At 41.5% G+C, this 208654-nt stretch overlaps 1 protein-coding gene across 5 annotated transcripts; it reads right to left on the bottom strand.

Annotated features, from left to right (window-relative positions):
- Window positions 1-7746: 7746 nt before the first annotated feature.
- On the bottom strand, window positions 7747-166891 carry scube2 (signal peptide, CUB domain, EGF-like 2). 5 transcript variants are annotated; one of them, XM_048545799.1, is made up of 23 exons: window positions 166704-166891; window positions 165682-165804; window positions 158940-159065; window positions 138110-138244; window positions 105430-105555; window positions 104742-104858; window positions 101329-101418; window positions 90963-91079; window positions 88403-88525; window positions 86875-86991; window positions 72574-72696; window positions 71911-72027; window positions 68450-68524; window positions 64221-64343; window positions 62838-63005; window positions 62151-62354; window positions 49425-49592; window positions 27202-27369; window positions 19751-19912; window positions 18941-19138; window positions 17745-17897; window positions 15475-15554; window positions 7747-8668 (listed from the first exon to the last, which is right to left on the bottom strand). In XM_048545799.1, exons 1-23 carry the CDS (start codon window positions 166789-166791, stop codon window positions 8516-8518), a joined length of 3054 nt encoding a protein of 1017 aa, XP_048401756.1. In that variant the 5' UTR covers window positions 166792-166891; the 3' UTR covers window positions 7747-8515. The 5 variants fall into 5 exon arrangements, with proteins under 5 accessions (XP_048401756.1, XP_048401757.1, XP_048401758.1 ...); XM_048545800.1 differs by having other exon boundaries at window positions 17745-17882; XM_048545801.1 differs by lacking the exon at window positions 101329-101418.
- Between the last annotated feature and the right edge of the window lie 41763 nt (window positions 166892-208654).

The raw sequence follows: 208654 nt of genomic DNA, 5'->3' as shown, positions 1-208654 counted from the left end.
GGAGGAACAACACCTTATTTTCCGCTTGGGGACCCTACAGCCCTCTGGACTCAATATTGAGTTCAATAATTTTAGGGCCTAAACTCCCCCATGTCGCAGACCCCCACCCCACACACCAAGCCTTGTTACCACATAGCCTGTCACTCCACACCACCCCATTGTTAGTCACTAAGAGGCCTCATTAACAACTATTCACTCTTCCAGTCTGATTATCATCAATTCCTCTGTCTGTCCACTGTCTTTCTCTCTCTTTGGCTCTATCCTATCATTTACTCCCTAACCCACTTACCTTCCTATTTTCTGCATATAAACTGACGTTTTCCCAGCCACCATCAGCTCTGAGGAAGAGTCACTGGACCTGAAACGTTAACTCAGTTTTCTCCTCCACAGATGCTGCCACACCTGCTGAGCTTTTCCAGCAACTTTGTTTTTGTTCCTGATTTACAGCATCCACAGTTCTTTTGGTTTTTATCCTGTTGGAATTTTTCCTTATCTTTGAATTATCTGATATAAAGAGGAATTATAAAATGAATGCTGAACCCATCAACTGGGACTGCTACAAATCATTTTAAAACAACTTGTGGCCTTTACAAAGTAAAAATGCAAAGAAATTCTAAACAGATAAAACAGATCCATCAAGCAAAGAAAGTGAAACATTGTGAGGAGGAGGTACTTATTTATCATGCCTGTGTATTATGGTCTTGGGATTTGCAAACACACCTTTGACACTCCGTTGAACCTCATGTGCTTTGAGCAATAGCAGTCACCTGCCTCCAGACCCCTAGCAGTTCCCAGTCAAATAACTGAAACCCCATACTCTGTTTTCAGAGCCTAAGCTCTACTCTGTTTTCCACCACACACGTAGGCAACTGAGATTCTCCCATTAAAAGCCGCTTTTTTGTGACCAGTGTAAACAAATACAAACCTTTAATGAAATCATGTTTCACTGGAGGTTGATGATGTTGGAATGTAATACATGTTAATTCGATTTGTCATTTTACTTGTGCTTATCACACTTCATAATTTGGTTTGAGTTAAGAAGATGCTGGTGAGAAGATATGTCCTATGGCCAGGATTTGATGCAGACATGGTCACGTTCGTGGGGCAGTGCCCAGAGTGTCAAAATTGACAATTTGAGTTAAGCATATTCATTTTTCTCAGTTTCAGTCATTGTGAAATTACAGTACTGCTCTATCTTGATAATTGGATCAAATTAAAATTGGAACTCATCACCCCAAGTTTAATTTCATCTTTTCTACCATGTCCAAGTGAAAGCACTGTTGTAAAAACAACAAGAAGTTCCTCTCCCCATTCCCCTTTTCTGATGAAGGGTCTAGGTCCGAAACGTCAGCTTTTGTGCTCCTAAGATGCTGCTTGGCCTGCTGTGTTCATCCAGCTCCACACTTTGCTATCTAAGAAGTTCCAGTTCGCTGTTTGCTCATCTGTGCCACCATCTTGGGAGTATTCCTCAATATTTCAGACCATAGCTTCAGGCTGAATTCAGTAGTAGCCTCTAATACTAAGTGTATACAATTACAAGTTGGAACACTATTTGGGAGGCCAGGCAGAAAATGTGGGTGCACTGAACTGCCTCCCACTCACAGATAACCACTGGTGGTACTGCCACCAGAACAGTCTGTAAAGGCTTTAAATTTTCTGGACACACTTCCATTCACAGCTGATGATATTAGACTTTGGATGCAGACAGATCCAGTCTTGGCAAATCTTACGGGGGTGATGGGGAGAACTAAAGGGCTGTCACAAGTAGATTTGAAACCTTTTTGGACTCAGAGACCAGATCACAATAGGGGATGGCATATTACTTTGGGGTGCAAGAGAGTGATTGTCCCAAGTAAAGGTCACTGCCAGATACTCCGTTAGGATCATCCAGGGGTTCCCAAAATGAAGATGTTGGTGAGAAGATATGTCCTATGGCCAGGATTTGATGCAGACATGGTCACATTCGTGGGGCAGTGCCCAGAGTGTCAAAATTGACAAGAATTACTGCCAACAGCTTCCTGAACATTTGTGGGAATGGCCGAGTAAACACTGGGATCAGCTACATGTAAACTATGCAGGTCCTTTCATGGGCTCAACATCCTTAGTCATTACGGACACCCACTCAAAGTGGCTGGATGTGCATAAAGTCCATTTGTCAAACATGGGGATGATGACAGAAAAACCTTGCATATTTTTTGCAATACACGGACTCCCAGAAGTATTGGTCACAGACTATGAGCCATGACTACCCAGTCAGGAATTTGATATTTCCTAAAATCGAATGGCATTTGAGATATAAGGACAGCTGCATACCATTCATCATCCAATGGTCTGGCAGAAAAAGCAGTCTAAACTTTGAAGACAGGCTTAAAGAAATAGGCTACTGCTTCATTAGATACCAAACTGTTCTTGTTCCTAATTAATTATAGATACATTCCTCATGCAACTACAGGGATAGCTCCAACAGAGTTGTTAATGGGGAGTTGCTAATGCACCAGGTTAAATCTGATCTTTCTAGACCTGGGTGGGGGTGGGAATGGGGAAGGAGATGTGAGATGGCATCAGGAACACCAATGCCAGACACAAGACTCCACTAAATGAGAGAGTTTGTTTTAGGGGATGAAGTTTGCTGTTCGAACCATGAGAATGGCCCTGTATGGGTAAGAGACATGGTTAACGCAAGGTGAGGGCAGTGACATATAACTTCAGGTCGGTGCAAAATGTCCTGATCAAGCATGTGGGCCACATGAAGGCTTCAAACTTGCAGTTGGTGCGGTTGCAAAACATGCCCAGTTCCTCAACAGCCTTTCTAATTGTTCCAGCACCTGTGAGTTCTCCCTCTCTGTAAAGCATTAAAGATACCTTGGAATTTGAGGTGGACACAGCAGATGTCACCAGCTTGAAGGCTTTGCTGCCTGAACAGAATGAATTTCTTTCGAGATGCTTTGAGCACACAGGTGAGCTGCTGTGCATTACACACTACCCAATTCAGAGGCAGAGTTGGAGGAACCTGATTGGATGCTAAAAAGCCCAAGGAGGAGCTAGAAAGAGAAATTTAGCCTATGTCACTGATTTCAGAGGGGAAGTGACTCTAAAGGCCAGCCAGGTGGACCTCAGAGAATATGAGTTCCCTGACTGGGGCTGTTAATCTGGTCCAATCAGGAAGGCCGGGCTGACAGATAAGAAGAATGTCAGAGATTCTGTTCACTCAGACTGCTTACTCTAAAGGAGCCAGATCAGTGTTAAGGTCTCTCCACGTGTAAATAAAAGGTCAGTTGGTGATGGGATACCAGGCTCTGTGGAGTTATTTCACACAGTGCAAGTTAAAGACATCTGTTATCAGGTAATGGTGCATGTGGACATCATACATTGACCTACTCTCCTGATTAAAAATCTTGGCAACAAGCAGTCATTCAAAATTACACTACACGACATCCTACTAATAGCTATGAAGAACAAGTAATGTCAGGCATGCTATAAAGGTTCACTTTAATTCTACATGTTCCAGTCACCTTCTAAGGTAACTGGCACAGTTTTCCAATTGGCAAAACTGGCAAGCACCACAGCAGGCTTTCAATGTTCTTTTTAAACAAAATAATTAAGACTGTTGCATTAAAGAAAACAAACAAAGCCACATACAACAATTTAGGAAGATCTTGTCATAAGCAACACAAAAGAAAATTTAATCCGTTCCCAGCAATATCCTTTATTGTCACTCAAGCCCAGTGAAATACCACTCCTTTCTTCATTTTAAAATTTCTTAACAGGGGTCACAAGCATTTCCTTTCTGTGCTTTTCTATACATTCACATGGTATGATTCCCTTCCTCTCTCTCAGAAGTTCACACCCAGGCTAACTCACTGAATTTTCTTCACTGAACTCTAAGAAAAGTTCAGACACCTCTGCAGCCCTGTCTTCTTGTACTGTTGTAACAGCTTAAGACTTCTTAGTAATTTTATCTAGCTCTGATGTCATGGACATTGCCTAAACTAAACTGCCCTACTGCTGGTATGGGTCCTTCTTCTTCTGAACTGAACGTGCCTACTCCTGTTTCTATTTATGATTTTATGGTCTTATCTCAATTCACAGTTCAAAACAACATTTTAATTAAAGCCTAACAATTTAAAATAACTTTCAGACCTTTGTTTTTTTAAAATTCATTTTCACTCAACTAAAATGAAAAATCCATTATTCATCTCCATTTTAGAATCCAAGACGCCAAATTGTAATACATTATAATCCTTCATCACGATATTCTCATGTAAAACATTACAACTTTTAAGTTTCATTTTATTGCTCCTCAAAGGTCTAATTACATATCAAATGGGATATAATTTTAGACTGTTGTTTTCTAATTTTGTAATGTTTGATATTTGTTCAGTTGTGCTGTTTTATACAGGGAAAATACTAATTATATGTCTGTACAAAACACCAGAAACCTTTTAATATACTGAAAATACTCAAATAGCAACAGTTTAATACTTGGCTTTGCATATTGGCACCAAATTGGCATTTTTTCAGATCAAGCCCAGAAATTTCTGAGAAGTTTTGGCATAATTACAGCCTATGAGCACAGTTGCACTATCCTAGAGGAAATTCACAGGTAACTGAATTGTGCAGGTTTATGCAATAACAACAGCACATAAGTCTCCTTGATCATTTACAATTCTCACCAATCATGTCAAACAATGCCTAATTAATTCATTAGCATAATGTTGCCCCCATGCAAAAGATCAGAGACTGTGAAATTCCTAAATCTACACCCATTTTGACAGTAATTTAGTTTGTAACCAAAATTAGGTTCACTAATCATATCACTAATTCTTACTATTTCTAGCAATTTTTCATATCTTTCATATTTGCATTGTTTTCACATATTCGCACATTTCTATCTGGCGCCAGAATTTGCTATATTTCAAGAGTTGTTTTTCAGAAATATGCCTAATGTTCATAGATATTCAAAGAGAAAAGATGCCTTGTTTCCATATTTTGACTGGATTCTAATCATTAGGACTGAATATGGCTCTCTTTGTATTGTTTTCATTTAAGGCATGTGCTGATGAGATTCTCAATAATCTTTAGTTACATTGCCTTTTACAAACTTAATATAGAAACCCCACACATTTAAGTATATTCGTAAACTGAAGAAATTGTATAACATTAAAGTACATTGAAACATATATTTTTGCACCATTACCCTTAATGATCAACTTGCATCCATCATAGTGATCAATGATAGATCTCATAAGTACCAGTAATCCTTCTTGTATCAATTCATCATTCATAATCTGTATGTGTAAAGATTAAATCAAGCAATATGTTGTTTTTCACAGTTCACATGGATCCAAATATACAACTTAAACTATGCATCACTTATATTTGCTAAAATTCTGGAGGCACCATTGATGAAATAACTACAGAGTGAAATGGCTACTAAAAAGAGACCTGGCATTTTCAAACAAACTAGAAAATATTATATAATAATGACTAATACAACAGTTTCAAGGTTAAAATTTGTATTTCCTTGAGTTAATATTAAACTTTGTAGGACACACATTTGAAAACTTTATACATAATTTACATTATCATTTAAAGCATAAGGCAGCGATATCTGTTTCAAACTAGACCGAAGTGATGTGTGAAGCACCAACTTTGCAATAGATCACTAGTAGGATGTAAACCATCTCACACTGCTTTGTCCAATGATTTCTCTTAAATTAGTTATAAAACTAGTTCTACCTGTAGTATTTGAGCATTAATCTTGTGACATAACCCTGTGAAAGTTTTTAAGCAGAGGTTTTGGCAGAAAATGCATTCAATCAATATTCCAAATTCGATTTCTTTCTTCAAAGATATGCTATGAATTGATGGTGATCTTATTTATTTCAGATTTCCATTGCTGTATCATCCTTGTTCACTTCTTTAGCTATCTAATCACTAAGCTCTGGAACTCTATCCCCAGATCTCTCAATGCCTTTTCTTCCTTTAAAAGCTCCCTTAAAATGTATTTCCCTGAACAGATTTTTGGTCATTTTATCAGATCAGTGCCAACTTTTCTCAAAAGAAAATTCCCATAATATGCCTTGGGACTTTTTAATTCATTAAAGACAACATAAATACAATTTGTTGTTGTTTGGAGGGGTGTTTGCAAATTAAATAGCTTCTTGACAAATAATTATGTGCCACATCTCTACAATTTCTTGCCACTTTCCATGGTGAACGTCTCTAGAGTTTCTAGGTTGGTTATACAATTCTCTCACCAACTGTTTTTGTTTATCCATTTCTTTCTTAAAGATGGTCTTTAAAAACTAAGTAAATACAAAATTCTCTAGACACTGGAAATTTGAAACAGATAGAGAATGCTTGAGAAACTTAGCAGGTCTGGCAGTGTCTGTGGAGAGAGAAACAGAGTTAGCATGACTCTTCTTCAGTTACACTGGACTCAAAATATTAACTCTGTTTTTCTGTCTCCTCACTGCCAGACCTGTTGAGTTTCTCCAGCATTCTTTGTCTTTTCTTCCAAAACCTTCCTCATTGACCAAGTTTTTGATCATGTATTCTCGCATATTCTGTGTCAAATTTTGTTTGAGAACATTCCTGTCACAAAATACTTTGTGGCATTTTATTTTGTTAAAATGGCCATATAAATACCAATTGTGTTGTGAAAAAAATGTTTTTTGAGTAAGAGTTGGCTCACAAATAGAAAGAAGCAAGCACAACATCACACATTCTATTATCTCCTGATGTACAGAAACATGAGGGCCTAATGATTTTTTCATAAGATGAAATTCTGTTGTTCATGTGCTTTACCAGGAACTCTTATTTTTCCAGGTGATTATGTAAAACTTTAGACTGATATTCTTCTTTCACTGAAAAAGGGAACACATTAACATGTAAATGGGAACCTGTCTGGACAGATTCATTTTCCTGCAACTCTCATATGTCCATAGTTTCATTGTGGAAATACACACTAGATTGTGGATTCAGTCTTAATTGTTCAATCCATCTTAAAGATGGTAAAGATTGTCAATATTGCAATTTTTAGGAAGAGGTGGTGGTGGAAGGGATCTACTAAGAGGACATTTCGAGCTTTAACAACTACATTCAAGACAACAGACACTGAACTCAGAGTAACATATAACAGACACTAAATGCATAGGAACAATGCTAAGTAGGAAACAACTCTTCTAAAAACATTGTGAAATATATAAACAATGAAAGTACAAGCATAAACATATTCATTACCACATGAGTATGGTAACACTTGGAGACCACTGTGATGTTCAAGTGGCTTAATTAGTACATCATGTTCAATAATGCAGAAATAGGGTAACAATCTGTAACTTACACAAAGCTGCACAGAAGTAAAATATTGCTGATACCGGAAATCTGAAATAAAAATAAAAGTACTCGGAATACTCAACAGGTCAGGCATTTTCAAGTCAATGACCTTCCAAGTTCAGATAAATTATCATCAAACTGGAATATTAACAATCATTTTCTCCTCAAAAACTGACTAGTCTGCTGAGTATCAGAGATAATGGGAACTGCAGATGCTGGAGAATCCAAGATAATAAAATGTGAGGCTGGATGAACACAGCAGGCCAAGCAGCATCTCAGGAGCACAAAAGCTGACGTTTCGGGCCTAGACCCTTCATCAGGCCCTCTGATGAAGGGTCTAGGCCCGAAACGTCAGCTTTTGTGCTCCTGAGATGCTGCTTGGCCTGCTGTGTTCATCCAGCCTCACATTTTATTATCTAGTCTGCTGAGTATTTCACATATTTTCAGTTTTAGTTTACCTTTTTTAAAAAAGCTGTACCACATTAATTGAGATAAACTAGAATCTCATTGTATTGTTTTCACAGCAGAGGTTAAAGTTAACAATAGTTCACTAGAATAAGAGATCTAAATTTAATAAAGGGCATGTGGCTGTAGTAGTATGACTGATTTACTGGATCAGACAATGCATTTCGATGGTACTGTATGCAATTTCTGTGCACTTGACTGGCACATAATACAGGCTTCCAAAGTATATTTATAAGTTGTTCCATTAAATAAGCTGTCTTAATGCAAAGAATGTTTAAAACATATAACTATATTAAAAGTCAACCACGGCATTTTGTTTTTGGGAGTTATTGGTATTTGTAAAAGCTGCTGGTACTATTGTTGAGGGGTTCCACGGCATTCTTTTTGTTAGCTCTGCAATGGTATCACATTTTTCAAAAAAATGACAAAGGCAAATGTGCAGGTAGAACAATTCTGTTGCTTAATACATGAAAACAAATTGAATATTGTCTGCATTTCCATAGTGAACACATTGTAAATCATTCATGGTGGAATAGAAACAATGTTCAATGTTTTAGGTATGTAACAACATTTGATGATGTAGAACACCCAACCTTTATGTTCCTATGTAAAAAAGTTCATGCAAAGTGTTGGCGAACAGATTAGGTGAAACATTATAAGTTTTTATAGAGAAATTGCAAAATGTTCAAAGGATATCACAAACTTTCAACTATTTGTATGGCCGTAGAAATCTGGAAACTTTTGAACGTAATAGTCGAATGAATGACCTTGGAAACATTTCCCGAGATTCTTGTGCTGTGTATTTAAAATAATTTTGTGGATGTGCCAACACATCAAACAGAGCATTGATGAGCTTCTTGTCCTGAAAAAAAGAAAGGTACTAGTGTCAAAAGCAACGTTTCGCAATGATTAATAGTTAAAACAAAAATGGCCGTTACGGCAACTAATAAGCAATTCTGATTTAACAAAATTTGGCATTACAAGCCAACTTTGTAATAGAACATAGAACATAGAACATAGAACAGTACAGCACAGAACAGGCCCTTCAGCCCACAATGTTGTGCCGACCATTGATCCTCATGTATGCACCCTCAAATTTCTGTGACCATATACATGTCCAGCAGTCTCTTAAATGACCCCAATGACCTTTCTTCCACAACTGCTGCTGGCAACGCATTCCATGCTCTCACAACTCTCTGCGTAAAGAACCTGCCTCTGACATCCCCTCTATACTTTCCACCAACCAGCTTAAAACTATGACCCCTCGTGCTAGCCATTTCTGCCCTGGGAAATAGTCTCTGGCTATCAACTCTATCTATGCCTCTCATTATCTTGTATACCTTAATTAGGTCCCCTCTCCTCCTCCTTTTCTCCAATGAAAAGAGACCGAGCTCAGTCAACCTCTCTTCATAAGATAAGCCCTCCAGTCTGGGCAGCATCCTGGTAAACCTCCTCTGAACCCTCTCCAAAGCATCCACATCTTTCCTATAAACTATAAATGTTGCAGTTAAAAGATTTCCAAAATTGTAAACTTTGACCAAGAGGCTTTGTGAAGATCGAAGAAAAAATTAAATCATCACGGAGTAGTGACAAGTACAAAAAATGTGAAAGGAGCTTGTATAGATAAAATACATGGATAAAAACAGAGATAATGGGAACTGCAGATGCTGGAGGATCCAAGATAACAAAGTGTGAAGCTGGATGAACACAGCAGGCCAAGCAGCATCTCAGCAGCACAAAAGCTGACACTTCAGGCCTAGACCCTTCATTAGAGAGGGGGATGGGGAGAGGGTTCTGGAATAAATAGGGAGGTGGGGGGGAGGCGGACTGAAGATGGAGAGAAAAGATGATAGGTGGAGAGGAGAGTATAGGTGGGGAGGTAGTGAGGGGATAGGTCAGTCCAGGGAAGACGGACAGGTCAAGGAGGCGGGGTGAGGTTAGTAGGTAGGAAATGGAGGTGCGGCTTGAGGTGGGAGGAAGGGATGGGTGAGAGGAAGAACACGTTAGGGAGGCAGAGACAGGCTGGGCTGGTTTTGGGATGCAGTGGGGGGAGGGGATGGGTTGGGCTGGTTTTGGGATGCAGTGGGGAAGGGGAGATTTTGAAGCTTGTGAAGTCCACATTGATACCATTGGGCTGCAGGGTTCCCAAGTGGAATATGAGTTACTGTTCCTGCAACCTTCAGGTGGCATCCTTGTGGCACTGCAGGAGGCCCATGATGGACATGTCGTCTGAGGAATGGGTGGGGGAGTTAAAATGGTTCACAACTGGGAGGTGCAGTTGTTTACTGCAAACCAAGCCGAGGTGTTCTGCAAAGCAGTCCCCAAGCCTCTGCTTGTTTCCCCAATGTAGAGGAAGCCACACCGGGTACAATGGATACAATATACCACATTGGCAGATGTGCAGGTGAACATCTGCTTAATCTGGAAAGTCATCTTGGGGCCTGGGATGGGGGTGAGGGAGGAGGTTTTGGGGCAAGTGTAGCACTTCCTGCGGTTGTAGGGGAAGGTGCCGGGTGTGGTGGGGTTGGAGGGGAGTGTGGAGCGGACAAGGGAGTCATGGAGATAGTGGTCTCTCCGGAAGGCTGACAAAGGTGGGGATGGAATAATGTCTAGGGTGGTGGGGTCAGATTGTAGATGGCGGAAGTGTCGGAGGATGATGCATTGTATCCAGAGGTTGGTGGGGTGGTGTGAGAGAACAAGGGGGATCCTCTTGGGGCGGTTGTGGCGGGGGCGGGGTGTGAGGGATGTGTTGCAGGAAATGCGGGAGACACGGTCAAGGGTGTTCTCGACCACTGCGGGGGGAAAGCTGCGGTCCTTGAAGAACTGGGACATCTGGGATGTGCGGGAGTGGAATGCCTCATCCTGGGAGCAGATGCGGCGGAGGCGGAGGAATTGGGAATAAAAACAGGTTGTGTCAGAGATGAGATATTTGGTGAGAGGAGGAATGTAAAACTTGTTTTTGGCACTGTTCAGGGATTCATCAGGATTTGTTCATTATTGATCAATGCTGACTGAAAAAGCAAACAGAATGTTTGTACTTACTTAGTTTTTGTACTAAATTTATCAAAAATGTATATTTCTTAGAATTCCTGAGCTGTGAATGGGAAAAGGTAATCATAATCCCCAATATTGATCATTAGGTAAGTGCAGGTCCGCGGATATTGAAATGGAGATCACGTGAGTTACTACTATCAATGGAAATTTCTCCAGTCTAAATGTTTACTCACAGAAAAGGCATGACAAAAGAAATTTGAGAGAATGGAAAGACAGTATCCTAATGAACTCATATTTTTGTACAATCAAAAATATCAACATTGGCCAAACCTTCACAGAAACACAGAATAGGAGGTCATTCAGCCCATCATATATTTTTTCCAACTTTTCCTACCTGTTCCCGATAACCTTGCAGGCTACTTCTATCCAAATTGTCATTAAATGCTTTCTTGAATATCTCAATTGAACCTGCCCCAGCACACTTCCAGGCAGTGTTACAAAACACACCACTATTAATATACAAGTCAACCAACGATTTCTGCATGATAAAAGAAATACATCACAAGCTGTGAATCTTCTAAACACTGTCTTTTTATGCTGTATTGCCATTCTATGTGGCTGCCTACAATCCTGATAACTTTGTAGGCCTCAATTAAATCTTCCTCTTCTGTTGCAAAGAAATCAGTCCCGGCCTATTCATTCTTTCCTCATAGCTAAAACTCTCTATTCGGAGCAACATTCCTGGAAATCCCCTGTGTACAATGTCTAGTATAATCACATCCTTTCTGTATGCTCTCTAGTGCAAATACATCCTTTCTGTATTTGGCGATTAGACATGTACACTGTATGCCCAATGGGATGAAATGAACTAACAGCCAGTTGGATTAAAATTACACACCGAAAATCTGTTGATAATTAACCTATCAAATTATATTAGCAACTACTAACAAAGCACCTTGGGATACTTTACTATCTACAATATCTGTTTTTGCTGTTATTAAATTAAACACAACACTGAATTAAGCAGAGTAAATTAGGCATGCACCACAAATTAAAACATCAAAATATTTTACTGGGATCTAAACAAAAGCAGAGTAAAGATTCCATACTTTTCCTAAACTCACATTATTCTAGGAACTCAGTTCCAAATTCTTGAGGTGCTATTTTATGTACTGTTATTCACCATAGCAACATGACTCATTGTAGCACAGAGTACACTCTGTCCCAAGCAGCAAGCCTTCAGGTACTTGTGAAGGTTCAATATTAAAGGACACATTTCAAAAATGAATAGAAAAATCACATTATTACATATAAATCATTGAGTTGTACAGCACAGATGCTTCAGTCCAACTTGTCCATACCAACCAGATATCCTAAGCTGAACTAGTCCCATTTGCCAGCATTTGACCCATTCTTCTCTAAACCATTCCTATTCATACTCACGTGGCTGCCTTTTAATTGCTATAATTGTATCCTCCACCACTTCCTCTGAAAGCTCATTCCGTACATGCACCATCCTCTGCGTGAAAAAATTGTCCCTAAGGTCCCTTTTAAATCTTTCTCCTCTCACCTTAAACCTATGCCCTCTAGTTTTGGACTCCCATACTCTGGGGAAAAGACCTTGGCTATTCACTGTACAGATATCTCAAAATGGTTTATCATCAATTAAGTACTTTTGATCTTTGGTCACTGTTATAAAATAGGAAATGCTGTTGCTAATTTCCACAAAATGGATACACCCACAAATAACAATGTGATCACAGAATATGTTTATGATGGCGATTAAAGGATAAATACTGGTGCAAAAAAAGCTGCAAAAATAAGTTGTGAAGAGGTCCTGACAGAAATATAAAAGCAAATCCAAAAGACCAAAGGATCTAAATAGTAAAAATGGTACAAAAAAAGGACAGGTGAAGCCGACTAAGGGCAAGTTAGGGGATTCAAGTATACGAGGTGCTAAATGATGAGTTTGCAACTGTCTTTATCAAGAAGGAAAAGTTATACTTTAAAAGAAAATAACAAAAACAGGTTGAGCAAGAAATCAATAAAGTGGAGGCATTAGAAAAGTTGGCTGTATATGAAGTTGATAAATTGCTGGGTCCATAGCTGGGAAACTTGAGGTTTCTCAGGAAGTAAGGATGGACATTTTGAGGTTGTGGCCATAATCTTGTAAATGTCCTCACAAAACAAGATAATACCAGAGGACTGGAGAAATCAAGTGTCGCTTCCTTGCTCAAAAAGAATATAACAGTAAATCCAGCAACTGCAAGCAAATCACTTTTATCTTGTTCTGAAGAAAAGTCACTGGACCCAAAATGTTAACTGATTTCTCTCTAGAAATGCCGTCATTTCTATTGAGCTGTTCCAGTGATTTATGTTTTTGTTATTTTTATCTTTTTAAGAAGGACACCTTAGAATGATATTCCAAGGCAAAATTACCATTTATTTGGACAAATATATATCAATTAAGGAAAGTAAGTGCAGATTGTTAAGGGCAAATAGTATTTTAACCATTCTGATTGAGTTTGTAAATGAGGGATGAAGAGTGTGTATGGATTTCCAAATAGTGTCACAAAATCCCTACAGTGTAGAAACAGGCCCTTCAGCCCAACAAGTCCACACCAAACCTCTCAGCATCCCAACCAGACCCATCCCCCTAATCTACATATCCCTGAACACTACAGGCCATTTCGTGCGGCCAATCCACTTAACCTGAGATAACAAAGTAGGGAGCTGGACGAACACAGCAGGCCAAGCAGCATCTTAGGAGCACAAAAGCTGATGTTTTGGGCCTAGAGCCTGCACATCTTTAGACTGTGGGAGGACACCAGAGGAAACCCATGCAGACATTTGCCTGAGGCTGGGATTGAACCTGGGTCACTAGTGCTGTGAGGCAGCAGCGCTAACCACTGTGCCACCATTCCACCCAAAAGGGTAGACTAGTCAGTAAAGTATAAGTCATGGAGTTAAAGCAACTATAGTATTATGAATTTGAAGTTGGGTGAATGGCAGGGAACAGAGTAATTTTTTTCAAGTTGAAGAAATGACGTATTAAGGTTCTCCCAGGGTCAGTATTAGGATCACTGCTTTTTTTAACTTATATTAATAATGACCTGGTTTTGAGTGTGCAGACAATTTTTTAAAAAAAATTTATAAGTAATGGGAATGGATTCACAGTCTTAAGGTTATGAACTCAATATTGAGCCCAGAATGTTGTAAAATGCCTAGTCTAAAGATGGGATGTTGGTCATTCAGTTTTCACTGTAATTCGCTGGTGCATTGCAGCAAGCTGAGAACAAACAATCTATTCCCGTTCCTTCCCTTTCTTATAGCTCCACTTGCCACATTCCCTGCTGCCATGTCCTCTCTCCCCTTGCCCCACACCAGTGGTACTGTCCATTCTTTCTGGTCTGGCAGTTAGACAGACCACTGTTCTGCCATTCTCACATTCTGATTACTTAATCTGAACTATCAACATCTCTTCCACCCCAGCACTCTGCCCCCACTCTGACTAATGTGTAAATGCTGTCACCTCCACACTTCATGTTAGTTCTGATGAACAGTTATCTCGACTCAAAACATTAGCTTGCTTTCTCCCCACGGATGCTGCTTGACCACTGTCATCGCCAAAATTTTTTGTTTTCAGTCTGTGTTAGGAGGCCTGAGGAAGGGTCACTCAACCTGAAATGTTTCTCTCCACAGATGCAGCCAGACCTACTGAGCTTTTCCAGCAATTTCCATTTTTGTGTCTATGTTAGGAGCGCTGATGTTAGCTGCAATGCTGGAATTCTCTGTGGATTCTACATAGGCGTCTCAGTGAGGAGTCAAAGGCAGTGGGACAGACTGTGCTGTTAGAACTCAGAAGTAGTTCTAGGAATTCTTGTTCTAAGAATATTATTGTTGGAATCAGAGTTTAGAAGTAGTCCTGGGGAGCTGAGAAAACAGGAAGGTCCCTGGCTCAGTGTCAGGGAAACCTGAGAAGTCAGAAGAAACCAGTGAGCAATAATTATTCACTGAAACTGAGAGACAGGGTTGAAAAGCTCATAAGCAGCATTTGCTTTATGTAACTCAGCATGACTGGAGTTTGAGATAAAAATCCAGGTGCAGGACTGGCTCAGTAAGCTAACTGCTGATAAAGGGCTAGACTTATACTTGTCAATGAGTTCTGGGGTGTATTTTCGAAGTCCAGAGGACCATAGCCCCAGAGAAGAATAGTGATCAACTGGAACATGAGCAGTTGTTTCCTCGGCCATGTCAACAAAACTGGCAATTATGATCCTTTGTGAAGTTTAATGAGATTTGATGCCCACTATGTCATTGATGTCTGGCGGGACTTTGAGAAATCTATGGTATCTGTGTCGGTTGTATTTGCTGCTCACTGTGCTCTGGGATGTATGATCACAATCCATTACATACATTTACCACTTGGTAATTTATTGTATGACTATTATAATGCCATCTAATACAATATATTGTTTGTTCAAAATTGTGGAATCTTGTCATTTTATTCTCTTAATAAGGACCCCAAATCTCACCAAATACACATCAGCGTTTACGATATTCTATTTAAAGAATGTTGTTAGATGTGAATTCTTTGTGTATCAATGTTGAAAAATGAAACATGAGAAAATGCTAATTTCAAATACTCCTTCTGATATTAACTCATAGTAGTACCTTCAATATTTCTTGATGGTTTTCAGATGCGTACAATCTACCATCTCGAACTATATCCTCAATCAACTCTTGGTAATCCTCTGTCATGGAAGGAGAAAAGAATTATTTTGATGGCTTTGGCAAGTACAATTACAAAAAAATCTTCGAGATGGAGGTTAAACAACTGGGCTGCAGGGCTTTTCTTTTCCCCTCTGCTTACATTTGTTGGAAGTTTTCTTGCATTGGGAAGAATTTAACTTTTCCCCTAAACCAACTATTTTCTATTAATACCTTGAATAAATTCTATTGCTCTTTTATATTAATATCCCGCAACATCACAGCACTGACTTCAGCAATCATAAGCTAGAGGGGAAGAAGGGGAGAAATTCAGTTGTAACCCCCAGCATTAACAGCCTTTCATAGAAGAGAGAAATGCAGTATGTTAAATAACAAGAGGTCAAAGTAAAAACAAAACGGAGGATGTATTCAGCAGCTCCTAGAGGATCTATGGAGAGAGAAACAGGGCTAATATTTTAGGTTGATGACCTTTAATCTGAAATAGGAAAATTTAGAAACATGATAGAATAAGAGAGTGAGGGAGGGGAGAAGAATAAGCTCTATATTTTGTTTAAAGTTCAGAAAGCAGGAGCGATTAAATGAGAAAAGGATTCACGATGCGAGAGCAAAGGAAGTGGTAATGGAACAAGAACAAAAACAAAAACTAAGGTCTGACTGGAATAATCATGAACAGCTGCTGTCTGAAAGAAAAATGGAGAGAGAGAGAAAGGATCGGGGAACTGAACTCAGCAAACGGAAAGAGAGAGAAAGGATCGGGGAACTGAACTCAGCAAACGGAAAGAGAGAGAAAGGATCGGGGAACTGAACACAGCAAACGGAAAGAGAGAGAAAGGATCGGGGAACTGAACTCAGCAAACGGAAAGAGAGAGAAAGGATCGGGGAACTGAACTCAGCAAAAGGAAAGGAAACAAAAATCAGGAACAGACCACAATCCAAACTGACAGAACTCAATCTTGAGTCCATAAAACTGTGAAATGCCCAGTCAAAAGGTGGTACTTTTGCTATAACTTTCATTGAGTTTGAGGACTGAAAGGTGTTGGTTTGCTAAGTAGTGACCCAATCTATATTTGCTTTCCCCAATGCAGAGGAGACCACATTATGAGCAGCGAATTCAAAATTGAAAGCACGCCAATAAAAATGTTACTTCACCTGGAAGAAGTGTGTGAGGTCTTAAATAGTGGGAAGAGATGACATTAAAAAAGGGAGGTTGTTGCATCCCTGAATTTTCAAGATTAAGGGCTGTAGGTAGAGAATGGAATAACTAAGAAATGGATGAGGGCATCATCAGAGAGTAATTGGAATGCTATGTGTATGGTGGTGGTATCATGCCAGAGTGGCAATAATGAATGATGATGATGAATTTAATATGGAGGCTGCTAGAATGGGAAGTTATGACAAGTAGAACACTGCCACAGTTTTGAAAGGTAGGGGAAGGATGTGAGAGCAGAAGTACATGAAATAAAATGGTCAAGGGTCCCATTCAGCATGGTGGGGAGAAAACCTCTGTTGAGGAAAAAGATATACTTATAGTGGTAAAATGAGGAGAAGACATCCTTCTGGTATTATTACTGGGCTGTTAATCCAGACACTCAGGTAATTTCTGGGGACTCAGGTTTTTATCTTGCCACAGCAGACAATGGAATTTCAATTCAATGAAAAGCTGAAATGACGATCATGGGTCTACTGTCAATTGTCAGAAAGATTCAACCAGCTCATAAATGTCCTTTAGATAAGGAAACTACCATCCTTACCTCACCTGGCTTACATGTGACTCCAGATCCTCAGCAATCTGGTTGGTCTTAACTGCCCTCTGGGCAATTTGGGATGGGCAAGAAACACTGGCCATGCTAGCAAAGTCCATATCCCGTGAATGAATTTTAAGAATGTTACATCAGAATAGATGCAATCGACACAAAGAAACTAGGGGAACAGAAGGGGGCTGAGTGGAAGTGTAGTCAAGGCTGCTCTGGAAGTCAGTGAGTATAAAGTGGATTAATAAATGTATTAGGAGTGGAATAATTAATAGCCTTTGTCCAGAAAAGAAGATTGGAAAGTCGAGCAGAAGGGAAGAATTTGAGATGGACCTTGTGACAGTGAAATGTATAGATTGGAAGCAAACATTAATGAAATTTTCCAGTTCAGGCAAGAGAAAGAAATGGTATTGATAAAGTCATCCATTTAAAAAGCATTATAGAGAAGTTATGTATAATTACCATCATAAGTAACATATGGAACCTGAAATCCTTTGCCACTATTCCCTTCATTGGACTTGAATTGAATCCATAATTTTCTTGATCTTGAGGTGAATGCTATGGGTCGTTCATAGGTTTGACAGGTTTCATAGGTTGTCACTGAATTAGACAATGCTGGTCAATTGCACAACAAAAACAAACTTAGCCATTCATATTGATAATTATTTAATGTAAATCAATTCATCCAAAGCTCAAATCAAATTCTATTACACAGCTGCTTTGTACTGTTGAGTAATTATGTATCCAGTATTGTTGTTCTGTTAATTCAAAGTTCACAATTAACTGTAGGTTACATAAACTAACATTTGTACTTATGGAAATCCAATGAAATTGAAATTTCATTGTACTAAATTTATACCACATTGGTTAACGCATTCATGTGATATTTTCATTTTTTTTTAACAATTATGTTGAAGTATTATACATTTCACACAAAATAAACTCATTTATGAAATTATGTCGAGTAAATTATTCTTGATGATGTACCTAGGGACAAAGTATGCAATTACTCAGTAACCAGATGTATATTATCATTCAATAACGAGATAATGATCAATAATGCATTTATGTGGACATCATTATATTTTAAGGAGTTGGAGTATACCAATTGCTAACATCCATATGGACGGCATGAATATCTGGCATTGATTTTCAACTTGAAATTAATCACTGAAATGAGTAGGACCTTGCTCATCCGCACTACACTCTGTCAGCCAGCATTTTTCAGAGACCTCACTGCTGAAATAAATGCATTGAATCGCATAGTACTGAGCTATATGAAGCAGAACGTTTGATCCCTGTACTTTGCTGAATTATTTGAACTCTTATGGTAGCAACTGGGAAAAGAAAGAATTGGCCAGGACTTTTCTCTTCTGATTAGTCAATAGTCTTTATTATGTATCTTTCCATGTGTATATACTACACACTGAGTCTGAATGTAATGTTTGCTTAAAGATGGTCATGTGTTATTGAATATGATTGCCTGCAGAACTACTTTCCCATCATGAACGTATCATAATCTTGAACCAGGAAGACTAGTAAGATATGAGGTAAGATAAAGTATTGACATTTTAACAAAAATACTTCCTGCTTACCTATATAAATCTCTAATTCAGAAACATGATAAATGAATTAATTTTACTGCAGTTCTGACTTACAGCTTTTTCTCATGACTAAGTAGTCACCACACTCATCATCAACTGGTAGAAATATTTCTGGGACAACAATAAGAATGCGTCGTTTTGGAGGTGGACTTAAATTCCAGGTGCATTCAACATTTGCAGGATAATCCCCAGGGTAATTTGGAGACTCGATATATCCAGTATAGTCTCCAAGTTCTCCTCCACATTGTCTGTCTGACACACAATAAACACAAAATTTAAATAAGAACTGCTACATACTTTACCAATAAGTCATCTGAAGCTCAAATTCTAAAACACACATATTCAAAAACATGAAGGTTGATTATAAAACATCAACCTGATATACAAACTAGGAATAGTATCCATGCTTCCCCCTTGTCTTATGCAAAATGTTAGAAAGCAACTGTATATCATTCTAAGACAGCTACTTATTCAAGCATTTTCAAGTGCTTGTTTATCTTCAATTATTTCATCACACATTTCTCTTGTGCAATGCCAAATGCTCAACCTGGCTAAATAATGAATAGAATGACCACTATTGTGATGCAGTAGTACATAATAAACAGATTTTTGGTAGCTGCTTAAATATTTATAACAACTCGCCTCTAATGTGATAAAACATCATATTGACATTTAACAATCTGTACACTTCAACTCCCAATTTGAACCTCTGCTATTTCCAGCTTTTTACCATATTGTAGGTACCTTATTCTATTCTTTCTTAGATTCAATGTTACTAGGTCAATAAATATTTATCCATAAGTTACATCAAAATGGATTACTATGCACAATAGGTGTGTATTCTTTACAGATGTTAACACCTACTTTTACATTGAGTAATATTAGTTGATCCATCAAAATCAGTAGTAGTATTTCCTGGACAAGCAATGCAGTAGTTCTGCCCAAACGCTGGCTGATACAGCCCCACTGGACATCGTATGCACTTGTGTGTGTTTGTATCATAAAAATGACCAGGTGAACACTGAACTGTAAAAATAGAAAGGAAGATCAAAACTAAATCTTAAATAGTTATCAAACGTAAAACTTACACTCTAGGTTTAACTGAGAATCCCATCAAATTCATGTCTTTACTCTGGCAGGAATCTGACAGAACTCACTAGAAAATCCAACCAAATAATTCCCTACAACCCATCTCCACACGCTTAAAAAGCCAATGACACTAAGGAGACTGAATTTGGGTTTTCTGCTTCCTTAGATCAGAAGAGAAGCCAAAACAGAGGTTAGCAACTTCTAAATACATTTCAGCAGGCTCCATCATAGGGGTCCAATTAAGGTGAATGGCATTAGCACATCAAAACATTAGACTCCCTTTAAAATTATGTGGTTACCTTTATTCACAGAACTTCAACAAGGAGCTAAATTGGATCTCAGCAGGGAAAAAGTCTGGGTTGAAGTAGATCAATAATGGAGGATGGTTAGGGGTGGAGACAGCGGTGAGACAGATTCATAGCCTGTGGAAATTTATGGCTATTGTGCATATTCCAGATCGTCTAACAACAAAAAAAAACTAGCTATCTTTTAAAATGAAAGAAGCATTGTCATTATAGCAGAACTGGCAGCCTTCATGCTCTAGCTGAAGTATCAATGCTCTAACACGCACGGCAAAACAAAGCTGTAAGCATGCAAGATAACAAAGTGTGGAGCTGGATGAACACAACAGGCCAAGCAGCATCTCAGGAGCACAAAACCTCACATTTCGGGCCTAGACCCTTCATCAGAGAGCTGTGGGCATGCAGACAGGCTGAGAGTGCACCCTGGTTCAATCAATGAAGTCATTACTTGCACTGTAAGTCTATGTTTCCTAAGCATCCGGTGATTGGATCAGAAAGGTGGCAGGAGGATGGACAATTATTGGATGCCAATGTTCGAGGGTGAAGAGTGCTTCCTGCTGGTGCCTAAGGATCTTGCGTGACATGTTAGTGAGTCAAATTGAACTGTAGGATTTGGCCTGGCACTTAGCTTCCCTAGGTGCTTCTGGTGTAACTGCTGTAAAGTATCTAACATGAAAGCTCGAAAATGACAATTTTCAGTGTTCACTAACACATCATACAGGAGCTAGTGCCAACATGGTTTAAAACTCTATCTTAGAATACAATTGCTAGGAATGTACTTTGGCTATACTGTGACAAAGAATTCTAGTATTTGTGCATACTTGGTTTTATTGTGCTGCTTGAATCTTTGTCTAGTTTCCAGGTGGTTGCCAACAAAAACTTGGTAGTTAAAGAAGTATCGAAGTTCAAGTACTCAGTAAAATGTTTCTCGTTTTGTGTTGTTAATCCCATCAGAACATGGGACAGGGCATCTGCATTGGTTTGCTGTTTACTCTGTACAAGTTTTGATGCCACTACAAACATATAAATTAGAAGCAGCATTTGGCCACTCAGTTCCTTGAGTCTACTCTGTCATTCAATAACGTCATGGCTGAACTAATTATCCACAATTCCAGCTACCTCCAATAATCTTTCAATCCCTTGCTTATTGGGTACTAGCTACCCCATCTTAAAAATATTCAAGGTCTCTCTCTTCCTCAAAAGGCAGTGGAAGCAGAGTTCCAAAGCCTCTATGGGACACTCTATGGGAAAAAGTTTCTCCTCGTCTCTGGCTTAAATGGATGACCTCATTATTAAATGGTGATTCCGAGTTCTAGATTCTCCATAAACTTCTTTCCACAAGAACCCTGAGGACTTTATATGTTTAAATAATTACCTCCTACACTTCTAAACTCCAGTGAATTCAAGCTTTGCCTGTCTAACATTTCATCATAAGAAAATCCATTTACTCCAGGTATTAATCAGCAAATTTTCTCTGAATTCCCTCCAGTGTGTTTATACCCTTCTGTAAATGAAAACACTAATACAGTACACAGTATTGGAGATATAATCTCACCAATGTCCTGAACAACTGAAGTATAACCTGCCTACTTTGATATTCAATTCCCCTATCAGTAACAGTCTATTAGCTTTCCAAATTATCTGCTGTGTATGCAGGCTCATATGTTTTGTGATTCATACACAGAAATCCCTCTGATTTCAGAACTCTGAAGTCACTCATCATTTCAACTTCAGCTTATCTTTTATTCTTCCTACCAAAATGGATAATTTCACATTTTCCCACATTTTACTCCATTTGCCAGATCTTTGCCCACTCGTTTAACTGACCTATATCCCTTGGAAGCCTCCTTATTTCGCCCTAACAACTTACTTCTGTTCCTATCTTTGTGTCATTGGCAAATTCCCTGTGATTATCACGATACCTTTCTGACAAGCTTCTGTTATTCCTTCCTTACTCCATTTAACCAAGTGATTCCTGTTATGAAGCCTGTACACTACTCCCACAATTGACCTCTTATCTTTATTGTTTCTCATCTCTCCGAAAATCATTTTTAAATCCTGATTTCCTCAACTTCAGTGATCTGTCTGTACTTTGCAGATGCCATCATTAATAAAAAGAGCCACCCCACCACCTTTTCCTTAGACCCTGTGCTTTCTACATGTTATGTATCCTTCAATATTCAGGTTTCATTCTATGTTATCCTGCAGTCATCTCTCTACAATGGCTTTCGGATCACACTTATTTACATCTATTTGCTTCACCAATTTTGATGTTTTGTTTTGAATGCTACATGCATTCATGTAAAACACATTTAATGTTGTCCTTTAGTCATTTTTGTAATTTCTAGATTTATCTGTTGATATATTCTTGAATGTGTACGCTATCACTTTCTGTCACAGTCTGTTAATTATCTCCCATATTAATACTGTTCTTTCTTGAAATGCCTCTTTAGAATGAGAGGATATAGTTTTAGGATAAGGAGCAGCAGATTTAAAACAGAGATGAGGAACAACCATTTCCCTTGAAGGGTGCATGAATCTGTAGAATTCACTACCCCAGAATCTGGTGGATGCCAGGATATTGAGTAAATTTAAGACAGCCTTTTAATTAGTAATGAGTTGAAAGGTTTTAGGGAGTGGTAGCAAAGTGGAGTTGATGCAGAGATGAAATCAGCCATGATTGTATCAAATAGCGATGCAGGCTTTAGGGGTTGAATTGCGTTTGCCAGATCTTGGTTCTTATGTTCTTTTGTACTCTTATATTTAGCAGATCTTACCAGATTTGATCCTTTGCCTACATTATTTTACATTAAATCCTCTCTATTTACACAGCATGCTAGAACAGTATTCCCAGTATAGTTCAAGTATAGAACATCCCAAAAATGTAGGCTTCACATCCCAGATTAAGTAAATTGGTGCCAGTGCCTCATAAAGCAGAACCCACTTCTCCCATATCAGTCTTTGAGGCATACTATCATTTGTCTAATCTGATGTGCCCTCTGAAAATGTGCACTTGGTTCAACAGTAATTCAAAGACTGCTATCTTTGAGGTTCTGCTTCTTATTTTGGTGCCTAGATTCTTCCATTAACAAAGAAAAAATTTTCCATTTGTCCGCCCTGTATCATTTTTACCTGCATCAACCAAAGTGATTTAATTCTTCCCCTCCCACTGCAAATTCCTCTCCAGTCCGGAGAAGTGTCCCAAACCCTGGCAGGCTACACAGGTCTCCCCCTTTTCTGTAGTGTCATGTCCCCTGGCAGTACTGTCCCTACTACCACCACATTCTTTTTTGCTCCAAGTCAAGCATCTTCCTATTCCAGAGTATCTTGATCAATCAGTTCATTGGCCCTACAGTGCTTATTCTCAATCAAATCATCGAAAAGAATCTCAAACCTGCTGAATAATTGCAAAGGCGCAGGCTCCTGCACACCTGACGTTTTGGTCTACTTTTACGCCTCACTTGCAATCACACCCTCCTTTCTTATTTCCTTTTTGGTGGAGTTTCAGTGTCATCTAAGTGATGCTAACTGCCTAAATGTGGGTCCTTCACTCATCTGCTCATCCAGGTACTGCTGACTGCCTGTTTTGCAATCCTCCCTTTCACCCAACCCACTTCCACATCATGAGTTCAGGGAAAACGTTTGTATTTTGGGTGGCTAATTCTTTAGTACTGAGCCGGAAGGCCAATGGGTTGTGGTGAGCCTGAATAGTAAATTGAAGTCACAGCCTTGTCATCTGAACATTTTTCTCAAGCTCAGGTAACAGCGAGGGTAAAGTTCGCAATATCTGAATCTGTATCTGTCTATCAATGCTTGGAGGCAGTGTATTAGTTTACAAGAACCATCATGCTGAAGTTAGAAAAGGATGCAAGAATACAGGACAATGCAGCCCCCTTGAAATTATGCATTCTTGTCAATCAGGCAAGAACTCCCCCAACTGACTGGCTCTGCTCATGAAATGCTGAAGCTCTGTAGATATGATGGGACATCTTGACGGCTTCAGTTTTTCTGATTGTCAGCATCAGTGCCAGATGCATTAACAAGATGGTCTAAAAAATACTATACTGGATTTAGAGAATTTGCTTATGTTTAAGTGTAAAGGTGGTACCTACAAGCACTGCAGTACTGCTCACACTGGCACTGTGCCCCAAATGAGAGTGACATTCATATGACAGCTGAACACTCTCTTGGCCTTCCAAATTCAGGTACATTGAACAACTCCGAACAAAAACCAACTGATAGAATAATTTCTAAATACATAATACATGTCATCAGTAATTTTAATTGTTCATCTAGCTGTCAGAAGTTGCTGTTGGTAACCAGTATGAAAACAAACTGAGTTCCTTTGTTAGCTTGTCATCCAGAAATGCCACGGATTGGATTTCCTTTCAATAGGCAATTTAATTGCATGAATTCCACAAAAATGAGTGGCGAGCCATAGAACTGAGTACAAGAAACATGCCTGAGCACCTACGAGTGGGTTTTATTACCAATGTTACCACTCGCTGCTGTAGCATGAATTTAACTTCTTGTCTCATCTTTTTCAAGCAAGGCTGTGAAACCTTTCACTCAAACATTGTGGATTGGAGCTGGCCTTAACAAAGCGTAATAAGCCACTTGTAGCTTTCCCAGATTCATGAATAGCTTTGAAAATTCTAACTCGAATGTTCTGGTTACTCAGTTCCTACACCTCATACCTAAGTTGCAAATCAGAGTTAGCTGTCTGACTCAATAGTGAGGACTCCTAATATTGAATAAGGAACTTCTGCAACATCTCTTCCAAGGGTAACCATAAATTGTCCATTCACTGAATGCCATTGGACAATGAAGTTATATCGCTGATTGCTGGTGAAAATCAGGCTTCAGCACGGCATGTGTCATGAAGAATTGGTACTCCTAGTCCGATGTTCAATATGATCATTGCCATTGTTCACCAATGCTGGCACTCAATTTCACAAACTGACCAAAATGGTCACTTCAAGTTCATCATAATCTCCTACTTTGGTGCTCTTTGCTTTAACTTGTTTCCCTTTAAATTTGTGAACAGGAGTTGAAAGTTTTCTGCTACAGCATCCAGAATGCAGCTGGATTCTGCATTAATCACAAGCATTATTAATGTCACTGAGGCTCTTTCCCACCACAATAGTGCCGACTGTGTCCTCTGCCTTCCTGCTCTAAATTACTGTCGCTGCTTTGGGACCCTCCCACCTCTAACGGGGCTGATAGCAATTATTAGCTAAGGAATTAAAATTATTTGCAGAGCCTTTTATGTTGATACCAATTTTTTTTCTGGATGACTGTAGGATCATGTTGTAAATTAAAAATCAAAGCTTGGATACGTTGTCTAATTAGAATGGCATTGGCATCGCTGTGGATTGTATATAACAGTACACCAAAATGATTCTTATCGGGCTTCTAAGTGACACTGGAGAGAATCAATTACCTGCAAGTCAATCCAGTGTACAGCTTGGCTAGTGCCCTTCATGTAGTCGAAGGACTCGAAAAGACATGAGGTTTTCTCCATTGGTATATATGGTTCTCAGTGGCCTTCAGTAACAGTGAGCTGCTGTGATTACAGCGGTGGGTGTTTTTCCTTAAATGTGTGCCAGCAGCCACGGCTTTTCAGATCATTTTAAAGCAACCTGTTCTGAAATATTATTACACCTCTGAAACAGGTGGGACATGAACCCAGGCCTCTCAGTCCAGGGGTAGAGACACTACCATGATGCTGCAAACGCCTGACTCCAAAGGCTTTTTTTTGTGGACTTGAACCCAGGCCTCCCAGTCTAAGGTAAGGGCCACTACCATTGAACCTTAAGAGCCCCTTTTATGTTAGTTTTTTTTAGTCACTGCACCACAAGTGGGCTTTGGTGTTTTATATTGCTCTCTTTCCCTTCAAATGACCAGCGGTTATTACTTTTTGTAACGTATGGTGAGACCAGAAGTTTTTCAAAAAATTTATTTAACCGGTTTTTCCAATCAACCTCTGGAGCAGGTGGACCTTGAAACTCGGCCTCCCGATCCACAGGTAGAGACACTTCTGCTGGGCCACAAGGGCAACTAAAGTAAGGCAGTCCTTTGTCCCGAGGTACTCTTGAACCACCAACCTTCTGGCTCATAGCTTAGCGTACCAACCCATTGCACCACAGAGGTATCTACAACCACAGGTTTTTCACCTTCCCATCCTTTATCAGTGGTGAGTCCTTGTGAATGACTCAGACTGCACACCACTAATGTCACCATTTATAATTACTACAAGCAAGGCAGTCTGGGAGCCTGAGAGAGATGAGGACTGGACCCTGTCTTATTGCAAGTTGCTTAATGTTTACTCGCTATTTACACTAAATACACAGAGGTATGAAAAATTTTGTGAGAATAAGAGAAATTGTTTCTACTGGCAGAATTATCAACCAGAGGCCATAGATTTAAGCTAATCAACAGACAAATAAGACGAGGAAAATTTGTATCAAGCAGTAAAGAATTTTGGTTTGAACTGCATTACCTGACAGGATGGTGGAAACAGGTAGAATAATTTTCAGTAAGGAACTGAACAAATACTTCAAGAGAAGAAACCTGCATTGTGACAGGGCAACAGCAAGTTATGGGATTTATTGATAGCTTTTTCAAACAGCTGACATACGCATGATTGACCAATCGCCTCTTTCTAAACTATATGATTTTATGGGTCCTAAAACATGACTCAGAAATAAAAGTTGCAGCAAACACCAAAGTAATGCATCAGTAATTATGTCATTGTGTTGGAAGGTTCTTGACAATAGCACTTTTAAAAATTACTATCTAAGTGCAGGATAACATTTTTTATACAAGTCTATTACCCAACATTTAAAAAGAACAGCATATCACATCTCAAACTCCAAAGAGTTTTATCAGTATTAGAAGACACAATTTCCAAAATGATATTACCTTTGGTTTCACAATCCTGAAATGATGCTGCTCCTTCGTGTTTTGTTGTTAACCCTCCACCACAGGAAAAGCATGAAGTCCTCCCAAACTCTGGCTGGTATGTTCCAAACGGACATGGTTGGCATGGCCTGAATCCATCAGAAGAAAATTCTCCTTCAAGACACTGCCCTGCACAAAAAAGTAAACTATCTTACACGAAAATTTGCAAGCATGGAAATTATTCCAGAGGTTCAACTTATAGCACACTTTATTCTTTGTGCATGAATATGGATTGCCTTTATAGCAAATGGACTGTTGGCTATAATTTCATAGGGAATGGAGTATAAAAAAGGGGTTCTTACTAAAACTACATAAGGCACTAGCCAGACCATACTTGGAACATGGTGAGCAGGTTTTGTCCCCTTTTCTAAGGAATGGTAGGCGGACACTGGAAGCAGTCCAGAGAAGGTTCACTAGGTATTCCATTTATGGAGGGATTTTCTTATAAGAGATCAAGTAATTTTGGCTTCTACTCATTGCAGTTTAGAAGAATGACAGGAGATTTTATTGAAACATATAAAGTTAGACAACAGACAATAGGTGCAGGAATAGGCCATTCGGCCCTTCGAGTCAGCACCACCACTCACTGTGATCGTGGCTGATCATCCACTATCAGTATCCTGTTCCTGCCCTATCCCCATAACCCTTGATTCCACAATCTTTAACAGCTCTATCCATCTCTTTCTTGAAAGTATCCAGAGACTTGGCCTCCATTGCCTTCTCGGGCAGAGCATTCCATATATATCCACCACTCTCTGGGTGAAGAGGTTTTTCCTCAACTCTGTTCTAAATGGCCTACCCCTTATTTTTAAACTGTGTCCTCTGGTTCTGGACTCCCCCATCAGCAGAAACATGCTTTCTGCCTCCAGAGTGTCCAATCCCTTAATAATCTTATACGTCTCAATCAGATCTCCTCTCATCCTTCTAAACTCAAGTGTATACAAGCCCAATTGCTCCGATCTTTCAACATATGATAGTTCCGCTACTCCGGGAATTAACCTCGTGTATCTACGCTGCACTCCCTCAATAGCAATTAGGGACCTAACAGAGTAATTACAGAGAACAGCTTTCTTCTTGAGACAGCATACAGGGTATAATCTCAGAGGGTGGGCAATCAATTATTTACCACAGAAGGCTGTCGAGGTTGGGTCATTAAATATATTCAGGCCTGAAAAATATTTAAGTAGTATGAGAATCAAGAGTTACACAAATAAACAAGAAAGGATTAAAGCAGTTGACAACTATCAGATCTCACTGAATGGCACAGCAGACTTGATTGGCTGAACAGCCTGCTTCTGCTACAACATTCTGTGGTCTTCATTTAAAGAAATTAAAAGGACATAGACAAGTACAGCACAGTACAGGCCCTTCGGCCCACGATGTTGTGTCGTGGAATAATCCTAATCCAAAAATAAAATAACCTAACCTACATTCCCCTCAATTCACTGCTGTCCATGTGCATGTCCAGCAGTCACTAATGTCACTAATGACTCCGCTTCCACGACTACCACTGGCAAAGTATTCCATGCACTCACAACTCTCTGGGTGAAGAACCTCCCTCTGACGTCCCCTCTATACCTTCCTCATAACACCTTAAAACTATGACTCCTCGTGGCAGTCAATCCTGCCCTGGGGAAAAGTCTCTGGCTATCGACTCTTTCCATGCCTCTCATTACCTTGTACACCTTGATCAGGTCACCTCTCTTCCTCCTTCTCTCCAGAGAGAAAAGTCCATGCTCAGTCAACCTCTCCTCGTAAGACAAGCCCTCCAGTCCAGGCAGCATCCTGGTAAACCTCCTTTGTACCCTCTCCAAAGCCTCCACATCTTTCCTATAATAGGGCGACCAAAACTGGACACAATATTCCAAGTGTGGTCTCACCAGGGTTTTGTAGAGCTGCAGCATAACCTCGCCGCTCTTAAACTCGATCCCCCTGTTAATGAAAGCCAAAACACCATATGCTTTCTTAACAACCTTAACCACTTAGGTGGCAACTCTGAGGGAGCTATGCACTTGAACACCAAGATCCCGCTGTTCCTCCACACTGCCGAGAATCCTGCCTTCAATCCTATATTCAGCATTTAATTTCCACCTTCCAAAATGCATCACTTCGCATTTATCCAGGTTGAACTCCATCTGCCATTTCTCAGCCCAGCTCTGCATTCTGTCAATGTCTCGCTGAAGCCTGCAATAGCCCTCCATACTATCAACGGCACCTCCAACTTTTGTGTCATCAGCAAACATACTAACCCACCCCTCAACCTCCTCATCCAAGTCATTTATAAAAACTACAAAGAGCAGAGGCCCAAGAACAGAGCCCTGCGGGACACCACTCAGCACTGACCTCAGGCAGAATACTTACCATCTACAACCACACTCTGCCTCCTGTCAGCCAACCGATTCTGAATCCAGACAGCCAAATCACCCTGTATCCCGTACCTCCTGACTTCATGAATGAGCCTGCCATGGGGAACCTTATCAAATGCCTTGCTAAAGTCCACGTACACCATATCCACTGCTCGACCCTCGTCAACCTGTCTCGTGACTTCCTCAAAGAACTCAATAAGATTTGTAAGGCAGGACCTGCCCCTCACAAAGCCATGCTGACTCCCTTTAATCACGCTATGCTTTTCCAAATAGTCATAAATCCTATCCCTCAGAATTCTTTCCAAAACCTTGCTGACCACAGACGTAAGACTGACTGGTCTGTAATTTCCAGGGATTTCCCTATTCCCTTTCTTGAAAAGAGGAACAACATTTGCCTCCCTCCAATCTTCCGGTACGACTCCCATGGAGAGTGAGGAAGCAAAGATCTTCGCCAGCGACTTAGCAACATCCTCTCTCGCTTCCCGGAGCAACCTAGGATAAATCTGGTCTGGCCCTGGGGACTTATCAATCTTAATGTTTGCCAAAATTTCCAGCACATCAACTTCCTCAATCTTGATCTGTTCAAGCCTGTTTTCCTGCTCCTCAAAGTTCTCATTCACAACAATGTCCCTTTCCTTAGTGAAAACCCAACCAAAAAACTCATTTAGGGCTTCCCCTATCTGCTCAGACTCCACGCACAAGTTCCCCACGCTATCCCTGATCGGCCCTACCTTCTCCCTGATCATTCTCTTATTCCTCACGTATGAGTAAAATGCCTTTGGGTTCTCCCTAATCCTTCCTGCCAAGCCTTTCTCGTGCCCCCTCCTGAGTCCACTTTTGAGCTCCTTCCGAGCAAGCCTATAATCCTCTAAAGCTGTGCTAGACCCTTGCTTCCTCCACCTTACGTACACTGTCTTTTTCTTTTTGACAAGAAGCACCTCTGTATCCGTCATCCAAGGCTCCTTAACCTTACCCCTTCTTACCTGTCTCAGAGGAACAAATTTATATATCACTCGCAACAAATGCTCCTTAAACAGCCTCCACATGTCTGCTTTGCCCTTTCTGTGGAACAATTGCTCCCAACTCCCGTATGATAGCGTCATAGTTTCCTTTACCCCAGTTAAATATCTTCCCCTGGTAACTGCTCCTTTCCCTTTCTATGGCTATGGTAAATGTGAGGCTGTTGTGGTCACTGTCGCCAAAGTGTTCCACGAGATCTGACACCTGTCCTGGCTCATTGCCGAGCACCAAATCCAAAATGGCCTCCCCCCTTGTCGGCCTGTCCACATACTGAGTAAGGAAACCCTCCTGAACACACTTGACAAAAATGGCTCCATCCAAACCATCTGCACTAAGGAGGTTCCAATCTATATTGGGAAAGTTGAAGTCACCCATAACAACAACCCTGCTACGTTTGCACTTTTCAACAATCTGCTGGCCAATCAGTTCTTCGATCTCCCTACTGCTATTTGGGGGTCTGTAGAAAACCCCCAGTGAGGTAACTGCTCCCTTGCTGTTCCTAACTCCCACCCATACTGACTCAGTCGACAAACCTTCCTCGGCAACCTCAGCCCTCATCGTGAGTCCTCATCAAAGGTTCTTTCAGCCGCCGTTATACTGTCCTTGACCAACAAAGCCACACCTCCCCCTCTTTTACCACCTTCCCTGACCTTAATGAAAGATCTAAACCCTGGAACCTCAAACATCCATTCCTGACCCTGCTCTATCCATGTCTCCGAAATGGCCACAACATCGAAGTCCCGTGGTGGTGTAAAAGGTGTGGTGGCTCAATGGTTAGCACTGCTGCCTCACAGCACCAGGGTTCTGGGTTTGATTCCACCTGCGGGTGGCTGTCTGTATGGAGTCTGCACATTCTCCCTCTGTCTGTGTGGATTTCCTCCAGGTGTTCCAGTTTCCTCCCACAGTCCAAAGATATGCAGGCTAGGTAGATTGGCTGTGCTAAATTGCCCGTAGTGTTCACAAATGGGTGGGTTATAGGGAGATGGGTCTGGGAGGGATGCTCTGAGGGTCAGTGCAGACTTGTTGGGCTGAAGGGCCTGTTTCCACACTGTAGGGATTCTAGGAGAAGAACTGCTAAGGAGGATTAAATGAGACTGTGCCTCTCACGATTATTTACTTTAAACAATAATGTGAAGATGAAAATTTCTGCTTTATGTGAATTTTCCCACAATGGGCTTGTTCAGAAAATCAGTCATAGAACCGCAGTGTTTTCTGTGACATGTTAACAAGTAATAAAAGGGACACAAATATCTTTACTACTTATCTGAAAGATGTAAGGAAAATGAAGTTATTATAAGTTATTATGATAAGTATTATTCATGATGACACACAGAACGGCATTAAATTAAGTCCTGAAGAAAAGAATATTTACGCTCAAATTTCACAAAAAAAAGCAAATTCTTGAATAGCGTGCAATGAATGAGTTTACATTTGAGTGAGAAACACCAACAACATATGCTATTTAAAAAAATAAACTAAGTAGTAATTTTGCTCCTGTGGGCTGTAAATGGGGATATTTATTAAGGCCATACTTGTACAACTTATTCAGGTAGTGTAATAAGTAATAATTTATCTATGTTTTACACAAAAAATTCATTACTGCCAAAATAATGATTCTATTTTAAAATTTCAAGTCTTTAGCTACTCTGAAACTAAAGTTAAACTTGGACAGGAAAGATATTAGGGTCAATTTTAACTTGCTGACTTGACCAAATTGGCATTAAAGTAGCAATAATAAGTGAAATTTCCAATTTACTGCCCTGTGATGGCTAAAGTCTGCACACTGCTATTTCTAAAAGTGCTTACTAATAGCCAACCAAAACACCTGCCAGTTTCAAGCAGCTAGTCCCTATGTACAAAGGTCTATTTGTCAATTTAGGACAGAATTTTTTGAAATATATTCTGTATGCTCTTGGATCTGTTACATGGATGATAATGCCAAAGAGATCCCAAAAAAATAGATTTAATTTATTGTTGTAGAATCAGGAGGAACAAGACTCAGAGATAATAGGAACTGCAGATGCTGGAGATTCCAAGACAATAAAATGTGAGGCTGGATGAACACAGCAGGCCAAGCAGCATCTCAGGAGCACAAAAGCCGACGCTTCGGGCTCTGATGTCTTTAGTTTAATTTGTGCTCAAATGAGGATTAAAAACTAATCTAATACTAGGCCCATGACCAATCACTTAATTACACATTTGACTAAAACATTTCACAGTGGTGTTAACAGTTAGTATTTTTTTTATTAAGTTGCAACATTTTCAGGTTGAAATTCCTCTTGGCAATGTGCCAGTGAGCTTCTGGGGTTCTCATCCAGATTGCTAGGTGGAGTATGTCATCATGCATGCTGCTTGGTCTGGAGCCAAGCACCTTCCCAAGAAAACTGACAACACAATCACAGCATAAGAAACAATGGTGAAATCAAACAGCCCATTTCTAGCACTCAAAGCTGAATGGGACAAATGTACAGGAAATCACCAGTGATTTGTTTAGCGTGGTAAATTAGTGCAGAGAAGTTAAAAATAAAACAGCCTGCATTTAAAATAAGTCAAAATAATCCTGTCTATCAGATTTGAGGTAACACGTAAGGCAAATACAAATTCTTCAGTGTTGTCAAAAGCCTTGGTAACTGAAACAAAGACTCCAACACTTGACGCATGTTATGAAGCACCAGACCTAACAACTAATGGCACCAGCCTCAAGGTTATGGAAAAGTTTTCATATCTTGGTACAGAGCTCTGTACTGAATATGTCAGTACATACAGCTAGACAGCAAGTTCTGCCTACAGTGAAGGCTACAATCATGTCTGGAAGTAGCATGGCGTTAGGCTGAAGACTAAAATCAAACACTACCAGGCCACTGTTATTACTACCCTGATGTATGGCATGGAATCCTGGATCTGCTTTAGACTCCTCAACAAAACTCTGAAAGACTTCAAAGACATCAAAGATCCAGGCCAAAATCAGAAACAAGGTCTTTCATCATGGTGGGTTCAATAGCATACGGAGCACCCTCCAGATTAAATTTAGGCAGGTCATGTCTCCTGCATGGGTGAAGGCAGCATTCGAGGCAGATCTTTTATGCTGAATTGACTCTGGATGGTTGATAGTAGTCAATACAATTCACAGAAGCATAACGTTAAAAAAAGTTTATAAATTTATGCATTGCAGACCATCATTCTTGTGGAAAACTTTGCAGATGACCAACCCACATGGAGGGAAGCAGTGAAATTTGGTTTGGCATTCTTAGAACCAATTATACCAAACTTGCGACATCCAACATTCTTACAGGAAGCCAGAGGATGTGCAACTATTACAGACAGTGAATTGTGAGTTCTATTGATTTCAAGATGATCTCACATCAGACACTTCAGTCAAGGCAGACAGAAGACAAACAAGTCAGACACAGCTTGAATACAGACTGGTAACAAAGCAGCTACCACATGTAGTATTAAAATAGACAAGACAAACATCGCCTATGCATTAACTGAAGTTGATTTTTTAAAAAGTTTTGACAAAGCTGTTTAATAACTAATAGCTCAATATCATAATGGGAAACCACAGACAAAAACTGACCCATCATGAAACATCTTGGTAAACTGAGCTTACATTCAAAATTTGTATCAGTGATAATGGGAACTGCAGATGCTGGAGAATCCATGACAATAAAATGTGAGGCTGGATGAACACAGCAGGCCCAGCAGCATCTCAGGAGCACAAAAGCTGATGTTTCGGGCCTAGACCCTTCATCAGAGAGGGGGATGGGGTGAGGGTTCTGGAATAAATAGGGAGAGAGGGGGAGGCGGACCGAAGATGGAGAGAAAAGAAGATAGGTGGAGAGGAGAGTATAGGTGGGGAGGTAGGGAGGGGATAGGTCAGTCCAGGGAAGACGGACAGGTCAAGGAGGTGGGATGAGGTTAGTAGGTAGGAGATAGAGGTGTGGCTTGGGGTGGGAGGAAGGGATGGGTGAGAGGAAGAACAGGTTAGGGAGGCAGAGACAGGTTGGACTGGTTTTGGGATGCAGTGGGTGGAGGGGAAGAGCTGGGCTGGTTGTGTGGTGCAGTGGGGGGAGGGGACGAGCTGGGCTGGTTTTGGGATGCGGTGGGGGGAGGGGAGATTTTGAAGCTGGTGAAGTCCACATTGATACCATTGTGCTGCAGGGTTCCCAAGCGGAATATGAGTTGCTGTTCCTGCAACCTTCGGGTGGCCTCATTGTGGCACTGCAGGAGGCCCATGATGGACATGTCATCTAAAGAATGGGAGGGAGAGTGGAAATGGTTTGCGACTATGTTGCAGCCTGGGATGGGGTGAGGGAGGTGGTGTGGGGCAAGGGAGGGAGGTGGTGTGGGGTCAAGTGTAGCATTTCCTGCGGTTGCCCCACACCTCCTCCCTCACCCCTATCCCAGGCTGCAACATGACTTTCCACATTAAGCAGAGGTTCACCTGCACATCTGCCAATGTGGTATACTGCATCCACTGTACCCGGTGTGGCTTCCTCTACATTGGGGAAACCAAGCGGAGGCTTGGGGACCGCTTTGCAGAACACCTCCGCTCGGTTCGCAATAAACAACTGCACCTCCCAGTCGCAAACCATTTCCACTCCACCTCCCATTCTTTAGATGACATGTCCATCATGGGCCTCCTGCAGTGCCACAATGATGCCACCCGAAGGTTGCAGGAACAGCAACTCATATTCCGCTTGGGAACCCTGCAGCACAATGGTATCAATGTGGACTTCACCAGCTTCAAAATCTCCCCTCCCCCCACTGCACCACACAACCAGCCCAGCTCTTCCCCTCCACCCACTGCATCCCAAAACCAGTCCAACCTGTCTCTGCCTCCCTAACCTGTTCTTCCTCTCACCCATTCCTTCCTCCCACCCCAAGCCACACCTCCATTTCTTACCTACCACCTCATCCCACCTCCTTGACCTGTCCGTCTTCCCTGGACTGACCTATCCCCTCCCTACCTCCCCACTTATACTCTCCTCTCCACCTATCTTCTTTTCTCTCCATCTTCGGTCCGCCTCCCCCTCTCTCCCTATTTATTCCAGAACCCTCACCCCATCCCCCACTCTGATGAAGGGTCTAGGCCCGAAACGTCAGCTTTTGTGCTCCGGAGATGCTGCTGGACCTGCTGTGTTCATCCAGCTTCATACTTTGTTATCTTGGATTCAAAAATGATTTCTTTTGCAACATGCATATAGTTTTTATTTAATCAGCAAAATAGTGGCGGCTGTAAACTCTGGTCAGTAAGAATCAGTAACATGGTAACACCATCGCCTCTATTCTCTCAGACGTTACCTGTTTATTTGTCCTGCATATACATTGCCATTTCATCATTGTCATAGGGACAAAATCCTGGAATTGCTAACATAACATCACAAAGACTCCAGCCACTGGAGACCTTCTCACCAGCAAGAAAAAAACAGTAAATTTGAAGAAATTGTCCCTGGCCAAGTTAACAATAAGCCAAGTGCTTTGGAGCAAATACAGAAATTGCTGGAGAAATTCAGCAGATCTATGATCATCTGTGGAGACAAAAACGCGTTAACATTTCAGGTTCAGTGACCCCTCTTCAGACCTGGCTCTTGGAAGGTTTTATACAGTGTCTGTAGGGCTTATCATTCAATTTGAATAAGTACTATAAAAGATGAACTTACATGTATATAGTACCTTTCAAGACTTCAGGATTCCCCACAGCATTCCACTTAAGGGAAGGCAAGGCCTAGTGGTACTATTGTTGGACTGTTAATCCAGAGACGTTCTGGGAACCTGGGTTCGAATCCTGCCATGGCAGACAGCGGAATTTGAATTCAATGAAAAATATCTGGAATTAAGAATCTAATGATGACCAGCAATCCATTGCTAATTGTCAGAAAAATCCCCTCAGCTTCATGAATATCCTTTAGGGAAGGAAACTGCCAACCTTACCTGGTCTGGCCGACATGTGACTCCAGACCCACATCAATGTGGCGACTCTGAACTACCCTCTGGGCAATTAGGGATAGGTAATAAATGCTGCCTAGCCAGTGACACCCTCATCTTGTTAATGAATTTTTAAAAAACTTCGCATTCAATGAAGTATTTGGAAATATTTTGCCAATATTGTACTTTAAAGAATTTGGCCAGCCAATTTGCACACAGCAAGGTCCCACACTATGAGAAAGTGAACAGGTAATCTGGGATAACAAAGTGTGGAGCCGGACGAACACAGCAGGCCAAGCAGCATCTCAGGAGCACAAAAGCTGACGTTTCGGGCCGAGACCCTTCATCAGAGATAATCTGGGAATTAGTTATCACTGTAAGGCCATTTAGCAGTTTGGTATGTAATATTGTTTCATTGTAGCTTCTAAGTTCATAGTGTCATTGACAACAGAATCTGCTCACTGAGATCAATGCAGCAGATGATTTACAGTTTAATGCTGGCAAATGGACACTGACAACCAGTTGCACACAGTTGTGTACTGCAGACTAGGATATGTATGAAATTTCCTCTTCATATACTGGATGCAGTCACTGGAAATGCTTGAATTCCTGATCCATTTGCAAGGAAAAACAGAAATCTGTAACAGCCTGCTTAGAGAAAGCTAACCTCCTATAATCTCTGCTTTGCAGACAGCTATAAGCAAGCCTGCACTTCCTGGCGTGGGATGCAATGTTTTCCAGCAATCTTACCTGTCTGTCTTCTAATAGCCCCAATCACTTCTGCAGCTCTTGTTACACTACCTATTACTCCATGTAAGTTGAGCACAAACAATAGGAGCACCAATGACTGGCAAAGTTTATTAAAGGTTAAAATGAGAGAGACGTAATTTGGAAGTTGGACATCGAAAAAGCACAATGGCACATAGATCCTGTGATGTGTTAATCTATAGCTGAGTGATTTATTAAAGTAAACTGGTAAGCACATACCTTTCTGGCTTGTTTTGCTATTTCATCGCTGCAATAAATTTCAGTCAGGAATAGGCCACAGGCAAGTCCCAAGTGTCCTGAAATCTCACTTGTGAAGCTTGTAGGGTATACAAGAACGATCAGTGGACTCATGCTCCCAACAGTGCCAGGAGGGTTCGTAAACATTCTCTACATCTGGTAGACAGACTGCAGAAGTCATCAACTTCAGGTGCTGGATACAGCCTAAGAAGTACTTTGGTGACCTCAGAAGGGGAGTAATGCTGAGAAGTGAATGCCCCCTTCTCTCTCCAACTCAGGGCTACACAGTCATTCACTCCCCTCCTTCATCAGTCCCAAAATATCTTTTCTTCCATTACTTCCCACATCACAATCTCATTGTTAATACTCATGCAATTTCCTTTTAGCCTTTACTTCAGCCACAAGCACAACTCTCCTCTCATCATGCAATCTTTGCTAAATCAAATACAGTCAGGATTCCTTCTTCACCACATTCAGTAATTTGATTCTAGTTCAGCACATGCTCATCCTCTTTGCACATTTCTTATCGCACGCACCCCCCCCCCCCCACCCCCCGCCAGATGCTTTTATATGACTCTTGTTTAATTTGAGTATATAGAATCTTTAATCGATTGACTAGATTCGTCTCTTCTACATGATCCATTGACCAGGAAAACAATATAAGTCATGAAAGAATTAAACAGAACTTTGAGTGAAGCCAATAACGGCCATTTTTTGTGGATGATGGTATATATAATAAAATAATTAACCAGGTCTCAAAACGTAATCCAGGAAATTACCTTCCAAACCTGCGAGATCAATTCAAAACCACAAAGGAAATGAATATGACCTTTAAATTAGAATAGGAAGCAAACCTTATGAAGCATATTAGAAAATTTTTTGTCCAGTGTGTTCAGGAAAGATTCATACAGTCCTCCCCTACAAGGCTGGTAGGCTAGAGGAGGTGGATGTTAGTAAGGAAGATGTACTAGGAATTTTGAGGAACTCGAAGATAGGTAAGTCCCCCGAGCCTCATGGGATTTATCCAAGGACTCGATGGGAAGCGAGGGAAGAGATCGCAGGGCCTTTGGCGATAATCTTTTCATCCTCACTGTCCATGGGTATAATGCCAGAAGATTGGAAAGAGGCAAACGTCACTCCCTTGTTCAAAAAAGGGAATAGGGATAAACCCGGAAATTACAGGCCAGTTAGTCTTATGTCAGTGGTGGGCAAATTATTGGAAAGGGCTCCGAGAAATAGGATTTATGATCACTTGGCTAGGCACAGTTTGATTCGTGATAGTCAGCACGGACTTATGAGGGGTAGATCATGCCTCAGAAATCTTACTGAATTCTTTGAAGAGGTGGCCAAACACGTGGATGAAGGTCGAGCAGTGGATGTGGTACACATGGATTAAAGTAAGGCATTTGATAAGGTTCCCAATGGTAAGCTCATTCAGAAAGTAAGGAGGCATGGTATAGGGGGAAATGTGGCAGATTGTATTCAAAACTGGCTGACCCAAAGGGTGGTAGTGGATGGAAAATATTCAACATGGTGCTCAGTTACGAGTTGTGTACCACAAGGATGTGCTCTGGGCCCTCTTCTATTTGTGATTTTTGTAAATGATTTGGATGCAGGAGTGGAAGGGTGGATTAGTAAGTTTGCAGATGATGCGAAGGTGGGTTGCGTTGTGGATAGCTTGGAGGGCTATTCTAGGTTACAAAGGGACATAGTAGGAGACAGAGCTGGGCTGAGAAGTGGCAGATGGAGTTTAACCCTGAAAAATGTGAACAGATTCATTTCGGAAGGACAAACTTGAAAGCAGATACAGGGTTAACTGAAAGATTCTTGGCAGTGTGAAGGAGCAGAGGGATCTTGGGGTTCATGTCCACGGTTCCCTGAAAGCTGCCACCCAGGTGGAGAGAGTTGTTAAGAAGGCGTATGGTGTGTTAGCTTTCATTAATTGAGGGACTGAGTTCAAGAGCCGGGAAGTTATGCTCCAGCTATACAAAACCCTGGTTCAGCCACATCTGGAGTATTGTGTCCAGTTCTGGTCCCCTCATTACAGAAAAGATGTGGAAGCATTGGAAAAGGTTCGAACAAGATTTACCAGGATGTTGCCTGGAATGGAGGGAAGGTCTTATGAGGAAAGGTTGAGCGAGCTAGGGCTTTTCTCTTTAGAACGAAGAAGGGTGAGCAGTGACTTGATAGAGATGTACAAAATGATCAGAGGTATAGACAGAGTGGAAAGCCAGAGACTTTTTCCTAGGGTGGAGGTAGCTACTACAAGGGGGCGTAGTTTTAAAGTGAGTGGAGGTAGATATAGGGGAGACGTCAGAGGTAGGTCCTTTACTCAGACGGTGGAAGAGGCATGGAATGCATTGCCAGAGAGGGTAGTGGAGTCAGCCTCATTAGGGGCATTTAAGCGGCTATTAGATAGGCATATGGATGATAGTATAAGGTAGGGGTGGAGGTTAGATAGACTTTAGGATTAGGGTAAAAGTTCGGCACAACATTGTGGGCCGAAGGGCCTGTACTGTTCTGTGTTCTATGTTTACATTCTAAAATGTATGTAAATCTTGGAAATGAGCAGAAAGACTGTGTAAAGCTACACTTCACTAGTCACAGATATATACAAGCAGGGAAACAGACTCTTCGGTCCAACTCATCCAGGCCGACCAGATATCCTCAATACATCTCGTCCTATTTGCCAGCATTTGGTCATATCCATCTAAACGCTTTCTATTCATATAGCCATCCAGGTGCCTTTTAAATGCTGTAATTGCACCAGCCTTCATCTCTTCCTCTGGCAGCTCATTCCATGCTCACTCCACCCTCTCCATGAAAAAGTTACCCCTTTTATATCTTTCCCCTCTCACCTTAAACCAATGCCCTCTAGTTTTGGACACCTGAGCGCTGGGGAAAATACCTTGTCTATTTACCCTATCTGTGCCCCTCATGATTTATAAACCTCTATGAGGTCACCCCTCAGCCTCTGACATTCCAAGGAAAATAGCGTCAGCCTATTCACCCTATAGCTCAAATCCTTAAAACCTGGTAACATCCGAGTAAACCTTTCCTGAGCCCTTTCTAGTTTCACAACAATCTTCCTACAGCAGACAGACCAGAACTGAACACAATACTCCAAAAGTGGCCAAATGAATGTCCTGGACAACTGAAACATGACCTCCCAACTCCTATACTCAATAAAAACTGAAAGACTGTGTGTAAGGACAAAAACAGAAGTTGCTGGAAAAGCTCAGCAGGTCTGACAGCTTCTGTGAAGAAAAATCAGAGTTAACACTTTGGGTCAGGTTCTGAGGAAGGGTCACAGGGCCCAAAATGTTAACTCTGATTTTTCCTCACAGACGCTGCCAGACCTGCTGAGTTTTACCAACAACTTCTGTTTTCGTTCCTATACTCAATGCACTGACCAATAAAGGCAAGTATACCAAACGCCATCTTCACTATCCTGTCTAACTGCAACTCCACTTTAAAGCAAGTGAAGCAACAGAAGAAATAAAAGAAAAGAAAAACTGTTGTCGCAAACAACATTTCTCAAAGTAACTCTTGAAAGCAAAATGAACACAATTAATGCTATCTAATATAAAAAACTTATTTCTTCTAAAAATTCTGTGGAAGCTTTCACAAGCCAAATAAAAAGCTCAAACATGAAATTTGGACAATACCAGCTGTCCAACAGCAGCAGAGGCAGAAACATGGTTTCCCAGTCATCAATAACGCTCATTCCTTATTTGAGTAGATAAAAGGAAAATTTGAAATTCCTAGATCACTACTTTTGCAAATAGGTCAGCATTTCAGAGCAATACAGCACCAAAGAGGTTAATCTTGCTGAATCAAATCTCATCGAAAGTATTCAAACCACAAAGAAGCAAGTCTTCTGGACTTGAGCATTCTATTATTAAAAGTCACCAAGGACAAAATATCTTTTAAGTTAACTTTGGAAAAGGGATCTGACTACCAACACTGCAAATATCCAATAGAAAGGAGGTTTTGGTATGACTTTAAATCCAAAATTGTCCACCACGTAGCTTTCCTTCATAAAACAAACTAATGACCCTGATAAATCCCGGCATTGAGCCACTTTAATATACATATTGAAGCATGGTTCCCTTGAAGGGTACGCTGGATAAAATATATGGAACCTAGTGCAGAAGACTTTGAAGGAGAATGTTGTTGGAAGCTCCTTGTTCCTGGTGTGGTCTCCCGTGGTGGAAAGGTTCAGGGGGGTGCTAGTCAATGTGCAATTCAAATAGTCAACAATAGCAGAACACGTGAAGGAAGACTGTGCGCCTCATTAGCTGTCAAACTGAAAGTGCGCTACAGTAGCAAGGTGGTCCCCATCATTGTGGTTTAACACTTCACTGAATTCTGACCACCAAACCTTCAACCAGGCCAAGCTCTATGGTGATGGAGAATTGGCAACAGGATTTGAGCTTGATAGTCTCTAATCAAGAATCTGCTCACTGTGAATAGATGTATGAGGATTGTTCTGGAGGTACTTTTGGCCACAAGCATCTGACTAAACAGCCCTTTTCAGGATACCCTCTGTTTACCCAAAATGAAAAGGGGTCTGTAGAAGGTAAACCTTTTTACTGGCTGAGCAAACATGCCAAATGTAAGGTGATGATCCCACACTGCAACTTAGAAAATTCATGGATAAACTCAAGAGTCACTGTCCAACAGGAACTGCAGTAGTATCACATAAACTATGAAGACCTCAAATTGACATTGCTACTTTCAATGAGACAAGCCTATCTCAGGAAAGGCAACTGAAGAGAGAAGCAGGGCCATATATCTTTTACTGGAAAGGAAATGGTGACAGAGACACTATTGTCAAAAGTTGCTTTTCCACAATATATTCATTCTTTGACAACCTCCCAAATATGTGAATAAAAATTTCCTAATTCTTCATCAACAACTCAGCCATGACTAATATGTCCCGTTCATCAGCATTTATGCGCCACCCTTGACTCCAACGAAGAAATTCAGGAAAAGATTCTATTCTGGCCTTGAAGTCCTCACTACTAATCTCAGAAAAAAGATAATTCTTCTGGTCAGCTTTAATACAGACGTTGGCTGTGACTCATGACTGGAATAGAACCATTGAGAAAGAGTGTTTAGGAAAAGCCAATGTAAATGGCACTTCCCTGCTGACAGAATGTGTTGACATGGCCTCAGTTTTACAAACATCCTCTTCCACAAAAAAGACAAATAATAAGGTATATGGAGATGATCAAAACATTGGCATTTCTTGTAATATAGAACTGTTTGGGTTCAAAAGCTAAACAATGTTTGTACCACTCATTCCATGTCGGGAAGTGGTGCTTGTTAGACCAATCACAACTTTGTTTGATCATTAATGAACATCCGTTTAACACCAAGACACTGCAAGGCCCAAAATTCTGAGAAGGAGAAAATAAATATCTCGGCCCTAAAGCAACCTGAATGAATCGAAGAATTCCAAGTGCAGCTGACAATAAGCCTGAAAAATAATCATTTGTCCAATTCAATTCCAGATCAAATGAAGTCAGCTGTAATAGACACTGTGCCCAGATTACTGGGGTTGAAGAATTTTCAACAACTCAACCATGAATCCACAGCAGCATCCATGCCTTCCATGCCATCCTGCTGTGCCTTGATAGAATCCATGGGCAAGCGGCCATTGATTGAAGACAGCAGTAAGTTTTCAAGCTTAATAAAAACAACAAACCTTGTGATTCCAATGGTAGTCTCAGTAGTCATCAAATCTGATGAATATATGTCCACTTCAAGACTCCACGCATCAGTCATACTGATTTGAGGATAAAGACCTCTACCCAGAACTTCTAATTTAAGGAACGTGACAAGTGTAGTTGTCTTCAAGATGGGAGATAATTGAAATCATCTGAACCAGTACTCTCGTCCATAGTAGGGAAAATCATAACATGCATTCTCTGAATTGCCAACTTCCTGTAGGTGAGGAAATCCTCCCAGAGTCACAACCTGGTTTTAGACCCTCCAGATAACTCCCAACATGATCTCTGTTACCAAACAAATCCAAGAAAAGTATCTTGAGTATCACCAATAACTCTTCATTACATTTATCAGCCTGACAAAAGCACCTGGCTCAGTAAATCATAAGGCTCTAAAGATTTGGATATCCAAGAAACAATCATACTCCTTCAACTGCTTCATGAAGATATGACAGGAACGGCCTTGCATGGGAGGACTGAAACAGGTGTGTTCAATCAGATCTGGTTAAAGCAAAGCTAGGTGATAGCCCTCATGCAACCAACTCATTTAACAGGCACCAATGATGAGGTAATCTAACACCAGGCCAACTATGCCTGTTCACCCCTCTGCAAACTATGGTTTTTGACAGCAAAGACTTCTGCAATTCAACAAGACTACTGTTCACAGCAGAGATAGTAGGAACTACCAATGCTGGAGAAGCTGTGATAACAAGGTGCAGAGCTGGATGAACACAGCAGGCCAAGCAGCAGAGGAGCAGGAATGCTGACGTTTCAGGCCTAGACCCTTCTTCAGAAATGGGGGAGAGGAAGGGGATTCTGAAATAAATAGGGAGAAAGCGGGAGGCGGATAGAAGATGGATAAAGGAGAAGGGAGGTGGACAGGAGACACACAGGTCAAGGAGGCAGGGTTAGAGCCAGCAAAGATGTGTGTAGATGGGGAGTTAGGGAGGGGATAGGTCAGTCTAGGAAGGACGGACAGGTCAAGGAGGCTAGGTCTAGGTCTGCGAGGTCTGCAGAAGGTGCGACACCTGCCCCTACACCTCACCCCCAGCCCAGGGCCTAAGAAGACCTTTCACATTAAACAGGATATACACCTGCACATATGCTAATATGGTATACTATATCCATTGTTCCCATTATGGCCTCCTCTACATTGGGGAAAATAAACGGACACTTGGGGAATCATTCTGTGGAACATCTACATTCGGTTCGCAACAAATGACTGCACCTCCCATTCCTTGAACGACATGTCCATCCTGGGCTTCCTGCAGTGCCAAGATGATGCCACCCGAAGGCTGCAGGAACAGCAACTCATATTCCACTTGTGAACCCTGCAGCCCAATGGTATCAAAGTGGATTTCACAAGCTTCAAAATCTCCCCTCCCCCCAGTGCATCCCAAAACCAGCCCAGCTCATCCCTGCTTCCCTAACCTGTCCGTCCTTCCTCCTACCTAACCCCTCCTCCCACCTCAAGACCCACCCTCATCTCCAACCTACTAGCCTCATCCTGCCTCCTTGACCTATCCGTGCTCCCTGGACCAACCTTCCCCCTCCATAACTCACCACCTACACTCACTTTTACTGGCTCCAACCCTGCCTCCTTGACCTGTCTGTCTTCTCTCCACCTATCTTCTCCTTTATCCATGTTCTATCCGCCTCCCCCTTTCTCTGTATTTATTTCAGAATCCCCTTCCCCTTCCCCATTTCTGAACAAGGGTCTCCACCCAAAATGTCAGCTTTCCTGCTCCTCTGATGCTGCTTGGCCTGCTGTGTTCATCCAGCTCCACACCTTGTTACATCATTGTTCACACCAGCTGTAGTTATCACAATCCGGACTGCAGTCAGGCCTGTTCTGCTTATCAGTGAAATAAAGAAGGCACTAGAGAAATTCCACGACAGTGCCTCTGCTGCACAGTCTAGATTCAATTGAGGTCCATCAAACAAACTCTTTCACCCTTTCATTCAGGCAAAACACATGAAAAATCAACTTCAGCAGACTGGGCACTGTGTTTAAATGGCTGACAAGTGTTTTCTCACGTCGGTCCTGTTTTCTTGATTCTCAAATGGCCAATGTTCCACAGGAGAACAAAGAAACACTTTAAAGACACTTCAAATCTTTCCTTGATGCACATCACTGTTAACATTAAGGACTGGGAGGCACTTGCTACCAAACATTCAAGATAGTGACAAGTTGCCCTTCAAACACCGCATCACACATAATGTTGCAAACATGTTGCTGTTGAGGCATAGCAGCTGTAGAGAAGGAAAGAAATGGAACCAAATTCTGCACACTGAATCCTACCAGCTTATGGAATATCCTGTTCTATGTGCTCAAAGGTTGTGGGTCAAAATTCTGTCTTTTCAGTTGCAGCATTGTTGGACTGAGTCAGATAGGTGGCAAATGTAGTTCAAATAGAGAAGTGAGAGTTGAAACATTTTAATAGAAAGCACATGGAGAGACAAAACAAATTGAACGGAGTCAGAGAGTTACACAGGAGTTCTGAGGAAGGGTCACCTGACCTGAAACATTAACTCTGATTTCCCTCCACAGATGCTGCTAGACCTGCTCAGCTTTTCCAGCAACCTCTGATTCTTTTTGTCTTGGAAACCGATCCTTCCGTCTAACTAGTCCACGCTGACCATGTTCCCAAACTAAACTAGCCCTACTTGTCTGTGTTTGACCCATATCCCTCCAAACCTTTCCTATTCATGCATTTACCAAAATGTCTTTTCAATGTTGTAAGTGTACCCACATCTACCACTTTCTCTGGCAGTTCATTGTAGCACACATGAAACACTCTGTGTATAAAAAAAAAGCTGCTCCTCATGCCATAGAATCATAGAATCCCTACAGTGTAGAAACAGGCCCTGTGGCCTAGCAAAATCATGCTGAAACTCAGAGCATTCCACCCAGAGCCATCCCTCTATAACCCACCTAATCTACACCTCCCTGAACACTACGGGCAATTTTGTACAGCCAGTCCACCTAACCTGCACATCTTTGGACTGTGGGAGGAAACTGGAGCACCTGGAAGAAACCCACGCAGACATGGGGTGAATGTGCAAACTCCAAACAGAAAGTTGCCTGAGGCTGGAATTGAACCTAGGTCCTTGGCACTATGAGGCAGCAGAGCTAACCACTGTGCCACCGTACTGCCCCCCATCTTTCTCCTCTGACCTTAAAAATATGCTCTCTAGTTTTGATTTCCCCCCTCCTCAGGGAAGGACCCTTGCTATTCACCTTACCTATGCCCCACATGATTTTAAAAACCTCCAAAAGGTCACCCCTCAACTGTCCAAGCTCCAGTGAACAATGTCCCAGCCTATCCAGCCAATTGTTAAAACTCAAAACCTCCATTCCAGGCAGCCGCCTGGTAAATCAGGACCTGGCTGTGTATGTGCATAAGACTTTAATGGTGATAGATCATGTTGAGAGAACAGTTAAAAACAACACGCAGTATTCAAATCGTTATTAATAAGGGCATAGGCTACAGATGAGAAGAGGTTAAATCGAACTTGTACAAGATACTCAGCCTCAGCTGGAGGATTATGTCCTGTTCCCATTGCTGCACTTTAGAAAGGGCATGAAGATATTGGAGAAGTACACAGAAGAGATTTTTCAGAATAGTTCCAGGGATGTTAATTATTTGTCTGTTTTATCACTCACACAGGTTGTGGCTGTTATACAATACACTGACCATTTCATTCATGGTTTGAAAGTAGCTACTTTGTCTTTCATATTTAGAAGAATCAGCACAGCTCCATATGGTAGGCAACTTTATATCTATGTTAGTCTTGTTGATTGCAAATTAACTCAAAACAATTCTGCACCATATTGTTGCAGTAACATTACTATTGTCTGATGGTTGTCTGTAAAAACTGAAAATAAAATAGATCCATTCAAATGCTATCTCATAGTATGGTTCAATTAATCTGAATATTTTAATGTGAACATATCAAAAAAAGTGACTATTTAAATTATTTCTCCCGAAGCACAGGGCCAGCAAAATGCACCATTTTCTCTTAAGCTTCAACATTCCTTTTCAGATACTTATTAGCATTACCCAAGCCTGGGAGGGTGGGAGGGTTATGGTAGAGAGAAGCAGATTGAAACAAAGTTGAAGGAAATCCTATGGAGAAACATAATTCATAAGTAATGGCATAGCACCCAACAGCATTTGATTATGACCATTCACGCATGTAGTTTAAGTTAGTATTAGAATCTTTGTTCAATTTGGCATACTATGACACTGACCTCAAAGGTCAAAATACACCACTCCTAGCAACTTCAATACCATGTATATCACCTGCAGGACTTGGGAACAGATTCAAAAAATTTGGTAGGCTTAAAGACAAATGGCAAAGTATGGTTGACCCTTAAATTACTTCCTCAAAAATGCTGCCTATTTCACAAGTATATCCGTTCAAAGCCCCCAAACAGATCTGAAACTTATTCTTTGCATCTCATGTATATCCATGCCTGAGGAGAATCAGTGAAGAATTGTAAACCTTACCAAACTCACACCTTCCAAGGCTTTAATATCTCAAATCCTTCATGTTTCAAAACCTAATACTTTTTACATGCAGGTCATGTCCATATCTATCACTGCACATGTGCTTCTCCACCTTCCAACGATAATGATTTGTTGGTACAACCATCCCTAACGACAGGACACAATCCAGCCTCTTGAAAGACCTCAATGGTCAAACATACTCGCCAAAGACAATCTACCCACATGTCCAAGAAGCTCTAATGCAGCCCATGATTCACCTACATGGGTGTCTATCATACTTAATGGAAGACCTCCCTGTCATGAGGCATCTGGAAATCTGTTCATTTTCTTGCTCTAAGGATCAAAAGAATTTTGTGCAGAGCAAGGTCCAAAGCAATGAGATCTATGCACAGATAATCTGGTTTTGGCAGTGTTGGTTGAGTGGTTATTATTGACCAGGAAATTTTCCCTGTTGTTCTTTGAATATGCTTTAACATCAAACCTAGCTTCTATTTGCCTATTCAGATATGTTGCTACTGAATAGTGACACCTCCACCAATCTGGCATTTGTTCACAAACTACTCGGTGCCTCAAGTCTAACGAGTCTTTCAAAATGATCATGGCTGATCAGACCAGGCCTCACCTCTTCTTTTGTACCAGCTCAGCACAGGCAGCAACTCCCTTATAGATAAAAATCTCTTTCTACATCCTCTTTAAATAATTTCAGTGATTTTGCCTCCATAATTGTCTGGGGTAGAGAATTCCTGTCATTCACTACTTTATGAGAGAAAAAATTCCTTTGCATTTGAATTTTAAGTGGTGTGCCTTTATTCTGTAACTATGACCCTTAGTTTGAGATGATCACCCTTCTCACCAGTGGAAAAATGTTAACATTTACTCTGCCAAGGCTCCTCAAGATCAAGTATGCTTCAATGAAATCATTCCTTATTCTTCTAAACTATGTGACTAGTGGCTATATGACCACTTAAATTTTAACCTTCGATTCTAAAGCAAGGTTTGAATCCTCAATTTTCAGCCTCTCAAAGCTCAAGCTCTTCTTTCATTATTCTTGGGCTTCACAATCCTCTATAAATTCAAAATCATCCAAATCTGTTTACTGTGCCCTTGCACCAATTATCGTTCATCTGATCACTCCTGGAGTGATAATATGCACTGGCTATCAGTCAAGCAATGCTTCAGTTTTAAATTCTCATCCTTGTTTTCAAATCTCTCCAAGAACTCACCTTTCCCTATTAATGTAGCTTCTTCCACCTCCACATTCCTCAGAGATATCGGAATCTAATTTTCACCTCCTTAACATCCTAATTTTAATTACTCCACCACTGTTGGCCTTGCCGTCAGCTGCTTAGGAATTCCTTCAATGGAAATCTCTCCATTTCTCTTTTGTTAAAGACAACTTAAAACCGTTCTGACCAAGCTTTGGTTATCCTCCCTAATATCACCTTAGATGACTCAGTATCAAATTTTGCTTTCCATGTTTTTATTAATAGCCTGGAGTACTTTATTATAAGAACAGCTCTATTACTTTTAAGAATCCAGAAGATCTGCATTTCCAGCATGTTAATTGTACCATTTTATCACTATTCCATTTGTATTAGCTTGTCAAAGTGTCTCACCTCCACATTCTGAAACATTACGTGCACCAGTTGACCTTTGGTTCTCTTGGTTCTCAGAGTTTGGGCAGGGCTCACACGAAAGCTGTCCTTCTTCGTCCTGATATGTGCCAGCAGGACATAAAATACACTTCTGTTCGCCATCATAGTACGTGCCAACACTACAACTAACTAACAACAGAAATTAGAAGGAACAGTCACTACATAGATGAAAAAGAACAAGTATTTTTAGAACTGGTAGGATAACCTGCACATCTCAGACTTGGCTGAAAACATAAAAATTGTTTTTATGGGTCTATGGGAAAAATGCTGAAAGATAACTAGAGCAGGCTGAGAGACACCAGTAAAATAATTGCAAACAGATTTAAATCTGTTTTATATAAAATGTTGAAAGAACACCTCATCCATCCTGATGATTTTGAATGCACTTTTAGTTCAATAAAACATTCACACTTCAGTTATTACATGTTAAAGAATTATACGACATTGATATAGAATCATAGAATCCCTACAGTGTGGAAACAGGCCCTTGTGTATGTGTTTTGATTTAATTTGGATTAATCTTGCATGAGCTACTCACATTTATCATCGGCTTAGACAATTTTATTTTAAATAACCAATGAATTAATTAACTCAGTTACACTAACAATATGAATTGGTTTACTGCATATTGTGAAACCCAAGTTTTTTTCAGATTTTACTTATAATTTATTTCTTTCCATTTTTTTCAAGAAGCCTGAACTTCGAATTTTTTGATAGTCTAAAGAGTACAGTGAAAGCATGTGGCAATGCATTCCCAAGGGATCCTTTGACATAAAGACATCAAATGCAATACATATTTTTCTAAAACATTTTTTTTAAATACATGGTACCTTTTATCTAAAACATCCTATGAATTTGTGTGCAGATCCTCAGCAGAAAGAAAAACTTGTGTTTCGAATTTTCTTTTCACAGGTAACATATTGCCCTTTCCTCATTGTCTTCCTTGTCTTGAATATCAATATTGCTAAGCTATCTCATGGAATTTTGTTTATTTTTCTATACTTAGCAGATGTACTGTTCACCATAACTAGCTTTTTGCATGGTTCCCAAAGAATGTTAAACACGTGACACTTATATTTTATTAAAAGTGTTTTTATAATAAGTTCATCGCAAATCGTTTAAACAAATGCTCTCCTAAGATAATGCATACTCCCATAAATAATGAATTTAATCTGATTCTACACAAATTATGCTTATGTGCTAAGTTGTGTTACAAAGTGACAGAATTTGAAATCACACTGACAAATGCCCATTCACAAAGTTCCTGTGATCTTTGACAAATTGTCAAGCAAAATACACTAATCTTACTCAGTACTTTGTCATAAGGGTGAAGGAAAAGAAGATTAAAGAGTGAGAAGTACAGGATAATTCACATGCAATTCATTTTTGCTGGCTCAAGAAACACATGTATGCCAAATAGATTATCTACGTGAGAAACAACTGTAAAACAGGCCCATAAGGCACATTTGTACCTTAAGTTTCTACGTTTTATATTTAACAAGTGGCATGTTCATTTTTCTTTATTCATAACAGAGAGAAGAGTGTTGCAAATCTCAGTTACATTTTGTTCTATTAAGTATATTCTAAAGAAAATAGTTATTAAATAGTTCTAACAGAAAAACAAACTGTAATAATCAATTAGACACGTCACTGGTTTTGCACAATATCAGTTGAGAGATTGTCCCAGACTAATGTGGTTGCTGTGTAAGTGGAACAGTCAAACTCATTATACCGTGCCACTGATGTTAGCAGTTTGTTCGAAAGGTGACATCAGGAATGATATGAGTTCAATGCTATATGTTTTCTTATTTGTTCCTTGTCCTTTACTACTTTCCCTCTCCTGAAGGCATCATCTTTTGTTTAAAGTTCTAGCAAACATTTGTAGCTCAGCTTGTGGGTGACATCGTTGACTTGCTCGCCAAGCTGGCTTGTTTTCGTTCAGACATTTCTTCACTATGCTAGGTAACATCATCACTGAGGTCTCCAATGAAGCAATGTTGTTCTATTCCACTTTGAATTTATACTGTCCAGTCTGTTTTGGTGAGTAGTGTCATTTCCGGTTTTGATCTGTATGGGCTGTACATGGGGTTCAATTGTATATGTTTGTTGATTTCATTATGGGTTGAGAACCAGGCCTCTAGGTATTCTCGTGTGTGTTAATGTTTGGCTTGGGTTTTTACAGTTATATTGTCCCAGTTAAACTAATGACCTTCATTGTCCGAGCGTACAGATATTAAGGAAGGTTCAGAGTGTTGTTTTGCTGCTAGCTGATATTCATGCATTCTGATGGCTAGTTTCCTTCCTGTCTGTCCATCCTGTCTGATGTAATATTTGTGGAAGTCACTGTATGGTATTTTGTAAACCACATTGATTCTGCACGTTGTGGGAATGGTGTCTTTAATCCTTGTAAGCGTTTGTCATAGAGTGGCTGTGGGCTTCTGTGCTATCATGATGGTGGTCTTAGGAGTCTCATTGACAGTTCTGATATGTTCTTGATGTAGGGCAGTGTGGCCACTGTGTTAAGGCATACTGAGTCCTCTTGTTGTTTATTTAGTAGGCACCTGTGGATGAAGTTGTGGGGATATCCGTTCATAGCGAAGATTTTGTGTAGGTGCTCTTCCTCTTTCCTGTGTAGTTCTGGAGTGTGCAATGAGTGGTGGCCTGTTTAAACAGTGTACTAATGCAGCTTTGTTTGTGGACGTTGGGGTGGTCGCAGCAGAAATTGAGGATTTGATCAGTGTGGGTTGCTTTTCTGTATACTGAGGTTTGGAACTCCCCGTTGGTCACACGCTCAATGCTGATGTCCAGAAATGGAAGCTGATTGTTGTTTCCTTCTTCTCTTACGAATTCAATCTCTGTGAACACATTGTTGATGAGGTGCTGGGTCTCATCTGGTTTGCCATGTTTAATAATGACAAATGTGTCATCTACCAGATCCACAGTTTAGGTTGAACGCGGACAGGGGTGGCTGGAATTCTAGCTTTTGCACTAGTCTGGAACACACATCTGCAGATGCCTACTAAACAGACCACAAGAGGACTCAGTACGCCCTAACACACTGGCCACACTGCCCTACATCAAGAACATATCAGAACTGACAACAAGGCTCCTAAGATCATTAGGAATCATGGTGGCCCACATGCCCACAGCGACGCTACGACAAACACTCACAAGGATTAAAGACGCCATTCCTACAACATGCAGAACCGATGAGATTTACAAAATACCATGCAATGACTGCCTGAAGCACTACATTGGACAGATAGGAAGGAAACTAGCCCTCAGAGTGCATGAATATCAGCTAACAGCAAAACAGCATGCTGAACTTTCCTTAATATCAGTACACTTGGACAACGAAGGCCATCAGATTAACCGGGACAATGCAACTAAAGTAGCCCAAGCCAAACACTGACACACAGGGGAATTCCTAGAGGCATGGTTCTCAACCCGTAATGGAATCAAGAAAAATACAGAATTGGACCCCATATACAAACCCATACAGAACAAAACCAGAAATGACACAACTCACCATAATGGTCTGGACAAAATAATTTCCAAGCGGAGTAGAACAACATCACTTCACTGATGACGCTACCTAGCATGGTGACAAAACATCTGAATGAAAACAAGCCAGCTCGGCGAGCAAGTCAACAACCTTGTTATCTTTTGTTATAGAGACAGCAGATGGATTTCTGTGGTCAAACTTCATTTGGAAACAAAAAAATACTAGAGATCACAGCAGGTCAGGCAGCATCCATGGAGAGAAAACAAGATGCTGCCTGACCCATTGTGATATCCAGCATTTTTTGATTTCAGTTCAGATTCCAGCATTTACAATAATTTTCTCCCATCAAACTTGATTTGTTAACAGGCTAAGGAACCTACCTTTTTGGTCAGCAAAATAGAGTCAGAGTTATACAGCACATAAACAGACCCTTTGGTCCAACTCGTCCATGTCACCAGATATCCTAAATTAATGCAGTCCCATTTGCCAGCGTCTGGCCCATATCCCTCTGAACCCTTCCTATTCATTTACCCATCTAGATGTTGCAATTATATCAGTCTCCACTATTTCCACACTCAAATGGATGCTTCAGTATTGTACATCTATGGCTAACCAATGAATTGAAATCGATGTAAGATTTCTCAACTTTTTTCACCCAGAAATATGGTATGTACTCAGTTTGTCCACAAAGAACTCGCTGAGCGGACAGTAAGTTAATGTGTAAGAGAAACCAACTGTAAATTAATTTTGAACATATACAAGTATAGACTTTAACTTTTGGCTTGTAACAGCTCCATTTAGCAGTATTACTTTTGTCACTTCTGTTTGAGATTTTTGCCCTTGATTTTTAAAACATGAAAAATCTGAATATTGTAATCACAAGGGAAATTACTCACTTCTTGTGTTACCTGGAAGAGGAAGATGAAGAAATCAGAAATGTAATATGCTGATTTGTACCAGAATACAAGAAAGACAGGGAAAGAACCGAAGGATATTTTAAGTCATCCTGAGAGATTTGTATGCCACCCTCAAGACAGTTCCTCCAAGAATACAGCACTGCAACATCAGCACAGATTACGTGCTGAAGTTTCTGGAGTGAAGCTTGATCCGCCCATGACTTATTGACCGAGAGGTCAAACTACAAATACTTAGACGAGATTGACATTTATCCGTCCTTAACACATACATGGCCACAAAGCTGTCCATACAAACATGGTCAAAACCTTCAGATTACTGAAGGGATCTTCCTCTTGAAGACTGGGACCCAGGGCCTCCATAATAGCTGGGTAATTATTCAAAAAAGATTCTTCCACTGTGTAAAAAATGTGATTCCTTCTAAACTCTAATTCAGATCTACGAGAAATCATCGTAAACTGAATTTAAATTTAGGAATAATACATATTTGCAGACAATGAACTTAAAATATTCATATATTTACCTGAAACAACAAAATAATGGCAAAACATTTCAGAGTAGTAACTACAATTATTTTACTCATTCAAATACTGTATCGTTCAGGTTTTCACTTCCAAAGTATTTTAGTAAACCGTGCCGACTCAAAAACGTTTGGACGACTGATGCTTCCAAACATCAGATGTAAGTGTTACAGTACACTTAGCAGTATTTTTTTAAAAACTGCTGACCCTACAAGATCCAAGTTCTCATGTTGTGCAGTTAAGGAAGGAAATGTATTGACTTTCTGACCACTATACTCTGGTTTTCCTCAATCATGAGTACATGCTTTAAATAATACAACTACTGAAGAATTACAATATCCATGCACTTGCTGCAGATATTTATCGATTACATTGCTATCTTCAAACGATCAGAAATCTCCTTCCAAAAAGAATTCTAATGCTTTTAACAGCATGATCATGATTTTACTTACATTATGTGGTTGCTTTCAATGGTCTTTGAAGCAAATAGAATATTTATAATCTGGCTTCAGACCTCAAATTAATGCAGACCTTCTCAGATTTATGCTATTTGCTTTCTTATTATTCCTTCTAGAGAACGACCTCTGGAATTTCTGCCCCTTTTCTATTTCATGTTAAAATTCATACTTTTTTTAGAAGCAAAGTCTATATGGTGACAGAATTAAGGATCATCAAAATAGTTTAAAAATATTTCACTTTTTCAAGCCTGTCTATTTCACAATATAGCCATATGTTATGACATCACATTGATTAGGATTTAAATCAAATGAAAGAAATAATGATCTCACTTTATACCACTCTCTTTGGGCCTGGATGTGTCAAGGAAAGTCACAAATCGTGATTCAGATTAAATGCAGTGTCATCAGGGTCACCTCATCTGAACAGTTCACATGCTGAAGATGTGCTGTCTAATGCATCAACTACAAACTAATATGAATGCTGAATCATGACATTTTAAGTTGGGGAATAAAAATATATATCACATCTAACATTTATTTCCAACCAATTACAAGAACTGAAGTGTTTTTGCCAGCACAGGAACCATCAACAAACACTGTTATATTTACAATGACATAATCCAGTAAAAAAATCTAAACAGACCGATCAAAAGGTGATCAATCATTACTTACAGAGAAATAAAAAATGGAATTTGTAATATTCGCAAGATAAAATTGTCGAAAGTTTTTTGTATGAAATGACAATCCTTTGAAGAAATGAACTACTATATTGATATAAATAGTGAAATGTATACATATATCTGCATTTTATGAAATTGTTCCAACATTAGAAAGCTTTGCTTATCTAGCAGTCACAGTTATTCATTCATACACAATAGATGAAAAACAAGCACCACGAAGATTACTAGAGATAGTAGTTAATGTACCAGGAACTAACTTGAGAAAAGAGCTGCTACCATTCACCAGGCTTGTAAAACTATCTTAAATTCTGTGATGTCATAAAGCTAAGGGCCAATAAACCTGATAGAAAACATACTCGAGGTAAAGTTGTTTTAAATTCAGTTCCGGATATATTGGCACACAATTACAAATCAAGTAGTTACTCATAGAATCATAGAATTGTTACAGCCAAGTAGGAGGCTATTTGACCCATGGTGTCTATGCTGGCTCTTTTCAAGAGCAATTCAGTCACTCCCACCCTTCTTTCCCAGTCCTTTTCCACTGACTTGAAAATGTGCAAATCTGCAGCAGTACATCCATAAAAGTAAGTTGTATAAAAATGGGGCTTAGGAAAATAAATCTTAGTGATTCTTTCTATAAATACTAGTGATGACATTCAAAGTTTGTGAATACCTTAAACCATAATAAATGTAAACTACTCAATATTTATCAATTAATATATAGAATGGTGTCTAATAATGTTATTTCAACTCATTAATGTGTTACTATATTGCAACATACTCCAAAGTGTTTAACTGCATATGTAACATACACAAATATAGAGATTACTTTCATTTCTCAGTCTATTCCCTTTTGGTAGAGTTGTAAACTCTCCCTTTACTTTCCCAATTTATCCTCACCACTACCCATACCAATCATGCCCTCTCTGCAATGATCTAGTGTATAATAGCATCATCCCCAGTGCGATACTGAGCCTCATATCACATCAGTGAGGTTCCCAGCATGATCTTTGAACTATGCTACATTAGAAAATCTTAACCAGAGCAATATGGCGATGTAATGTCCACAAGCTAGATACGAAAGGAAAAAAATAGCCAGACTTCCCATTCTTGATGGCAATGTGTTTCTTAGTCTTCAGGAGTAAAAGAATTGAAAAAAAAAAAGATAAACAAAATAATTTGGCCTTCAGTATGCAAAAAATCACATGAACTTGACACATCTAATGAGAAGACCAGGTTTGTTGAGGAACAACGACTGGCGTTTAAAAAAGTAGTTTATGAATCACAACATTATATCTCAATAAGGAAGAAGGATTCTAGGAAGGAGATAGACTGACCATGGCTGAGACCAAGGATGATAAGTACAGTACCAAATTAAAAGATAATACGTACAGCATGGCAAAAATTGTGGTAAGCTAGAGGATTGGGAAAGTTTTAAAAGCTAACAAAAGATTATCAAAATGATAAGTGAGAGAGAGAAAATAAACTATGACAGCAAACTAGAAAGAAATATAAAACACACAGTAAGAGCTTCTTGAAATATACAAAATAAAAGAGCCTAAACTGAACACTGGTACCTTAGAGAAGGCAGCTGGGAAATAATAACGGGGATCCAGAAAATAGCAATGGAGTAGAATAAATACCTTTCATCAGTTATCAGGGTAGAAGTCATTAACATTATTCCAGAAGATACTAAATAATCAAGCAACCCAAGGAGGAGGGAATAAACACAATATCACCAGAAAACGATACTGAGGAAACTAATGGGGCTAAAGGCCAATATGTCCCCTGGCGAGGACTTCTACTGTGCTTTATTCTTCAAAGGATCCACACCCTCAACAAACACTTTTCCTGTCCTATCAGATATCAAAGATCGTACGTCCACCAAACTTTCTCATACTTATCTCATTACACAGACCTCCTTAGCCACCCTAGACCCCAACCCTACCCCTGATCTTCTCCTGAATCTGCCTAGTACCGTTAACCACGCGATCGCCTGGCCGCTCCCACGGCTTCTGCCGACACCGCAACCATGCTGCTACTTCCACTTCCACCCACGTGACCATTCCCATTAACACACCCACTCCTAGCTCCAGCTTAACACTAAGTCCCAGGTCCAAGCCCAGTCGGATATTCACCATTCCCCCAGACCTCCCCCACACTGAAGATGAATGGTAAGTCCTCTGCAGAGGGATCACTTTCATTCCTCGGTGCCAACCCTTCAACAAATTCCACACACATCCAGATATTGAACCCTTTTACCATTACCTCCGCACGTATTTCTTCGAGTGGGAATCCAACACACCCTCTGCAGACCCCTTCTCCTGCCTTTGACAAACCTCATCCTCCTGGACACCATTCCCCTGGCCTCCCTGGACCTCTTCATCTCCAACTGCCATCGCAAAATCAATCACTTTAATCTCTCCACCCCTCCCACTTACTCCAACCTCTCCCTATCGGAACATACAGCCTTCCACTCCCCAACTCCAAACCCACTATTAAACCCTATTAACAAGTGGGGCGTGGTGGTAGTATGGCATACTGGCCTCTACGTCACTGAGGCCAGATGCCAGCTCTCTGACAACTGCTCCTACCGTCCCTTCAGTTATGACCCCTGATCACCAAACTATCATCTTCCAGACCATCAATCACCTCAGGAGATCTCCAATCCACAGCCTCCAACCCAACAGTTCCCAAACGCGCACCACCTTTTTCTATCTGCTACCCAAAATCCACAAACCTGACTTCCCTGGTTGTGCATGGTCATTGCCTGCTCCTGCCCCACTAAACACATCTCCACCTTGAGTCCATTCTTTCCGCTCTGGACCATTAACTCCCCACATACTTTCGGCACTCAACCCACGCCCTCCACCTTCTCCAAGACTTGCAATTGCCCGGTCCCCAACAGCTCATCTTCATAATGGACATTCAGTCTCTCTACATCTGCATCCTTCATGAGGGCGTAAATGCCCTCCCACAGGACCAACCAATCCCCCGCCATAGGCTCTCATTCGCTTGACGGAATTAATCCTCACTCTGAACAATTTTTGCTGACTCATCCTACTTCCAACAAACCAAAGGTGTGGCTGTGGGCACCCACGTGGGTCCGAGCTATGCCTACTTCTTTGTAGCATGTGCAACAGTCACTCTTCCACAGCTACACTGGCACCATCCCCCACCTCTTCCTCCGCTATATTGATGACTGTACCGGTATGACTCATGCTTCCATAAGGAACTCAAACAGTTCAACCACTTTACCAATCCTTTCACCCCAACCTCAAATTCACCTGGACCATCTCTGACACCTCCCTCTCTTCCTGTCTCCATCTCTGGCAACCAAGTCAGCACCGACATCCATTTCAAACCCACTGGCTCCCACAGCTACCTCGACTACACATCCTCGTACCCACCCTCTTGCAAAAAAAAATGTAATCCCACATTCCCAATTCCTCTGCCTCCTCCGTATCTGCTTCCAGGATGAAGTGTTCTACTTCCGGACATCCTAGATGTCCTCCTAATTCAATGACCGTAATTTCTCCCTCTCCCGTGATTCATAATGTCCTCATCTGCATCTCCTGCATTTCCCACACTTCAGCCCTCAAAACCCCTCCCCCAACAACAATAATGGAAGAGACCCCAGTCCTCACATGCCACCCCACCAATTTCCAAATCCAAAGCATCATCCTGCACCATCTTTGCCACCTGCAATCAGACTCCACTAACGAAAAGATACTTCCTTCTCCACACCCTGTCTGCTTTCACTCACTCTGTGACTCCCTCATCAGCTGCACATTCTCCACCAACCTTTATACCACCCCCGGCAGCTTTCCCTGCAACCGCAGGAAGTGCTACACCAGCCTCTAATCCTCTCATCTCACCTCCATCAAAAGTCCTAAACAACAATCATTCTAATTCCAACTGGGATTCACCTGTACATCAACTAACCTGATCAACTATATCCGTTGCTCCCGATGTGGTCTCGCCAAGAGACCAAGTGCAGACTAGATGACCATTCTGCAGAGCATCTGTACTCTGTTCGCACCAATCAACACCACTTCTGGTTGCTAGCCATTTCAACTCTCTCCCACTACCATTGCAACATCCCCATCGTGGGTCTCCTCCACTGTCAAAATGAGGCCAGATGTAAACTGGACAACACCTTATTTTGCCTGGGGAGCTTATGGCCCAATGGCCTCAACACAGAGTTCAATAGCTTCAAAATCTCCCCGCCCCCAGCCTCATCCCATGTTAAGCCCTCCATCTCATCCTCGCCTCCTTGATCCGACATAACCTGTTCATCTTCCTTCTCATCTATTTGCTCCACTGATCATGATCAATCTCTTATAATCCCCTACCTGCATCTACCTATCACCATCACACCAGTGTTTTATGCATATTTAACATAACTTCCTTGCTTTTGTGTTATTGCCCTATTAATAAAACCTGTCTGCTTTATCACATGCTCTCTCAACCTATCCTGCTACTTTTATTCATAAATGCGCAAATACACAGATTCCTGTGCTTCTGCACCCCCTGTAGTAGGACACCCTTCATTTTCCATTCTCTCTGCATTCCTTCCCCATAAATGAATAACTTCACATTTCTAAATGCAAATCCCTCTACCAACGCTTAACCCATATTGAATATGAATCTTTATGCTACTGCTTAAGAGTAATGGACAGATTTCTGTTTATTTTTGGAAAGATTCTTATTTTAGTGTTTTAACAGTCCTTCCGCATGGAAGAACCTAAAGGGAAGAGAAAAGAGACAAAAGTTCTGATGGCACTAATGAGCTGGACAGTCACAGATGACAGGCTTCCTAATGCAGGTTAAAGTTGTTAAGGTATTTGAATGTATAACTTTTTGAAGCACATGAAGGGGTGCTAGAAATAAACAAATTCCCAGCTTGAATAAAATGCTAGCTTCACCACCTCCAATGTGCATCACTCTTGAACAGCCACTAATTTCTAAACCCTCTCACAGAACTGATTATCTCTGGTTTTTTTTTGCACTTAGTGTTGGTGGGTTTTAGAAATCTTCTTTTCATGGCTGGGAAACAGACTAACCTCATCAGCGGCACTGCTTTCTCCATCACAGAATACTGTATCCAATTTATGCACGTTCCACACATTTGATACAAATAACCTCCTGGATAAAACTCAAAACGAGAATGGTGAAGTGGCATTATTATATACTGTAGAGAACCTGACTGCATTAGTTTGCTGCCTGACATCCTTAATTTCCTCAGGAAGTATTAGTAGTGAACAGATTTCATATTTATTGTTATGAATACGACAGAGCAGTACATTAGGAATACTGTCTCATTCAAATTGAAATCAACTATAGTTGAATTTATTCAACATTTATTTTTCTTATTCTGAAATTACTAAAGTGAGCATTTTATGAAAATAACACAATCTCTACTTATGGACAGGATATTATGCTTGCAGAGGTGTTTAAATATTCCTCCCAAAACAATATTCCTTTTCAAATACTAACATTAAAATTTACAAACATGAAAGACATTGTTCAGATCTACTTGTTAAAGAAACAGCAAGGCCATTGGTACTCACCATTTTTAATGTGCAAATTGTACAGGAATGTCAGAGGAGTAACATATGCATGGTTAACCTCAATTATCCAAAAGCTGTTGTCTGAACGCATCACTCCGCTATTAGGTACACAAATATGGTTCAGTATCTGCCTCACCATTGTAATGGATTGAATGTTGCTGATAGTTACAAATTAAACTTGCTGTTGAATGTATAACATGTTGATTATTGCAAACCACCCCCCACTTCAAGTGAAACTGAAAATTAACTATTACATATATGGAGTCTCATTCCTTCAGGTTTTAATTGTTGTTGGATATTCTAAAAGTCATTATCATTTTTCCTTTGTGTCTTTTTTTTAATCTTCAACCTATTGCTCTTTCCTTCTTTTTACTCCTTTCTATAGTTGAAATGTCACTGAATTCTCTCACATAGATTTACCCTTTCCACATTTACCCTTGCATTTTTATGCATAATACTTCAATTTGATTCAGGAGATTAGTAGTTGCTTGCTCTGTCCAATCAGACTCAAACTGGCCTGTATCCCTTGTTGTGCAATTATCAGCTTGTGCTTTTAATGCCTTTCCACATAAAAGAACATTAAAACTGTGTTTGCAAGGGCAAGTTGAAACAATCATAAATGTGATGTCTTCTGCTACAGCAAACATTGCCCCCCAAATGTACAATACAAAGACAACTTTTTTAAATGCAGTTAATTATTGTATGTGCAGTTTGGCAAAAAGGTTCATATGAATTTTGTCTAAAAGCTCCATATAAACTTCTCATGCACAAATTAAAATTGATTAAAACAACAAATACAAGAAGAAAATAATAGTCAAGAGAACTGTAAATTTAGAACATTGTTTTGTTTTGTGAAAATAGTGATAACTCAGGATTTCAAAAAATTACTTCAGTTGTTTTGTGAATCTTACACCATGATTTCCTCCTATGCGCTGATGGGCAATGTATTCCTAACCTTTTTAAACGAATTGACAAAATGTTGTAGCATAGTAGGTGCAGAAACACAAAAAATAAGTCTTAATGTGTTTTACCCACCACATCGGTTGTTCTGAAGAACCTGACCAGTTCCACATGGTTCATGTAAATCTACTGCTTTTAGTGCTTTCTTAGCCACTTCATAGTCAGTTCCAGCTACACGCAGGTAGAACTGTTCTCTGTTGATTGATTTCCTCAGTGTTCTAGTTGTTTTTCGAAGCCTTTTCTCAGTCTTCCTTCGTGTGCACCCAAAATCACAGGTTTCTGCAAGATAACAACAGAGCCAATCACACAAATACATGAAATAATGAGTTTACTCAACAGAATCTCTGAAAACTTTGACAGGAAAGCACCAAATGACCACTGACAATATCCACGTGCTTTACTTGCATCACCAATTCATTTAAAATACAAGCTAAAAGTATGGTCAATCAACATAATAGAAATCAGTATGCAACATGGAAATGGAGATATTTCCTTCAGATGTGTGAAGGCAAATTAACGGTCTTCATCTTTTTTTTTTCTAAATAATGCACCCAAATAAATAATGCATATAAATCTTTATTTAGCCTGGAAGAATACAAGATCAATTGTCAAATGAAACTCAAGTCTCTTTGGGATCTGCCTCACTCGAATTGAAGGTCACATCTCTTCTAAAAACAGGAGATACTTTTGTTAAGAATAGAGGAAAGTAGAAAGAAATGATAGAAAATATGTAAATTCACCTTCTGAGTTCTTCAAACAAACCTGTCACTTCCTCTGGTTGCATTTCCACCTCAAATACCGCATAAATTATTGACCCTACATTTGTCATTGCCTTGTGATTCCAATTCCCATGAGTTCTCTTGAAGGAACTGCATTTCACATTTACAAAGTTCAGCTGACAGTTCTTTGCACTCGGAAAATTATGCTTTTCTGTGGTTGACGTAAAGACAAAACAGCAAGATTAGTAAGAGATTTTAATTCACTAAACATACTTAAATAGGTAGAAAGGCTTGGAGAAAGTATAAAATTCCGTGATGGTTTTTTTTCTAGAACATTTAAGCACCTATTTAAAAATACATGGTGATGACTACATCGCTCTTTAATCATCACTAATTTCAACATCATTTTTTTTAATTGAACAGTTGTGTCAGAGAGGAAAGGGAGTCGTATACTAGTTAACCTGGTTTAAGGATTATCATGCATGGTTTTAAAATATATTTTGTTCACAGGATGTGAATTTCTGGCTAGGTCTGCATTTATTACCGATCCAGATATTGGTGAGTTTAAATTTCACCATATAACATGGTGGGGTTTGAATCCATGATCCTAGAAATATTGGTCTGGTGTTCAGGATTGCTAACCCAATGACATTACCACAACAGTACCAGCTCCCCTATACTGCAGATACTGACAGTTACTAGGTTTTGTTTTCAAGAGTGTCATCACCTTCCAGCAAATTACAAAGCAGTCTTTATTCATGTATGACACGAGACAGTTAATAGTGACAAGTGAGCTGCCCTCAGCACATTAGCCAAGCCTGAACCTGTAATTGCTAATGCCTATACACAGGAGAGATCACGGGTTAAGGACCAGGATCAAAAACAAAAGCAGCTTTTAGACCCCTCCCCAAGTGAGGGAGCTTGAAGCCAATTTCAGTACCCCAGTTAACAACAAATGAGATCAGCTAATACTGCTTAAATTTGGGACCTTCTTCCTATATGGCTGTCATTGACATGCCAACTGTTGTGTCAAGAATTGAATGGAAATGGTTAATTGTTAGTTTCTCTACATATCTGTATAATCTGCAAAGCTAATTCTGTGAAAAATGAATATATTCAGTTTTGGGTGACCCAAGTTTTAGTTTGAGGATGATTAGTCACGGTAATGATGGAAGACACCGACACAGTTAACTTTAGTGTGTGATTTAATAGTTGCACACAGCAGAATAACACCACAAGTAATCCAAGTTTCAATTGTTTTTCCTGATTCTCTTTGTAAAGAACATGCCAGTTCGTTACTTTGATTCTTCCTGCTGGGACAATAGCTGAATTTGTGCAAAAGCAGCAGTCATACTTCCAGCAATTATTTGTTTTTTTAAGTGAGCAGCTTCAAATGCTTGCATTCCTTAGAAATATATCAAAGTACCTGAAGAGACCTGCTTTAGACTTCTGTTAATCTTCTCTTTGATTCGTCTTAGCTCACATCTTCCTGCATTGATTTTAAAACTTGCTGTAGTCTTTACTATTGGTAGGATTGTAGCATTCAATCCTGAAAAGAAAGAGGCAATATTTCTTCAAAAATTGTTCAAGCATGTACTTGCAGAAATTTTAATATGCAACAGAACACAACACAGGACCTCTAGATATGCACTGGTCACACGGCTGAATGGATGAGGTTTCTGACTTCGGTGTTAATCTAGGTACTATGAGAAGAGTGCAGATTTGAGTCTTACTGTAATCATCTTCAAGCAATAAATTTGTTTATTAAGGGTAACACCCCTATCTCTGAGCAAGAAGACCTGGGTTCAAGTCCTACCTGTTCCAGAGGTGTGTGATAACATCTCTGAATGGGTCGATGAGAAAATAGTCTTTTTGTGCACTAAACACTTTTATACTTAATAGGACTCATTTCTTTTATTGCTTGCTTGCATTGGAAGTTGAAAGTTTTCATCCTTACTAGCCCTAATTCACTGGTGGAATGTTTACCTCCCTTTCTTTCTCTGTTTTTTCTGAATTCCAACCTTTGTTTTTTTTTCATTTTCTACAATTTGACATTGAATTAAATATCCTAATAGATATTTCTTGGCTTATAGTTTGCAGGGTACAGCAAGAATCAGTATTTGGATTTCAGCTATTAAGAATCTATAATAATGACTGAACTGTACAAAAATTATCCACCTTTTTCTGATGATATAAGGTTTTGGGAAAAAAATGCTGTGTAAAGAACTTCAGTGGGATTGGTTGCGTAGGCAAAAACAGAGCAGATGAAATACAAAGTGATAAGGTTATCCAGTCCAGTAGGAGCAATAAGAAAAAAGATCAACCTTTTCTCCTGGTGACAGAATGGGAAATGTTTACGTTTGAAAGACACGAGCGTTCAAAGATGTGAATCACTGAAGGTCAATAACCAAAGTTTACAGCTAGCACATAAAAAGGAATATAGTATATTAGCTTTTCACAGAATCACAGAACAGGTATAGTGCAGGAGGGGAGGGCAGCACGGTGGCTCAGTGATTAGCACTACTGCCTCACAGTGCCAGCGACCCAGGTTCAATTCCGGCCTCGAGCAACTGTATGTGTGGAGTTTGCACGTTCTCCCCATGTCGGTGGGTTTCCTCCAGGCGCTCCAGTTTCCTACCACAATCCAAAGATATGCAGGGTAGGTGGATGGCCATGCCAAATTGCCCATAGTGCCCAGGGATGTTTAGGTTTGGTGGGTTAGACACGGGAAATTAGGGGAATGAGTCTGGGTGGGATGCTATTCAGAGGGGCAGTGTGGACTCATTGGGCCAAATAGCCTGTTTCCACACAGTAGGGATTCTTTGTGAGACCATTCAGCCTAATGTGCCACACACTAGCTCTCCAAATGTGCATGTCACTCAATGCCATTGTCTTGCCTCTTCTACATAATTCTTTGTTTCTTCTCAAATAACCATCTATTTCCCTTTTACATACAGATTTTAGCCACTTGTGTGATTTCTTTTCCCTCAAGTCACTTTTTTATACCTTTTAATTACCTGTACTTTAAATTTGTGCCTTCTCATTCACAACCCAGTTGTGGCAGGGAACATTATCTCTCTATTTACTCTGTGAGACTGCTCATGTTTTTTGAGTAGAGCTATCAGATTTCCTTTCAATATTCTCCTGTCCAGTAAAATTCCTAACTTCTCCAAATTATCTTCATAACTGAACTGCTTCATCATTGGAACAATTCTATACTTTATTTAATACCTTTACATCCTTCTGAAAATGTGATACCCAGAACTGGATGTAATACTACCTCAGTGGCCAAATGAATATCCTATATAAGTTCAACATGACCTCCTCGCTCTCCTGTATGCTATGTCCCTATTAATAATTCCCAGAATACTGTATGCATTATTAGCTGTTTTCCCCAAGCTGTCCTGCCACCTTTTATAACTTACACATACACACAGCCAGGCTCCTTTGTTCTGAGATAATGGGAACTGCAGATGCTGGAGAATCCGAGATAACAAAGTGTGAAGCTGGATGAACACAACAGACCAAGCAGCATCTTAGGAGCACAAAAGCTGATGTTTTGGGCCTAGACCCTTCATCAGAAAAGCCTGTTTGGCCTGCCGTGTTCATCCAGTGCCACACTTTGTTATCTTTAACAAAATTCGCTCTGGTTTCCAACCCTTAAGTTTGCATAAGGTCTTGGCTAGACTGAGAACTTATACTGGGTAACCTTCACAATGCTTGGATGCAAAGTTAGCTGGAAGATTAAGGGGATGACCTTCGTTCTGATCTGGTTTGAGAAGCAGTTGGTTCAGTTACCACTAATTATTGTAAAGTGCTCAGGCCTCAGCCTGATGGGGTGAAATTGGTCGAGAAAGATTCACCCTTAACTGGCTCAACATTTTTTGATTAGAAAATGACTGCCTCGTTGAAGTCTTGACAAAATACTTGGAAGTTTTTCAGGAAGGTTTAGGGACTATCAAAGGAGCCAGGGCAATCTTGCATGTTGACCAGGAAGCAATTCCATGAATCTGCAATGCCCTCCCAGTGCCATATGCCTTATATGTAAAAGTGCTGACAGAAATTTATATGGCTGGAAAGCAAAGCAATCACTAGACCAATACAGTCTGCAGAATGAGGAGAACCAGTTCTACCAACTGTGAAGCCTGATGGGTCAGTTCACCTTTGTGGGGATTTCAAATGAACAGTAAGCCCACATAGAGGCTTGTATGCAAAGCTGACAAGACAGCTGTCTTTCATGAAGCTGGGCGTGAGCCATGCACACTTGTAATTGCAGTAAGATGAGGACTCCCCGAATTATGCTACAATTAATACTCATAAGGGTTGGTACCAATATATAAGACTGCCATCTGGAGTGGTATCAGTCTGTGTCATTTTTCAGTGGATAAATGAGAACTTTTTTATAAGGTCTGCTACAGGTTGCCATTTATCTGGATGACATGTTAATAATAGGGAAGAACACTTAGAGGACTTCGATGTAGTCCTCAGAAGTTTCTTCCAGGTAGGCATATGCCTTTGAAGGGAAAGATATATGTTCCAGGCACGCAAGTGGCCCTGTTAACCTGGTCCAATTAGGGAGCCCTGGCTGACTGATAAAAACAGGTGTTTCAGACATTCTGACACTCAGGGCTGGCTGTGAGGAAGCTGGACCAGTGTCAAGTACAAATCACATGTAAACAACGGGTGACGTGGTGATGGCATTCTGGCCTCTGTGGAGGTATTTCAGTGGGTATAATATAGTAGCTATAGCTGAGGTTTAACAACAGCCATGATCTTTTTGAATATCAGAATTTAAAAGGTCAAATGGCCGATCCAATTTTTGTTTCTTATGCTGCTATATTCCAGCGCTGGTTTGCAGGTCCCAGATCCTCTGTGGAGAGCACCGACCTGATTCAGGTTTCTAATAATCAAAGTTACTTTGTAAAAATCCACAAAGTTTCTGGGCTGCACAGTTGTGATGAATGGCTACAGTTATTGCTTGCTGCATACCTCAAACTATGAGCCAACAATGTTGTGCCTCTCCCTGATCTGTGCTAAATTCTCTAATTTTAAGAAAGGCTTAGAATGGGAAATTAGAAGTTAGTCAGGTTTCTGGCCACTGGAAAACATTCAGATGTTGGTCAATACAGGATAGGGTCATATCTGTTCTTAATGGTCCCAGTCAAAGAACCTGCTGACCGTCATCACCACTGGAGAACTGCCCCTGGTCTATTGACAGGATGCCTCCTCCATACATCAGTCATGTTTTGGCTCCCACAGGAAAAATTCCAGCCAACCTCAAACCACTGACTTTAATTCCACCAAAACACCATTTGTGTGTTAGTAGCCCTTACCTTCCAACCACACTGTTGAACCTGTTTTTATGAAAATGGACTGGAGCTAGGAACACATGGGCAGGCACATGGAAGCAACAACACCCGCAAATTCCCTCCAAGTTACAATGTATCCTGACAAAGTAGATGCATCATCATTCTTTCATCTTTGGTGGATCAAAATCCTCAAACCATTTATATAGCAGCACAGTGATACCCACACAACACTTTTACAATGATATTTTATACATTATTTTATGTAATCCCAGAATAAGGAATGTCAAAATAGGTCTTCAAAGGAACAAATAACAAATGACAAATTATAAATTCTTCTTTCACTTACCTGTACAATGCGGAACATCTAAGTGCTGACATTGAGAAGACACACCACATCTAAATGTGTAAGAATCTTCAGATTCTGTCAAATTTAACACATTAAGGAAAAGTAGTTCAATTGATAAATCTCTCAAGCAACTTCATAACTTACAATCAATAGATAATCCTTGAATTTATATTTATGAATATTTTAAAAATATTGACTAATACCTTAAAAACAATCATAATATGTTAACATGAAAAATTTAGCATTATCCATGGAGAAATATCAATTCCATGAGAGTGTAAACAAAATCCAAATTGATGACAAGTACGAAGGCAATGAAATGAATGAGTTTTGAAATAACTCCATTCAGGCTGGAATCCCGTCACCAAGTCACCCTTTATTTACACCTGTAAAGTATTTGACACTGATCCAGTTCACAATGTCAGGATGTCTGACACTCCTATTTTTATATGTCAGCCAGGGCTCCCTGATTGGACCAGACTGACAGCCCCAGACAGCGAATTCATATTCTATTAGCTCCACTTGTCTGACCCCATTACAATCACTTCATCCCTCCCCTTCTGAGTCGGATGGCAAAGACTGGATTTACATGTATTTGGAAAGGCAAAAAATGATTAGAGATAATCAACATGGCTGTGTGTGTGGGAAATCGTGTCTCACTTACTTGATTGAGCGAGTTTTTTGAAGAGGTAACAAAGATGATTGAAGGCAGGCCAGTAGACTTTGTCTATGTGGACTTCAGCAAAGCATTCAACAAGGTTCTGCATGGTAGACTGATTAGTTAGGTTAGATCAGATGGGGGACAGTGGGAGCTAGCCAATTGGATGCAAAGTTAGCTGGAAGATATGAAACAAAGGGTGGTGGTAGAGATTTGCTTTTCAGATTGGAGGCCTCTGATAAGCAGTGTGCCAGAAAAATTGGTACTGTGTCCAGTGCTTTTCGTCATTTAAATAGTTTTCTTCATTTGGATGTGAATATAGGCAGTATGGTTAGTAAGTTTGCTAGAAGACACCAAAACAGGTGCTATAGCGGAAAGTGAAGAAGATTATCTCTGAGTACAACAGAATCTTGATCAAATGGGCTAATAAGCCAAGGATTGGCAAATAGAGTTTAATGTAGCTAAATATGAGGTGTCATATTTTAGAAAACTAGGGTAGGACTTATACAATTAATGGTAGGGCTCTGGGGAGCATAGGTGAACAAAGAGACCTGGGGTGCACGTGTACAGTTCCTTGAAAGTGGAGTTGCAGGTAGACAGGGTGGTGAAGAAGGCATTTGGCAGGCTTGCCTTCGTTGGTCAGAACAGTGAATACAGGAAAAGGGAAATAATGTCGCAGCTGTAGAGGGCATTGGTTAGGCCACTTTTAGAATACAGCGTACAATTCTGATCACCTTCCTTTAGGAAGGATGTTGTTAAACTTGACAGGGTGCAGAACAAATTTTACAAAGATGTTGCCACGACTGGAGGGGTGCACAATTGCGAGAAGCTGAATAGACTGGGGCTTTTCTTCCTGGGGAATCGGAAACTAAGGGGGTGACATTATAGAGGTTTTAAAATCATGAGGGGCATGGATAGGGTGAATACCAAATTCTTTTCCCTAGGGATGGGGAGTCCAAAATGAGACGGCACAGATTTAAGGTGAGAGGAGAATGATTTAAAAAGGCCCTGAGGGGTAGCATTTTTACAGAGGTTGGTGTGTACATGGAACAAGTCACCAGAGGAAGTGGTGCAGGCAGATGCAATTACTACATTTAAAAGGTATTCGGATGGGTATATGAATAGGAAGGATTTAGAGGGATACGGGCCAAATGGTGGAAAATGTTTGGGATGTCTGATTGGTGCAGACAAGTTGGACCCAAGGGTCTGTTTCTGTGCTGTAAGACTCTAAGTGATGTGACCACCAACTTGTCACTTCTGACAATTAGCAAGATGACAAGTGTAAGAATAGCCAAAAAAAACCAGATAAGTCTTCAGATGAATAACAGATTTACTGCATAAAGTCTTCATTGTACAATATTAAAAGGCCATCCATGCAAGATCCAGATCTAACCATTTAAGCTCTCCCTATAGCTTTCATTTGCTGGAAGATACAACTTTTTGATTGCCTTCAAATGCACTGATGAATTCCATGCTGCAAATTGGCTTACACAGCTGTCCAGGGGAACAGGTTTGTTGGCTTGGTTGGCTTCCAAAGCATGAAGGAATTCTACACTACAGGTTCATTCACACATCTGCGTAGAAGAAAGGGAGTTTGATGGCTTTGTCAGATTTACAAGTGTGTGAAGAACATATGAGGGGTTTCTCAAATGCCCGTTCATCTGACGTTTGTTTATTTGTACAGTTGCATATATAGTGGATAGTGGGTGTCTGGATTGAGGGGTTTAGGAAGGTAAAGGGATCGGGTATGGGGGTGAAATGAGGAGGGGTTAAAGATCAGGTGAAGGGACATGAAAGTTTGTCGGAGGAATTAAGAGATGGGGTGGTGTCAGAGGGAATGGCTTAACACTAAGCAAAAGAACTCAGCCAATGTTTCTGTGAACAAAACCAGGTATTTTAACGTGCTGCCTCAGCCCATGGCTGATTCCAGGCCAGCTCACCTTCCAGACACTGCTGGTACAGAGGCAGCACCTTGACATCAGGAAAGTCAGAATTCCTGATTTCCAATTCCTTGATGAAAATCCAGTCTTTCATGAACCAGCAGAATCACAAAGCAAAATAGATTATTTTGTTTTCTTTGAAGCAAATGTATTCCTTGCTGTATTTAAGAGTGACAGTCTGGTGCAGATTCATTAACACAGTAGAAAATGGGTACATCAGAAAAATGAACACTTTAATAAGATTATTCAATCTTCCATCTATGAGTAATCTGATTTAATATCACTAATAATGACTACAGAAAACTAGATAGAAACATTATTTATGGTAACAAAACTATAAAAAGTATTTAATGAACAAAAGAACATTTAAAAAAACTTTTGAAAGTTAATGTAATTTGAACAATCTTTCCAAATCAAGCAGTTGGCAGCATATCATAAACTAGACTTGAGAGTTTTAAGATTTTTTTAAGGATTTTCCAGGCATTAAGAACCTGAACATTAAAGGTACTGGAAAACAGAAATGCTATACGTTTACAGTATAAGTCATTTACATTTAAAACGCATAATTCTTCTTGCTGGTTCAGCTGATTTTTGCCAATTTTATTGGCAGTCCTGAAGAAAAGCTCTAGCTCCTGTCTTTGAATCTTATTAACATCTTATTATCTCTCCTTGCATGACTGTTCATCTAGGATTGTGAAATTTTCAAAGCAGCTGTCTATATTATAATATGGCACTAACTATCCATCTACCCGAGGTAATCAGTTGACCTAACAATTGAAAAATATTTCTAGAAAGTCAAATATGTTGAACTTAAACTATATTGAATAGTGAAAAAAAACCTTGTAACTTATTATAAAACTCACCAGCAGCAAAGTACACATTTGATGGGCAGCTCAAAGAGCACATATCAGCTCCACCTCTTTTACTGCAGTTAAGCAGGGCTTTGGCTGACACTTTAGTTGGTGGGAGCTTCTTTGCTTCTAAAGAGGATAAAAATATGACACACTCATGGAAAAAAATTAATTGCATGGTTATGACAATTCTGATTCAAGACAAACTTAATACTGCATCCAGATTATATGTGAAGTAATATGGTGGCAAAATTCATCCTATTTCAACCATCTTCTGCTGCCCAGCAAAGGAAAGTAAACAAGAAGTAAACTGTAAAGATTATGAAAGTACCATGAACACATCATATAAACAAATCATGAACAAACAGTCCAAAACACATTTCAAAGGGAACATACCAATGCTAAACAAAGAATAAATCACTCAGAATAATTGTTGAGAAATGAAGATCACAAGGAAATTAGTGAAAAGTATCTCCTGTTCTCCTCTTGCTACAAGGACTGAATGGATAATAAGGACTACATTAAAAATAAGCATGCTCACACCAGTAAAACTAGGGGTCCGTGAACTGGAGGAACACACCTGTTTACCCAGCTGTCAACAATCAGGATCTTCCAAACTTAAAGATTTGGCGAATGAAAATGCACAGCAATAATCAGCTTCATACAGTTTCTTACCAACACAGTCTTTCTTGTTCCAATGTAGTTTATAGCCAGGGCGACAATGGCACTTGTAACTTCCAACTGAGTTTGTGCATCTGTGCTCACAACCTCCATTGTTTACGCTACACTCGTCAACATCTAAAAATAAAACAATGTACTTTCAGTCAAAAGGGGAAAGCTATGACTTTACAATGACAAACTTTAGTTGTACTGAATTTTTCTGAAGAAGGGTCCAGACCCGAAATGTCAGCTTTTTTGCTCCTCTGATACTGGTGGCCTGCTGTGTTCATCCAGCTCTACACCTTGTTATCTTAGTTTTACACATGATCTTTTGATGCTTTTGAGGTGAAAATCACCACAATGCTATCATGGTGAAGCATAAACGCATATTGTGATCTCAAGTAGAGTGCAGATGGGCTGACCTTCCCAGTTTTCGGCCAAGTGTTTCAGTAAATGAGAATCATGGTGCTTCTTTCATCACGGCTCACAGCAAGTGTTCTTATGCAACTTTTTATTCCTTTAATAATACAAATTGCCCTCAATGATGCCCCTTGTGCGGAACTGCAAGGTGGAAGTGCTTGCCACCGCCAGGACTTTGCAACGTTCAAGACACAGGCACCATATTTAAATACCAGCACCACAGCACTTCAGAAACTGCTGTTCATACTGGTGCTAGTTGGGAGGACAGCATGCTGTATCCTGCTGACTGGCAAAAGGAGGCCACACCAACAGACCCAACAAGCTTGGATTGAGGTAGTGAACCGGGTCAGGGCAGTGTCCTGGGTAAAATGCAATGCACAACAGCTAGAGAAAGAAGGTTAATAATCTTCTGAGGTCTGCAAGGACAAGTACCACCATCTTCTCTTTGTTATCTCACATTCATAGGGCCATCTTTAACACTAACTCTGCCACTGGACTCTCTTCTCACCAATGCTCATGGACGACAACTCATGATTACATGCATTATGTCCAATCAAGTGCTTTTACAAACCCCATCTATCCAAATTACTAACCCTTCCCAATCTTCCACTGCCCTCTTCCAGTGGTCCCCAGCATCACAAATTCCAGTTTTCAATTTGATTCACTCCATGCGATATGAAGAAACAGTTGTATGCACCAAACAGTGCAAAGTCTGTGGGTCCCGACAATATTCTGCAATAGTACTGAAGATTTGTGCTCCAGAGCTTGTCACTCCCCTAGCCAAGGACAGTTGCGACACTAGCATCTACCTGACAATGTGAAAAATTGCTAAGTATGTCCTGTACACACAAAGCAGGACAAATCCAACCCATCCAATTACTGCCCTATCAGTCTACTCTCAATCATTAGAAAAATGATAGAAGGTGTCATCAGCAGTGCTACCTTGCTATCAAGCTGTATCTGCACAGCAATAACCTCCTTAGTGATGTTCAGTTTGGGCTCCACCAGGGCCACTCAGCTCCTGATCTCATTATAGCCTTGGCTCAAACATGAACAAAAGTGTTGAATAATAGAGGTGAGGTGAAAATGACAGCCCTTGACATCAAGGCTACATTCATCATGAAGCCCTAGCAAAATCAGAATCAATGGGAATCAAGGAGCAAAGTCTCTGTTAGTTAGAGTCATACCTGGCACATAGGAAGATGATTGTGGTTACTGGAGGTCAGTCATCTCAGCTCCAGGATATCCCTGCAGGAGTTCCTCAGGGTAGTATCCTAGGACCAATCATTTTCAGCTCCTTTGTCAATAATCTTCCCTTCATAAGATCAGAAGTTTGAATGTTTACCAATGTTCAGCAACATTCACTATTTCTCAGATACTGAAGCAGCCCATGTTCAAATGCAACAAGATCTGGACAATATCTAAGCTTGGGCTGACAAGTGGCAAGTAACATTCACACCACACAAATGCCAGGCAATGATGTCTCTAATAGACAATCTAACAACTGCCCCTTAACATTCAATAGATTGGCATCACTGAATCCCCCAATATCAACATCCTGAGGGTTACCATTGACCAGAAGCTCAACCAGACTCACCTATAAATACATTGACTACAACAGCAGGTCACAGGTGAGGAATACTGCAGCAAGTACTGCACCTCCTGGCTTCCAAAGCTTGCACATCATCTACAAGACAGAAGTCAGGACTGTGATGGAATGCTACCCACTTGCCTGGATGGGTGCAGTTCCAACAATACTCACAAAGTTTCACATCATCCAGGATAAAACAGCCCACTTGACTGGCATCACATCCACAAGCATCCACTTCCTCTACTACTGATGGTCAGGAACAATAGTGCTGTCTGCAAGATGCACTGCAGAGGTTCACCAAAGATCCTCAGTCAGTACCTGTAGGCCCACAACAACATCCATCTAGAAGGGCAAGGGCAGCAAACAAATGGAAATACCACTACCTTCAAGTTCTACTCCAGGCCACGTGATATCCTGACTTGAAAATATGTCACCATTCCTTCACTGTCGCTAGGTTAAAATCCTGGAAATTTCTCCCTAATGGCACCATGGGTCTACCTACAACACACAGTCTGTGGCAGTTTATAGCATCAGCTCACTACTACCTTCTCAAGGGCAACTCGTATGAGCAATAAATGCTGGTCAGCTGCCAAGCCCATATCTGACTGCAGCCAAGGCATTGTACTTTAAAGGTGACAATACTGGCACTAAAAGTAATAGGGAAGATTGTGCTAATGCCCAACCTGCACACAGCTTCTACATTTATTCCCACCTCATGAGTGAGAACACTGAATCAATGATTCCACACTTCTCTGAAAAGAAGTTCATTCCATCTATCAGCTATTCAAGGGAGTCCACTGCTATTCAAGGCTAAGAACTGTACCCCCTCCTTAATTGCATAATGGTCTGCCATGTGAAGTTGGACATGCATGATGCTCAAGCATTTCAGAGTAAATTAGCAGTTTACAGGAACTCTGCAACACTGAATGCGAATCAATGATGGAACGACTCTTCTCAACCAAGTGACTTCACTACACATCATATGTTGAATGAAGACTTAAAACTACCTAACCGTAGCACCATGTGATGTTAGTACACCATCTCACAGTTGCCTTTTCCCTGTCATGAGGACCTGTAAAATGCAGATGTTTGAAAACAGGATCACAAATTCAAAACATGCAATCATATGAATAAGAAAACATCGATTCAATGGTAACCAGGTCCATATGTCCTTTCCATTTGAGCAGGAGCTGCTTGCTACGTATAGCTGCATAACAAAAAGAAATAGAAACTCAGCTCATTCATCTGAGAAACGGGCTTCAATTAGGTTCTAAAACAAAGTTTCTGGAAAAGCTCAGCAGGTGTGGCAGCATCTGTGAAGGAGAAAACAGTTCACGTTTTGGGTCTGGTGACCCTTACTCAGTTCTGAGGAAGGGTCACCAGACCCGAAATGTTAACTCTGTTTTCTCCTTCACAGAGGCTGCCACACCTGCTGAGCTTTCCCAGCAATTTGGTTTTTGTTCCTGATTTGCAGCATCCGCAGTTCTTTTGGTTTTTATTCAATTAGGTACTGTCTGGCTTCTCATGCTTGACGGTGCATAGCTCTGGTATGCTGTTTCAGGTGGCTCTCTGGTCAATATCCTGATCCTCTTCCTCCTCTTCAGAAGGTTGCTTTAATCTCCAGCTCTGCTGGAGTAGTCTTGACATTGAAATCTCATCTTAAGGGCTGTGACCAGTTCCATTATGGTCCTGGTGGACGCATGGTTGGTGGGTGCAGTCTATAGCACCCTAAACCTAGGGAAAGCCAGTCTTGGAGAATCTCACTGCTCAGGCTCCTTGTCATGGGGGGAAACATGAACAAGAGAAAACAGCATAGTGAGATCTGGATGCATTATGGGTCAAGGTTTTAGGAAGGGGAGGTCGTGCCTGACAAACCTGTTAGAATTCTTTGAAGAGGTAACAAGTATGTTAGACCAGGGAAACCCAGTAGATGTTATCTATCTAGACTTCCAAAAGGCCTTTGATAAGGTGCCGCACGGGAGGCTGCTGAGCAAGGTGAGGGCCCATGGTGTTCGAGGTGAGCTACTGGCTTGGATTGAGGATTGGCTGTCTGACAGAAGGCAGAGAGTTGGGATAAAAGGCTCTTTTTCGGAATGGCAACCGGTGACGAGTGGTTTCCCACAGGGTTCAGTATTGGGACCACAGCTGTTCACCTTATACATTAATGATCTGGATGAAGGGACTGGGGGCACTCTGGTGAAGTTTGCCGATGATACGAAGATAGGTGGACAGGCAGGTAGTGCTGAGGAGGTGGGGAAGCTGCAGAAAGATTTAGACAGTTTAGGAGAGTGGTCCAGGAAATGGCTGATGAAATTCAATGTGAGTAAATGTGAGGTTTTGCACTTTGGAAAAAAGAATACAGGCATGGACTATTTTCTAAACGGTGAGAAAATTTGCAAATCAGTAGTGCAAAGGGATCTGGGAGTGTTGGTCCAGGATTCTCTAAAGGTTAACTTGCAGGTAGAGTCCGTAATTAAGAAAGCGAATGTAATGTTGTCGTTTATCTCAAGAGGGTTAGAATATAAAAGCAGCGATGTGCTTCTGAGGCTTTATAAGGCTCTAGTTAGGCCCCATTTAGAATACTGAGTTCAATTTTGGGCCCCACACCTCAAGAGGGACATACTAGCCCTGGAGTGTGTCCAGCAGAGATTCACACAGATGATCCCTGGAATGGTAGGTTTAATGTATGATGAACGGCTAAGGATCCTGGGATTGTACTCATTAGAGTTTAGAAGGTCGAGGGGAGATCTAATAGAAACTTACAAGATAATGTATGGTTGAGAAGGGGTGGACGCTAGGAAGTTGTTTCCGTTAGGCGGGGAGACTAGGACCCGTGGGTACAGCCTTAAAATTAGAGGGGGTAAATTTAAAACTGAAATGAGACAACATTTCTTCAGCCAGAGAGTGGCGGGCTTGTGGAATTCATTGCCGCAGAGTGCAGTGGAGGCCGGGATGTTGGATGCCTTCAAGGCAGAGATCGACAAGTTCTTGATCTCAAAAGGAATCAAGGGCTACGGGGAGAGTGCAGGGGAGTGGTGCTGAAACGCCCATCAGCCATGATTTAAATGGCGGAGTGGACTTGATGGGCCGAATGGCCTTACTTCCACTCCTATGTCTTATGGTCTTATGGTTTGGAAGAAACACATAGTTGCTTCTTGAAATGAGCCACTGGCATAAAAATTCAAAGCAGCTGTAATCTTGACAGCCACTGCAATCAGATGCCACTCCATCCTTCTGTGTACGATCCCTGCTCCAGCTGATAGCAGTTTGGTGATGATGGCCTGGGATATACTTTATCTGTGCCTAAACTGTATTTCCAAGAGCTGCAGATAATGACAGCGAGGCTGTTAGATGCAAGGCTGCATCATTCTCCTCAACCACTCTGGAGGACCTTCACTTCAACACAGGACATAGAACAGTACAGCACAGTACAGGCCCTTCGGCCCATGATGTTGTGCGGACCTATTATCGTACTCTAAGATCAAACTACCCTGCATACCCTACATTTCACTATGATCCATGTCATTTAAATGTCCCTAATATATAAGACTCCACTACCACCACAGGCAGCACATTCCATGCACCCACCACTCTCTGTGTAAAGAACCTACCGCTGACATCTCTCCTATATCTACCTCCAATCACCTTAAAATTATACCCCTTTGTAATAGTCACTTCCACCCTGGGAAAATGTCTCTGGCTATCCACTCTATCTATGCCTCTCATCACTTTGTACACCTCTATCAAGTCACCTCTCATCCTTCTTTGCTCCAACAAAAGTCCTAGCTCCCTCAACCTTTCCTCATAAGACCTGCCCTCCAGTCCAGGCAGCATTGTGATAAATCTCCTCTGTACCCTCTCTAAAGCTTCCACATCTTTCCTATAATGAGGCAACCAGAACTGAACATGCTATTTCAAGTGTGGACTAACCAGGGTTTTATACAGCCGTGGCATGGCCTCGCTGCTCTTAAACTCAATTCCTCTGCTATTGAAAGCCAACACACCATACGCCTTCTTAACAACCCTATCAATTTGGGTAGCAACTTTGAGGAAGCTATGGACGTGGACCCCAAGATCCCTCTGTTCCTCCATACTGCCAAGAATCCTGCCATTAACCCCGTATTCTGCATTCAAATTTGACCTTGCAAAATGAATCATTGCAAATTTTTCCGGGCTGAATTCCATCTGTCAGTTCTTTGCTAAGCTCTGCATCCTGTTAATGTCCTGTTGCAACTTACAACTGCCTTCCACACAATCCACAACTCCACTAACCTTCATGTCATCGGCAAACTTACTAACCCACCCTTCCATTTCCTTATCCAAGTCATTTATAAAGATCACAAAGAGCAGAGCTCCTAGAATAGATCCCTGTGGAACACCACTGGTCACCTAGATCCGGGCTGAATACTTTCCATCTACTGCCACCCCCTGTCTTCTATTGGTCAGCCAAATCAGTATCCAGATGGCCTAATTTCCCTGAACCCAAGGCCTCCTTACTTTCTGAATGAGTCTACTATGGGGAACCTTATCAAATGTTTTGCTAAAATCCATGTAAACTGCATCTACTGCTCTACCTTCATCAATGTGTTTTGTCACATCCTCAAAGAATTCATTAAGGCTAGTGAGGCTCTTTGACAATGTTGCAATTTCTCTCTCCTGTACCGTTGTCTTCACGTTTGAAGCAATACCATGAACATTCAAACCATAGAAATCTCCATGTCAGATGTGTGAGCAGGTAATCTGTGGGGAATTTCAGGAAGTTTGAACCATTTCATTAACAATACTACTGAGCCCTCAAATCAATCAAAGAAGCATCGTATTCTGCCCTGATTCACTGCGCCATTGCGACTTCACAAGGTCAATATCATTCTTAAAATCATTCCTCATCCCTGCCAACTATGGTCCAGACCAGTTATCCAGAGACCCAGCTACATTCTGGGGACATGGGTTCTCAGCAGTTCTGTGGAAGCGTCACTGAACCCAAAACATTAACTCTAATTTCTCTCTACAGATGCTGCCAAACCTGCTGAGCTTTTCCAGCAATTTCTGTTTTTGATTAACATTCTGGGGACCTGGTTCAAATCCCACAATGCCAGATAGTCAAATTTGAAATCAATTTTAAAAATCTGGAATTATGAATCTAATGATGACCATGAAACCATTGTCTACTTTAATAAAATCCAACTGCATCACTAATGTCCTTTAGAAAAAGAAACCTGCTGGCCTTACTCGGTCTGACCCACGTGGCTTCAAACCCACAACAATGTGGTTCACTCTTAACTGCCCTCTGGGGCAATTAGAGACGAGTTTGCCTAGAATGTGCATTCCCGTGAATGAGTTGTGATGATGCTGTCACTGGGTTTTTTTTTAAACAGAGGTGCCAAAGTGGCTAGGGAGCCAGCCTGGATCACTGCTTTTTTAAAAAAAGTTTAACAATGGAAGTGAAGTGACCAGTTCTTCTGGTTCAGGGTCTTCTCTTTTTTTTTAAAGCTGTAAAGATGTTTTGCAAACTTCAGTAAATGATTCCTGGCTGGGAGACAACAAGAACTGCAGATACTGGAGTCAAAGTAAAACACAGTGTGGAGCTGGAGGAACACAGCAGGTAAGGCAGCATTAGAAGAGCAGGAAAGTCAACATTTCAGGTTGGGACCCTTCTTCAGTCCTTCTACAACTGCTGCCTGACCTGTTGTGTTCCTCCAGCTCCGCACAGCATTAGACTCTGATTCCTGACTGACTTTCTCTGAAACCTCTCTGGTTGTTGTTCCCTCCGGGATTGGAATCTTGCCTGTAAGAATCTGTGTTGGAATTTACCTTTTGCCAGGTGTTACTTTATTGGAACAGTTAATTAGTTAAGTAGCTGTATTGGGTTGGTTAAGTTTTCCACCAGTTAAGTTATTCTAATTCTGCTTTCATTTTTTCGTGTTTCAACTGTCATGTTTAAATAAATTCTGCTTCGCTTAAAGTTGAATGGTTCAACCAGTCGCATGACACCTGGAACACCCACTTCACATCTACCTGTAGAATAAGAAAGGTTGGGGTCTAGGCTACCATTTTAAAATATTTTGAGGGGGTCTGGCCTGGTCCATAACAGAATAAATAAGAAAAGGTTACTCTGACGTATGCAACCTTATCCAAATGTACAGTACATATTCCAAATGTTCATGCTACATTGGGGAATTGAATTCCAGCAATAGCACACCACAATAGCTCGTCTCCTCCCAAAAGAAGGTGCCCTTAAAAATCTCACACTATATCCTTGCATACTTACTGTTCATCATGACAGCGTGGTATCTCCAAAGCACTGGCTTCCAGTGTTAGCTATGAAACGGGTTTCAGAAATGTCAAGCCCACATGACACTTTTAAGTTAACACTGAATTACATTTACTTACTTGACATGGCAAGGAGGCAATTAGCATAGTCTATATAATGATTGAGATTGCTTAAGGTTATAATTCTAACATTCTACTTTGGACAATAAATAACCTGCCCACAAAGCGCAATTTGATGCCAGATAGGTTGCATTACAGAATCAGTGGGTGCATGATTACGCAATTGTCCCTAGCAAGGCAAATCAAAACAAAACAAAAACAGAGTGCTGCAGAAACACAATACATCTGGCAGCATCTGTTGACAGCAAAACAGAGTTCATGTTCTGAGTCCAGTGACACTTTGTTTGAATTAGCAGTACCTGGGAAACCCTTCCACAATGTATCACCAATCAGACAATAACCTGTCTGCCTGTTTTTGCTACCAAACTGGAGAACCTCACACTTATCCACATTGTACTGCTTCTGCCATGTATTTGCATACTTATCTTGTTCAAGTCACACTGCAGCTTCTCTGAATCCACTTTGCAGCATACCTTCCCACCCAGCTTTGCGTCATCTGCAAATCTGGAGATTTTATGTCTTATAAACATGATACAGTTATTTCACTTAAATCTTTAAATATATTGTGTATAGTTGGGGTCCAAGCACAGATCCCTGCAGTAGCCCATTAGTCACTTCTCCCCACTTAAAAGAAGATTTGTTCATTCCAATGCTGTTTCCTGTCTGCCAACTGGTTCTCAATTTATTTCGATACACAACCTTCAATCCCATGTACTTTAACTTTACTTGCTAATCTCTTATGTGAGACCTTATCAAAAGCCTTCTGAAAATACAAGTAAACAACATCCACTGGGTCCCCCTTATCCATTCTACTTGTTACATCTTCAAAGAATTCCAACACACTTATTAGGCACAATTTTCCCTTTGTAAATTGATGCTGAAGTCTTGTCACTATCTTCCAAGAGCTCTGCTATTACATCTTTTATAATGTATTCTTGCTATTTTCCCACTACCAATGTCAAGCTAACTGGCTTAATTTACTGTTTTCTCTCTATCTCCCTTCTTAAATAGTGGAGTTACGTTAGGTACTCTCCAATCCTTAAGAATTGCTCCAGAGTCTCTAAAATTTTGGAAAATGACCACTAGCACAACTGCTAAGGGATATTTCCTTAAGTACTTTAAAATTAATGATATCAAACCAGGGAGATTTATCTGCCTGCAATAGGTTGGGGAGGCAACTGCCTAGTGGTATTACCACCGGACTGTGAATCCAGAGACCCAGGTAATGTCTTGGGGGACCTAGGTTCGAATTCCACTACAGCAAAAGGTGGAATTTGAAATCAGTAAGTATCTGGAATTAAGAGTCTAATGATGACCATGAATCCATTGCCGACTGTCGGGGAAAACCCATCTGGTTCACTTATGTCCTTTAGGGTTGGAAACTGCCACCCTTACCTGGTCTGGCTTACATGTGACTCCATACCCACTGCTATGTGGTTGACTCCTAACTGCCCTCTGGGCAATTAGGGATGAGCAATACATGCTGCCTAGCTAGTGACGCCCGCATTCTGTGAATGAATAAAAAAAATCCCATTGGTTTCCCCAGTACTATTTCTCTATGAATACTAATTTTTCTCATTTCCTCCATTCCACTAGACCCTGTGTTCTGCCATATTTTTGGGATGTTATTTGTGTCTACCTTTGTGTAGACAGAACTTAAGTATGGATTTACTTGATCTACCGTCTCTTTGTCTCCATTATAAATACCCACATTTCTGACTGTAGGGGACCTATATTTGTCTTTAATAATCTTCATCTCATGATTCACCTACAGAAGCTTTTACTAGGGGTTTTTGTGTTCCCTGCAAGCTTACACTCAGACTTTACTTTCCCTTCTCAAACAGTCTCTTCGTCTCCCTTTGCTGGAATCTAAACTGTCCCCATCCCTCAGGTCTGTTGCTTTATTTTTTGGCCAATTTGTATGTTTCTTCCTGGGTTCAATATAATGATTTTCCTTGTTAGGCATGATGTGGCCACATTTTCCAGTTTAGTTTTATATCATACAGGAATAAATAACTTTCGTATTTCATACACACACGCACTTTAAATGTTTTCCATTGTGCATCTAATGTTAACCCTTTAAGTAAACTTCCCAGTTTATGACAGCTCACTGATGCCTCATACTATCATAATTTCCTTTACTCAAATTTGGAACTCTAGTCTCAGAAATGGCTATATCACAGTCTACCTTAAATAATAATTTTATCTTATCGTAGTCACTCTTTCCTTAGGGTCTATGCCAACTTCATTGTCAATTATTCCTTCTACTGTATGCGTCTTCACTGCACTAAAGAGCAATGCAAATCACAGACCACAGACTATAACTTAGCACTGAACAGCCTGTGCAATAAAAAGAAATGCAAGCCACAGAGGGTGGCTGTCTCAAAATGAGTGAGTACAGAGAAATGACACAAAGAGCCATAAGATGCATTCTGCATAGATGAATGAGACTGGTGTGTGTTACTGTGCACAAAGTGGCCTGGCAAAACCATGCGAGTGATGGATGTCCCTGAGCTCCTAAGTAAAGTTCTGCAAGATTTGAGTGGTGTGAGAGTTAAACTGACAGCAAGCTTGGCAACTTGCACAGATGAAGGATATGGGAAGATGGAATCCATAGAGCATGTAGGGATATTATGATGATGACCAAGTTGGATGAAGGCCCGAGGGAGAAATAGGTGAGTTGCTACAGTCAGGTAACCACTCTGACTGTCACGATGGAGAGGAAAGAATTGGAAACTGTCTAGAAATTAAGCAAGTCGGGTAATTGACGAGATCAAAATGCATAGAAACGAGGTAGTCACCAATTCTTAGTGATACACTGAACTGGCATTTAAACTTTAAAAGAAAATTCAAAAAAATTTTTCTCAACGTTGAGATTCTTATTTTTAAAAAAATTTTCACTGTAACTTCCTACATATTTTGCCATTGCCCACAGCACTCAAAGGAATGGAAATTATCACCCTTGGTCTCAGTAGTCCTAAATAGTGATGGAAAGGGATAGGTGTATACCATTGGGCAAGAGTTATAGCTGGGGGAAAGGCAATTACGATGAGGTTAGGCAAGATTTAGGGAGCATAGAATGGGGAAGGAAACTGCAGGGGATGGGCACATTAGAAATGTGGAGCTTATTCAAGGAAAAGCTCCTGTGTGTCCTAGATAAGTACGTACCTGTCAGGCAGGGAGGAAGCTGTAGAGTGCGGGAGCCGTGGTTTACGAAGGAGGTGGAATCTCTGGTCAAAAGGAAGAAGAAGGCTTATGTTAGGATGAGATGTGAAGGCTCAGTTAGGGCACTTGAGGGCTACGAGGTAGCCCGGAAAGACCTAAAGAGAGAGCTCAGAAGAGCCAGGAGGAGACATGAGAAGTTGTTGGCAGATAGGATCAGGGTAAACCCAAAGGCTTTCTATAGGTACTTAAGGAACAAAAGAATGACGAATGTAAGATTAGGTGCAATCAAGGATAGTAGTGGTAAGTTGTGTGTGGAGTCAGATGAGATAGGGGAAGCGCTAAATGAATATTTTTCAACAGTATTCGCTCTAGAAAATGACAATGTTGTCGAGGAGAATACTGAGATAGAGGCTACTAGACTAGGTGGGATTGAGGTTCACACGGAAGAGGTATTAGAAGTCCTTCAGAAGGTGAAGATAGATAAGTCCCCAGGCCGGATGGGATTTATCCTAGGATCCTCTGGGAAGCCAGGGAGGAGATTGCCGAGCCTTTGGCATTGATCTTTAACTCGTCATTGTCTACAGGAATAGTGCCAGATGACTGGAGGATAGCAAATGTGGTTCCCCTGTTCAAGAAGGGGAGTAGAGACAACCCTGGTAATTATAGACCAGTGAGCCTTACCTCAGTTGTTGGTAAAGTGTTGAAAAAGGTTATAAGGGATAGGATTTATAATCATCTAGAAAAGAATAAATTGATTAGGTATAGTCAGCACGGTTTTGTGAAGGCAAGGTCCTGCCTCACAAACCTTACTAAGTTCTTTGAGAAGGTGACCAAACAGGTAGATGAGAGTAAACCGGTTGATGTGGTGTATGTGGATTTCAGCAAGGCGTTCGATAAGGTTCCCCACAATAGGTTATTGTACAAAATGCGGAGCAATGGAATTGTGGGAGATATAGCAGTTTTGATCGGAAATTGGCTTGCTAAAAGAAGACAGAGGGTGGTAATTGATGGGAAATGTTCATCCTGGAGACCAGTTACTAGTGGTGTACCGCAAGGGTCGGTGTTGGGTCCACTGCTGTTTGTCATTTTTATAAATGACCTGGATGAGGGCGTAGAAGGATGGGTTAGTAAATTTGCAGACGACACTAAGGTCGGTGGAGTTGTGGGTAGTGACAAAGGATGCTGTAGGTTGCGGAGAGACATAGATAAGTTGCGGAGAGACATAGATAAGCTGCAGAGCTGGGCTGAGAGGTGGCAAATGGATTTTAATGCAGACAAGTGTGAGGTGATGCACGTTGGTAGGAGTAACCGGAAGGCAAAGTACAGGGCTAATGGTAAGATTCTTAGCAGTGTATATGAGCAGAGAGATCTCGGCGTCCATGTACAAAGATCCTTGAAAGTTGCCACCCAGGTTGACAGGGCTGTTAAGAAGGCATACAGTGTTTTAGCTTTTATTAATAGAGGGTCGAGTTCCGGAACCAAGAGGTTATGCTGCAGCTGTACGAAACTCTGGTGCGGCCGCACTTAGAGTATTGTGTACAGTTCTGGTCACCGCGTTATAAGAAGGATGTGGAAGCTTTGGAAAGGGTGCAGAGGAGATTTACTAGGATGTTGCCTGGTATGGAGGCAAGGTCTTACGAGGAAAGGCTGAGGGACTTGAGGCTGTTTTCATTAGAGAGAAGAAGGTTGAGAGGTGACTTAGTTGAAACATATAAAATAATCAGAGGGTTAGATAGGGTGGATAGGGAGAGCCTTTTTCCTAGGATGGTGACGGCGAGCACAAGGGGGCATAGCTTTAAATTGAGGAGTGAAAGATATAGGACAGATGTCAGAGGTAGTTTCTTTACTCAGAGAGTAGTAAGGGAATGGAACGCTTTGCCTGCAACGGTAGTAGATTCGCCAACTTTAGGTACATTTAAGTCGTCATTGGACAAGCATATGGACGTACATGGAATAGTGTAGGTTAGACGGGCTTGAGATCGGTATGACAGGTCGGCACATCGAGGGCCAAAGGGCCTGTACTGTGCTGTAATGTTCTATGTTCTATGTAATAGGGAGTGAATAATGATTCCAAGGTCCTAAAATGTATTTTCATTCCATGCCTTTTGTTACAAAGTGCTCACTTATGAGCATTTGATGATTACAGGATGAGATTGAGTCTTGCTGTTAAAATGTACGCTATGATCGCATAGCCAGTCTTAAACGACCAATAGTCTAAAACATGAAGAGGACCAGCACGAGTTGCTTAAACAGGACACAGGAAGAGAAACAAGAAAGGAAAAGACTAGGAAAATACTAAAATTAAGTGGCGTAAAAGTAGGTGTTCTAACACATATCGTGGAGTGATTTATAACACCAACTCGACTCACAAGGAACTGATCTCAGCTGAATCACCCAGAGTTCCAAGCTAGAGAAAGACAGGTGCTTCTTCACTGTAACAATAAAATCAGAGTAATGACTAGTCCTGGTAATTCTTGTCATCTAGTCATCATCTTGTCACCCATCGTCTAGTAATCAAACAGCATTGATGCAGCAGAATAATAGCCCATTCTCAGCCAGAGAAAATGCAGAGCACAGAGGGCTTCAGAGATGTAAGAAGGGTAAGGTAACAATATAAACAATTAATCATAAACTATGCCTTTTCTGCACTTTTTTCCTAATTTGTGCTTTAATTGTAATCATGAAGTAAAATATTGAAACGAAAATACGTACTCCGAAGATTATCTTGTGAAATACGCATCTTGACGTACCTCCACAATGAATCAGTCCATATAGAGTATAACCCTTTTTACAAACACATTCAAAATATCCTGGGGAGTTGATACAAATGTGATCACATGCTCTTTCAAAGAAGCATTCGTCAATATCTATAATTAAAAAGATACGTATTATGGATATTAAAATATTAATAAATTACTAATGAACCACAGAAACTAACAAACAATAAAAGAGAAACTCAAGCTCCCTTAGTCAGCAAATTTTATTCTTTATGGGATGAGTGTTTCACTGGCTAGGGCTACATTTATTGCCTGCTCCTAAGTGCCCTGGAGAAGCTGGAGAGCTACTGTCTTGAACCTCTACAATCCATGTATTGTATGAATATTATGAAATATTACCATGCCACTAATGTTTCCAACAAGGTCTTAAAAGCCCTAGACTGACTCTTTGCTTTCACCTGAAAATGATAGATCGCACTGTTTTCATAAATGGCTCTAGACATGTTCAAACTGGGAACTTGCTGGTCTGTAGGGATCAGCAAAACACAAAGGGTAAGAAATTGTTCACAGAAGGAAAGGTAGAAAATTGGCTGCTCCTTTCACAGTCTGCCTAATGTTATCAATTTGTTTTATTAAAGATTTTCCATTACATGTCATGCGAAATAAATTGTTAATACACATTCACCCATTTAGGACTAATTTTCCCAAGACCAATTTCACCCCTGAGACACTTTTGATTGAATAGGCCCATTGGCTGATTTCAAGAAACAAACCATTACCCTAATTTTACAAATTACAGCTTCACATTCAAGCCACAGTGCTTTCAAAAATAAGCAAAATCTCATTTGTCTTTCGAAGCCTTCGGGACTAAACTCTGAACAAATAAGTCTATAAAAATAGGTGGCTACCAGTTACTACTTACCTTTTCTAATGAACATACAGTTTGGCTTCTTACATTATATTTGTACGCATTTATAAATACATTAGATCAGCAGGCAATATTTAATGGCATTATTTTTAATTATATAATATTAGTATACAACTGACTACGGCTGGCTTTAAATTTGATTTCTGAAGACAACTCCTTTGCTTGTTGGTGACAAGCAAAGCTGAAATGGTCTGTAATTATTTTTCAAGATGGAAGAATGTATGGTAACTCAATAAGAGAGATAAACTGAATCAAGTATGGGATTTAGAGCTTTTATTAAAAAGAAACTTCTGTAACAATTCTTGAAAATAAATCATTATTTGAAACATAAACTGCATGAGGACCTTGCTTGAGTGAAGAATATTTTCACATAGCATCACTTCAAAGCACTGCTGCATAGATTACTCATAGACAGCACTGGGGACTGCTACCTGTAAGGCAACCCTCGGAGATCAACTTAGAGTCCTGCACAGATAGCACCTATAACTCTGGGGAATCAACACTGTCTCAATTAGCAAGGTATTGAATTAACACAATGTAAACAACATTTTAGCCTCCTATCTCTAGATGAATATCCTTGATCTTTAAAACCTAAGAGACAGGTTAAATAATCCAAACCATTTTTAAACCAACCTTGGCAGGTTCTTTCATCTGTTAAAAGTTTGTAACCTTTCTTGCAGCTGCAGCCAAAACTGCCAATAGTATTCTTACAGAAGTGATCACAATCACCATTATTATTTATGCATTCATCAATATCTGTAAATAACAATTGTAGATCATTAGTACTTTTAAATTTAACATCCTTATTGTTATGAGAAAAGTTGTTTAAAATGGTGCATTTTAAGAGGATGGATGGGCTAGCATATATAGGCTAAACAGAGTAGAACAGTAAGGAACCACAGAACAGGAGACAGACTTCGGTGTTGACATATCCAAATAGTTAAAAATAGGAACATAGGAACAAGAATAGGCCATTCAGCCAACTGAATGGCAAAACAGGCTCAATGAGATCAGGCTGATCTGATAATCCTTCACTCCACTTTTCTGCTTTTCCCAATAAACTGATTTCTTTACTGATTAAAACTCTATCTCAGCCTTAAATATACTTAACGACCCGGAGCCTGGACAGCTTTCTGTGGTAAGGAATTCCACAAATTCAATGCCAACTGAGAGAAGAAATTCCTCCTCACCTCTGTCTTAAAGGTGTGATCCCTTATTCTGAGACAATACCCTCTGCCTAGACTATCCTAGAAAGGAAAAACAAACTTTCTGCATCTAACTTATCAAGTCCTCTAAGAATCTTGTGTTTCAGAAGGATCACTTCTCATTCTTCTAAACCCTAAGGCCCAACCTACTCAACCTCTGCTCGTGAGACAGTCCCTCCATACCCAGGATCAGCTTAGTGAAACTTCTCTGGACAGCCTCCACTGTTAGGATATCCTTTCTTAGATAAGGGGGCCAAAATTGTTCACAGTACTCCAGGTGTGATCTGACATTTCTCTAGAATAGTTTTAGCAAATCCTCACTATTTTTATATTACATTCCCTTTAACATAAAGGCCAACATTCCATTTACCTTGCCTATTACCTGCTGAACTTGTAAGCTGGCTTTTTTGGAATTTGTGCATGAGGACTCCCAAAATATCCAGTTATGAATTAGTCTTCACAAACTGATGCTGACTTTCTTTAATCTATTAAAGTGTTCAAAACCTCTGACTACAGGTTAGTAACTTCCTTGGATTTTATGGATGAAAAGTTATCTAGTTGCATTTTCTCCCCTTAAATAATGGGAGCAGCATTTATAATTTGACATTTTGAAGGCATAATTCTCAAATCCAGTTTTGGATATAATTATCCAATTGACTCACATACCTGCAATTCCCTACTTATTTATTTTAATAACCTGATGGTTTTCACTCCAGGATCAAGATATTTTTAATCTTAATTCCGATCATTTCTTCTATTCTGTTTTCTTTTATTTATTGTAACCAAAAATCAGATTTGTAGAATCGTTTTTTCATAAACAGATAAAAGGATATCTGGATTTGGAATCTCTGCTAAAAAGCAGTGTCAGAAGCACATTACACATTTTAAAACGCAAATAAACAATTGTTTTTTATTCATTCGTGGGACATGGACAGCACTGGCTGCCAGCAATTATTGCCTGTCCTTTGTGCCCTTGAAATGGTGGTGATGAGTTGCCTTCTTGAAATGCTGCAGTCCACGTCGCGTCGGTTGACCCACAACACCCTTTGGGAGGGAATTCTAGAATTTTTGACCCAGCAACAATGAAGGAGTGGCCAAGTCAGGATGGTGAGTGGCTTGAGGGGAACGCACAGGTGGTGGTGTTTCCATGTATTGGCTGCCCTTGTCCTTCTAGACAGAAGTGGTCGTGGGTTTGGAAGGTTAAAATAGTATCAGAGATAATGGGAACTGCAGATGCTGGAGAATTCCAAGATAATAAAATGTGAGGCTGAATGAACACAGCAGGCCAAGCAGCATCCCAGGAGCACAAAAGCTGACGCTTCGGGCCTAGACCCTTCATCAGAGCTCTCTGATGAAGGGTCTAGGCCCGAAGCGTCAGCTTTTGTGCTCCTGGGATGCTGCTTGGCCTGCTGTGTTCATCCAGCCTCACATTTTATTATCGTGGGTTTGGAAGGTGCTGTCTGAGGATCTTTGGAGAATTTCTGCAGAGCATCTTACAGATAGAATATGCTGCTACTACAGAGTACTGGTGATGGAACGGTGGATGTAGTGCCAATCAAGCAGGCAGCTTTGTTCTGGATAATATCAAGCTTCCTGCATGGTGTTAGCGCTGCACACATTCAGGCAAGTGGGGAGTTTTCCATCACGCTCCCGACTTGTGCCTTGTAGGTGGTGAACAGGCTTTGGGGAGTTACAGACTTTCTAGCCTCTGGCCTGCTACTGTAGCCACTGTGTTTATGTGGATTATTTGCTTTTCCAAATAAAAGAAAATCATCAAACTACTGTATTTTAATACTTAAGTAGCATTACATTCTTGGTCATTGCTGTCATAGTTGGCAGTATCAAAATCATAAAACTGATAACATTACATTAAGAAAACTTACTTTAACAGATGTATCACATGAAGGAAGATGAAATATTAAACATTATAATACTAATTATGTCAAAGTACCTTCCACACACACAAATCATTAAAGGTGATATCTAACCTTTACAAGTCTTTCCATCTGGTTGCAGTGTAAATCCCACAGGACAGCTACACCGAACACCAGTAGAAGTATCTTTACAGGTACGATCACAGCCACCATTGTTAATTGCACATGTTTCTGTAGATAGAATAAAAATTACTTGCGACCACAATCTATTCTTACAGTTTCACCACTTCAATTCATTGAAATATCATAGTGAATTTAATTAGCTAAATTTCATAGTAACTTGTAGAAAGTTAGTTCAAAATAACTAACTGTTAAGTTATGAAAGATAAAGATAGAAACACAGTGATGCTTTTGCACAGACTTCACCTTAATGGTGAAAAAAATCTGCAACTTTACATAGTATTGTACAGTATTTATAGTGTAGATACAGGCCATTTAAACCAAACAGGTCAATGCCAATGTTCATACTACATATGAGCTTTCTCTCACCATTGTTTAACTAACCCCATCTATCCTTCTATTTCTTTCCCCTTCACGTACTTATTCAGATTCTTCTGTTTTTAATGTGTCGAAGCTATTCACTTTAACTACTCCTGGAAGTGAACCCCTTGCTTTGTTTGTTTTTTTTATATAGAGCCTTATTAAACTGATTCCCTATATTTTGTGATTGGTGTATAAGATTCCTCTGTTTCTGTATTCCATTAAGGCATTACTTTTTCAAAAAGATTTATGGAGTCCTTACTATCAACTTCAAAATGTACCACCTCATGCTTATCTAAATTAAAGTACAATTTCCAAATACACACCTACATTGCCTGCTCATTAGCGTCTCCTTCAATAGCGTTTTCTACAATGGCAGGCCCCCCAAACTCAAATTGGAATCATTTTAAAATTGAGAAATGGTGTAAGTGATTCCTGAGGGCAAACTAAAACAACATACACTCTAATATCACAGGGAAAAACCAGCAGATGTCATATACTTGGATTTTAAAAAGGCTTTTGATAAGATCCTATATAAAAAGAGAGTGGTGGGCAAAGTTAATGCACACCGGGTCAGGGCAATATATTGGCATGGACTAAGAACTGGTTCACAGACTGGAAACAGTGGGAATGAATGGGACTTTTTCCAGTGGTTTACCCATGGATCAGTGTTTGTGTCAATGCTATTCACAATATATGTAAATGGCTTGCTGGTGACACAAATCTAGACTAGTTTGTTAGGTGTGAGGCTTCCGAGCACGTTTGCCTGTATGGACAAACAGGCAAATACAGTAGAGCACAGGTAGATGTGAAATTACCCACTTTGTTCTGAAAAAACAGAAAGGAAGAGTATTATTTAAATGTCGATATATTGGGAAATATAGATGTACAAAGGGAACAGGGTGTCATTGTACACTAGTTAAGGGAACTAAACAGTAGGTGCACCAAGCAATTAGGAATGCAAATGGTATGTTGGTCTTCATTGCAAGAGCATTTGAGTTAAAGAGTAGGAATGTCTTTCTGCAGTTACACAGGGCCTTTGGTGAGACTGCATCTGGAGTACTGTATACAGTTTTGGTTTCCCTATCTAACAGAAGATGTACATGCCATACAGAGAGTTCAGCAAAGGCTTACTTGGCTGATACTGGCAATGGTAGGACTGACTTATTAGGAGAGATTGGTTCAACTCTCCCTGTATTTATCAGGGTTTAGAAGAATGAGAGGAAATCAGATTGCAATGTAAAAAAAAAATCAACACAGCTAGATACAGGGAGGATCTTTAACCTAACTGGTGAGTCTAGAGCCAGGGTCAGAGTCTCAGGATACAGATTAGGTCATGTAGGACTAAGATGAAGAAACATTTCTTCACCCAGTGTGTGGAATCCACTACCACAGAAGGCTTTCCTAAACATATTCAAGAAAGATACTGACAACTTTACAGATTGTAAAGGCATCAAGTTTTGTACAGAGCAGGAAAACAGCACTGAAATAAAGGATTAGTCATAGAGTCTAAAGTTAGTACAGCATGGAAACAAACCCATCGGTCCCATTGACCAGATGTCCCAAACTGATTTAGTCCCATTTGTCAGCATTTGGCCCATATCCCTCTAAACCCTTCCAATTCACGTTGCCATCCAAGTGCCTTTTAAATGTTGTAATAACAGGTTCAAAGGGCCAAATAGCCTACTCCTGCTCCTGGTTTCTACTTCTTAATATCATGGAGTGATTGAATTGGTAGAAGGCTGGCTCAATGATGTTGGGTTTCAGGAGGAGGTTGAGAATGAATCATCCACCCAGCACTTCTAGTTGAAGATGGATGCAAATACTTCAGGTCTGGCAGCATCTGTGAAGGAGAAAACAGAGTTAACATTTCAGGTCCAATGACACTTCCTCAGAACCAGGCCCGAAAAGTTAAAAGTTAACTCTGTTTTCTCCTCCACAGATGCTGCCAGACCTGCTGAGCTTTACCAGCAACTTTGTTTTTGTTCCTGATTTACAGCATCCACAGTTCTTTCGGTTTTTACTTTGCAAATACTTCAGCCTGGACTTTTGTAGGGATACTCTGGAATCCATCACTGAATGGGGACATTTGTAGAGCCACCATTACTTGTTATTTGTTTAATGTCCACCATCATTCACAACTAGATGTGTCAGGACTGCAGAACTCAGATCTGATCTGTTGGTTGTGAGATTGCAGTGGAATACATAATTCTGCAGCTGTTCATGGGTGCCCAGATTTGAATTGTTAAATCTGTTCAAGGTCAGTCACATTTATTACAGTCAGAGTGCCACATACTATACCAAAGTGTATCCTCAATGTGAAGTTGGAACTTGATCTCTACAACAGCCGTGTGGTGGTCATTCCCACTTACACTGTCATGGATGGGTATATTTAATTTTTGAGGGGATAGCCCTTGTTGCATGCATTTATAATTTACTAGTAACCAACCTGAACTCTTTTATATGCAGCTCCCTATTCTCTCATGATCTGGAGAGAAACTAATTGGCATAAATTCACCAAATGTAAGTCAGAGGGTACCAGGAATCTCTAGTTTGTTGCTTACTTCTCCTGGATTCCAGGTTCAATTCCTCAATATTTCAGTGTTCTCTCCATGGGCAGTGAGTGCCTGCACACTCCATCCATGGAGGTTACATCAGGCACACACCAGCTCACCACATCATTGATCCACTTAAAATACAGTTCACCCTTCAATCCTGCACTTTGGAGCAAACCAAAATCTTGTGTTATAATACTTCAGCTAGGTCACATCCCAGAGAGGGGAAGATACCCACTTCATGTATTGGAACAGGGTGTACTTTATGGTCCTAGCTTGCTCTCCTAGCGCTCATTCCTTTCGAGTGCTCACGGCACTTCGGCATTTTGTGCTTTTTCACCTCTCTCAGGACCTACTGCTTCTCAAGATTTCTGTCTCGTTTTGCCTTTTAAATGTCAAAGCCAGGCAGGTGGGTGGTTGCCAGCAGTGATCAGTTAAACAGGTGGACATGATATTAAATGGTACAATGCTACATCAACCTTACACCTATGGCATGTATCAGCAGTTTATGCTGAAAACATTGAATATGCTTCAACCAAATGGCTGTCTCAAAGTCTAACAGGATTAATCAAAGGGGCGTGTCTTCAGTTAGGGTAAGTCTACTGCATTGAATGATATCATCCAGGAGCTTAGAAATGGTCAAGTGGAAGCTTGGGCCAGAATTCTGGATTTCATACAATTTTAGAGCAGGGAGTGGCCATCGTTAGTTTTGCAGGCCCAGTGCAACCAGTCCAGGAATTGGCAGTAATCAGGCTAGTATCTGCACAGAAAGTGGTTAGAGGACTGGCCACTCATCAGTCAGAGTTGTCTTTCCAAGTTGGTTGTGGGGAGGACCAGAGTCAATACAGGGTGTCTGAAAATTCAAAGTGATATCAGATTGCAATGCTGTGGTCGAGGCATTGGGAATTGGAGGTTGAATGCCCGATTGCAGAGGGGATAATAGCTGTGAATGTGGGTAATGCAGCATAAAAGTGTGGGAGACGATACAGCATGGGAAGACAATGGGGGAGGTGAGTCATAAATAATCACCACCATCCTGGATTGGATGAGGCGGGGATAGCACGTAACTATGGGACTCAGGGGTAAAGTGAACAGAAGAGAATTGAACATAAAAATTGTGTGGGAATATAAGGAAGATCAAAACCAATGGGGTCAACAGGGAAGACAAGGCAGTAAGGAAGATATAGGTTTAGCGAGTTATCATCTAGATGGAGAGATTGAGCCTGCATTCAGTCCATGAAGCATTACCTGTGTTTCCTTCTATCCTCATTCAAATTGTAAAAGGGTAAATCGGGTGGCACGGTGGCTGCAGCCTCACAGCACCAGGGACCCGGGTTCGATTCCAGCCTTGAGTGACTGTCTGTGCAGAGTTTGCACATTCTCCCCGGGTCTGCATGGGTTTCCTCCGGGTGCTCTGGTTTCCTTCCACAGTCCAAAGATGTGCAGGTCAGGTGGATTGGCCATGCTAAATTGCCTGTAGTGTTCAGGAGTGTGTGGGTTATGGGGGGATGGGTCTGGGTGGGATGCTCAAAGGGGCGGTGTGGCCTTGTTGGGCCGAAGGGCCTGTTTCCACACTGTACAAAATCTAAGCTAATCGGAGATTAAAAAAACTGCTACACACTTGGAATGGGCAGAGTAAGTGCTTCTTTTTCTCTGAGGGAGTAGGCACTACTTTGGTGCTAAGTGAGGCCATCCAAGGGACAACAGCATGAAACAGACACTCGATACAGGTTAAAGACATCTGTTATGATGTAATTCTGTACAAGGATCTTACACTTCCATTGACTAAAATTCCTGACCTCAAGCAATCATAGCAACATAGAAAATAAGAGCAGGGGTAAGTCAATCAGCCCTTTGAGTCTGCTCTGCCATTCCATATGATCGTAGTGATTATCAACCCAGTTCCCTGTTCCTGCTTCCTTCCAGCCCTACATACATTATAGCTCTATATCTAATTCTTCCTTCAAAATATTTAATGCTTTGACCTCAACCACCTTTTGTGACAGAGAATTTTACAGGTTCACCACTTTTTCTCATAGCATTTAATGGTACACATTAATCCTACCAATGACAGTGAGGCAAAAGTCAAGCAAGAGGTAAGGGTTAATCTTAGCTGGGAAAATTAAAAACACTTTCCACAGCTGCAAAGCTTGCACAATGTCCAGGACAGAAAATATCGGCACTGCCACCATGTATCCAATGGTGCCTTTCTTCAATGATGGGGTTGGGAGAGGGGTTTTCTTCTTAAATTGCTGTCACACATACAATCTCCTGTGGTACATGTGTCAAAAGTCTTCAGCAGCACATATCTGTATCAGGTCAACAATATGCAAGGTTCATATAGAGATATCCCACCACCCTCCTTGTTGGAATCCTCAATGACCCAATGTACTGAGGACACTTTTCAAACTGTAGCTGAGTGCTGTGACAGCTGAACGATCACATTGCCGAAAGGCTACTTTGTTTCTGATGTTGCTCACAGAGGATCACTGGAATCATCCCCAATGGATCTGAGCACAGAAACGTCGGCTCTTTGTGGCTGCTGCCACTAATAAGATCCACACAAGAGGATGGGGAAACAGATGTCTGGAGGCCAATGACCCGCAACAACCTCCAGTGGATGTAGCACAGTCTCCTAATGTGATATTTTCAACCACAGGTCCTCTGATGACATAAAAATGCAGGAGAGCTACAGTCACTTGTCTTTCATGGAATGCCATGCAGATGCCATGGCATGTGGTTTAGAAGAAGCAGTCCGAACACCATGTCATGATGTCCAGTATACTGGCAACATTTTCTTTGACTGTTCCAGCACAGCACTGACACAAGAAACACTTGAATCTTAGATCATTCGCTTCAGGCAACTGTGATAACCTGTGAGAGCAGCACTGTATCAAGCAAAGCAATGAGGACATTCCTCACAAAGGACAACACTTTCAACATCCCAATGCGCTACAGTATTGGCAACACAGGCACAATTTCTTTGTGAGGAACCAAGTTGCATGAAGTCATCTTATCTGACTACAAATGTTTTGATGCTGCAGAGACCAGCATTCCCCGTGTCAGCCCAACTGGAAATGCTGCACAAAAGTTTCATTTATTTTGATTTTCTTGTTATTTACTAAAAGTTAGAGTTACAAACTGATGGAAGCCTTCAAAAGAACATTAATGCTTCATCATCCAATCATAATAAAGTTTCATGCTAGCACAGAAGCTATAGACAAGATAATTATTGTTCAGACAGGGTCAGAACATCATGTATCACCTAGAATGGCTAGCCTCTCTAGTTTCTGTTCCTTTAGTCTCAACAAAAATGACAGTTGCTCACACAGCTGATGATGAAAAGTAAACATACGTTTATAAATGTCATCATGAATTTACCATGAAGTTTTACCATGCCAACTACATACCTTCAAAAGGTTTCCATTTTCTGTTCCCTCCCACTACATTTAGGTGCAGTCCTAGCTGCACAGTTAGCATGGAGGGTGCCTACTCTGTAGTGTGGCATATTGCCCTTGGAGTTTGAGGAAGGTGATCCTGGGGCCGAGCAACAGTATGCTGCCTAGATGCACGTTCAGCCTCCACAGTTTGAATTCCCACAAGGTTACAAGTTGGGTGAAGGGGAAAAGGGTCTGTGCAACTCTTGAGGGGTCCTGTATGTAGTTCCTCCTCCAGCTGGGTGCTTACTCTTGCTGGATACCAATGATTGGAGCAATTGAGTGCAGGTCTGAGGGTATATTCAGCTGACTCACTGCACTGGATTTGGCTCTCCATGGTAGCACCCACCTTGTCTACGGAGACAGGAAAACACTTGCATGCTGAAGGAAGTACAACACAGATGACATTCATGGACTCCTCCAACTTTCAAGTCAGTTTCTTGAGTGTGTCCAACAAACCCGCCTGCTCCTTTTGTGTTTGCTTGTGCCAGTGGGTCCTCTCCTGTCCAGAGCTGAGTGGCTGCCTAGTTTATGGCAGTCTTGTGAGGACCAGTGACCTGGTATATTTGTTGCTCAGCCAGCTGCAAAGACATAGCATAGCAGTGGTGTGCTCATCAAAATTTGCTTTTGAGTCTACTTTAGCTAAAGTAGCCATCTAAGTGTGCAACTGCAGAAGACAGCCTTTTTAGTGTTTCCTTTGAAGAATCTGTGATGTCTCCCTCAGAGGAGGAGGAAGAGGAGGAGATGATGTCCTGACAAGCTGGTCTCTTCATGGTAGTGATTGTACAGATTTTGTTGGTGCCTGTAGGGACCCACGGCACAGTGGCTCAGTGGTTGGCACTGCTGCCTCACAGCGCCAGGGACCCAGGTTCAATTCCACATTTGGACGACTGTCTGTGTGGAGTTTGCACGTTCTCCCAGCATCTGCGTGGATTTCCTCCGGGTGCTCCAGTTTCCTACCACAATCCAAAGATGTGCAGGCTAGGCGGAATGGCCACGCTAAATTGCCCACAGTGTCTGGAGGTGGGTCTGGGTGGGATACTTTGAGGGTCAATGTGGACTTGTTGGGCCAAAAGGTCTGTTTCTGCACTGTAGGGATTTGATGATTCTATAATTCTAAGAGAAAATGAAATATGAAATTGGGGTAGAGGTTTGTGCATGCTAAGCATATTCTCTGAGTGCTGATAATGGAAGAGCAGCCCGACCCTTCACAATGAGGCATATCTGGTTGCTGGAACACAGCGATCTTGGCATCAGCATCAGTGGTGATAGTCCTTTCCTATGCAGACAAAGATTCTCTGCATCGATGGGGTGAGGAGAGGAATGTCAGATACTCCATCACTCATCTTGGCTCTTTCCACCTGATTGTGAGATGAGATGTTTTCACCTGGAATAAGAGAAAGGGAGTGACTCGGTGAAAGAATGTGGCTGGCAGTGCTTTTAGTACTAGTGTGGTTTGGAAAAGTGTCTTGAGTTGTGTACAGAAAGCACACTGGGCATGCATGGCTATGAGTCTGACAGTGAGTAAGGGAAGAGTTAGGGTGAGTGTGGGGTAGATGGTGGTACTTACCTTTTTGGAGAGCTGATGATCATTAACTTTCTTGTGTTGCTAGACATTCCCTGCAGACTAGAAATACCCTACTGACCTGGGTGGCAATTTCAGATCATGCTGGCAGGCAGCGTTTGATGCTGCAGTCTTCTCTTGTGGTCCTGATGAAAAATGACATTCATTCTCTCTATCACCCCACACACTCGGGCCTCCACTTCCTTGACAGCAATTTAGAGTGACAACTTGTTTCTTGGCCAGTTTCCAGGCAATTTGTCCTTGACTGCAACTGTGAATGGCGATTCTAATCTTGCGGCAATCGACATGGTGGGCAGCTGGAGTTTAAATATGAGAAATGTGGAGGTTTGATTTTTGGTGAATACATCCACTGCTTGTGATCACAACATGATGTATGACTGATGTCTTAGAATTCGGTTGTGCACACAATAAGGTAAATAGCGTAAAATTGCACAAGATCACTCGCTAGAACCCAGAGAAAGAAATCCTCTGTGGGGCTCCTTGAAAGTATCGGTAAAATTCAACCCAAGTTTGGTTTGTTCTGCACAAAGAAATATATGGTTATGTCTTTAAATGTTTTGCACATGATACATTTTATCCTCACTGTCAAAGTGACTTAAGGAATCTGATTAACAGGCTGTTATGACGTGTACAACAAAAAAACAGTCTAGATAATTTCAGATAAAAGGATTGATGATTGTGAACGGAGATAAATGCAACCTACCAATGGCAAAGTGAGCAATAATGTTGAGGGAAAAATTTTGCTTCAAAACACCGGTCAACTTTTAAGCACAAAAAAAACTACACATTCTCGCACTTGCATCTAAAATATCTCATGATTTCATAAGTTGTGCTACCTGCTGTTGACCAAATAGCTCTAAATTGGGAGATTTAAAATAGATATATTTGTTTGACATTCTAGAATCTTTCAGCCTATAGCAAATTTAAGTATTCTCACAAATTGCAGTTGAAATGAGAGCAAAGCCTTGATAAATTGTAAGTTTTATTAACATTGTACTTTAATGGCATCATTTATTAATAAAAGTTACGGTTACATAGTAAATTGTAGATGCACTGTTATTTAGTAAAAATTATAAAGAATCTAGGAAAATAAACACACTAATGGAAATGGAGAAACACAATGTACAAAAAAATTAAACTCTAAGGTCCTGATAGCAACTGGACTGTTGTGGCAAGATGCTTAAGTGGGAAAGGGGGAAAGTTAGTTACTGCTTGCATCTCTTAGTGTCTGGCTGAAGGAGATACAGTAGTTATTCAAAACATGACACCATGACAGCATGAGAGCATAATACCTTTTCACTAGGTATATGTAGGCAAGTAAGTCCTGCAAAGCGAGAAAACATTGGTAAAACGCTGAAAAAATATTAAATAATTTTTGTAGGGAGTTATTTTCATAGTAAGATTCAGAGCATAAAATTAAGTTACATAGTGGGTTCACCAAAAGTTTAAGGGTTGCAAGTGAATAACTTCACGCTCCTGCTTCATTATGTATATGGACAAAATTCTATAGAGATATATTTGACAGATGCTATATAGATTTTATGACAAATATATAAGCTGTTTAAGCTTCAATGGTTGGTCATACATTAGGTACACAGAACTTAGGAGCAGCAGTAGGACATAAAACCATTCAAACCTGTTCCACCATCAATAAGGTTGCGGCTGATCTGATAGTCATCTCAACCCTGTAACTTGACATATTCAAGGTATTACACTCAAATTAAACATGGAGAAATTCTCATCTCTCATGCAGGCATTGATTCTTGCTGGAGTATGGTTCAACAAGTGTCTGTAGGCCTTCAATACTTCATTCAGATGGGCACTTCTCAAAACTGAGCTTAGATATCACATACTTGCAGGGAGGGCACAAAACCTTTTCGACAGCTTACCATCACCCAACTCAACACACCTATATAAAATAGCTGGCTGTTCTTTTCTCGTTCCTAGCGCATGGGTGCTGAGGTTGTTACGTAAACTGAAACAATAAAACTCAGGGAAGGCTCAGGAGATTGGATCTTACTACTCTGTACTGCTTGGCACACGTATTTTCACGTAGAAAGTAGGTGCATCCTGACATCATCCTAACATTTGAATGTTTTTTCAGCATGTAAGTTTGAGGATGCAAGAAATACCTTTAAGAAATGGCAACATGTATGTGTTAGTCACCGCAAAGCTGATAACATTTATTTAGAGTGCAAGAAAGTTAATACAATGATGGTTAAATATTGAAAAGAAGTCCATGCATATCTATCCAAGTGACAGTGTGGTGACGTTCAGATCTAGCTAAGAGCTAGCCTTGAAATGAAAGGATAAAGGGAGCAAAAAAGAAACTATTAGTGCACTAGAAGCTTTTTAATTTTTACCCATTAGCAGTCGGCGTTTCACCCGTTTGTCCACATCAGTTAATGACGTGGCATTGTATTCAGAGTTCTCAATTGCAGCCTCAGCCTTTTCTATAATACAAGCAAGCACAAAATATATTGCATTGATCAAACCAAAGAAGAAAAAGTTATTTTTGTGTGTATATATATATATGTATGTTGTGGAAAGGCAATGAAACAATGCTTTTCCCTTTATTGTTTTGTCTTCCACATTGCATCAATAACTAGTGTTTGCAGCATTAACAACAGGAAGTACTGTAAATGTACAAAAAAAAGACTGCAGTTGGGACCTTTCTCTTTCCAGCTCTTGTATTTCCAGTATTTCCTGTTCTTGTTTCAGTTTTCATCATTTTTCTTTTTTATCAGTGGTTTACAGCAATACATTTTCTTATGTTACTAGTTCTATGTTCCCAAGTACATGTAGCAGCTAGCTTTCACTTTTCTTGAGAGAATAATGCTGTAAATAAGGGCAGTCGAAAACACAAGTGTGCAAAAAAACTTAATTGGGAAACAAAAAGATAAAGCATTCAAAAGCAACAGAAAGTGCAACTGAGATTGGTTATTAAAGAAGCAGAGAAGCAATCCAATATTGGATAAAGTGGGTAATCAACTAGAATCATTTCAAATGAAGAAAAATGCAAAACAAAATGCATGCATAAAGTAATCCTGTGATTAAATTGGTGTTTGCTACAGTACTGGTTGCCAGTTTGCTTATAAGCAATCGAGACAAATCAAAAAGCCAAAGTGGTGCTAAATAACATGGCAGAATAATCAGCAAATAAAATCCAATTATCATGTTTTGACATGCTTTCAAAATGTTTGACGCCTTCTCTTAATCATTCAATGTGATTAAAAACAGCCAATTTCCAAAACAAATATGTAAATTCTTAAATTTCTCTGGCAGCTAAGTTAGCATGAATATACAAGGAGAAAATGGAATGGTCATGCATTTTTCTTCTGACAAGCATGCTTCCGATCACCTTTATACTGTAAATAAAAAATATTAATATTTCACCTAAAAGTCTTTTAATTTCATGCAATTGATTAGTGCATCCAAACAAGAATAAATTACATTAGATAAAAACAGACAAAGTCCTGTGTTCCGTATTCTCTTCAGTATCGCCGTCAGCTAAGAGAAGTCTCAGCTTCTTGTACTCTACTTGTACAGAAAAAATTAGGATTGTATAAAATTCTAATCAGCATGGCTGCAATAGAGATAATTATGTTAAAATAATAATAATATTTGACTTCAGTTTGGCTGCAGATAAGGCAGGCAGAGTCACCACCAGAGCACAACAGCTTAGAAAAATGTAAAGGAAATCACAGAAGAAAGGGATTAGTAAGCCTTTTGAATAAGACAGAGTAATATCAACTCGTGAGCAAGTAAATTCTCAAACTTTCTGTTGCATTTGTTTTGTTGTCCTTTGAGTAAAGTCTAAATAATCTTAGCTTTTGAAATAGGTCCAATATAAAAGATAATGTCAAGTTTCAGATACTAATTTCTTTGAATATTTTGTAATCGTTAGCAGTTACGACAGAAAATGTTGCAATCACACAAGCAAGTCAGTGTTTATTTATGAAAAGAAAGAGGCAGGATGTTGCTGGTTCGTACATACCATTCATCGGAATTTACTTCTTTAGATCTGAAAACCAAGTCTCTGATCACAGTTCCATGTCCAAACTATCAAATCCTGTCTTTTCTCTTTATAAATGCTGATTTATTTGATGTGCGATGCCATTATTTGCTGCTTTCATTTCAGATTTCCAGCATTTACAGTTTTACCCTTTTCATTGTGAAAAATCAGAATCCCAAACAATTGAACTTTTTCAAACTCATTATTACAAAATAAACAGAAATTGTTGGAAAAGCTCAGCAGGTCTGACACCGTCTGTGGAGAGTAATCAGAGTTAATATTTCAGGCCCAGTGACCCTTCCTCAGAACTCATTGGACCCTGGAGCCGAAATGTTAACTTTGCTTTCTCTGCACAGGTGCTGCCAGACCTGCTGAGCTTTTCCATCAACTCTTGTTTTTGTTCCTGACTTACAGCATTCATTATTCATTCAGTTTTTAGTTATTACAAAATAAAGTTGAGCCAAATTTGTCTCAAATTTGCTTTATTTTGCAGACATCAAAATGTTTAAGAATAAAGTTCAATTGGATAAAACAACTTTACAGCCAACTTGGAAATTTTGCAGGACTGTCAAATTTCCAGCCTCTGGTGTATAGTCAGGTACAATGGGAGGCAGAAAAGGGTTGGGAGAGTAATTGATTGGACTTTACTCAGAAAAAGACTTTAGCAAATCAGTTTGTCACCACATAAGCATTAAACTATTTTTCATTCAATCAATGTTCGTCAATAAAAAATATTATAGTCCTATTCTGTAGGACATAGTTATTTTTGTGGGATCTTGACCTTATTGATGCTAATTACTAAAATTTTATCAGAAAATTATTTAAAAAAAAACAGAAACAACAGCATTTACATTGCATTTTATTATTGCTGCTATAAAATGCCAAGAAGAACTAACAAGACAACTATAAGCAGCTCTGAGGTTTATTAAAGGTATACCTGCTTAACAATAAAGACTCTGGTTAATGTTTGCCAGAACATACTGAATATATTCCATTATTTTCCATGTTGGCTACAACAAATGCAATACATAGCACAAGGAAATTTTATTTCCCTTAAACAGCATATTTATGATTGGGAAACAAACTGATTAACTTCCAGTTATGTGAAATATCATGACTGTATTAAGATCAGGGCCTTGAACTTGTACACAACAGGGACTAAAGTTACATTAAATAATAGCTGCGATCACCAATAATCAGTTACCTAAACAGTAATCACCTTTGAGCTAAATTATTGTCTATCAAAAATGCCTTGAATACACTGATGTAGTCCTAACATGGAAGAAGTTACATTTACTTCGCCTTTATTCAAGATTTTAAGGTAAGAATTTGTTTGGCTGAAGTAACATTACACAGGTTGAATGGATTTATAAATGTACAAACATCTACTACTCAGATACATGAAGAGGTTTAGTTAGCTCAGATGACTGGTTTGTGATGCAGAGTGGCGCCAATAGTATGGGTTCAATTCATGTACTGGCTGAGGTCACCATGAAGGACCCGTTTTCTCAACCATGTCCCTCAACCATGATGCGATGACTCTCAAATAAAACTCACCACCCGTCATCTCTCTCTCTCTAAAAAGAAAGTGGCCCTCCAGAACTATGTCGACTTTACTATTCAGTCAGACCATGACGTCAAATAGACAAGAATGACATTGTGGGAGCAAAAAATTCTTCAGAAAGTAATTTCTCTGATTTGCTTCAAGACTTGGATAAACTGTTCAGAATGAAAAATGGCAGGTAGAGCCAATTAACTTACCAATGCAGATTTTCCCATCAGAAAGCAAGGCATACTTTTGATGGCAGCCACAAACAGGTCCATCATCCGTATCATCACAAGTATGATGGCACCCACCATTTCCATGATTACACGTTACTAAAAAAAATTACACGCATCCAAAAGAAACAGCTGATCAGCATGACTATTGCAGACATCTTTACATTTATAAACAAAAAAGGACAAGCAATATATGTAGAACTTTAATTAAATTATGGGGCATACTTACTAGCTAAACAATTAAATGTCAAAGTTTCGGTACGTCAGATTCAATAATGATACATTTTCATTTAATTTTGTGTTGATCAAGCAGTTAAACACATCATTTTGAATAGATACTCCAACATTAAAATCTTTATTTCAAGGAAATATAGTAAGAATGACTTGTGCAACTGCTACTGTCCGAAGTTTTCTACCCAGAGAAATATCCAAATTCATCTGTATGTGGCAAGTCATCAGTTCACGTCAATATTAGGGGAACACAGATACAAAAATACTATTTTTGCGTAAGTGCTACATTTATACAATTTGATTTAACTCAGAGAACAAACAGAAAAAGCCCAAGGACAATGAGGAAGGTTGAATTTCTTTGTCATATTTTCAACATCCCAAAAGAATACACAAGGAAACAGAAAAATTAAAGTTAATTTTGTTTTTAAAAATTACGTACATAGGCATCCCCTTTGATTCCTGGCTAGTTCAAAACCTGGCCTACATTCACACGCTACTCCTCCTTTTGGTGTTTCTCTACAGATGTGGGCACATCCATGTTCTTTGTTCATGCAACTCATTCCTTCTGAAGAAGGATAATAGGAAAATCAGTTCAGTACAGTTCATGAAAAGTCATGTTTTGAAGTGATTGGCATGCAGAGACAAAATGAAGACGAAGTAAAATAACTATAAACCTGTCAGTTCATTGTATTCCATCAAGTCTCAGGAGGGAGAACTTTGTTTAGAAAGTGTTACCACTATTACTACACAGACACACTTTGACTTAGTGGAGGTGGGGTGTGCAGCGAGAACAGCCAGTACCACAAGCCACTACTTGCCTGGCTTTCTTTAACGAGATCAATTAACGAGTGAATCTTTCTACCATAACATTTCCATTTTTTAACATGCTTTCAATTGGGAAAACCTCAGGGAAATGTCAATGGTGGTTTAGTGGGAGGACTCTAAGTAACAGGGTTCTCAGTTCAAGTTCCCTTTTGGCCTTGAGTACTTAATTGTGAATGACCTGCTACATGAGATTATCCATAGGTACTATTCATTCTGATGAAACTTTAAACCAGAAAAAAGTCTGCCTATCAAAGCTGACATTAAAGAGCTAAGAGAATTATTTGAAAAAGAGCAAACAATTTCTCTTTCAATTCCTCCCACTTTCTACAGACAAAGGGGGTGGCCATGGGTAACCGTGGGCCCAAGCTATGCCTGCCTCTTTGTAGGTTATGTGGAACAGTCCCTCTTCCACACCTACACTGGCCCTAAACCCCACCTCTTCCTCCGTTACTGTGATGACTGTATCAGCGCTGCCTCCTGTTCCCATGAGGAGTTTGAACAGTTCATCCACTTCACTAACACCTTCCACCCCAACCTTAAGTTCACCTGGACCATCTCTAATACCTCTCTTTCCTTCCTGGGCCTCTCTGTCTCCATCTCCGGCAACCACCTAGAAACTGATATCCATTTCAAACCCACCGATTCCCGCAGTTACCTAGAATACACCTCCTCCCATCCACCTTCCTGCAAAAATGCCATCTGCTATTCCCAATTCCTTCGCCTCCACCGCATCTGCTCCCAGAGTGAGGCATTCCACTCCTGTACATCTCAGATGTCCTCATTTTTCAACGACTGCAACTTCTCCCCCTCAGTGGTCGAGAACGCCCTCGACCGTGTTTTCCGCTAAACCCACAACTCGTCCCTCAAACCCCTCCCTGCAATAACAACCAAAACAGAAACCCCCTCATCCTCACATACCACCCCACCAACCTCCAGATCCAATGCATCATCCACTGATAGTTCTGCCATCTGCAATCTGATCCCACCACCGAAAAAATTTCCCTCCTCACCCTTATCGGCTTTCTGGAGGGACCAAACTCACCGTGACTCCCCTGTCCGCTCCACACTCCCCTCCAGCCCCACCACACCTGGCACTTTTCCCTACAACCACAGGAAGGGCTACACCTCCTCCCTCAAACCTATCCCAGGCCCCAAGAAGACTTTCGACATCAAGCAGATGTTCACCTGCACATCTACTAATGTGGCATACTGCATCCGCTGTTCCCATTGCGGCCTCCTCTACATCGGGGAAACCAAGCGGAGGCTTGGGGACTGCTTTGCGGAACACCTACGTTCAGTTCGCACTGAACAAGTGCACTTCCCAGTCGCGAATCATTTCAACTCCCCCTCCCATTCCTTAGACGACATGTCTATCCTGGGGCTTCTTGCAGTGCCACAATGATGCCACCCGAAGGTTGCAGGAACAGCAACTCATATTCCACTTGGGAACCCTGCAGCCCAATGGTATCAATGTGGACTTCACAAGCTTCAAAATTCCCCCTCCCGTGACTGCATCCCAAAACCAGCCCAGCTTGTCCCTGCCTCCCTAACCTGTTCTTCCTCCCATCCATCCCCTCCTCCCACTTCAAGCCCCACCACCCCCCATCGCCTACCTACTAACCTCATCCCGCCTCCTTGACCTGTCTGTCCTCCCTGGACTGACCTATCTCCTCCCTACCTCCCCACCTACACTCACCTTTACTGGCTCCATCCCTGCCTCTTTGACCAGTCTGTTTCCTCTCCACCTATCTTCTCCTCTATCCAACTTTTATCTCCCTCCCCCTCTCTCCCTATTTATTTCAGAACCCCCTTCCGCTCCTCCATTTCTGAAGAACGGTCTAGGCCTGAAACATCAGCCTTCCTGCTCCTCTGATGCTGCTTGGCCTGCTGTGTTCATCCAGCTCTACACCTTGTTATCGCAGATTCTCCAGCATCAGCAATTCCTACTATCTCTGAAACAACTGTTCCTATGACTGATCCTCCCTCAAACGCACACTAAAAGAAAAAGTTCCTTCTAAACTCATTTCTTCAACCAAAGATTTGGTCATGTTGCCAATACCTTCTTTGGTTAGGCATCATTTTCTTGATTAAGCTTTCTGAAGTACCTTGGGTGCATTTCTAAATTTAAGAGCATGATACACTAAAAACTTTGGTTGATGAACTAGTCATTTATTTATTACTTCTTCGGACAGCTGTGGGATGCTGCAGATACCACACTTCATATATGCTCCAGTGAGGATCTGGACACTGTTCGACTGCTGTGAGCACTGCAAACAAACCTTGCGAGCCTGAAATCACTGGGCACCACATACGTTGCCGGGGTGCTGCTGGTTTCTGGATAGCAACCAACAGGAACCCTCATAGCTTTCCTGTCACACACCCAGATATAACAGGGGTAACTATGATAACTCCTAACAACACAGGACAAGGAGTACATCTGGATATTGTACATATCAGCTATGGAATCAAGCTATACGTCATATTAAGTCACCATTAAGTGATGGCTACAACTAATGTGTGACACCAAGATTTATATATAATAAGACTGACCAAGAAATGACATACGCTTGGAGGTCAGTTGACAAAACAAGATCGACATCCAGCCTTGAGCACAGAAACCCCACAGTGCAGAAACAGGCTATTTGGCCCAACAAGTCCACAACGACCCTTACAGCATCCCACCCAGGCCCATGTGCCTAATCTACACATCCCTGAACACTATGGTCAATTTAGCATGCATGGCCAATCCACCTAGCCTGCTCATTTATGGACCGTGGGAGGAAACTGAAGCACCCAGAGGAAACCCACAAAGACACAGGGAGAATGTGCAAACTCCACACAGTCAGTCACCCAAGGGTGGAGTCGAACCCAGGTCCCTGGCACTGTGCGGCAGTAGTGCTAACCACTGGGGCACCATGCCTCCTCTTGGAATTTATGATACCATCTGAACTTCTTACTGGAGTAAATCACTTTCAAACATCCATTATTCTCTATGTAATAGGCCTGTCTGACAGCAAACTGTTCACACCGGAGCTTTTAATCTGTACACTGAGGGGAGTAAGAAGTCATAGGAAATCTGACTCAGCAGGTTTTGACTAAAGGCTGAGTCAACTAAGCCACAAATAGATATCCTACAAGTATTCATTAAACCATGGCTTTGGCATTCTCTCTTCTACGTAACATGTAATTCTTAATCAACAGCCAACTATATTACTGAGATAAAGTTCCAAAGGTACAAGCTTGCACTGATGGCATAAGAACCTGTTGGCATGCATGGTTTAAACAAGCGGTCATGCCATATCATTATTTAAATTTTCACAACACAGTTGTTGGGAGACAAAAGAGACAAAAGGCAAGTAGAACACCAATCTGAATATCAAAATCACTGAAACAAGGCTCATGATTACACTGAGATTCTTCTTCTTACTTAAAATGCCATCTGTTAGGAATAAATGGGTCATTCTCACTTTGTCAAGCTGCGACTAGTGGGGTACCATAAGATCCAGTATTCGAGTCCGAGCTGTTCACAATCTATGTCAGCAATTTGGAGGTGACGACCAGATGTATTATTTCCAAATTTGTGACGATGCAAGGTAATGTTTGTTGTGAGGAAGTTGTAAAACAGTTTCAGGAGGATTTGGACAGGTTTAGTGAATGGGCGAGAACATGGCAGATGGAATAAAGTTCGGAAACTGTGAGGATACCAACTTCGATAGGACAAACAGATGGGCAGAATATTTTTCAAATGCTGAGATGTTGGAAACTGTAAAAGTACAATTGGACCTAGGTGTCCTTGTCGGTAAGTGACAGAAGATTTAACGTGCAGGTGCAACAAGCTACTGGGAAGGCAAATGGAATGTTAGCCTTTATTTCAAAAGGATTTGAGTGCAGAAGTAGCGAGATCTTGCCTCAATGCATAAATGCTTGGTCAGTTAGAATGCACCTGGAGTACGATGCACAATTTTAGTTTCCTTACCTCAGGAACAATACTATTTCCGCAAAGGAATGCAACAACTGTTCACCAGTCTTACAGGAACAGGGGTAGGCCATTCAAATCCTCAGGCCCATTCTGCCAATCAAGGACATCAGTCCTGACCTGTGACCTATCTGCATATTCTTGCCTTTGGCCTATGTGTCCGAATACCATTGCTTAACAAAATGAATCTTTCTCAGAGTTAAAATTAACAACTGATCCTGTATTTACTCCCATTTGTGAAAGAGAGTTCCAAACACCTAGCTTTCTAACTTTTAGACTGTATCTTTAGTTCTGGAATCCCCAACCAGTGGAAATAATTTATCTTTATCTACCCTGTTTTTTTCCCGTTATATCTTGAAGACTTCAATCAGATGACTCCTTAACCTTCTAAATTCTATGGAAAACAGTCCTAATTTTTATAACCGCTCCTCATAACTCAATCCCTCATTCTTGTAAACCTACACTGCACTCTCACAAGACCAATATATTTTTCCTAAGGTGTGGTGCCCAGACCTGATCCCAGTGCTCTAAGTGAGGTCTAACCAGGGATTTTTTTAAGCAGCATAACTTCCTAGTCCTTACACTCTATTCCTCTAATTATAACGTTTCTTGATAATTTTCTGTTCCTGTTTGTGGCATTTTTATTCCTGGGATTGTTGGGCTGCCCTATGAAGTGGGTAAACTTGAGAAAGAGAGGGAGAAATTGGGTTCAGAGAGAGAGGGAGAGAGAGGGAGAGAGAGAGAGAGAGAGAGAGAGACAGAGAGACAGAGAGAGAGAGAAAGACAAATTTAAGCCCATATTCTTTAGTTTTGAAGAAGAAAGGGTGAACGAACTGAAACTTACAGACTACTTGAAGGAAAAGACAGGGCTGATGTTTCACCTATATAGGGGGTCTAGAGCCAGAGGACAGGGTTTGAAAATGTTGCGTTTCCATTTAGGTCCATGATGAGGGGAGAGGTTTTTAACTCAGGAGACAGTAAACCTTGGGAATTCTCCACCTCTGAAATCAGTGGAAGCTCAGTCTTCGAGTATGTTTAAAGTAGAGACTGATAAGTTTCTGATTACTAATGGCATGCAGGATTATTGGCTAGCATGGGTAATAGGGACAGCAATGTTCAATCCCCATGATCATATTGAATGGCAGTGCATGTTCAATGGGCTGTAGAGCCTCCTCCTGTTGTTTTGTTCCTAAATAAAATGGACATCTGAGAGATAGATAGGCCCGATGTACCAGACTGAATACTAGGGTAATACTGGTGCTAGTTAGCTATTTCTTTTGTGTTACAACTGCTTAATTATGTTAAGCATTTGTCAACTATTCTGTTCAAACTTTTGCACTTTTTCAAAGTCCGTACACCTTTGTTTAAACCTTTAGCTTTTCAATAAGTTCCTCTCAGAGGGTTGGTGACTGGAACTGCATTACAAGTCACAAGTGAAAGCATCAAAATGATTTTCAGATGTACCATCGTGTTACATGAATTTGATGATGATTTCACAATAGGATAAAATTCACAGGATCAATGATACTTCAGGTTTGCCCGACATCATCCCTAATACAACAAAAGATAGGAAGGATTACTAACTAATAAATGTTCAAGGGGTTTTGGACCAGAGAACTGTGATCATGTGGCATGTCCCTTACATCGGGACAAGCAACTGTGCATTTCTTTACAAAATAGTTTGAAGGATTGAGGAATAAATAGCAAGAAGACTGAAACACAAGTATATTTTAGAGTAGATAAACTCAAGAAAGAGAAGAGGTATTGAATTCAGAAAGTAAGAAAATTAGTATCACTGAAAAAAGCCAAATTTTATCAAGGAGATGGTAAGAACTGCAGATGCTGGAGTCAGAGATAATACAGTGTGGAGCTGAAGGAACAAAGCAGGCCAGGCACCATCGGAGGAGCAGAAAAGTTGGCATTTTGGGTCAGGGCCCTTCTCAGGCCCTTCTTTCTGAAGAAGGGTCCTGACCCAAAACATCAACTTTCCTGCTCCTCTGATGCTGCCTGGCCTACTGTGTTCCTGTAGCTCCATACAGTGTGATCTATATTTTATCAAGGTTTTTTTTCGGATTTAATGACATTCTTTCCTTGCTTGACATTAGATTGTTAAACTCTGGGCAAGCTCACCACCAAGACATGTCGTATTGAGGCACCAAACAAGAAGCAGTTTCAACTAGATTCAAATAACCACTGGTGACAAATCCCAGGCTGAAATACTATGAAGTCAATGATGAAATCACCTTGCAGTGCGATGCCAAAGAGGCAGGACTTAGAGCAACACTTATGCAGTAATTACACCCATTGCATTTACATCCAAGACATCGAAGTAATCCGAATGACACTACACCCAGATAGAAAAAGACTGCCTAGCTATTGTTTTTGCTTGTGAGCACTTGAATCAAGAACTTGCTTGGGAGAGACACAGTTACTTTAGACAGAGAACCTGTCTGATGTGTATCACACAAGCACTGTTGTGCTTGAAATGAAAATCAAGCTAAAGAGCTACTTATGACAAATGACATCCTGGAAAGGTCTAGGATGAAGTTTGGAGGAAGCATCTTCATTTTCACAAGAAATGGTCACCACTGGCTACAATTTTGATGACTGGGAGCGAGACCAGTTGACATCAACTGCCACCAAAATAATTGTAGGGGGCCTGAAAGTGCATTTTTTTCATTCAGCTTTCAAGACATTGTGATGAGTGACAGTGGCTCTCATTCATGAGTGAAGATTTGAAGAACGCAGCCACTTCATAAAGGGTTAGGAAATTCAGCAGCATACATCTTCTCCACACTATTCCTAGTCAAATGGAGAGAGAGAGAAAGGGAGACAGCGAGGGAGGTCGTACTGAAAAATCACCAAAGGGATCATGAAGTAATTGGGCACATCTGGCATAAACTTGCACAAGGCAATCCTTGAGGGGAGAAAACCCTACTGAAGGCATGGGGAGTAGTTCAGTCCAAAAACTCATGTCACAACAAACCCAAAATACTCCTCCAATAGCAAAATAAACGGTTAAATCTAGAAGTAGAAGCAAGCTTGAGTGATGACATCAAGATAGATAGAAAGACAAAAAGTCATAATTCAGTTGGATAAGTCTAAGGAGGTATTGCCTTGAAAAGCCAGTCAGCTCACACAACAACTTGGGACATAGATACAGCAGTTATCACCTTGACCACATGCAGAGAGAACATGAACAACCATAGACGTAAACAATCACAGACATCTATTTACAACTGGAGAAGCTGTGCCTTCAATGACAGTGGATCAGGAAGAAGTGATCTTACCACCTGCACAGAGTACAATCGGTCATCAGTCCCACAGGTCCACCAACCACAGCACTCAGCGTGGGGATGACATTCCTCCAAGGAGGTACGTCGCCCTCGGAATGAGCTGATATCAAAGAAACAGCCAACAATGCATGTGTGCGTCATTAGGAAGCTGGCATAATTGAAAGACTATGTTTGCAAAAACTGCTGAAAAGTGGAACTGACTTGAGTCAAGATACCATTTTGTTAACGAATGCTAATTTTCTTTGTGACCATGATAACAGGGTAACTTTATCATTTGTAACTGTGAACAATAATGCTATTTTTTTTGTTTGGAAAAATGCAATTGTACCCTCAACGTACAAGTAGCTTGCTGCAATTACGTAATCTCTACCTCTGCTTTAAGGACTTTACTGAGCAGTCTACGAGGGCCATTAAAAACACAGCACTTCAATCAGTGTTCAATGATATAGCTGAGGAGCAGAATGTGATACAGAATAGAGTGCTCTTAGAAGCCCATATTTTGTGTCATTGAAATTCTTCTGCACTGAGGACAAATAGGATGGCCAATGTAAAATTTGCAAAAATATCAAAAATTATTGTCCCAGGTCTTACAAAATACTTCTAAATTACTCCCACTGACAACGCTGATACGCACTAACACCTTTCAGTAATCACTAAAAACTACAAGGTTCTCAAGGAATTCCAAAACCTCAACATCAATGTAACAAGATTTGGCAAATTGAAATTTTCACCGCAACTATTAACTAATGCCAGATTACATTACAGATGGGAATATAATCAAAAATTAGTTTTTGCTCTTTAGAGCTTCCATTGACACTAGGTGAAGGAATTAAATGGCACTAGATCAATTTAGTGATTTTTTTCATGATCTTACATTTTAAAAATCCTTAGCAGTAATCCCAGTGAAAGGTTCAGCAATCTTATAACTTATTCCTTTACACTCTTTCATAACAAAGCAATAGGATGAAATTGATCGTGAGCATTAGGGAGTTGGTAGATTATATTAGTCATCAACTGATTATTTCTCATTGCAGTGAGCAAACTCAGATTTATCATTTTGCATTATTGCCACAAAGGATTTTTGGTTTCATTTCAGCTTCACTAGTAGTAATGGCACTACAAGTATGATAGAGAAACAAAGGCTCATCTAAACAGGTAAGATCCAATTCTGATTAATAATTAATTTTACACCAAGTGTTGAAAAAGATGTTACCTCAGTCTTCATCAAAGTAGAGTACAATGCTCCATGCTTTTCTTTTTCATGTTGTGAAAAACAAGCAGCTCAAATGGCGTCAGAACTAAATTGTAGTACAGTAATCAGAGATACTGGGAACTACAGATGCTGGAGAATCCAAGATAACAAAGTGTGAAGCTGGATGAACACAGCAGGCCAAGCAGCATCTTAGGAGCACAAAAGCTGACGTTTCGGGCCTAGACCATTCATCAGAAAAGGGGGATGGGGAGTGCGTTCTGAAATAAATAGGGAGAGAGGTGCAGGCGGACTGAAGATGGATAGAAGAGAAGATAGGTGGAGAGGAGAGTATAGGTGGGGAGGTAGGGAGGGGATAGGTCAGTCCGGGGAGGGCAGACAGGTCAAGGAGGCGGGATGAGGTTAGTAGGTGGGAAAGGGAGTTGTGGCTTGAGGTGGGAGGGGGGGATAGGTGAGAGGAAGAACAGGTTGGGGGGGCGGGGCTGGTTTTGGGATGCAGTGGGGGGAGGGTCCAAGCTATGCCTGCCTCTTTGTAGGTTACGTGGAACAGTCCCTCTTCCGCACCTACATTGACCCCAAACCCTACCTCTTCCTCCGTTACATTGATGACTGTATTGGCGCCACCTCTTGCTCCCAAGAGGAGCTCGAACAGTTCATCCACTTCACCAACACCTTCCACCCCAACCTCAAGTTCACCTGGGCCATCTCCAACACATCCCTCACCTTCCTGGACCTCTCTGTCTCCACCTCAGGCAACCAGCTAGAAACTGATATCCATTTCAAGCCCACCGACTCCCACAGCTACCTCCTGCAAAAAGTCCATACCATATTCCCAATTCCGTCGCCTCCACCTCATCTGCTCCCAGGATGAGGCATTCTACTCCGGCACATCCCAGATGTCCGCATTCTTCAAGGACCACAACTTCCCTCCCGCAGTGGTCGAGAACACCCTCAACCTTGTCTCCTGCATTTCCCGTAACACATCCCTCACACCCCGTCCCCGCAAAAACCACCCAAAGAGAATCCCCCTAGTCCTCACATACCAACCCACCAACCTCCAGATACAACGCGTCATCCTCCGACACTTCTGCCATCTACAATCCGACCCCACCACCCAAGACATTTTTCCATCCCCACCCTTCTCCACCTCCAGAGAGACCACTCTCTCCACGGCTCCCTTGTCCGCTCCACACTCCCCTCCAACCCCAACACACCCGGCACCTTCCCCTGCAACCACAGGAAGTGCTACACTTGCCCCCACACCTCTCTCACCCCCATCACAGGCCCCAAGATGACTTTCCATATCAAGCAGATGTTCACCTGCACATCTGCCAATGTGGTATACTGTATCCACTGTACCTGTTGTGGCTTCCTCTACATTGGGGAAACCAGGCGGAGGCTTGGGGATCGCTTTGCGGAACACCTCCACTCAGTTCACAATAAACAACTGCACCTCCCAGTCGTGAACCATTTTAACTCCCCCCTCCCATTCCTTAGACGACATGTCCATCCTGGGCCTCCTGCAGTGCCACAATGATGCCACCCGAAGGATGCAGGAACAGGAACTCATATTCCGCTTGGTAACCCTGCAGCCCAATGGTATCAATGTGGACTTCACAAGCTTCAAAATCTCCCCTTCCCCAACTGCATCCCAAAACGACCCCAGCTCATCTCTGCCTCCCTAACCTGTTCTTCCTCTCACCCATCCCCTCCTCCAACCTAAAGCCGCAACTCCATTCCCACCTACTAACCTCATCCTGCCTCCTTGACCTGTCCATCCTCCCCGGATTGACCTATCTCCTCCCTACCTCCCCACCTATACTCTCCTCTCCACCTATCTTCTCCTCTATCCATCTTCGTTCCGCCTGCCCCTCTCTCCCTATTTATTTCAGAACCCTCTCCCCATCCCCCTCTCTGACGAAGGGTCTAGGACCGAAACGTCAGCTTTTGTGCTCCTAGAATGCTGCTTCGCCTGCTGTGTTCATTCAGCTCCACAATTTGTTATCTTGTAGTACTGTATAACTGGTTATGATATGGATGCTAGAACAGTAGGATATACTGTGAGGAAGGGTGCTAAATCCAACAAACAAACAAGTAAGCTCCTTTTTACATAGCGCAGATTCATGGCTGCTAATACATGCATTTTTTGCTAAGTGAAGTACAGATCAAAAGCGGAAGTCATCATAGCACAAACATGCCCAACTGCAATAACATCCATCAAGTTTAAGAGCGCAAAGAAAATAATTTGGACCATATCAAGCAAACACAAAATAAATGCATTTAAATATAAAGGAATTTCATTCAGTGCTGCACTGTGAAATTAGACAAGTGATTGCATTTTTGCAGATCATTGAAGCAATTTTACAAAACTATAGACCAATGAGCCTGACAACAGCGGTGGGCAAGTTATGGCAGGGATTTTGAAGGGAAGGATTTGTGCGTGTTTGGAAAGACAAGGACCGATCAGAGATAGTCAACATTGGCTTTGTGCATGGCAAGTCATGTCTCACTAAATTGATGGAATTTTTGGAAGAAGTAACAAAGAAGATTGATATGATCTATATGGACTTCAGTAAGGCATTTTCCAAGTTTCTGCATGGTAGACTGGTTAGCAAGGTTAGAACACATGGAATAAAGGGACAACTAGGCTCTGGATACAGAACTGTCTTGAAGGTAGAAGACGGCGGGTAGTGGTGGAGGGTGACTCTTCAGACTGGAGGCCTGTGGTCAGTGGTCACCACGAGGATCAGCGCTGGATCCACTGCTTTTCATCAATTTATTCAAATAATTTGGATGTTAACATAGAAGGTATGGTTCGTAAGTATGCAGGCGAAACCAAAATTGGAGGTGTCGTGGACAGCCAAGAAGGTTACCTCAGAGTACAATCGGATCAGATGAGCCAAAAGGCTGAGGAGTGGCAGATGGAGTTTAACTTAGATAAATGGGAGATGCTGCATTTTGGTAAGGTGAATTATGGCAGGACTTAGACACTTGATGGTAAGGTCCTGGACAGTGTTGCTGAAAAGAAGAGATTTGGAGTGCAGGTTCATAGTTCCTTGAAGGTGGAATCCCAGGTTGAGGTGATAGTGATGGCGCCATTTGGCATGCTTGCCTTTATTGGTCAGTGCGCTGATTATAGGAGTTTAGAGGTCATGTGACTGTAAAGGACCTTGGTGAGGCCACTTTTGGAACACTGCATGAATTCTAGTCTCCCTGCCATTGGATGGATGTTGTGAAGCTTGAAAGGGTTCAGAAAAGATTTACAAGCATGTTGCCAGGGTTGGAGAGCTTAAGCTAAAGGGAAAGGCTGAATAAACTGTGGTTATTTTCCCTGAAGCACTGGAATCTGAGGGGTGACCTTACAGAGATTTATAAAATCGAGAGGCATAAATAGGTCATTTCCCTGTGGTGGGGGAGTCCAAAACTTGAGGGCATCTGTTTAAGGTGAGGGGGGGAAGATTTAAAATGGACCTAACAGGCAACCTTTTCATGCAAAGGGTAGTTTGTGTATGGAATGAGCTGCCAAAGGAAACGGTGGAGGCTGGTACAATTACAACATTTAAAAGGCAATCTGTATGAGTATATGAATAAGATGAAGTGCAAACACAGGGTGGAAAGGGATCATTTTCATCACACTTCAGATGTTCTTAACGAGATACACTGGGGCTAATTAGTACTATGTTCCCAATCTATCAATAAAATAAAGTCTGTTGTTCTCAAATAAAGATCAAATTTTTGTGAACATTTCGCTCTGTAAAGTACACACTGCTATAGCCATTTCATGTGCTAAAGCAGAAGAAACTATTTTAATTTTACTGTTACTGTCTTTACTGTTCATTGGGATTCATTTCAGTTCTTGAGTTCTGTTTGAATCACACGACACATATCAACATAGTGGGAATATTACCACCGCATTCTGCAGGTTCACACATTATCCATACCTGACACAGCCTGGAATAAAGTTTCAATCATCCTAGCAACATGCTTCATTTGTTATTCTGCCGAATTTCAAAAGCACAACTTCAAGATAATAAAAAAGAAGAAGACACGTTAAGCTCCAAGAGCCAGATCCATCATTCAAAGTGATTAAGTACTCCAGGGTGCTTCAGCAGGGGTCTTTTGTTCTGCCCCAGCTGAAGGTCTAAAAGCTTGACAGCAAAGCCAAGATGAATAGTGAGGGAGGAGAGAAAACTCTTTATAGTCAGAAACATGACTGCTTCAATAAATAACATTTACCGAGCAAGACAAAATCTTTACTCTTGCACGAATATTTAAACAAAGACATAAATATGACATTTCTGCTACTAACCAGAATATTCAATACAAACTATGCATTATTCTAACACTATTATATTTAATTTTAGATATCTAATGAATAGTAAAACAATCATTTATGCATGAGTAGTATTGATCGGATACACTGTTAAAATCTGTAATTTACCGAATATTTATAACTGCTACTTTGAGTAATAGTTTCTGGACAGTCACACTCTTGTCCAGCTGGCCATATATTCCTGTTTTATACAAATGAGCAAAACTATTAAAACAGACAGCACAATAGAATTTAGTCCAATACATAAAAATACTGTAATCACAGCTACTCAAAAAAAAATTTAACATGGATGAGCCAGAATTTCTTTTGATTAACAAGTGGAGTTTTGAACCATCTTTCTTTATTTTAATCAAAAATGCTGCTCCTTTGTTGTTTTTAAAAGGGGCCTGAACTAAGTTGTACGGGCTCTTGTGCTCTGCTCATCCCAGAGTTAGGTCTCAAAATCCTCATTTTCTTCACTCCCAATGTCACTTATTTCCACAGTTGCAATATTGCTCACTCTTATATTTGCTTATTCTACCATTTCCAGAATTCTTAAAGCTTGTTTTTCCTCCAGACTTGACTTCTTCAATGCTCTTCTAAGTGGCTTTCCTGCTACAACACCAACTTGTCATCAAATCTTCAGCCTACATTTTGAAACAGACCAACTCTTCCTTGCCTATCCTTTCAGTTGAAATTGGCTCCCTAAACCCCAATGTGAAATCCTAATAAATGCTGATCAACAACTCCTACTGTGGCCTTGACATCCTCTCCAACCCGCTCTAAATTTTGCCCTCCAGTACCCTCTTTTATTCTTCCACTACCTGTCAATCCTCCGTCAGTGACAGAGCCTTCAGTTCAGATCTGGACCTCATCTCTGGAAGTTCATCCACGAAACCTTTTTTTCCCCTCTTTCTGTCCTTACAAGTCCCTTCAACTGAGTCACCAGGCAAAACTAAAGAGCATATTTTTCAGGCAAGAGAAAGATGTAAAAGGGACCTGAGGGGTAACTTTTTCACACAGAGGGTGGTTTGGAATGAACTGCCAGGGCAAGTGGTGGTGCTAACGACAGTGACAATTTTTAGAAGACATTTGGACAGGTACATGAATAGGCAAGATTTAGAGGGATATAGGCCAAATGCAGGCAAGTGGAACTAGTTTAGGTTGGGAAATTTGGTCAACATGAATAAGACCAAAGGGTCTGTTTCCATGCTGCATGAATCTATGACTCTGTGACTGGGCACTTCTCAGCGTTGGCTACAATTGTTCAGCGCCTCCTCTTCCTGTGAAGCTTATATGAAGCACCAGAACTTTTTGCTTTGGAAGTACTATATAATAGTAAGTTAGTTATTTTTTTAATTCAATCCCTATAATAATCCAGTAGCCATGACCACAAGGAATCATGTTGCTTTAGTGTATTCTCAGAAGGAAGTCTTGCAGCAGAGAGATAAGGACATCACGACCAAGTCAGAAGCTCTGAGTTTGAATCACAAACCAATACTCAGAAGACGTAACATAGTCAAAACATGTTAAATCCTTCCAACGTGTCGGATGGCAGGCGGTACAACCAGGACGTTTCCTCGTAAGCATCTGCAGAGCGTAATGGTAAACCATTTCAGTACTCTGTCCACAAGTGTGGACTAATCCAGCTGAAGTCTGCTGCCCACCCATCAGAATTGAGGATGGGAGAAAAGACAGGCAAATGTAATATTTAAAGGGCCATTGGTGTTTAAATTTTCATTGGATAACGGGAGCAATTTCTCAGCCTCATTTCTGGAATTTCTTCCCTAAAAATCATTTCTCGTCACTTTCTTTACCTGTTCACAAAAATGCATGCTGGTGTCTAGATTGATCCCTGATCTATGCTGAGTTCATGGTTAGCCAGGCTAGCAACTGGAGTGATTGTGCTGGGGTGGGGCGGTGGGGCGGGGGGGTGGTGGTGGTGTTGTGAAGGACAAATCAGCTACAATCCTTACCCCGGTAATTGCTTGCTTGGGCCTCTGTAGAAATACTAAAGCTGAAGCTCTGAGCAAGGACAGCGTGGATTTGGCTGTGACTTTCTCCACTCTTCCTACAAACAAAACTAAAAGTGGCTCATAGGTTCATGACAGAAAAAGGAAGGTGAAGAATGTTGTTGGGAGAAAGAAGGGGAATGTTGAAGATAAAGTAAAACTGTTAAAGCCTTCTGCAGTACAACTGAAGCATTTCAAAAATGAGAAGACTTCTAACAAAATGTAAAAGGCTTGTCTTGGTAGAACTGCTAAATGCATTACATTGTGCAATAATTTATAAGCCAAAAGGCTTGTATGGCATGAGCAATGGTGAGAAGGGTGGAAAAACATGGAGAGAATGAAATTCAGATTCTCCATGTCAAGAAAAATTTTCTCTTCAAGCTTTTAATATGAACTTCAGAGTCTTGCCATTGAGTGGCAACTACCTGATTACCATGTATTTGCATCTCACCAAATCACTAATCCACTTTAGCTATATATCACTTTAAATTCTCATCCCCTCCATTGAGAAACCCAATGTGTAAATGAGAGCAGATGTGCGGTAGCTGCAATGAGATAACATGCTGACCCCTGTCACCCCTGCTGCTTCTTCACAACAATGTCCCTCATGCTCATTGGCCGCCATTCTCCTCAACCCTTCACCTGTGCAAGTCAGCATTGGTAGACCACCAGCCTGGCCACTGCAGCATGACTGTTTTTGGACCAATTCTCAAACCACTTGAGTGCTTCAAAAACCTCGTTTTGCAGCTCAAGCAAAACTACAATTTGCATGCTTCTGTCAAAATGGTCTGCAAACAGAGACATACGCGCGCATGATGCCTCTATAAAGGATGCACCTTACGGCTCTAAATGTGCTTTGAGCACTCACTCACTTTGCTTTTATTTGGTGGCTGCCAGCGTCTGTTTACTTCACACTGCTTTCTTAGTACACGCTCACTGACTTCAGTATTCTCTTACAGACCTCCAAAGTCTGTGGCATAGACTGTTTTCTCAGCAGGCAGGAGAGGAATAGGCAGCTTGTCACAGTGTGGTGCACTGAACAGTCAAAGTGGTAGATATATTGTTTGCGATACAGTGCTATAAAGTTAGAACACCGCAGCATGAGGGCCACAGCAGCATCTGAAATGGTTGTCAGTTGAGCTGTATGTTTGGTGCCAAAGACGGGAAAGCTGGTAAGTACCAGCAGCAGCAAGCATGCTGCCTATGTGCCTGCACAATTTCCAGAGAAAGGTACCTAAGAGTCGAGATGCACCACTAATGAGGTGAAGTGTGGAAGATTGCATAAGAAATGTTGCTCCAAGTCGTGGTAGATCAGTTGCCATGAATCTCATTGAGGTAAACACTTAAATGAAAATGGAAAAAAAATTACACCCTTCCAACTTTTAAGCTTGAAAGCAATCATGGCCCCAACATTCCAACCAGGCCAAGTGATGAATGTGGACGTTTGGATTGTTAGCCCCCATTAAGCTATTCTCCAAAATCTGTCAGCACTCCTACTCCTATGTACTGTTGAGCAATTCTCACTGTCTGTGTTGGGTTTGGCCAAGTACAGGATAGACAGGATTGCTATTCCACCTCATTGCCTAATTGCTGTTCTCCTGACATTGAGGTTTTAAATAATCTGCAAGTCTGTCTGCCGCTATACATTATCTTGCTGATACTTGCTTGTTCCTACTTTTCAGAGCTCCTTCCGTATTTCTAATATGATATCCAACAGCAACATGGCTGGTTAAGTGCTCCCAACTACTTTATAACCAAGTAACGGGCACGGTATCAAACAGTCAATCTGTTAAATGCAATTTTGCAACCATCAGCATTTACAGTAACAGGAATCTTGAAATAAAGTCTCATCTTTCAACAACATTTGGATAGGATCATAAAGTTGAGGCTTGCCTAAACCAGCTTAACATTTTCATTTAAAGCATCTGCAGGATTTAAATAACATTAAAAAATTCAACCCAAGTATACTCTACTTGCCAACTCACCCTGATTGCTCAGGAGTCTCTGAGAATCAAACATTAATCTCCCAGACACAGAACAGACATCATAAAACCATAAAGGGCTATTTATGGAATCAATTAATTGCACTTTTTAAACAAACAGCAAAGTTTTCTCCAAGTGGCATAGGTCAACGTCTATAGTCATCATAATTTGTGTTAATGCTATTCAGTAACATCAAGAATATAATAACAACAGAAGTTGAATCATGATCCTTCCTAGCACTTTCACAAATCAAGTCTGACCCTCAAGTACATTGTAAGGGAATATTGTATTGCTGCAGGAGCAATCTTCCAGATGAGACATTAAACTGAGGTCTCCTCAAGTTGACACAGAAGATCCCATATCATTATTTCCAAGAAGACTCACAAGTATAATAATGATATTGAGGTAGTCTAGAGAACGTTGACTACGTTGATTACAAGTACGGAGGGGCTGTTTTATGAGGAGAAATCGAGTAGATTGAGCCTGTATCCATTGGAATATAGAAGAAAGAGAGGCAACATCACTGAAACATACAACGTTCTTCAAGGACTTGACAGCCCAGAAGGTTGTTTTCCTTCGTGAAGAGTCTAGAGCCAGACGGCATAGTCTTGGATAAGTAGCTGCACGTTTAAGGCAGAGATGAGGAAGAATTTCTTCTCTTAGGAAGATGAGAGAATCTGAGGAATTCTTTACAGCAAGGGTCTGTCGAGGTTGGGTCATTAAGTATATTCAAGGCTGAGATAGATTTTTAATCAGTAAGACAAACATGAGTTATGGGGAAAAGGCAGGACAGTGGAGTTGAGAATTATCAGATCAGCCGTGATCTCATTATACAGTACAGCAGACTCAATGTGCTCAATGGCCTACTTCTGCTCCTATGGCTTGTGATTTTCAAAGTAGGATATCTGTATGTCCTACTCAATACTTAACTTTCAGTGAAGAACACAATCTGTTCATTATCACACCACTATTTTTGGAGTTTACTTCACTTATATTGGGTGCTGCTTTTCTACACTACAACAATGACCACACTGGAAAAATGTACATCATTAACTTTAAAGTGCTTTGAGATGTATGGTGGTCATGAGAAATTCTATATAAATGGAAGTCTTTTCTAAATGAGCAGGACCATAGATTAGTTACTTAGGGTTGCAAGTGAAAACAACAAGTACTATATTAAGGAACAGATAACTGTATCAACCTGAACCACTGACATACCAATTGTACTAGGTACAATCTCTTCAAATCTCTCAATTTTCATTTTCTTTCAACTTCATTGTTACATACTTAGTAATGAGATATGAGAAATGTAACAATTTAATTTTCTGCAAACATTGCCCATGGACCAATGAGCAAGTGTTCACCTCCGTAAATTATCACTGTAGTTTATTCTGGAGACAACTTCTGACTTTTATGAGGTAAAAGTTAAACAAGTTGTAACACTAATTAACAATGTGTAATTGCTTTCCTGATGCTATCAGCCACCTCACTTCAACCTCCCATTCAAATAAATTTAACAACTCAGTCAGTAAACTGTTGTCTTGATCTCAAAAGAAGGTTTCTCAATCAAACAACAAATGCAATCTACTTTTCTAGTGATTTGCAAATAATGGAAATGCCCCATGCAGTTAGATCAGGATCATAGATGCTCAGGATACGACACTACAGAAACAATATGATATTGCATACTGTCCATGTGCACAGGGAGCACAATGTTCACAAGATGACTGGAGAATAATCAATGCTCAGCCCCTGAGTTTTCCTACAGCCTGACCACTCAGAGTTAAGAAGATGGGCAAGTAAGGGAACTAACGTGCACAACTCACTACAAAAAATGTGGATGCGCTTCTGGAGAAGTGTGTACCAGAAAATGATGGCCAATTATGCTGCTGCAGGAAATGTTTCAAATGCAGTGCACCCAGCATAAAAGAAAGTGGGCAGAATCACAGAATCCCTACAGTGTAGAAAGAGGTGTCATTTGGGCTATTGAATCTGCACCAACCGTCCAAACAGCATCCCTCCTAGACACAACCCCATCCCTTACCCTATCCTCACATCTCTCCATTTACCATGGCTAATCCACCTAGTCTACACATACCTTGACACTATGGGCAATTTAGCACCCTCAATCCACCTAAACTGCACATCTTTGGACTGTGGGAGGAAACCAGAGCATCTGGAGGAAATTTGCACAGACACAGGGAGAACATGCAAATACCAGACAGATATCCAACAGTAAAATCGAACCTGGGTTCCTGGCACTATGAGGCAGCAGTGCTAACCAATGAGCAACTGTATTGTACGCTAAGTCGAGAAGTCATGACAGCAAATGGTTATGATCAAGTGCCATTACAGAAACACGGTTGCATTGGAGTGGGAACTGAATATTCAAGGAAATTTGATACCGAAGGAGGACAGACAAAAATTTGCTGAACAGAAGGACCTGGGTGTCCTTGTGCATGAATCACAGAAAATTGGTTTACAGGTACAATGGGTAATTAAGAAGGAAAATGAGGTTTTGTCCCTCATTGCCACAGAGATTGAGTTTGAAAGCCAGGGAGGTTGTGTTGCAGCTGTAAAGGGTGCTGGTGAAGCCACCTAGAATACTGGAATTTTGTTCTCCTTACTTGAGAAAGGATGTACTGGCACTGAAGGGGGTACAGACGAGATTCACCAGGTTGATTCCAGAGTTGAGAGGGTTGACTTATTAGGAGAGACTGAGTAGACTGGGATTATATTCATTGGAACTTAGAAGAATGAGGGGGATCATACAGAAACATATAAAATTAGGAACAGATAAAATAGAAGCAAGAAGGTTGTTTCCACTGGTGGATGAAACGAGAACAAGAGGACATGGCCTCAAAATTAGGGGGAGCAGATTTAGGACTGAATTGAGGAGGCATGTCTTTATTCAAACGGTTGTGAATTTGTGGAATTCCCTGCCCAGTGAAGTAGGTGAGGCATCCTCATTGAATGTTTTCAAAGCTATGGTAGATAATTTTTTGAACATTAAAGGAATTAAGTGTTATGGCAAGAGGGTAGATAAGTGAACTGAGGTCACAAAAAGATCAACCATGATCGTATTGAATGGCGGAGCAGGCTCAAAGGGCCAGATGGCCAACTCCTGCTCCTGGTTCTTCTGTTCTTACGTTCAAACAAGAAGGAAAAGGAGAGGGAGTTGGACTGATCATAAAAAATGGAATTAGTGCATTAATAAGGGCATCTCAAATCAGAAGAACAATGTGTGGAATCTAACTGGGGTGGAACTAGGTAACAGAAAAGGGCAGCAAACATTCATTTGAAGCTATTTATAAAATGTCAAATAGTAATAGTAGTTTGGGGCATTGTATAAATCAGGAGAGAAGCTTGTAGCATCCACCACACAAATATCATGCATGACTTCAATCTGCATATTGACTGGGTAAGCTAACTGAGCATTAACACTGTGGAAGATGAGTTTCTAAAGCATATTAGGGATGATATTCTAGAGCAGCATGTTGAAAAGCTGACACGATGGCAGGCTCATTTGGAACCAGTATTATGTATGATAAAGGACTCATTTATAATCATGCCAGAAACAAACCTGTAGGGATGAGTCATAATACAGTAGAATTTTACTTTTTTTTTGGAAGCGGGATAGTCAGTCTGAAGCAAGGGTGTTAGATTTAATGAAGGGGAAGTATGAAAGAATGAGGCAGAAATGGGCTGAGCTGGATTGGCAAAATGCATTGAAAGGTGTGACTGTGCACAGGCAATAGTCAGTCTTTGATGAACCATTACATGGCTTGCAGGTAAAGTCCAAAAGCTTTAAAAAAAGTTAATCAACCGTGACTGACAAAGATTCAGGATTGTCTAAGATTAAAAGAAAAGGCCTGTAAAGTTGCCAGAATTAGCACTAATTATGACATTTGGAAAATTTTTAGAATTCATTAAAGCAGAATCAATGAACTAATATGGAAAGGAAGAATAAAACATGAATGCTATTGAGCAAAAAGCACAAAAATGGACTTTAAAAACATTTACACGTATTTAAAAAGGAAATATTGATTAAGATAAGATTAATTAAAAATTGAGTCAGGAGAATTTATAATGGGAAATACAGAAATAAGGAGAGAAGCTAAATGATTACTTTGTGTTTATTTTCACAGTAGTAGATTCAAGAAATCTGCAAGAATTAGAAATCCAAGTGACTAGGGAGCATGAGTAGTTGAAAGAAATGACTAATACTAAGAAGGTTACGCTGAGGAAGTGAATGGGGCTGGAAGATAAAACACCCTCGGGTCCTAATAGTCTACATCGTAGAATATTGAAGGTGGCGGCTAATGAGGCAATTAATACCCTAGTGATCGCTTTCCAAAATACTACTGGTTCTGGAATGATTCTTGCTGACTGGAAGAATGCAAATGTTATCCCACAATTTAAAAAAGAAACATGAGGAACAACAGGCAACAATGGACTTTCAGGCTGTATCAGTAACAAAAACAGATATTGTGGAAAAGTTCAGCAGGTCTGGCTGCATCTGTAGAGAGAAATCAGAGTTAATGTTTCGGGTCAGAACTCAGACTTTTGTGAGGAAGGGTCACATGACCTGAAACGTTAACTGATTTACTTCCACAGATGCTGCTAGACCTGCTGAGCTTCTCCAGCAAACTCTACTTTTGTTTCTGATTTACGCCATCTGCAGTTCTTCCAATTTTTTTTAATTTAGGCTACATCAGTAATAGGGAATTAACTAGAATCTATCGTGGAGGACATGATTATGGATACTGAAATAAAAATGATCTCATTGTGGCTAGAATTCATCCTGCAGTTTGAGAGAGAGAAGCTCGAATCAAATGTAACAGTATAACAACTGAATAATAGAAACTACAAAGATATACAGGAGGAGCTGACCAGAGTGGATTGGAGGCACAGCCTCGCAAGGAACATGGTGAAGCAGCAATGGCAGGAGTTTCTGGTGGTAATTCAGGATACACAGCAGAAATTCATCCCGAGAAACAAGTAAATACTAAGAAGAAGATAAGGCAACCACAGCTGATAATGGGAGCATAAAAGCCAAAGAAAAAGCATATAATGTGGTGACAATTAATGGGAAACCAGAAGATTGGGAAGCCTTTAAAAACCAGCAGAGGATAGTAATAAGTGGCAAAAAATTAATTATGACAGTAAGCTAACTGCAGCAGCTTTTTAAAAAATATATGAAAAGTAAGAATGAGACAAGAATGGACATTGGACCACTGGAAAATGAGGATGAAGCAGTACTGGGGATCAAAGAAATAGTATAGGAACTGAATATGTACTTTGCATCAATATTCACAGCGGAAAACGCCACTGACATACCAGAACTTCAACAGAGTCAGAGGTGTACATATTGGCTGTAACTAAGGAGAAGGTGCGAGGGAAGCTGAATGGTCTGAACATGCATAAATCACCCAGACTGGATGGATTACATCCCAGAGTTCTGAAGGAGATAGCTGAGGAGATTGTAGAGGCATTGACGGTGATCTTTCAGAAATCACTGGAACCGAGGAAGATATCAAAGGACTGAAAAATGACTAATGTAACATTCCTAATTGAGAAGGGCAGGAGGCAGAAGACAAAATTATAGGTGGGTTAGTATGACCTTGGTCAATGGTAAGGTTTGAAAGTCCATTATTAAGGATGAAATTGCAGAGTACTTGGAAGTGTGTGGTAAAATAGGGCTGAGTCAGCACAGCTTCATCAAGGGGAGGTCTTGTCTAACAAATCTGTTAGAATTCTTTGAGGACGAAATGTACAAGTTAGCCAAAGGACAGCCAGTTTACATGATCTATTTGGATTTCCAGAAGGCCTCTGACAGGGTGCCACACAGAAGGCTGCTAAATAAGACATGAGCCCATAGTGTTAGGGGCAACATGCTTGTATTGATACAGGATTGACTGATTAGCAAAAAGCACAGAGTGGGATAAAGGGGACTTTTTCAGGAAGTCAGCTGGTGACTAGCAAGAGTTCCACAGCGGTCTGTGTTAGGATTACAACTATTCACACCACACATTAACAATCTCGATGAGGGAACAGACGGCAACGTTGGTATATTTGCAGATGACACAAAGACAGGAGGGCAGGACAGGTAGTACTGAGGTAACAAAGTGTGGAGCTGGATGAACACAGCAGGCCAAGCAGCATCCCAGGAGCACAAAAGCTGACGTTTTGGGCCTAGACCCTTCATCAGAGAGGGCTGACGTTTTGGGCCTAGTACTGAGGTGGTGAGGAAGCTGTAGAAGAGTTTGGACCAGCTAGGAGAGTGGGCAAAGAATTGGCAGATGAAATACAATGTGGGAAAGTGAGAGGTTTTGCACTTTGGTAGGAAAAATAGAGGTATAGACTATTATCTAAATGGCGCAAGGGTTCAGAAACCTGATGTACAAAAGGACTTAGGAATTCCAGTTCAGGATTTTGTTAAGGTTAATGTGTAGGTTCAGTTGGCAGTTAAGAAAGCAAATACAATGTTTGTATTCATTTTGAGAGGGCTAGAATCAAGGAGTGGAGTGTACTGTTGAGGCTGTATAAGGCTTTGATCAGACTGCTTTTTGAACATTGTGAACAATTTTGGGCCCCATATCTAAGACAGGATGTGCCGTGGAGGAAATCCACAGGAAGTTTACAAAAATGGTCCAAGGACTGAAAGCTTGTCATGTAAGGAACGTTTGAGGTCTCTAGGCCTAAACTAGATGGAGTTTAGAAAGATGAGCATTGATCTCATTGAAACTCAGAGAATACCTGAATAGAGTGGAGATCAAGAAGATGCTCTCACTAGTAGGAGAGGCTAGGACCTGAGGGCAAAGCCTCAGAGTAAAGGAATGACCGCAACTGAGATGAGGAGAATTTCTTCAGCCAGAGAGTTAATGAATCTGTAGAACTCATGGCATAGAAGGCAATAGCAGCCAAGTCACTGACTGTATTTAAGTCAGAGATAGATAGATGTTTGATTAGTAAGGGAGTTAAAGGGGAGAAGACAGGACAATGGGATTTTAAAAAAAAACTATTAGCCATGATCAAATGGTGGAGCAGATTTAAAGGCAAATGGCCTAATTCTGTTACTATATCTGTAGTATTTGGTCTTACAGATTTGTGAATGGAAAACTGTGTTTCACAAATATGATAGAACTGGTTCTGTATTCTCTGGAGTTTAGAAAAATGTAAAGTGATTTAATGGAAACTGATAAAATACTTGAAGGGATAGAAAGGATAGATGCTAATAGGATATCCAGGTTAGGGAGTCTAGAACCAGTGGGCACAATTTTAAAAATAAGGGTGTACCATTTAGGATTGAGGGATTTTTTTTTAAGAAGACTGTGGATTTTTGGAATTTTCTGCCTCAAAGGGCTGTGAAAGTTGCTTTTGAGTGCATTTGAAGTAAAGGTTGATTGACTTCTGATTATTAATGGAATCAAGGGTTATGGGAATAGTGTTGGGGAAAGCCATTGAACAGCTCAATCATCAACAATGAGGGTATGAGGAATTTCATAGGCAAGGTTGAAAACAGTACGGATTTGTGGGGAAGGAATGGGAAACAGAAGGAAAAATGGGACGGAGTGAGATGGGGATTCAAGACTAGAGTGAAGGCAGTTAGGGAGAGAGCAGGATATAACCTGGTCCACAAGGCAAAGCGGGGAAGTAGCAGATCGGAGAAATCTCTATGATTTCTCCAGAATTTAAAGCACAACTGTGTTTAGCTCATTATAAAGTTTGTATCATGAGAAATAAGCCAAGAAGTCAGGAAATAATAATAAATGAATAAGTCAACTATGCACTCATCTTATATTTTCTTTTCTCCTTTTAGCCTCTGGGAAAAAAGTCATTTTCTTTAATAGAATTCAAGAAATTAAAACTTATTGCTGAGAAACCTCTCAGAATCCTGTAAATTTATGAAATCCAAATTTATTTTGTACACTTCACCTCCTCCCCCAAACTACAAGGAGTCTGTGATCACTCTTAGCGAGAAAGTAGGTGTCAAATTCAGTCCAATTTGTTCATAAGTTACACTTTCAGTTTCTTGTCAACACCAATAATGTACGGGATTTAAATAAGTCCTGAAATAGCAAGTGCTGCAATATCAACTCACTTGAAGTTAGGCTGTTAAATCCTGTCTCATCTGTTTCAGAAAAACAAAACAACCACATTGCTGTTGCTGACATTCACTAACAACATTGCAGGAGCAATGCAGCCGACTCAATCCTACCCATAACGCCATCAAACTGCCTGAAGCTCCTTCCAGCACAATGAAAACATAAGCCTTAAACAGGAAATTGTCTGATGTTCCTCCTCCTAGCCTAACAACGTTGAAACCACATGCCTCACCCTGACCACTACTCCAACTGAGATCAGCTAACTAAGCATATAACATGGTTTGAGCCTGGAAGGTTATCCATTCATAGGATTTCTCACCCAACCAGACAGTGCATTTATTGAGATAGTAGGAACTGCCGATGCTGGAGAATCTGAGATAACACGGTGTGAAGCTGGATGAACACAGCGGGCCAAGCAGCATCAGAGGAACAGGAAAGCTTGACGTTTTGGGTCGGGACCCTTCTTCAGAAATGGGGGAGGGGAAGGGGATTCTGGAATAAATAGGGAGGCAGGTGGGGGCGGATAAAAGATGGATAAAGGAGAAGATAGGGTGAGAGGAGACAGACAGGTCAAAGAGGCGGGGTTAGAGCCAGTGAAGGTGAAAGTAGGTGGGGAGTTAGGGAGGGGATGGGTCAATCCAGGGAGGACAGACAGGTTGGGGGCGGGATGCGGTGAGTGGGTTGGAGATGGGGGTGGGGCTTAAGGTGGGAGAAGTGGTTAGGGAGGCGGGGACTAGCTGGGCTAGTTTTGGCAGGTGGTTGGGGGAGGGGAGGTTTTGAAACTTGTCAAGTCCACATTGGGGTGCAGGGTTCCCAAGCGAAATATGGGATGCTGTTCCTGCATCTTTCGGGTAGTGTCATTGTGGCAATGCAGGAGGGCCAGGATGGTCATGTCGTCCGAGGATGGCTGGGGGGGGGGGGGGGGGAGTTGAAATAGTTTGTGACTGGGAGGTGTAGTTGTTTGTTGCGAACTGAGTGTAACTGTTCCATAAAGTGGTCCCCAAGCCTCCATTTGGTTTCCCCGATGTAGAGGAGGCCACAACGGGAACAGTGGATACAGTATATTGCATTAACAGATGTATAGGTGAACATCTGTTTGATGAGAAAAGTCTTCTTAGGGCCTGAGATGGGGGTGAGAGGGGAGGTATAGGGGCAGGTGTAGTACTTGCTTCGGTTGCAGGGAGAAGTTCCAGGGGTGGGGGGCGCTGGAGGGGAGTGTGGAGCGGACAAGGAAGTCACAGAGAGAGTGGTCCCTCCGGAAAGCACATAAGGGTGGGGAGGGAAAAATGTCTTTGGTAGTGGGGTCAGATTGCAGATGGCGGAAATATCGGAGGATGTTGCATTGGATTTGGAGGTTGGTGGGGTGGTACATAAGGACGAGGGGGATTCTGTTTTGGTTATTATTGCGGACAGGGGGTGTGAGGGATGAGTTGCGGGAAAATGCGGGAGACACAGTCGAGGGCATTTTCGATCACTGTGGAGGAGAAGTTGCAGTTTTTGAAAAAGGAGGACATCTGGGCTATTCGGGAATGGAATGCCTCATCTCGGGAGCAGACGCAGCAGAGGCAAAGGAATTGGGAATTGGGGATGGCCTTTTTACAGGAAGGTGTGTGAGAGAAGGAATATTCGAGATAGTGTGGAGTCGGTAGGCTTAAAATGGATATCGGTTTCCAGGTGGATGCCAAAGATGAAGGCAGAGAGGTCCAGGAAGGAGAGGAAGGTGTCAGAGATAGTCCAGGTAAACTTAAGGTTGGGGTGGAAGGTGTTGGTGAAGTGGATGAACTGTTCGAGCTCCTCATGGAAACACGAGGCAGTGCCAAAACAGTCATTAATGTAAGAGGAAGATGAGAGATAGGGCCAGTGTAGCTTTGGAAGAGGGATTGTTCCACGTAACCTACAAAGAGGCAGGCATAGCTTGGGCCCATGCGGGTACCCATAACCACTCCCTTTGTCTGTAGGAAGTGGGAGGAATTAAAGGAGAAGTTGTTGAGGGTGAAGACAAGTTCGGATAAGCGGATGAGGGTGTCAGTGAAGGGGGACTGGTCGGGTCTGCAGGACAGGAAGAGGCGGAGGGCCTTTAGGCCATCTGCATACGGAATACAAGTGTATAGGGATTGGATGTCCATGTAAAGATGAGCTGTTGGGGGCCGGGGAATTGGAAGTTCTCGAGAAGGTGGAGAGCGTGGGTGGTGTCACGGACTTGGGTAGGGAGTTCCTGGACCAAGGGAGAGAAAATGGAGTCTAGATAGGTGGAGATGAGTTCGGTGGGGCAGGAGTAGGCGGAGACAATGGGTCGACCAGGGCAGGCAGGTTTGTGGATTTTGGGAAGGGGATAGAAGAAGGCCATGCGGGGTTGGCAAACGATGAGGTTAGAGGCTGTGGGTGGGAGGTCACCTGAGGTGATGAGGTTGTGGGTGGGTTGGGAAATAATGGTTTGGTGCTCGGGGGTGGGGTCATGATTCAGGGAATGATAGGAGGTGGTGTTGGAGAGTTGGCGCCTGGCCTCGGTAATGTAGAGGTCAGTGCGCCATACTACAACAGTGCCTCCCTTGTCCACGGGTTGAATGATGAGGTCGGGATTGGAGCAGAGGGCCGTACGTTCTGTGGGGGAGAGGTTGGAGTGGGTGAGAGGGGTGGAGAGGTTGAGGCGATCGATGTCTTGATGACAATTAGAGATGATGAGCTTGAGGGAAGGTAGGAGGCCGGGCTTTTGGGTTGCTTCTGATATTAGTATTTTTGTAAAACATTTTGTCCTCCTCTAGTTGCTGTTCATATTTATCTTTAATCTCACAGTATTCTCTTTTGGATTAACCCTCCAATCTAAAAACTACGATAGCTCATTAGACTCATTATTCTGTCTTATTGCTATCAGTCAAACTGTCTCTAGAACTGCGCCATATGGATAGAAAATTCAATTAAAATTCAAATCTACAGACTCTGCAATCAATGTCCGAAACGCTTGATGCACTTCTATTTTTTTTAAGGCAATGACTAATTTCAGGTAATGGCAAAGAAGTCCATGCTTGACTTCTAGGGTTGAGGGATCAATTAATACAGATCAATTGCATCTTTAAAGAGGATTTACATCCAGTTGTAGTCACAACACCACTGTTTGTAAGAATGGTGGAACACTACTGCTTATAAGAGTGGTGGCAGCAGAGATGAACAACAATTTCAAAAGGAAATTAAACTAACTTGGGAGAAATAAGCTTGCACTGCGAGCGGGGAATGGGACTAGCAGGAATTTTCTCTTTACAAAAATATCTAAAAGTTAATTCCAAAACATTGCAAATTGAGCACGAATATGTATTAGTTCAAGTGTAGAAGTGTAAAATGCAATTATCTTGCTCAACGGGCAAAGTAAAATAAGGCAGAACTTTTTTTTAAATCAACTGTTGAAATTATAGGGTGTTGCTTTCAAGATTTTGTTGAGAAGGATGAAAAAGTATACAACAAATGTGTTCTTTTTCTTAGCAGTTTGCACATTACAACCTTCCAAAGATAATATAAATAGCAAGAACAATACAAATAGGGGAGCAAATCTAACCTTAAAACAGACGGAAACACTGAAACAACTCAGTTTCTAATTTAAAACTCAGTACTAGACAAGAAACACTAACAGCTAACAAATTAGAATGAGACTGCTTGCAAATCAGAAATCTTATTCTCTGTTGGGTGGTTAAGATATCTCTCCCAACAGAACTAATAAACAGAATAAGTTTCAGTTAATCCACTGAGGTTTTGTAATTACAGAACTAAAACTTGAGTGGGTTTAATTTATTTTCTTCCAGTACATTTCCCTCATGTCAGCTTATGCCTGTTTCTATTTATCACACCAGGGCCTGAAATTCCAAAGCGCTGCTTCCTACCCAGGTGTGCTACTGATCTCATCATCAAACCTGCCATTTCAAAGATACCAGTAGATGCACATTTTTACAAGTACTGAACAGCTTGAAAGACATTTTACTTAGACCTATCAAATTGACTAAACAAGCAATAATAGCAGTCAAGTTAGATTATGGTTATTCTAATTCACCTTGCATATCCCAGGCACATCAATCAAATGGGTTTGAGTAGTGAATCAGCGAATGCCATCAAACTGGCATTGAAAAAAGCTTTGCACCACAAACAGGGAAAAAAACTCAATATCCACATTTCCATATGATAACATAACATCCTCATAATGTGTCCAATGTATGGGAGAGAGTATTGGGTTCTCACTATTTAATCTATTGCAAATGAATACACTAGTACAGTGACCTACCTCTTTGTTTCGAGCTGTTATATTTAAAATTGAAAGTAGTGTTTTCTTAGCAAAAATAGAAGTCTCTCATGTTAGTTTTGAAATGTAAACAAGGGAGAAACAAAATAGTGAATTGTTTGGAAGTTGAAAACTTTCCAAATGATGCACAAATCAATTTATGACATACCTGAAAATATTCAAAGGTGGAGACATGTGCAAGAATTTAGCAACAACGCAGCCTCATCCATTTTCATTGTTTTCGCCTCCTCAACATGATGGGAAGATTGATATTGTTGACTTGCTCGAGCTGGCTTGTTCTCATTCAGATGTTTCATCACCATGCTAGGTGACATCATCAGTAGAGCCTCCAATGAAGCAATGTTATACTACTCTCCTTGGAATTTATACTGTCCGGTCCATTATGGTGAGTAGTGTCATTTCCAGTTTTGATCTGTATGGTTTTGTATATGGGGTCCAACTGTGTTTGTTGATTGCATTACAGGTGGAGAACCGTGTCTCTCGGAATTCCCGTGCATGCCTATGTTTGGATTGGGTTACTATGGTTACGGGTGTCCCAGTTAAACTGATAGCCTTCAATGCCTGAGTTTACTGATACAGAGGAGAGTTCATCGTGCCGTTTTGCTGCTTGTTGATGTTCATGTATTCTGATGGCTACTTTCTTTCCTGTTTGTCCGATGTAATGCTTGTGACAGTCATTGCTTGGTATTTTGTAACCCATGTTGGTTCTGCATGTTGCAGAAATAGGGTCTTTAATCTTTATAGGTGTTTGTCATAGAGTGACTGTGGGCTTGTGGGCCGCCATGATTCCTCACGGTCGTAGAATTCTGGCTGTCAGTCCTGATATGTTCTTGATGTATGGCAGTGTGGCCACTATGTTAAGGCATACTGAGTCCTCTTATCTGTTTAGTAGGCATCTGTGGATGAAGTTGCGGGGATATCCACTTATAACAAGAATTGTGCACAGGTGGTCTTCCTCTCTCACGTAGTTCCGGGGTGTTGCAGTGTGTCCTGGCCTGTTTAAATTGTGTTCGAATGCAGCTTTGTTTGTGGGGTTTGGGGAGGTTGCTGTGGAAGTTGAGGATTTTTCACAGCAACCACTAAGGCCACTAAGAATAATGGCAGCACACAAGCCCACAGCCATACTATGACAAACACTTACAAGGATTAAAGACCCTATTCCCACAACATGCAAAACCAACACAGTTTACAAAATAACATGCAACAAGTACCACAAACATTACATCGGACAGACAGGAAGGAAACTAGCCATCAGAATACATGATCACCAACTAGCAGCAAAATGGGGCAAGGAACTTCCTTAATGTCAGTACACTCAGGCAATGAAGGCCATCAGTTTAACTGGGCCAAAGTAACCATAGCAGCCCAAGCCAAACATAGACACGCACAGGAATTCCTAGAGGTACAGAATTGGCCCCCATATACAAACCCATACAGATCAAATACAGAAATGACACTACTCACCATCACAAACCATACAGTATAAATTCCAAGGAGAGTAGAATAACATCACTTCATCGGAGGCTCCACTGTTGATGTCACCTTGGATGGTGATGAAACATCTAAACGAAAATAAGCCAGCTCAGTGAGCAAATCAACAACCTCATCCACAACGCGAGCTACAGATCTTTGCCATAACTTTGAACACCTAGGGGAAGGTTGCATTTAGCCTTGGTTTTAGAACATCAGAGACTACTTTGAGACAGTAATGTGTTAAAATATGGAATATTGTGTTAAATATATTTATTGAATTGAAAAATTGTTTGAATAAACAAAGCTGTTTAAATCACTATCAAGGACAATGAGTTGTCAGGGTATTACCAGAGTCAGAACTTTTTTCTCATTGCTCATTTATGCAATTTTGAAGAGTATATTAACCAAAATACTGTAACTCTACACTACACAAAGGTCATAATGTCCAATATTTCCCATACTATGTTGGAATAAAAGGCAGAATGCAGCTGATAACCATCTACCTTAATATGGCAATAGAAGGTCATTTTGAGCGTTAAAGTTCAATGTATTAATCAGCACTAAACTAGCCCTTCTCAAACAACGGTAAAATTGTTATCCATAACTGTACAACCACTGACCAGGGCCCATGGATATGGGTAGGAAATCTGACCAAGATTAGTGCTCATTTTATCTAGAGATCCTGCAAGAGGTCTCTGGTAAAGTATAGATCCAGTTATGATACTCCAACCAGCCAACTAGTTGGGCAACATATGAATAACTTTTATGTTAGAGGCAATACTCAAAAGCAACTTATTTCCAGGGATTTCCCTCCCACGAAGAAATCAATAGAGATAGAAGGAGAAAAACTGACAGAAAACCTCATTTAAACAGTTAGATTTTTAGAAAATCAAGCTGCTATTATGTTTTGAAATTGCACCCATCCAGTGCTGTCCTAATTACTCATGTTTTGAGTAGGAGATTTTCATTTCTTGAAAATAAACTGAGAAACTTCATTAAAGAGTAAACAGCCAATGTAAGAATTCACTCAGTTTTCAACAAGTGGGAATCATGAAGCAGTGATGAATAAATCAGGGTAAATGGAAGTCCAGAACAATGGTGAAGGAAAGAAAGATTGGGAGGGTCAAGGAATTCTATCATTTTAAATTTCTGAGGATGAGAGATAATTGAGATGATTGGTCTGAATTTAATAACGAGCAGATAGATAACATATAAGATAATGCACAAATAGCTTATGGAGGAGAAGTCGAGGTGCACTGCACACATATCAATAAGCCGCTGACAAAAAAAAACATGAAAAAGTAGATGGATGAAAGACTAGAATTTAGAGAATATCACCCATCAAACAACTATTATCAACTTTTTAGTAATATATCATAACACAGAAGTTCATACGGTTTATTTAGTTTGTATAAACATGTATTTAACTCAATTTAACCAAGTAAATACTGCAGTAGATAAACAGGATTCCGAGAACTGAAACAAAGTTCCAACTGTCCTGTTATTATCTACTTGAATAATATTCAGTAGTACTAATGCTTTTTACAATAAATATTGTGTGAAATGATTACCAATATATTTAATTCCCAATTACAATAACAAAGAAGGAACATTGTTAGACAAGGTTTCATGGTAAACGTACCTTCTGAACGATGAATACAGGTGTGTTGGTTGTCACTCAAAAAGAATCCTTCTTTACATTGACATTCATAACTACCCACCGTATTTACACAGGTCTGTTGGCAACCGCCGTTGTTAAATACACACTCATCCACATCTAAAGGGAAAAAATGTAGAATAATTTAAGCACCCATTTGTAATTTATTAAAAGCTCTGATTTAATAATACTGAATTAACTCCTGAATCTGAAATCAACTTGTCACCTGAAATGAATCATTGCCTTAAAACTAAAAGTGCAACAAATGTTTCAGACATTGTAGATTTTAATTTGGATTGAATTTTCTATCCATATAACCTGCAGTTCTAGAGGCAATCTGTCTGATAGCAATAAGACAGAATAATGAATCTAATGAACTATAGTAGTTATTGGATTGGAGGGTTAATCCAGAAGAGAATACGGTGAGACTAAAGATAAATATGAACAGCAAAAAGTGGAGGACAAAAAGTTTTACAAAAATACTGATATCAGAAGCGACCCAAAAGCACATTCAAAAAATGCACTGTCTAATGGGGTGAGAAATCCTATGGATGGGTAAAATTCCAGGCTCAAACCATGTTTTATGCTCAGTTAGCTAACATCAATATACTAATAAGTAAAATAACACTTACATTTTTCTTACATACATTATTTACTTTACAAAAGAAGTTCATGCGTCCATATAACAAGTAAAACAGTGATTCGTAACCATTGCCTCTGCAGTATACGCTTTTGTAAATGTTGACAAAACTATAACTAAGTACCTGTAGTTCTGTAATATACATCATAGTTAACCATGTTTCAAAACTATAAAACAGGATTATTTTCTTCTGGAATGGTTCAGTTAACTGAGGGAAATTCCCGAATTCTCAGTAATCCTTAAAACTGAGGGGCAATCTACAAACACAGTTCAATTAACTAAATCTGAAGGTGAACTATATGAAACCAGACATCATTCTTACTGCCACAAATCCGTGATAAACTTAATGCAATATTCATAATATAACCATACAAAGATTTTAACATTTCATGATATTGTCCCGAACTAAGTCATGGAAATAATATTTATTACAGACATTCTCAATCTGTCTGCCCAGTTATGTTTTGGCACACCTCTGGCACAGCTGGTTCTTGAAGTCTAGTCCAGAGGCAGAGACACTACCACTGTGCCACAAGACTCCTTATAATGCTTGTCATTATAATTAACGTGAAATCAATGAAAAATAAAGTACAGCAACGATTGACAACTTTCAAATCAGTTAATTCAAAGAAAAAGGCTGGAATTCATTAAGCAGGTACTGAGTGGGACCTCAAAATCTTTGGATCATTACGCATCCATTTGCTATGGTAAATATAGCAGTCTTGGGTTCACCATATGTTTTCATTTACACCAAAAACTTATTTCCCTCACTGACAAAAGCTATTTGAATATACAGATAAATCAACTTCCTCTCTCATCTCCACCATCAAAGCCCTTGGCCCCAACAAATTCCTTACCTTTTCTCTTTCCAGTCATTGCTAGCCCTGAGCCTCACTCAGTAACATGTAATAAAATAACACGTCTCACTCACCGGCTGTGGAGCCAGCAAGAACCTAGCATCACCGCTGTTTCAGAAGGGCTGCCGATTCAAGAACAGTTCGGGTGCTTAACTGCACAGCAAATGACCATTCTCAAGAGCTGACAGCCATAGGAAGTGAGGTAATAGCTGCTGTGGCATTACTCCCAACCAGGAAAATAGCAGCAAGGCAGCAATGTTGCTATCTACCACCCTCCTGCTAGTTAAATAACCCCACTGCCACACTCATCATGGACAGGGCAGTAAATTCCGCCCCATTTCAAGTCAAGGAGTTACAGATATGACCACACTCAGTGCACCAATGGCTGGGGCCAAAACAGAAATTGCCAGAAAAACTTAGCAGGTCTGGCAGCATTTGTGGAGAGAAATCGGAGTTAGTGTTTTGGGTCGAGTGACCCTTCCTCAGAGCCGCCAACGGCAGATTTGGCTTGACCTCATCTGTAATCTCACCATTAACTACCCATCAATGTGGAGAGAAAAGAAAACTCCGAATTCTTGATTTTCTTCATTAACCTCTTCCTCAAACCACTCTCCTCTGATCCAATTTAGTCTTAGCTCTAAGGATTTCATGACCTTCCATAGAACCAAGACGAGAATGTTAGCCTAGAGGTTTGACAATGTCTATTTACAGACACACTGGACACGATTTTTGTGTCTTAATAGATAAACCCAAAATAGACCCCACATTGGATCTCAGCCCTTATTATCGTAGGCTTGCCATGCTGTGAACACCTACTTGGTGTCTCTGGACAGCTCAGGAAAGAAGAGACTGTGAACACTGAACTATTGTGGTGCCAGAAGCGGCCTTTAGAAAATCCCTTAAAAGGGCCAGGAGTCAGGAGAAGTGACTGGGAGCAGGGACAGTGGAGTGACAAACAGAGTGAATAGCAGTTGACAGGATCAAAACAGGGGTAGCAAAAGAACAAAGATTAGCAAGTTTGGAATCTTGATTTCAATTACACTCTACTGTACTGCCCGAAATGGTGGTAGATTCAGAATCTCTCATTACGTTTAAGAAGTATTTACATGTGCACTTATTATACAAGGCATGTAAGGCTGCAGGCCAAGTGCCAGAAAATGGGATTATGATAGGTATTTGGTTTTGACCGGCAAAGACTCAGTGGGCCAAAGGGTGCTATTCTGTGCTTCAAACTTTTAAGGCTATGGCTCTATGACTCTACCACTAGAGGCTTGGGAGGTGCATGAATTTGGAAGTGCTGGCCCTCTAACTTTGAGTAACTGATCAACATTCAGCATTTTGGTTCACGGGACCAAGAAATCACAAGAGAATCACGCAGCACAGTCATATTCAGAGAGAATGTCAACCATGTCTTTAGCCAGGGTTGTTTTAATGCTGTCAGAAAAGGAAAGCCCTTTGAGCTGCAGACACACGGTCATAAATACATAGACATTAGAATGCGTTTTAAGAATGCTGGTAAAGAGTTTTTGAGTTGCAGCCAAGAAGAAAGGATAGAAAGCAACTATAGATGGTGCATGAATGGTTTCTACCCTGGTGATGAAGAAATCAACAAACTCCTTGCATTTTCTTAAAGATCTGTGTATAGAGCTAAAGAAAATTGGTGGTGCAAAAGGAAGGGACCTCCAGTGCACCAAGATCAGAGAGGCATTCTATTTCTTAGAGGGAAACTTCAAGAACTTGTATAATCTTCCCCAATTTCACAAGGTGAATACAACAATCTAGAAGCACTAAATGACAGGCTACAGAACTTGGGCAACTACCTGGAAAGGTCAATATTAATTAGATTCCAAAAAGCTTTCAAAGTAGTTGATCATTTCTCCTAATGGCTTGCAAAAGCTTTCTGATTCCACAAAGCCTGTTGCCCCAGTTTCTGTTCCCAGTACAAATGGAGAAGCTGCTGCACCTACTTTTGAAGCTGCTTTCCCTCAGGATGTCACCACAACGTTCCACTCCATCAACTCCCTGCAGATGTCTTTACCTTTACAGGACTCACATGCCAAGAGGTCAAGGACAAAGGATCAACATATCCCATGTCCAGTGAGGAGCTGATGACCCTTAGAGAAGAGTCAGTCCTACCACAAGAAACTCAAAGTATCGAAGTTGTTGAGATAACAAGGTGTAGAGCTGGATGAACACAGCAGGCCAAGCAGCATCATAGAAGCAGTAAGGCTAATGTTTCAGGCCTAGACCTTTCATCAGAAACGGGAGAGGGGAAGGGGGTTCTGAAATAATCAGGGAGGGGGGGGGGAGACAGATAGAAGATGGATAAAGGAGAAGATAGATGGAAAGGAGACAGAGAAGTCAAAGAGGCAGGGATGGAGCCAGTAGAGGTGAGTGTAGGTAGGGAGGTAGGATGGAGATAGGTCAGTCCAGGGAGGACAGACAGGTCAAGAGGGCGGGATAAGGCCTGTAGGTAGGAAACAGGGGTGCTGCTTGGGGTGGGAGAAGGGGATGGGAGAGAGGAAGAACATGTTAGTATACTGCACCTGTTGTACCCATTGTGGCCTCCTCTACATTGGGGAAACCAAGAGGAGGCTTGGGGACCGCTTTGCAGAACACCTCCGCTCGGTTCGCAATAAACAACTGCACCTCCCAGTCGCAAACCATTTTAACTCCCCCTCCCATTCCTCAGACGACATGTCCATCCTGGTCCTCTTGCAGTGCCACAATGATGCCACCCGACGGTTGCAGGCACAGTAACTCATTCCGCTTGGGAACCCTGCAGCCCAATGGTATCAATGTGGACTTCACAAGCTTCAAAATCTCCGCTTCCCCCACCGCATCCCAAAACCAGCACAGCTCGTCCCTGCCTTCCTAACCTGTTCTTCCTCTCACCTATCTCCTCCTCCCACCTCAAGCCGCACTTCTATTTCCCACCTACTAACCTCATCCTGCCCGCTTGACCTGTCCAGCCCCCCTGGACAGACCTACATCCTTCCTACCTCCCCAACTACCCTCACCTTTACTGGCTCCAACCCCGCCTCTTTGACTTGTCTGTCTCCTCTCCACCTATCTTCTCTTCTATCCACCTCCCCCTCTCTCCCTATTTATTTCAGAACCCCCTTCCCCTCCCCCATTTCTGATGAAGGGTCTAGGCCCAAAACATCAGCCTTCCTGCTCTTATGATGCCACTTGGCCTGTCGTGTGCATCCAGCTCTACACCTTGTTATCTTGGATTCTCCAGTATCTGCAGTTCCTACTATCTCTCATTGAAGTTATCGAGGTTGGTTGGCTCGCTAAGCTGGCTTCCTGTTTCATAGATGTTTCATTACCATGCTTGGTAACATCCTCAGTGCAGTTTCTGTTGAAGCGTCAGTATGTTTTCCTGCCTGGTTTTAAAAATCTGGGGTCCTTTGAGATGGAATGCCTCACTTCTGGGTTTCCTCTGTAGTGGAATGTATATGGGGTCGAGTTCAATGTGTTTCTTAATAGCCTGCTTTGTGGAGTGCCATGCTTCCAGGAATTCTCGTGCTTGTCTCTGCCTAGCCTGTTCCAGGATCTTGGTATTGTCCCAGTCAAAGTGGTGGTTCTCCTCGTCCATGTGGATTGAGATGAGTGCGTATTGGTCATGTCTTTTGTAGCCAGTTGGTGTTCGTGTAATTAGCTTCCTTCCTGTTTGTTTGATGTAGTGTTTCTCGCAGTCTTTGCAGCGGTTCTTGTAGATGACATTGATCCTGTTCATGGTGGGGAGTGGATTTTTAGTTCGGGTGAGCAGTTGTCATAGGGTTGATGTGGGTTTGTGTGCCACTCTGATGCCCTGCAGTCGTAGAAGTCTTGTGGTGAGTTCCCACGTGTTCCTGATACAGAGTAGTGTGATGAGTGTGTCACGGCGTGCAGTATCTTTCTGATGCTGTTCGTGTAGGCATCTTCTGATGCAGTTCTTTGGATATTCATTAGCCCCTTTCTCTTGGCATAGAACATAGAACATTGAGACATGGACATCCAAAGAACTGGTTCAGAAGATGCCTACATGAACAGCATCACAACTGCTCACCCAAACTAAAGACCCACTCCCCGCTGTGAACAGGACCAATGTCATCTACAAGAACGCCTGCAGAGACTGCGAGAAACACTACATTGAACAAACAGGAAGGAAGCTAACAACATGAACACTAACTAGCTACAAAAAAACATGACCAATATTCACTCCTCTCAATCCACATGGACGAGGAGAACCACCACTTCGACTGGGACAACACCAAGATCCTGGGACAGGCCGGGCACAGACAAGTACAAGAATTCCCGGAAGCATGGCACTCCACAAAGCAGGCTATTAAGAAATACATTGAACTCAACCCCATGTGCATTTTGCTACAGAGGAAACTCAGAAGTGAGGTATTCCATCTCAACGGACCCCAGAGTTTAAACACGAGGCGGGAAAACACACTGATGCTTCAAAGGAGACTGCACTGAGGATGTTACCAAGCATGGTAATGAAACATCTGCAAAACAGAAAACCAGCTTAGCGAGCCAACCAACCTCAACACCCACAACCTGAGCTACAAATCTACTCCAAAACCTTAAAAACTCAAGGTATTTTATAGTCATGTGCTATTTCTTGGCAATACATTCCAAGCAAGGTCCAAAAAACCCTCAAAACAAACTCAGTGCGCAATGTACCTTCAATGAACTACTTCAGTCTTGATTAACCTAACTTACCCATTACACCTATTAATCAGGTACATGCATTCAGAAGAATAAATGGGAGGCAGAAGTTCAAGAAGTTGCGGCAGGGGACAGAACCTCCTCTGAACACTAATCGTTCATCTATGCTTTCCAGGAAATCCTGTATCCCTTATTCTTAAACTGATGCAAACAGAAGAATGCACACGAGTTACTTTCCATTAAAAACATTTTCAGACATCCAACGCTCCCAGAAATTTATTAATAAAAGAGAGTCCAAATTTCTTTGTTAAGATCTGGCAAGTTTTTACTGAAAGGTCAGCTAATTCAAAAGCCGCCTGAAGTCTAATGATGTTATCACATGAGTGGTATTCTTTGCTAACAGAATGATACCATTAAGCCAAAAACACATTTGCCTGCGATACAAATGAGCAACATGTTATACAAGTTTCATTGTTAGGGAGTGCTAGGTATGTAGACTATATGTTTCAACAACTGATGAACCTGGTATCAAAGAACATCTCCTTCTGATTGTACTCAGCCTATCCAGTCTATTTTATAACTCAAACCCTCCATTCCTGGCAATATTCTGGTAAATCTTTTCTGAACCCTCTCCAATTCAATAATATCCTTCCTGTAGCGAGGCGACAAGAATTAGACAGTACTCCAAAAGTGGTCTCACCATTGTATGTACAGGATCCTAAGAGTCTATCATCCTCAAAGCCATTTTTTCCAGATGAGAAAGGCACAGTGTTGCTGCAAACAACGGATATCCCAGGACCAATCACAAAATTATAATATCTGCTGGCTGCTGAGCTGGTCACTGTTATGATCTGAATGGCTACGTAGCTATCCTACCAGTGGCCATCATGGTGCCAGCTACACTAAACTTTAATGCAACTGGCTGTTTCCAAGGACCCACTGGGGACCTGTGCGGGAGCTCTCAATTCTTAACTCAAAAATGCATTAAGGCTGTTACTGATGCAACTTATGGCATATTGCACACATCACCTTTTTTCTGGTGACAAGGTCAGTGCTACAGCCCAGACACTATAGGACTTATCGACATAGACTTCACCCAGGTTCAAAGGGTTTTTGACAGTACATGTCACATTAAGAGTACCATTCCATAACACAGCAGACTTCAACAGAAAAGTGTTCCACTTCATTAACGTACAAATCATCTGTGATCATTGGCACCACATCTTTAAAGCCTGTGCCAGGCACCCAGGAAGCTGCAATGATGCCTTCATCGTTAACAGCATTCACATTTCTGCAGAAGGGTGTGAGGAAGGATCACCAAAACGTTAAATCTGATTTTTTTCTTCAGATGCTGCCAGACCTGCTGAGCTTTTCCAGCAACAACTTTTTTTTTAATGACTCACATTTTGCTTTGCTTCAAGGGCTGGATGCCTTACAAATACAGTTATCGATACACAACAGCAAACATCTGTAACCATGGCTGAAGATTTCATCATGCACCCCCTGACTGCAGTCAAACGTAGATACAATGTTGTTCACTCTTCCACCCAGGCCATGGTGGATCAGGTGAAAGGCCTCTTGAAGGATGGATAGGTCTGGGGATGCCTTAAAACACACTTCAGATAGAGGGCACTGCAAATTCCTTATATGCAGGACTCTTCGCAACTGGAGAAGACAGACAGGGGATACGATAGATGCCAAATAGTTAGGAAAGTGGCAACAGTCTTCTGTGGAGGAAGATGATATTAAGCAAGAAGAACATCACTTTCAGCGTGAGGGAGCACTGTGGTATCAGGTGCAATAAGCCAGATATGACTTAATTGACACTCACTTCTAATAAATGTGAGCTGGGTGCAGCAATTTCTAGTTGACTATCAATTTTTTGCAACTCAAAATGCAAACAACCCATCTTTTTTTGCTTGCTTTTTTACTTTTGCGGTTGTTCAATAAAAGTGAATGTTCTCAACCATTTGAAGGCTTCCCAATTTGCAATGTTTCACAAGTGGCTCAATAGTCAGTGGTTTGCACTGCTGCCTCACAGCGCCAGGGACCCAGGTTCAATTCCACCCTTGGGTGACTGTCTATGTGGAGTTTGAACATTCTCCCCATGTCTGTGTGGGTTTCCTCCGGGTGCTCTGGTTTCCTCCCACCATCCAAAGATGTGCAGGCTAGTTGGATTGGCCATGCTAAATTGCCCATAGTGTTCAGGGATGTGTAAACTGGGTGGGTTATAGGGGAATGGGTCTAGGTGGAATGCTCTGAGGGTCGATGTGGACTTGTTGGGCCAAAGTGCCTGTTCCCACGCTGTAGGGATTCTATGATTCTATGACCAATCTGTGAACAGCAATGATGATAATGACTGGGGGATATGATGACCAAGCAGTGTTACAGCTGGACTATTAAGCCAGAGATCCCAGTTTTGAATCCCGCCATGGCAGGTGACGGCACTTGAATTCGATTATAATCTGAAATTAAGAGCCTAATGATTACCATTAATCCATTACCTATTGTAGGAATAGCCCATCTGGTTCACAGACACCCTTTAGGGAAGAAAACTGTCATCCTACTTGTTCTGGCCTGTATCTGAGTCCAGACCCATTGCAATAAGGTTAATTCTTAACTATCCTCTGGGCAATTAAGGATGGGCAATAAATGTTAGCCCACATCCTTGAATGAAAAATGAATAAGAAGATGCTATGCTATTCACAAGGGAGCTGTAGCCTTCCATTAGATGGCATTTGAAGAGGTAGCCTTTGTGGCTTGATTCCCATAGCTGTGGTTACAATAGGTGTTGCTCAGACAGGTGATAATGTGAAACAGCAACACAATTAAGAATGCAGACTTGTACGTGCAATGAAGTGTCACCCATGGCAATGAGTGCCTTCAGAAACTTTTCTTTTTCATTTCGTCCCAAAATGTGCACTGTGAATGTGGTTCCTGGCTGTGACAGAACTTCCCTGGTGCACCGCCGGCCTTTAAATACAACATGGGTGCCAGCAACCCCACAAAGTTCCAGCAGGGGCGAGTACTTCATCTGTTGGTGAGCAGCTGACAACGCAAGTAGAGTGCCTTAAAGGTGTGGTGCATATGTCATGAGGTGAACAGAGTAAAACTGCATGAGAAAATTCATTAGGGCTCATGGAGAGAAGTTCTCCATGAAAATCAATGAAGCTGATACTTAATTAATTTTTTGCAAAATTCAGTCTATCATATACTGTGCCCCAGTGGCTCATCTACGTATTAATCCATCTTAACAGTACATGTTGTTCACGTATTATAACAGACCACCACATTCAGTGTGTTCTTTTCCATTGTGCTGCCTCAATGTTATTAGGAGACTGACACAAAGAATCAAGATTTAATGGACAATATAGGCTGATTGCCCAGTGCTGAGAGGACGGTGTGGGAGGGTAGCCTAGCCATAATTTACCCCCCAACCAATGAGCCAAGGAAATTGATTAACTATTCACTTATCGTACTAGCTTATGCTTCCTACATCCACACCCATCTGGTGTCAGTTGCATGGGGTATTAGATAAGTTCAATTTGTGAAGACCAACAACTTACTGGGTTATTTTAAATGTCTTCATTGCTCAGTTCTTTGAGTATAGGCACTGGTAAGGTTGTACAGGACATTGGTAAGGCTTCTTTTGGAATACAGTGTCTAGATCCGGTCAGTCAGTTATGGGAAGGATATTACCAAACTGGAGAGGGTTCAGAAGCAATTTACCAGGATGTAGCCAGGTATGGAAAGTTTGAGTTCTAAAGAATGACTGAATAGGGTGGGACTTTTACACTGGAGCATAGGAGGTTGAGAGGAAGATACAGAAGTTTATGCGACATGAGGGTTATAGATAGAGTTAATCATGGTTCGCAGTTCCCTAAGATGGGGGACTTCAAGACTAGGGGGAACATTTTTAAGGTGAGAGGAGAGAGATTTAGAAAAGTCATGAGAGACATTTTTTTTAACAGAGGGTGGCTTGAATGTGGAATGAACTTCCAGAGGAAGTAGAAGATGTGGGTACAATTACAAGGTATAAAATTCATTTGGATAAGTACATAAATAGGGAAGGTTTGGAAGAATATGGGCCAACAGCAGGTAGGTGGTACTAGATAAGTTTGGGATCATGGTCATCATTGACTGGTTGGACTGAAGAGTCTGCTTCCGTGAAGTGGCTCTCATGTAGACAATATAGTTTCAGCAGCACATATTCCAATCATTTCAAGGCTGCTGGCGCTGAACCTCTGTGCAACAGTGATTTCTGCAAATTCTCTCTACCTAATTACACAACATCCTGAGGTCCAATCAAGGAAATTGCTTAAAGTTTGGACTCTGAAACTTGTAAATCAGCAACCTGATCATTCCTTACCCTGCACTGTGGGATTTGCTGCAATGCCACATATTGCTTGGTATACTGTGGTGCAGCCAACCACACACATGTTTCTGCCAGCTTCAGATAGGGAAATCCTCTGTACCCAGCCACATCTTGAACAGGATGTAATTTAGTCTGAAGTGTGTAATAGATGATCCTACTTAAATGACAACCTTTTCTGTAAAGAAGTTCAAAATCACGAGGAACAGCAGGAGAAGCACACATTCTCCATGCAGCCAGCAGCAATCCATCTGCCATGGGCACCTGCTCCTCTCATTGATGACCTATACGGCTAACATAGCAAGATCATTCTTTTTACCCTCTGGGGGTGCTGTAGCTCTGCCTCGCTTAGCGCAAGTGCTGAGAATGACACGCGGTCCTGTGAGATGCTGTCTGTCCTACGGACACAACTTTCCCACTTTAATACTTCTGTGGAGCTACATGTGTGAGTTATGTATGACAGTTTATAACTTCTTACATATTAACCATTCAAATGGCTGTTTTACTCATGCCAGGTCCACTGACATTAAGAATAGTTATTAGACTTGAAACATTAATCCCGCTTCTCTATCCACAAACGTGGTCAGACCTGCTGAATTTTTCCGGCACTTGCTGTTTTATTTCAGATCTCCAGCATCCACAGTATTTTGCTCTTATACTAAGTAAATATAGCGCAGGACAAAAGACTTCACAGATGGCTTTGAAAAGAGAATTGGATAATTATCTTGCAGGGGTACAGGTAAAAGATGGAGGAGTGGCACTAATTAAGTTGCTCTCCTAGAAAGTCTCCATCAATATGATGATCTGAATACCCTCCTCCTGCACTATAATTATCATATGACTGTTCTGGTCTCCATATTTTAAATTGGACACAGAGGCAATGGAGAGGCTGCAGAAAAGGTATTCCTGGGCGATACCACAACTGAGATGGGACACTTATCAGAAAAGGTTAAACAGGTCAGTGTCACTTTCCTTAAACGTATCTGAAGGACAACATCATAAAGGTTTTTAAAACAATGAAAGACTCTAAGCAGACGTACAGCAGTCATTTTCACTTGCAGGGGCACCAAATTATGGGGCATGAATAATAAGGTAGCTAGCAATAAATTTAAATTCAATCCGTAATTCTTCACCCAGAGTGGTAAAAATGCGGCATTCAGACACAAACAGCAGTTTTAAATTAACAGGAACAGAATATGCCAAAAGGATTAAATGGAAGAGATGGGATGAGATGTATGTGAGGCATAAATGTCCCTGTAGCCCATCTGTGTTATCTCTATCCTGAAGACTCTGTAATTCTATGACATTCAATGGAAAGCCTTGTTGAACAAATATGGATAGCTATATTTTAGCCTTAACTTACCAACTTCTTTCAGGTCAGCCAATCTCTTCTTGATACATTTCGACATCCTCAGATTCTAGACTGAGAATTTACTCATTTCTCATTATTAACTTTCTCTCCCATGTTTGTTAGCCAAATCGGCATTGGAGGGGGTGCCCTTCTATATCATCCAAACAGCTCTTTGTCTCTTTAGCTGTAAGAATTAACCAAAATGCCTGCACAATCATTTCAGGAAGCAGTGGTACAGAGGGTTAGTAATCTGAACTACCAGGCTAATCCTCTGGTGTATAGGTTCAAATCCTGCCATGACAGATGATAAAATTTGAGTTCAATAACAATCTGGAATTTAGTCTGGTCTAATGGTGACCATGCAACTATTGTTGATTGTCTTAAAATCCCATCTGGTTCATTTTAAGAAGGAAATCTGCCATCCCTACCTGGATAACCTGTTTCTCTAGACCTACAGAAATGTGGTTGACTCTTGACTGCCCTTTGGGTATTAAATGCTGGGCCAGCCAGCAACACCTCATCCTATGAATGAGTTTTTCCAAAAAATTAAATGGTTCAGTAAAATCACACCCTGTGCTTCTTTGTGAAATCATGAAGATTTTAAATGCCTAAACAGCACTGCACCCTTACTGTAGTCAGATCCTTTGGTCATTGCCTGGAATATCTGGAAGTACACTGTCTCTATGGCTTCACAATTTCATTGTAGGGTACAAGGCTATATAGATCTGGAATCTCCAGTGTTCTGTTTGTGCTCTGCATTGAGTTATACAGTCATTGATTCAACAGCACAAAATCTATAACCATCTGTAAGAGCTTCATTGTTAGAAGATTAGCACAATGGCTCAATGGTCAGCAATGCTGCCCAGAGGTGCCAGGGACCTGCGTTTGATGCCAGCCTCAGATGAATATCCATATGGAATGTGCATGTTCTCAGTGTCTGCATGGCTTTCCACCAGGTGCTCTGGGTTCCTCCCACAGCCTAAAGAATGGAATGGCCATATTAACTTACCCTGTAGTGTCCGGGTTAGGGGGCTTAGTTATAGAGTTATAGAGCTTAGAAATAGCCCCTTCGGCCCAACTCATCCCTGTTGACCAGGTTTCCCTAATGGAACTAGTGCCATTTGCCTGTGTTTGGTCTATATCTCCCTAAACCTGTCCAATCTGTGTACTCATCCAAATGTCTTTCAAATGCTGTAATTGTACCCGCCTCCACCTCCACCACCTTCTCCGGCAGCTCACTGCATATACACAGCACCTTCTGCATGGAAAAGTTGCATTTCAGGACCATTTTAAGTATTTCTGCTCTCATTTGAACCCATGTCCTCTTTTTTTGGACTCTCCTGCCCTGGGGAAAAGACCTTGGCAATTCACTTTATTTGTGCCCCTCATGATTTTATAAACCTGTATGAGGTTACCCCTCAGGCCCCTAAGTTCCGGGAGGAAGAAAAGTCTCAGCCTATCCAGCCTCTTCCTATAACTCAAAATCTTCCACGCTTGGCAAAATCCTTGTAAATTTTTTTGCATCCTTTCCATTTTAATGACACCCTTTCTGTAGCAAGGCAACTAGAATTGTCTGCAGTACTCCAAATGTGGCCTTACCAATGCTTTGCACAGCTGCAACATGACATCCGAAAACCTGAACGCAATTCTTTGAACAATGAAGGCAAGCATGCCAAATGCCTTCTTCACCACCCTGTTTACCTGTGATGTCCCCTTCAAGGAACTATGTATCTGCACTCCCAGGTCTCTCTGTTCAACAACATTCCCTAAGGGTCCTACCATTAACTGTGCAAGTCCTGCCCTGGTTTGGCTTGCGAAAATGGAACATCTCACATTTACCTCAATTAAACTCCATCTGCCATTTCTTAGCCCACAGGATGAGTTGATCAAGATCCCACTGTACTCTTAGATAAGCTTCTTCACCATCCACTATACCGCCAATTTTGGTGTCATCTGTAAACTTACTAACCACGCTTCCTATATTCTCATACAAATCATTCATGTAAATTACAATAACAGTGGACCCAGCTTATTTCACGCAGCTTCCTCGGCAAATGGTTGTAGTGTTAAGTCATACTTAGATGCACAAGCATATAATTCAGGCTGACACTTCAGTCCAGTCCGTTAAGGGTAAAGTCTCCATAGTTGCAGAGGATCACTCTCATTAGAGAGAGGGAGATGATGGTTTAACCTAACCAGGCCTCAGGTGAGGTGAGAGGTTGAAAAGGAGAGTCCTTCATCAGTGCAGAGATTGAACTCACACTATTGGTCTCACTTAGCTTCAGCAAACCAGCCATTCTGCCAACTGAGCTAACATACTTTCTCAGTCCATTGTTGTCTTGGGAAGAGGTGTACTGTGGATTAGGACTCTGTCTCCCCTCTCAGATACACATTAAGTAACCATATTACTCTACCAAGGGGAGTTCTACTCTTGCCATCCTGGCCTACATTTCTTCCTCAAACAAAACAGGGACAAGTTTCTAGAATATAAGTGGGTGTTTTACAGCTGGGCGCCAACTTGGAAGCCAAAGAGAGGAGTCTGTAACTAAAAGCTATTGCAAAGTGCTGTGACTCCTTTCAGTTACTAAATAGACAGTGGTACATTATGAGATTCACACAAACTTTGGTTGCGCAAGATCAATCAGCTATTGGAGATAGAACGCAATTCTGGCAAAAGGTAATGGATGAATGTCCTGATTAAATGGTTTTCCAACCCTTACAGTATTGCAGAGTTATGGTTACAGGGTGCAGGGCTGAGTCTGGGTGGGTTGCTCTTGGGAGGGTCGCTGCAGACTCACTGGGCCAAATGGCTTAATTACTTGCTGTATTAGCTATGATTGTACTAGGATATTCAGAGGTCTCTGCATTCCACAGTTGTGTAATCTCTGACCATTTAAATACGCTTCTTTCTTATTTTTCCTGCCTACATGGATAAATTCACATTTTCTCACATCAGCTCCATTTGCCAGATGTTTGCCCATTCACTTAACCTACATATATCTCTTTGCAGCTTCCTTATGTCCTCTTCACAGCTTAATTTCCTACATATTTTTGAGTTTTTAGCAAATACAGCAACTATACTTTTGGTTCCTTCACCAAAGTCTTTAAATGAAATGGTCAGAAATTGAGGCCCCAGCATTGATCCCTGTGGCACACCATTTGTTACAACTTGCCAAACAGAAAATAACCTATTCATGCCTACTTTGTTTCTTAATGGTAGCCAATCTTCCATTCATGTCAAAACATTACCTCAGTTCTATTTTCTGTAATAAACTTTAATGTGGTAAGTTATTAAATATCTATAAAATCTAAGTATAGCCAATCCACCAGCCCCCCTTTATCCACAGTACATTATTTGTTCAAACAACTCCAATAAGTTGGTCAGATATAATTTCTCCTTCATAAAACTAAGTTTTTTCTTACTCATTTTGTGGGATGTGGGCATCACTGGCTGGCCAGCATTTCTTGCCCATCCTTAGTTGCCTTTAAGAAGGCGGTGATGAGCTGCCTTCTTGAACCACCGCATTCCTCCTGCAATGGGTTGACCCACAGGCCTTTAGGGAGGGAATTCCAGGATTTTGACCCAGCAACAGTGAAGGAACAGTGATATATTTCCATGTCAGGATGGTGAGTGATTTGGAGGGGAATTTGGAGGTGGTGGTGTTCCCATACATCTGCTGCCCTTGTCCTTCTAGATGGAAGTGGTCCTGGGATTGGAAGGCGCTGACTGAGGATCTTTGATGAATTTCTGCAGTGCATCTTGTAGATAGTACACACTGTTGCTACTGAGTGTCGGTGGTGGAGGGAGCGGGTGTTTGTGGCCAATCAAGTGGGCTGCTTTGTCCTCGATGGTGTCAAGCTTCTTCAGTGTTGTTGGGGCCGCACTCAACCAGGCAAGTAGGGAGTATGCCATCACACTCCTGACTTGTGCCTTCTAGATGGTGGACAGGCTTTGTGGAGTCAGGAGGTGAGTTACTCACTGCAGTATTCCCAGCTTCTGGGCTGCTCTTGCAGCCAAAGTGTTAATGTGGTGAGTCCAATTGAGTTTCTGGTCAATGGTGACCCTCAGGATGTGGATAGTGGGGGATTCAGCGATGGTAACAACATGTCAAGGGAAAGTATGGTTATATTGTCTCTTATTGGTGGTGGTCATAGCCTGGCATTTGTGGGGAGCGAATGAATGTCACTTACTAACTGTCAGCCCAAGCCTGGATATTATCCAGATCTTGTTGTATGTGAACATGGACCGCTTCAGTGTCTGAGGAGTCATGAATGGTGCTGAACATTTTGTAGGCATTGGCGAACGTCCCCACTTCTGACCTTATAATGGAGGGAAGGTCATTGATGAAGCAGCTGAAGATGGTTGGGCCTAGGACACTACCTTGAGGAACTCCTGTCGAGATGTCCTGGAGCTTAGATGGTTGACCTCCCACAACCGAACATCTTCCTATGTGTCACATGTGACTCCAGCCACCGGAGCATTTGCCCCCTGATACCCATTGATTCCAGTTTTGCTCAGCTGAATGCAGCCTTGATATCAAGGGCTGTCACTCTCACCTCACCTCTGGAATTCTTTTGTACATGTTTGAACCAATGCTACAATGAGGTCAGGAGCTGAGTGGCCCTAGCGGAACCCAAACTGGGTGTCACTGGGACATTGTCTGTAAGGTATGATTCTGTGAGTATGACTGTGTCAGGCTGTTGCTTGACCACTCTGTGAGACAGCTCTCCCAATTTTGGCACTAACCCCCAGATGTTAGTGAGGAGGACTTTGCATGATCCAAAGGGCTGTTTCTGCCATTGTCTCTTCCAGTATCTAGGTCGATGTCAGGTGATTCGTCCAGTTCCATTTCTTTCAGTCTTTGTAGTGATTGGTACAAGTGAGTGGCTTGCTAGGCCATTTCAGAGGGCAACTGAGAATCAACCACATTGCTGTGGGTCTGGAGTCACATGTAGGACAAACCAGGTGAGGGTGGCAGATTTCTTCCCCTGAAAGGCATTACTGAACCAGATGGGTTTTTCCAACAATCGGCAATGATTTCATCGTGATCAGTAGATTCTTAATTCCAGACTTTTTTTTGGAATTCCAATTTCATCTGCCATGGTGGGATTGAAACCCAGGTCCCCAGAACTTCAGCTGGGTTCTGGATCAATAGTCTAGGAGATAATACCATTAGGCCATTGCCTACCCCTTGTTAAGCTGACGCTGCCTAATTAATGAACTTCTCCAAAAGCTGTGCTACAACATCTTTAATGATAGTTTTTAATCACCTTCTCCAAGCCAGATATTAAGCTCTGTAATTAAGGTCTGTAGTTCTCTGCTTTCTTTGTCCCTCCATGTTTATATTAACTAATTTCCATTTCAACAGAAACTTCCCTGAATTAAAGAAATTTTGGAAAATCAAAACCTCTTTATTAATTATCTCACCATCTCACTTCTTTAAGATCATGTGATGTAGTTCATGAGGACCCAGGAATTTGTCAGCCCACAATTCCAACAGTTTGACCAATACTGCTTCCCCAGTGATTATAATTTTGTTGAATTTCTCCATTCCTTTCATTTCTTGACTCACAGCATTTCTAGGATGTCACCTTCACCCTCCATTATGAACACCAAAGCAAAAATACCTGCTTCGTTCATTTGTCATTTCCTTAGTTTTCATTATTATTTCTCCAGACTCACTCTTAATCAGACCGATGTTCACTTTGTTAACTATTCTGACAATGTCCTATGAACTCCACACCGAGGCCATCTATGCTCATTTGATTTTTCCAGTTGATATGTTCAGTAAATGCCTCCCTGATTAGCAGCAGACTTTTCTGACAAGCTCCCAGTACTTCTTCCTCTATACACCATCTTACCATGTGGTTATTATTTAGGGGCTCTATATACCATCCCCCACAAGTGACTCTTGTCTCAGTCCTCTACACAAAAGCAACCTCTATCATGCTGCTGTCTTGTATTCCTGATATCCTATATAGGCTGATTTGAAAATGGAACTGGAACTTCTGCACATTAAGAATAGCAATTGTTGCACAGATTAGCTGCGATGAGTCCAAAAGTGTACCGACGAAAAGGGAAGTTTTGATGATTCTCGATTCTAATTGCCCAAGCCACTGAGCTGGTCAAATCTTGTACACCAAAACATGGCACAATTTTACACATCATAGAGAGCTATCACCTGTACAATAAAATCAGAAAGAGAGGGAATGATAGGAGTAAAAAATTGACAAGCAAATAGGGGGTTTAGAGGGTACCTGCAGTATGTATATTACCTCACTTACTGAAGCAAAAGTTATGTCTGCTAGTTGGTCATACTGCCAAACTGAGGCCCTCTGTCCAGAAATTATTCTATGCTTAGTGCACTTGAAAATGTTAGGGATCAACAGAAAGCTATGTTAGTCTCAAATGTGCCCACACTAAAGTGTCAAGAAAACAGTTATACAAACCAGCAAGGACTGAATTAAAAACAAGCACATTTAAGCTCAAAGATAACAAAATATATATTTTTCAATATACCTCTCTAAGCTTTACAAAAGACATGTAAATATATCATTCATGTAAGCACTTTTTATCAAACATTACCATTACATTTTTAGCATATTCACTAACAAAGTGCCTAAGATAGATGTACATGGAGAAAGATTTTACTGTAATCAAATACTGATGACAAAAGAAGAAATACACGTGTTAGACACAGCCAGATTTAAGGCAAAGAGTAGGCATTGTACTAGTGACTGTTTCCTTCCCGCTGACATGTATTCAAATTGCCCACCAAATTTGCTTATCACAGCTGTCTCAATTAAACAGTAAATATAAGTGGCACTGCTTGGTTCTGATATTTCACATAATCTGGACAACTCATTTTTTCCACTCACTCATGTCAGTAAGAAGTAGACATGTGTGACATGATGTTTCTAAAATCACAGAGTCCCTACAGTGTGGAAGTAGGCCATTTGGCCCATCAAGTCCACACGGACCCTCCAAACAGCATCCCACCCCACATCAAGCAATGTCAATATTTTTGTTAAATGAATGAAGGAAGATATACCTCGATATGTAAAAATAGTTTTAACATACACACACAAAATTATCAAAATCAAACTGCTGAGAAGGCAAACCAAAGAAGTAAGAAGTGACAAGGGGTTTTAAAGATGCAACATCACACTTTGTAATCACTCCAACAGCTAAAGGTACATACAATGCTACTTAAAGAAAATAACCTTAACCGAGCAAAAGCCAAAAGTTATTATTATTTTCAACTATTTCTAAACCATAACAGGAAGCAATGTTGACCTGCTTGAGCTCTTGCCTCCCTATCATCTACTCAGTCTCACTGCCCAGGCATCGCCATGACCAGCATTTTGCAGAACTGGGAATGATTTTTTATTTTATTAAGTCAGGACAGATTTATCTGAAAATGTCCTTAGATGCTACAAAGTGTCTGCAACTATGGAAGAAATCTGCAAACGAAACAGTCCTGTCTTCCTGAATTAATTGCATGTGGTCAGAAAAAAGTCAACTGTCTGGACCATCCTATTATTTTGGCTAAGAGAAATGCAGACTTATGAAGGAGGCTGAAATGGTAATGTAGAAGGGGAGAAAACTGAAACAAGCTTAAATTTACCATTAAATGCAACTATGCATAACTTAAGTCCTGGTTCTCTAATTCCTTGTTTAATCAGACATTATTGTCTTTTAAATTTGTCTTTTGAATCAAATGGGAAACACACTTGCCTGAACCCAATTTTCCTTTAATTCCCTTGAAATGATGCAGGCATATTTATGTATACCAACTTGACCCAGCTCAGTGCTATATGGTAACAGTGGAATGGGCTCAAAGCTAATCATCAGCAAGCTGTCACTTCAGTTTCAACATTGTAACTGTTGGGTCAGGAGTTAATTTCAAATAAGACACAGAACCTCCTCAAGCGAACCGGGGAGACCTTTTTCTTATGCTAATCTTTATACTGCATCTAATGTAATGAAAAACAGGTGATATTTTATTAAACACAACGTATGCAACATAAACCACTTGGAAATAATTCTGCTTAAGAGAAGGCAGGACAAACTCAACATTAGCTTAACTGAACTAATTTATATGTTTCATGTTTAAGAGCATAAATTACCAAAGCTAAAAGTTGGATCTTTCAGTAGATTAAAGGCTGAATACTCAATTAGTCATTTATGTTCCTGGACTTGGAAGGACTATTTGTAAAGTGCATCTTAAGAAATTTTAATGAAAACAAAATCTTTGTTCCCACTCCCGTGAAACAAAGCCAAACCTTTAGCTTTGAAAATCTGTTTAACTTAACAGAAATGAGGACAATACAAACTCTTTTGAAAGTATTCTTCACAAGAGATGATGGAGCAAAAGAGCCCATTGTGTTTCTCTAGGTTGCCAGGCAGTTCAGTACATTCTCTAGCATTTCACATTCCAATTGAAAACTAAATGCAGCCATGGCCTTAGAAGTGTTCTTCAACAACTAAATTCCACAAGAATGGTCTAAATCTGGTGTTACAATAAGTCTGTTGGTCCTTATTTGATCACAAAGTCCTTTCACTGAATTCAACACTGATGCCTCTCAAATAATTTAAAACTACTATCATTTTGAAGAATCAGTCAGATAATTAAACAAAACGATTTCTTCATTTTCATTCATGTATAACTAGACTTTAGAAAATGAAGCTAGAATATTTATCTCCACATTTTGCTTAGAAAAATTCATTTTATCTTTTAGTTTTAATTACTCAAACATATTTAATTTAAATCTCATACCAAGAATAGAATCTAAGATCAAATGATGCTACATAACTTACATTGCCACATAGTATCAATATGAAAAAATATAATTGCACCATTTGCAAAGCAATTTTTCAATGTTATTTTCTCTACATATCAAATTTACTGCCATTTGATTCTTCTTACCCAAACAATTGTGTCCATCATGTGCCAACATGAATCCATCATAGCAAGTGCAACGATAGTTTCCAGGAATGTTAATGCATTCATGTACACAGCCTCCATTGTATTCATTATCACATTCATCAATGTCTAAAGGTATAGAACACAAAACAGAATGATGGATGGTTTCTGTTAAAAAAAGACACCAGCACAACCAAAAATTGCAAATCCTTACAAAGGCAGTTTTAGCCATATTAATCTCAATTAGAAACCCACAGATTCACTTTTTTAAAAATATTGTCACTTAACATTGAAGTAGGCACAAAACCAAGATAAAAGTAATTTGGGAATGTGAAGCTTTCAAACGTATTTCTGTGCCTAACTAGTCACCTCAGAAACATATTTTAGGTTAGAGAAGGCAATCTAATCAGCTCATCCAATTGCTTTCCTCTGATATGTAGAAGTATATACATGTAACAACATATCTTGTTGATGACAGGAAACCAACCACGTCCCTTTTAAAAGTGAAAGCCGAACATTTTATTTATCTATTTCATGAGTATCTAATCTAGCAATCTAGCACCAGCTTAAAATACAACAACGAACAGTATACGGAGAATCAATTCAAATTTTAATCACAAGATCATTTGGCAAATTTATTTCATGTCGTTTAATCACAAAATGAACTTAATTTATTAGTCATTGAATAAATATTGCATTAAAAAAGTTAAAGCACCACTTTAAAATTGAAAAATTATTATAGTAATTATGACATACATTATCCCACAAGACACTAATTAGAGCTAATCCAAAGTGTGTATTCTCCACAAACTCATTCCACAAAATGTAAATAACTTTTACTTTCAATATTTTACTGAATGACAGTTGAATATTTTTTGGAGCAAATACCCAAGAAGTGACCAAGAGTGTGTCACATCACCTGGACCTGAAATAAGAACTGTTCTATGATTGTCACTTTAACTAAAGATTGTAAACGTAAGGTTTGAGCCTAAATTTTACCCGTGAGCTATGGTGACCAAAATATTGTTCCTCAGAAGCTCATAGGTTTATTGTAGTTTATCAGCGAGCTGTTGCATACTGCCAGTTGTTGGCCAAGTGCAGCACGAAGGAGGGGTGCATGAGGGCTATCCAACAGCAGATTAGAACTTTTTGTGGGGTCAGGAGAAATTTTCATCTTTAAGTTGTGGTAGCCTAAAATATAATATTCATTTTTGGGATATAATACCGTATAGATGCTCAACACACAGAGATATGGAAACATATTAGGTTCATTCACAAAAGTCTTTTCAAAAACTGAGGCTCTTTCTGAGTAGCCTTCATCTATCTTTGAAAGTGTCTGGAATACCCGTTCTCAATAGGCAATGGATACAGAATCTTTAATTATATTTAAGCCAGAGGTAAACATATTCTTGATTACCAAAGGAACGGAAGATTATTGCAAATAAACAGGGATGTACAGTTGAGGTTAAAATCAAATCAGTCTTGATTTTAGTGAATGGTGGAGGGGTTTACTCTTGTTTCTTGCTCACATGTTTGTGTCTCATGCAAGTTAATCAGCTGGGCCACTTAACACTGAAATACTGAGAAAAATGAACCTTTCTAAACTCATTCCATTCCATCATGAACATCCAGCAGGCACAGCAGTCAACGTACATCTTTAAACAGCCCATCACTTGCTTGGGGTGAGTGTGCCATCTACTCATTTACAAGTCTGTGGAAAACTGCAGAAGGTATGTAAATGAGTGTCAAGGTCCCCACTAGAATTTCCTCCACCAGTCACTTGTTTTTTTTCAGGCTAGCAACAGCTGTCTAACAGTTGAAAACCTCCCCTCTCCGTTCTTTTCAGTAAAACTATAAGTAGTGTCAAAAATTAAGGTTTCTCATTAGATCCTCCATTCATGTTTTGGCCCTTCATGCTATTTAAATATTAATAATGAATTATATTGATTGTCAATAGACATTCTAATTTTCTCTAACAAGTTAATTTATGTTTCATGAAGATTGTTTGTCCCTATATTTGTATGTTTCCATAAATACATTATGCTTTGAAAATAATCCATTACTTTTTTATTTGCAACCCTTTTCATTTTCTTAAAAAAGGGTAGACTAGCAATTTTCCAAGATTCTCGGTATTCAGTTTGTTCAATAAACAGTGAAAAAACGCTCCTTAATAACATTAGTGATAAAAAGAGACAGAAAGGCAAAGGACAGTACAATGTTAACTGGGCTGAGATAAAAGGGTAATATTTAGAGCATCAAAAGTAGGCGCTTTGATAAAGAGATGTTTAATGTGTGACATTTCACATTGATTCATAGTTATGATGGCCACTATGTCCATTAAAATTTACCTCACTTTAAAAAGTTATATTTTACTCAGGAATCAAAATTCCTATATCTTGCCAGAAAATCTCCAGTGGTATTGCCTACAGAGTAGACTGTGGCAGGACTCAAACTCAAGAAAGAGATATTAGATGTATGAGAGATAATAGGAACTGCAGATGCTGGAGAATCCAAGATAACAAAGTGTGAAGGGTCTGGGCCCAAAACGTCAGCTTTCCTGCTCCTAAGGTGCTGGTAGGCCTGCTATGTTCATCCAGCTCTACACCTTGTTAAGTTAGACATGTGAGTTCCCTTTGGCCAACAATGCCCAGAAATGTCAAGTCCAAGTCACAGCTGTATAAAAGTACCCTGAGAAGAACTAATTGTGCAAACAGACTGCAGCAGTGGGACTGATGGTCAGAATTAGGACACATGTAGACCCTTGGAAACAAACTGGAGGAAAGTCTACTAGCTCTGAACAAATTAGAACTCAAGTTCAAATCCTCAGGGTGACAGACTTTTCCATGTAGAGGACACTAAATATAACTTTTTTGGAAGAATTACATTTGCATAACTGAACAGTTAATCATAAGACAACATTGAGCCAAATTTATTTTGAAAAAAAATGTTTATCAATTTGGTTGGTCAGTTTTCTAATGAATGTCCAGGCAGCTAACTGATATCTGCTGTTAGATAGGAAAGTTTTCAATGGACGTTCTTCACTAAACAGTTTAGCTTGGTCTATCAACTTGATCTTCATACTTCATATACACCTCTAAGTTGTAGCAGCCTAAAATATAACATTCACTTTTGGGAATATGATGCCCAATGAATGCTTAACATACAGTGTTATGGAAACATATTACGTCCATAAAACCTGACTGCTCTCATGAAAATAAAAGTATCGCTTCAGCTTTCCAATCTACTGGAGTCCTCCTGGAATCCCGCTAATTCTGGAATATTTCAGTTTACATCTCCACCATCTCTGCAGCTTGGATGCAGGCCACCAGGTACTGGCAACTGTTCTGCCTTTATCCTGTTCCCGGTGAAGATCTATTATTTACTGTACTAAGGAACAGCCCTTAATTCACTCTTGAAATTAGTCTCACATGTCACCCTTATCCATGTAACTTGTCCAGACAGCATGTAGAGTATGCTGCTTGGTAGAAGATGCTGCTTCGCCTGCTGTGTTCATCCAGCTCCACACTTTTGTTATCTTGGATTCTCCAGCATCTGCAGTTCCCATTATCACTCAGCATGTAGAGTAAAATCACCCAGGACCTTTATACATGCTCCTTTGTACTTTATTTTGCTTTCCTCATACTTTGCCTTACAGAGGAACAATTCATCATTATAGACGACATTCACCCACAACTTCTCTCCTGCGCAATTCATTATGTCTACCCAAACTGATTCCACATTGTGTTCATTGCACCGACATCACTACTCACCACTGCACTGATACTTAACTTTATTAAAAAAAACTACCCCAAGTCATTTCCTCTCTTGCTTATTCCTCTAGAGTATCGAGTAACTTTGAATATAATGTCATCAGTCTTGGTCACCCTCTGACCATATCTCCCTAACAGCTATCAAGTTATTTTTTTCCCAATTTATGTCATCAACTTATCTATCTTGTTACATATGCTGCATGCATTCAGATAAAGAGCTTCAAGCTTTGACATTTTAACATTTATACCATCTCTGACTCTAATTTCTGTTGCACTCTTCCACATACATTTTCTCTCCCTACCAATCACTCTTCGATCATCATTGATCTCTTCACTACTCTGCTCTGTTGTTTGAACCCTGCCCTTCATTAATTAGAAATGGCTCTCCATTTCTCTAGTACTACTGCCAATGTCCTGTGCATTGAAATCTATTTTTCCCAAACCAATCTTTGAGTCACGCTTTTTATCCTCTAATCTTATATACTTTATACCAATGTGCACATGGCTCAGGTAGTAACCCAGAGATTACTACCTTTTTGGTTCTGCTTTGGGACTCTCCATCTTTGCTGCAGAGAACAGTCTCTATTCTCTAACTATTACTACTACATTTCTATTTTCTCAACCCACTTGAATGGTGCTTTTGACAATGGTACAGATCACGCATCACTCCCTGCAGTCTGTACACTCATCTACACAGGAAGCAAAAGCTTTGCACCTATTTAATAAGATGGAGGCTATCCGCAAGCTAAATTCTGGATCTTCCTACCTGCCCAACTTGCAGTCACACCCTGTAGTCCTGGATCATAGGCCAAATTGGATGTAGCTGCTCCTGAAACAGTGTCTGGTGAACTCTCCCGCTCCCTGATATGTTGCACCTCAGACTCCAGTTCATCAACTGTGACTTGACATTCCTCAAGTGGCCAAAACATGCTGCAGATGTGAACTGTACTGGTGTCCACCACCTCCCACACTCTACAGCTGCAACACATCTCAGCCAATATCAACTTGATCCATTAGCCAAGAAGGGTGCAGTATTTTTCCTCCAATTTTGTTTCCAATTTTCTCTTCTGACCTCTTCTTCAGTGCATGCTGACCCAAATTGGGGTATCAACATCCCATTTTCTCCCAATCCATCTGAGCAATTCTTTGTGTCATTTGCTTGTCCTTCCTTGTCCTTTGCTCAAATGGCAAGTTAATGATAATGAGCATATTAATTTGACACCTTCATTGGCACTCTTTCAGAAGTTACCAAGCCATACTGATCATACAATGCATCCTTATTTTGATAAACAACTAAATAAATGAAAGCATGGTTCAGGAATTGTAACCCTTATTCTGTTAGCCAGTGTACAGATTACAACTAATGGTCACATGAATTCATCTACTCTTATGTAAGTTGAACTTAACAGACAGACATTTTGATAAATCAAGTGAAAGGAGGCTTATGTGGAGCATAAACATCGACATAGAACTGTCAGGCCAAACTGTTCTGCTTCTGTGCTGCAATTCTCATGAGATAGAACTTTAAACAGTACTGCCCAACTCTGGCCTAAGAACACTAGGGGAGAAGTTGTGTCAATACTTCCAAAGCAGCTAAGACTAGATCAGATTGCAAAGAGAACCTTTGATTTACTTGGCATCCATATCAATTGTACACTGTACGGTGCACCTATCAACCAACAGCTTTCTCAGAGGCATTAAAAGCCAAAAACAACATCAAAAATGTACCCACAAGAATCCTATGTTTCTTGTACCAATCATGCTGCTTCAACTTTAAACAGTTCTCCTGACTAACTCATTGAGCTGTTACAAACTAACATTAAGTTAACACACATTATGTCAGAGTCCGGTTTTGCAATATTCCAAAGCACCTAAATGTGAAACAGCTGCGTTTATGGCATTCTCTACATTCCTTTGGTACATCCTAAATGTGCGATTTTTCCTACCCACAGTGGAATATTACAGTTATTTTGGAGAATTATTTCAATGCAAAATTGTCTTTAATTTGCTGTATTTCAACGAAATAATTATGGAGAATTGAGCACACAAGTATCATAAATTCTAAGTCAGTCAGATTGTAATCTTTGAGACAAAACTATGTACAATTCAATATCATAAACATAACTTAGTAAATCGACAGAAAACAGAACTCCCTCTTGAAAACACATTCCACAGAGTAGTAACTAAGCTATACCAACCAGAAAGATCCCAAATTGTGTTGATTAAGTTACTGTCGCTTAAAATAATCTCATTGCTGTTACTGCCTGCACTGCATTTGGATTTGAAGGAAATCAGTTACTACTTTTGATTACTATTCTGGCATCCCCACTGGGAAAAGACATATACACAGAGTAAGGACAAGATCAGGATCTGTCTGTTGTGCCACAATCCCTTGTAGTCAAAGAATAACAAAACCATTGTTTGGATTCACACGTCAAGTAGCCAATTAAGTGAGGAGTGAAGGCTGAACTCAATGCCCTGGCTCTATGCCTTAATTAGAATCAGTCACTTTCTTTCTGTTATTTTGTAGGCTATAACATGAATTGTCCAAAAACCTCAGATCAGTTATGTATTTAAAACAGTAGAAATAAGCTGTATATTTTAAAAATGATCAGACATCTACAATGATTCAAGTGCTTAGACTTTTGTTTTAGTTAGTTAACATAGAATAGAATCCTGCAATAAACATGTTATTATTGTAGTATTAGAAGTGAATAGTGGTTTCTACAAAGTTACAGACATTTTGAAACAGGATCTTCACTATGTAGGTATTGATTTTTATTAAAAATGCATACAGTAAACATACGAAACTAAATCACTTTAAGCTTAGAAATGTTCGCATCTTACGCCCATAAAACCAAATAAATACACAATTTCAAAGAAACTTATTTTGCAAATATCTTGCCTGATTAAGGAAATATATTTTCCCATTTTTGCTTAGTAATGAAATGTTGGTAAAAGCAGATTATGATCACCTTCACACTTCTTTCCATCACCTTTATAACCGGGTCTGCATGTGCATTTATACAACATATGTGTATTCTGACAGATTGCATCAATGTGACAGTCATCAGTTCCTTCTGAACATTCATCAATATCTGTAAAACAAACAGGAAGTACAGAATAACACTTGTGAGCAGTTTATAATTAACCATGAAAGTATAAAACAATGTTAATAGAGCTAGAAGTCCATGAAGAAACGCAATCTTCAACAACAGTAACAAAATGCCCTTCTGAACATACATATAACTGTATCACAAGAAAGTAATCCATTTAGAAATGTCAGACATTAAAACAGAACTATATTTTCAATTAGATAAACAAATTCACCCAAAGACTAAGCAATTTCAAAATAATGTACAAAAGTGAAACAAAATGAACCGTACAATAATACCAGGAAAAGGGTGAACCAAAAGAGACTGTCTCTGTAGAAGCACCATAAACGACTTAAAGCCGTGAAGCATTTTGTGAAATTTGCAAAATATTAATTTGCCAAAGAAAGACATAAACCAATAACTCACTAATTTCAATGCTACTATAAAACCTGCAATGTGTTTTAATGTTATCTGTTAGAATTTACCAATTACTTGGCAAAAATCTAATTAAAATGCTGCCATTGCGGATGTAAATTCTAGAAGGACATCATTAACCCCTCTATGTATTACATACTTCCCATGTAAGGGTCAGATACATTTCACACACAAGTTTTCAATTGTCTTTCTTTTTGGAAATTTTTTTAGACAAACATACAGTTGACAAAATAGATTCTTAAAATTGCTACGTCTTATAAAGCTACCTATTGAGGATTGCATTTACATGTCTAAAGGAAGTCTGCAAATAAAATGAATAACAAACACAAGAAAGCAAGATTCTTAATTCTCTCTAATATTGGAGAAAGAACTGTCTTCATCCACAGAAAAGACTAAAATACAGTTCTTTCCGTGTTAAAGAGGAGTGATGAGAAGCAAGAATTTCATACTGGTGACTATGAACTTACCTAGAATTCCAGCACTTGTAGAGCTTTCACGAGTGTTTAACAAGAGGAAAAACAAACAAAAGTGCCATGCAAAACAAACAGCCCCCATGATGATATGGTCCGATCCTCAGTGTCTCTTTGCAAAGACACGTTTGAACTGAAAAATAGGGTTGTCCTGACTGGCTGATGGATTCAGCAGGATTGTTTGTTATGCCTGCCCTTTAGCCTGTGACGTCATTAGGGTAACGGATTGATCCACGGAACTGGTCTGACTAACTTCAGCACTAATTAGAATACCTAATTTTACTACCTGCCAGCAGACCTGTCAACACCACACTGACACTGTCTTCTCAACAGTATAGTCTGCAGATCTGGCTCCTATTTCTCTCGCAGTTCATCTGCGTCGTCTTTTATAAGCAAGCAAGCCTCACATTCTATAATTTATTGCTTTAATCTTTTCATGGAACAATCTTTATCTTTGCAATTTCCGTTTTATTTGTTGCCTTCTTTTTAGTCTCTCATATAAGCAATATAATGATTTGTGCATATTATTTTGTTCCGCTCTCTAATTTTTATTCTCGGGTTAATTTCTTTTGTTCAATTTTCACACCATCTTTTTCTTTTCGTTCTCTCTCTTTATTGTGTTTACCCCAATTTTTATGCACTGGATTAGTCCCTCTGTAACAAAACTGTTCAGTTCTGCTACAGTTTGGGAATCCTGTTCCATTGACCACAGCAGGTGCTTCAAATATAAAGTCCGAACATTATAGGTCAAGAAATTTGGAAGCAGTGCCTCATAATGAACATGGATCAAAAATTTTTGCAATCTCAAGTTTAACAATATTGGCTTCAAGGACACAACACTCATACTTGCCTATCATAACTTAATTTAACATGTCTTACCCACTTCAAAATCTTAACTGCAATCACATGAAGTCCAACCCAATTACTCACCATTGAACACCATCTGCAAAAGACTACAATTACTGAAATGAATATAACACAAAATTTTGCATTGAAACATCATCTGTAGGGTAGCTATCATTAATAATAATAACAGGAGGTGGAAGCCACACATTATTAATGCAAAAACTGGCCAGCAACCTGCAGCAGTTATGAAATACCCAATGAAGTGCAAACCATAAATTTGCTTGTAACCCATTTTATTAAGAAATGTGAAAATTCTATTTTCCATTTAACCACAAATGACTGAGACTTTTGCATATTTTATATCAATTATTCATTAAGATCTCCACAGAAAATCACGTGTTGGAATTAATAGTTCCAAATACCTTTTAATGTATATGATAATTTTGTTCATAACAACGTGATCAGGCCAATGTCCACCTCTGGACGAGAAAGTGGATTATTCAGAATGCTGAACCTTATTACTTCAAATTGTGAAATGTTTTAGATTTAAAAATATCACGATTTTAATTTATGAAATTGTATTCCCTGTTCTTTTTCTCTGTTACTACAATCACTCTCTCCCTTTATTACTCTTATCTATACACACTGAATTCATATATTTTAAAATGTACTTCCATCAGCCCTTCATCTCTTTATTTCAATTCTTAAATTTTATTAATTGATGAGATATATTGTTTATCTTGTGATCACCAAGATCTCTGATTCTGTATTGACCTCAAAAAAGATAAAGTCGTCTTAGTCCTACAAGACCATCCGGCTCATCATTCATTGGGAGAGATGACTACAGGTCATTTAGCCTGAAAGTCACCATGCCTCATGTGAGGGGAGAATTTGAGAAATTTGAAAGACTCTATTCTATTTCATGGTAACCTCAACAGATGCAGGAATTGACCCACACTGTTGGCATCACTCTCACAGCCTGGCAATTGAACTAACCGATCCCAAAGTACATTTTAGAAAAAAATGAAACAGAAATAGGTTTTTCAGCCCCTCAAGTCAGCTCCATCATTTGATCTGGTCATGGCTGATTATTCTTCAGTATCCTGTTTCCCTTTTGATCCCTTTAGCTCTAAGAACTACATCCATGTTCTTCTTGAAAACTTTCAATGTTTTGGCCTCAACTCTTTTGTGTCAGAAAATTCCACAGGTTCGCAACTCTCTGGTTAAAGAAATTTCTCCTCATCTCAGTCATAAATGGTCTAGGATCTTTGGATTGTGACCCCTGATTCTGGAATCCCTGGTCATCAGAAACATCTTTCCTGCGTTTACCCTGTCTAGTCCCATTAGAATTTTATAGATTTCTCTGAAATCACTTCTCATTTGTCTAAATTCCAGTGAATAGAGTCCTAACTAATACAATCTCTCTTCTATGTCATTCCTGCCTTGTCAGCAATCACTATCAGCTTCCAGACAAGTATTTTAAAATAGAAATACTCAAAATAATTTTATCTTGGAGTATGTGTAAAATATCCTATCCCACTAAAATCTGGCCCACTAACTATAAAACACATACAGATTTGAAACAATTTTTCTCACCATAAAAGAAGTAATTTCCGCTCATAACAAAATCCCTCATGCTGGCTATAATTAAGTCAAAGTTAAGGCCATTATTACGGTATCATGTATTTTAGTACCTTGTCATGATAGTTCACACTTGGAAATTTTTAAACGATTTTTGTTTGAAAACTTGTGTAAATAAATATTTAACATTAAAATGTTAAGTCCATTCCACCTCGTTATCCTCGGCCACCAAATCCAAGTTCAGATTATGGCTGCTTGGCCTGCTGTGTTCATCCAGCCTCACATTTTATTATCTCAGATTATGGCTGTTTATTTTCAATTAACATGCACATAACTACACGTTTGCTAAATCCGTAGAGGAAACTAAAACCGCAGAAGCACAACTCTAATATACAGATCTATTTCTTCTGTCTTCCTATAAAAAGTCACAAATGACTGCCTTCAATCTATTTATTCCCTCTGTAAGTTTGCTATCATTTCTTTATGGGGAATTCAAATTGGGTCTAATCCTCTCAAAATCACAAACATTAGTTTTACGCTGCATCTGTCCTAAAGGTGAAAGAATACATCACGCCAGTGTTACCTGCTTGGAACATTTCAAAGTGTTGTAAAGCCATCCCGCTGAAGACATAATGAAATTGGAAATGAAACATGTACTTTTTTGCCATGATCAGGAAGGCTGACACTTGGTGCCAAAAATCTTCCATTCTCCAGCACTATTTCTGTTCACCTAATGAGAACAAGACTTTTCATGGGGTGAAAGGGAGAGTTGGTGATTCCGAACTCTTAAGTAACTAACAGGCTTTCTAACATACACGCATCCATTCTCCCAAGATGTAAACTATTTTTCATAAAATTTCAGAAGACAGATGTTATAAAGCAGAACCCAAGTTCAAACCAACACAAAAGTGAAATGTTTTGTTTTTTTTAATTGATTATCCAATGTAGTGAGGCAGGAAGAGATTAGAGGATTTTTTTTCCCAAAAAAGGATATTTCACTTCAAGACTAGATGTTAGTAACTGAGCCCTCCTGTGAGGCTAACTCTTCAGGGTCTGGCCTTGTTCAATTACAGAGAAGATGACTGAAAATTAACCTAGAAACCAGGTTTTTTTCAAATTAAAGTCTGACAGTGCCCAAAATTTTAAAATTTGCTCATAGTAACAACTCTACATTCAATTGATTTACAATTAAAAACTCCATCTACAAAACTGCATTTGCTCTGAAAACACTTAGATGTTTCCTGAAATAATTGCAAAATACTTCATTTATATTTACCATGGTTTTTTTGTTCAAAAAGAGGTGAGTTCATTATTCCTCAGAACATAATCATTACGAGTTATAGTGAAAGTGTCAAATCCTAAAATGGCACTTGAATTCATTTGAGGACACTATGCATAGCTGGTGATTGTGAAATGTCTAGCATTTAATCCAGTGGAATGTTTTTAATTCTCACGAGTGAATTACAATTTCTCTGGTTTTTTAAATAAGGTTCAATCACACAGATGAAAAAGATTAAATACCGAATCAGGAAAGTGGATCATTATTTTTATTTTAAGACAATGAAAAACTAAACTCTGATTAAATAAATCCAGTGATGCATTGCTACCTACACAGTATTCTCACTGTCGAGTACCAAGCAACATGAAAATCCCAAATTCAATATTGTGTTTATGCTGAGTGAAATGAACTCAGGTGGAACGGCTATGCCTCAACTGGCCAGGAGTACTGTTAAGCTAGAGGCATACTTCTAGGTAAGTCACCATTACTGGAAAAAGCACGGACATCCGGCCATCCAGTGAAGACAAGATTATGCTTGACTAACTCCACCATCACCACACTTACCCTTCCCCCGCTGGAGAATATTCTGTCAGCACTCATTGTTTCAACTCACTGACTTAAAGTGATTGATTGGTTGAGTGAGCAGCCGATGAAACCCTGACATTGATGTGAAAACCAAAGGGATTGTAAAATTAACATGATTAATAACTTAAGCACAGAAAGAGATGGCAAGAAAATAGTTTAAAAATTTGTAGATTAGTGTCCACCAAATGTGTATTTCTTGTAGTCAAACAAAAATATTTAACAACAATAATAGTGGACAGATGGGTTGCAAATTACGTTTCAGACAGGAACAAGCTATCTCTATCTTGTATAGCAATGTAAATGGCAGAACAAGCTCACATTAAGTTAGAAGCTGCACTGCTTTAAAAGTTGCAGGATCCATGAAGAGATAATATGGGGGATGCAGAAAGGGTAAGAAACACAAGCTAAAACTTGAACCTGCTGAGCTACGAACACTGATGCTGCATACAAAATTTAAATTTCTGAAGATGTTGGGTGGAGGAGACCTTATTGTGTACATTCCCCAATTTTCACAGCTGGCTACCCTGGGATTTCTTTCCAGCAAATATTGCTTAGGCAGTGGAGAACATAGCAAGCTTTGAGAAGATTTGTAGCTCAGGTTGAGTTTCTGGACGTGAGTTTGCTCGCTGAGCTGGAAGGGTTAGTTTTCAGACGTTTCATCACCTTTTTTTTATATGAAAAAATATACTTTATTCATAGAACGTACAAAAAATAAAACATTTATACACCTACCCAGTCATGCAAGCCACTCCGGGTTACCCAGGGGGTATGTACACCAACTAAAGGAAAAAACAAAACAGAGAGAAAAAAAAACAAAGCAAAGAAACCGCCCCGGCAGTTGTCACCCCGCACAGTCCCAGTTAGTCCCCTGACCAGTTGGGGAAGGCGCCAGCTGGGCCCAGTTACCAGATAGGGTTCTTTTTCCTATTCTGGACGAGGGGGTTCATACGGTGGTCTTTCCCCACCGCTCCTTGGCGGTGGCTGCCCCAAGCTTCAGCGCGTCCCTCAGCACGTAGTCCTGGACCTTGGAGTGCGCCAGTCTGCAACATTCGGTCAGGGTCAGTTCTTTCAGCTGGCAGACCAGCAAATTGCGGGCAGACCAAAGAGCGTCTTTCACTGCATTGATGGTCCTCCAGGCGCAGTTGATGTTGGTCTCGGCGTGCATCCCTGGAAACAGCCCGTAGAGCACGGAGTCCCACGTCACGGAGCTGCTCGGGACGAACCTCGACAAATACCACTGCATCCCCCTCCAGATCTCCTGCGCATAGGCACACTCCAGAAGGAGGTGATCAACAGTCTCGTCCCCCCCCGCAGCCACCTCGAGGGCAGCGTGCGGTGGCGCAGAGATTCCGGGCATGCATAAAGGATCTCACTGGCAGAGCCCCTCTCACCGCCAGCCAAGCAATGTCCTTGTGCTTGTTTGAAAGTTCTGGCGATGAGGCATTCTGTCAAACAACTTTGGCAGTCTGCGTGGGGAACCACACGACGGGATCCACCCTCTCCTTTTCCCGAAGGGTCCCGAGGATACTACGTGCTGACCACTGTCTGACGGCCTTGTGGTCAAAGGTGTTTCCTTTCAAAAATTTCTCCACGAAGGACAGGTAGTACGGAACGGTCCAACTACTCGGAGCGTTCCGCGGCAACGAGGCCAGGCCCATCCTTCGCAACACCAGGGACAGGTAGAACCTCAGTAAGTAGTGACACTTGGTGTTTGCGTACTGAGGATCTACGTACAGCTTGATGCAGCCGCACACAAAGGTAGCCGTCAGGGCGAGGGTGGCATTCGGTACGCCCTTTCCCCCATTCCCCAGGTCTTTGTACATGGTGTCCCTGCGGACCCGGTCCATCCTCGACCCCCAAATGAAGTGGAAGATGGCTCAGGTGACCGCAGCGGCGCAGGTCCAGGGAATAGGCCAGGCCTGTGCCATATACAACTGTACCGAAAGCCCCTCGCACCTGACAACCAGGTTCTTACCCGTGATGGAGGGGGACCGGAGCGTCCACCTGCCCAGCTTCTGCTTCAATTTGGTGACACGCTCCTCCCAAGTCTTAGTGCACACCCCAGCTCCACCAAACCAAACACCCAGCACCTTCAGGTAGTCTGTCCTGACGGTGAAGGGGATGAAGGAGCGGTTGTCCCAGTTCCCGAAGAACACGACCTCGCTCTTACCCCTATTGACTTTGGCACCCGAGGCCAGTTCAAACTGGCCGCAGATGTCCAATAGTCTACTCACCGACCGACGATCGGTGCAGAAGACGGCGACATCGTCCATGTACAGGGAGGTCTTGACCTGAAGGCCTCCGCTGCCTGGGATAGTCACGCCCTTCAGGCTCACGTCCTTCCTGATGGAGGCGGCGAAGGGCTCCACACAGCACACGAACAAGGCAGGAGAGAGCGGGCAGCCCTGCCTGACTCCAGATCTAACAGGAAAACTGTCTGATTCCCACCCATTGATCGAGACTGCGCTAACGATGTTGGCGTAGAGCAGCCGGATACAATTGCGGATGCCCTCCCCGAACCCCAATTTGGAGAGGACGTCCCTCATGTAAGCATGAGAGACCCTGTCGAAGGCCTTCTCCTGGTTCAGGCTGACGAGGCAGGTGTCCACCCGCCTGTCCTGTACGTAGGCGATCGTATCCCTGATGAGCGAGAGGCTCTCAGCGATCTTCCTGCCCGGCACAGCACAGGTTTGATCAGGGTGAATCACTGACTCCAGGACAGACCTGACCCGGTTGGCTATGACCTTGGCCAGAATTTTGTAGTCCACGTTCAAAAGTGAAATGGGACGCCAATTCTTAATTTCTTCCCTCTCCCCCTTCCTCTTGTAAATGAGGGTGATGATGCCCGTCCTCATGGACTTGCACATTTCCCCTGCCCGAAGCACACTATCGTACACCTCCAGCAGGTCCTGGCCGACCAGGTCCCCCAGAGCGGAATACAGCTCGACCGGTAAGCCATCGCTTCCGGGAGTCCTATTCCTCTCCAAGGACTTGAGGGCTCTGGTCAGCTCGTCCAGGGATATCGGCCGGTCCAGCCACTCCCTCGTGCCGTCGTCTAAGACCTCCGTGATAGACGACAGGAACGACTCGGAGGCCGTGCTGTCCGTGGGCTTCGTGTCGTACAGTCCGGCATAGAACGATCTGCTGATCCTCAAAATCTCGGGCCGAGACGACGTCACCGAGCCGTCGTCCTCCTTCAGCCGGCTAAGCACAGAGCTCTGTCTGTGCACCTTCTGAAAGAAGAAACACGAGCACGTCTCGTCCTGCTCCACGGAGCGGACCCCGGGCCGGAAGATTATCCGGGAGGCCTCCGCGGCGAAGAGCGAGGCTTGCTCGCCGCCCACCTCGCGGAGGTCCTCCGTGACATCGACCCCCATCAACTGCAGAAGGAGCAGGTTCTGCACCCTTTTCTGGAGTCGCGACAGCTTTCCCCGCCTCTCTCTTGCCTTCTGAACACCCTTGAAGACAAAGGACCTCTTAATGTTCTCCTTCACCGTCTCCCACCAGTCGCCCAGAGACTCAAAGAGGAGTTTCACGGTTCTCCAACCGGCGTACTCCCTCTTAAGCTCCTCAACGTTCTCTGGGGTCAACAGAGTCGTGTTGAGCTTCCACGTCCCCTTGCCGGCTGGCTGGTCGTCCTGTAAGTGACAGTCGGCCAGCAGGAGGCAGTGGTCAGAGAAGAACACCGGCTCGACGCCGGTGGACCTGACCGAGAACGTCCATGACACAAACAGGAAGTCTATCCTTGAGCGGATAGACCCGTCTGGCCGCGACCAGGTGTACCTCTGCTGCGCTCTGTCTGCAGGGGTGCTGAAGACGTCGAGCAGCTTGGCGTCCTTCACCGTGCCCATCAGGAATCTGGACGTGACGTCCAGTTGACTCCCCCCACCCGCTATCCCCTCGCCGTATCTTCCATCTGCATCGATGATGCAGTTGAAGTCTCCGCCTAGGATGACCGGCCTGGACGTAGCCAGCAGGGGTGGAAGCCGCTGCAGGACGGCCAACCGCTCACTCCGTACCGCTGGGGGGTACACGTTGATCAGCCTCAGGGGAGCGTTCCCATAGGTGATGTCAGCCACTAGGAGGCGACCTCCCACCACCTCCTGAACTTGAGAGATGGTGAAGTTGCGCCCCCGCAGCAGAATAGCCAGGCCCGAGGAGCGACAGTCGTTACCCCCCGACCAGATCGAAGGCCCACAGGTCCACGCGCCGGACCATTTCCCGTACCTGCCGAGGTGCGGTATCCCGCACTCCTGCAGAAACAGGAGGTCCGCCTTGATGGTGGTCAGTTAGGCCAACGTGGACACACATCTTGCGGTTGACTTGACGCTGCGCACATTAATGCTCGCAACTCGTACCCCCATTGTGGGCAGTGACCACAGTACCCTCCCCAAGTCCAAGGTCCAGCCCCTCCATCTGTCCCTGCATGCCCATTGCCCGGGCTAACTGCTGGACGCTCTCCGGGCTCAGGAAACCGACGGTGCTGCCTTCCGGGTGGCATCCCCCCGTCAGGGGTGCGGAGGCAGGAGGGTCCGGATCCAGGTCAGGCTGGGGACGCGCTGTTTCCCCCTTCCCGCCTCGAAGTCCCGGGGGGCCCTCCAGTGCTCCAGCGGCACTGGACTGGGTGTCGGAGGGAGCCTCAGGACACCTCCCGTCACCTGGAAGCAGGGTGCTGCTTTCCTTCCCCCTCGAGATCTTTAACTTCTGCTTCGGGTGGGCCCTCTCCGAATCCCCCTCGTCAGAGGAGCTCTTATAGCCCCCCTGTAGCTGCCTCTTCCCGCCTGATGGTTGCGGTTCCTGGGCCCATCAACACACCTTCCTCCTTGCTTTCCGGACTGTTGTCCACTCCCCTGGGTCGCCTGTCGCCGCCTCCATCGACTCCGGATTGTCGGGGGGGATCGGAGCCTGCAGGGGCGCTTTGCTGGCCTCAGGCCCATCCTGCGGGGCTGGGCCCTCCTGCACATTAGTGGGGTCCTTGCTGGGCCCTGGTGCCTTCCTCTCCTCCGGGGGGGCTGGCCCCGCATTGCCCCTGCCGGCGACCTGGGCGTAGGTGGTCCCCCGCCGCGGGCATGCCCTATAGAGGTGGCCCGCTTCCCTGCAAAGGTTGCAGCTTTTCTCTTGGGGGCAATCCTTTGCAAGGTGTCCCTCCTCCCTGCAGATGGTGGCTTTGCAGTCGGCCGCCACGTGACCTGACCTACCACAGGCATGGCAGACTTTAGGTTGCCCTGCATAGGTCAGGTAGCCCCTGCTCCCGCCAATCGCGAAGCTGGACGGTGGGTGTACGACATTCCCGTCCGCGCCCATCCTCAGCGTCACCTTGACCTGCCTCTTACTCGTCCAGATGCCAAAGGAGTCCATGGTGTCAGTTAGGTCCCCTTCCACCTTCACGTACCTTCCGAGGAAGATCAGGACATCAACTGCTGGCACATGCGGGTTGTACATGTGTACAGTCACCATACGGCTCCTGTGCGCTGGCATCACAAACAGCAGGACAGCGGTCAATACAGAGAGGGGGCCCTCACCTCCTTTCTCCTTGAAAACCTCCAGGAAGCGCTCGCAAAGCTTGGCACTCCTGAAGGTCACATCGTAAAAACCTCCTCCGGGGAAATCCTGCAGGCAGTAAATGTCCGCAGCAGCGAACCCGTAACAGTCCAACAGGACCCTCTTCACGAAGAAGGTGCGGTCCACAGGTGCACCTTCATCCACCTTCTTCACAGAAACACCGATGGTGTTCCGGACCCCCTGACCTGGGGCACGAGCGCTTGCTGCAGCCATCGTTGCAGGTTGGCTGCTCCCCTGAACCAGCATTAGGCCGAAGCCAGCATTAAGATCCACTGGTCGCAAGGGTGCACAGCCAACCTGACGTCCTCCTTTCACCTCCAAGACAGCATTCTCCTCCTCTCGGTCCACAAGAGAGTGGGTCTTTATTGTGTTCCGGATGTAAGCTGGTTCACTGAGCTGTAAGGTTTGTTCCCAAACGTTTCATCACCATTCTAGGTAACATCATCAGTGAGCCTCCGGTGAAGCGCTGGTGTTATGTCCCTCTTTCTATTTATCTGTTTAGGTTTCCTGGGGTTGGTGATGTCATTTCCTGCATTGGTGATGTCATTTCCTGTTCTTTTTCTCAGAGGATGGTAGATTGATTTGGAGCCAATGTGTTTGTTGATGGAGTTCCTGTTGGAATGCCATGCTTCTAGGAATTCTCGTGCGTGTCTCTGTTTGGCTTGTCCTAGGATGGATGTGTTGTCCCAATCAAAGTGGTGTCCTTCCTCATCTGTATATAAGGATACTAGTGACAGTGGGTCATGTCGTTTTGTGGCTAGTTGATGTTCATGTATCCTGGTGGCTAGCTTTCTGCCTGTTTGTCACAGTTCTTGCAAGGTATTTTGTAGATGACATTTTGCTTGTCGTCTGTATAGGGTCTGTATAGAACATCTCCACTTCTGTTGGGCGGGATTACGAAAGATGCTAGAAATCACAGAGAGATGATGCTCATATACTTTACATGCTGCCACTTTCAATTCACAGTTGAAGGATGATATTTGGTATACTTCCACGCTTGAAGAACCTTGGCACCTACCTGTTCAGAAACAACTCAAAAACATGAAACTTCTTATTAACCAGAAGAGAGCAAACAACCGGCCATGGTTGGACTAAATTTCAGGTTCCGTCATGTTGCCACCCTCGCCTCCATAATATCTGCTTACAATCAATTTCATTGCGGCTTCAACTGAAAGGGTAACACCGGTGAGTGTTAAAGCCAGTGTTCTTCAGAGAAAAGAAAAATACCTTTGTTCCTGTTCCATTCACGGAATGCCACCACTGGAGAGGCCAGGAATTATTGCCTAGCTGTAATTGTTCTTGACATGGTTGTGACGAGTTGCTTTTTTGAACCATTGAGGTTCATGCGGTTTAGGTGTACCCAACATGTTTTAGGAAAGGAGTTCCGGGATCCTATCACAGAAGTAACAGAAACACTGTCCCAGGTGATGGTGGTGTGAAACTTCAAAAGGAACAGGGAGATAATCATGTTCCCATGCATTTTCTGTTCTTGCTGTTGTGGTAGAAGTTCTGTGTTTGGAAGGCAATTTTCAAGAAGGCTTTGAGAGTTGATGCAATGGTCCTGGGACATACTATACACCATACCACCGTGCATCACCACCACAGGAATGCATTTTTAAGATGGCAAATGGGATGCCAACCAAGTGGGGCTGCTTTGTCCTGGATGGTGTTGAACTCAAGTGCTGTGATTGTCCAGGTAGGTGTAGAATATTCCATCACACTCCTGAGTTAAAACTTACTGATGTTGGGTAGGTTTTGGGAAGTCAGAAGATGAATTATTGATCTCAAAATTCCCAATCTCTGACCTGATGTTCAGCATGTATGTGATTGGTTCAGTTAGGTTTCTAATCAATGGTAATTCCAAGAATGTCAATGCAACAATGATAATGACAGTGACAATCGAAGGGCATAGATTGGATTCTCTATTGTTGCAGATGGTCATGGCTTTGCATGAGTAGTATTTGTCACTTATCAGCCCATGTCTTAATAAAGGCTGGAACTTGGTGCATGTGGGGACTGACTGCTTCAGTATCTGAGGAGTTATGAATGGGGCTGAACATTGTACAGCTGTTAGTGAGTATCACCAATTCTGAAAAAGGTCACTGATGAAGCAGCTGAAGATGGCTGGGCCGAGGACTCGATTCTGAAAAAAGTTCTTCACTGATATATTGTGCTGAGGTGTTTCAACTCTGACAAGCACAAATATCTTCATTTGTGCCAGGTATTGCTCCAACTAGCCGGAGCTTCATCCTGTGGTTTCCACTGACTTGACCTTGGCCTGGGCTACTTTATGTCATACTTTGTCAAATCCTGCTTTGATGTCAGTAGCAGTCATTCTCATCTCACCTCACATATACAGGTCTTCTGCCATTGTTCTTCTATATGATAGTGGTTGTGTGTTTGGAAGGTGCTGTCTAAGGTGCCTTTGTGCTTTTCTGCAATGCAGTTTGTACACACTGTTTGTGCATCACTGGAGGAGGAAGTAAATGTTTGTGATTGGAGTATCAATCAAGTAGACTGTTTTGTCCTTTTTGAGCATTGTTGGCACTGCGCTCATCCAGGGAAGTGGAACTATTCCGTCATACACCTCATTGTGCCTTTGGGGAGTCAGGAAGTAAGCTGTTTGCTATAATTATGTGGATAGTATGTTCAGGCAGGTGGGTGAACTGCAGTTTAGGACATGCAAGCAGATTTGAAATGAATAACCATTAGACAGCCCAAGGGAATGAGGCAGAGAATGCAAGGGTATCCTGGGGACCCACTCAAAAATCTGTTTTCCATTCTGGATAATGGTGTACAGGATTACTGCTCAAAAAGAGTGTAGCAACGGATGGGGCTGTGGGACCACTGGTGATCCTCCATTACAAAAGGTAAGAGAGAAGAGCAGTAAAGATAAGGGATTCATTAGGTAGGGGAGCAGCATCACATCTCACTGGTATAACATGCTGAATATCAAGAAACACTACTTCTGCAATTGTTACCAATATTAAAGATTTAAACAAAGTACACAAAATTCCCCAATTTACCTGTGCTTTTAGATCCAGGTTGACACTAAGCACTGACCAGCTTTCTGTATTTAGCAAGAATGTCTATCAAAAATAAATAGATTCCCACTACAGGGAAAGAATTTTGAACTGTGATAACTTACCTGTATCAGTTAAAATTCTTACTCCCTTATAAATTTCTCACTGCACACGCAGGAAAAACCGAAAAGGCAATTCAATCATCCTTGCCCCCGAGGCTTGCTGAGATGATCATTTTGGCTTGCCAGGACTTGCTGCTCCACAATCTTTCTTTTCCCGAGTACTTTCACTTGCCTGCAGGGGGCACAAAACCATTACTCAGACAAGCTGTTCAGCTACCTGAGAGCTAGTCAGATAGTTGTTAGCAGGCAGAAGGCTTTTGTCATCAATAATTTATCACAAGTCCAGACCTATCAGCCACTTGTTGCCAGCCGAATCTTATTTTGTTCAACAATGAACTCTTTCGTTACTTGCCAACTAAACTTCCCCCCACTAACTGAGCAATCAATACTATTAACAGCATTTAGATCAGTGTTTATAGTTGGCTTTCAAAAGTTCAGCAAGCTCTTCCACAATCATGATTTTTAAAACAGTCCTTTTCCTATTTAAGTCCATAATCAAAAATTAGGAGAAATGGGAAGCTATGGTGTTTATAACTGGGAACCATTTCTGTGGCCACAGACGTGTCTCCAGGATGGTATGTTGCCGCCTCACTGCTAAGATCAAGGGCGTCACAGCGCAGCCATAGGACATTCTTCTGGAGAAAAGCAATCAGCTAAAGGTTTTGCTCTACATTCATGCCAACAATACAAGAAAGAAAGGCTGTGAACCTGCAATCAGAACTTCTGGTGCTAAGTAGAAAATTAGCAATATTCCCAGTCTTAGAATCATAGAGTTGGACAGCATGGAAACAGACCCTTTGGTCCAACTCGTCCATGCTGACCAGATATTCTAACTAAATGCAGTCGCATTTACCAGCATTTGGCCCATGTCATTCTAGACACTTCCTATTCATATACTCATCCAGGTGCCTTTTACAAGTTGTAATTGTACCAGCCTCCTCCACTTCCTCTGGCAGCTCATTCCACACACGCACCACCCTCTGCGTGTAAAAGTTGCCCCTTAGATCCCTTTTAAAGCTTCCCCCCCTCACGTTAAACCCATACCCTCTAGTTTTGGAGTCCCCTACCCCAGGGAAAAGACCTTGTCTATTCACCTATCCACGCCCCTCATGATTTCATAAACCTCTATAAGTTCACCCCTCAGCCTCCAATGCTCCAGGGAAAATAGTCCCATTCTATTTAGCCTTTCCTTATAGCTCAAACCCTCCAATCCTGGCAACATCCTTGTAAATCTTTTCTGAATCCTTTCAAGTTTCAACATTCTTCCTACACCAGGGAGACCAGAACTGCATGCAGTGTTCCAAAAGTGATCTAACCAATGTGTTGTACAGCTGCAACATGACCTCCTAACTCCCATCCCTGCACAGGTGAGTGCAGAAATAACAGGATAAGATAGATGAATGTGTGGTTATAATGATGGTGCAAGGAGGAGGGCTTCAAAATCTTGGGACACAGTGTCTGGCTCTGGCAAGATGGTACCTACACAAGACAGACATGCTGTGTCAGAACACCATCTGGGTTCTTTGAGGGATATTTTGCTAAGTCTGTTGGGGAGACTTTAAACTAACTCTGTGGGGATGTCAGAACCAGGAGTCTGTGGTAATAGATACACAAAAATTGGACGAGACAGATTTCCATAGAATACAGTATAGTCAGATAATAGTTGGACGTGGAGTAAGGGAGAATTTAAAGCAATCTAAGTCAGCATTTTGTTGCATTTATGTGAAAACAGAATACAGTAAGTAATTTTGATCAATTGTAGGCACAAATTGCCAGGTGTTGTGATGGTGACAGAAACCTGGCTAAAGGAAAGACAGGCCTGGTATTAAATATTGTCGGTGACATGCTGTTCGGGAAAGATAAGAAAGGAAGAAAAAGGAAAGGCATAGTGGTGCTGATTAAGGACAGCATTGTAGTATTGGAGAAGGATGTATTAGAAGATTCAAGTCACAATTGATTTAGTATAGACTAAATTTAGCTAAGGAACATGAAAGCTGCAATTATATTGTTTGGTGTAATCTATAGACCACCAACCAGTGCGATGGTTAAAAAGGGAAAAAAATCTGTTAAGAAATTACAGAGAATTATAGAGTAGTTGAAACGGGGGACTGCACATACTCAAACAGACTGGGATAGTGGTAATGTTAAGGGCAGAGAGTAGCAAGCTTTCATGGATTGTCTTCAGGAGAATTTTCTACAGGACTTTGTGTTGAGTCCACAATAAAGGAAACTGATAAATCTGTTCTTGGGAATGAGATAAGCCAAGCTGATCAAACATTAATTGAGGAACATTTAAGAAAACAGTAATCATTGGAACATTGGAACAGCTTTTGTGCTCCTGAGATGCTGCTTGGCCTGCTGTGTTCATCCAGCTTCACACTTTGTTGTCTTGGATTCTCCAGCATCTGCACTTCCCATTATCAGTAATCATTGGAACAACTGGTTTAGGGTGATAGTGGAAAAGACAATCTACTGATTAATACTGGGAATGCTAACTTTAATGAAACAAGAATGGTGCAGTGCTCGATAGAAGTCAAAATTTGGGTGAATAAATTGTAGCTGAACAAAGGGTCACTTTCCGAAAAGAGATAATTTGCATACAGAAAAGGTGTATTGCCTCAAAAAGGAGCAAACGAATCAACAATTCTCCGGCTGAGGAAAGATACAGAAATTAAGGTAAAAACTGTGCTTAAGATAGATGTCAGGCAGACCATACAACTGGAACCAACTGAATACAAAACAGTTGGAGGGGAGGAGGAAAATCAAATATGAGAAAAAACGAGGGATTATGAATAAGGACAGGCAAATAATGAAAAGGGAAGTTTCAAAGTCCTCTTACTAGGGGTATTTAAGTGGTAAAAAAAGGCAGTAAAAGATGTAGAGCTCATTGAGGACCAAAAAGATCTATTACGTTTGGAGACAGGGACATGGCTGAAATACCAAAATGATATTTTGCATGCATCTTTATGACCATGGTGAGAAAGAAAGAAACTCTGTCTCTAGAAGGGCTCAAAATTTATAAAAAGGAGATATTGGATAAGCTGTTGGTATTCAAGAATTGACATGGCACTTGGGCTAGATTACCTGCATTCAAAGACACTGAAGGAAGTAAGAGTGGAAACTGTGAAGGCACTTGCCATAATCTTACAGTCTTTTCTGGACTCTGAGGTCCAGAGGACTGTAGAATTGCAGACATTATACCTTTATTCGAAAAAGCTTGTAAGGATAAGTCCAGCAATTATAGATCAGTCAGTTTAACTTAGGAATTCAGAAACATTCAGAAACAATAACTTGGGATAGATTTAATTGTAACAGAGAAAAATATGGGTTAATTAGGGACATCCAGTATGGATTTCTTGAGGAAAAATCATGTTTAAATTTATTGGAGTTCTTTAAAGATACAAACAACAGAGTTGATGTAGGTAATATTGTTGATATGGTGTACGTGGACTTGCAAAAGTTATTTCATACTGTGCTGCATGATAGGCTTGTGAGCTAAGTTATAGCCCACGGAACAGCAGGGACATTAGCAATATGGAAATAAAGTTGGCTGTGTGATACAGAAATGAGTAAAAGTCAATGGACATTTCCAGGTTGGAGAAATTCCTCGAGGGTCGGTATTGGGACCCTTGCTTTTCATGGTTTATACAAATGATCTAGATACTGATGTGTAGGGAGCAATTTCAAAATATGAGGGCAAAACTTAGAGGCATTAAAACTGTGAGGCAGAAAAAGTAGATCTTCAAAAGGACAATGGTATGTTTGTAGAATGGATAGATAAGTGAGATAAAGTTCAAGATGGAAAAATATGCAGACATACTTTGGTACAAAGAACATGAAGAAACAATTAATTAAAATTTATACTTTTAAAGAGTGCATCAGAGGCCTGTGGGCGTATATGTGCATAAGTCATCAATAGTAGCAGGATGGTGGATAAAGTAATTAATAAAGCAGACGGTGTTCTATTCTTTGTTAATGGGAACATAACAGTACAGCAACAAGGACGTTATGACGCATATACTTGAGACTTGAGTTTGGTGCAGCCACAGTACCATGTACAGATGTGAGCGCCACATTTTCAGAAGGATGGGAATGCACCAGGGACATTTATAAGAATGAGAACCTTCAGTTATGAAGATAAATTGGAGAAGGTGGGAATATTTTCCTTGGAGAGAAGTCTAAGAAAAGATTGTGTTAAAGCTTGCAAAATCATAAGTGGTCTGAACAAAGGAGACAGAAGGAAATTACTCCCACTTATAAAAGGATCAAAAATGAGACAGCACAGACTTAAAATGACTTGCAAAAGATGTAAATGTGATGTGAGGAAAAACTTCTTCACATATCTGTTAGTTTGGGTGCGGAATACCTTGCATGGAAATGTGGACACAGATTTAGTCATGGCATTTGAGAGGGCATGAGATGATTGTTTAAATTAAAATAACACACAGTTACAGGGAAAAGACAAAAGACTGGCAATGGGTCATAATGCTTATTCAGAGACTAGTTGCAGATGTGATGGGATGAATGTCAATAGTATTTCAATAGCAAGGCAGGCATTTATGTGAAGCAACTGCCAGAGTGATGCAAATCAGACAGCAACTTTTATGTATTTAACATACTCTTCCCTCGCTGAACTTGTTCCTGCTTAAATTAGATTCCCTACAGTGTGGAAACAGGCTCTTCGGCCCAGCAAGCCCACACCGCCCCTTGAAACATCCCACCCAGACCCATCCCCTATAACCCACACAACCCTGAACACTACAGACAATTTAGCATGGCCGATCCACCTGACCTGCACATCTTTGGACTGTGGGAGGAAACCGGGGCACCCAGAGGAGCCCATGCAGACACGGGGAGAACGTGCAAACTCCGCACAGGCACCCGGGTCTGGAATCGAACACGGGCCCTGGCGCTGTGAGGCTGCAGTGCTAACCACTGAGCCACCGGGCCACTCCTAAATGATGGCAAAAGCTATTAGCTCCCATTTAGTTAAGTAACAAAAGTGCGGGCAATGCACATTATAAATATAGTTGCATGGTCTCATATTGATTGTTTTCAGCCAGAATTTATCATTGGCACTGAGCACTACCCACCAACAAACTATGGACAGCCATGTGCAATATCACAGCTGTAACTAAGTCTGTATTTAAATAAACTAAGTAATTATTAATTACTTATTAATGCAATAATTTAAAATATTATCCTTGAAAGAAATATAGCTCAATTATTCAAACATATCATTTCTCCCTCTTCTGGGTCTAGCATTTAACATATTTTAATGTATAATGTCTAACTTTTAAGAATAACACAAATCTACTTAATTAAGTTGATTTTCAATTTGCAACTCTTATTGGTTATAAACAATCCGCCCCATATTCTCTTGTAATGGCTAAGTTTAAGCATATATGCATTTTCCCAGGTAACAAGGTTGTAGAGCTGGATGAACTTTTGTTTTCTATGATTCTCCAGCGTCTGCAATTCCTATTATCTCTTATACCTTTTCCCACGTGTGTTTAATCATTTTATCGCGCAGCGTTTTGAACACGGAGCTGAAAACTTGCTTACAATGTCATCTCTTGCGCCATATTCTGCAAGAATTGGCCCACTACTCCTGTAGTCGTGCTGTAACAAGATTTTGGCTGAACAGAAACCCACTCATTCCCTCCACTGCTGTCCTGGTGCCTCGCAAATAGAGCGTCGCCCCACCAGGAGGAGCCACGCCCTCCCCTGAACCCTTTTTGCCAGCTAATGAGAGCGCGGTTGCGTTGAGATCATTTCAGAGAGTTAGGGGAAAATAAACGCTTGCTAATTTCCACTTGAATGTTATTATATTAACATATTTGGTGGAATGGAAATAAATGCTCGCTGATCATGTTTTATGATTTGATCAGTTGAAGATTCTTAGTCGGGCTCGGTTCCATAGCGGGTCAGCCTTGTATGTCATCCGATTAGCTCCTGTTTAGAATTGCCAACTATTCAACAGCACTGAGCATCACTGTGAGCCTGCAACATGCTGACAACCGTTCTGGACTTGGTAGGAATCTGGGGAAAGTGAATCCAACTTCCTCAATTTTCATCTTTAAATTCTGTAACATCAAACTAGTTGGTCACACCCCTGGCTTCATATGCCACTACAATCAGTCTATTCGGTAAAGCTTGGCAATAGAGACTGGGGCATTAGTAGTGTATGTATTTTGGTGATTTCCTGGCTAATTCTCAGAGCCACCAATGATGGGGGAAAGTTCAAGGGTTTTTTTGAGGTTCTTCAAGCCAAAAGAAATCTAGGAAGTGGAAGAAATTACTGATTTCAAATGACAATGGAATTCAAATTCATTTTGATTTTATTGATCAGTGTTCATTCTAATTCAGTTCAATTTCCATTGTTCAAAAATAAATCTTTTACAATTACATACTTGAAAACTAACTTACCTGATAGTTAATTACAAAACAAATTTAAGGTATGTACATTGTACAGAACTTTAATTAGCACAGAACTTTAAATAGTCTATGAATTTTGTTTGATTGCCTTCAGGTTCAAACCTGAAATTTTCCAATTTGTATTCAAACAATAAATCAGCTAACCTTATGAATTGCTCACAGAAGCACAACAAACATAGAATAAAAATAATACAGGGAGGCAGATTATTATCTTAATGATGATAAATTAGGGATTGTGCAATAAAAACCCGTGTCCTTGTATATTAGTCACTGAAAGTAAGCATGTAGGTGCAGCTGGTGGTAAAGAAGGGAAATGGAAGTTTGGCCTTCAAAACAATAGTGTTTGAGAGCAGATGCAGACTTGGCACAACTTTACAGGGTATTGTTAAGACCACACCTTGAATTTTCTGTGCAGTTTTGAGCTCCTTAACTGAGGAAGGCTGTTCTGATGAAGGGTCTAGACCTGAAACATCAGCTTTTGTGCTCCGAAGATGCTGCTTGGCCTGCAGTGTTCATCCAGCTCCACACTTTGTTATCAAGGCCGCTCTGGCTGTTGAGGATGTGCAGAGAAGGTTTACCAGACTGATTCCTGGGATGGTGGGACTGGCATATAGGGATAAAGTGAGCTGGTTAGATTTAGATTAGATTCCTTATAGTGTGGAAACAGGCCCTTCAGCCCAACAAGTCCACACCGCCCCTTGAAACATCCCACCCGAACCCAGACCCAACCCCTATAACCCACACACCCCTGAACACTACGGGCAATTTAGCATGGCCAATCCCCAATCCACCTGGCCTGCACATCTTTGGACTGTGGGAGGAAACTGGAGCACCTGAAGGAAACCCATGCAGACACGGGGAGAATGTGCAAACTCCGCACAGACAGTCGCCTGAAGCTGGGATCGAACCTGGGTCCCTGGCACTGTGAGGCTGCAGTGCTAACCACTGAGCCACCGTGCCGCCCTAATTCTACATTCACTAGAGTTTAGAAGAACGAGGGGCATGTCTCACAGAAACCTATAAAATTCCACAGGACCAAACAGGGTTATTGCAGAAAGGATTTTTTCAATGACCAGAAAGTCGAGGACAGATGTTAGTGTCTAAGGATGTGGGGCATCTGATAGGATTTATAGGACTGAGATGAGGAGAAAGTTCTTTTTCTCGAGAGTGGACAGTCTGTGGAATTCTCTGCCACAGGAAACCGTTGAGGTCAAAACATTGAAGATTTTCAAGAAAGATGTTGACAGAGAACTAAAAGGATCAAAATAAATGGAGAGAAAGCAGTAAAAGGATATTGAATTGGATGATCAGCCCTGTGCATATTGAATAGCAGAGCAGGACTGAAGGTCCGAATGGCCTGCTTCTGTTCCTATGTTCTATGTTTCTTTGTTTCTAAAATTATGAGGGGTCTGAAACTAAATACGTATGAAAGGATCAAAAATGAGTGGCCACAGCTTTAAAGGAATTGGCAAAAAGCAATATGAGAAAAAACTTGTTCACACAACAAAGTTGTCAGGTCTGAAACACACTGCCTAAGAGTGTGGTGGAACCAGATTCAATCAAGGCATTTGATAGGGAATTAGCCTGTTGTTTGAAAAGTGACACTGTGCAGGGAGAAGGCAGAAGAATTGCTGCCAAGTGTGTTGTTCATTCAGAGAGCTGGTACAGAAACAGTGGGATGAATAGCCTCTTTCACTGAAACAATTCTGTGATTCTGATTCTGAGTGAAAGGTACCATTTCATGCATTATGAGCCACACGTAGGAATGCTGTTCAGAGGGTCACCGCAGACTCGATGGGCCAAAAGGCCTGCTTCCATATTATCGGGATTCTTTGAATACAGTTGGGCATAAAGATTGCCTAATGGTTTTTTTTCTTTGCAGTAAGTATGTCAGACCAGGTTCATGTCAAGACACCAACTTTAGCGCTGTTTCAGAGACATGTTCTTTGTGCTGATTTGTAATTTTTAATTATTGTAATTTTTCCAGCATTTTCTGTTTTTGTTTGTGATTTTTTTTAAATGCCCAGCACAAGAACTCTCTTTTAAGGTTGGAACTTGGGGAACAGGGTCAGGTCCTACCAGTGACCCTTTCTTTCATTAAAAACAAGGCGAGCGTGAACAAATGTGTAAATGCCAATTAGCCTCTGGGCAAGATATACTGTTCCTACTCCTTCACAAAAACATGTTACAAATGCTATTGGTAAGTAAATACTGCATGTTACAAACTAGAAGATCTAGATTTATGCAATATCATTCCTTAACTGTTATAACTTTTTCAAGGAACAACTAATTTTGAGTTTTTGATTCAAAATCACTTAGTCCTTTTCCCATTTATCCAATATGCAATAATCCACTTTTAGGCTGCATTAGCATATGAACAGCCACTAGCAACTCAGCTAATCCTTTAATTGCTTCACACCTGTTTAGCAACTTCTTTTAACTTTTGGTCATTATTTCATCCCTTTGCTTTTCTTATTCCTTTCCACTTTACTTGATTTTTCAGGTTCCCTTTGCATCTGTTGAATATTAATTCACAGTGTGGCAATAAAAGCATTTCTAACAATTCTGCAACCTTCGAAGGTTTCAAGTTAACTCCTCAGATTAATTTTCAAGATTAATTTTTTATACATCTTGTAACATCAAACTGGACTAAATTCATGAAAACCAACTTCTATTTTCCACAAAAACGTTCACATTTATAGAACTTCAACAGAAAGATGGAGGCTGAAGTGGGGGTGTGTGTGTGGGGGGCGGTGGGGTGGAGATGTGATAGAAGTCTCCAAAATTATAAGAGGCATAGATTGGGCAGATAGTCAGAGACTTTTCCCAAAGTGGAAAGGTCACCAACAAGAGGGCACAGGTTCAGGGTGAGAAGGAGAAAGTTTATGAGAGAAATGCAGGGAAGATTTTTCCCACAGAGGGTGGTGGCTGCCTGGAATGCACTGCCAGTGGAGGTGGTGAAAGCAAGCACTTTAGCAACATTTAAAGGGTATCTCAATAGACACATGAACATGAGGCAAAGAGGAATAGAAATTGCATATGGGCAATAAGAAGCAGGTCTAAATAAGCATTGGAAATTGGTGCAGGCTTGTTGGACTGAAGGGCACATTCCTGTGCTGTATTGTAGTGTATTTATAGAATTGGAATGAATTATCCTGATTTTCAAGTGTTATTTCAACAAAATATTAACTTTTTAATAATTTTCAGTAGATTTCAATAATTCTCATTAAATGGGAGTACACAGACTCTCCTAGTGTATGAATTAATTAGATGACCAAATACATTTGCACTCAACGGCAACTAATCTGCAATAATTCTTGTTGAATAAATGTGGCTGGAGTAGCTCAATTGCTAAACACCTCATATAAACAATGAAAAGTGGTATAGCACTTGATTGTCTGATACATCTGTATTATTGATTCAATCAAAATGAGAAAAGTCTACACTTACCGGGTGGAAACTCTTGTGTTGATGGTAGTTGAGAGGCAGGCAGTTTAATAAATTAGGTGGGACCCAACGCTCCATCTTTCTGCTTCCACCAGGGTTAAATTCTAGACAGAAAAGCCAACAGTCACCCTTCATGTTCTGCCATCAATTGAGGGGCTTAGTTGCAGAATTTAATGACCATTTAAGAGCCTGATCTTGCCACCTCTGGGATTAACCCAGCTGTAACTGGGCCTCTTGCCGTGCAGTGCCATGTGTGGGTTATTTGTCATCTTGGGGCAGAGGCATTGCTAAGCACAAGAACTGCTAACCAGTGATTTGCCAGCAGCTATCACGAGGTGGGTTTTCCACTCTGGGTTATTCATTCTAAGGGAAGAGATGCTGGTGGCCTAGCCATTGCCTTATTCACTTATGCTTCAACATACCTTCCCAAAAAGGGGCACCCTGGGTCTCTCATTGGCTCATAGATAGGGTGGATAGTCAGCGGCTTTTCACAGATTAGAAAGGTCAACAAGAGAGCACAGGTTCAAGGTGAGAAGGAGAAAGTTTAGGAGAGAAGTGCAGGAAAACCTTTTCCCACAGAGGGTGATGGCTGCTTGGAATGCAGATAGACAAAACTTCTGATGCTAGAACAAGACTCCACCACAATTCACAACACTTGCACTGGCATTACATCACTTATTTCTGCTTCATCCTCAACCCATCTCTGCTTAAAGTCTTATACATACCATATTAGTAATTACTGAAAGTGGGGCTTAGATCAAAAGATCCAGATGTAGAAATAGTTTGGCTGGAACTAAGAAAGAGGGGGAGGTGGGGAAACATTGGTTAAAATTATTAATTAACTGCCAAGCAGTTGCCATCATGTACAGCAAGGTTTTCAAATGATTAAAATAGAGGTGCAAACATCAAGGGAATGCAATAAGCATCGGAGACTTCAGTTTACATATGGACTAGATAAATTTTGAAGAACAAATTTCTGAAATGTGCACAAGGTGATTTCATGGAAGAATATGTTGAGAAACTCAGAACTAGGAAAATGAGCTATATTGGATCTAGTGTTGGACAATGAAAAAGGAATAATTAACAATTTCGTTGTAAGGAATCTGGAAGTTTTTTTTGGTGCTGTTTGTTGGGAATGTGATGTTGACATAGACACTGAGAAAATCACTGTTGTTCGAAGATGCTCTGGAATCTTTAAAGTCCACTTGAACCAATCTACATACTGATGAACAGTTAATGCTGGGTGGGAAGGAATAATGACAATAGTAATGTTGAATTTCACACAAAAAATTGAAAGTGAAGCAGTTCAAACCAAAAGTAAATCCTTAAGTTGAAACAAGGGAAACTAGAATAGTTTGGGGGACAAGTTAGTTGTGGTAGATTGGAAAACTGCCTTAAAAAATATTATGGTAAACAGACAATGGAGAGCATTTAAAGAAATAATATATGGTTTTCCATGAACTTACATTCCAATGAGGCACAAAAATGCCATCGGAAAAATTATCCAACCATGGCTCACAAGAGAAGTTAAGACTGAATTGGTTCAAAGGAGGAGATATATAAGTTTGCCATAAAATATTAAACCTGAGTGTTAGCAGCACTTTAAAATTCAGTAAAGAAGGATCAAGAAACTGATTTAAAAAAAGGAATATGAATGTAAACTCACGAGACACAGAAAGTGAGACTGCAAAATCAATCTGCTATGGGTTTGTAAAAATGAGAGACATTGCGGAAGATAAGTGTAAGCACTTTACTGTCAGAAACAGGAGAAACTATAATGAGGAATTGGGAAATGGCAGAGGCCCTAAACATTTCTCTGCCATTTCCCAATTCCCTTTGGACAGTGACTTTTTTTTGCTTAAGCATTGGTTTTGTTGTGTGTTTTTAAGGTTTCTTGCTGCAAGGCCTAGGAAGGTCTCTTGCCATATTCTAGCTACTTTCTCCACCACGTCACCCCTGACACTCAATTCTAGCACCATCTTAACATGTGCCATTTGTGGAACAATTCACCACTGCTGGGATATCTCGGAATTCACAGCTGAACAAACACTGTCATAATTCCTGACATTTGCCTCCGATATGATAAACAAGGGGAATTTGACACCAAACATTATGGGCAGGGACATGAAGATGGTGCAGAGCTGGGACATCCTCCTCCCCAGGATCAATACTGGAGGCTACAATACCAGACCATGCCAGCCTCGTCCCAGGTTGCTTTTGGGTTAGTCTCAGATGTCTGGAAGAATGTGCAGCAATGTAGGAAGAAGGTCAGTGGCATTCTTCAATTCACCAGCGTAAGTGCCACTGTCTCCTCTATGACACCTCACACTCATTGTTTCTCTGCTACTGTAATGATTTCCCAGCACACTCATGCTCTCCACCTCACCAGGGCTTGTAACATCTTCACTCACTCCTTCAACTATCTCAACTCTTTACATAGCTCATCCTGAATGTTCTCTGTGTTGCTTCCTTACTTGCGACACTACCGCACTCAGTTTCATCTCCCTAAACATCTTCCCTTGTCTAATTCCAGGAGTAAAATAGCCTACAATGGGGCTAAAAGAGTAAAGGCAGATTGTGAGCCTCACAAGATTTGATCCCTCACCTGTTATGAGGAAAGGATTCTGATTCTGATTCTGACTCCCCAAAGTGACTGACCAACAATGTACAAGCCTCTGGAACAGTAAGAGCCATCCTTGATTTACACTGCTGAGACCCCTGAGTGAAGGCTATCTCTCTCGACTTAACTGGAACTGCTGACAACCATGAACAGCTTCCTGGGTTTGTGTCTGTGCTAAATGACACAGTTCAACAGTACTGTGAACCTGTATAACACTGACTGAAGGAGAAAAATGCAGAAAGACAAGGCAATGCAAGTCAGAGATCTGAGAGTACCTAGACTGGGTGATCATGATGATAGCGAACAGACTGCCCGAAGATGCAGCCTGGTCCAGTCTATGAACTGTTTGTGTGTGCCTGAGCATTCGGTGACCTTGCAACAGCATACGATGATCACTGCCATTGTGCCCTAAGGTATACATTGTAGTGAAGAACTGTATTATCAGCGGATAGAGATGTGCGTTGAGAGTTCTTCGATATTGGCACATTTTGGAAACCAATGTTTCTAGACATGGGGTGCATGGGGCTTGCTCTGAGATAGCAATGCCTGGTGCTCAACATAGGAATCCATTGGAAGAAGTGGTGAGCAGAAGTCTCCAGGCTCTGACTCCCATGTTGAGAATTTTTGACATTTAGTCATAGGGTCATTTAGGCGTACAGCATGGAAACAGACCCTTTGGTCCAACTTGTCTTTGCTGACCAGATATCATAAATTAATCCGTTCCCATTTTCCAGCATTCAACCCACATCTCTTTAAATCCTTCTCATTCATGTACCCAGCTTCTTTTAACCACAGTATTGGTGCCAGTATGTCAAGAATTAAAACCCATTCCTCTCACACTAACTCACACTGCCCATTCTCCTTGCTAGCTGTGCAGTTTAAAAACTGCTTTCTTATAGAGGCCTTTAATGAGCCACTTTTTAACTTTACTTCATGTCTTTGCTAATTCCAAATTTGGACTGTACTATTTAAGTCACAACTTGTCTTCCCTGTTTTATCAACAAAATTCAACATTATTGATTGCTGTTTTATGTTGACTGAACATCATTATTTTAGCACCACTTACTATGTATTTTTATCACTTGGTTTTTTTCTGAGGTGCAATACTTTATCATATATTAAATTTCATTTGTCAATTTTCAGCTTCCTGAAATGACTTATCTAAAAAATTCTACAATTCTTGGGCTAATGTGTACAATCACTATATTTCTCCTATTCTGATACCACTTGTAAATTTGACTGCATATTATTTTGTTATTTCCTACCGGCAATTAATTGAGTGAAATTTTATAAAATGATGTAAAAAAATCTCAAAAAAGTGTTGTTATAACAGCAACTTGCATTTACATAACAGCTTTAGCATAATAAAAATACCTGACCTAATGAAGTAAAGTTTGAGTCACATTTGGAGGGATTAGAGTTGATGAACAAAGCTACAGCCATGGCAATAGGTTCTAAGTTGTTGAAGAGGATAAAAATGAGGTAAAGAAACTGTAAAGTTTAGGGAGAGAGTTCCAAAACTAAGGGATTAGGCACCTGAAGGCCACTTGTGATGGAGTGAACAAATTTAGGGATGCCCAAGAGACTAAATAAGAGGAGATAATGGGAACTGCAGACGCTGGAGAATCCAAGATAACAAAGTGTGGGGCTGGATGAACACAGCAGGCCAAGCAGCATCTCAGGAACACAAAAGCTGACGTTTCGGGCCTAGAACCTTCATCAGAGAGGGAGATGGGGTGAGGGTTCTGGAATAAATAGGGAGAGAGGGGGAGGTGGACCGAAGATGGAGAGAAAAGAAGATAGGTGGAGAGGAGAGTATAGGTGGGGAGGTAGGGAGGGGATAGGTCAGTCCAGGGAAGATGGACAGGTCAAGGAGGTGGGATGAGGTTAGTAGGTAGATGGGGGTGCGGCTTGGGGTGGGAGGAAGGGATGGGTGAGAGGAAGAACAGGTTAGGGAGGCAGAGACAGGTTGGACTGGTTTTGGGATGCAGTGGGTGGAGGGGAAGAGCTGGGCTGGTTATGTGGTGCAGTGGGGGGAGGGGACGAACTGGGCTGGTTTAGGGATGCGGTGGGGGAAGGGGAGATTTTGAAACTGTTGAAGTCCACATTGATACCATTAGGCTGCAGGGTTCCCAGGCGGAATATAAGTTGCTGTTCCTGCAACCTTCGGGTGGCATCATTGTGGCACTGCAGGAAGCCCATGATGGACATGTCATCTAAAGAATGGGAGGGGGAGTGGAAATGGTTTGCGACTGGGAGGTGCAGTTGTTTAATGCGAACTGAGCGGAGGTGTTCTGCAAAGCGGTCCCCAAGCCTCCGCTTGGTTTCCCCAATGTAGAGGAAGCCACACCGGGTACAGTGGATGCAGTATACCACATTGGCAGATGTGCAGGTGAACCTCTGCTTAATGTGGAATGTCATCTTGGGGCCTGGGATAGGGGTGAGGGAGGAGGTGTGGGGGCAAGTGTAGCATTTCCTGCGGTTGCAGGGGAAGGTGCCAGGTGTGGTGGGGTTGGAGGGCAGTGTGGAGCGAACAAGGGAATCACGGAGAGAGAGGTCTCTCCAGAAAGCACACAGGGGAGGGGATGGAAAAATGTCTTGGGTGGTGGGGTCGGATTGTAAATGGCGGAAGTGTCGGAGGATAATGTGTTGTATCCGGAGGTTGGTAGGGTGGTGTGTGAGAACGAGGAGGATCCTCTTAGGGCGGTTGTGGCGGGGGCGGGGTGTGAGAGACGTGTTGCGGGAAATACGGGAGACGCGGTCAAGGGCGTTCTCGATCACTGTGGGGGGAAAGTTGCAGTCCTTGAAGAACTTGGACATCTGGGATGTGCGGGAGTGGAATGTCTTATCGTGGGAGCAGATGCGGCGGAGGCGGAGGAATTGGGAATAGGGGATGGAATTTTTGCAGGAGGGTGGGTGGGAGGAGGTGTATTCTAGGTAGCTGTGGGAGTCGGTGGGCTTGAAATGGACATCAGTTACAAGCTGGTTGCCTGAGATGGAGACCACACCCGGCACCTTCCCCTGCAACCGCAGGAAATGCTACACTTGCCCCCACACCTCCTCCCTCACCCCTATCCCAGGCCCCAAGATGACATTCCACATTAAGCAGAGGTTCACCTGCACATCTGCCAATGTGGTATACTGCATCCACTGTACCCGGTGCGGCTCCCTCTACATTGGGGAAACCAAGCGGAGGCTTGGGGACCGCTTTGCAGAACACCTCCGCTCGGTTCGCAATAAACAACTGCACCTCCCAGTCACAAACCATTTCCACTCCCCCTCCCATTCTTTAGATGACATGTCCATCATGGGCCTCCTGCAGTGCCACAATGATGCCACCCGAAGGTTGCAGGAACAGAAACTCATATTACGCCTGGGAACCCTGCAGCCTAATGGTATCAATGTGGACTTCACCAGTTTCAAAATCTCCCCTTCCCCAACTGCATCCCAAAACCAGCCCAGTTCGCCCCCTCACCCCACTGCACCACACAACCAGCCCAGCCCTTCCCCTCCACCCACTGCATCCCAAAACCAGTCCAACCTGTCTCTGCCTCCCTAACCTGTTCTTCCTCTCACCCATCCCTTCCTCCCACCCCAAGCCGCACCTCCATCTCCTACTTACTAACCTCATCCCAACTCCTTGACCTGTCCGTCTTCCCTGGACTGACCTATCCCCTCCCTACCTCGCCACCTATACTCTCCTCTCCACCTATCTTCTTTTCTCTCCATCTTCGGTCCACCTCCCCCTCTCTCCCTATTTATTCCAGTTCCCTCTCCCCATCCCCCTCTCTGATGAAGTGTCTAGGCCCGAAACGTCAGCTTTTGTGCTCCTGAGATGCTGCTTGGCCTGCTGTGTTCATCCAGCCTCACATTTTATTATCTTGGATTCTCCAGCATCTGCAGTTCCCATTATCTCTTATCAGGTTGATATTTGGCTTGACTGAGATAACAAGGTGTAGGACTGGATGAACACAACAGGCCAGGGAACATCAGAGGAGCCGGAAGGCTCCCGTTTTGGGGCTGGGCCCTTCTTCAGAAATCTTGGTTGGACTATTTCGCTCGACTGCTTTTTTTGCACGTGTGCTTTTTGCGCCATCTAGCGGTAGCATTTATACAATACACAGCCATTCAAAAAAACCTCTCATCTTTTACAACTAAATAGCACCACCAATGGCAAAGGTGCGTATACAATAGGCCAGGCTCGAAATGTGGGAACCCAACTGAGCCAGCACACAACCAATTCATTGGACAGAATCCTCCGAGTCCCTGAACAACGTGGGCTTTGGAGACTTTGTTGGGAAAGTATAGTGAGATCAGCAGAATACGATTCTCAATGTTGAGAAAGCAAAGTCTGATTCCCCAACCAAGTGTTGTCCAGTGAGACAAGAATCTCATTAGTGAGAAGGGAGAGAGTGGCCTATTTGCTTTCATTTGAACAAATTATTTGATTCATTTGAATCAATGGTCAAATAAATACTAGATGGCAACAATTCCTGACACAAAATCAAAGAGGTTATCCAGTGATAACACGGTGTGAAGCTGGATGAACACAGGAGGCCAAGCAGCATCAGAGGAGCAGGAAAGCGTTTCAGGTTAGGACCCTTCTACAGAAAAAAAAAGGTTATCTAGTGACTTCAGCTCGCTGCTTCCTCTCTGGAATCCCATCTTGAAGGCCAAACCTTGAAGGCTTCTCAGGGCACACTGCATGGGCAGCAACTGCCTGCTGTCCCTGTTCATGAGTTTGACATCAGATATGTACCACCCTCTTGACTCATCTCTGACACACTTACAATACAGCTCTATATCTCAGAGTTACACTTAGACACTAGAACCTTTCGTTACAATGCTGCTGCTAGGACACTTTACAGGCACTCAATGCTGGATTCAAACAAGCTGCGTCTCAGGACTCCAAGATAATAAAATGTGAGGCTGGATGAACACAGCAGGCCAAGCAGCATCTCAGGAGAACAAAAGCTGACGTTTCGGGCCTAGACCCTTCATCAGAGAGCCTGACTCTCTTAGACTCATTTACTTTGTGCCTGCTTCAATACTGAAAACATCTCTGCCGTAACTTGTCTTTTTGCCAGTTACCCCCTCTGCCATAGCACTCTGCCTTGCCTTTTTGGTTAGACCAGATGCAAAGCTAGGCAGCTTGTCATGGTTGTCAGTAGTCATCAGTCAAGGGGGTGAACATATTGCTCTACATCTCCATGTTACTACAACTCACAGCTTCATGGGTGTTTCTTTCTAATACCATATACATCACAAATGCCCAATGGGGGATGAAAATGGCTGCCACCACACCAAGAGTAGGCAAAGTAGATGCTTCATTCTCTGAAGGAGGGGGCTTGTGCAAAGTTAGGCCCTTCAAAGGGCAGTAGCATTAAGTGACACCAACACAGAAAAGGTGAAAAAGACCAGTGAATACTAAAGTCTCTATGTGAACCTTGCCTATTGACTTACTGTGTCAACAAAAAAATCCTGGCCCCAAGTGCTTTTGACCATTCAACATTACAAATCATTCCTATTGATGGCTGTGATACACAATCCATGGTTTATGACCTGGAAGGATTCAGCCTCGTTGACAAAATAGCAATCACCTTCAAAGGTTCCATGACCTATACAAGGTGCAGGAGATGCTCACTTCACATATAAAATGTCTGCATCTTTACCCTACATGCCATGCCGCCTTTCTTATGTCCTCATTCTTACTGCCATACTGTATGTCTACCAAAAGGCTTGAGCATCAGATGTCTAAATCAGGGCCGTGATGGTGCAATGTCCCTGTAGAGCAATAGTCTCCAATGTTTTTAAGCCCAAGATCACTTTTGGAATTCAAGCGCAAGACAGGAACTACCTCAAAGAAAATACGGAATAAACAAATTATTTTTTGTGCTACACAAATCTAAAACCAAATCTATATATAATTATTCATTTTTCCCAATACACGTCAATTCTCAATGTGACATCTGTGACTGCACATTGTCTGCTAGTAATTGATGTGTGAATGGTGAGGGAATGCAGGCAGGCAGTGAGATCAACTGCCAAAAACTCTGTGATTGACCCAGCTGATCACGATTTATGTGTTGGCGACCATGGCTGTAGAAACATCTGACATTATCCTGAGAGGCTGCTTCGAACCATTCCCAATGGCGGCTGTAGGAATGGGTGAACAGTGCATACTTCCAGCAGACATGAAGCCAGTTCCTTCTGTGGAGCTTGAAGTTGTGGATGCTCCTAGAGGTGACAAAAAGACAGGAGCGCCACAGTGATTCACATTCCACAGAATGCCATTCCAATCAGAGAGGGGGAGAGTGGTGCTATCCTCTGTCCAGAGGTCAAAACCTGCCATGATGTCCGCCTATCTGTAAGACAACACTTCCTTCCACTGGGGTCAACATTAGACACAGATTGCCATCAGATTCTGTGTAGCTCCTGCCTGGGGCTTTGCACCAGTACTGTCTCGACATGTGGAAATGACTTGATCCTCAGAATCTGTGCTCCAGGCAACAGAAAGATGGACCAATACTCTGGGATGAATGATGGGGAACTATGAGAACTGGGGAATTGCAAATTAATGAGAGACATGTTTCAGACAGAACTGTCCTTTTCTGTAGCTTCAGCTGCAGCAGTGCAGGAAGGACTTCCTTGTGAACCTCATTCAATGGAACTGAAGTCATCTTTCACTGACTGTGAATATTTGGTGCTGCTGAGGCCAGCATTTCTTATGAGCTTAAAGCTTTCATCTTTTTATATGATTCATGTTATTGAATAAAAGTTAAGATAGCAAACAGATGGAAGTCTTCACACATACAATGATCCCTAATCCAATTGTAATAAAGCTTCGTACTAATATGGTCTCTATGACAAGGATAGGTGATGCTCAGACTCGATTAGAACATTGTTTCAAGGGAAGGATGGTGAATCTCTCTCCCTTCATTCTTGGAATTGCAGTTCAATGACATTCGTTCACAGCTGACAATGAACGGTGAACATACATTTAACGTTGTGAGCATTTGAACATTTACAAATATGGCACAATATTTATAATTTCACCTGTGTCACTTGTGTTTACTCAAAAGGTCTTTTCTTCCTTTCCTCTTACAATATCTAGGTGCAGTCCTAGTCTTCTCACCTGGGATGTAAAGAGCTTGTATCACAGTGAGGAGAGTTACCCTTGGAAATTTGACCTAGTAACCCTGGGAATGATTGTAGCTAGAAGACCCAGATATGTTGAGAGTGTCCAGCCCTGGTGCAGATTCACCCTCCATACCCTGAACATCCAAAAGGCTGAGAGGGGCAGACAGGGTTAAAGTAGATGGTCTGGCTATCTCTGTTGTGTCCCAAAAGGAGGCCCTTGGAAGGCCTGTGTGTGGCTCCTCCTTTGGCTGGGTGCCTCCAGGCACCACTTTGTCTACTTCTGTGTAAGGGACACCTAGAGTGAGGTCTCTGTCCCTCACCCACTGTCACCTTGTCATTGGTGATGAGTATGAATGGCTGGCCACAGCAATGGAATGCAAGTCTGAGAGTATACCCAGCAGACCCTGAATGTGCTGGACCTGATTCTCAATGGCAGCCACCAACCTATCCAAGGACGCAACCAGGCACTGAATGCCAGTGGCAGCATGGCACAAATAGTTTAGTAGAATCCTTCAACCTTCCAGTCAGTTTTCCCAGTGGCTTGACAAACCTGCCTGCTACTCCTGTAGACACTCCTGCAGCAGACACTCCTGTGTCTGTCTAAACATTCATATGAAGTTATTAATGGCTGACAATTCCTGCCTCCAACAGTCCGTTGAGTGCCAGCAACTCTAAGCATTTCGTTTGAACAGTAACGGAGACGTGACAGTGATGTTCTCACCAGCATATGCTTCCGACTCTAATCTGAAAGTACCCATCAGACTTGCAAGGTCAGTAGTCGCTTGCTGAATTCCTGTCTCTGGACTTGTTTGGCCTTCATTGAGACTTGTATTTTTTTTTATTTTTCACTTAACATTTGGTTCTTCCAAAAATATGACCAGCTAGCATCTGATGAATAGAAATAAGATTCCTCTGATTTCTACTTCTAGTACCTTCTCAAGTATGTATGAATAAGATCTCTGTCTCGCTTCTCTCCCTTGGTCCCTTATCCATCTCATTCTACCATCCACCAACCTGCTACAGCAGTCTGATTGGAGTTAATATATATTTTAAAGCATCCTAGCTGGATGTGCTGTGACCAACATTGCTGTAATTTGGGGGGCTGCTCCAAGAGTCTGTGTTGCCAATCAGCCTGGCAAAACATTCACTTATAGTTCCTCCAGGCACTCAGAGCAGAAATTAGAGAGAATGTTCGGTGGGACTTGAAACCAGGTATTCCACCCAGAGGTAGGAACACTACCACCACACCACAAGAGTTTCTTGGCTGTAGTTAAAAACTTCTTGTTCTCGACAGAACTGTTGTCATTCTTGAACTCTTCGATAAGTCTGGATTACTAATTCTTGAAGCAAATTTTTTGTCGAGGATGGAAAGCTACATTTAAAGTTGTCTGCTGACCTAATGGTGCCAACCCTCATTGCAGTGGAATAGGCCTATAATTTAGGAGTTTAGATGGAAAATCTCCCACATTCTTCAACACTACTTCGATAGTTCAGATGATCCCTTCAGCTTTGCCATTCACTTGAGGACACCTTAAGACTTGTGAGATGCGCAAATGTACAGTTATCTGTGGAGTGTGTGGAGCAACTTGGAAACAATTTTCCGTGAACATAAAGTTCCACTCCAGATTTTCCACTGATCCGAATAGGACCTGAGTTGAAATAAAAAGTCACTCTTTGCTTTGGTGGTAACAAAGTGTGGAGCTGGATGAACACAGCAGGCCAAGCAGCATCTTAGGAGCACAAAAGCTGACGTTTCGGGCCTACACCCTTCATCAGAAAAGGGGGATGGGGAGAGGATTCTGAAATAAATAGGGAGGGAGGGGAGGCAGACCAAAGATGGATAGAGGAGAAGATAGGTGGAGACGAGAGTATAGGTGGGGAGGTAGGGAGGGGATAGGTCAGTCTGGGGACGATGGACAGTTCAAGGAGGCGGGATGAGGTTAGTAGGTAGGAAATGGAGGTGCGACTTGAGGTGGGAGGAGAGGATAGGTAAGAGGAAGAACAAGTTAGGCAGGCGGGCATGAGCTGGGCTGGATTTGGGATGCAGTGGGGGAAGGGGAGATTTTGAAGCTGGTGAAATCCACATTGATACCATTGGGCTGCAGGGTTCCCAAGTGAAATGTGAGTTGCTGTTCCTGAAACCTTCGGGTGGTTTCATTATGGCACTGCAGGAGGCCCATGATGGACATGTCATCTAAAGAATGGGAGGGAGAGTTGAAATGGTTCGCGACTGGGAGGTGCAGTTGTTTGTTGCGAATCGAGCGGAGGTGTTCTGCAAAGCGGTCCCCAAGCCTCCGCTTGGTTTCCCCAATGTAGAGGAGGCCACACCGGGTACAGCGGATACAGTATACCACATTGGTGGATGTGCAGGTGAACATCTGCTTGATGTGGAAAGTCATCTTGGGGCCTGGGATGGGGGTGAGGGAGGAGGTGTGGGGGCAAGTGTAGCACTTCCTGCGTTTGCAGGGGAAGTGCCAGGTGTGATGGGGTTGGAGGGGAGTGTGGAGCGGACAAGGGAGTCCCGGAGAGAGTGGTCTCTCTGGAAGGCAGACAAGGGTGGGTTTGAAAAAATGCCTTTGGTGGTGGGGTTGAATTGTAGATGGCGGAAGTGTCGGACGATGTTGCGTTGTATCTGGAGGTTGATGGGGTGGTTTGTGAGGACTAGGGAAATCCTCTATTGGCGGTTATTGCGGGGGCGGGGTTTGAGGGATGAGGTGCGGGAAATGTGAGAGACATGGTCAAGGGCATTCTCGACCACTGCGGGGGTGAATTTGCGGTCCTTGAAGAACGAGGACTGCTGGGATGTACAGGAGTGGATTGCCTCATCCTGGGAGCAGATGCACTGGAGGCGAAGGAATTGGGAATAGGGGTTAGAATTGTTGCAGGAAGGTGGGTGGGAGGAGGTGTATTCCAGGCAGCTGTGGGAGTCGGTGGGCTTGAAATGGACATCGGAAGAGGAGGGGTTTAGGGCCAGTGTAGGTGCGGAAGAGGGACTGTTCCACGTAACCTACAAAGAGGCAGGCATAACTTGGGCTCATGCGGGTACCCATGGCCACCCCCTTTGTCTGTAGGAAGTATGGGTACCTGCATGGGCCCGAGCTATGCCTGCCTCTTTGTAGGTTACGTGGAACAGTCCCTCTATTGCAACTGCACTGGCCCTAAACCCTACCTCTTCCTCTGTTACATTGATGACTGTATTGGCACCGCCTTGTACTCCCAAGAGGAGTTTGAACAGTTCATCCACTTCACCAACACCTTCCACCCCAACCTTAAGTTCACTCGGACCATCTCCAATACATCCCTCACCTTCCGGGACCTTTCTGTCTCCATCTCAGGCTATCACCTACAAACCGATGTCCATTTCAAGCCCACCGACTTTCACAGCTACCTGGAACACACCTCCTCCCACCCACCTTGCTGCAAAAATTCCATCCCCTATTCCCAATTACTTCGCCTCCAGCGCATCTGCTCCCAGGATGAGGCATTCCACTCCCATACATCCCAGAGGTCCTTGTTCTTCAAGGACTGCAACTTCCCCCCCGCAGTGGTCGAGAACGCCCTTGACCATGTCTCCGACATTTCCTGCACCTCATCCCTCACACCCTACCCCCGCAATAACTGCCAAAAGAGAATTCCCCTTGTCCTCACAAACCACCCCGCTAACCTCCGGATACAACGCATCATCCTTCGACACTTCCGCCATCTACAATCCAACCCCACCACCAAAGGCATTTTTCAAACCCCACCCTTGTCTGCCTTCCAGAGAGACCACTCTCTCCGGGACTCCCTTGTCCGCTCCACACTCCCCTCCAACCCCACCACACCCGGCACCTTCCCCTGCAACCGCAGGAAGTGCTACACTTGCCCCCACACCTCCTCCCTCACCCCCATCCCAGGCCCCAAGATGACTTTCCACATCAAGCAGATGTTCACCTGCACATCTGCCAATGTGGTGTACTGCATCCGCTGTACCCGGTGTGGCCTCCTCTACATTGGGAAAACCAAGTGGAGGCTTGGGGACCGCTTTGCAGAACACCTCCGCTCGGTTCGCAATAAACATCTGCACCTCCCAGTCGCGAACCACTTCAACTCTCCCTCCCATTCTTTAGATGACATGTCCATCATGGGCCTCCTGCAGTGCCATAATGATGCCACCCGAAGGTTTCAGGAACAGCAACTCACATTTCACTTGGGAACCCTGCAGCCCAATGGTATCAATGTGGACTTCACCAGCTTCAAAATCTCCCCTCCCCCCACTGCATCCCAAATCCAGCCCAGCTCATCCCACCTTCCTAACCTCACCTGTTCTTCCTCTCACCTATCTCCTCCTCCCACCTCAAGCTGCACCTCCATTTCCTACCCACTAACCTGATCCTGCCTCCTTGACCTGTCCGTCCTCCCCGAACTGACCTATCCCCTCCCTACCTCCCCATCTATACTCTCCTCTCCACCTATCTTCTCTATCAAAGTTCGGTTAGCCTCCCCCTCCCTCCCTATTTATTTCAGAATCCTCTCCCCATCCCCCTTTTCTGATGAAGGGTCTAGACCCGAAACGTCAGCTTTTGTGCTCCTAAGATGCTGCTTGGCCTGCTGTGTTCATCCAGCTCCACACTTTGTTAGCTCGGATTCTCCAGCATCTGCAGTTCCCATTATCTCTGATCACAATTTTAACCCTTTGCTTTGGTCTGTCCACCCACCACCCCAACCCCCCCAACACACACACACACACACACACACACACACACACACACACACACAGCGCTAGAATCAATTTTTCCAGAAATCTCAATATTCCAGGCCATCGACATAAGACTGAGTCCATGCTCGCAAGATGTGGCCCATGTGGCCCTGGTGTATTCTTTCCAAGGTCTCTGGCTAGAAAGCGACTGGAATAACAGTCTGTCATCAAACACCAGCAGATTATCCACAATTGTAAAATACTTCCTTTGCTTAAATCCAGTTTTTGCCCCCATTTCAATAGGATGCTGTTGTGGCCCTACTTTGTTGTAATATTGGTGGGCACGAATGAATTCCTCAAACCTGAATCTGCACATAACAAATTTCCTGCAACAATTTGGCCCCTGTGGTGTAACTAATTGAGACCATGACTGAAGATTAGTAATCAGGTTGGCCATCCTGTTTTATAGGATGGCCAATGCTGGGTCTGGACAGCATATCCAGTGTCATTCGCAATTTAACTGGAGCCTATACAGCTATATATATTAATCACATTAATCACAACTGCAATCGGAGATTGTCAGAGATCAAAAGCATGAGAGGGGTGGAGAGAATAGACAGGGAGAAGCTGTTCCTGCTTTAACAGGTTTGATAACCAGACAGCATAACTTTTAAAGAGTTTTGCAAAGGAAGCAAATGTAAGGTCATTTTTTCCACATAGGATGTGGTTATGATTTGAAATACACTGTCTGGAAATGTGGTAGAGCAGGTTCAATGAAGACTTCAAGAGTGCATTAAATAAGTAGTTAAATAGGCATTGTGTGCAGGGTAATGGGAAAAAGGTAGGAGAGTGGCACTTAGACAAAACGCTCAGTGAGCCAGTTCATACACGATGAACTGAATGGCCTCCTTCTGCACTAAAACAATTCTGTAATTCTTTCAAGTTGAAAGTCAAACTGATTGTATCTGGGAAACCCTTATCAGTGGTAGAATGAAAAAAAATGCACAGCAGATACTGAAAACTTAATTAACTTTAATTCTAATTCCACTCTCCCCTTCCTCGACACCTCTGCCTCCATTTCCAGGGATAGATTTTCTACTGTATTCATTATAAGCCCAGGGAATCACACAATTAATTTGACCACACTTTCTCACATGCTGCTTCCTGTAAGGACTCACTTCCATTCTCCCAGTTTCTCTGATGCTGTCACATCAAATTACTGCAAATGCATTCTAAACCGTGTTAGTGAACGGTTGATTCCTTTCCATCTCTGTCAAAATGCCCAAATAGCAACAGATTTACAAAAATGAAGGTTGCATTATGGTGGTTGTAACATAATTCAGCAATTAAATTCTTCTTCACATATCAAATAAGCCAATTTTTAACAACATATTCACTAAAATGATAGCACAGTTTAAGTGATAGTTGGAGCTGCAGATGCTGGAGAATCTGGGATAACAAGGCGCAGAGCTGGATGAACACAGCAGGCTGAGCAGCATAAGAGGAGCAGGAAGGCTGACGTTTCCGGCCTAGACCCTTCTTCAGAGGGGAAGGATATTCTGAAATAAATAGTGAGGGGGGGAAGGCGGATAGAAGATGGCTAAAGGAGAAGATAGGTGGAGAGGAGACAGGCAGGTCAAAGAGGTGGGGGTGGAGCCAATCAAGGTGAGTGTAAGTGGGGAGTTAGGGATGGGATAGGTAAGTCCAGGGAGGAGGGACAAGTCTAGGGGACAGGATAAGGCTAGTAGGTAGGAGATGAGGGTGGGGCTTGAGGTGGGAGGAGTGAATAAGTGGGAGGAAGGACAGGTTAGGGAGGCAGGGACGAGCTGGGCTGATTTTGGGATGCGGTGGGGGAGGGGAGATTTTGAAGCTGGTGAAATCCACATTGATACCATGAGGGTGCAGGGTTCCCAAGCAGAATATGAGTTGCTGTTCCTGCAACCTTCGGGTGACATCGTTGTGGCACTGGACGAGACCCAGGATGGACATGTTGTCCAAGAAGTGGGAGGGGGAGTTGAAATGATTCGTCTGGGAGGTACAGTTGTTTAGTGCAAACCAAACGTAGGTGTTCTGCAAAGCGGTCCCCAAGACTCTACTTGGTTTACCTGATATAGAGGAGGCCATATCTGGAAAACTGAAGAATATATTCCTGTATTTCTTCCCCATCACAGCACAGATTTGTATTGGCAATTATCAAAATGTGTGCCAGTGGCATTTTCTACAGTAAAAATATTTATGATTATACAATGGACAGCTTTTTAGTTTTCATCATAAAGCAGAATATTGCATAAACTGGAAATCTGAAACTTATTTAATTTCCCATATCCATTGAGGAATTCCAATATTTGCTAAAAAGGTGCTGATGATCATATCAATACCGAATTACCTTCCCAGATGTCTTGCTCAGCAACAATGTTCTTGTCTTCCCTGTCACTGTTCGTCAATGTAATATCCAGTGTATTCAGGAAACTGTCCCTTCTTAAACCTATGTCAAGATTGAACTGTGCTCCTCAACTTGCATAAATGGCAGCAGTCCAAAATTAATACTTTTCCAGGATCATGTTTATACAGTGTGGTTTAGAGAGGGAAAGCTACCTTACGTAATATCCTAATCAGCTGCTTTCTTTGCATTTCTAGATAAATGAGAAAATATGAAAGAAAATAGGCTGCAGGCAAGTTTATGCAGTGGGGAGGGGGTGTTTGAAGTTTATAGAGGGAGCAGCAAAAAATATTAGGAAACAGGATGGTGGAAAGTAGAATCAAGTCTGGAACTGGAAAAGGGCTAGGTGACTGTTTCAGTGACAAGATGGGAAAATTTCATTCTGAAACTAGTTTACTACTTACTAATTTCATGGCTGTTTGTGCGCACGGATTGCCAGAGATAATTTACATAAATATAATTATTGCACTGCAAAGTAATTGATTGCAATATGTCATTTATTCAGGAAAACATATTAGATATTTTTAGCACTGTATGTAAAACCTTATATTTGTTTTCTTGCTTTGAAAGGATCACTCTTCTTTGGCTACTGATGCAACAATTCCTGAGCTGAAAAAGAAACTACAGCTTTAAAAATCATGAAAAATTATTTTATTCCGTTTATGAAGAAGAAAACAGAATTGAAACGCTTTTGTAGATGTCTGCCTAAGGGATGGGATAAAAGGCTCTTATTTATGACATTAAAAAAGTCATGAGCAAACCAGTCTCACCTGCCTGTTCCTGGCCCAAATCCTTCCAAAACTTTCCTATTCATATATCCATCCAAATGTATTTTATAAGTTGTAATTGTACCCACATCCACCACTTCCTCAGGAAATTCATTCCACACACGAACCACTCTGTGTAAAAATTTGCCTTTTACATCTTCTTTACATCTCTCTCCTCTCACCTTAAAAACGTGCCCTCTGGTCTTGAAATTCTCATCTTAGGGAAAAGACAACTTCCATCAACTCTATCTATACCTCTCACTGTTTTATAAACTTCTGTCAGGTCACCTCTCAATCTGCTATGCTCCAGTGAAAAAGGTCCTAGCCTATCCAGCCTTTCTTTATGACTCAAACCTTTCATACCCATCACCATCCAGGTAAATCTCTCCAGGACCCTCTCCAGCTTGATAATATCCTTCCTATGTCTAAGATTTCATTCATGCTTTGCAAATCAGCTTGTTTTGGCTGTTTGAAAGCTTCATCAAGGAGTGTTTTTGGCTTCTTCAAAGGCACTAATGATTCTGTTCTGCAGAGATCATTCACACTGATGTGAGCTTCTGAAGGGGTTAACATGTTTTATGTTTCAAGTGATGCTTGTTTAGTTTAACAGATTTATGAGCTTCTGAAAGGGATAATGTTTTTAATGCTTCAAGTGATGCTTATTTAGGTTGATAAATGTATGATCTTACCAAGGAGGATAATAGATTATTAACCATGGGATGAAATATTTTGTTCTCACCGGTAACAAGTTTGGAAGAAGGAAGAGCATTTAATCAGTTCAGAAAGTGGTACACCAGGGATCTACTGCCTCACCACCTCCACCAGAAGTTAGGGGAAGACTCATAATTAACCTTCCCACTCTGCCAGCAATTAAGGACCTTGATTAATGACCACTTAAGGACCTATCCCACAACTACTCAAGATAAGGAGTTTGAAGCCCATGGAAGGAAAGCTTATCTCAGTAATGGACACAAGAGTGTAATACTTAATTGGCTGCAGCATCACTGGGAAATTTTGCACAGACAGCGAAGAGGGAATGCAGTGTCCAGAAAGAGGATAACTTAAAATTGAAGTTCTTACAACTGTAGGTCTTTAGGGAACACTTCTCCTCTACCAGCCAGGGGCATCATCTGAGATTCCTGAATTTGACCAAGGACTGATCACTAATGTTTTGAACACCTAAACCTACAGTCATACAACAGACCATAGATGTGCTGACAATGGCTATCACGATTATCATAGCCTTCTATACCAGGAGAGGTTTCCAGGCAGGAGTAGACAATTGCATAATTTCCTGCCTATCACTGGATCAGAGGGGTAACAACAGCCCTACATAGCAGGAAGTGGGACATAATCATCTTATCTATGCCCCTCCCCCATGATGTTATAGACCTCTACAAGGTCATCCCTCAACGCCCTA

The sequence above is a fragment of the Stegostoma tigrinum genome, chromosome 17 (assembly GCF_030684315.1).
Source record: "Stegostoma tigrinum isolate sSteTig4 chromosome 17, sSteTig4.hap1, whole genome shotgun sequence".
NCBI classification, from domain to species: Eukaryota; Metazoa; Chordata; class Chondrichthyes; order Orectolobiformes; family Stegostomatidae; genus Stegostoma; species Stegostoma tigrinum.
The sequence above is the reverse complement of the archived record's forward strand: the minus strand, read 5'-3'. Positions and strand labels throughout refer to the sequence as shown.

Coding starts and splice junctions, on each gene's coding strand:
- scube2 (XM_048545799.1), bottom strand. CDS start 166,791: ATGGGGGCTGTTTGTTTTGCATGGCACTTTTGTTTGTTTTTCCTCTTG. Junction 19,139..19,750: donor TAATATTACTCAATGTAAAA/GTAGGTGTTAAC, acceptor ATTGTGTGTCAG/ACAGACAATGTGGAGGAGAA. Junction 17,898..18,940: donor CTTAGTCATGAGAAAAAGCT/GTAAGTCAGAAC, acceptor GCAATTGACCAG/CATTGTCTAATTCAGTGACA.